Raw genomic sequence first — 229344 nt, 5'->3', positions numbered from 1 at the left:
AGCAAAACCAAGCCATGAGGTCAAAGGAATTGTCCGTAGCGCTCTGAGATAGCATTGTGTTGAAGAACAGACCTGGGGAAGGGTACCAAAACATTTCTGCAGCATTGAAGGTCCCCAAGAATACAGTGGCCTCCATTATTCTTAAATGGAAGAAGTTTGAAACCACCAAGACTCTTCCTAGAGCTGCCCCCCCACCCCCCACCCGGCCAAACTGAGCAATCGGGGGAGAAGGGCCTTGGTCAGGCAGGTGACCAAGAACCCAATGGTCATTCTGACAGAGCTCCAGAGTTCCTCTGTGGAGATGGTAGAACCTTCCAGAAGGACAACCATTTCTAAAAACCTGTTTTTGCTTTGTCATTATGGGGTATTGTGTGTAGATTGATGAAGGAAAAAAAATATGTAATACATTTTAGAATACGGTTGTAATGTAACAACTGTGGAAAAGGTTGAGGGGTCTGAATACTTTCCAAATGCACTGTATCTTTCTAAGAAGTGGGAGGGAAGGGGTAATCAACTACAGTGGTTACTCCTTTAAAAGTTCCGACCTTTTTTTGTACCGTTATTTTACCAGGTAAGTTGACTGATAACATGTTCTCATTTACATCAACAACCTGGGGAATAGTTACAGGGGAGAGGAGGAGGATGAATGAACCGCTGGACTTCGAGGTATACAGCGTCACGGCTTCATTGCTCCAGACCACCACAAGGGGGAGTTTAGAGCACTCATTATGCATTTGGGTCCCAAGGTTTTAATATGACCAATCATATTGATTGGTTCCAATGATGAATTTTGACACAAGCCACCTTTGCCTTGTGGCGTTCTTCAACAAAGATGGCTGACAAAACATTACGGTGGAACCAGATGTAAGTTTTTATAACGTCATAACGAGTCAAGCAAAAAATTTACAATTGAGAGGAATATGTTAGTTATTAATGTAGAGACAAACGTTTGTGCATATGTTTTTGTCATAAAGTTAATTTACAAAAAGCACTATTTCCCAAGTTAAAACCTGTTATGGCAAGTTCCCCTCAGGGAACTCCACCCCCCGTTCAGCTGAAAAGGTGGCGCGGGGAATTCAAAAATATTCTTTAGAAATATTTAACTTTCACACATCAACAAGTCCAATACCTCAAATGAAAGATAAACATCTTGTTCATCTACCCATCATGTCAGATTTTTAAAATGTTTTACAGCGAAAACACAACATATATTTATGTTAGACCACCACCAAATCAAAGGAAAAACGCAGCAATTTTTTCCAGCCAAAGATAAAATCACAAAAGCAGGATTAGACATAAAATGAATCACTAACCTTTTGAAAATCTTCATCAGATGACAGTCATATGATATGTTACACAGTACATTTATGTTTTGTTCGATAGTATGCATTTTTTTATCCACAAATCTCGGTTTACATTGATGCCATGTTCAGAAATTCCTCCAAAATATCCGGAGGAATTATAGAAAGCTACGCCAGATAACAGAAATACTCATCATAAACTTTGACTAAAGATACATGTTCTACATATAATTAAAGATACACTGGTTCTTAATGCAACCGCTGTGTCATATTTTTTTTAAACATTACGGAAAAAGCCTAACATTGCAATAATCTGAGACGGCGCTCAGACGTAACAGTATTTCTCCGCCATGTTGGAGTCAACAGAAATACGAAATTACAACATAAATATTCCCTTACCTTGATGATCTTTCATCAGAATGTAGTGCAAGGAGTCCTAGTTCCACAATAAATTGTTGTTTTGTTCCATAATGTCCAATACTAGTGTCCAAGTAGCTGCATTTGCTATCACTTTCAGCTCACGTGCCCCAAAACTGACAAATTGAACAGAGGTAGCACCCACAGAGAAATACGCCACAGGAAAATGGCATTCTGTCGGGACACTGACTATTTCCCCTCCCATTCGGTCCAAGTTCACAGCAAATGCTCCATTCCACTTTCTACTGAATGAGGACAACTAGTGGAAGGCGTAGGAAGTGCTTCCAGATCCATATCTTGTTGGGAAAGGAGGGGGCGAGGACGTCAAAGTTGTCCCAACTTTCAGAATTTCACTTCTTGTTTGGAAGATTGCCTGCCCTATGAGTTCTGTTCTACTCACAGACATAATTCAAGCAGTTTTAGAAACTTCAGAGTGTTTTCTATCCAATAGTAATAATAATATGCATATATTAGCAATCTATGACAGAGTTTGATGCAGTTCACTATGGGCACGCAATTCATCCAAAGTGAAAATACTGCCCCCTATCTTCAACAAGTTTTAACTGACTAGCTAACATTAGCCAGATAGCTAGTGTTAGGCAAATTAATTGGTAATTCGTGTTGTTTAATGTTTTAGGGACTCCTGAGAAAAACAGCAAACCAGGCTGTCGTCTTGTGAAACAGTGGATGTAAATAATCTAGCTAGCTAAAGCATTTACTGCAAATTGAATGTACAATTGTGTAAGCTTGCCTTGCTTTGCAGCTGAAGTAACATAGCTAACTATTTACTTGCTTATTGTGTAGTGGAGGATAAAAATATCTGTATGCCTATGGATGTGTAGCTAGCTACAGTATTTAGCCGATCTGTGTATGGACCCTAAAACGTTTGGTATGAATATTAGTTCAGAACCTATCTATGAACCTCAGCTATTATAGTTGTTGTATTAACATCAAGTCTGAATAGCATTAATGAAGCCTATGGATAGAGTAGAATATAATAACTTTATTGTGCCAAGGATGCAAGTCCTATATACACATGTACTGTAGTTATTACCACTTATGAGATTCCCACATTGTAGCCTGTACGTTGAATATATTCACTGATCATGTACTCTTCCTTGGCAAATAAAGGTGCAGTTCAGGTATGAATCTCTGAGACATAATTTTTCAGTCATATCAAAGTCCATTATTTGAATGATGCTGTGTCTGCATGTATGTATTACAATTATACACTTCAGTGTTTACCACTCCTGGTCCTGGGACATCAATGATTACATATTGTAACTATGCAATAGACTAGAAACATGATTGATTTGTAATTCATATATACAGAAAAAAACTATGCATATCTAACTCCCTTCATCTGCATTAATCTGAGGACACAGGATAGTATTCCAATCCGTGGAGAATGTGAAACGCTTTATTGAAAGAAGTTCATTATCCAGGTGTTATAAATACATAAAATGTATTATAATTATGATAATTGTAATATTATAAATACAAGTTCAATCTGTACTTCAATGCACATATGGTGTGCATTATAAAAAGAGAAAGAAAGACGAGGTGGGGAGAGAGGTGTAGAAGACAGAAAGAGAAAAAGGTAAGAACAGGCAGGCAGCATATGATTCAGGAATTACAGTGATACCCTAATATTCTCTCAGTTCATCACAATTGCGGTGTTTCCTAACCAGCCTTGGGCTCCCAGTTGGCCTGAAGGTTGTCTTAAGAGCAGGTGAGGTGGCGATGACGGGACTGGCTTCCTCTCTCACGTCAAATACCTGCAGACGAGAGAGCATGACTAGGCCTTGTTTTTGTATTCTAACACGGTCAGTCATCTTAAATCAGGAGGTGAGATGCAAAACTGACCTTGGATCATTAACTCTGGGACTACTACATCTCTGCCTGTATTTCAATGTAAAGCATCTCTTTAATAATAATTCCTGTTTACCTGACCAAGTGACATCTCACCTATGATCATGCTGTGCCCTCTGTGTCAGCCAGTTCAGATGCAGGAGGGGTTCACCAAAACAGCTTACATAACCTAGAGGATTTATGGAGAAGGGGGAGAGGGATGAAGTGAAGAAGAGAGACTTATTTTGTGTGTGTGGTGTCCACACTAAGTGGCTACAGCGTACTTTATGCTGAAAAACAAACATGAGGACAAACAATAGAAGATAATGTCAATAGAAGATATTGTATGTGACACAGACACCTATCAGTGTACCTGAAACATTTAAATATAGAGGGCTGTGTCTCACCACTTGGTTATTGCCAGGCTAACCCCCAGGGAAATCATGACTTGGCAGCAACAGATAGTCCAGTGAAAATGGCTGTATTTATGTGGTGTAAATCTGAAAATTAGCAGCTGACATCTTAAGGGTTTTTAAATTAATGCATGTGAGAGACTCCATGTACAACAATACAGGCAGAAATGGAGAAAAAGAACACAGAACAGTTTACCTCTGGTTATGGACACTTTTGCCAGCAATAACGCTTCTGCGGCCTGTTCCTCAGACAGTGAACATCTGGCAATATCTACATTTTCGAACTTTTGGTCAGCTCGCTCTCTGAAAGTAAAGAAAACAGCTTATTTTTTTGTGTGGATATTAAAACAATAACTGAGATATATGACCATTAAAAATAAAGCAGCAGATGTCATTTTTAGGATATGTCAATACAGCCCACTGCTGCTCACCTGAGATGCCATCTTTGTAGGTGTCTGCTTTGACTTCCTTTGTGTCAGAAAAAAGTTGCTTTCAGAACAATTATTTTTGATTGAAAATAAAAAAGGTTTTGCTCGACAAAAAGACACAAATGTACCTTCATAGCATATAACAATTTGCCTTTGAATAAGCACACCTTCATACAAATGTGCTACTGTATTCAGAATTCTTGACACACAGCCGAAGATGCTGCCATGTCCTGCCAGCACGCCCACAAGCGAGCCACTCAGGAGCAGAATGATGACACGTGGAAGAGGGAAAGGAATGAGATGGGGAGGGCTAATAGCTGAACAATAGACTATTCAACCTTTACTAAAGAATAGTCTAATAGCCAAGCTAGGTGTGAAAACCCCCCTCCTATCACAGACCAGACTTGCCCTAATGACCAAGGGGTAGCTTGCTACTCAATGTAATAAAATAATAACTTTTCAAATAAATAACACTGTCCTTGCGAACTACATAGCATATCATTACAGCAGTATGTACCGGTATGTTAGCTAGCTACCTAACGTTAGTAGTTGTACATCTAACTACCCAACGTTTATGGTCTTGATTATTCTCGTCATTCTTAGCTAAATGGTATAGTCGTTGTGCTTTCTCAATGGACATTTGGGTGCTTTCGTAAATTTGTGGTATTGTAAACACATCGTGGCCGCTGTGTGTGCTTGTTTCTATACTATAATTGTTTTTACAGCTTTGGCAGTGCTACTGACTGACTGTAGTGGTGGCACTTGGCTTGCGGATGCAAATTCACACAACATTCTAGAATATAATTTTGTTATTAAAAAGGTTTTTTGACGCACACCTTTTTTTTTTACACACAAAGACCCAAATGACGTTCCATAGAAAATTGAGGTGAGGAAACAACTGAAAGTAGGATTACTGATCACCAAATCACCAAGTCTTCAGGAACAGGCCCAGGTAGCCTACAAAACGAAGGTTAAAGAAGTGAAGGGAGACATCACAACAACTAAAGTTCTGACCGATCTCATTAAAAACATCTGGTAGAATGACACCATTGCTGATGACTGGTTGAAAGGCCTCAGTGAAAATTTCCCCAAAAAGGCGCTCTCAAGAACTGTGATAACTGCCGAGGAATGAACTTACTATTCATAGCAAGCAAGCTTTTCCTCAATGCACTCAGGCAATAGCCGGAAGGATTCTGGAAAGGAAGAGGATGTATGGACCAGGTATTTGCACTGTGAAACATTATAGAACAATGGTTACAGTGGAACACACCCCTTTTTATAAATTTTGTTGACTTCAAGAAAGGCTTTTAATTGTGTACATAGAAACACCCTATGCAAAAAGGTGAGCTCCTATGGGCTTCCATCGAAGATCATTACACTCTTAGAAAAAAAGGTTTCAAAAGGGTTATTCGGCTTTCCCTATAGGAGAACCCTCTATAGAAAATGTTCTACATGGAACCAAAAAGATTTCCAACGGGAACCAACAGGGTTCTACCTGGAACCAAAAGGGGTTCTAAAATGGGTTATCCTATGGAAACAGCTGAAGAACTGTCACGAGAATTTTCAATCACAATGATAATAACTAACAATCATTAATTAAACTTTGACTAATCCCTGAGGTTCGTAAAACCCTGGTTTAATCATAATTAGGCAAAGACTTAGTTTATGCAAAAGGTTAGTACTGTTTATTCACGAGAACGTTCTAAAGTCAAGAATGCAAACACAGTCTTTATAACACACACACAAACAAGTTCAAATCTTAAACTGCGCCTTGCTCAGACAGTCTGTGTTTTTCCACTACACAGATACATTGTTTTTTTAATCTGCAACATGTTTCATAATCTTCTGCAAGCCTAACAGTTTCTCCCCTCCACGGGTGGAGACAGAATGTCCTGTAAGGAACACAGTAGTACAACTTGTCTGTCGATAGCTCCTCTTACCTGTTTCACACTTGCACCCTGCTTACACACTAAAAAGGAGCGAAAGGTCCTTGTTCTAATTCTGACTAAAACTACACACACCATCAGATTATAGATTTATGATTCTTATAAATTTCATACAATTATACAGTGGGGCAAAAAAGTATTTAGTCAGCAACCAATTGTGCAAGTTCTCCCACTTAAAAAGATGATAGATGCCTGTAATTTTCATCATAGGTACACTTCAACTATGACAGACAAAATGAGAAAAAAAATCCAGAAAATCACATTGTAGGATTTTTAATGAATTTATTTACAAATTATGGTGGAAAATAAGTATTCAGAAAGGTTACCAAGACTATGATGCAGATCAGAGTCCCTACTCTTCCCAAAAACCGCCAACCCTCTCCTGCCCTTAGTCGGTCTGCTAGGTACCACCCCATACTCACACCTCTAGGAGCACACACAGTGATGAACAGCCGGGATAGGGAATCTTCGGACCCTGTTGCTACTAGGTTCTTCTCCTACTTTGTGTGTGATCAGCAGTGCTTGTGTGTGTACATACATTTTTGCAGTGGGTAATGTGGACCCAAGTGACTCTCTCAGCTATTCTAATGGCAAAGGCGTTGGTTTAACAGAACTTGGTATGGGCCTTCCCAAAGGGGCTGCTTCCAGTCTATTCTCCTCAGGGACTGGATCCACACCCAGTCTCCTGGTTGGATTGAGTGAATTGCCTTCTCCTGTAATTCACCTGTTGGACACAAAATCTTGGACATACGGGTTTTGTTAACAGTCTTCTCATATGTTCTGACAGTATATCTTCAACTTCTATGTCTACCTGTTCTGGTCTCCCTAACTCTGGCATTCTATTTTTTCTACTTAATTAGCTAAAATGTCATCCATTATTTATTAACAGCCTATTATTGTTTTTGTTCTTTGTGATTTTTGACTCGTTAATATCTCGTATCTCACCCCACTATATTAGGCTTCCCTCCTCCAATGGATAAACAGACCTAAAGGTCTGACCATCCACTCCTAAGCGTATTTAGACAGGCGACATATTAATATTAATATAATCATGTCTCTCACCTCCTCTCTCATAATTCTATTATTATATTTCGCCTCCCAATTTACGTTTTTGTGCCAATGTCTTTCAACCAATTTTACGTATTAGGTCTCAACATTTAGCTAGGTTATATTGGTAGCGGCCACAGATACCTTGGAGTCATTACGGACCCCCCCTCTTCATATTTGAATTTATACCTGATTTCTATCTTCCATTTGCACAGAATACTTGGTTCCCTTTAAAACATTTTTCTCCACACAAAATTCTAAAGACAGGTCACTGTAACGGCTGTCGTCGGTGGAAGAAGGAGAGGACCAAAGCACAGCGTGGTAAGTGTTCATCTTATTTAATGAAAAAACTGAACACTGAAATAACAAACAACAAAGAAACAACCGAAACAGTTATGTCTGGTGCAGACACACAAAGACTGAAAATAACCACCCACAAAACACAATTGAAAACAGGCTACCTAAATATGGTTCTCAATCAGGGACAACAATAGACAGCTTCCTCTGATTGAGAACCATACCAGGCCAAACACAGAAATAGAAAATCACAGAAAAACTAACATAGACAACCCACCTAACTCACGCCCTGACCATACTAAAACAAAGACAAAACAAAGGAAATAAGGTCAGAACGTGACCTCAAAGGTGCGGACTCCGGCCGCAAAACCTGGACCTATAGGGGAGGGTCTGGGTGGGTGTCTGTCCGCAGTGGCGGCTTTGGAGCGGGACATGGCCTCAACTCCACCACAGTCTTTGTCCGCCTCCTCAACCGCTTCCGTGGCCTCTTTCGAGCGGCGACCCTCTCCGCCGACCTCGGACTGGGGACCCTAGCAAAGGGTCCCAAATGGATGGAAGATTCCGGCAGCACTGGACAGGCGGGAGACTCCGGCAGCGCCTGAGTGAAGGACGACTCCGGCAGCGCCGGACAGGCGGGAGACTCTCCGCGGTAAGCACGGGGAGTTGGCGCAGGTCTCCTACCTGACTTCGCCACACTCCCCTTGTACCCCTCAATACATTTTTGGGGCTGCCTCTCAGGATTCCAGCCGCGCTGCCATGCAGCCTCCTCATACCACCGCCTCTCGGCTTTCGCTGCCTCCAGCTCAGCCTTGGGGCTGCGATATTCCCCAACCTGTGCCCAGGGTCCCTTGCCGTCCAAAATCTCCTCCCATGTCCAAGGAGTCTGCTGCTGTTGCTGCTGCCTGTTACCACGCTGCTTGGTCCTTTTTGGTGGGTGGTTCTGTAACGGCTGTCGTCGGTGGAAGAAGGAGAGGACCAAAGCGCGTGGAAAGGAACTAAGGTCAGAATGTGACAGTCACCAGATATAAACTCCCATGGATATTTTAGCATCTAACACCCAGAATACATTAAAATCCTTTACTTATCTCCGGTCAATTCCCGCATCCCCTTAAAATTCTTTACCTTATTTAATGCAATCATACAGACATTATCCAATATATATCTGTGAATGAAAAGCACTGACCTTATTTTTTGCAGCTGAGGTTTCAATGTTGGTTGGATTTCGTCACCGTTTTCTGTCGCGTACCAGTTTGCCACCAGCCTGAAATGGAACCTCAATATCCAGAGGTCTGGTCTTTAACTTACGGATCTCTGATCCATCCATGCACGGTTTTCGGCGCTCCTATGGGACGACAGAAAACAGGTATTGAAATCCAGCTTCGAAGGACCAAGCTATCATGATCATTTTCAATCACGATGATAACTAACAATCAATAAACTTTGACTAATCCCCAAGGTTCGTAAGACCCTGGGTTTAATAATAATTAGGCAAAGACTTAGTTTATGCAAAAGGTTAGTACAGTTTATTCACGAGAACGTTCTAAAGTAAAAAATGCAAACACAGTCTTTATAACACACACACAAACAAGTTCAAATCTTAAGCTACGCCATGCTCAGACAGTCTGTGTTTTTCCACTACACAGATACATTGTTTCTTTAATCTGAAACATGTTTCATAATCTTCTGCAAGCCTAACAGTTTCTCCCCTCCACGGGTGGAGACAGAATGTCCTGTAAGGAACATTGTAGTACAACTTGTCTGTCGATAGCTCCTCTTATCATTTGTTTCACACTTGCACCCTGCTTACATACTAAAAAGGAGTGAAAGGTCCTTGTTCTAATTCTGACTAAAACACAGATTATAGATTTATGATTCTTATAAATTTCATACAATTATATCGTTTCAGGGTGGAATATTTTAATCATTACCTTTAAGCATATAATTCCCTTATCAAGAACCCTCTTAGGTTCTAGATAGCATATTTCTTTCTAAGAGTTCAATCATAGGACAATTATATGAACACTTTGAATGCGGGGTCTTCATAGGTAATACCATCTCTGCATTGAGACAAAAGGTGCATAATCTCTCCTATCCTCTTCCTCCTTACCACTGAATCATAACCCAAACCACATCCCATAAACCCAGAGGCATCCAGTGGGCCCTGTTCACCCAGCTGGAAGACTTGGAAGATGACGTCGCTGTTCTCTCCACCAACCACTCCAACCTACAGGGAGAAAAAAACAAGTCTTAACTTTGCTAGGCAGACTGGTCTTAACTCAGGTGATGTAGATCAACACCACCACCCCAGCACCAGTTGTTCACATTCACATTTAAAAAAAAAAAAAATTTAGAAGACGCTCTTATCCAGAGTGACAGTTAATACATTCACCTTAAGATAGCTAGGTAGGAAAACCACATGTCACAGGCATAGTAAGTACACTTTTCCTCAATAAAGTAGCTATCAGCAAAGTCTGCGTTTCAAAGTGTGTGTGTTGTGGGGAGGGGGGCGGAGGGGTTTCAAGTGCAATTGTGTTTAAGGAAAATTTCATTACTATTCATTTTTTTAAGGGGGGTTGAGGTGAGGAGGGGGATTACTTGAGATGTTCTCTTTGAAGAGGAAAGGTTTCAGATGCTTTCAGAAGATAGGCATGTCCTAGCTTCAGGGGAAGTTGGTTCCACCATTGGGGTGCCAGGCCAGAGAAGACTGAGCGGGAGCTGCACTCCCATGGGGGTGGGAGGGCCAAGAGACCAGAGGTGGCAGAATTAGTGCTTGGTTTGGAGTGTAGGGTTTGAGCATAGCCTGAAGGTAGTGAGGGGCAGTTCCTCTCGCTGCTCCGTAGGCAAGCACCATGGTCTTGTAGTGGATGTGAGGTTTGACTGGAAGCCAGTGGAGTGTGCGGAGGAGTGAGGTGACAATGGAGAACTTGGATAGGTTGAAATCCAGGCGGGATACAGCGTTCTGGATAAGTTGCAGGGATTTCATGGCACAAGCAGGGAACCCAGCCAACATTGAATTGCAGTAGTCCAGACAGGATAGGACAAGTGCCTGGACTGGATTAGGACCAGCGCCACTTCCTGTGTGAGTTAGGGTCGTACTCTCCGGATGTTGTCGAGCATGAACCTACAGGAGCGAGTTACTGCTTTTGTTTGCAGAGAACAACAGGGTGTTGTCCAGGGTCACGCCAAGGTTCTTTGCAACGCTACAGGAAAGATGAGGTGCAGGATCGCATGCCAAAGATATCCCCAAGGTAGACTCCACCTGGGAAAGAAACCCTGGTAGGTCTAAAACTACCTGGTGCAGTACTGTGACGAATGAGCTGGCCAAGATGAACCTTTTTTGGGTGAGGCACAACACATGACCTAGGACAAAGAGCAGTGGAAGGAGCTCATTGTAGCCTTATGTCCCATAGGGTATTAATATTAAATAAGTAAGATGGTAACAAGAGTTCAAACTTTTAGAAAAGTGATCAATAGTTTTAACCTGACTTTAGATGAGGGGATGTGTTTCCCGTAACCCTTCTCATTTATGGGGTTAGATAGGGGTAAGCCAGTCCACAGACTAAAGGTTGAGAAACTCCACTGTGAAACCTGCACACAACAGAACAACTCAGCATGTGTTGCTGGTAGAAGTCAATAAACACTGCAGAGATCGGTTACAATGTGTTCAGTGTGCATTGGTGCTGGAGATGTGGGGCCCGTCTCAAATGGCACCCTATTTTCTATATATTGCTTTTGGTAAGGTAATGCACTACTTTAGGCAATAGGGTGCAAATTTGGGGTGTAACCTTGGATTAGATAAGCAATACAACAGAGGCAGAGAGAACATCCCACTGGTAAATCAATGCTGTTTCAAAATAATTTGGCAAAATATTGTGACATGGAATCTACATAGAAAATACATTGGATTTGAAAAAAAGTATTCAACGTGAACTGTTATTTTAGGGGTAAAATTTCAACCACCTGATTATGTCATCATGGTAACCACATTTCAACATAGACAAACCTTGTATAAAATATGTTGAATGTATACCTTTTGGCACAAAGTCAGATCTTCAACATAATATCCACCAGAAGACTGGGCCACTCCTCATACTGTAGAGCTGATCTATCTACAGCTATCCCTTTGGTCTCCCATCCACAGTTTTAGAGAAGCCCTGCTTAGGCTTGATATTTGTCACTGACCATGACCAATGTGCTATGGTGAGAACAATTTTGAGAAGTCATTCCAAAGGGTAGTTTCAAGAGAGCAAATGGGCAATGAAGCTTTGTAGGCCTATATAGCATTTTGGAAGTGTGACGGCCCCTCCCTGCTCCCTCTACTGGGTTTTTCTGTGCTTACTTCCTGCAGGAGATTGGTGGGCGGAGCTGGGAGGGGTCGTCAGTGCTGATGGGGACCACCTGTGAAAGCTCAGCTGTGGCATAATGCCACTGTTTCCCCATTTATAAAGATATTCCTCTCTCAATGCATAACTTTGGTTGTTTAGTTGTGGCTTTGGCAGCTAACTTACTGACCTTCATGCCTCAACTGATTATTGTTTTGAGTGTTTTCTTTATTTATGGAATACATTAATATTGTTATTCCTTTACTCAGTGTGTGGTTTCCCATTGTTTGTTACAATCTTGAGCCAGGTTGTAACAGAAGTCATCAACAGCTATTGTTTAAATTTATCCCAGGATTCAACAAAAAATAGACAAGCATTGGATGATTTTAAAGGGAGTCTACAAGTTTAAAATGTATATGTTGGATTCACATCTCCATCTCATCCAAAAATACAAGTTAAAGAATAGTATTAAATAAAACTGTATTTGAAGTTAGATTTTTTTTCTCCTTTATTTAACTAGGCAAGTCAGTTAAGAACAAATTCTAATTTTACAATGCCGGTCAAACCCTCCACTAATCTGGACAACGCTGGGCCAATTATGCGCCACCCTATGGAACTCCCGATCACAGCCGGTTGTGATACAGCCCAGGATCGAACCAGGGTCTGTAGTGACGCCTCTAGCACTGAGATGCGGTGCCTTAGACCACTGTGTCACAACTGTGACCACAGCTGTTATTTAAGTGGTCTGAGGCAGGCGTTGGCTTACAAGCGTTTTTAAGTGCAAAATTAATGACAATGATTTTTAAAAACAGCACAGAAATTTAACGATGCTGCTACGAAGGCTCTAATGATGAACTTTAAATTACTTTTGGGAAACCGGGCCACGATAAAACATTTTTTAACTGTATGACGTATTTCTCTTTCTCTTTCTTATATATATTGTCATGTCTAGATGTTCACCAATGTCTATACAGAGCATTCGGAAAGTATTCAGACCCCTTGACTTTTTCCACGCTGTTACGTTACAGCCTTATTCTAAAATGGATTAAATACATTTTTCCCTCATCAATCTACACACAATACCCCATAATTACAGAGTGAAAATCGTTTTTTTTTAACATTTTTACAAATGTATTAAACTTCAAAAACTGAAATAGCTTCATTACATAAGTATTCATACCCTTTGCTATGAGACTCAAAATTTAGCTCAGGCGCATTCTGTTTCCACTTACAGTTGAAGTCAGAAGTTGACATACCCTTAGGTTGGAGTCATTAAAACTCGTTTTTCAACCACTCCACAAATTTCATGTTAACAAACTATAGTTTTGGCAAGTCAGTTAGGACATCTACTTTGTGCATGAGAGAAGCAATTTTTCCAACAATTGTTTACAGACAGATTATTTCCCTTAAAATGCACTGTATCACAATTCCAGTGGGTCAGACGTTTACATACACTAAGTTGACTGTGCCTTTAAAGAGCTTGGAAAATTCCAGAAAATGATGGCATGGCTTTAGAAGCTTCTGATAGGCTAATTGACATCATCTGAGTCAAATGGAGGTGTACCTGTGGATGTATTTCAAGAATGTATTTCAAGACCTAACTTCAAACTCAGTGCCTCTTTGCTTGACATCATGGAAATATCTAAAGAAATCAGTCAAGACCTCAGAAAAAAAATTGTAGACATCCACAAGTCTGGTTCATCCGTGGGAGCAATTTTCAAATGCCTGAAGGTACCACGTTCATCTGTACAAACAACAGTATGCAAGTATAAACACCATGGGACCACGCAGCCGTCATACCGCTCAGGAAGGAGACGCGTTCTGTCTCCTAGAGATGAACATACTTTGGTGCGAAAAGTGCAAATCAATCCCAGAACAACAGCAAAGGACCTTGTGATGATGCTGGAGGAAACAGGTACAAAGGTATCTATATCCACAGTAAAACAAGTCCTATATCGACATAACCTGAAAGGCTGCTCAGCAAGGAAGAGGCCACTGCTCCAAAACTGCCATACAAAAGCCAGACTACGGTTTGCAACTGCACATGGGGACAAAGATTGTACTTGTTGGAGAAATGTCCTCAGGTCTGATGAAATAAAAATAGAACTGTTTGGCCATAATGACCATTGTTATATTTGGAGGCTTGCAAACCAAAGAACACCATCCCATCCGTGAAGCACGGGGATGGCAGCATCATGATCATGTTGTGGGGGTGCTTTGCTGCAGGAGGGACTGCTGCACTTTACAAAATAGATGGTATTATGAGGGAGGAAAATTATGTGGCTATATTGAAGCAACATCTCAAGACATCAGTCAGGAAAATGGACAATGACCCCAAGCACACTTCCAAAGTTGTGGCAAAATGGCTTAAGGACAACAAAGTCAAGGTATTGGAGTGGCCATCACAAAGCCCTGACCTCAATCCCATCGAAAATTTGTGGGCAGAACTGAAAAAGTGTGTGCGAGCATTTATTTCTGCAAATACTTGTTGGTTGCTTTTCCTTCACTCTGCAGTCCAACAATAAATCCAGAGGGACAATCAAGACGGAACAACATGGTTGTGGAGGGAATTGCAGAATCTCCACATGAGACCTGGATGGAGTCTGAGGGAGTGAGGGAAAGTGAGGGAAAGGATCTCTGGACCACAGGAAGACTAAGGTGGAGCGTGCCCACAGGACTGGAGAACCCAGGCCAATAGTGTCAAAGTTCCTGAGGTTCAAGGACATGGTAGCTGTTCTGGAAAGAGCCAAGAACTTGAGAGGAACGTATATCTTCCTCAATGAGGACCCTCCTGAAGTTGTGCGCCAGAAAAGGAACGAACTGATCCTAGCCATGAAAGCTGCCAAAGCACGTGGGGACATTGCTTACATCCACTATGACAAGCTCATTGTCCACCCTCCCTCCCAGAAGCCTGGAAGGGATGAGAGAGCCAAACCTATGGATTCATAACTTCAACCGTGCAGCACACACACAAACCAATTGATTAATTAATGGACTGCTGTATGTATATATTTTTTTATCTTGCTTTGTTTGCTCTTTTCAGTATCATGTCTATCTCTGATAAGCTAACCATGAAAGGGCTGAAAATAGCCTATATTAATATACACTGCTCAAAAAAATAAAGGGAACACTTAAACAACACAATGTAACTCCAAGTCAATCACATTTCTGTGAAATTAAACTGTCCACTTAGGAAGCAACACTGATTGACAATAAATGTCACATGCTGTTTTGCAAATGGAATAGACAACAGGTGGAAACTAGAGGCAATTAGCAAGACACCCCCAATAAAGGAGTGGTGGAGGAGGCCGTAGGAGGGCAACAACCCAGCAGCAGGACCGCTACCTCCGCCTTTGTGCAAGGAGGAGCAGGAGGAGCACTGCCAGAGCCCTGCAAAATGACCTCCAGCAGGCCACGATTGTGCATGTGTCTGCTCAAACGGTCAGAAACAGACTCAATGAGGGTGGTATGGGGGCCCGACGTCCACAGGTCGGGGATGTGCTTACAGCCCAACACCATGCAGGACGATTGGCATTTGCCAGAGAACACCAAGATTGGCAAATTCGCCACTGGCGCCCTGTGCTCTTCACAGATGAAAGCAGGTTCACACTGAGCACATGTGACAGACGTGACAGAGTCTGGAGACGCCTTGGAGAACGTTCTGCTGCCTGCAACATCCTCCAGCATGACCGGTTTGGCGGTGGGTCAGTCATGGTGTGGGGTGGCATTTCTTTGGGGCCGCACAGCCCTCCATGTGCTCGCCAGAGGTAGCCTGACTGCCATTAGGTACCGAGATGAGATCCTCAGACCCCTTGTGAGACCATATGCTGGTGCGGTTGGCCCTGGGTTCCTCCTAATGCAAGACAATGCTAGACCTCATGTGGCTGGAGTGTGTCAGCAGTTCCTGCAAGAGGAAGGCATTTATGCTATGGACTGGCCCGCCCGTTCCCCAGACCTGAATCCAATTGAGCACATCTGGGACATCATGTCTCGCTCCATCCACCAACACCATGTTGCACCACAGACTGTCCAAGAGTTGGCGGCTGCTTTAGTCTGGGAGGAGATCCCTCAGGAGACCATCCGACACCTCATCAGGAGCATGCCCAGGCGTTAAGGACATTACATCAAAGTTGGATCAGCCTGTAGTGTGGTTTTCCACTTTAATTTTGAGTGTGACTCCAAATCCAGACCTCCATGGGTTGATAAATTTGATTTCCATTGATAATTTTTGTGTGATTTTGTTGTCAGCACATTCAACTATGTAAAGAAAAAAGTATTTAATGAGAATATTTCATCCATTCAGATCTAGGATGTGTTATTTTAGTGTTCCCTTTATTATTTTGAGCAGTGTATGTAGCCTTTGAAATAAGGTTCATGAAATCAATAACTTTCTACAATCAGATAACATATATTAGCCATTTCTGAAACTCACTTACATAATTTATTTGATGATACAGCAGTAGCAATATAATATATATATATAACATCTGTAGAAGACACATAAATGTTTTTGGGGGGAGGGGTTGCTGTATATATTCAGAGCCATATCTCTGTAATGCTTAAAGAAGATTTTATGTCAGGTGTTATTGAAGTGTTGTGGTTGCAAGTTCAGTCGGCACATCTAAAGCCTTTTCTTTTGGGGTGTTGCTACAGGCCACCAAGTGCTAAGAGTCAGAATCTAAATAATGTGTGAAATGCTTGATTGTGTATGTGATATAAACAGAGAGGTCTACTTTCTTGGGGACCTGAATATTGACTAGTTTTCATAAAGCTGTCTGCTCGAGAGGAGGCTTCTTACTGTAACCAGTGCATGTAATCAATCTGGTTCGGGTTATTAATCAAACTACAAGGGTGTTTATAAACACTAAAGCAACAAGATCATTCACATTTATCGATCACATTTTCACTAATACTGTAAAGCTTTGTTCTAAAGCTGTATCTGTACCCATTGGATGCAGTGATCACAATATAGTGGATATATCCAGGAAAGCCAAAGTTCTAACAGCTGGGCCTAAAATAGTGTATAAGAGATCATTAAACAGATTTTGCTGTGAATCTCATGTGGATTATGTTAAAAATATGTGTTGGTCTGATGTGATTAATGAGGAGCATCCAGATGCTGCACTTGATGAATTTATGAAATTGCTTCTACCAATTATTGGTAAACATGCACCTGTTAAGAAACGGACTGTTAGAACTGTTAAGGCTCCATGGATTGATGAGGAATTGAAAAATGATATGGTTGAAAGAGATCGGGCAAAATTAGTGACTAATAAGTCTGGCTGTACATCTGACTTGCTGACTTACTGCAAATTGAGAAATTATGTGACTAAACTCAATGAAAAGAAGAAACTGTATTTTGAGGCCAAGATCAATGATATAAAGAATGATGGAGTACTTTAAATGAATTATGGGCAGAAAGACAATTCTATGGTTGATGGGTAGCGGTCTGTCCGTAATAAAGAGATGATCTGCTTTTCTGACACCGCACTCCAGAAATCAAGTTCTGCAGGCTCTAGTTTTGTCGAATCTTGTCCAGTCGTGTGGTCCAGTGCTGCAAGGAAAGATCTAGTTAAGCTGCAGCTGGCCCAGAACAGAGTGGTACCTTTTGCTCTTCATTGTAATCAGAGGGCTGATATAAATGCTGTGCATGCCAGTCTCTCTTGGCTAAGAGTTGAGGAGAGACTGACTGCATCACTTCCTTTTTTTATAAGAAACATTGTGTTGGAGATTCCAAATTGTTTGCATAGTCAACTTACACACAGCTCCGACACACACACTTACCCCACCAGACATGCCACCAGGGTTTTTTTCACAGTCCCCAAATACAGAAAAATTAAAGAATGATATAGATTATATAGAGCCCTTATTGCATGGAACTTCCTTCCATCTCATATTGCTCAAATAAAAAGCAAACCTGGTTTCAAAAAACATATAAAGCAACACCTCACAGCACAACACCTCTCCACTATTTGACCTAGATCGTTTGTGTGTATGCATTGATATGTAGGCTACGTGTGCCTTTAAAAAAAATGTATGTAGTTCTGTCCTTGAGCTGTTCTTGTCTATTGATGTTCTGTATTATGTCATGTTTCATGTTTTGTGTGGACCCCAGGAAGAGTAGCTGCTGCTTTTGCAACAGCGAATGGGGATCCTAATAAAATACCAAATACCAAACTCATCCCAAACCATCTCAATTGATTTGAGGTCGGGTGATTGTGGAGGCCTGGTCATCTGATGCAGCACTCTATCACTCTCCTTCATGGTCAAATAGCCCATACAAAGCCTGAAAGTGTGTTTTGGGTCATTGTCCTGTTGAAAAACAAATGATAGTCCCACTAAGTGCAAACCATATGGGATGGCGTATCGCTGCAGAATGTTGTGGTAGCCATGCTGGTTAAGTGTGCCTTGAATTCTAAATAAATCACTGACAGTGTCACCAGCAAAGCACCATCACACCTCCTCCTCCATGGTTCACAGTGGGAACCACACAATAAATCATCCGTTCACCTACTCTACGTCTCATTAAAGACACAGCAGTTGGAAACAAAAATCTCAAACTTGGACTCATCAGACCAAAGAATATATTTCCACCTGTCTAATGTCCATTGCTCGTGTTTCTTGGCTCAAGCAAGTCTCTTCTTCTTATTGATGTCCTTTAGTAGTGGTTTCTTTGCAGTAATTTGATCATGAAGGCCTGATTCACACAGTCTCCTCTGAACAGTTGATGTTGAGATGTGTCTGTTACTTGAATTCTGTGAAGCATTCATTTGGACTGCAATCTGAGGTGCAGTTAATTGCCTACTTCTGAGGCTGGTAAACTCTAATGAACGTATCTTCTGCAGCAGAGGTAACTCTTTCAAGTGGAGACGGAGTAAATTCAATGGAAAGGAGCATTCTGACATACCAGGAAGAAAGCTGTTGTTGCACAGCAGAGGTATTATAGTCAATGCTTATCAACTGAATGGTGTGCATGAATTGCCCATGCATATAATTGGTACTAAACAAAAGGGTTGGATTGTTCAGCAACATGAGCAGTAAATGCTAACACGACTTTGGTGATGAAAGGTATGTCACAGAGGTGACTATGTATCTATTAGAAGCTGCTCCCATACATTGCATTATACACTGGCCATAACAAACATTAAGAACACCTTCCTAATATTGAGTTACACACCCTTTTGCCCATAGAACAGCCTCAATTCGTCAGGGCTTGGAATCTACAAGGTGTTGAAAGTGTTCCACAGGGATGCTGGCCCATGTTGACTCCAATACTTCCCACAGTTGCGTCAAGTTGGCTGGATGTCCTTTGGGTGGTGGACCATTCTTGATGCACACAGGAAACTTGTGAGCGTGAAAAACCCAGCAGCGTTGCAGTTCTTGACACAAACTGGTGCACCTGGCACCTACTACCATACCCTGTTCAAAGGCACTTAAATATTTGGTCTTGCCCATTCACCCTCTGAATGGCACACACACAATCCATGTCTCAGTTGTCTCAAGGCTTAAAAATCATTATTTAACCTGTCTCCTCCCCTTCACCTACACTGATTGAAGTAGATTTAACAAATTACATCAATAAGGGATCATAGCTTTAACCTGGATTCACCTGATCAGTGTATGTTATGGAAAGAGGTGTTCTTAATGTTTTGTATACTCTGTGTATGCCCTGGTACAGGTTTCACCCAGACAAATATAAACTGCACATCTCTTTTGACCCTGTTAACTCTTCTTCCTGTTGATCACAGGAGTAATTATAAGGCGTAAGAGTTGCTTGCACCTGTTCTTTATTTAAGGTGAACGCCAGAAGCAGCACGCCATCGATGTGAGCTGGGAGCAGTGTTGCTTCAGAGCCGAGGTGACTGAAGAGAATGTGTGCTGTTGCTGGAGCAGACCGGGAACATTGTTGAAACAGAGAGAAAGGGCCTTTATGGGAATTGGGAGGGTGAACTTGTCACCCTTCCCAAAGCTAAGTACCTCTATTTCCTATTTGGCATCTGATAGAGCTGTTGTTAGAAATATTATGAATAAATGAATAAACAATATTCTCATTTTAAATAGAACTGTAACTAAGTAAACTTATATTCTGTTTTATTATATCTGATTAACAATATGAGTTCATAAGAAGGGATTGGGTGACACAGACAAGGAGTAATTAAAGTTAATGAAAACCATTCCAACTAGGAAGAAACGAATGGGTTGTGGATTAAGTAAACAGATAAGGTAGTTAACCTATGGTTGAACTGACGAAACTTAGCTCTGGGGTGTTTTAGATAAGACAGTGAGTGCATTCCTAGGTTTTCTGTTAATTAGAACTGTCAGCTAAGTGGTGATCGATAATGTTGAGGGGTCAAAAGTTAATTCAGTTGTGTTGTGTGTCCTGTGTATGTGCTAGGGGGGTCAGAATGAACTTTTAAAGTTCCCTTTGTCCCGGTCGAGAGGAGGGGATTCTGTTAAGCAATGAAATGACGTCATGTTATTGTATATAAACTGTTGCTCGTGGTAACGTGGCAGCGCGCTCCGAGAATAAATTTTGTTACCTATTATTGAAAAGACTGGTCTCCGTCTGTTTTATGCAAACAAGAATCTTACAAATTCTCATAAAATAGATTAAAGGAAATCAATTAGTGAATACATATTGGTATAATTAAATTACAGTAACAGCTGTATTCCAACATTCTCTACTGTGTTGCGTGCTATGCAGTCATTAAAGCTAGTGTGCCTGTGGATTGAGATTATAGCTGCCGTATGACCTGACGGGAGGACCAACTAAGAATCAACAAGCCACTGTGGACCATATTGACGGCTGCCGGCGAGCGAACGGAACGGTGAGGAGGCCTTTTGGGAAATTGACCACAGAAAGCTCCTCAAGGACTTTTAAAATTGGACTTTAACATGATATTTTTGGGGATTTCTCCATTTGGGTCTTTTAGCTATTGTTAAGTAAATATTGTGTGGAACACCCTTCTGTCTCCGGTGATTCTTTGGAAGGTCTACATACCACCCATTCATACAAACTGTGTCACGCCCTGGCCTTAATATTTTGTGTTTTCTTTATTATTGTGGTTAGGCCAGGGTGTGACATGGGTGATTTTGTGTTTGTCTTGTCTAGGGGTTTTGTAGATTAATGGGGTTGTGTTTAGTATAGTATTCTAGGTAAGTCTATGGTTGCCTAGAGTGGTTCTCAATCAGAGGCAGGTGTTTATCGTTGTCTCTGATTGGGAACCATATTTGGGCAGCCATATTCTTTGAGTATTTTGTGGGTGATTGTTCCTGTCTCTGTGTTTTGCACCAGTTAGGACTGTTTTCGGTTTTCCACGTTTTCTTGTTTTGTATATGTTTATTGTTCACGTTATCATCTTTATTAAAGATGTTTATAAATAACCACGCTGCATTTTGGTCCTCCTCTGTTTCACCAGAAGAAAACCGTAACAAACTGATACAAATGCAAGAACTGACTTATATTCACTTGTCTATTGTTCCATTTGTCAATCTGGTCGTTGATATACAATATACAGTATTTTACTTGATACACCTGTGTGGTGTGTCTAATATACATTAATACAATGTATTCACCATGGCCTGAGACTTAAATAGTTTTTTGAACTTTTGAATTCTACGCTCTAAGCGTTTTCTTGATTGATAAAGTCTGCATGTTGTTTGATGTTTAAGTTACCGTAATAGTTCGTAAAAATGGACATGCATAGTTTATACACAGCTTTATTGCATTTAGTCATCACCTCAGAGAACGGCCTTCCTCAGAGAACAGCCTGCTGACAACTGACAACATGAAGGCATGTTTTTTGATGTGCTGCTCTAGAGTTCCATGGCCCAGCAGACTCACCTGGGGACAGGGGGAAGGACACGTTAGTTTTTATTAAGGTCTAGGAGACTTTAACCTCTAGTTACACCCCATCCCGTGAACGGGACCATTGTCATCATCTGACACTAATTAGCATAACGCAACATGCATAAATATTCCTAGAAAATATTCCTATTCATGAAAATCACAAATGAAATATATTGAGACACAGCTTAGCCTTTTAATCACCCTGTCATCTCAGATTTTCAAAATATGCTTTACAGCCAAAGCTAGACAAGCATTTGTGTAAGTTTATCGATAGCCTAGCATAGCATTTTGTCCAGCTAGCAGCAGGTAACTTGGTCACGGAAATCAGAAAAGCAATCAAATTAAATTGTTTACCTTTGATGAGCTTCGGATGTTTTCACTCATGAGACTCCCAGTTAGATAGCAAATGTTCCTTTTTTCCAAAAATATTATTTTTGGAGGCGAAAAAGCTCTGTTTGTTCTTCACGTTTGGCTGAGAAATCGCCCGGAAATTGCAGTCACGAAAACAGCGAAAAATATTCCAAATTAGCTCCATAATATCGACAGAAACATGGCAAACGTTGTTTATAATCAATCCTCAAGGTGTTTTTCAAATATCTATTCGATAATATATCAACCGGGACTGGTGGCTTCTTAGTAGGAGAGAGAGAAACAATAGCCGCATTTGGCCTTTACGCACCAAACACTATGAGAGACTTCAGCTGACCACTGACGCAATGTTGACGTTCAGGCTCATTTTTTCAAAAGAACAGCCTGAAACTAGGTATTGTGACACTAGACACATTAGGGAAGCCATAGAAAAAGTAATCTGGTTGATAGCCCATTCACTGCTCAATAGGGAAGCATTGGAACGCAGAGCCTTCTAAATAGGAGTCCCTTCCTGTTTGGATCTTTCTCAGGCTTTCTCCTGCAACATCAGTTCTGTTATACTCACAGACAATATTTTGTGTTTTCTATCCTAAGCTGTCAATTATATGCATATTCTAGCATCTTGTCCTGACAAAATATCCCGTTTACTACGTGAAAAAATGAAAATACTGCCCCCTAGTCACAACGGGGTTTAAGAGGGAGGAAAGAGCCTGAGTTTTGAATTGAGTGCAATAAATCCAACACGGACAGCAATAGTGAAGGTACATATGTATACTATTATGAGCGGGGCCAAGTTCTCTGTGCTCTGGAGAGATCGCAGGTAACTACTTCTTCACAGAGAAGAAGGGTATGGTCCTTGGAATATAAATGGGAGGAGTGTATTGGGGGAGGCCCCAGCATTGTGTTGCATTGTCTGTCAGAAAAATTGCAAAGACATATCCATTGAAAACGTACAGCAGTGTTTCTCACCAAACAGCTGTGTCGGACATGCATTTCATGCATTTTGATTTGAAGGCAGCCTTATTCGGTGGTTCAAGTTGTATATTCATGTCTGTAACTTCACTCTTATTGGGCGAGTTCGTTTTGCACAGCCCGGTGCCCCGGGTGGCTGGAGATTTCACTTAAGGACCAATGGAATGGTCTAAAATGTGCAAACTCCACCCATCAAGAGCACTGGGCCATGTTAAACTAATGGGTCTCTGAACCCTAAGCCCTCACCCATGACCTTCCATTTTCCCAGGGCATCCTGTCTAACCCTCTAATCACACTCTCTCTGACAGGAAGTTACTCCAGTAGACAGGTTTATGGTGCATAGGGCTTCAAGTTATTCAAATAGAACGGGTAGGGAGCCCAGCACCTAAGGAGTTGGAACTAAAACCGAAAGGTGGCTGCTTCGAATTCCAGGCCAGGCATTAGAAAAAATAGGGAATTGATCTGGCAACTGGAGTTCACATCCTAAAGACATTCCCCTATTGTTGGGACCTTGGGTAAGACCAATAACACGTCAACATGCTCTCCATTCAGGGGCGCTGCACTGCAGCTTGTATGCCGTCATGACTTACTGATACTGATATGGAGTGCTCCATGTTCCTGCTGGTAGCAGGCCTTAACCTGGATGCATCTATCTCCATCAGGCTCCTTGGAAATCAGATGACAAACCTGCATGGATTAGCAAAATAAAATGGTACTTGGTCGACAGCCACAGTTTTTACACAGGAGTGTACAGGTTTTTGTTCCAGCACTCCACTAACATTTCACTCAACTAATTGTGGTCTAAATTGAAGACCATGGTTAGTTGAATGAGATGTTTGTGCTAGGCAAGAATTTTAAAAAATTTGCACAAAGTTCAGTCCCCTTGGACTAGGGTTACAAAAATCCTGTAACTTTCCCATGTCTGTATTATATAACGAGCTCCCTAAGTTACTGTACAATGAGATGACAATTCTGATTGAAATAACATTTGTGGATCTACAGGTAACTGCCAAAATAAAGGACACAACAACATAAAGTGTCTAATAGGGCATTGAGCCAGAACAGCTTCAATGTACCTTGACATAGATTTTAAAAGTGTCTGAAACTCTACTGGAGGGATGCAACACCATTCTTACAAAAGCAATTCCATCCTTTGGTGTTTTGTTGATGGTGGTGGAAAACGCTGTCTCAGGTACCACTCCAGAATCTCCCATAAGTGTTCAATTTGGTTGAGATCTGGTGCCTCAGAAAGCAATGGCATATGGTTCACATATTTTTCATGCTCATCAAACCATTCAAGCCCTGTAGTGGGGCCATTTTCTTCCTAAGGGGGCATAGCCTTGGTAGCCAAAATAATGGCCTGCCCAGCATTTTTATACAGTGCCTTGCGAAAGTATTCGGCCCCCTTGAACTTTGCGACCTTTTGCCACATTTCAGGCTTCAAACATAAAGATATAAAACTGTATTTTTTTGTGAAGAATAAACAACAAGTGGGACACAATCATGAAGTGGAACAACATTTATTGGATATTTCAAACTTTTTTAACAAATCAAAAACTGAAAAATTGGGCGTGCAAAATTATTCAGCCCCTTTACTTTCAGTGCAGCAAACTCTCTCCAGAAGTTCAGTGAGGATCTCTGAATGATCCAATGTTGACCTAAATGACTAATGATGATAAATACAATCCACCTGTGTGTAATCAAGTCTCCGTATAAATGCACCTGCACTGTGATAGTCTCAGAGGTCCGTTAAAAGCGCAGAGAGCATCATGAAGAACAAGGAACACACCAGGCAGGTCCGAGATACTGTTGTGAAGAAGTTTAAAGCCGGATTTGGATACAAAAAGATTTCCCAAGCTTTAAACATCCCAAGGAGCACTGTGCAAGCGATAATATTGAAATGGAAGGAGTATCAGACCACTGCAAATCTACCAAGACCTGGCCGTCCCCCTAAACTTTCAGCTCATACAAGGAGAAGACTGATCAGATTCAGCCAAGAGGCCCATGATCACTCTGGATGAACTGCAGAGATCTACAGCTGAGGTGGGAGACTCTGTCCATAGGACAACAGATCTGGCCTTTATGGAAGAGTGGCAAGAAGAAAGCCATTTCTTAAAGATATCCATAAAAAGTGTTGTTTACAGTTTGCCACAAGCCACCTGGGAGACACACCAAACATGTGGAAGAAGGTGCTCTGGTCAGATGAAACCAAAATTGAACTTTTTGGCAACAATGCAAAACGTTATGTTTGGCGTAAAAGCAACACAGCTGAACACACCATCCCCACTGTCAAACATGGTGGTGGCAGCATCATGGTTTGGGCCTGCTTTTCTTCAGCAGGGACAGGGAAGATGGTTAAAATTGATGGGAAGATGGATGGAGCTACATACAGGACCATTCTGGAAGAAAACCTGATGTAGTCTGCAAAAGACCTGAGACTGGGACGGAGATTTGTCTTCCAACAAGACAATGATCCAAAACATAAAGCAAAATCTACAATGGAATGGTTCAAAAATAAACATATCCAGGTGTTAGAATGGCCAAGTCAAAGTCCAGACCTGAATCCAATCGAGAATCTGTGGAAAGAACTGAAAACTGCTGTTCACAAATGCTCTCCATCCAACCTAACTGAGCTCGAGCTGTTTTGCAAGGAGGAATGGGAAAAAATTTCAGTCTCTCGATGTGCAAAACTGATAGAGACATACCCCAAGCGACTTACAGCTGTAATCGCAGCAAAAGGTGGCGCTACAAAGTATTAACTTAAGGGGGCTGAATAATTTTGCACGCCCAATTTTTCAGTTTTTGATTTGTTAAAAAAGTTTGAAATATCCAATAAATGTCGTTCCACTTCATGATTGTGCCCCACTTGTTGTTGATTCTTCACAAAAAAATACAGTTTTATATCTTTATGTTTGAAGCCTGAAATGTGGCAAAAGGTCGCAAAGTTCAAGGGGGGCGAATACTTTCGCAAGGCACTGTACATCACTCAAAGCATGATGGGATTTAAATTGCTTAATTAACTCAGGAACCACACCTGTGTGGAAGCATCTGCTTTCAATGTGCCTTTAATTCCTCATTTACTTAAGTGTTTCAATTATTTTGGCAGTTACCTTTATTTTTATCTAACTTGTTGCACCTTCTTGAATAAACCTCAAGATCAAGGATATTTATCTCATGTTCAGGAGGTCCCTAAAGTTCAACATATGTCTTGGTTTTTTGTGCTTAAGTCACATTTCTTTAAATTTAATGAGCAAATATATTGTTTATTTTCTAGAAACCTACATTGATGAACTATTCAGCTAGCTCTTCCCCAGCAGTTTCAGCTTAGCTAGCTAACTAGCTCTTCCCCAGCAGTTTCAGCATAGCTAGCAAGCTACCTAATGGCCTTTTTATAATCTTTATAGATAATATAAATATACACATTTTACTCTTGCATCTAGAGCTGCCTAATATAGCAAGCCAGTTGATAGTACAGTAGTTAGGATGAATGCAATGTGTGATAGTAGTTATATGGGCAACATTAGATCATTGATGAGATTAAATCAAATCAAATCAGAAAAGGGTTTAATTACTGAGTCTCACATTACATATATCCACTGGAAAATATTTACTTAAATGAGATCATCAAAAACACATTGAAATAGCATTAGGCTGAATTAGCTAGGTAGCTTTCTAACCTAAAAGAAGAAGCACCTTGCGGGGAGTCCTCCATGTTGCAATGTGGCTACTGGCTAGCTACCTGGGGATGCAAACATCAGGTTGTATGGGTCCCACCTTCCATTTAGCCAGCCAATCCATGGTATTGTAGCAAAAAGCAGTGCTATGATTGGTCAATAAGGCTGCCAATCATATTTGAGTAACATGTCATTGTAGATTTGCGAGCACACAGAGATCATATACCGCAAGCACAGGTGCATTTCAAAACAGCACAGGCAAGTATACCATGTGCTCAATTCCACTTTCTGGGCATGCAACATTTTTGTCTGAGCTCTTAACTCTTTTTCAGTGCCTCAACATGATCCTCTGTGCTCTCAAGATGTTTAATCTGAACTCTCAACTCTCTCCACGCGCACTCAACATTATTGCATTATCTGCATTCTGGCCTTTCCCCCCTGCACCCTCAAATTGTGAGAAGGAAATGATGCCATAGCTACACTGAAAAAACTGCCATGCCTGTAAAATAGAACAAGTCCACTCTGATGCGCACCTCAGACTACAACAAAATCCTCAACTCAACTCAGTCTTGAAGCAGGAGCGTGGGTAAAATCACTGGGAAAGCCAAGCCAGAAAGGAAAAGCCATATTATAACCTACGTGTTGCGACAATTACATTGTTTGCTCTATAACCCGTTAATTCATATCAGGGGCGCAACTTTCACTGGGACAATTTCACATTCTGAAATTGCCTTTTTGTCCCCCCCAGTTTTATAATTGGAATGTGATACAAAACGAGGCAACAGTGTGCTTTAGGACCATTCGGAAGCCTCCGAGCGGTTGGGTAGACTGTTTGTAGTGTTTATCTGACTGGATTACTTTAAAAAAAAAAAACATTATGCCCCCCCCCCCCACACACACACATACACTTCTAAAACCAAAGTTGCGCCCCTGGTTTATACGACTTGACACAGTGATATATAGGCTTAAGGCCGGGACAATAAGATGACAAACTGGCAGAATAAATTCAACCACACATTTGTTTCATAACAAAACCAGAGAGCAACATTTGTCCAGGTGAAGTTCACAAAACGTATTTTATATAACAAACAGTTACATGACCTACAGCATGGTTAGGCAAGGTAATGTTTCCGACATTTTCAGACTACTAACCAACTATTGATTTAGAACCAGGGAGAGTTACCCCAAGTCGCAAAGAAAACAGGACCTACCTCCCCTATTCCAGCAACATTTCAACTTCAACATTTCAACATCATCTAAATCACCTTTGCTTAGTCTAATACAGTGACAATTAAAATATACCGAAAACAATTTAGTCCAATCAACGTAAGCTAAATGTGATGTGGCTGTCCATGGAACTGATTTCTGTGTTTGTGGTGTGTGTGTGCTTGCATGCATGCAAGTAGAAAAAACCTGTTTACTCACCCTATCATCCCTTGTTTCCTCCTTGCAAAACAGCTCGAGCTCAGTGAGGTTAGATGGAGAGCATTTGTGAACAGCAGTTTTCAGTTCTTTCCACAGATTCTCGATTGGATTCAGGTCTGGACTTTGACTTGGCCATTCTAACACCTGGATATGTTTATTTTTGAACCATTCCATTGTAGATTTTGCTTTATGTTTTGGATCATTGTCTTGTTGGAAGACAAATCTCCGTCCCAGTCTCAGGTCTTTTGCAGACTCCATCAGGTTTTCTTCCAGAATGGTCCTGTATTTGGCTCCATCCATCTTCCCATCAATTTTAATCATCTTCCCTGTCCCTGTTGAAGAAAAGCAGGCCCAAACCATGATGCTGCCACCACCATGTTTGACAGTGGGGATGGTGTGTTCAGCTGTGTTGCTTTTACGCCAAACATAACGTTTTGCATTGTTGCCAAAAAGTTCAATTTTGGTTTCATCTGACCAGAGCACCTTCTTCCACATGTTTGGTGTGTCTCCCAGGTGGCTTGTGGCAAACTTTAAACAACACTTTTTATGGATATCTTTAAGAAATGGCTTTCTTCTTGCCATTCTTCCATAAAGGCCAGATTTGTGCAATATACGACTGATTGTTGTCCTATGGACAGAGTCTCCCACCTCAGCTGCAGATCTCTGCAGTTCATCCAGAGTGATCATGGGCCTCTTGGCTGCATCTCTGATCAGTCTTCTCCTTGTATGAGCTGAAAGTTTAGAGGGACGGCCAGGTCTTGGTTTTTTACAGTTTTATATCTTTATGTTTGAAGCCTGAAATGTGGCAAAAGGTCGCAAAGTTCAAGGGGGCCGAATACTTTCGCAAGGCACTGTATATCTATCTACATGTTGAACTTCCATCCTCTCAGGCCAGGGACACAGTGTATGAATTTTATGATTGGATCAGAATCGGCTTTATAATCATTGGCCAGTATGGAGAATGAAGTAAAACGATAACTCCAAATCTCTATTTAGGAAAGGGCTGATTTTAGCTAGCTAGCTAGCCCCCAGAGGGCAACGACACAATGAGATGCAATAATTAAAGTATTTTTTTTCTGTCAATGACGTTTGGCTTTTGATGTGATGTGATTGTTCTGAAGCCAAATCACTTTTTTTGGTGCGCCAGGACCATTCACAGCTGAGCCTACTTAGTATAGCCCCATGCTGATTGGTTATTATTTAATAGATGTTTTTTCAAGGGAGGCCAAATGCTTGCTGGCTTGCCTTGCATTCAATGCTACAGGCGGCAACAATGTCATACTCTTTTTGACCAGACAGCATCAGATGGATACATTACACATACTGAGACAGGGGGTGTTGTTTCATTCACTCAGATGCTTTTTCTGGTTGGATACATTCAACCTCTTGCGAACTGAAGGAAATGTATAAAATACAGAGAGACAAAAGATAAATTAATTTGTAGGTTTTGTTTCTCTGTTTTTTTCTTGGTAAATGTTTGGGGAAGCCTGGCTTCCCTTGGCATCCATGAATACACACCACTGTCTTGAAGGAATGAAGAATAGCGCCGGAGGGGATGGCTGCCATTTTAACTTCTCCTAGCCAATTGTGCTATTTTGGGTTTTTTCACATTGTTTGTAACTTATTTGAATATAATGTTGATGCTCCCGAGTGACGCAGCGGTCTAAGGCACTGCATCTCAGTGCTTGAGGCGTTACTACAGACACCCTGGTTCGAATCCAGGCTGTATCACAACCGGCCGTGATTGGGAGTCCCATAGTGCGGCGCACAATTGTCTCAGTGTCGTCTGGGTTTGGCCGGGGTAGGTTGTCATTGTAAATAAGAATTTGTTCTTAACTGACTTGCCTAGTTAAATAAAGGTTATATAAAAATAAATAAATAAAATACTTGTTCTTGCTCTTTTAATCTACTAAACATGGCTTTGATAACGATGGATTTTACTTGTCTACCAACAATGACAACTCACCTGGGTCTGACAATTTATATGGAAAATTACTGAGGATAATAGCGGATGATATTGCCACATCTTCAATCTAATCATACAAGAAAGTGTGTCCCCTCAGGGCTGGAGGGAAGCAAAAGTCATTCTGCAACACAAGAATAGTAAAGCCCCTTTTACTGGCTCAAATAGCCAACCAATCAGCCTGTTAACAACCCTTAGTAAACTTTGGGAAAAAATAGTGTTTGACCAGATAGAATGCTATTTTACAGTAAACAAAATTACAACAGATGCTTAAAGGCACGGGCAATCAACAAGCACAACACTACTACACTAATGACTGATGATTGGCTGAGAGAAATTAATGATAGAAACACTTCAGTGCGGTCTTTGACATTTTTGATCATAGTCTGCTGCTGGAAAAACGTATGTGTTATGGCTTAACACCTCCTGCTATATTGTGGATAAAGAGTTACCTGTCTAACAGAACACTAGATGGACCCCCCTTCAAGCTAATGAGCAGTCTGACTGCAACTTTCTAACAGTATAATTAATATATTTCATATATGCTATCGCAAAAATAATCATTTGGGTCTGTTTACGAAGACCTTGGATAACATTAGAATAAGATTTGTATTTTATTTCAAATAACTCAAATGCATTTCCATTAGTGTATGTTACTGTAGACTATATGTAAAATAAGTAATTAAATACATTTTTTACAACTATGAAACAGAAAGCATGTGTTGGAACATGGTAGCAACTTATTTTTCTAACGACATGGGTCCAGCCTCACTTGTTTTCTTTGCAAGCAAATTGTTTACCAATGACAGTGACATTTCTTCCCTTGCCAACGTAAGGTTCCACAAACCCCATCATCACATTCTCTGACACTTGCTCACCTGCTGGCCAATGTGGATATTTTCCCAGATATTGAAAGCAGTTCAGCATGTACAATTACACACAATCTCACTGTATAGCCTACCCCAAGTAGGCCAGAGTAGACTGATAAGACTCCTTTGATTCAGTAGACTGATATAGGGTACATACCATTTTAAGATTATAATTAGAATGGATCAATATGATGGAATGGTCCACTCTTCTATTGGTGATTACATAGTTATGCATTGTTCGCTTCCCCTCGCTCATCAACTCACCCATTCTCCACATCACACTTTACTTAATAAATGTAATATGTTGTTATATGTGTGAAATTAGTTTCTGTATAGTTTCTGTTCAGTTTCGAGACAATTATCGGGATGATTATCAGCTGGGCACTACACCTTCAACTGACAGAAGAAGAAGCGGAGCAGGCCATACTGTCAGGAGAAGGATGGGCAGTGGGGGAAAACCATTACAAAAATGACATGTCCTCCTAAAACTGGTTATAACTCCAGTTCTGTTTGTGATATTAATAGGTTAGCAGATCTTTGTTTGATTGTTTAATAGGTTAGCCTATCTAATGCTTCCTTATTTGCAGTATCGGTGCGTGGGTAAAATTACTGGAGAAGCCAAGCCTGAAGAAAAAAATATTAGCACCTATGTGTTGTGACAATTACGTTTTATGCAAATAGAAATCTTACAAATTCTTATAAAATAGACTGAGTGATTTAATTCCTGTACAATTAATAGGAATTATGAAATTCCAGTGACAGCAACTTAATACACTGAGTGTATAGTATTTACTGAGGTCTAAACCAGACTGAACACTGCACTCACTAATGTCTCACATCACTTGGTTTAACCAGGCTATAATTAAAACACCTTGCACTGTACAATAAGCTGAAGCAGAAATCTAATCACAGAAACAAACAATACTGTAGCACAAAATGACTTATATCAGAAGGTCTGTAGTTTGTCTGTGATTCAGAACCTGTCTGTTTCGTGATTGATTTTCAGGCTCCATAATAAATATGTTGCATCATGTCCATTGCAGAAGGTGATGACAGTGGTGTCTAACTCAATATGTGTCATGTCCTGATCTGTTTCACCTGTATGGTTGTGTTATCTTTTTGCAGGAGTCGTGTTCTAAACACACCCACATGTTTTTTAGGAGCGACATAGTTGTGGTTGTATTTTTACCTCTAACTGTAGTTGGAATTGAGTAGATCGTAGGTGGATCAGCAATGTTCTCCATTTCACTTAAAGCTTAAACATGAGAGAACATTTTCACAAATAAACTGACAGACAGACAAACACACAGACACATACACACTGTACAGACAATCAGTTATTCAGTGAGGGCATTTAAACAGGCAAGGTACTACACACAAACAGACAAAAAATATCAAACAATTTTTTTAAAATATGTGGAAGAATTGTCTATCAACCATGGTATGGCATAATCATCATCAATATTTAAGCCATTACAAAAGTTATCACACACTGACCACACCTAAAGTGATGTTCAACAAGTGCAGCTATGATGTAGAGGAAAGATGGTCACTTGATACATCTGTCATTGATTCCTACTCCTCCCTCTTTCCATTCCTTTTTAACATGGGTGAGAGGCAGGAGCAGTTGTAAAAATCATCACAGAATTGTGAATTGTGTGTGATGATGATGATGGAAGTTTTTCTCACTGGGGACTCCATGGTGGTGGCTCATGGTGGGGTTCGCCCCCTTCTTGGGCTTGTGGGCCACCTGTGAGGTTTCTCCCTGGGGCTTGGTGACCACCATGATGGAGGTGAGAGGAGTCACAAAGCCATACTTCAGACAAAGATCCAGGGCCTCTTTCTTCACCTTCTCCTTCACCTTCCCGCTTGACTGCACACTGAAACACACACACACACACACACACATACACACACACACACACACACACACACACACACACACACACACACACACACACACACACACACACACACACACACACATACACACACACACACACACACACACACACACACACACACAAACACACAACAGTATTAATGAAATAGAGGTGCTAAAACATACATTGGAGTATGTAATTATTGACAAAAATGACTATATAAAATAAATAATGGAAATACTGAGCTATGTTTTATGCTACATGTTTGTGTTTTATTATATGATTCTATACTATATTTGAAACAATTGCTCAGAGGAAGAGATTTTGTTAAACAATACTTTTTTTCTCCAAAAGGTAGGGGGTAAAAATTATTGTCACCCCTGTTTTCATTGCCTTTCAATAGCTCATCTTGTGAAGATAATGGAGCCTTTTTCTAAAATATATATAAAAAAAGACTTATACGGGGCTGGGCTTGAAAAAAAGCCTGCGTGTCTGTGCACCTTTACCTACTGCTCTCTCTCAGCAGCAGCTGTAGCCACTAGTGTATTCCATCATTGGCTGGGCCAGAGAAATTTGTGGCCGTGATGAATCTTATTTTTCTGATGATTGACATTCTTAAAATTGCGATAAGAAAAGGCTGGAGTGCATTAGGGAGAATGGTGATCCACGAGACCGTGACAGACAGTGTATCTCAATCTCAGGAGAAGCCCATATTCCAATGGCATCTGCATGGCCGATACATCCTAACAAAATACACCCTATGACAGACCTGCAGATGTGCCTTGCTGAACCTTGTAAACGATTTAATGTTAACCCATGACTGATCCGAATGTCTTCCTAATCAGGCATAGGCTTGATGCAGTTATTTAGGAATGAAAAATGCATTCAAAACATGGGCCTTTTGAGCAAGGGCAGGGGTGTCAAACTCATTCCACGGAGGGTCGAGTGTCTGCGGGTTTTTGTTTTTTCCTTTCAATTAAGACATAGACCAATCAAATCAAATCAAATCACATTTATTTATATAGCCCTTCGTACATCAGCTGATATCTCAAAGTGCTGTACAGAAACCCAGCCTAAAACCCCAAACAGCAAGCAATGCAGGTGTTGAAGCACGTTGGCTAGGAAAAACTCCCTAGAAAGGCCAAAACCTAGGAAGAAACCGAGAGAGGAACCAGGCTATGAGGGGTGGCCAATCCTCTTCTGACTGTGCCGGGAAGAGGACTGGCCAACCAGGTGAGAGGATTTCGACACTAATTACTGACCTTAATTCGTCTATCAAGTACGAGGGTGGAGCGAAAACCCGCAGACTCAGCCCTTTGTGGAATGAGTTTGACACGTGATTTAAAGAATTGAAGAAAAACAATGTATCTGGTTGAAAACGGCCTATGTGGCTTCGAGTCAGAAACATTGATTCTAGTGTCAAAATTGACTACAAAGTGTCAATAGGATAATTGTGGTTATAAAGTCAGTCTTTGTGAGATGATTAGGAAAATAAATTATGTCACAGAATTAAGGGTATACCACAGTTTTCCTTTTCCTACCCACTTGCCCACACCTGGCATCACCCAAGTAATAATCAATTCCTGATTTTAATGCCAGTGGTACGTTTGATTTGACTTTGGATATCCCTATGGGGCTAGTTAGGGACCATCAGTAATTTACACAATGTTACATGGGATAATATTAAAAAATATCAATAGCTACAAATTTGAATGACTTAAAAACCTCAAAACAACCACAAATTGTAGAAATTCATATACAGTTTTTACAGCTGTTTGAAGCTGGTGGACCAAAACCGAGAGTAAAAGGCTCAAGCGCGAGTCTCTGCCATGTTACGAGGTAATGGTACACAGGGGAGGTGGGAGATTTGTTTCAATGCAGCCTAATGCTGTTGCAATTCACCTAGCTTCCACATAGAGGAGAAATTATATGTGTATCACCTTGAATTATTTGTCTTTGTTATTTCAATATCAAAATTAAATGCTTTATTGTTTTTAAAGGCATGAATGGCTCGTATGGTGTTGGATGACATTAATTAATGAGATGCATTGAAGTAGGTCTGAGTGACTGCTATAACAGGACGTGCTCTCACAGCTCGATGGTGGAGAGATTATACAAGGCTACTAGCCTACTAAGTCTAATAATGATAATAGCAATACTTCTTATTATAACGAGAATAATAATAAGAGAAATAAGAATAAGAATAACCACAACATAGTTGTTTTCGTTACCAATAATAACTTTGGAAAGTGTGCATTTCTATCAAAGTAAGTGCCTTATTACGTTGTAATAGTTTCTGCATGTCGTGTTATGTTGTTTCTACTGTAGCATAATATTTCTGTGTATATTCCTTATAACCGTGGACACGTGAGGCTACGTTACTCATTTCATAACCTTTATGGTGTTATATTCAATGCTTAGGTAGCTAGCTCCATTATTCTATTAGCTCTGTAAAACAATGCTAATTGCGTCAGAGAAGTATTGGCTTGTTGTATTTTGAAGCTACCCTGGAATTTAAAAATATATATTTTCTTATACCACTTGGTTGTTTTCTGAGTGCATTCCACAACATTGTTCATCATGTCCGCCTTATCCACTGCCTCCATTTTGAGGCTACAGTCAAGCACGCAGTCTGGCTTGCTTTTTCTCTCTCCCGTCCGGTGGTCCACCTTCCCTGTGGCCGAGATGGTTGATGTATGGACAGTGGAGAGGACATGGATGTCTCGTTTGTCATGTCAGTTTACTGCCAGCTGTTGACACTTCTTATTTTGTATAACGAGTCATGTAGGATGGCAGTAGCATTGTTGATGAAATGCAGTCATCACAGCGGAACTAGGAAGCAGTCTTGCAAACATATGATCTGTGCTCCAGTATTCTCTTATGGAGTTCTTTACTATCCATGAGAAGGACTGGCACCAGGAAGGTATACATTTCAATAATTGTGGTTTTCCTCCCCACTCCTGGCTCTCTCTTCTCCTGTGGTTCCAAAGCATAGCGATTGGTCTCTGCTATGTCTCCCTGCCTCAGATGGAAATGGCAAGGGGTGTTGCACTCCAGACTGGGACTCATCAAAGCAAACAGCAGGGCCAGGAGGGGTGAAATGGCAGACAGCCTTCAAGCTACCACAGAACTCCTGTTCTTCATCCACTGTCAGTCTGCCTCCATCACCACCTGCATCTTCAAAGGGAACTGGGACTTTGTCAGTGGACAAAGGGGTCTTCAGATTCAGGGTTCTCAATGACTGGGGGGCAGCTCCTCACTGTCACTGTCAGAATCTGATTCCTGACTTTCAGACTCATTGTCAGAACTATTTTAAAGATCCAGCATTTCCGCATTTGTGAGTTGTCTCCTTTTGAAAGACATTGCTAATGCTACAGCTTAGCTCACTAGCTACATACATAAACCACAACACTGAATGGCTCAGTGGGAGTGAGAGGTTACGTGAATGACTGCCTGCACGCGCCATTTGTATCAATAAATCACTATCAGAAAATGTTTTGTGTGGTAATTATTTATATATTTACTGTTTTCTTCAAGTATCGGTGATAAATCATGCGTTCCGATTCTTGCATAGATTGTAATGGGCACATAGTCTGTGTGTAAAATACTTTTTTGAAGGTTGTACTGATTATGATGAGCTAAGCTTATTCCAGCTATGTGTGGAGCCATATTTGTTGACATATAATGCATTCTGGGTTTCACTTAATCGTCTGTCGGACCAAAGATGCTATAACAAAATGAGGTAAGTAAGGGTTCACTCATTTTTTGAGAACTTCAGGAAGTGAATGGCAGGATGTGAACGATGATAGACGACACACCCCTTCAACATGGAAACTACAAACAGACCAAATTCATCTCGTCTTCTCTTATTATCTTTGGTTTCTGTGAGGAAAAAAGCATGGCTGAGCACTGAAACTTATCATCGTCGGATTACTTTTAATTTCTAGAAAGTGTTTTACTCAATTATTTCCATCAATGGTGAGCTCACCCATGATGTGATTAATTATAAAGATGTAATTGCTATTAGCTAATTCATATTGTAGTTTATGTCAGCCAAGAGTCAGAAAATTCAGAAAATATGACCGCTTGTGTTGTGTCAATCTTTCCTCAGTTATCCACTGAGGGCTAGGACAAATGTAGCCTACATTTTCCAGTTTGGATGATTGCGTTATGCTTTAGGTACTTCAGTTAATATCTGAACATTGCATCCAAAAATAAACTGCTCACATTCCGGACATCACTTTATAAGGACTGTGTTTGTGTAAATAGTTTCCGAAAAAAGTGTGGCCAGCTCAAATGCTGATTGTTGCGTCATTCGAAACTGGCCATTCTAAACAAGCGTTCTAAATAAGCGTTCTAATCACACGAGTGTGATCGTACGCTTCAGGGACAACTGTAGAACGAACACACCCGTGTGATGGTACGTGTGAAAGTGTTAAGTTATCTTTACTTTTACTCAAGGATGACAATTGGGTACTTTTTCCACCACTGGTAAGCAGTATATAAGAGAACTAACTGTACTGCCTCAGTGGAGCTCCCGACCGACGTGTACTATGGTGCATTAAGTTTGTTGGAACCTCTCCAGATTGTCGATAATAAAGACTGACTCATTTAATATTGACTTCAGGTGTCTCTGGTGTTCATTTCCACGTCAATTTTATGACACTTGTCTCAGTCTAACACAGTCTAGCTCAATCTAACCCATAACATTTGAGGTGATCTTGAATATTTCTATTTTGTGCTCTCTGCGCACCCAAAACTGTGCTCAATTGACACACCTGAACTTATGTAACCACACAAAAACATACAGTCACAATCGCATTTAGGCTGATCAACAAAACAAAACATCATCCCTGACGGAGTGCGCTCCCCCCTGTGGCCTGTACATGATCCTACCTTACTGGTCAGTGCCGTGGGAACACAGGCCAGCAGCAGTCCAAGGAGGACGACTCGCGCTGCGACTCCCTCCATCATGGCCTCGGCAGAAATGAAGCCCCACAAAATGCACACAGCCTTTTAAAGAAGAACACTAAATGCTATTGGCCAGCACATAAAAAGTACACAACAGTCAATCAATCATCCACCAATTCCTGACTATGACATGCTTACTGTATGTTTAAAAATAATGGGAGTGGAAATCTAATCTACTAAACATTACACCGCTAAACCAGACTCCATTTTCTTGCATTCTTTCTGGTGATCACATCACATATGGGCAACATTACAAAAAATGTTCTCTCTCCCCAGAATTGTTAGCTGGGACATCACTGAGAAATCGAATCCACTGAAGTATGCTGGCAACAAGAGGCCAAACTTTTAGAGAAGTGAGAATGGACCAATAGTGTTAACGTGACTGCACGTTAAAAAGAGCGGGGTGAGCCAGTCTACGGCCAGAGGTTGAGAAACACCACTGTGAAACCTGCACACAACAGAACAACTCAGCATGTGATTCTGGTAAAAGTCCATAAACACTGTAGAGATTGGTTACAATGTGTTCAGTGTGCATTGGTGCTGGAGATGTGGGGCCCGTTCCAAATGGCACCCTATTCCCTGTAGTTGACTACTTTGGTCAAGGAAAAAGGGTGCCATTTGAGAAGCAATATGACAGAGGCAGAGAGAACATGCTGTCAAGAAAAATTGGTGTATTATTTATTTCAGTCTTCAAAAATGTACAATCTTTGTGAGCGAGACGAGTGCTACTGACCAGTGATCAGGAAAGTGCAGGGAGAGTATAAGCTAGAGCAGATAAAAGCAATCCTACACAGAGCAGAGCTATCGTACACAGAGCTGAGCTTCAACCATCAAGGATCAGAGTTCAAAGAGAAAGCCTTGCTGTGAGGAGTGCATTATGAGTTCTATCAATAGCTGCATATGCCAAATGATGTTTACAGAGAACACAAGTATCTTTCTACATGGGATGAAAGATTTGAGTCTGAGCAGAACATTATGCACCAGAGCCATATATACACAGGACCAGTCAAAAGTTTGAACACACCTACTCATTCAAGGGTTTTCTTTATTGTTACTATTTTTTACATTGTAGAACAATAGTGAAGACAATAGTGTAGACCTTATAGTGAAATGTTTACTTATGAGCCCCTAACCAACAATGCAGCTTAAAAATAAAAACAATATGAGTAAGAACAAGAAATAAAAGAAACAAGTAATTAAAGAAGAGCAGTAAAATAGCAATAGCAAGACTATACAATGTGTGGGGGCACCGGTTAGTTGAGGTAATATGTACATGTAGGTAGAGTTATTAAAGTGACCATGCATAGATGTTAACAACAGAGAGTAGCACTGGTGTAAAAGGGGGGGGGGGGGGCAATGCAACTAGTCTGGGTATCCATTTGATTAGATGTTCAGGAGTCTTATGGATTGGGGGTAGAAGCTGTTTAGAAGCCTCTTGGACCTAGACTTGGCGTTTGGGTACCGCTTGCCGTGCGGTAGCAGAGAAAACAGTCGATGACTAGGGTGGCTGGAGTCTTTGACAATTCTTAGGGCCTTCCTCTGACACTGCCTGGTGTAGAGTTCCTGGATGGCAGGAAGCTTGGTCCCAGTGATGTACTGGGTCGTACGCACTACCCTCTGTAGTGCCTTGTGGTCGGAGGCCAAGCAGTTGCCATACCAGGTAGTGATGCAGCCATCACCAGTCAGGTCGTTGTCTGTGATCAAGCATAACACTGTTGTGTCATCGGCAAATTTAATGATGGTGTTGGAGTCGTGCCTGGCTGTGCCAGGAAGTACAGGAGGGGACTGAGCACACACCCCTGAGGGTGGATTACTACAAGATTCCATATGTGTTATTTTATCGTTTTGAAGTCATCACTATTATTCTACAATGTAGAAAATAGTAAAAATAAAGAAAAACACTATAATGAGTAGGTGTGTACAAACTTTTGAACGGTACTGTATATACAGTGCATTCGGAAGGTTTTCAGACCCCTTGACTTTTTCCACATTTTGTTATGTTACAACCTTATTCTAAAATGGATTGACATGTTTTTCCCCTCATCAATCTACACACAGTACTCCATAATGACAAAGCGAAAACAGGTTCTTATACATTTTTATAAGTATTCAGACCCTTTGCTACGAGACTCAAAACTGAGTTCAGGTGCATCCTGTTTCCATTGATCATCCTTGAGATATTTCTACAACTTGATTGGAGTCCACCTGTGGTAAATTCAATTGATTGGACATGGTTTGGAAAGGCACACAGCTGTCTATATAAGGTCCCACAGTTGACAGTGCATGTCAGAGCAAAAACCAAGCCATGAGGTCAAAGGAATTGTCTGTGGAGCTCCAAGACAGGATTGTGTCAAGGCACAGATCTGGGGAATGGGACCAACAAATGTCTACAGCATTGAAGGTCCCCAAGCATACAGTGGCCTCCATCACTCTTATATGGAAGAAGTTTGGAACCACCAAGACTCTTCCTAGAGCTGGACGCCCGGCCAAACTGAGCAATCGGGGGAGAAGAGGAGGGAGGTGACCAAGAAACCGATTGTCACTCTGACAGAGCTCCAGAGTTACTCTACGGCGATGGGAGAACCTTTCAGAACCTTTCCATCTCTGCAGCACTCCACCAATCAGGCTTTTATGGTAGAGTAGCCAGACAGAAGCCACTCCTCATTAAAGGGCACATTTAAGGCAGCTTGAATTTTGCAAAGAAGCACCTAAAGAACTCAGACCATTAGAAACAAGATTCTCTGGTCTGATGAAACCAAGATTGAACTACGGCCTGAATGACAAACATCACGCCTGGAGGAACCTGGCACCATCCCAACGGTGAAGCATGGTGGTGGCAGCATCATGCTATGGCGATGTTTTTCAGTGGGAGCCTAGTCAGGCTTGAGGGTAAGTTGAACGGAGCGAAGTACAAAGAGATCCTTGAAGAAAATCAGCTTTAGGGTGCTCAGTACCACAGACTGGGGTGAAGGTTCACCTTCCAACAGGACAACAAACCTAAGCACACAGCCAAGACAACGCAATTGTCACGCCCTGGCCTTAGTTATATTTGTTTTCTTTATTCTTTTGGTTAGGCCAGGGTGTGACATGGGTGATTTATGTGTTTTGTCTTGTCTAGGGGTTTTTGTAGATTTATGGGGTTATGTTATTTTAGGTGTCTAGGTAAGTCTATGGTTGCCTGGATTGGTTTTCAATCAGAGGCAGGTGTTTATCGTTGTCTCTGATTGGGAGCCATATTTAGACAGCCATATTCTTTGGGTATTTTGTGGGTGATTGTTTCCTGTCTTTGTGTTTTATGCACCAGTTAGGACTGTTACGGTTTTCACGTTTATTGGTTTGTAGTTTGTTCATGTTAAGTGTCTCTTATTAAAGAACCATGAACTTCAACCACACTGCGTTTTGGTCCGCCTCTCCTTCCCAGGAAGAAAGCCGTGACCGCAACAGTGGCTTCGGGACAAGTCTCTGAATGTCGTTGTTTGGCCCAACCAGAGTCCAGACTTCAACCCAATCGAACATCTCTGGAGAGACCTGAAAATACCGTCCAACCAGTCAGAGCTTGAGAGGATCTGCATAGAAGAATGGGAGAAATTCCTCAATGTGCCAAGCTTGTGGCGTCATACCCAAGAAGACTTGAGGCTATAATCACTGCCAAAGGTGCTTCAACAAAGTACTTAGTCTTAATACATTAATATATCGAAAAACATATTTTTGCTTTATCATTACAGGGTATTGTGTATAGATTGATACAGGGGGGGGGATTATTTGATCCATATTAGAACATGGTTGTAACATCACAAAATGTGGAAAAAGTCAAGGAGTCTGAATGCACTGTATATATATATATATATTTACAAACGTATGTGGACACCCTTCAAATGGAAGCGTAGCATGTAAAAATCATCTGTCCTCTGTTGCAATACTCACTATTGAGTTCCAAACTGCCCCTGGAAGCAACGTCAGCACAATAACTGTTAATCGAGAGCTTCATGAAATGGGTTTCCATGACCGAGCAGCCGCACACAAGTCAAAGATCACCATACGCAATGCCACGCGTTGGCTGGAGATGTGTAAAGCTCGCCGCCTTTGGATTTTGGAGTGATAAATTACTCTTCACCATCTGGCAGTCCAACGGACAAATCTGGGTTTGGTGGATGCCAGGAGAATGCTACCTGCCCCAAAGCATAGTGCCAACTGTAAAGTTTGGTGGAAGAGGAATAATGGTCTGAGGCTGTTTTTCATGGTTCGGGCTAGGCCCCTTAGTTCCAGTGAAGGGAAATCTTAATGCTACAGCATACAATGACATTCTAGACAATTCTTTGCTTTTAACTTTGTGGCAACAGTTTGAGGAAGGCCCTTTCCTATTTCAGCATCCCAAATGCCACCAAGCATAATGTGAGGTCCATACAGAAATGGTTTGTCAAGATTGGTGTGGAAGAACTTGACTGTCCTGCACAGAGCCCTGACCTCAACCCCATCGACCACTTTTGGGATAAACTGGATCTCTGACTGTGAGCCAGGCCTAATCGCCCAACATCAGTGCCCGACCTCACTAATGCTCTTGTGTCTGAATAGAAGTATGTCCCCGCAGCAATGTTCCAACATCTCTTCCCAGAAGAGTGGAGGCTGTTATAGCAGCAAAGGGGGGACCAACTCCATATTAATGCCCATGATTTTGGAATGAGATGTTCGACGAGCAGATATCCACATACTTTTGTTAATGTAGTGTGTATATCTAAATATGGATCTGTTCTGCAGTATTTGACTAAAAAGTTCTATTCAAACTGAATTGACTGAATGACTGTACAGTTACGAAAGAGTTTCAAACCATAACAAGCAAATCAGTAATATCCAAGAATTGCCAACTGGTTGGCAAAGAAAGCTATGAGGTATTGAAAGACACTGTTTATCTCATACACATCCACCGGCTTGACATTCTTTGCTTGGATTGTTTAGGTAATGTGATTTCTGAACTATTTTGATAGATATGACTGTATTATTGTACAAGATGATGTATGTTGTATTGGATTTAAATTATTGTGTCATACAACACAAAACCAAACTGAAAGAAGCATCGACTTCTACACACTAGGCTGGTCTTGTTATGAATCTCAGGACTACAGAAGAACAGTAGAAAAACTGTGCATTAAAAGATGATTTCTCTGTCATCAATCCAGAGCACTACAGGAGTTATTGTGTCCTTACGATCCTTATGATACAGATTATCAGTGATTTTACAACAATGAAGAAATTCCTAACTCACTAATAATTGAACATTATTACTTTTTATAACCATACACAAACCCAAAAGATACGGTATGACATGTGTATCCCAATAGGTATTGCATTGTCTTTATAGTAGTCTACTTGCTTAGGTCCTGCAATAAATCACATATCATACCTGCCTCTAACATCCATATATGTCATACGTTACTGTGTACATCTAATGCATTAACCCACCAAAACCATACGGAGCTCTTTAAGGTAAATAACTCAAACCTATAGTGAGGCATACTGTAGGATAAATCACCTATAACCTTCTTCAGTACAGTATGGAACATCCACTGTTTATTGCACGGTGTTAATCAAATCAAATCAAATTGTATTTGTCACATGCTTTGTAAACAACAGGCGTGGACTAACAATGAAATTATTACTCAGTTAATGACAGCCAAGTAACATTAGTTATCACCCAGAGAATGCTACGGTCTGACTCTCCACCTTTTATGCTGTGCAAGCTTCAGTGTGTATGTTCATGCAGGTTGTGGTAAGTGTTGACAAAAAAAGTGTGTAGCTATTGCTTTGTACAAGCTTCTGGACAAAGGGACCAACATAGCTTCTGGACAAAGGGACCAACATAGCTTCTGGACTAAGGGACCAACATAGCTTCTGGACTAAGGGACCAACATAGCTTCTGGACAAAGGGACCAACATAGCTTCTGGACTAAGGGACCAACATAGCTTCTGGACAAAGGGACCAACATAGCTTCTGGACAAAGGGACCAACATAGCTTCTGGACTAAGGGACCAACATAGCTTCTGGACAAAGGGACCAACATAGCTTCTGGACAAAGGGACCAACATAGCTTCTGGACAAAGGGACCAACATAGCTTCTGGACAAAGGGACCAACATAGCTTCTGGACTAAGGGACCAACATAGCTTCTGGACAAAGGGACCAACATAGCTTCTGGACTAAGGGACCAACATAGCTTCTGGACAAAGGGACCAACATAGCTTCTGGACTAAGGGACCAACATAGCTTCTGGACTAAGGGACCAACATAGCTTCTGGACTAAGGGACCAACATAGCTTCTGGACTAAGGGACCAACATAGCTTCTGGACTAAGGGACTAACATAGCTTCTGGACTAAGGGACCAACATAGCTTCTGGACTAAGGGACCAACATAGCTTCTGGACAAAGGGACCAACATAGCTTCTGGACTAAGGGCCCAACATAGCTTCTGGACAAAGGGACCAACATAGCTTCTGGACTAAGGGACCAACATAGCTTCTGGACTAAGGGACCAACATAGCTTCTGGACTAAGGGACCAACATAGCTTCAGTGCACTGTGTGAATCTTACAATGCTAAAGGAGATACTTTACCATCTGTTATTATAATATTCACAAAACAACCAATAACATGGTCGTGCTCCCAACATTCTGAATTGGCAACCTAAAGCTAACCAACCAGTTTCCACATTCATAAGTGAACCACAAAAAATATATCTAGTACCTCTAAAGGCTAAACCATACACATAACATGACCACATTATCCTATCTTATCTCAAATGACCTCATGCTTGTCTCCAGAATTAATTGAAACTAATGTTCAAGGCACTTTAAGTTCAAATTCTTCCACATTTCTTTAGACTATTTCAAGCACTTGTGTTGTACACATTTCAATGAAGTTTGAGGAAGTTGAAATATATTACAACATAAATAGCAGAGTAATAAAGCAGAGGGTCATGGTAACCAGATAATCCAGGCTTGTAACCAGGGGTACAAGGTTTTTAACCAGGGGCTCAGGCTGGTAACCAGGGGTACAAGGCTTTTAACCAGGGGCTCAGGCTGGTAACCAGGATGACACGGCTGGTTAACAGGGTGACAAGGCTGGTAACCAGGGTGACCAGGCTGGTAACCAGGGTGACACAGCTGGTAACCAGAGTGACAAGGCTGGTAACCAGGATGACACGGCTGGTTAACAGGGTGACAAGGCTGGTAACCAGGGTGACCAGGCTGGTAACCAGGGTGACACAGCTGGTAACCAGAGTGACAAGGCTGGTAACCAGGATGACACGGCTGGTTAACAGGGTGACAAAGCTGGTAACCAGGGTGACCAGGCTGGTAACCAGGGTGACAAGGCTTCACAGTGATGGCAAGATGGTGAATGGCTCTGCTGAGTTAGGACAGAGCCCTGCAGCACCTAATGTACACACGCTCACACAAAAACACACAGGGGTTACTGTATATACATACACATACTGTACACACATATGGGTGATTTACACACAAACATGAACAATTTATGTACAAAGACATACAGTATGAATGAATAATATACAAATAGATCATGTAAATACACGAAAGCTTTATACACAAACAAACAAATGGATTATGCACATACACCTTATTTATATACACTACAGCACATTCACACAGGTGATAAGATAGACATATGTCCCGTCCCTTATGTACATAAATATGAGGTATGTCAATTGAGGTTGATAATGTCACACACATTGATAACAGCATACACTGAGTGTACAATACATTAAGAACGTTCCATGTTCTTTCCATGACATAGATAGATTGACCAGGGGAATCCAGGTGAAAGTTATGATCCCGTATTGATGTCACTTGTTAAATCCACTTCAATCAGTGTAGATGAAGAGGAAGAGGTTAAAAAATATTGTTAAGCCTTGACACAATTGAGACATGAATTGTGTATGTGTGCCATTCAGAGGGTGAATGGGCAAGACAAAATATTTAAGTGCCTTTGAATGGGATATGGTAGTATGTGCCAGGCGCACCGGTCTATGTCAAGAACTGCAACGCTACTGGGTTATCCACGCTCAACAGTTTTCCGTGTTTATCAAGAATGGTCCACCACCCAAAGGACATCCAGCCAACTAGACAATACAGGGTCAATATGGGCCAGCATCTCTGTCAACATGGGTCAGCATCTCTGTCAACATGGGCCAGCATCTCTGTCAACATGGGTCAGCATCTCTGTCAACATGGGTCAGCATCCCTGTGGAACGCTTTTGACACTTTGTAGAGTCCATGCCCCAACGATTTGAGGCTGTTCTAAGGGCAAAAGGTGGGGGGAACTCAATAGTAGGAAGGTGTTCTTAATGTTTTGTACACTCAGTGTGTATACAAATACTTATTATATACATATATGCTGATTAAATAGAAATAGTTTACATTGTGGTAAGGGAAGACTAGAGCTCTAACTACATATAACTCATTTTGGAAACATAGTTGAAAGACATGGTGCTACAGGGGTTAGAGGTTCCTGGGTTTGGGGTCGGGTGGTTCGTAGGGTGGACCAGGGGTGGTGGTGCCACAGGTTGGGGGCACGGCAGGTAAAGCAAACACCCCTGAACCCAAGGGGGACAGCAGCTCAGGCCAAAGGCTTACACAGAGGGGCGAGAGGGGCGAGAGGGGCGAGAGCAGCAGCCCTCCAAACAGGTCTGGGCCTGAATGGGCCGGCATGTAGCCAGGATGGAACTCTGCCTGTCTCGGGGAGCTGGTCTTCATCACTGAGCACAGGGCCTGATTGTCAATCATCGGCCATGGCAGGGGGAGCTGGGGGCCTTCAGAGCCAGGGGCTGTCCTGGCAGGTGCCTGAAGAGAAAGATATGGAGGTGAGCTTTCAGTCACCACAGACTTTCACCTTGACTGTACCAGACCTGACTTCAAATAGTATTTGTTTTCTTTTAAATACATTAAACATTTGATTACGTCTGCCTGCAGTGCCAGCTGGCAGGATCTGCACTTTTAGGACTATTCCATCAGTTCTATTGTGCCAAACATGCTCAATCAAATGCAGTTAACTTCTTGGTGACATTGAGTAGCTTGGATGAATAAGGTGCCCAGAGTAAACTGCCTGCTACTCTGTCCCGTTGCTAATATATGCATATTAGTAGTAGTATTGGATAGAAAACACTCTGAAGTTTCTAAAACTGTTTGAATGATGTCTGTGAGTATAACATAACTCATATGGCAGGCGAAAGCCTGAGAAAAATCCATCCAAGAAGTGGGAAATCTGAGGCTTGTAGTTTTTTAACTCAGCCCCTATTGTAGATACAGTGGGATATTGGTTATGTTGCACTTCCTAAGGCTTCCACTAGATGTCAACAGTCTTTAGAACTTTGTTTGAGGATTCTACTGTGAAGTGGGACCGAATGAGAGAGGAATGAGCCAGGTGTCTGACAGATTGCCACAGGCTCTGAGGCGCGGTCACGAGAGAGTTAGCTCTCGTTCCATTGCTTTTCTAGAGACATAGGAAGATTTATGAAAAAAACATCCTAAAGATCTATTCTATACTTAGTTTGACAAGTTTCTACCGGCTGTAATGGAACTTTTTGAATTTTTTTGTCCAACGTTCGGCTGGACCTGAACGCGCATTTGGATTTGTTTTTCCAAATGCCCTAACAAAAGAAGCTATTTGGACATAAATTATGGACATTATCGAACAAAACAAACATTTATTGTGGAACTGCGATTCCTGGGAGTGCATTTTGATGAAAATCATCAAAGGTAAGTGAATATTTATAATGCGATTTCTGACTAATGTCGACCACCCAATATGGCGGATATCTTTTTGGCTGCTTTGTTGTCTGAATGCTGTACTCAGATTATTGCATGGTTTGTTTTTTCCGTAAAGTTTTTTTGAACTCTGACACAGCGGTTGCACTAAGGAGAAGTATATCTCTAATTCCATGTATAACACTTGTATTTTCATCAACATTTATAATTAAATATTTCTGTAAATAGATGTGGCTCTCTGCACAATCACTGCATGTTTTAGAACTACTGAACCAATGTAAAATTAGATTTTTTTAATATAAATATGCACTTTATCGAACAAAACACACATGCATTGTGTAACATGAAGTCCTATGAGTGTCATCCGATGAAGATCATCAAAGGTTAGTGATTAATTTTACCTCTATTTGTGCTTTTTGTGACTCCTCTCTTTGGCTGGAAAAATGGCTGTGTTTTTCTGTGAGTTGGTGGTGACCTAACATAATCGTTTGTGGTGCTTTCGCTGTAAAGCATTTTTGAAATCAGACACTGTAGCTGGATTAACGATAATTGTATCTTTAAAATGGTGTAAAATACTTGTATGCTTGAGGAATTTTAATGATGACATTTTTGCTGTTTTGAATTTGGCGCCCTGCACTTTCACTGGCTGTTGGAGAGGTGGGACGCTACCGTCCCAAATATCCCAGAGAGGTTAACTTCTTCGATATAGGGGGCGGTCTTTTAATTTTTGGATAAAAAAACGTTCCCGTTTTAAACAATATATTTTGTCACGTAAAGATGCTCGACTATGCATATAATTGACAGCTTTGGAAAGAAAACACTCTGACGTTTCCAAAACGGCAAAGATATTATCTGTGAGTGCCACAGAACTAATGCTACAGGCGAAACCAAGATGAAATTTCAAACAGGAAAAGCCCCAGATTTTGAAGGCGCTGTGTTCCAATGTCTCCTTATATGGCTGTGAATGCGCAAGGAATGAGCCTACACTTTCTGTCGTTTCTCCAAGGTGTCTGCAGCATTGTGACGTATTTGTAGGCATATCATTGGAAGATTGACCATAAGAGACTACATTTACCAGGTGCTCGCTTGGTGTCCTCCGTTGCAATTATTGCGTAATCTCCAGCTGCGTGCATTTTTCCATTTGCTTCAGAGGAGAAACCCAACTGCCACGAATGACTTATCATCGAATAGATATGTGAAAAACACCTTGAGGATTGATTCTAAACAACGTTTGCCATGTTTCTGTCGATATTATGGAGTTAATTTGGAAAAAAGTTTGGCGTTGTAATGACTGAATTTTCGTTTTTTTTTCTTAGCCAAACGTGATGAACAAAATGGAGCGATTTCTCCTACACAAATAATCTTTTTGGAAAAACTGAACATTTGCTATCTAACTGAGAGTCTCCTCATTGAAAACATCCGAAGTTCTTCAAAGGTAAATTATTTTATTTGAATGCTTTTCTTGTTTTTGTGAAAATGTTGCCTGCTGAATGCTAGGCTTAATGCTATGCTAGCTATCAATACTCTTACACAAATGCTTGTGTAGCTATGGTTGAAAAGCATATTTTGAAAATCTGAGATGACAGTGTTGTTAACAAAAGGCTAAGCTTGTGAGCCAATATATTTATTTCATTTCATTTGCGATTTTCATGAATATTTAACGTTGCGTTATGCTAATGAGCTTGAGGCTATGATTACGCTCCCGGATACGGGATTGCTCGACGCAAGAAGTTAAATCATTTCATAATTTGATAGAAAACAAACACAATTTGAACCCAGCCCTAAACTATACACACGCTACCCCCACAAACACAAAACATACATTACATTTAGCTACACCACCACTAAATAATGGATAAAACATAAACTCACATACATACCGTATCGAACAACTACTCACATCTGGAGCGCTGAACAGTCTGTCTCTTGTTCTGGGCCCCCCGGGGTCCTCGTTCCAAAGTGGTTGCCCTCTGCGGCTGAGGGAGCTGGTCCGCGGGTGCCGGGCGACACCCAGGGCCTCCATGGTCCAATCATCCACTATCCTGTGAAGGGAGTCTGTGAAGGACTCTGTGTAGGAGCCCATGTAGGTGCCGGTGTAGGTGCCTGTCTTGTTGTTGCTGTTGTTGGCCTGGGCTTGGGCCAGCCCTGCTACTGTCTGGTGGGGAGAAGTAGAGCTGGCTGTCTGTTGTTGGGGTGGCTGGGTGGATGCACCTGGGCCTGCTCCAGTCCCTGGGAGATGGACATACTGTTCACACCCTGCCTCAAGTTCAAACTAGCTCTGTTACTAAAGCATGTTATTTTAACTAAATGTAGCTACCATGAACACTAGATGGCCAATCCTGTTTATAAAATGCATTCTATCTAATAAAATGTGCTTATGAGAGCAACTTTGGGGAAGGAAAACAAGGTATAGGAGTAGCTACAATAAATACACAATACACATAGATTGGGGTTTTCTAAATGGCTAATGTCTTTGCTGCAAGTTACACTTACCCCTTCCACGCTCTTTTCCAAGGCAGAGTCGTTTCAGAGTTGACCCTAGGGGACAAACAGAGTTAGGAATCCATGCAGCATGAAGACAAAAACACGCAGTGTAAGTCTACAAACATACAGACACGCTGCTGCACAGAGCTGCTCAATGGCCATACTCAACATTATCACATATACAGTACATAACACTGTGGGAAAGCATGGTTCAGTCAACTATCTGAATACTGATGGACAAGGCCAATCATGCAGTCACTCCAAAAGTGAGCTACAGAACTGTAAGAGGTCTGAGAGAGAAAACGAGAGCGAAAGAGAGAGAGAGATCCTAACCAACGGGGCACATGACAGTGGCTGTGTGTAGCCATGCAGACGGGGTCCACTACGTAGGACTGCAGGCGCAGAGACTGGGATACATTGAGAGGATCTGTGCTGAGCAGACAGGCAGGAGAGGAGAGTAAGAATGAGCTGAGCACACAGTGCTGCTGCAGTGCATCACTATACTGTACATGCACTACTCATCGGCCAAGCACAACAGACAGAGAAAAACATTTAACTAGACTAAATAACTTTTTTGCCCGCTTTGAGGACAATACAGTGCCACTGACACGGCCCGCAACCAAAACCTGCGGACTCTCCTTCACTGCAGCCGACGTGAGTAAAACATTTAAACGTGTTAACCCTCGCAAGGCTGCAGGCCCAGACAGCATCCCCAGCCACGTCCTCAGAGCATGCGCAGACCAGCTGGCTGGTGTGTTTACGGACATATTCAATCAATCCCTATCCCAGTCTGTTGTTCCCACATGCTTCAAGAGGGCCACCATTGTCCCTGTTCCCAAGAAAGCTAAGGTAACTGAGCTAAATGACTACCGCCCCGTAGCACTTACTTCCGTCATCAAGAAGTGCTTTGAGAGACTAGTCAAGGACCACATCACCTCCACCCCACCTGACACTCCAATTTGCTTACCGCTCCAATAGGTCCACAGACGATGCAATCTCAACCACACTGCACACTGCCCTAACCCATCTGGACAAGAGGAATACCTATGTACGAATGTTGTTCATCGACTACAGCTCAGCATTTAACACCATAGTACCCTCCAAACTCGTCATTAAGCTCGAGACCCTGGGTCTCGACCCCGCCCTGTGCAACTGGGTACAGGACTTCCTGACGGGCCGACCCCAGGTGGTGAGGGTAGGTAACAACATCTCCACCCCGCTGATCCTCAACACTGGGGCCCCACAAGGGTGCGTTCTGAGCCCTCTCCTGTACTCCCTGTTCACCCACGACTGCGTGGCCATGCACGCCTCCAACTCAATCATCAAGTTTGCGGACGACACTACAGTGGTAGGCTTGATTACCAACAATGACGAGACGGCCTACAGGGAGGAGGTGAGGGCCCTCGGAGTGTGGTGTCAGGAAAATAACCTCACACTCAACGTCAACAAAACAAAGGAGATGATTGTGGACTTCAGGAAACAACAGAGGGAGCACCCCCATATCCACATCGATGGGACAGTAGTGGAGAGGGTAGTAAGTTTTAAGTTCCTCGGCGTACACATCACGGACAAACTGAATTGGTCCACCCACACAGACAGCGTCGTGAAGAAGGCGCAGCAGCGCTTCTTCAACCTCAGGAGGCTGAAGAAATTTGGCTTGTCACCAAAAGCCCTCACAAACTTCTACAGATGCACAATCGAGAGCATCCTGTCGGGCTGTGAGGTCTGCACAACGCATCACCGGGGGCAAACTACCTGCCCTCCAGGACACCTACACCACCCGATGTCACAGGAAGGCCATAAAGATCATCAAAGACAACAACCACCCGAGCCACTGCCTGTTCACCCCTCTATCATCCAGAAGGCGAGGTCAGTACAGGTGCATCAAAGCTGGGACCGAGAGACTGAAAAACAGCTTCTATCTCAAGGCCATCAAACTGTTAAACAGCCACCACTAACATTGAGTGGCTGTGGCCAACACACTGACTCAACTCCAGCCATTTTAATAATGGGAATTGATGGAAATTGATGTAAAATATATCACTAGCCACTTTAAACAATGCTACCCTACATTACTCATCTCATATGTATATGTATATACTGTACTCTATATCATCTACTGCATCTTTATGTAATACATGTATCACTAGCCACTTTAAACTATGCCACTTTGTTTGCATACCCTACATCACTCATCTCATATGTATATACTGTACTCGATACCATCTACTGCATCTTGCCTATGCCGTTCTGTACCATAACTCATTCATACATCTTCATGTACATATTCTTTATCCATTTACACTTGTGTGTATAAGGTAGTAGTTTAGGAATTGTTAGGTTAGATTACTCGTTGGTTATTACTGCATTGTCGGAACTAGAAGCACAAGCATTTCGCTACACTCGCATTAACATCTGCTAACCATGTGTATGTGACAAATACATTTGATTTGATTTGAACTAGCTCAGAGAGACACAGAGGAGAAGGTGGGATGGGGGAGAAGAGAAAAGCTAGAGGTAAAGAGATAAGCTAGAGGATGAGGAGATGAAGAGATGAGGGATAGGAGTGAGACAGTAAAGAGGAGGAGATGAGGGACAGGAGTGAGACAGTAAAGAGAAGGAGATGAAGAGATGAGGGACAGGAGTGAGACAGTAAAGAGAAGGAGATGAGGGACAGGAGTGAGACAGTGAAGAGGAGGAGATGAGGGACAGGAGTGAGACAGTAAAGAAGAGGAGATGAGGGACAGGAGTGAGACAGTGAAGAGGAGGAGATGAGGGACAGGAGTGAGACAGTAAAGAGAAGGAGATGAAGAGATGAGGGATAGGAGTGAGACAGTGAAGAGGAGGAGATGAAGAGATGAGGGATAGGAGTGAGACAGTAAAGAGGAGGAGATGAAGAGATGAGGGATAGAAGTGAGACAGTAAAGAGGAGGAGATGAAGAGATGAGGGATAGGAGTGAGACAGTGAAGAGGAGGAGATGAAGAGATGAGGGATAGGAGTGAGACAGTAAAGAGAAGGAGATGAAGAGATGAGGGATAGGAGTGAGACAGTGAAGAGGAGGAGATGAAGAGATGAGGGATAGGAGTAAGACAGTAAAGAGAAGGAGATGAAGAGATGAGGGATAGGAGTGAGACAGTAAAGAGGAGGAGAACCAATGAAGATAAAAGAAGAGGACATGAGAAGAGGAGAAACGAGGAGGAGAGGAAGGAGAGCAGTGCAAGAGGAAAAGGAGCAAAGTGAGTGGTGGAGCGAGGGAGGGAGGAGAGGAGGAGGAGAGGAAGGAGAGAAGTGCAGGAAGACGAGGAGCAGAGTGAGTGGTGCAGCGAGGGAGGAGAGGAGGAGGAGAGGAAGGAGAGAAGTGCAGGAAGACGAGGAGCAGAGTGAGTGGTGGAGTGCTTGGAGGAGAGGAGGAGGAGAGGAGAGGAGGAGATACAAACAGATAGACAGAGACACAGGCCCACTGAGGAATCTAGCGCGTGGTTTGCTACTGGATTTATAGGTCACTCTCTCTGGCGGTGGAGGGTAAGACGGCCAGCCTGTGGAGAGGAGGAGAAGAGGAGGAGAGGAGGAGGAGGAGGAGGAGGAGGAGAGGAAACACAAGACACTAGGGTAAGAAGAGCACACAGCTCTGGACAGAACACACATTAGAGATGAGTTTGAACAATAACCCATGTCAGAACCATAAAGGTTAAAGGCTGCAGATGCCTGATTAAGGTCGATGTGACCGAAACGTTGCACCGTCCTACTTCCGTTTTGATCCTCCTCTGTACCTGTGATAAGACTTTACATGTTCTATCATTTGCACCTTGTCCCAAAATTCCCAGGTTTTCCCGAAATCCCGGTTGGAATATTTACTCAGGACGGAATAAGCAGGAAATCTGGATTCCTCCGACCAGGAGTTTTGGAAAACCTGGAAATTTTGAAAGTTACCTGAATTTTGTAACCCTAGTGATAATGTTCTCCATTTGCATGGCTGGGATGTGTAGATTGTAGGTCACCTTGGCCTAGTGAAGCTTGTGGTCCTGTCCTCTCTCCGTGTAGTCCAGCTCCAGCGTAGATGTTGTCTGAAGAGAGGGAACCCTTGAGGGAGCAGGGCTGCTTGGTCTGGACAGGTTCAGAGGTGGAGGTGAAGGTATCCAAGTGACTGGTACCTGAATGGGCTCTTCCAGCTTTGGCTGGAGACCCGTTCAGACTGACTGTAGGCTCACCTGCACAGACAGACCAACTTAAATATTACACACAGAAACCTGCACAGAGAGACATTAAGTGCATCACAAATGGCACCCTATTCCCTATTAACTGGACTACTTTTGATCAGGGCTCATATGGGGCTCTGGTCAAAAGTAGTGCACAAAATAGGGAATATGTTGCCATTTGGACATAGACATACACATTATTACAACTTAGCCCTGCTACTCCATTCAAATTATGACAGTTACCTTGCCTGACACAAGAGGACCTGTCTGCCTTAAATCATGCAGACAAGCCTGTTTCAGTCCCTTCCAGAAGGATCTTTCAGATCATCTTTCAGAAATGACTGGTTTTGGTGCCTTGTACTCACTGGTTTTGCCAGAGTCGCTGGTTTTGGGGGTGACATGCCTAAGCTGTTGTACCAGAGGACTGAGGAGTTTTTCAGCCTTCAGTTTGTGCTTGTGCTTGCTCCTCCGCTTGGGGGGAACTGAGTGAGAGAGACCAAGGGGGGGTGAGGTGGCTTTACCCAGCCTGCGGTACAGCAGCTCTATCTCCCCTCTGTGGTGCGCCTGCAGCTCCGAGAGCTCCTTTAAATGTCTGGGTGGAGGAGATGGATGGAGGGGAGAGAAAGGTTTTAGATAAAGGGTAAGTTGATTTACTCAGATTATGCTCTTCTAGACTCAGACACACCCACACACATAAACACACAGCTGACTTACTTCTCCCTGAGTCTGGTCAGCTCTCTCTTCATATCCGAGTCCTCTAACTCAGAATCATTATCACTGCTCACATAGGCCGAGCCATGCACGCCCCCCTGCCGGCTCAGCGAATCAGAGCTCTGCACACTACTACTACGGCCTGAACGGCGCAGGAAAGCCACCGCTCTCTTCATGAGGTCACTTCCTCTACGCTCCCCTGAGCGACCGTGGCGTGAGGGCGTGGCCGGGGCCAGCTTGGCCGGACTACTCTCCGCCCCCGAGTCCGAGGACAGGAAGCGCGCGTGAGCGTGGACTGTAACATCAACAGACACGGAGGTGGATGTGGAGGCGTGTGTCAACGACCCCCGTTTGGCCATGGCGGGGGGTGTATCAAGGTAGAAGTCTGGCGGGGCGGAGTAGCGGCTGTCATAGGTCCTCAGGGTGACGTCGTCCTCGGTGCTGACCACTGAGAAACGTCCGATAATGGTGGAGGCGGCCTGGGCACTCCTGCGGTAGTCTGAGAGATGGCCAGCAGGGTGCACCGGGGAGGCAGCGCTGCTCCAACTCCTCTGCTTCCGCTCTCCTTGCGTCACCACATCAGGAAGGTCTGTGATCATCTATAGATAATAAAGTTCTTGTTTAAAGAGCTCTGACACGTTTATACCTACTTTGCAGAAATGAAACAAACAGGGAATTATAATATCAATCCACAATATCACAAACTCAAATTATAAGACATTAGTCAGGCATTGTAGGTAGATGGAGTCACTAAGAGGTAGTAGTAAATAGTGGCCTTGGGGAACAAAAATGTAACACAGTAAAGTACCTTAAACTGGCCTCTGGATCCAGAGCCAGAGCAGGAGGTAGAGTGTGGCACGTTTTGTCTCCTAGACATGGGAGCTGCAGACAGAGAGAGAGAGAGACTGAATGCCCAGGTTAACAATAAGAGCAATACGAGCTGTTCAATAGGTTAAAGGAAAATAACTGAAACCTCTGTGGATCTTGAAATTGATCACTGTCATAGACAGCTGTTTGAGGGATCACAATAATGTTGTATCCTTCATACCACACTATAGAATGTACATACCACACTATAGAATGTACATACCACACTATAGAATGTACATACCACACTATAGAATGTACATACCACACTATAGAATGTACATACCACACTATAGAATGTACATACCACACCATAGAATGTACATACCACACCATATAATGTACATACCACACTATAGAATGTACATACCACACTATAGAATGTACATACCACACTATAGAATGTACATACCACACTATAGAATGTACATACCACACTATAGAATGTACATACCACACTATAGAATGTACATACCACACTATAGAATGTACATACCACACTATAGAATGTACATACCACACTATATAATGTACATACCACACTATAGAATGTACATACCACACTATATAATGTACATACCACACTATAGAATGTACATACCACACTATAGAATGTACATACCACACTATATAATGTACATACCACACACCGCAGAATCACTCAACGTGCTCAAACTGTCCATTCTCTCTGGAATCTGAGGCTGAAAGAAGGAGTGGAGAGGGAGGGAGGGATGAGAAAAGAGAGAAGTGAAACAGAGAAAGACAGTTGACAGGGAGAGAATAAAGAGCAGTCATTTTAAAGGGATAATGGTCAACATTTAAGGATGAATGGTGGACATAGATTACATGTACTTTACATGTAGTCTGGGGTGTGAATGAAGTTACTTTTAACCTGTTAGAGCTCTAGGGGCGCTATTTCATTTTTGGATAAAAAACGTTCCCGTTTTAAGCGCGATATTTTGTCACGAAAAGATGCTCGACTATGCATATTCTTGACAGTTTTGGAAAGAAAACACTCTGAAGTTTCAGAATCTGCAAAGATTTTGTCTGTAAGTGCCCCAGAACTCATTCTACAGGCGAAACCAAGATGATGCATCACCCAGGAATTAGCAGAATTTCTGAAGCTCTGTTTTCCATTCTCTCCTTATATGGCTGTGATTGCGCAACGAATGAGCCTACGCTTTCTGTCGTTCGCCCAAGGTCTTAGCAGCATTGTGACGTATTTGTAGGCATATCATTGGAAGATTGACCATAAGAGACTACATTTTCCAAGTGTCCGCCTGGTGTCCTGCGTCGAATTCGGTGCGCAATTGCCAGCTGCTTCTACTTTACCATTTGATTCAGGGGAGAAAGCATGTGTCCAAGAACGATGTATCAATGAAGAGATATGTGAAAAACACCTTGATGATTGATTCTAAACAACGTTTGCCATGTTTTCAGTCGATATTATGGAGTTAATTTGGAAAAAAGTTCGCGTTTTGAGGACTGAATTTTCGGATTTTTTTTGGTAGCCAAATGTGATGTATAAAACGGAGCTATTTCTAATACACAAGGAATCTTTTTGGAAAAACTGAGCATCTGCTATCTAACTGAGAGTATCCTCATTGAAAACATCAGAAGTTCTTCAAAGGTAAATGATTTTATTTGAAGGCTTTTATGTTTTTGTTAATGTTGCGTGCTGGATGCTAACGCTAATGCTAACGCTAAATGCTAACGCGAAATGCTAACGCTAGCTAGCTACTTTTACACAAATGATTGTTTTCCTATGGTTGAGAAGCATATTTTGAAAATCTGAGATGACAGTGTTGTTTACAAAAGGCTAAGCTTGAGAGATGGCATATTTATTTCATTTCATTTGCGATTTTCATAAATAGTTAACTTTGTGTTATGCTAATGAGCTTGCTGATAGATTTACACAATCCTGGATACAGGGGTTTTTTCATAGCTAAACGTGACGCAGAAAACGGAGCGATTTGTCCTAAACAAATAATCTTTCAGGAAAAACTGAACATTTGCTATCTGAGAGTCTCCTCATTGAAAACATCTGAAGTTCTTCAAAGGTAAATGATTTTATTTGAATGCTTTTCTGTTTTTTTGTGTAAATGTTGCCAGCTGAATGCTAATGCTAAATGCTACGTTAGCCATCAATACTGTTACACAAATGCTTGTTTTGCAATGGTTGAGAAGCATATTTTGAAAATCTGAGATGACAGTGTTGTTAACAAAAGGCTAAGCTTGAGAGCTAGCATATTTATTTCATTTCATTTGCGATTTTCATGAATAGTTAACGTTGCGTTATGGTAATGAGCTTGAGTCTGTATTCACGATCCCGGATCCGGGATGGGGAGATCAGAAAGGTTAAGGACTAAACAAATCTCAGAACAGAAAGTATGGTTGCATCCCAAATGTATTGCACTATTTAGGGAATAATAGGGTGCCATTCTATGCTTTATACGGAATAAAGGTTCTGTGTTTACCAGTTGTTCCCCTGTCCGGTAGCGCCCCTCCCCCATAGGTCGGGGGGTGCTGCTTCCTGAACCCAAGGTGGCGCTGTCTGGACCAGGAGGGGATTGGACGTACTCCGTCCCCGAGCCTGGCGTCTCCGCAGCACTGCCTGATGGATACATGGGGGCGTACTCCTGGTACAGCAGGGTCCTCAGCTTCTCGTCCAGAGTCTTGATGGTGCTGTCCACAAAGCCCCCTCGGCCCCCCACCCCTCGCCCCTCCCCATCTGACTCACTGGGCCCCCCTGCTGTGTGCTGGTGGGGGGCAGGGCTCTGGGGCAGCGAGGGGACCTTTGCTCCACCCATGGAGAAGGGCTGCTGGAGCACCACAGGCGGCTGGGAGCGGTCAGGGCGGGCAACGGAGGGGTAGGAGAGTTGGAGGGACTCTCTGGCTGAGGAGGTAGAGGGGTCCTGGGAGGGCAGAAGGGTGAGAGGAGCTGATTTCCCCTGGCCTCCACCACTCACATCCAGGAACATTGGCATGGCCAGTGGGCAGCAGGGCACCTCCTCCACCATGGAGGCAGCACATGCCATCTCCGCCATCTGCTGGACGGCATGGATGGGGGAGATGGCACCAAGACGCCCTCCCCCCTGGTGCTCCTCTCCAGGCAGGGAGCTACGGAGACCTCCAGAGGGGGCCACTGGCAGAGCCAAGGCTGACTGGGTGTGATGCAGCCTGGGCAGGATAGAGCTGTGGGCCTGGCCCTCTGGAGGATGGCCTGGTTGGACAGATGGGGGGCCAGAGGGAGCTGAGACATGGGACATAGCCAGGAGGAGAGGGTCTGTGGAGGACAGGATGGGAGGGCTACAGAGGCCATAGCCCTCGTAGTTGAAGCCTCCACTCCCCCCAGACACAGAGTTAGCTATGGAGGAGGACGCTGATACTGCAGGAAGAACCAAAAGAAGACACAATATAAGAGTAACATCCTGTTTGTCTACAAATGTACAACAGGCCCACATCCAAAGACCTTAAACAGATAATATTTCAAACTAAAGCACATATATTGAGGATGTGGTTCATTCGTTTAGCACTAGAGGACAACATGGTACCGTTACTCCACCAGGATGACATAGTACTCAAATGGTCACATGGAAACAAAGTCACCTCTGTCTGAAGCAGTCCCTGCAGTGCCACAATCGGCAGACTTACCTGGCACAGCACTTCCATCAGGCTGAGCAGTCCCATCATGTTGAGTAGTTGTAGTCCCATCATGTTGAGTAGTTGTAGTCCCATCATGTTGAGTAGCTGTAGTCCCATCATGTTGAGTAGCTGTAGTCCCATCATGTTGAGTAGTTGTAGTCCCATCATGTTGAGTAGTTGTAGTCCCATCATGTTGAGTAGTTGTAGTCCCATCATGTTGAGTAGTTGTAGTCCCATCATGTTGAGTAGTTGTAGTCCCATCATGTTGAGTAGTTGTAGTCCCATCATGTTGAGTAGTTGTAGTCCCATCATGTTGAGTAGTTGTAGTCCCATCATGTTGAGTAGTTGTAGTCCCATCATGTTGAGTAGTTGTAGTCCCATCATGTTGAGTAGTTGTAGTCCCATCATGTTGAGTAGTTGTAGTTCCATCATGTTGAGTAGTTGTAGTCCCATCATGTTGAGTAGTTGTAGTCCCATCATGTTGAGTAGTTGTAGTCCCATCGGCAGACATGTTTGCAGTCCCATCCTGGTTGGAGCTGGGAGTCTCCTCCACTGGGCAGATGATGAACCATCGCTTCCCTGTGTGGAGCACTGAGAGAGAAGAGAGAAGAGGAGAGAAGAGGAGAGTGAGAGTGAGAGTGAGAGTGAGAGTGAGAGTGAGAGAGAGTGAGAGGAAAGTCATCAGCTATGGCAGCCAAAACATCACTAAGTCCTCAGTACAAGCTCCTTTCAAAACCTTCCTCCACAGACGTCCCAATCACAAACAGAATAGATAGAGGATAAAGGAGAGGGAGACAAAAGAAGAGAGAGAAAGACTGAGAGAATGGAGTATTACCATTCTGCTGATAAACAGGCTGGGGTGCTCCAGGCTGCTGACTCTTTAGAGGGATAGAGAGACAGACAGAAAACAGACATTTGAGTGTGTGTGTGTGTGTGTGTGTGTGTGTGTGTGTGTGTGTGTGTGTGTGTGTGTGTGTGTGTGTGTGTGTGTGTGTGTGTGTGTGTGTGTGTGTGTGTGTGTGTGTGTGTGTGTGTGTGTGTGTGTGTGTGTGTGTGTGAGAGAGAGAGTACGTGTGTGTGCGTAAGTGTGTGTGAGAGAGTACGTGTGTGTGTGGTTTCTTTTAATGAACGTTCATGTGAGTAGACTAGTCTCTGTGTGTTAGTGGGTTGTGTTTGGGATGTTCCCGTCACCTCTCCCCCCGGCCCCCAAGAGGTGTGTCCCAGTTGGGGACTGCCCCCCAAAGCAGAGTCCGTCTCTCCCTCCATGTCCTCGCTCAGCATGTCCTCAGCCTTGTCCACGATGTCCTTCAACTGGTCAATGAACATCGCCTTCTCTATGGGTAGGATGAAGAAATTCTCTGCCTACACACACACACAAAAACACACACACACAAACGTGCACACACACACACACAAACACACACAGAGACATGGACACCACACACACACACACAGAAGATGTAACCACATGTAAATAATTGTGAAGATATAACACTTCAGGAACAAATAACACTTCAGGAACAATCATAACATACAGTAATTATACAATATCAGCAATATACAATATCAGGAAAAGTCAAATGACAAAAGGAAATACTATAGATAGAGAATGACCCAACAGTACAGGCTACATTAATTTCCCACATCTTCTGCTGTAGTGCATTGAGCTTGGTGACAGAGGAGGAACCGAAGGTCCATAGTCCTTTGAGCGTTTGCTCTAGCTTGGTGACAGAGGAGGAACCGAAGGTCCATAGTCCTTTGAGCGTTTGCTCTACCTTGGTGACAGAGGAGGAACCGAAGGTCCATAGTCCTTTGAGCGTTTGCTCTAGCTTGGTGACAGAGGAGGAACCGAAGGTCCATAGTCCTTTGAGCGTTTGCTCTAGCTTGCCTGGAGTGGCAGACAATCTGCTTTGCAGTTTTGGGACTATTCTAATTGGTCCATTAATCCTTAAGAGTGTATTTATGCACCATTGCATTAAATCCCAATCAAAATCCCAATCAAAATCCCAATCAAAATCCATCTGTTTTTCCATGTATGAATCTGTTATTCAATGCGTTTCATCAAATATGTTTTTCTATTTTTATACCTACAGGGGTCATAAAATTCCAAATCAAGTAGCAAAATGATCCATGGTACATATAGGGAAAAAACTTCAAAACCTTATTCCTTGTGATTTATATTTTGACTGTCTTTTTTATGAATGTGTTATTCAATGCAATACCAGTAAAGGCTAAATTCAATATTTTATAAAAAATATATATATACATACAGTTGAAGTCAGAAGTTTACATACACTCAATTTGGAGTCATTAAAACTTGTTTTTCAACCACTCCACAAATGTCTTGCTAACAAACTACAGTTTTGGCAAGTCGGTAAGGACGGTAAGGATGACACAAGTCATTTTTCCAACAATTGTTTACAGACAAATTATTTCACTTATAATTGATTGCATCACAATTCCAATTCAGGTACACTAAGACGACTGTGCCCAAAAGCTTGGAAAATTCCAGAAAATGATGGCATGGCTTTAGAAGCTTCTGAGGAGGCTTGCAAACTGAAGAACACCATCTCAACCGTGAAGCATAGAGGTGGCAGCATCATGTTGTGGGGGTGCTTTGCTGCAGGCCGTGCACTTCACAAAATAGATGGCCTCATGAGGCAGGAAAATGATGTGGATATATTGAATCAACATCTCAATTCATCAGTCAGGAAGTTAAAGTTTGGACACAAATGGGTCTTCCAAATGGACAATGACCCCAAGCATTCTTCCAAAGGTGTGGCAAAAAGGACAACAAAGTCAAGGTATTGGAGTGGCCATCACAAAGCCCTGACCTCAATCCCATAGAACATTTGTGGGCAGAACTGAAAAAGAGTGTGCGAACAAGGAGGCCTACGAACCAAGCTCTGTCAGGAGGAATGGGCCAAAATTCACACAACTTATTGTGGAAAGCTTGTGGAAGGCTAACCGAAACATTTGACCCAAGTTAAACAATTTAAAGGCAATGTTACCAAATACTAATTGAGTGTATGTAAACTTCTGACACACTGAGAATGTGATGAAAGAAATAAAATCTGAAATAATCTCTACTATTATTCTGACATTTTACATTATTAAAATAAAGTGGTGATCCTAACTGACCTAAGACAGGGATTTTTACTAGGATTAAATGTCAGGAATTGTGAAAAACTGAGTTTAAATGTATGAGAGCATCAGCTGTTCCGGACAACTGTGTGATCACGCTTTCCGTAGCCGACATGAGTAAGACCAGGTCAACATACACAAGGCTGATTACCAGGACGTGTGCTCCGGCCATGTGCTGACCAACTGGCAGGTGTCTTCACTGACATTTTCAACAAGTCCCTGATTGAGTCTGTAATACCTACATGTTTCAAGCAGACCACCATAGTCCCTGTGCTCACGAACACAAAGGCAACCAGCCTAAATTACTACAGACCCGTAGCACTCACATCCGTAGCCATGAAGTGCTTTGAAACGTTGGGAATGGCTCACATCAACACCATTATCCCAGAAACCCTAGACCCAACATAATTGCATACCGCCCAAACAGATCCACGGATGATGCAATCTCTATTGCACTCCACACTGCCCTTTCCCACCTGGACAAAAGGAAAACTCATGTAAGAATGCTATTCATTGACAACAGCTCAGGGTTCAACACCATAGTACCCTCAAAGCTCAAAACTAAGCAAAGGATCCTGGGACTAAACACCTCCCTCTGCAACTGGATCCTGGACTTCCTGACAGGCTGGCCCCAGGTGGTGAGGGTAGGTAGCAACACATTTAATTTTTTTTAACCAGGCAAGTCAGTTAAGAACAAATTCTTATTTTCAATAACGGCCTAGGAACAGTGGGTTAACTTGCCTGTTCAGGGGCAAAGCGACAGATTAGTACCTTGTCAGCTCGGGGGTTTGAACTTGCAACCTTCCGGTTCCTAGTCCAACTCTCTAACCACTAGGCTATCCTGCCACGTTGATCCTCAACACTCAAGCTCTACAGGGGTGCGTGCTCAGTCCCCTCCTGTACTCCCTGTTCACCCACGACTGCATGGCCAGGCACGACTCCAACACCATCATTACGTTTGCTGACGACACAACAGCGTCAACGATGAGACAACGACGAGACAGCCTATAGGGAGGAGGTCAGAGACCTGGCCGTGTGGTGCCAGAATAACAACCTCTCCCTCAACGTAGTCAAGACTAAGGAGATGATTATGGACTTCAGGAAAAGGAGGACCGAGCACGACCCCATTCTCATCGACGGGGCTGTAGTGGAGCAGGTTGAGAGCTTCAAGTTCCTCGGTGTTCACATCAACAAAAAACTAGAATGGTCCAAACACACCAAGACAGCCGTGAAGAGGGCACGACAAAGCCTATTCCCCCTTGGGAAACTAAAAAGATTTGGCATGGGTCCTGAGATCCTCAAAAGGTTCTACAGCTGCAACATCGAGAGCATGGTTGCATTACTGCCTGGTACGGCAATTGCTTGGCCTCTGACCGCAAGGCACTACAGAGGGTAGTGCGTACGGCCCAGTACATCACTGCCTGCATTCCAGGACCTCCACACCAGGCGGTGTCAGAGAAAGGCCCTACAAATTGTCAAAGACCCCAGCCACCCCAGTGGAATTTACAGTAGACTGTTCTCTCTACTACCGCATGGCAAGCGGTACCGGAGTGCCAATTCTAGGATAAAAAGGCTTCTCAACAGTTTTTACCCCCAAGCCATATGACTCCTGAACAGGTAATCAAATGGCTACCTGGACTATTTGCATTGTGTGCCCCCACCCCAACCCCAACCCCCCCAAACCCTCTTTTTACGCTGCTGCTACTCTCTCTTTATCATATGTGCATGGTCATATGTGCATGGTCACTTTAAATATACATTCATGTACATACTACCTCAATTGGGCTGACCAACCAGTGCTCCCGCACATTGGCTAAACGGGCTATCTGCATTGTGTCCTGCCACCCGCCAACCCCTCTTTAACGCTACTGCTGCTCTCTTTTCATCATATATGCGTAGTCACTTTCACCATATCTACATGTACATACTACCTCAATCAGCCTGACTAACCGGTGTCTGTATGTAGCCTCGCTACTGTATATAGCCTGTCTTTTTATGGTTGTTTTATTTCTTTACTTACCTATTGTTCACCTAACACCTTTTTTGCACTGTTGGTTAGAGCCTGTAAGTAAGCATTACACTGTTCACTGTTGTATTCGGCGCACGTGACGAATAAACTTTGATTTGATTTGATTTGGCTAAGGTGTATGTAAACTTCTGACTTCAACTGTATATGTTTTTTGATACCTAAAGGCCTAAAGGGGTCCTACAATTCCAAATCAAATAGCTAAATGATTCATGGTATGACCATCTTAAAACAATTCCATATGTTAGCATAGTTGAACCCAACCCCCATTTGGAATGCAAACAGGTCTGCCAAGGTCATGACCTCACCATGTAAATAGCGATTTCTTCTGGAGCATCTCCGTCCAGGTCAAACTTGAAGGTTACCATTTTGTGGTTGTGGGTCTCCAGCTGGCACTCCACCATCTTATCGCCCGTGTTGCTCACCTGAGGGAGAAGAAGAAATCACTTTTAATGTGCAAGTACGAATATGCATATACTTTGAATATAGCAATATATTAATATACAGTATAAATGGTAATTTCTGTTTTAAACTTTATCCTTTGGACTTACTGGATAGCTTAAGAATGGCAAAAACCTTGACCACTGGTCAGTTCGGAGAGGTGGGTAGTCAGGACGGACGGACTTACATTGAGCATGCTCAGTTTGGGCTTGTTGGTCTTCTCTTGGCGTGAGCGTGTGCGGGTCGACTTGCGGTGGTGTTTCCGGGACTTCCCGTCTCCCTTTCCGCTGCTGGCCGAGCCATCGTAACCATCACTCATCTCCTTACCCGACGCCACATCTGAGTTGAAGCTAAAGGTAGGGATATGAAGGAGGTAAAGAACACTTTTAATTAAAACCTCTACAGGATCGGTGTTCCGTCCCCCCACCTCCCCCGTGGGACGGTTGAGCTAACATAGGCTAATGTGATTAGCATGAGGTGGTAAGAAACAAAAACAAATCCCAGGACATAGATGGGCAGAAAGCTTACATTCTTGTTATTCTAACTGAACTGTTCAATTTACAGTAGCTATTCTATTTACAGTAGCAATTATTAGGAAATGAAAGACATACAAGACCACTGATAATCTCCCTCGATCTGGGGCACCACGCAAGATCTCACCCCGTGGGGTCAAAATGATCACAAGAACGGTGAGCAAAAATCCCAGAACCACACGGGGGGACCTAGTGAATGACCTGCAGAGAGCTGGGACCAAAGTAACAAAGCCTACCATCAGTAACACACTACGCCGCCAGGGACTCAAATCCTGCAGTGCCAGACGTGTCCCCCTGCTTAAGCCAGTACATGTCCAGGCCCGTCTGAAGTTTGCTAGAGAGCATTTGGATGATCCAGAAGAAGATTTGGAGAATGTCATATGGTCAGATGAAACCAAAATATAACTTTTTGGTAAAAACTCAACTCGTCGTGTTTGGAGGACAAAGAATGCTGAGTTGCATCCAAACAACACCATACCTACTGTGAAGCATGGGGGTGGAAACATCATGCTTTGGGGCTGTTTTTCTGCAATGGGACCAGGACGACTGATCCGTGTAAAGGAAAGAATGAATGGGGCCATGTATCGTGAGATTTTGAGTGAAAACCTCCTTCCATCAGCAAGGGCATTGAAGATGACACGTGGCTGGGTCTTTCAGCATGACAATGATCCCAAACACACCGCCCGGGCAACGAAGGAGTGGCTTTGTAAGAAGCATTTCAAGGTCCTGGAGTGGCCTAGCCAGTCTCCAGATCTCAACCACATAGAACATCTTTGGAGGAGTTGAAAGTCAGTGTTGCCCAGCAAAAGCCCCAAAACATCACTGCTCTAGAGGAGATCTGCATGGAGGAATGGGCCAAAATACCAGCAACAGTGTGTGAAAACCTTGTGAAAACCTTGTGAAAACGTCTGACCTCTGTCATTGCCAACAAAGGGTATATAACAAAGTATTGAGATAAACTTTTGTTATTGACCAAATACTTATTTTCCACCATAATTTGGAAATAAATTCATTACAAATCCTACAATGTGATTTTCTGGATTTTTTTTCTCATTTTGTCTGTCATAGTTGAAGTGTACCTATGATGAAAATTACAGGCCTCTCTCATCTTTTTAAGTGGGAGAACTTGCACAATTGGTGGCTGACTAAATACTTTTTTGCCCCACTGTATGTATGTATGTGTATGGATATATATATTTACCCAAACAATAGATGGGGGATTGGAAATGATGCAGACAATTACATTGATGGAAGCAACAATCTATACGCAATATTAATTCTGATCCACCCCTTAAAAAATATATTATAATAATAAAAAATAAAACATTCAGGATTGATACAAAATAAAACATTCAGGATTGACAGGGCAAGGTGTCCATTGTCACACAGTGTAGTGTTCTAGTTTTATTATTCACAGATAGTCAGGGTCACTCATTGTATCCACTAAAGCCCCTGTACTGTACATTGGGGAAAAACATCTTAACACTCTAGTCAAGTTCAGAAGGTATGGCCACACACCTGTCATAGCCTGCATAACTGTGAAACGCCATGGGTTTCTCTTGCACTGGCTCCTGGGGGAAAGACAATGGGGTTGTTGGATTCACAAAACATGTCATATGGGGTTGAGTATGCTTGTATCCCAAATGGCACACTATTCCTTCCTATATAGTGCACTACTTTTGACCAGCGCCCATAGGGCACTATGTAGTGAATAGGTGGCCATTTGGGACATAGCCTACATTTACAATATGAGTAGTGCATAGCCAACACACAAGATAAGTGTTCCCTGATACATGTAGAAGTAGTGTTCACAGTATGTGCGGTGCAGTGTGTGGGAGTTGAGTAAGAATTGTGTCTGTGCTGTACTATAGGATACTGTAGGGAATTATAGGGAACTCTAGGGTAGGGAACTGTAGTGAACTGTAGGGTACTGTCGGGAACTGTAGTGTAGGGAATTTTAAGGTACTGTAGGGAACTGTAGTGTAGGGAACTGTAGGGTACTGTAGGGAACTGTAGGGTACTGTATGTAACTTTAGGTTACTGTAGAGTACTGTAGAGAACTGTAGGGAACTATAAGGAACTGTCGGGTAGGGAACTGTAGGGTACTGTAGGTAACTTTGGGGTACTGTAGAGTACTGTAGGGAACTGTAGGGTAGGGAACTGTAGGGTACTGTAGGGAACTGTAGGGAACTATAGGGTAGGGAACTGTCGGGTACTGTATGGAACTGTAGGGTACTGTAGGTAACTTTGGGGTACTGTAGAGTACTGTAGGGAACTGTAGGGAACTGTAGGGTAGGGAACTGTAGGGTACTGTAGGGAACTGTAAGGAACTGTGGGGAACTATAGGGTAGGTAACTGTCGGGTACTGTGGACTACTGTAGGGAACTGTAGGGAACTATAGGGAACTGTGGGGTACTGTAGGGAACTATAGGGTACTGTAGGGAACTGTAGAGTAGGGAACTGTAGGGTACTGTAGGGAACTGTAGGGTACTTTAGAGTACTGTAGGGAACTGTAGGGAACTATAAGGAACTGTAGAGTAGGGTACTGTAGGGAACTGTAAGAAACTGTAGGGAACTATAGGGAACTGTAGGGAACTCTAGGGGAGGGTACTGTAGGGTACTGTAGGGAACTATAGGTAACTGTAGGGTACTGTAGCGAACTGTAGGGTGCTGTAGGTAACTTTAGGGTACTGTAGAGTACTGTAGGGAACTGTAGCGTAGGGAACAGTAGGGTACTGTAGGGAACTCTAGTGAACTGCAGGGTAGGGACTTGTAGGGTACTGGAGGGAACTGGAGGGTAGGGAACTGTAGGGTAGTGTAGGGAACTGTAGTGTACTGTAGGTAACTTTAGAGTACTGTAGGGAACTGTAGGGTACTGTATGGTACTCTAGGGAACTGTAGGGTGCTGTAGGTAACTTTAAGGTACTGTAGAGTACTGTAGGGAACTGTAAGAAACTGTAGGGAACTGTAAGGAACTGTAGGGAACTATAGGGTACCGTAGGGAACTGTAGGGTACTGTAGGGAATTCTAGGAAACTGTAGGGTATGGAACTGGAGGGTACTGGAGGGAACGACACTGTAGTGTACAGTAGGGAACTGTAGGGTACTGTAGGTAACTTTAGAGTACTGTAGGGAACTGTAGGGTACTGTAGAGAACTGAAGGGAACTGTAGGGAACTGTAGGGAACTGAGAGGAACTGTAGGGTACAGTAGGGAACTTTAGGGTACTGTGGGGTACTGTAGGGAACTGTAGGGTACTGTAGGGAACTGTAGGGTAGGGAACTGTAGGGTACTGTAGGGAACTATAGGGTACTGTAGGTAACTTTAGGGTACTGTGGGGTACTGTAGGGAATTGTAGGGAACTGTAGAGTAGGGAACTGTAGGGTACTGTAGGGAACTCTAGGGAACTGTAGGGTATGGAACTGGAGGGTACTGGAGGGAACTGTAGGGTAGGACACTGTAGTGTACAGTAGGGAACTCTAGGGAACTGCAGGGTAGAGAACTGAAGGGAACTATAGGGTACTGTAGGGAACTGTAGGGTACTGTAGGGAACTGACGGAAACTGTAGGGTAGGGTACTGTAGGGAACTGTAGGGTACTGTAGAGAACTGAAGGAAACTGTAGGGTAGGGGACTGTAGGGTACTGTAGGGTACTATAGGGAGCTTTAGGGTAATGTAGGGAACTGTAGGGAACTGCAGGTAACTTTAGGGTACTGTAGGGAACTGTAGGGTAGGGAACTGTAAGGGACTGTAGGGAACTGTAGGGTACGGTAGGTAACTTTAGGGTACTGTAGGGTACAGTAGGGAACTGTAGGGTCAGGAACTGTAAGGTACTGTAGGGAACTGTAGGGTACTGTAGGGTAGGGAACTGGAGGGTACTGGTGGGAACTGTAGGGAACTCTAGGGAACTGTAGGGTAGGGAACTGTAGTGTACTGTAGGGAACTCTAGGGTACTGTAGGGAACTGTAGAGTAGGGAACTGTAGTGTACTGTAGGGAACTCTAGGGAACTGTAGGGTAGGGGAATGTAGGGAACTGTAGGGTACTGTAGGTAACTTTAGGGTACTGTAGGGAACTGTAGGGTAGGGAACTGTAAGGGACTGTAGGGAACTGTAGGGTACTGTATGTAACTTTAGGGTACTGTAGGGTACAGTAGGGAACTGTAGGGTCAGGAACTGTAGGGTACTGTAGGGAACTGTAGGGTAGGGAACTGGAGGGAACTGTAGGGAACTATAGGGAACTGTAGGGTAGGACATTGTAGGGTACAGTAGGGAACTGTAGGGTAGGGAACTGTAGGGTACTGTAGGGAACTGTAGGGTACTATAGGTAACTTTAGAGTACTGTAGGGAACTCTAGGCAACTGCAGGGTAGGGAACTTTAGAGAACTGAAGGGTACTCTAGGGAACTGTAGGGTACAGTAAGGAACTGTAGGGTACTCTAGGTAACTTTAGGGTACTGCGGGGTACTGTAGGGAACTGTAGGGTACAGTAGGGAACTGTAAGGTAGGGAACTGTAGGGTACTGTAGGAAACTGTAGGGTAGGGAACTGTAGGGAACTGTAGGGTACTGTAGAGAACTGAAGGGAACTGTAGGGTACTGTAGGGAACTGTAGGGTACTGTAGGGTACTGTAGGTAACTTTAGGGTACTGTGGGGTACTGTAGGGAACTGTAGGATACAGTAGGGAACCGTAGGGTAGGGAACTGTAGGGTACTGTAGGGAACTGTAGGGTACTGTAGGTAACTTAGGGTACTGTAGGTAACTTCAGGCTACTGTAGGGTACTGTAGGTAACTGTAGTGTAGGGAACTGTAGGGTACAGTAGGGAACTGTAGGGTAGGGAACTGTAGGGTACTGTAGGGAACTGTAGGGTAGGGAACTAAAGTGTACTGTAGGGAACTGCAGGGTACTGTAGGTAACTTAGGGTACTGTAGGTAACTTCGGGCTACTGTGGGGTACTGTAGGGAACTGTAGTGTAGGGAACTGTAGGGTACTGTAGGGAACTGTAGGGTACTGTAGGGGGCTTTAGGGTACTGTAGGTAACTCTAGGGAACTGCAGGGTAGGGAACTGTAGAGAACTGAAGGGAACTGTAGGGTACTGTAGGTAACTTAGGGTACTGTAGGTAACTTCAGGCTACTGTAGGGTACTGTAGGGAACTGTAGTGTAGGGAACTGTAGGGTACTGTAGGGAACTGTAGGGTACTGTAGGGGGCTTTAGGGTACTGTAGGGAACTCTAGGGAACTGCAGGGTAGGACATTGTAGGGTACAGTAGGGAACTGTAGGGTAGGGAACTGTAGAGAACTGAAGGGAACTGTAGGGTAGGGAACTGTATGGGAATGTAGGGAACTGTAGGGTAGGGAACTGTAGGGGAATGTAGGGAACTGTAGGGTACTGTAGGTAACTTTGAGGGTACTGTAGGGAACTGTAGGGTAGGGAACTGTAAGGGACTGTATGGAACTGTAGGGTACTGTAGGTAACTTTGGGGTACTGTAGGGAACAGTAGGGAACTGTAGGGTCAGGAACTGTAGGGTACTGTAGGGAACTGTAGGGTACTGTAGGCAACTTTAGGGTACTGCAGGATACTGTAAGGAACTCTAGGGAACTGCAGGGTAAGTAACTGTAGAGAAAAGTAGGGAACTGTAGAGTAGGGAACGGTAGGGGACTGTAGGGTCCTGTATGGAACTGTAGGGAACTGTAGGGTAGGGAACTGTAGAAAACTGAAGGGAACTGTAGGGTACTGTAGGGAACTGTAGGGTAGGGAACTGTAGAAAACTGAAGGGAGCTGTAGGGTCGGGATCTATCTGTGTAGCTGCCTACCTCTTGGCTGTCCTCAGGTTGGGAAACGGTAGATATGGACTCAGTTTCCAGGTTCTGCTGAGTCGTGGGCAGGCTGGTACCTTTCTGGGTGCCAGCCTGCTGCAAGGCAGCAGCCAGAGCCGAGGCCGGAGCCAGGGGTGGGGCCGGGGCTGGACTCTCAGGGAGTGTCTGATCAGACCCGGCTGCAGCAGCAGGGTCTGGGGACAGGACGGCAGGCTGGACGGGGTGGAGCGGGGCCAGTGGTGACACCGGAGCCTCTCCCTGGGGGTCCTGAGGGGCACCAGTCTGGATCTGGAGGGAGGAATAACTTAGTTATTACAGTACCCTTTTTGCCACTGCTGCTAACATTGTACAACCCATAGAAATAGACAGCCAGGTCACCTGTCATATAAGTCAGTTTTCAGAACCGGCCACTAGAGGCAACAGTAAGCGCTAGGGTTTTACTAGGGTGTTGTGGAAAGGGATGGTGGATAGGCGTATGCATCTCCCTCTGATTCCAAAGGTTGCAAGTTCGAATCCAGCGATAGAAAGTAGTTGTAAGATTTTGGTTTTAAGCCAATCCCAAACCCTAAACCTTACCATAACCATTCAGAGTTAATGCCTAACCTTAAGATTTCAGAGTTTATGCCTAAACTTCACCTTAAACACTTCAAAATTTGACATTGCAACAAATTCTAAATTTGACATTTGAGAAATATTGATGAACGTTTAATTCAGACATGAGACTGTGAGTGCTAGTTGGAAATAGAAGGAATGGAACGAGCGTCCCCATTCAAGTCAATGATGGCATAATAGGTGGACTGGAGGCCACCGGGAGCATACCCATAGGAGGGAAGCAGGAATTAAAAGCAGAAAGTAAAAGCAGGAAGTCTACCCATAAATCTTTGAGATTTCCAGTCAAATTGCCAGGGTTAGATGTTCCAATTCTATTTCTATGGTACAACCTACTAGTTCATCCAAATGTGTGTTCTGAACTGTGCTACTGTCCATGTCTTACTGTCCACATTCCAACTTAAAGTAAAAATGCAAAGCCAAATTATTTGGAAGGTTTTGTAAATCCAGTATACGTAATGTAAGCTACGGTTGTAAATTCCTGTACCTTTCCACAGATTACCAGAAACCCTGGTTAGAGGACTGTGAATGTCCTTACTCCTTCTCACCTAATTCCAGGAATCTTCCAAACGGGATTTCAGGAAAACTAGGTAATTTGGGGGAAATTACTAGAATTTTACAACCCTACAGTGAGCATTAATTAGAATATTCACATGGAGAGGTTGCTCTGCCACGTGTTTCTCAGGGAGGTGGGCAAGGGGGGCGGTAGGGTGTACATGGGAGAGGGGCAGGTGGTAAGAGGGTTGGAGAGGGGGGAGGTCTTGCTGAGGGGTGGCAGGATAGACCGACTGATGCCATGGCTGCTGTCAGGGCATCCTAGGGGGCAAGTTCATGGCAAGCAGGGGGATGGGTACTGCCATGCCTAACGTCTGCTGGGGTTGTTGGGCCAGGGACACTGGGGTCTGGGGGGTGCCAACGGTGGTTAGGCAGGGCACAGTACAGTAACAGGGGCTGGGGGGGACCAGGTACAGGGAGGGAAATCCTTGGGGGGTAGACAGGGCACAGAGGAGCTGGGTAGTAGGGGACAAACTCGCATCCGCCTGGTGTCCCCACCATGGCAGGGTAAGGCAAGGAGGGAAACTATGGAATAAAAAAAAAAGTGAAATAAACATAATGAAAACGTAATAAACACACAGCTTTAATCTCTCTGTTTTCCACATGCATCAGTTTAGATTAGGAGTGAAACAACCCCTGATCTTAATTCATTAATTAAAGGTCCAATCCATAAATTCTGTGTCCCCAGTGACAACAATATAAAGTACAAACACAATCAACCTGAAACAAAAACAAAGAAACAAAACAAGATGTATGATTTTCACTATGGAGAGAAGCCTGTTCCTTTTCTTCATTGGTTTTGCAGTACGTGTGCACTCACAAAGACCTTCAATCGCTGTCAGTCCTACAGGGCACTTTTTGACCAGAATTCTTACATGTTACTCTCATTACTTATTACTTATTACTTGCGAATGGATGATTCATTTACAGTTATGATCAAATCTATATGATATACAGTTGAAGTCGGAAGTTTACATACACCTTAAACTCAATTTTCACATTTAATCCTAGTAAAAACTCAGTAAGTCAGTTAGGATCACCACTTTATTTTAAGAATGTGAAATGTCAGAATAATAGCAGAGAGAATGATTAATTTCAGCTTTCATTTCTTTCATCACATTCCCAGTGGGTCAGAAGTTTACATACAATCAATTAGTATTTGGTAGCATTGGCTTTAAATTGTTGAACTTGGGTAAAATGTTTCTGGTAGCCTTCCACAAGCTTCCCACAATAAGTTGGTTGAATTTTGTCCCATTCCTTCTGACAGAGCTGGTGTAACTGAGTCAGGTTTGTAGGCCTCCTTGCTCACACACACTTTTTCAGTTTTGCCCACAAATTGTCTATAGGATTGAGGTCAGGGCTTGGTGATGGCCACTCCAATACCTTTACATTGTTGTCCTAAGCCATTTTGCCACACCTTTGGAAGTATGCTTGGGGTCATCGTCTATTTGGAAGACCCATTTGCAACCAAGCTTTAACTTCCCGACTGATGTCTTGAGATGTTGCTTCAAAATATCCACATCATTTTCCTCCTCATGATGCCATCTATTTTGTGAGGTGCACCAGTCCCTCCTGCAGCAAAGCACCCCCACAACATAATGTTGCAGCCCCCGTGCTTCACGGTTGGGATGGTGTTCTTCGGCTTGTAAGCCTCCCACTTTTTCCTCCAAACATAACGATGGTCATTATGGCCAAACAGTTCTATTTTTGTTTCATCAGACCAGAGGACATTTCTCAAAAAAGTATGATCTTTGTCCCCATGTGCAGTTGCAAACAGTAGTGTGGCTTTTTTATGGCAGTTTTGGAGCAGTGCCTTCTCCCTTGCTGAGCTGCCTTTCAGGTTATGACGATATAGGACTCGTTTTACTGTGAATATAGATACTTTTGTACCTGTTTCCTCCAGCATCTTCACAAGGTCCTTTGCTGTTGTTTTGGGATAGATTTGCACTTTTCGCACCACAGTATGTTCATCTCTAGGAGACAGAACGAACGTGTCTACTTCCTGAGCGGTATGATGGCTGCGTGGTCCCATGGTGTTTATACTTGCGTACTATTGTTTGTACAGATGAACGTGGTACCTTCAGGCGGTTGGAAATTGCTTCCAAGGATGAACCAGACATGTGGAGGTCTACAATTTATTTACGAGGTCTTGGCTGATTTCTTTTGATTTTCCCATGATGTCAAGCAAAGAGGCACTGAGTTTGAAGGTAGGCCTTGTAATAAGTCCACAGGTACACCTCCAACTGACTCAAATTATGTCAATTAGCCTATCAGAAGCTTCTAAAGCCATGATATCATTTTATGGAATTTTTCAAGCTGTTTAAAGGCACAGTCAACTTAGTGTATGTAAACTTCTGACCCACTGGAATTGTGACACAATTAATTATAAGTGACATAATCTGTCTGTAAACAATTGTTGGAAAAATGACTTGTGTCATGCACAAAGTAGATGTCCTAACCGACTTGCCAACACTATAGTTTGTTAACAAGAAATTTGTGGAGTGGCTGAAAAACAAGTTTTAATGACTCCAACCTAAGTGTATGTAAACTTCCGATTTCAACTCTATCTGTGTTGCTTGAGCGTCATGAGTCTGTCAAGCGATACTATCTATTTCCCACCTCTGTCTTGATCTGTAGTGGCTCAATAGGGGGTGTGGCCTGGGCAGGCTGCTGTAGAGGGGGAGGAGCACTGCTGGCCAGGAAGGCAGCTGATTGGACCAGACTGGTGGTGATGTCAGAGCACTGCTCAGGTAGAGGCTGACTGGTAGACAACTGTAGTAGGAGAGAGAGATAGAGAGACAGAGAGATAGAGAGAGAGAGAGGGGGGGGGAGATGGGGAGAGAGGATAGAGGCGAGGGGAGAGAGACAGACAGGCAGGGTGAGTAAACGTCATGACAAAGTTAATTGAACATCTATATCTGTCCTGTTCCACAAACATAATCTATTGCCTCAAACACTCTGCCTGTCCTGTCACCAAGTCTGGTTGGCAAACAGCCATATCTGTCTATTTATTCTGTCTGACTGGTACACGTACCACACATACACACGTCACCGGGTCTGGTTGGCCACAAACACATATGCACACACACACCCAGAAACACACACACACCCACCCACACACAAACACACACACACACACCCACACACAAACACACACCCACACACACACACACACACCCACACACAAAGACACACCCACCCACACGCAAACACCCACCCAACCACACACAAACAAACACACATCCACACACAAACACACACCCACCCACACACAAACACACACACACACACCCACCCACAAACACACACCCACCCACACACAAACACACACCCACACACCCACAAACAAACACACACACACCCACACATAAACACCCACCCACACACACACACACACACACCCACACACCCACAAACAAACACACACACACCCACACATAAACACCCACCCACACACACACACACACCCACACACACACACACCCACAAACAGACACCCACACAGAAACACAAGGCTCCGGGCTCACACATACACACCACAGGGCTTGTCTATGTGTGAATATACTGTACCTACAGCTGAGAACAACAAACATCACAGCCACCTTCATCTCTGCTCATTGAACAGAAGCCTGGGGACAGACAGCATCTGACTGGACAGTCAATATTTTGTTATTGAGAGTCCCACAAACTATCACTTCTCATAGCTACACACTCACAGGTACACACACACATGTACATACACAAACACACATTCACACCCAAGTGTTGGATTCAGAACAGACCCTTACCTCCTGGTTGGGCTGGACAGGAGCAGTAAGCTGTGCCTGTGCCTGTCCAGTGGGGACATGGGCAGCAGCTGAGAAGCTCTGTGTTGCAGCTGGTCTGCTCTTATGTACTGTAGGCCCTGGTGTGGCTGGAGCAGAGATATGCTGAGCCTGGGGCTGGGTCAATCCTGTACTGGGCTGGAACACACAGGGGAAAGGCTGGCTTTCAGCTCATGGCTAAGAGGATCTATAACACATCATATAGAACAATCATCTGGAGAAGAAAATGAACATTGAGACCAACACAAAAAAAATCATCAGCATCTTCAACTGAGAAATGTTCCTTCACAGGAGCAACACAGGAGTGAATCATTGTGAGCAGGGTTGATATTGCTGCTGGAAACTGCAGGATAAAGGGGAGAGGCTGTTGCAGTAGTAAGGGGATCTACACAGGTGATCCATCATATCATAGAATAAATAGTAATCCAAGACATTCTCTGTCTGCTGAGGAGGGATCAGAAACAGCTAGAACTGAGGCTAGGGGGAAGTGTTGCAACATTTCAGTAACTTTTCCAAATTACCCAGGTTTTTCAGAAATCGCAAGAGGAAGATTTCCAGAATCAGGTGGGAATAAGCAAGAAATCTGCAATCCTCCGATCAGGATTTCTGGAAGACCTGGGAAATTTGGGAAAGTTATCAGAACTTTGTAATCCTATTAGGGGTGGATTTTGGATTGGGAAGTATTGTTGCGCTTGGTCATCATGGGAGGGACAGAGGAAGCTGAGCAAAGCAGGAAGAAGAACCAGCCCCATGCCCCTGCTGCAGCTAGGTCGGGTGTCGCTATGGCAACTGATGGGCATGGTCAAAGTTCAATCAAGCCTGTCGTATCCCTGACCTACCATTGTGCCACCTGGACCACCTGGTCTGCCTTCGCTGTCATGTGGCGATAGAAGCAGAGCCTTTTCCAAACTCGGGCCCAAGCCCAAGCCCTGGTCTTGATTAGAATGCTCAAGCACAGGAGAGGTGGGCTGGCTTTGGCCAGGCCAGTAGGCCCCGGTGTCTGGTGGTATAGGGGAGCTGGTCCTGCGAAGCCCAGCCTTTCCATAGCTTTGGCTGGGCCAGTAGGCCCCGGTGTCTGGTGGTATAGGGGAGCTGGTCCTGCGAAGCCCAGCCTTTCCATAGCTTTGGCTGGGCCAGTACAGGGTGTCTATTGGTGTTGGAGAGCTGCTCCTGCGACTGACGATGTGTCTTAGACAGTGGTTGAGCAGGGACAGACCTCCACTAGAGGAGCGGACCAATAGGTAAGGAGGTGGGGCAAGATGTGAGGGTGTGGTCCAGAAGGGAGATGGTGGAGCAGACAGGGAGGAGGTGATTGGAGGGAGTTTGAGCAGTGAGACGAGGTGGGGGGAGATTGATGGGGGGGTGTGAACTGGTAAGCACTGGGGAGAGGGAGGGGGGGGGGGCATTTGGGGGTAGCCTAGAGACTCCCCGGTCTCCATCCTGGTCCTCAGTAGAAGGTCAAAGCTCGCACAGGCTCTGCAGGAGTGGGAGTGGGAGTGGGAGTGGGGCAGGGGCAGGTCAGAGGGGCATTGTATGGGCTTTGTAACCAGTATGGCAGGATGGGGGTGATTGACTGATTGACTGATTGAGTCATGGTAGGAACACGGATGATGCTGGGACAGTGGAGGGGACAGGACAGGATCCTGAGGGGGAGGGGGGAGGGAGGCTGCTGCGCACTCCTCTGAAATTTCGTCCCCTTCTCGGCTCCCACGTAGGGTATTATCTCGTTTGGGACAGAGGTGGCAGTGAGAACGACTCAGTGGCTTAGGGAGAGAGTGGGCCCTGCACATGTCAATCAAGGAGGTGCTTCCACGCCTAGTGCACTGATTGCTCCCACCACAACTCACTGTCCTCTCATTGGTCCCACAACCAGCAAACCAATATTCTGCCCTCTCAGGGGAGAGAAGAGGATTCTGAGATGCAGAGGGCTCACTGAAGTAGTGCTGCTCAGGTCGATCGGACAAAAGAAAACATATTTTAGTTCAGTTTGTCTTTACAAAGACAGAAACTACCCAAAACACAACATAAACAAGGAGCTAGAGAGACAAAGGGAGAAAACGTTTTGAAATACAGTGATGGAAAAAGTGTTTAAACCCTTGCTGATTTTGTATGTTTGCCCACTGACAAAGAAATGATCAGTCTATAATTTTAATGGTAGGTTTATTTGAACAGTGAGAGACAGAATAACAACAACAAAAATCCAGAAAAACACATGTCAAAAATGTTATAAATTGATTTGCATTTTAATGAGGGAAATAAGTATTTGACCCCTCTGCAAAACATGACTTAGTACTTGTTGGCAAAACCCTTGTTGGCAATTGACATGCGTTTTTCTGGATTTTGTGTGTTTGTTATTAAAATTATAGACTGATAATTTCTTCGTCAGTGGGCAAACGTACAAAATCAGCAGGGGATCAAATACTTTTTTCCCCTCACTGTATGAGTTTGAGACAATGGGGCATTTTGTGTGAGAGAACTTACAGGTGGAGACTGGTAGGCCCCCTGATGAAACTGTGTGGTACTAGCATGGGAGTAGGCCACCTGCGGAGGCTGTGCAGTGGGCTGCTGGTAGGCCGCCTGGTGCAGCTGGGCCTGGGACTGCACAGGTGGGCTGTAGACCTGGGGTGTAGATATGGGCTCTGGGAGGGACTGGTAGGGGGCACTGTGCTGACTGTCTAGAATAATAGGGAACAGTGTGTGGAGAAAACATTACGCCAACCTCAGACAAGATAGAGAGAGAGGGGGGGGGGGGTAGCCACAGAGATGCACTTTCTCCTTTACTGTGAGACATATTCCTCTACAAGTGATTCATTATTCACAGAAATTACTACATTTATTCCTAATTTTAACTTATTAAACCCAGAGGAAAAACTAAAAATACTAATGGGCGAAGTAGCAATGGCTCCTCTTGCAGCCAAATATGTATTTGCCTGCCATAGCCTGAGGGACACTGAATAATAACATCTGCATAGTGAATAGTAACTTACCTATTATTAGTATTATTGTTATTACTATTATTGTTATTTCTATTATTATTGTTGTTTATCATTCCAAATAGTAGTGGTATGGGTAGTAGGGTGATGAGAATGATAGCAGTTTAATGATGGTGGTGGTAGTAGGAGTAGTAGTAATGATGATGGTAGTTGTAGTACTGATGTAATGGTGACGATGACAGTTATTTAGTTATAAGTTAGTTATAGTTTCATTTTCCATGTTTAGCTTGTAATATTTATTACATTTCTACTATATTGTTGTTATTTTTGTATTTACTTTTGTATTATTATTTACTACCATTTTATATTATTATTTGTTATTGTTACATACTTTTATTAGTTTTATTACAATATATATTGTATACATTGTTGCTTTGGCAATATTGACACAATGTTTTCCATGCCAATAAAGCAGCTTGAATTTGAATTTGAAAGAAAGAGATAGCGAAAGAGCTAGAGCGTAAGAAAGAAACAGAGAGACAAAGAGATTAAGCGTCATTATAATTCAAAAGCTGGGAGATGACTCAGAGCTGTGTCACTGGTGCTATTCACACCCTGCAGCAGTCTCTCTCTCTCTCGCTCTCACTCTCTCGCTCGCTCACATACACACACTGATCTGCCTTCATGTCCCTCTATCTCTACCTGTCCTCTATAAGCCCTGTAGATATTCATCCGGATTACTTTGAACAGATCGGCCCTGCCTCAAGAGAAGGTGACCAGTGTATGTATACAGTGCCTTGCGAAAGTATTCGGCCCCCTTGAACTTTGCGACCTTTTGCCACATTTCAGGCTTCAAACATAAAGCTATAAAACTGTATTTTTTTGTGAAGAATCAACAACAAGTGGGACACAATCATGAAGTGGAACGACATTTATTGGATATTTCAAACTTTTTTAACAAATCAAAAACTGAAAAATTGGCCGTGCAAAATTATTCAGCTCCTTTACTTTCAGTGCAGCAAACTCTCTCCAGAAGTTCAGTGAGGATCTCTGAATGATCCAATGTTGACCTAAATGACTAATGATGATAAATACAATCCACCTGTGTGTAATCAAGTCTCTGTATAAATGCACCTGCACTGTGATAGTCTCAGAGGTCCGTTAAAAGCGCAGAGAGCATCATGAAGAACAAGGAACACACCAGGCAGGTCCGAGATACTGTTGTGAAGAAGTTTAAAGCCGGATTTGGATGCAAAAAGATTTCCCAAGCTTTAAACATCCCAAGGAGCACTGTGCAAGCGATAATATTGAAATGGAAGGAGTATCAGACCACTGCAAATCTACCAAGACCTGGCCGTCCCTCTAAACTTTTAGCTCATACAAGGAGAAGACTGATCAGAGATGCAGCCAAGAGGCCCATGATCACTCTGGATGAACTGCAGAGATCTACAGCTGAGGTGGGAGACTCTGTCCATAGGACAACAATCAGTCGTATATTGCACAAATCTGGCCTTTATGGAAGAGTGGCAAGAAGAAAGCCATTTCTTAAAGATATCCATAAAAAGTGTTGTTTAAAGTTTGCCACAAGCCACCTGGGAGACACACCAAACATGTGGAAGAAGGTGCTCTGGTCAGATGAAACCAAAATTGAACTTTTTGGCAACAATGCAAAACGTTATGTTTGGCGTAAAAGCAACACAGCTCATCACCCTGAACACACCATGCCCACTGTCAAACATGGTGGTGGCAGCATCATGGTTTGGGCCTGCTTTTCTTCAGCAGGGACAGGGAAGATGGTTAAAATTGATGGGAAGATGGATGGAGCCAAAATACAGGACCATTCTGGAAGAAAACCTGATGGAGTCTGCAAAAGACCTGAGACTGGGACGGAGATTTGTCTTCCAACAAGACAATGATCCAAAACATAAAGCAAAATCTACAATGGAATGGTTCAAAAATAAACATATCCAGGTGTTAGAATGGCCAAGTCAAAGTCCAGACCTGAATCCAATCAAGAATCTGTGGAAAGAACTGAAAACTGCTGTTCACAAATGCTCTCCATCCAACCTCACTGAGCTCGAGCTGTTTTGCAAGGAGGAATGGGAAAAAATGTCAGTCTCTCGATGTGCAAAACTGATAGAGACATACCCCAAGCGACTTACAGCTGTAATCGCAGCAAAAGGTGGCGCTACAAAGTATTAACTTAAGGGGGCTGAATAATTTTGCACGCCCAATTTTTCAGTTTTTGATTTGTTAAAAAAGTTTGAAATATCCAATAAATGTCGTTCCACTTCATGATTGTGTATCACTTGTTGTTGATTCTTCACAAAAAAAATACAGTTTTATATCTTTATGTTTGAAGCCTGAAATGTGGCAAAAGGTCGCAAAGTTCAAGGGGGCCGAATACTTTCGCAAGGCACTGTATGTGTGTGTGTTTCAGTTACTTTAAGTGTTGGTCTGTTTTCTTGTATGCACATTCGTCTATGTGTTTGTTTCTTTATTTGTTTGTTGTTTTCCTGTGTCTCTGTGTTTGCTATTAGTTCAGAGGCTGCAGAGCAGGTTCTTACATGGGGCCGGCAGGCTGCAGAGCAGGGTAAGGGGCTGGTCACCCTCTTCCTCCTCAGACTCTGCTGGGGCCAGTGGCGCCCCCTGTGGTGGTAACCCCATGCTGGGCAACTGCAGCAGAGTTGTTTATTGTAAACATTTGGTTAATAATAATAATATGATAACATTGATTCAGACAGACAAATAAAGGAACAAATTAAAAACCAACATCAACAACGACAAAAAGCACAAACCTGTAGCAGGTTCTGGGTCTGGGTGTCGACTGCAGGGACGGTCCGATCCCTCCTCCATTTGATGAGAGCCACTCGGTCCTTGATGGACTTTCCTACTATCTTCACATCGCTGTCCAGGAAGAAGCCCGACTCCACCTACAACAGAGAGGTTATTACTAAACTAAGCACTAAAGGGAGTGCAATGTGACGCAGCATGGCAACGTTAATGTGATTGGTCAAGAATCCCCATGCTCCAAATGTTACACATTTCTCCATTCATCTTCTCTACTGTTTAGGGTCTTTCACTAAATTGTCTTTGCTATCACTAAACCAGGAAGAACCCAGAGTCCACCTACAGAGGACAGAACAGGGCACAGAATAGTACAGGACTGGACAGTACACAGAATAGTACAGGACTGGACAGTACACAGAATAGTACAGGACTGGACAGGGAAGGATGTGGCAGGGCAATGCAGACAGGACATTGAAGGATATGGCAGGGCAATGCAGATAGGACAGGACATGACTTGGCAGGGCAATGCAGACAGGACAGGACATATCAATGCAGAGAGGATAGGACAGGACATGGTAAGGCAATGCAGACAGGGCAAGGAAGGGCACAACAGGATAGGACAAAACAAGACAGGACAGATGTTATTACTAAGAACCCTGACTCCACCTACAACAGACAGGTTATCACTAAACAGGGTCGCATATGAACTACTGTGGGAATTAGAATTGATCCGACACCATTTTAGGGACATCAGTTGTTGGTCTATCTTTGTATCACAGTCACCCAAAGATAGAGGGTTGCCCCTCCCCACCCCACCGCTCTCAGATGGGACACAGGGTCAGGCGGGGTCAACCGGAATAACTGGTTGTTGTGATTTAAATCAATACCTTCCTGGATCATACCGGCCCGTCCACGAGACCAATGGCGATTTACTGATTGCATAATGGGTCATTATATCAGAACAGTGTTGGGAGGTGAGTATGTTACTGTCTGTTTCTGTCCAGGATCGGTTTGAGCAAGGCGATTTGTAGATCAGTGATTCTGTGCTGTCTGACTGGAATCTCAAAAACACTATTTCATGACTATCACCAATTGTACAACAGCCCCCAGCCCCCAGAGGCGTGTTGGCATGTTGGGAGATATAGTCTGCACAGAACAGACGAAACCAAGATCACCATAGCACAGAGAGTGACAGACACTACACTCTAGAGTACACTCCAAGTGTTTTTTTTTAAACACTTACCTTATCATAGAACAAAAATATATATTTTGACTCAACAAATAAAGTGTATCTATAGTTCTGTTTCTCAGTCTACATCATATATCCATCCATATCATACTCTGCAACTGGCACTGCAAATACACCAACCGTTTCTGAACCATGATAACGTGAGCCCTACCAGAGTTATATACAATCTCTACATATGGCTCGGCAACTCACCATCTCCTGGGCCACACCCTCTGGGGTCTCTTTCTCCAGGTCAAAGGTGAACTCGATGGCCCCGCTGTCCTTGTACTTCCCCTTCAGCTTCTTAGGGTCCTCCACCCACACCTTGAGGGCAATGGAATTCTTTTCCCCATCATCCTCCTCGGCCAGCTCCACCCTTACGCCTGTGTCCTCCGCAAAGAAGGCATGGTTCAAGAGGTCCTTTATGGTGTACCTGAGGACAACCCACATTCAGTACAGTATACACACACACATGCACGTTCACACACACACATAACACTGCTGCTGTGCAAAGGTTATAGTATCCGTCGGATCCAGAGATGTGAAATGTCAGTACACATAAAAACATCAACAGTAGCAGACCCAAATACTGGCACCAACTTCATACCTCAGGACAGAAACAGTGTGTGTGTGTGTGTGTGTGTGTGTGTGCGTGCGTGCGTGCGTGTGTGTTTATTGGTCACGTACACAGCAGGTATAAAAGGTGCAGTGAAATGCTTATGCAAAGTTGGCTAGGAGATAGCGACAGGGCGACCGTGTCTGTGTGTGTATGTTGTCATTTTGGTATGTGTCTGTGTCGTGTATGTGTGTTGTGCGTATGTGTTGGTTTTTACCATTTAATGCTTTCTATCTGCTCAGTTCTTTACTTTAAAGATGGACTTGACTCTATCCACTTACCTCTCTTCCCTCCGATGGCAGATACACTCCCCGATGATCTCCTTAATCTCTGGGTCACTGATCTTATCATAACTGGCAGGCTTCACCCCCTGGAGATGCCAGACACAAATAACAACTATCTTCAGGATGACAAGTACGAAGAATATCATATGAAATCTCAAACATTCTCACACTGACACTCACATTCACATTCAGACGCAAAAACAAGAACAATCTTCATGATCACAAACATGAAGAACATTTGTTTATTTTTTGGATCCCCAGTTGCGACAGTTACTCTTCCTGGAGTCCACAAATATCGGGTGATGTCTCCCAGAGTCCCAAAAACAACAACACACACAGCGTTCAACCTGCATTCTTTGTGACAGGAGTAAGATGGCTGACAAATGTCATACCCCATTAAGAACAGATTCCCCGTGGTGCAGTGACATGGTCAGGAAGCTCCCTCTGGAAAATATGGGTTCCAAATAGCACCCTATTCCCTATGTACTTCACTGCATAGGGAAAAGTCAATCAAAAGTAGTGCACTATGTAAGGAATAAAATACCATTTGAGACAAGGACATGTTCTCCTTAAGTCTCCTTAAGTCATTTCCATGTGTTTGATACCATTCCATTCACTACAATCCAGCCATTATTATGAGCCGTCCTCCCTCACCAGCCTCCTGTGCACTTCATTCATACTGGCATCTCTATAGTAACATTAGTACTACTTTGATATTTGATATTTCTGAGTGACTCTGTAGAAGCCTGTATCTGTGATCTTATGTAGGTTTGTTTTGTTAGTACTAACAGCTTGCATCACCATGGTAACCTTTTGGACTATTCACTGTAGATCTGTATGGCTTTGCTGTTAGTGCTAGTAAGTAAACATTGGCAATAGTAATGGGGTGGGTGGGTTGGTGCTAGTAAGAAAACATTGGTGCTAGCAATGGTGTGGGTGATAGATAGGATTGAAGATGGACTCGCTGGACTCACGCCGGTGACTTTGCGGTAGATCTGAGCAGCGTTCTGGCACTCGGAGTAGGGGTATTCTGAGGTGGCCATCTCCAACATACACATCCCGAAGGCATAGACGTCCACCGCCTCATCATAGTGCTCCTCATACATCTCAGGGGCCATGAACTCTGGGGTGCCTGGGACGGCAGGGGTCAGAGAAGAGGGCAAACGTCAAAGGTCACAAGAGTTACAGGGCTCCTTCAGAAAGAAACAGAAGGTTTTTCCTTACACACTGGAACACACTCATGCTAAAATGATAAACATGCTAAGCTAATTCACATATACCTATCCAAAAGAGGCTCATTGAATTCACGAACAGGTCTCAACAGAATTACTGTCATAATCCATGAAATGCATAGTTACAGTACAGATTCCATACTCTTTTACAGGTGATGTATTTACTACCCTTCCAAGCAGAGCATGAAAGAGCATGATTCCTCATCCTCACCGATGACACTCTTGGCGAAGGAGGCCCTCTTTAGCGTAGCTAATCCCAGGTCTCCTATCTTGACGGAACCGGTGGGGCCGGTGATGAAGATGTTGTCACACTTCAGGTCCCTGTGGATGATGGGAGGGGTCCTGGTGTGGAGGAAGTGGAGGCCCTTCAGGATCTGTCGACACCAGCTCCTCAGAACCTTGGGCTTCATCACCTTGAAACGCTTGAGATACCTGGAAGATGAAGGGCAGACCATCATCATCAAGATTTTCATCATCAAGACCACTAACGTTACAATCCATCTGATAATGAACAACTACAGTGCCTTGCGAAAGTATTCGGCCCACTTGGACTTTGCGACCTTTTGCCACATTTCAGGCTTCAAACATAAAGATATAAAACTGTATTTTTTTGTGAAGAATCAACAACAAGTGGGACACAATCATGAAGTGGAACGACATTTATTGGATATTTCAAACTTTTTTAACAAATCAAAAACTGAAAAATTGGGCGTGCAAAATGATTCAGCCCCCTTAAGTTAATACTTTGTAGCGCCACCTTTTGCTGCGATTACAGCTGTAAGTCGCTTGGGGTATGTCTCTATCAGTTTTGCATATCGAGAGACCGACATTTTTTCCCATTCCTCCTTGCAAAACAGCTCGAGCTCAGTGAGGTTGGATGGAGAGCATTTGTGAACAGCAGTTTTCAGTTCTTTCCACAGATTCTCGATTGGATTCAGGTCTGGACTTTGACTTGGCCATTCTAACACCTGGATATGTTTATTTTTGAACCATTCCATTGTAGATTTTGCTTTATGTTTTGGATCATTGTCTTGTTGGAAGACAAATCTCCGTCCCAGTCTCAGGTCTTTTGCAGACTCCATCAGGTTTTCTTCCAGAATGGTCCTGTATTTTGGCTCCATCCATCTTCCCATCAATTTTAACCATCTTCCCTGTCCCTGCTGAAGAAAAGCAGGCCCAAACCATGATGCTGCCACCACCATGTTTGACAGTGGGGATGGTGTGTTCAGGGTGATGAGCTGTGTTGCTTTTACGCCAAACATAACGTTTTGCATTGTTGCCAAAAAGTTCATTTTTGGTTTCATCTGACCAGAGCACCTTCTTCCACATGTTTGGTGTGTCTCCCAGGTGGCTTGTGGCAAACTTTAAACGACACTTTTTATGGATATCTTTAAGAAATGGCTTTCTTCTTGCCACTCTTCCATAAAGGCCAGATTTGTGCAATATACGACTGATTGTTGTCCTATGGACAGAGTCTCCCACCTCAGCTGTAGATCTCTGCAGTTCATCCAGAGTGATCATGGGCCTCTTGGCTGCATCTCTGATCAGTCTTCTCCTTGTATGAGCTGAAAGTTTAGAGGGACGGCCAGGTCTTGCTAGATTTGCAGTGGTCTGATACTCCTTCCATTTCAATATTATCGCTTGCACAGTGCTCCTTGGGATGTTTAAAGCTTGGGAAATATTTTTGTATCCAAATCCGGCTTTAAACTTCTTCACAACAGTATCTCGGACCTGAATGGTGTGTTCCTTGTTCTTCATGATGCTCTCTGTGCTTTTAACGGACCTCTGAGACTATCACAGTGCAGGTGCATTTATACGGAGACTTGATTACACACAGGTGGATTGTATTTATCATCATTAGTCATTTAGGTCAACATTGGATCATTCAGAGATCCTCACTGAACTTCTGGAGAGAGTTTGCTGCACTGAAAGTAAAGGGGCTGAATAATTTAGCACGCCCAATTTTTCAGTTTTTGATTTGTTAAAAAAGTTTGAAATCCAATAAATGTCGATCCACTTCATGATTGTGTCCCACTTGTTGTTGATTCTTCACAAAAAAATACAGTTTTATATCTTTATGTTTGAAGCCTGAAATGTGGCAAAAGGTCGCAAAGTTCAAGGGGGCCGAATACTTTCGCAAGGCACTGTATCATTCAACTATGAATCAAAATGTGGAGGAACTATTTCATTCCATGAAAACTGACACCAGTGGAATTTCCCTTGTTTAAAGTTACTCTTTCTTCATTTCATAAGAACAGCTTAGGAAGGAGGTGATACAGTTTAGGAAGGAGGTGATAGGGGGGGGGCATGCTGTTGGTTGTGTGTGTCTCACGTTTTTAGTGTCCCTGAGGTCATGAGCTCTGTCACAAGAACGATGCACTTCTTCCCTTTGACCGGTGACTCCCAGAAGTCATAGAAACGCACAATGTTTGGGTGCTGGAGACCCTTCAACATCTCTGCCTCCTCCTTAAACCTCTGACGCTCCGCTTTAGTCAGTTTACGGTCCTGAGAGAAGAAAGAAGAGAGGGGGAGGTAAAGACAGAAAATAACAAGGAACACAGTTCCTTAAATTATCTGGCATAACATCATCTCTATAATATATCCATGCTTGTGATTTTGAATATAAAGTATCAATAGAAATATTTACAAATATTGTCACTAATGATTTTATGGGGATTTGACCATGCTGCATTCAAGTTGAAAACATCCATTAGTCACTATTCCATTGTCTCAGCAGTTATGTGATTGTACTACAAACCCATGAATGTAGGCTATGTTTGGAGTTAACTTCTTTGTGACAGGGGGGCAGTATTGAGTAGCTTGGATGAATAAGGTTCCCAGAGTAAACTGCCTGCTACTCTGTCCCAGATGCTAATATATGCATATTAGTATTGGATAGAAAACACTCTGAAGGTTCTAAAACAGTTTGAATGATGTCTGTGAGTATAACAGAACTCATATGGCAGGCAAAAAATCGGAGAAAAAATCCAAACCGGAAGTGGGAAATCTGAGGCTTGTAGTTTTTTATCTCAGCCCCTATTGGAGATACAGTGGGATATTGGTTACGTAGTTCCTAAGGCTGGGAAAATGGCTGTGTTTTTCTGTGACTTTTGGTGACCTAACATAATCGTTTGTGGTGCTTCGCTGTAAAGCCTTGTTGAATTCAGACACTGTGGCTGGATTAACGAGAATTTTATCTTTAAAACGATGTAAAATACTTGTATGCTTCAGGAATTTTAATTATGAGATTGTAGTTGTTTTGATTTTGGCGCCCTGCACTTTAACTGGCTGTTGGCAAGGTGGGATGCATCTCACATTTCCCAGAGAGGTTAACGCAAGTGTGATATTTTGAGTAAGGGAAGCATAGGGATGTGAATCTCTCTTCTCGTAACAGCCAGTTACAATGTATACAACACACATCTGTGATCTGGATGTGATGTCAGAATCACATCAGATGTGACATCATTATTTTTAAAGCATGATGTACAGCAAAGATATATATTTGTGTGATATGTGGTGATGTCAGAAGTGGGATCAGTCTTGCTTTGTTAAACAGGTGTTGTGAATCAGATAAAGACTTCACAAAAAAAAAAAAAAAAAGCAGATATTTAATTTACATTTGAGCATGGTGAAGTTATTAATTACCCTATGGATGGTGTATCAATACACCCAGACACTACAAAAATACAGGCATCGTCCCTAACTCAGTTGCCCGGAGAGGAAGAAAACCACTCAGGCATTTCACAATGAGGCCAATGGTGACTTTAAAACAGTTACAGAGTGTAATGTCTGTGATAGGAGAAAACTGAGGATGGATGAACAACATTGTAGTTACTCCACAATACTAACCTAATTGACAGAGTGAAAAGAAGGAAGCCTGTACAGAATACAAATATTCTGAAACATAAATCCTGTTTGGAAAAGGTTCTAAAGTAATACTGCAAAAAATGTGGCAAAGCAGTTCACTTTTTGTCCTGACTACAAAGTGCTAAGTTTGGGGCAAATCCAATACAACACATTACTGAGTTCCACTCTCCATACTTTCAAGCATAGTGGTGGCTGCATCATGTTATGGGAAAGCTTGTAATCTTTAAGGACTGGGGAGTTTTTCAGGATAAAAAATTAACGGAATAGAGCTAAGCACAGGCAAAATCCTAGAGGAAAATCTAGTTCAGTCTGCTTTCCACCAGACACTGGGAGATGAATTCACCTTTAGGCAGGACAATAACCTAAAGCACAAGGCCAAATCTACAATTGGAGTTCCTTGCCAAAAAGACAGCGAATGTTCCTGAGTGGCTGAGTTACAGTGTTGACTTAAATCTACTTGAAAATCTATGGCGTTACCTGAAAATGGTTGTCTAGCAATGATCAACAACCAATTTGACAGAGCTTAATGAATTTTGAAAAGAATAATGGAAAATGTTGCACAATCCAGGTGTGGAAAGCTCTTAGAAACTTACCCAGAAAAGTAATGCCAAAGGTGCTTCTACAAAGTATTGACTCAGGGGTGTGAATACTTATGTAAATAAGATATTTCTGTAATTCATTTTCATTAAATATGACAGAATTTCTCAAAACATATTTTACTTAGTCATTATGGGGCATTGTGTGTAGATGGGTGAGAAAAAATATTGAATCCAGGGTGTAACACAATAAAATGTGAAACAAGTCAAGGGGTATGAATACTTTCTAAAGGCACTATAAACACACAGACACATACAAACAAACAAACACACATTTTTTTTCAGGGAACCGTGTGCATAGAGTGTTACAGAGTTCCCGATTGCAGAAATAAATCATGTCCATTCACAAGCATGGATTATTGGAGGAAGGTGCCGAGTCGAATTTCACCTAAAGCCCATAACCATCTAAGCTGTCGTATATCCAAACAACTAACATATTAGTAAGCAGATGCTAGCCTATTACAGATGTAGGATCTTCATTTGATCAGTCCTTTGTTGATTAGAACTTTCCAGCACCACAGGAAATGCAGATGAGCTTCATGATTTACATAAATTCACTGAAAACACGCAATAACACACGGTTATATTACAGTTTTTTTCGATTGCTAAACGACAGTGGGCACAACTGGAGTCACATGTGCAAAACTGTAACTACAGTCTGCACTACCAACAGTCACCTGAGCTAAACAGTTCACATCACCTGCAAAACTCATTCCAAGCAACACAACTCTTAACACATGGCTCAAAACACGCTCAGTGCAGCCAAACACTATGCACAACCCTCACTGAGATAACACACACTGTCACTCAGAACACACTGAGAGTAAAAACACTAGCATCAAACACCAATACAGAAAATACAAACTTTTCATCTTTACAGTTTGAACAATTTCAGTGACTTCATACAAAGTAATATTTTCTTCAAAGAAAAGAGTGACATTCTTTCACATGATTTATTAAAATTTTTAGAACATAACAATTCTTTAAGGTAAATGAAAATGTGCAGTTTGCTTCAATAGTCTGTAGTAATTTACGGAATTACAGTAATGAGAAAAAAAAGGTAGAAACTAAAAGGACATACTGTAATTCGAACAAATAATTGAGGGGCTAATCCTGCCTTTCTCTAGCATCAGGCCACAGGTTTTCTTCAACATCACATCTAATGTTTTCTCTTGCCATGCACCTGGGGAAGAACCTTCTGGAGTGCCTTATCCATCCCTGGCAGTCCTCTGGACTCGTGTCCTCACATCCGGCACGCATGGCTTCCAAAAGAGACATTTGGTCATGTGGGTGGTGACCAAACACTTTCCACCTCCAGGCAGAGAAAAACTCCTCTATTGGGTTGAGGAAGGGTGAATATGCAGGCAGGTACAAAACCATAAATCTGTGATGTGCTGCAAACCAAACTGTGACAGCTGCAGAGTGGTGAAAAGCAACGTTATCGCAAACTATGACAAAAACTTGGGGGTTTCTTACTGGCTCCCCCTGTTCTGCTGGCACTAGCTGAGCATGGAGCTGTTCTAGGAAAGCTATAAGCCTTTCTGTGTTGTATGGGCCAATGAGTGGTGTGTTGAGAAGCAAACCATCATTGGCCATTGCAGCACACATGGTGATATTTCCCCCCCTTTGGCCTGGAACCTCCACAGTGGCCCTTTGACCTATAACATTTCTTCCTCTGCGCCGTGTTTTGGCAAGGTTAAATCCAGCTTCATCGATAAATACAAATGAATGTGGTCTTTCCAGTGCTTCCACCTCCATTACTCTCTGAAAAACAGTAAGTGCACAGTTTTACTGTAGAAATGCTAGTGTGTTTTTTTACTGTAAATACTTTGTATAGCTGTGTATGTAACCTCAGACGTCTTACCTGGACATATTGGTATCTTTGCTCTTTTACCCGTTCACTGTTTCTCTCGAACGGTACAGTGTATAACTGTTTCATTGTAACTTGGTGTTTCTTTAGGACTTGAGCAATAGTTGTTGTGCTGACAGAATTAACATTTTCAAATATATCATTATCAGCCAGCACTCTATCTTGAATCTCCCGCAGTTTTATTGCATTGTTGACATCAAACTTACTGTAATATATATCTGTGTAAATATTCTATAATTGCAATACAAAATAGATTCCTGTAATGTTTTCATTTACTGTAAGGATGTAACTCTCACCTGTTTGCATGATGGAAAATTCGCATTACAGATGCCACTGTGGATCGTTGCAGATTGGGTTGCACCCTCAACCCTGCCTCTCTCAATGAGAGACCATGGTTCACGACATGGTCTATAAGTGTATCCCTTATTTCATCTGAAATAACAGCTCTTTGTCTTCTTTGTCTTCCTCCACGCATCCGCCCTCTCCCTGCCACCCTTCTCCAACCACGAACCCATCTTCCTTGTTCCATTTCCAAAATGAGTCTTTCTGAGCTCTACCTACAGTGCCTTGCGAAAGTATTCGGCCCCCTTGAACTTTGCGACCTTTTTCCACATTTCAGGCTTCAAACATAAATATATAAAACTGTATTTTTTTGTGAAGAATCAACAACAAGTGGGACACAATCATGAAGTGGAACGACATTTATTGGATATTTCAAACTTTTTTAACAAATCAAAAACTGAAAAATTGGGCGTGCAAAATTATTCAGCCCCTTTACTTTCAGTGCAGCAAACTCTCTCCAGAAGTTCAGTGAGGATCTCTGAATGATCCAATGTTGACCTAAATGACTAATGATGATAAATACAATCCACCTGTGTGTAATCAAGTCTCTGTATAAATGCACCTGCACTGTGATAGTCTCAGAGGTCCGTTAAAAGCGCAGAGAGCATCATGAAGAACAAGGAACACACCAGGCAGGTCCGAGATACTGTTGTGAAGAAGTTTAAAGCCGGATTTGGATACAAAAATATTTCCCAAGCTTTAAACATCCCAAGGAGCATTGTGCAAGCGATAATATTGAAATGGAAGGAATATCAGACCACTGCAAATCTACCAAGACCTGGCCGTCCCTCTAAACTTTCAGCTCATACAAGGAGAAGACTGATCAGAGATGCAGCCAAGAGGCCCATGATCACTCTGGATGAACTGCAGAGATCTACAGCTGAGGTGGGAGACTCTGTCCATAGGACAACAATCAGTCGTATATTGCACAAATCTGGCCTTTATGGAAGAGTGGCAAGAAGAAAGCCATTTCTTAAAGATATCCAAAAAAAGTGTTGTTTAAAGTTTGCCACAAGCCACCTGGGAGACACACCAAACATGTGGAAGAAGGTGCTCTGGTCAGATGAAACCAAAATTGAACTTTTTGGCAACAATGCAAAACGTTATGTTTGGCGTAAAAGCAACACAGCTGAACACACCATCCCCACTGTCAAACATGGTGGTGGCAGCATCATTGTTTGTGCCTGCTTTTCTTCAGCAGGGACAGGGAAGATGGTTAAAATTGATGGGAAGATGGATGGAGCCAAATACAGGACCATTCTGGAATGTAACGGTTTTCTGTATGAGAAGGAGAGTCGGACCAAAATGCAGCGTGTAGATTGCGATCCATGTTTTAATGAACAAACGTAAAACACGAATCAATGCAAACACTACAAAATAAAGAACGTGATGACCGTAACGAAAACCTAAAACAGCCTATCTGGTGAAAAACACATAGACAGGAACAATCACCCACAAACACACAGTGAAACCCAGGCTACCTAAATATGGTTCCCAATCAGAGACAATGACGAACACCTGCCTCTGACTGAGAACCATATCAGGCTGAACATAGAAATAGACAAACAAGACATGAAACATAGAATACCCACTCAGATCACACCCTGACCAATCAAAACATAGAAAATACAAAGTAAACTATGGTCAGGGCGTGACAGTACCCCCCCCCCCAAGGTGCGGACTCCGGCCGCAAAACCTGAACCTATAGGGGAGGGTCTGGGTGGGCATCTGTCCGCGGTGGCGGCTCTGGCGCTGGACGTGGACCCCACTCCATGACAGTTTTAATCCCCCTCCTAAACGTCCCTAAATAGGTTACCCACCACAATGATAACATGGGACAGAGGGACAGCTCGGGACAGAGGTAACTCGGGACAGATAGGTAGCTCAGCACTGAGAGGAAGCTCAGCACTGAGAAGAAGCTCAGCACTGAGAGGAAGCCCAGGCAGGTAGTAGAAACTACCAGAACCTGGCTGGCTGGCGGTTTCAGCAGATCCTGGTCGACTAGCAGATCTGGGAGAATCTGGTCGACTGGCGGATCTGGGAGAATCTGGTCGACTGGCGGATCTGGGAGAATCTGGTCGACTGGCGGATCTGGTCGACTGGCGGATCTGGGAGAATCTGGTCGACTGGCGGATCTGGGAGAATCTGGTCGACTGGCGGATCTGGGAGAATCTGGTCGACTGGCGGATCTGGGAGAATCTGGTCGACTGGCGGATCTGGGAGAATCTGGACGACTGGCAGATCTGGGAGAATCTGGACGACTGGCAGATCTGGGAGAATCTGGACGACTGGCAGATCTGAGAGAGTCTGGACGACTGGCAGATCTGGAAGAGTCTGGACGACTGGCAGATCTGGAAGAGTCTGGACGACTGGCAGATCTGGAAGAGTCTGGTCGACTGGCAGATCTGGAAGAGTCTGGTCGACTGGCAGATCTGGAAGAGTCTGGTCGACTGGCAGATCTGGAAGAGTCTGGACGACTGGCAGATCTGGAAGAGTCTGGACGACTGGCAGATCTGGAAGAGTCTGGACGACTGGCAGATCTGGAAGAGTCTGGACGACTGGCAGATCTGGAAGAGTCTGGACGACTGGCAGATCTGGAAGAGTCTGGACGACTGGCAGATCTGGAAGAGTCTGGACGACTGGCAGATCTGGAAGAGTCTGGTCGACTGGCAGCTCTGTCTGCTCCATGCTGACTGGCTGCTCCATGCTGACTGGCAGCTCTGGCTGCTCCATGCTGACTGGCTGCTCCATGCTGACTGGCAGCTCTGGCTGCTCCATGCTGACTGGCTGCTCTGGCTGCTCCATGCTGACTGGCTGCTCTGGCTGCTCCATGCTGACTGGCTGCTCCATGCTGACTGGCTGCTCCATGCTGACTGGCGGCCCTGGCTGCTCCATGCTGACTGGCGGCCCTGGCTGCTCCATGCTGACTGGCGGCCCTGGCTGCTCCATGCTGACTGGCGGCCCTGGCTGCTCCATGCTGACTGGCGGCCCTGGCTGCTCCATGCTGACTGGCAGCTCTGGCGGCTCCTTGCAGACTGGCAGCTCTGGCGGCTCCTTGCAGACTGGCAGCTTTGGCGGCATCCTGCAGACAGGCAGCTCTGGCGGCTCCTTGCAGACGGGCAGCTCCATGCAGACTGGCAGCTCTATGCAGACTGGCAGCTCCATGCAGACTGGCAGCTCCTTGCAGACTGGCAGCTCCTTGCAGACTGGCAGCTCCTTGCAGACTGGCAGCTCTAAGCTAACTGGCAGCTCTATGCTAACTGGCAGCTCTATGCTAACTGGCAGTTCTGAACAGGCGGGAGACTCCGGCAGCGCTGTAGAGGCGGAAAGCTCTGACAGCGCTAAACAGGCGGGAGACTCCGACAGCGCTGGAGAGGAGGAGGGCTCCGACAGCGCTGGAGAGGCGAGGCGCACTGTAGGCCTGATGCGTGGTACTGGCACTGGTGGTACTGGGCCAAGGACACGCACAGGAAGCCTGGTGCGGGGAGCTGCTACCGGAGGGCTGGGGTGTGGAGGTGGTACTGGAAAAACCGGACCGTGCAGGCGCACTGGAGCTCTTGAGCACCGAGCCTGCCCAACCTTACCTGGTTGAATGCTCACGGTCGCCCTGCCAGTGCGGCGAGGTGGAATAGCCCGCACTGGGCTATGCAGGCGAACCGGAGACACCGAGCGCAAGGCTGGTGCCATGTAAGCCGGCCCAAGGAGACGCACTGGGGACCAGCTGCGTAGAGCCGGCTTCATGGCATTAGGCTCGACGCTCAATCTAGCCCGGCAGACACGCGGAGCTGGAATATACCGCACCGGGCTATGCACCCGCACTGGAGACACCGTGCGCACCACTGCATAACACGGTGCCTGTCCGGTCTCTCTAGCCCCCCGGTAAGCACAGGGAGTCTGCTCAGGTCTCCTACCTGGCATAGCCATACTCCCTGTTAGCCCCCCCCCAAGAAATTTTTGGGGCTGCCTCTCAGGCTTCCATCCGCGTCGCCGTGCTGCCTTCTCATACCAGCGCCTCTCTGCTTTCACCGCCTCCATTCTACGGTAACCCTTCTCGCACTGCTCCAGCGAATCCCAGGCGGGCTCCGGCACTCTCCCTGGGTCGGCCGCCCACCTGTCGATCTCCTCCCAAGTAGTATACTCCATACTGTACTCCTCCTTGGGCTGTTCCTGTTGTTTCTTCTCCCGCTGCACCTTAGTGCGGCTACACTCCCCTGGTTTAGCCCAGGGTCCTCTCCCGTCGAGGATTTCCTCCCATGTCCAGAAATCCTTATTGCGCTTCTCCTCGCGCTGCTCCTGCCTGTTGACACGCTGCTTGGTCCGTTGGTGGTGGGTGATTCTGTAACGGTTTTCTGTATGAGAAGGAGAGTCGGACCAAAATGCAGCGTGTAGATTGCGATCCATGTTTTAATGAACAAACGTAAAACACGAATCAATGCAAACACTACAAAATAAAGAACGTGATGACCGTAACGAAAACCTAAAACAGCCTATCTGGTGAAAAACACATAGACAGGAACAATCACCCACAAACACACAGTGAAACCCAGGCTACCTAAATATGGTTCCCAATCAGAGACAATGACGAACACCTGCCTCTGACTGAGAACCATATCAGGCTGAACATAGAAATAGACAAACAAGACATGAAACATAGAATACCCACTCAGATCACACCCTGACCAATCAAAACATAGAAAATACAAAGTAAACTATGGTCAGGGCGTGACATGGAAGAAAACCTGATGGAGTCTGCAAAAGACCTGAGACTGGGACGGAGATTTGTCTTCCAACAAGACAATGATCCAAAACATAAAGCAAAATCTACAATGGAATGGTTCAAAAATAAACATATCCAAGTGTTAGAATGGCCAAGTCAAAGTCCAGACCTGAATCCAATCGAGAATCTGTGGAAAGAACTGAAAACTGCTGTTCACAAATGCTCTCCATCCAACCTCACTGAGCTCGAGCTGTTTTGCAAGGAGGAATGGAAAAAAATGTCAGTCTCTCGATGTGCAAAACTGATAGAGGCATACCCCAAGCGACTTACAGCTGTAATCGCAGCAAAAGGTGGCGCTACAAAGTATTAACTTAAGGGGGCTGAATAATTTTGCACGCCCAATTTTTCAGTTTTTGATTTGTTAAAAAAGTTTAAATATCCAATAAATGTCGTTCCACTTCATGATTGTGTCCGACTTGTTGTTGATTCTTCACAAAAAAATACAGTTTTATATCTTTATGTTTGAAGCCTGAAATGTGGCAAAAGGTCGCAAAGTTCAAGGGGGCCGAATACTTTCGCAAGGCACTGTATATATACTGTAATATGTGTGTGTGTTCACTAACAAGTCTAAAACAAGACACTTGCTTAGCCTTTCAGCTGAAATTGCAATCAGCAGTGTTTGAAAGGCACAAGGCTGAAATCTATTCCGTTTTGAATGTGTGGTTCACAGTTTTGACAGCAGTGTGTTAGCATTTGAACAAAGTGCTGTAAATCCACAGTGTTGTGCAGGTTGTGGTTAAAGTCATGGGATAAGTGTGTAGAGTTTTGAAAACTGTGTTCAAGCAATGAAAAACGAACTAGAGTTTGGTCCACATGAACTGCTGCTGTGCAGACTGTAGTTAGAGTTTTGCACATGTGACTCCACTTGTGTCCACTGTCGTTTAGCAATCGAAAAAAACTGTAACAGCATTGCACTTCTCATGTAGCCTAATTTTGGCCATTTAATAGTCTAACCACCAATCAAGCAAAATTATGGATTAAACGTTCAAATCCTGTTTCTGCAGGATTATTTTGCTGCAACAATACTGGTCAAATTAAGATCGTACATCTGTAAACCTATCCTTAATTGCCAATACTGTATTTCCTATTCGGGATCCTATTCTGGAAGGAGGTGAATACTGGTAAGGGAGTTGCTTGGGGCTATATAAGGATCATGTGACTATGGATTTTCTCCAAGGCAGGGTGTGGCACTAACAGCATCTGCTTGCCTTACTGAGCTTTGTCATCGTGATAGAACTAGAGTCCTGCTCTAACAGAATGGGTGAGACCCAGAATGAATGCAATTAGCTACGATTAAATACGGGTTTATTGTCTCCGATACACAGCAGCCAGATCGCTGTGTATCTTCAAATGACTTGCACAGGCGCACACTCCCCCTTTTTCCCTATTCTCTCTCTCTGCAGAGGGGAGCGCTTGTGTGTGTGTGTGTGTGTGTGTGTGTGTGTGTGTGTGTGTGTGTGTGTGTGTGTGTGTGTATATATATAGTGGGGAGAACAAGTATTTGATACACTGCCGATTTTGCAGGTTTTCCTACTTACAAAGCATGTAGAGGTCTGTAATTTATATCATAGGTACACTTCAACTGTGAGAGACGGAATCCTAAACAAAATCCAGAAAATCACATTGTATGATTTTTAAGTATATAATTAGCATTTTATTGCATGACATAAGTATTTGATCACCTACCAATCAGTAAGAATTCCGGCTCTCACAGACCTGTAAGTTTTTCTTTAAGAAGCCCTCCTGTTCTCTACTCATTACCTGTATTAACTGCACATGTTTGAACTCGTTACCTGTATAAAAAGACACCTGTCCACACACTCAATCAAACAGACTCCAACCTCTCCACAATGGCCAAGACCAGAGAGCTGTGTAAGGACATCGGGGATAAAATTGTAGACCTGCACAAGGCTGGGATAGGCTACAAGACAATAGGCAAGCAGCTTGGTGAGAAGGCAACAACTGTTGGCGCAATTATTAGAAAATGGAAGAAGTTCAAGATGAAGGTCAATCACCCTCGGTCTGGGGCTCTATGCAAGATCTCACCTCGTGGGGCATCAATGATCATGAGGAAGGTGAGGGATCAGCCCAGAACTACACGGCAGGACCTGGTCAATGACCTGAAGAGAGCTGGGACCACAGTCTCAAAGAAAACCATTAGTAACACACTACGCCATCATGGATTAAAATCCTGCAGCGCACGCAAGGTCCCCCTGCTCAAGCCAGCGCATGTCCAGGCCCGTCTGAAGTTTGCCAATGGCCATCTGGATGATCCAGAGGAGGAATGGGAGAAGGTCATGTGGTCTGATGAGACAAAAATATAGCTTTTTGGTCTAAACTCCACTCGCCGTGTTTGGAGGAAGAAGAAGGATGAGTACAACCCCAAGAACACCATCCCAACCATGAAGCATGGAGTTGGAAACATCATTCTTTGGGGATGCTTTTCTGCAAAGGGGATAGGACGACTGCACCGTATTGAGGGGAGGATGGATGGGGCCATGTATCGCGAGATCTTGGCCAACAACCTCCTTCCCTCAGTAAGAGCATTGAAGATGGGTCGTGGCTGGGTCTTCCAGCATGACAACGACCCGAAACACACAGCCAGGGCAACTAAGGAGTGGCTCCGTAAGAAGCATCTCAAGGTCCTGGAGTGGCCTAGCCAGTCTCCAGACCTGAACCCAATAGAAAATCTTTGGAGGGAGCTGAAAGTCCGTATTGCCCAGCGACAGCCCCGAAACCTGAAGGATCTGGAGAAGGTCTGTATGGAGGAGTGGGCCAAAATCCCCGCTGCAGTGTATGCAAACCTGGTCAAGAACTACAGGAAACGTATGATCTCTGTAATTGCAAACAAAGGTTTCTGTACCAAATATTCAGTTCTGCTTTTCTGATGTATCAAAAACTTATGTCATGCAATAAAATGCAAATGAATTACTTAAAAATCATACAATGTGATTTTCTGGATTTTGTTTTAGATTCCGTCTCTCACAGTTGAAGTGTACCTATGATGAAAAGTACATGCATTGTAAGTAGGAAACCTTGCAAAATCGTCAGTGTATCAAATACTTTTTCTCCCCACTGTATATATATACATGTATATATATATATATATAACTGTATCCTCAGCTGATCAGACACACTGGCAGCTAGCAGTATTTTATTCCCTGAATCATGTTGCATCATCCACTGATCCGAGACAATCAGGACCTGGTAAATCAGTCTGGCCCAGAGATAGGGACGGTGAGAGGGAAACACATCCATATGATCAGTTGATTTACTAAATAAGTATTACTACGTTTATGAAGTATTTCTGCAGAAGATGTCTTCGACAATCTCGGCTGTATCCCCTTTTTTCTTTACACTCAATTATCTCTCTCTTTTGCTATCTCTTTCATTTCCCTAATATTTCTTTATATATTTTTTTTCTCTGTCTCTCTCTCACGCACACACACTTTTGATGTCCTGAGGCCCTGTATCACTGTAGCACAGGAGCACTGAAGGGCGAGGTATTATCTCCATGGAGAGTATAATTGCTGAATTATCACACCCCCCCCCTCACTCCCCTCTCATCTCTCCTCTCATATAATCTCTCCTCTCTCATCTCCTCTCCTCTCTCATCTCCCCTCTCATCTCTCCTCTCATATCATCTCTCCTCTCATATCATCCCTCCTCTCTCATTTGCCAGCAGCATACCACCCTGCATCCCACTGCTGGCTTACTTCTGAAACTAAGCAGGGTTGGTCCTGGTCAGTCCGCTGTCTTCCGGCTGGGATGTTAAACCCATGGCACTTATCGTAAGAGTAGGGGTGTTAACCCTGGTGTCCTGGTTAAATTCCCAATCCGACCCTCATACCATCATGGTCACCTAATCATCCCCAGCTTACAGTTAGCTCATTCCTCTCCCCTGTAACTATTCCCCAGGTCATTTCTGTAAATGAGAATGTGTTCTCAGTCAACTTACCTGGTAAAATAAATCAAATCTCTCCACTCCCAGCATAGAGGACCTGACAGGCTGCAGAGGAGACTAAGGCTGTGTCCCAAATGACACCCTATTCCCTTTATAGTTCACTACTTTTAGTGCACTATATAGGGAATAGGGTGTCATTTGAGATGCACCTTGACTCCCCCTGGGGAACCTAAACAACAAGGGGGCTCCAGGCTAAAATTGTTCCTAAAAAATACCCTCTCCAATCCTGGGTCTAACACTGAAAATGCTGCATCAGCTCCATAGCAAAAACACACTTACTTACTTACTGACTGACTGACTGACTGGCTTGCTTGCTTACTTACTTGCTTGCTTGCTTGCTTACTTACTTACTGACTTTATTGTCCCCATGGGGACATTTTGTTGCAGTGTCATGTACACATTTAAAGTGGCGTTTAAAAAACAAAACAAATTGATTATACAACTTTCATAACAGTTACGCACCAATAAAAATAATAATAGTAAGAAATAAGAAGTAAAACATTAAATAAAAAAGAAGAAAAGACTAGCCTTACGGAGTCAATGGGAACATTCCCTGAGCTATTTAGGAGGGATATCACACCTGGCACAAATTATTGTCTCGTTCTATTTATCCTGCTGAGGGTGCCCTATACCTGCGCCCAGAGGGGAGTAATTCAAAGTCCAGGTACAGGACCCCTCTGTGTCTGAAACTACTGAATATCTCCCTCTCCCTTGGCTTAGTTCTGGAAGCACAACACATATTCTGACTCACCTGCCTGTGCACTGAAACAGTGTATTTACAGGCATAGCCGAAGGGTGCATATGGTAGGCTGTGTATACTGCATGAATTGTTAAATTATGACGTCACATCCATACACAGATTTGTGAAATGTATCAGATGCTGTTCTAAACCAATGCCAGTGAACTAGTCTCTTCCTCTCTCAGCTGTCTCTGCTCTGACACTAAACTCCTCTCTCAACGGTCTCTGATCTGATACTAAACTCCTCTCTCAGCTGTCTCTGCTCTGACACTAAACTCCTCTCTCAGCTGTCTCTGCTCTGACACTAAACTCCTCTCTCAGCTGTCTCTGCTCTGACACTAAACTCCTCTCTCAGCTGTCTCTGCTCTGACACTAAACTCCTCTCTCAGCTGTCTCTGCTCTGACACTAAACTCCTCTCTCAGCTGTCTCTGCTCTCACACTAAACTCCTCTCTCAGCTGTCTCTGCTCTGACACTAAACTCCTCTCTCAGCTGCCTCTGCTCTGACACTAAACTCCTCTCTCACCGGTTTCTGCTCTGAAACTAAACTCCTCTCTCACCTGTCTCTGCTCTGACACTAAACTCCTCTCTCACCGGTTTCTGCTCTGACACTAAACTCATCTCTAAGCTGTCTCTGCTCTGACACTAAACTCATCTCTCAGATGTCTCTGCTCTGACACTAAACTCCTCTCTCAGCTGTCTCTGCTCTGACACTAAACTCCTCTCTCACCTGTCTCTGCTCTGACACTAATCTCCTCTCTCAGCTGTCTCTGCTCTGACACTAAACTCCTCTCTCAGCTGTCTCTGCTCTCACACTAAACTCCTCTCTCAGCTGTCTCTGCTCTGAAACTGAACTCCTCTCTCAGCTGTCTCTGCTCTGACACTAAACTCCTCTCTCAGCTGTCTCTGCTCTGACACTAAACTCCTCTCTCAGCTGTCTCTGCTCTGACACTAAACTCCTCTCTCAGCTGTCTCTGCTCTGACACTAAACTCCTCTCTCAGCTGTCTCTGCTCTGACACTAAACTCCTCTCTCAGCTGTCTCTGCTCTGACACTAAACTCCTCTCTCAGCTCCTCTTGCGACACCCTAAAACGTTCTATGCAGCAGTACAGAAAATTGACCGCAAATGGACCAAACCCAGATCTGATCTACAGAAACGTGGGGGGTAATTTTTCAGTCTGCTGAAAACGTAGAGAATAGAGTTGTATTAAACACAATGGTGCCAAAGACACATCAATAGGCACAATGTCACTATCATTAATGCATGGCTTTGATTTTAGAGTAATTTGCGTTAAGGGGGCTGAATAGCTGAGAGCTGAGTTTTTGTTAATTCACAGCCGGACATGTCAAAGCAACTGTGAAAGTAACTGTAGCTATACCCAACTATACACAGAGTCACCCAGTTACCTGCATGGAGTCTGCATGAAGACTTTGCTTGGACTGTCCAAACGAAACCCATGATGGTAGTGATTATGACTCTACCTTGTTTGGTAAAGTAGGACACACACGCAGATAGCCCTGGATAAACAGTCCCTTCCTCCTCTCTATTATGCAGTCCCTATCCCCCACCCACTCTCCAACTGAAGATAAGCCAAACAGTGGTGGCCCAAGACACGCCCTGGCCCCTGGCCATTCAGCAGCACCAGACCAGAGCACAGTGAACTGTATCTCTCCATCCATTCCCTCATCTGTCTCCCCAGTCCTCTCAGTAAAGGGTACGGCCATCCCTCAATGTGCCAGTGATTATATACACCATGCATCAGACCACAGCAGCAACAGGCAACAAAGACATCCAGGGGCCTGGATTATATCACTGTTCTGAAGCAGAATTATTCAATAAAAGATTGTGAAGCTCCACAAAAGCATTTTATTATTCTACTTGCTTTGTGCTGTGGGGATTTTGTTTATTCTATGGCAACAGGCTGTCATGGAAAGAGAGAGGAGGGAATGAGAGAGAGAGGGGAGGGAGAGAGAGTAGAGAGTAGGGAAGGAGAGAGAGAGAGTAGGGAGGGAGAGAGAGAGAGAGAGATAGTAGGGACGGAGGGAGAGAGAGTAGGGAGGGAGGGAGAGAGAGTAGGGAGGGAGGGAGGGAGAGAGAGAGATAGTAGGGATAGAGGGAGAGAGTAGGGAGGGAGGGAGAGAGAGTAGGGAGGGAGAGAGAGTAGGGAGGAAAGGGTGAGATAGTAGGGAGGGAGGTAGAGAGAGTAGGGAGGGAGGGAAAGAGAGTAGAGAGGGAGAGATGGGAGAGCAGGGAAGGAGGGAGAATTTGACATACATGTCACCCAAGATACTCTAAAGGAATTGCATCAAAACAATGGATCTGTATTGGTTTGTGACTACATACTCTGCAAGAACAGACCTCAATTAGTCCTGGTAGGCTGGCATACTGACTGTCCAGAGCAAGGTTATTATAGTTTTGTGATTTAATATTATTTTTTATAACTATTCATTTTCAGATTTGTATTATAAATTCAGTTTAGTTTCAGTTAGTTTTCAGACGTGATTTACTCGTTTTTATTTAGCTTCAGTTTGATAAAAAAACACATTTATATTTAGTTTTTTAATTATTTATAGTAGTTTTAGTTTTAGGGACTATGCGTGGGAGGCTAGGAACCATTTACAGTGCCTTCAGAAAGTATTCACACATCTTCACTTTTCCACATTTGGTTGTGGTACAGCCTGAATTTAAAATTGATTAAACTGAGATTTTGTGTCACTGCCCTACACACAATACCCCATAATGTCAAAGTGGAATTATGTTTTTAGAAAAGTTTGTAATTAAAAATGAAGCTGAAATGTCTTGAGTCAATAATTATTCAGCCCCTTTGTTATGGCAAGCCTAAAAAAGTTCTGGAATAAAAATGTGATTAACAAGTCACATAATAAGTTGCATGGAGTCACTCTCTGTGCAATAATAGTGTTTAACATGATTTTTGAATGACTTCCTCATCTCTGTACACCACACATACAATTATCTGTAAAATCCCTCAGTCGAGCAATGAATTTAAACCACAGATTCAACCACAAAAGAAGGAAGCCTGTACACAATACAAATATTCCAAAACATGCATCCTGTTTGCACTAAAGTAAAACCACAACAACAAAAACATTTTTAAATGACCTGAATAATGAGCGTTATGTTTGTTGCAAATCCAACACAACACATCACTGAGTACTACTCTTCATATTTTCAAGCATGGTGGTGGCTGCATCATATTATGGGTATGCTTGTCAATGGCAAGGACAAGGGAGTTTTTTTTGGGGGGGGGGGGTAAAAATAAACATGATTGAGTTAAGCACAGGCAAAATCCGAGAGGAATGTCTGGTTCAGTCTGCTTTCCAACAGACACTGGGAGACAAATGCACCTTTTAGCAGGAAAATAATCTAAAACACAAGGCCAAGTATACAGTTGCTTACCAAGACAACATGGAATGTTCCTGAGTGGTCTAGTTAAAGTTCTGACTTAAATCGGCTTGAAAATCTATGGCAAGACTTGAACATGGCTTTCTAGCAATGATCAACAACCAACTTGATAGAGCTTAAAGAATTTTTAAAAAGTATAATGTGCAAATATTGTACACAGCTGTAAACACTGTCAAAGGTATCCATAGACTGGATAGGCATAACATCTCTGTATCTGTGTCATGATGGTATCAGTGACAGGATGGGCAGCGCCATTGAGGCCATCTCCATCTTGAAATAGTCCATTTTCTTCTTCAAAAGTAAAATTAATTTGCTGATTCCTCCTGATGACCTAGCTGTCCTGACTCTAACCTGGGTCATCAGGAGGGATCAGCCAATGAAGCTGGAAGTCCTGCCCAGCTGACTAAATCAAAATGGCAAAAGTCCTCAATGGCCCTGCTCATGCTAACAAAGGATTACTGCCACTAGAGGACTCCATACAACTCCATAGTCAGGACATAGGTTTGTTTAGGTTAAAATTATGAATTAATCCTAATGTGACTTGGATTTAAAGGATAAATCCCTAGACTGATGCAATAAATATAGTGGAAGGAAACTCCCATGTTTACTCCAATCCAATGCTTTATTTTACTTTAGTAGATGTACCTTTACCTTTATCTGACAGAAAGAGAGGGGAAAAAATACAAATTAAGTCATGGCACATTGAATATGTTATGTTTATGTCATTGTAAACATGTATCTCTATCCAGAGAGACATCAGGGATTGTAACATACTCTGTTTCACGGAAACATGGCTCTCCCGTTATATACTGTCACAGTCGGTCCAGCCATCTGGATTCTCAGTCCATCGTGCCGACAGGAATAAACATCTCTCCGGGAAGAAGAAGGGTTAATCATGTCTGTTACATGATTAACGACTCATGGTGTAATTGTAATAACATACAGGGACTCAAGTCCTATAGTTCACCCGAACTAGAATTCCTCACAATTGAATGCCAACCGTATTATCTCCCAAGAGAATTCTCTTCGGTTATTGTCACAGCCATGTAAATCAAGCCGATACCACGATGGCCCTCAAGGAACTTCACTGGACTTCGTGCAAACTGGAAACCATGAGGCTGCATTTATTAAAGCTGGGGATTTTAACGAAGCAAATTTGAGGAAAAGGCTTCCTAAATTCTGTCAGCATATCGACTGTAGCACTCACACTGGGAAAACACTCGACCATTGCTACTCCAACTTCCGGGATGCATACAAGGCCCTCCCCTGCCATACTTTCGGAAAATCTGACCACAACTCCATTTCGCTCCTCCCTTCCAATAGGCAGAAACTCAAACAGGAAGTACCCGTGCTAAGAACTATTCAACGCTGGTCTGACCATACGGAATCCACGGTTCAAGATTGTTTTGATCATGCGGACTGTGATATGTTCCGAATACCTTCGGGGGAATAATATTGACGTGTACACCGAGACGGTTACTGAGGATATTAATAAGTGTATAGGAGATATGGTACCCACTGTGACTATTAAAACCTACCCTAACCAGAAACCGTGGATAAATGGCAGCATTCACACTTAACTGTTAGCGCGAACCACCGTATTTAACCATGGTAAGGTGACTGGGAATATGGCAGAATAATAATAGAGTGGTCATTCCCTCTGTAAGGCAATCAAACAGAGTCGCAATTCAACAGCTCAGACATAAGATGTATGTGGCAGGGTCTACAGTCAATCACAGACTACAAAAGGAAAACCAGCTATGCCACAGACACTGACGCCTTTCTCCCAGACAAGCTAAACACTTCATCGACCACTTTGAGGATAACACAGTGCCACTGACACGGCCAGCTACCAAGAACAGTGGGCTCTCCTTCTCCGTGGTTGACGTGAGTAAAACATTTAAACGTGTTAACCCTCGCAAGGCTGCCGGCCCAGACGGCATCCCTAGCCACATTCTCAGAGCATGCGCAGGCCAGCTGGCTGGTGTATTTACGGACATATTAAATCATTCCCTATCCCAGACTGCTGTCTCCACATGCTTCAAGATGGCCACCAATGTCCCTGTTCCCAAGAATGCATAGGTAACTGAACTAAATTACTATCGCCCAAGGATCAAATCACCTCTACCTTACCTACCACCCTAGACCCACTTCAATTTGCTTACCGCCCCAATAGGTCCACAGACGATGCAATCGCCGTCACACTGCACACTGCCCTTCCCATCTGGACAAGAGGAATACCTATGTAAGAATGCTGTTCATTGACTCTAGCTCAGCATTCAACATCATAGTACCCTCCAAGGTCAACATTAAGTTCAAGGCCATGGATCTGAACCCTGTCCTGTGCAATTGGGTCATGGACTTCCTGATCTGTCTGGCCCCCAGGTGGTGGTTGGAAACAACACCTACACTTCACTGATCCTCAACACTGGGGCCCCACAAGGGTGCGTGCTCAGCCCCCTCCTGTATTCCCTGTTTGCCCATGACTGCATGGCCATGCACGCCTCCAACTCAATCATCAAGTTTGCAGATGACACAACAGTAGCAGGCTAGATTAACAACAACGATGAGACAACCTACAGGGAGGAGGTGAGGGCTCTGGGAGTGTGGTGTCAGGAAAATAACCTCTCACTCAACGACCACGAAACAAAGGAGATGATCCTGGACTTCAGGAAACAGCAGAGGGATCACCCCCTGATCCACTTCGATGGGACACCAGTGGAGAAGGTGGAAAGTTCTTCAGTGTACACATCACAACAAACTGAAATGATCCACCAACACAGACAGTGTGGTGAAGAAGGTGCAACAGAGTTTGGCTTGTCACCTAAAACCCTCACAAACTTTTATACATGCACAATTGAGAGCCTCCTGTTGGGCTGTTGTGGCAACTGCACCGCCCACAACTGCAAAGTCTCTCCAGAGGCTGGTGCGGTCTGCACAACGCATCACTGGGGGCAATCTACCTGCCCTCCAGGACACCTACACCACCCGATGTCACAGGAAGGCCAAAAAGATCATCAAGTACAACAACCACCCAAGCCACTGCCTGTTCATCCCGCTATCATCCAGAAGGCGAAGTCAGTACAGGTGCATCAAAGCTGGGACCGAGAGACTGAAAAACAACTTCTATCTCAAGGCCATAAGACTGTTAAATAGTCAACACTAGCACAGAGGCTGCAGCCTACATACACAGACTTGAAATCATTGGCCACTTTAATAAATGGAACACTTGTCACTTTAAATAATGTCACTTTAATAATGTTTACATATCTTGCATTGCTCATCTCATATGTATATACTGTATTATATACTATACTCAGTCTATGCCGCTCTGACATTTCCGGTCCATATATTTATATATTCCTAATTCCATTGCTTTACTTAGATTTGTGTGTATTAGGTATTTGTTGGGAAATTGTTAGATATTACTTGTTAGATATTGCTGCACTGTCGAAACTAGAAGCACAAGCATTTTGCTACACCCGCAATAACATCTGCTAAACACATGTATGTGACAAATAACATGTTATTTTATTTGAGTATGTGTGTACACATACCCCCTTTTACCTCTTCCAGGTATTTCCGCAGTCCACATGGGGCACTTAGTGCTCTGCCAGGTTGACCCTTCGGCTGGACAGTGACCCCAGACACAATCTTCGAAGCAAATAAGCAATATTTCTGAAGTACTGTGGTCAAGACCTTTGCTGGATTCATCTGTCTGGCATCTTCCTGGTGTCCTGCTGCTCCATGGCTGTACTCTCTGATTTGCCGATGTAAAAAAAGACTCTGCTTCCCTCTAGGGCCGGGACGATACCAGCATCGCGGTACTTGTTAGTAAAGTGGCAACCAGATATATATATTTTTTTAACTAATGTTGTAGACAAACAAAATGATGTTGTCATCCAGTCACATTTATTCATTTTCCAAGCTATAGTACACAATATTTTACATTCAGCAGGTTTTTGAAGGACCAAACAGTTGGTCCTGTTTTCATTTTTTGCATTGGAAAAAATATTGCGATACTGGTATTGTCAGACTTACTTCCCTCATCAGTGGTTCCATGTCTGTTGAGCGAAGTTCCAGAGAAGCACTTGGATCCATCTTGGCAATCTGCTGCAAAGGTTATGTGGAAGTTGGATGCCAAAGGATTCAGTATGCATACGAAGCGCTCACGCAGTGACTTCAGGGGGACCTGTGCCAACTGTTTTGCAATAGTAGTTGACTGCAAGTGCGCTTCAAGGTTGAGAAGGCACGGCACCACATCAGACAGCGGCTGGCTGTCAGTTTGAAATTCTCCATGACATTGGATTTAGGTTAAAGGTTGGCTGAAGAAAAAAACGTTGATTTAACGTCATCACATTAAATTGTTTTGAGGAAATGAAGTGGAAACAATGTTGATTCAATGTAATTTCAACAACATCTATGTGACAACGTTGAATCCACGTGGAAAACGGATTGGATTTGCAAAAAGTTATCAACATTGTTTTTTTTGCCAACTTTTAACCTAAACCCAATGACATGGTGAAATGTTTTGTTCACTTGAAGTAGAATTCACGTTAGTTGACAACTCAACCAAACGCAGCAGCTGCTCTTCCTTGGGTCCACACAAAACATGAAACATGACATAATACAGAACATCAAAAGACAACAGCTCAAGGACAGAACTACATCATTTTTCAAAATGGCAAAAGGCACACGTAGCCTACATATCAATACATACAAACTATGTAGGTCAAATAGGGGAGAGGCGTTGTGCCGTGAGGTGTTACTTGATCTAATTTTTAAACCCAGGTTTGCTGTTCACTTGAGCAATATGAGATGGAACAGAGTTCCATGCAATAATGTCTCTATATAATACTGTATGCTTTCTTGAATTTGTTCTGGATTTGAGGATTGTGAAAAGACCCCTGGTGGCATGTCAAAAAATTACGTAGAAACAACGTTGATTCAACCAGTGTGTGTCCAGTTGGTTCCTGCTCTATTGGTTTTCTTTCAACTTTTTTTCATTGCCAAAGGCATTATCATAGTCATATTAGCAACCCATGATAGTTGTTGCATCTTTAGATCTTCTCTATTTCTAAATTCATAATTATTTCCATCTTTTGTCCAAGAAACTACTGCTGCGGCATTTTAGAACAAATTTTACCAAATTTTACCGCAAATTGCTTTGTGGAACACTGACGCGTAGACCTAGCGCCTTGTTCACATTGCTGCACCAAATTGTGAAGAAATAATAGTTTATCAACATTTTAAGCAAAACATTTTTATCTGTTCCATCAGCTTAATTAATTGGTACATCATATTCCTCCATTACACTACTTTGATATGCATTGTGGAGATTAAGAAGTGAGTATATGCAATGTGCACTATAAAATAAGTGGGTATATGGTGTATACTTGCGTTTACCCTCATATTACCACCAGTCACTCTGTCAGTGACAGTCTGTACACTGACTAAAATCCCCGTACAGGAAGAGGGGAAATTGTAATCCCTGACATGCAGATTAAAAATGCATGCAACTGGAATAGCATTGGTTTAAGTGGTGGCACCGACAATAATGTCAGTGTGTCTGTGCAGTGGTAGGCCTATCATAGAAGGAAGTCTATGACTTCAATTAAATGTGATATGACCAATAACCAAAGTGTGGCAGGAACTCAACTCATCCTTGTGCGCTGACAACTATTAATAAAGGCCAGATACAGTGCAAAAATGTATGTCAGACATCAAATAAGGTGTTATTACCTCTTTATAAAATAGCTAGTGTTATACATGTTGCAGTGAGGCTATCATCTGGATATACAGTGGGGTGCAATAATTATTTGGACCTTTGATGTTGATGAGCAAAAATAAATAATACAAATACTGAGCTATATTATATGTTATAAAAAATGGATGTTATACTAATACAATTGCTCAGAGAAAGATATTCAGTTTAACAAGTAATAAAACAAAATCTAAAAAAGATATGGGTCAGAATTATTGTCACCCGTTTTCAGTACTTGAGGCCAGCACCCACACTTGCGAGGATAACGACAGACACTGAGCCTTTTTCCAAAATGTTTTATGAGATTGGGGAACACACTGGGAGGGATCTTAAACCATTCCTCCATACAGAATATTTCCAGATTCTTGATATCTTTGTCTGCGCTTATATACTGCCCTCGTCGATTCAAACCATAGGTTTTCAATAGGGTTCAAGTCCGCAGACTGAGATGGCCATTGCGAAATATTGATTTTTGTGGTCAATTAACAATTTCTTTGTGGATTTTGATGTATGCCAAACACATGACAATGATAGGCTGAATACATTTTATTCAAATTGTAAAACAAGGTTATATTACCTGAAGTTCACACCAAGCGACTTCTACCCAGGTGTCTGTGTCCAGACCTTTGTAAACAGTCTTGAAAGACCCTCTCCCGAGCTCAGTATCGAACTTGAGAAACCGGCCCCCGGGTGAGGTGGACACGGCTTTCATCTCGTTCTCATCCTCGTTTTCATCACTCCCAGCTTTCTCAGTGGTATCAGGCGACGGTTCAGCTGCATCATCTGGTTTGGGCTCGGCCACGCTCCTCTCCTTCTCCTCATCCGCGCTCACGCTTTCAGTTGCGCTGTCCTTCTGCCCCACTTGGCTCTCGGTGCTCGAGCTCTCCTGGACCTGGAAAGCCACGCGTGGTCCAATCGCGAGGGTTCGGGTTCGGTCCATGATGGTGCGCAGGTGGACGCTGAGCGTTGGAGTGCTGTTACCGCATTCTGGCGCGTCCAACGCTTGGTCGTCCGCGTCCGAAAACCACAAACTTCTGCGAATGAACCTCTGGCGGACGAGTCCCCGGTAGTCCGATAAGGGAAACGCGCTCTGGTCGCTTGCCCCACGCAGCACTGCAGTTTCTATGTTGACATTCCGCTGTCCACCGTTCTCATAGATAGGCCTATTGTCATTGATGTCAGAGTCTAAATTGGGCACCGAGGAGAATGTGGATCCAAGTGGCGGGTCCGAGCCCGAGTCGTCCCCGGAATCCATCCCCGGGGAATGTTTAGACACTTACCGGTGACATTCAGAGGCGACTACTATTATTGTCCTTCCCCAGCGGTGATGGAGTGCATACCTTCAACGTTCGCCTGCACTGACGCAGTTAGGAAGCTATACTATCCCTAAAATAATAATCTCACTTGAGATAGCTGGCATATTTATAAAATAGCAATTGATGACAAACTCTTATAACAGGTGCAATGGTGCCACTGCTTGATTTAATGCGGCTCAGCTTATCACAAATCCAGCCAGCCAGCCAATTGAAATGTTGCATTAATAAATTACAATGTAATTCATTCCTATTTTATGCAGTTTATTGCAACATTGCTTTCTTAACTGATCAAATTGGTTACAGATTAGAAGCAGAACTCGTGGTAGGTAGAACTGCTACAATAAACACTCACGGACAGTTGTCTTGCCAGGATAGTTCCGTCTCTCTCTAATCCCTCAAAAGAACCATGTAAGTGTCAGGTGCGCAGCTGTGACCGCTATAATCTTAGGCTAGCCGATCCCGTAGCTGGTTATTGAGTATTCATTACAGATTTTTCTTGGTTTAAAAGCAGAATGAAGTCAGGGACGGCATCGTCCCCATCGCATCACTCCGTTAACTATTCGCCTCGGCTGGGGAGAAGTTCTGTTCAGCGGTGTCCGGGAGCGGAATAGAAGCGATCAGATTGTTTGCTCACTGCGGCACGGTATTCTCCCAGTGTGGATGACGTGCTCAGAGCATCTCACCGTTCGTTCGGGCTGTATTTGTGCGGTGTCTCTCTCAAATTACACTTTCCATTGCAAGGAGACAATTCAATTTTAAAGACACACATCCACGCTCTTAGCAACAACACATATCCGATAAATGCACACGTTTTTATGCGGTAGCTTTCAGCCTCCGTGACAGGGACCGACCACCACTCTCTGTATCCTCCCATCCTATGCATGACGCTTCGGCAGCTTCCCCTATTCTCGGCAGAAACCTGCAAATTATAGCCAATATGTGATCATTATAGAATAATTGCCTATTATTTTATATTCTACTGAATTTAACTCAACTAGAATATAATCGAAAGTAATGTAATTAAAAATCATGCAAATGACCCCTGATTAGAAATAGCTGTCACGCCCTGGCCTTAGTTATCTTTGTTTTCTTTATTATTTTGGTTAGGCCAGGGTGTGACATGGGTGATTTATGGGTTTTGTCTTGTCTAGGGGTTTTTGTAGATTTATGGGGTTGTGGTCTTTTAGGTGTCTAGGTAAGTCTATGGTTGCCTGGATTGGTTCTCAATCAGAGGCAGGTGTTTATCGTTGTCTCTGATTGGGAACCATATCTAGGCAGCCATATTCTTTGGGTATTTTGTGGGTGATTGTTTCCTGTCTTTGTGTTTTCTGTACCAGTTAGGACTGTTTCGGTTTTCACGTTTATTGTTTTGTAGTTAGTTCATGTTAAGTGTCTCTTATTAAAGAACCATGAACTATAACCACGCTGCGTTTTGGTCCACCTCTCATTCCCAGGAAGAAAGCCGTGACAGAATCACCCACCACAACAGGACCAAGTGGCATGGTGACAGGCAGCGGCAGGAGGAGCAGCGATGTCAGGATTATTGGACTTGGGAGCAAAATCTGGACTATCAGACTTGGGAAGAGATAGATAGGTGGGCGGTCGACCCAGGGAGAGTGCCGGAGCCCGCCTGGGATTCGCTGGAGCAGTGCGAGGAGGGTTACAGGAGAATGGAGTTGGAGAAACGAGCACGGCGGCGCGGTAGGAAGCCCGAGAGTCTGCCCCTAAAATTTATTGGGTGGGGGCACACAGGAAGTATGGCAAAGCCAGGTAGGAGACCTGCGCCAACTTCCTGTGCTTACCGGAGAGCGAGAGAGACTGGGCAGGTACCGTGTTATAGCCCGGTGCGGTACATTTTTCTCATGAATCTACACACAATACCCGATAATGACAAAGAAAAAACTTATTTAAAAAACAATGGTTGCAAATCTATTAAAATTAAGACAGAAACACCTTATTTACACAAGTATTCACACCCTTTGCTATGAGACTCGAAATTGAGCTGGGGTGCATCCTGTTTCCATTGATCATCCTTGAGAAGTTTCTACAATTGGAGTCCACCTATGGTAAATTCAATTGATTTGACATGATTTGGAAAGGCACACACCTGTCTATATAAGGTGCCACAGTTGACAGTGCATGTCAGCAAAAATCAAGGCATGAGGTCGAAGGAATTGTCTGTAGAGCTCCGAGAGAGGATTGTGTCGAGGCACAGATCTGGGGAAGGGAATCAAAACATTTCTGCAGCATTGAAGGTCCCCAAGGACACAGTGCCCTCCATCATTCTTAAATGGAAGAAGTTTGGAACCACCAAGACTCTTCCTAGAGCTGGCCGCCCAGCCAAACTGAGCAATAGGGGGAGAAGGGCCTTGGTCAGGGAGGCAACCAAGAACCTGATGGTCACTCTGACAGAGCTCCAGAGTTCCTCTGTGGATATGGGAGAACTTTCCAATAGGACAGCCATCTCTGCAGCACTCCACCGATCAGGCCTTTATGGTAGAGTGGCCAGACGGAAGCCACATGACAGCCCATTTGGAGTTTTCCAAAAGGCACCTAAATGATTCTCAGAACATGAGAAACAAGATTCTCTTGTCTGATGAAACCTGAATGCCAGCGGAAACCTGGCACCATCATTACGGAATAGCATGGTGGTTGCAGCATCATGCTGTTGGGATGTTTTTCAGCGGCAGGGACTGGGAGACTAGTCAGGATCAAGGGAATGATGAACGGAGCAAAGTATAGAGATATCCTTGATGAAAACCTGCTTCAGCATGCTCAGGACCTCAGACTGGGCCGAAGGTTCACCTTCCCACAGGACAACGACCCTAAGCAATGACAACACAGAAGTGACTTCAGGACAAGTCTCTGATTTTCCTTGAGTGACCCAGCCAGAGCCCGGACTTGAACCTGATCGAACATCTCTGGAGAGACCTGAAAATACTGTGCAGCAACACTCCCCTTCCAACCTGAGGCTTGAGAGGATCTGCAGAGAAGAATTTGAGAAACTCCCCAAATTGAGGTGTGCCAAGCTTGTAGCCAAAGGTGCTTCAACAAAGTACTGAGTAAAGGGTCTGAATAGTTATGTATATTAAATATGAACATTTTTATTTTTAATACATTTGCTAAAATGTCTTGCTTTGTCATTATGGGGTATTGTGTGTAGACCATTTTTAGAATAAGGCTGTAACATAACAAAATATGTCAAAAGTGAAGCGGTCTGAATACTTTCCAAATGCACTGTATATTGCTGCTAGTAGTGTGCCTCTGAAAATATATTCTGAAGATGTACGCAAAATGGCACCTTCAGCATTGGAAAGTGGAATATTATTCTGACGCATTCAGCAACAGTTACGTTACTCAAATGATGTTGAAATGGTGTTTGGGAATATTTTTCACCAAATTCACCAAATACATACCAGGCTAAGCCCAAAGTTAGAATCAGAGACCCTTTAAATGATCAGATCAACGGTATTTACAATATTCATGAAAACCCTATATAGTATTTTAGATTTTGTGAAACTCTGTGGAATCCCTTGTGTTTCGCCCAAATGAAAGGGGCATTCCTTAATTATCAAAACATGCAAATTCAGAGGCTACTTTCAGTTTCTCTAGACCCCAGTGTAGAAACGCCCCCTAGTGAAGCCCTGTAGTCAGTCCTCCACTTCTTCCCGTTTAGGCGTTTTTCACACAGGGACCGACCCGGCGGCCACTGGCAGAGACACAACGACACGGACTCCCACAACACATTTAGGATTTTAACCCGCTTTAGTTTAAATTAAATATTTAAGAGGCAAATATGGCAACTGAAAACATGGAAATGAACGGAGATGCAGACGGAGAGAACGGAGGAGAGGTAAGATAGGCTACGATGCAAGAAGCTGTGAGTCCGCAGTCTTCAACAGAGACCAGCCCCAATCTACGTAAAAATGTTTGGGTTTTTTTCTCAGAAAAATGGCCATAACCTATGCCGCAGTTTACTGCATCTAGGTTACATTGTAACCTAACAGTTATAGTTTACCATATAGGATACAATGTAACTATTTCTCGCTACGCGGATGTTAATCGGTAGTTCATTTATTAACATCTCATATTCTGTGATGAAACTTTTCTTTGTGGGGCTTCAACAGGACTATACTAAATTAAGCACCAGTCTCGTCTGAATGATTGCAAACCCAATACAATATACTTACTCGTAGTCTATAATGGGCATATTAGCATAGTTTTTGAGTACAGTTTGCGCGTAATGATTACGCAGTATGCTCTTGAAAATGAAAATCCGCAGAAATACAACACGTGCCTGTTGTCATGGGGATTATGCTCCGAACAGTGGATATTTTATGAGATTGGGAGCGTAGCCAATGGGCCTGTTGATGGTCATCAGCATCGACCAAAGGCACATAGATGTATTTTGGAACGTAAAGAAAAGGTCTATACGGATAATTAAATGCCACACATTAAATGTTAAATACAGACAGAACCATATCATTTAGAATTGTGTGTATTTTATGGGAGGGTGCTTTAACCCTTTTGACTATATAGCATACACAACCCTTGATCACGTTTTAGGCCTTTTTCAAAGACCATTGTCACTAACCTTTGAACTAGTTCAGGTTTTCTATTACAGCTAATTAAGTAATCGGTTATAGTCCAAAACCCACCTGTTGAGGATTACGTGTGAGATCATAGCCATGCTCCTGATTTAGACTACCTACACGAGGAGAATCCCTTTATCGACTATCCTTCAAATATTATGTTGATGTGTTTGAAAACCCAAATCATGAAAAGTATCAGAGAACTTCATCTACCAAACGATTGATCCAACAATGTTTGGTAGCTAGAAGATGGCAATAATGTTGTTGTCAGTTGTTTATAATCAACCAAACTGTGTTGCATTAAAAATACATTACACAATGAGAAAGTAGGGAGAAATGGTGACTTCCCACATTCATAGCAGGTTATCCAGGGGCCATGCTTGTGAATAGGTGGCATATATTAAGGGGAAAGCCACATCATTTTGTTACTAACCTAGAGTAAACACCTGTTACACCACAACAATAGGTTATAACAATGTCAAAGGCCAAAGGAAAGCAAGTAGAATTCCCCACAAGTCCCCATTGATGTATGTTGAGGCGACAGCTCTGAGTGTTCAGTGCTATGTGGTTAGTATTTGGTGTAATATGGCACAGAAAACAAACATTCCTTTGGGCAAAGGTAAACGTCCTTCCCTACCAAGCAGTTTAAGTTTAGGCCTACTCAATGTCTGCGTCCGAAATGGCCCCCTGGCCTATTCTCTATATACTGTAATGCACTAGCGACCTGGTCAAAAGTAGTGCACTATTTAGGAAATAGGATGCCATTTCAGACCCATTTAGTGTTTACATAATTATGCAGGATACTTTCAAATCACTCAGTATTGATTTGTCTTGTTGGTGGTCTGCCGAAAACTAAATAGTTTACGTAGCCTCAGAGACCATGTATGCTTAGCGGTCCAATTATCTGTTTGGTTGGCAGACCAGAGTTGTCTGCAACTCTGTCATTCTCCTCAGTGGTTTATTCAAGGTTGTCTGTTGTGCGTGTTGTAGAAAACACTGCAGTTCTTTAAAAAAAATAATACCCTCTTTGAAGAACATATTTTGAAAGTCCAACATCCCAAGTGAATCACAATGCATTGAGCAACATAAAGGAGGTGTCCAGTCTTCACCTGCTCTGCTCTGTGAGCAAAGTGGCATAATGGCCTGGGATTCTGGAAATGATTGACATTTACAGTACCAGTCAAAAGTTTGGACACACCTGCTCATTCAATACTTTTTCTTTATTTTGACTATTTTCTCCATTGTAGAATAATAGTGAAGACATCAAAACTATCTTCACTATTATTGTACAATGTAGAAAATAGTAAAAACAAAGACAAACCCTGGAATGAGTAGGTGTGCCCAAACATTTGACCAGTACTGTAGGTAATGGGCAAGGAAACACTGTTACCACCGATAAATCCACTATAATTGAGAATTTCAATAAGCATTTCTCTAGCTTTCCACCTGGCTACCCCTACCCCGGTCAACTGCCTGGCACCCTCCACAGCAACCCGCCAAAGCCCCCAGCATTTCTCCTTCACCAAAATCCAGATAGCTGATGTAATGAAAGAGCTGCAAAATCTGGACCCCTACAAATCAGCCGGGTTAGACAATCTGGACCCTCTCTTTCTAAAAATTATCTGCCGAAATTGTTGCAACCCCTATTACTAGCCTGTTCAACCTCTCTTTCATATCGTCTGAGATTCCCAAAGATTGGAAAGCTGACGCGGTCATCCCCCTCTTCAAAGGGGGTGACACTCTAGACCCAAACTGCTACAGACCTATATCTATCCTACCCTGTCTTTCTAAGGTCTTCGAAAGCCAAGTTAACAAACAGATTAGCGACCATATCGAATCCCACTCCGCTATGCAATCTGGTTTCAGAGCTGGTCATGGGTAAACCTCAGCCACGCTCAAGGTCCTAAACGACATCATAACCGCCATCGATAAGAGACATTACTGTGCAGCCGAATTCATCGACCTGGCCAAGGCTTTCGACTCTGTCAATCACCACATTCTTATTGGCAGACTCAACAGCCTTGGTTTCTCAAATGATTGCCTCGACCTGGTTTACCAACTACTTCTCTGATAGAGTTCAGTGTGTCAAATCGGAGGGCCTGTTGTCCGGACATCTGGCAGTCTCTATGGGGGTGCCACAGGGTTCAATTCTCGGGCCGACTCTCTTCTCTGTATACATCAATGATGTCGCTCTTGCTGCTGGTGATTCTCTGATCCACCTCTACGCAGACAACACCATTCTGTATACTTCTGGCCTCTCTTTGGACACTGTGTTAACTAACCTCCAGACGAGCATCAATGCCATACAACTCTCCTTCCGTGGCCTCCAACTGCTCTTAAATGCAAGTAAAACTAAATGCATTCTATTCAATCGATCACTGCCCGCACCTGCCCACCCGTCCAGCATCACTACTCTGGACGGCTCTGACTTAGAATACGTGGACAACTACAAATACCTAGGTGTCTGGTTAGACTGTAAACTCTCCTTCCAGACTCACATTAAGCATCTCCAATCCAAAATTAAATCTAGAATTGGTTTCCTATATCCTAACAAAGCATCCTTCACTCATGCTGCCAAACATACCCTCGTAAAACTGACCATCCTACCGATCCATCGACTTCGGCGATGTCATCTATAAAATAGCCTCCAACACTCTGCTCAACAAATTGGATGCAGTCTATTACAGTGCCATCCGTTTTGTCACCAAAGCCCCATACACTACAAACCACTGCGACCTATACGCTCTCGTTGGTTGGCCCTTGCTTCATACTCGTCGCCAAACCCACTGGCTACAGGTTATCTACAAGTCTCTGCTAGGTAAAGCCCCGTCTTATCTCAGCTAACTGGTCACCATAGCAGCACCCACTCGTAGCACACAGGTATATCTCACTGGTCACCCCCAAAGCCAATTCCTACTTTGGTCGCCTTTCCTTCCAGTTCTCTGCTGCCAATGACTGGAACAAACTGCAAAAATCACTGAAGCTGGAGACTCATATCTCCCTCACTAGCATTAAGCAACAGCTGACAGAGCTGCTCACAGATCACTGCACCTGTACATAGCCCATTTATCTACCTCATCCCCATACTGTATTTATTTATGTATCTTGCTCCTTTGCACCCCAGTATCTCTACTTGCACATTCATCTTCTGCTCATCTACCATTCCAGTGTTTAAATTGCTATATTGTAATTACTTCGCCACCATGGCCTTTTTATTGCCTTAACTCCCTTATCTTACCTCATTTGCACTCACTTTATATAGACTTTTTTTTCTACTGTATTATTGACTATGTTTTGTTTATTCCATATGTAACTCTGTGTTGTTGTATGTGTCGAATTGCTATGCTTTATCTTGGCCAGGTCGCAGTTGCAAATGAGAACTTGTTCTCAACTAGCTCAACTAACTACCTGGTTAAATAAAGGTGAAACTATGTTACTTAGAAAAGTCCTGATCAAACTCAATGGAAAACAACTGTGCAATCATCAAGCTCTGTTAGAGTTTCTTGTTTTTACCCATCAGTGTTGATATTAAACCTGCGGCTTATACTAATTGTTGAGTTTTGTTCATATAGAAGCAACATGAAGAGCCCACAAATGAATCTCACAGTAAAACAACAACAGTTGTTCAGTTAATGTACTACCAGTGTATGAACAAGGAAGGGAGAGGATGAGAAGGGAAAAGGAGAGCTGAGAAGGGCTCCCATCTCTTACATGAGCAACAACATTGACTGGTCAGCAGTGTCTGTTCAGACCCACAATGATCTGTTTGTTACTCAACAATCATGCTTAAGAAAAGTGTCTGGCATCACCAGAATACGTAATACAGTACACGTACTGTATCTCAGCCTGTTATAACACTCTGGACATAAGCAGCAGAGGTAAGTCTCTCCTTGGCCCAAGAGAGGGAGAGGGACAGATAACCAGATACTGAGAACAAGGCCATGAGAAGGTTCCCTCATTAAGTATTTCTAGAACATTGTTAAAATTTGAATACAGCAGTATAGGAATCTAGCCCATTTGAAGGACAGCGAGATGGGCAACAAGATTGAGTGAGAAAATGTCACACCCAAAACTGGGCCAGAGAAAGGGAGTGAAAGTCAGAGAATGGGATGAATGAAAGACAAAGAAAGATCAGTGCAGGAATTTGAGGGTTATAAGTCAGTGAAGGAAAGCAGGCTGCTTCTCAGAGAGAAGTAACTGTCCAACCATTGCTAGCCTCGGTCACAAGGACAACTTTTTCCTCTGTGGGCTGTGAGTGTTTTTAGAGGAGGTGAGAGGCATGTGGGCTTCTCTGTTTTACACTGCCAACCTGGGCACAAGGCTCTCCTTGTTTTTTGGATGGTCAGGCTGGACAGTTCCACCCAAAATAAACACTCTGTCCTCAACCCACAAAGACGCCTGGGTAATGTTTGGTTTAGGAATCCCACTTTTTCAATGATGTAACAATTTAACTTCGTATTTTCCAACCCGCTCTACTGCAGGGTGGTAAAGTAGAGAAGAGACCTTCCTCCACAGGGTGAACTGCTTTCTCCTGGTTTACAGTTTCAGTATCTACACCCTGGTTGGCAAGAAACTGAAGAGAAGACATAGCACATGATCTCTTGACCTCTCTTCCTTTCTATCAGTTCTCTGTGCACGGTGCGCAGTCACCATGGACCGAGGGCATGGTCACACTTCCTGTTAAAATAGTCCCACAACACTTTCATTTCCCACAAATCCACAGCAGAGTCACTGTAGGAATCCCCAAAATGTCCACATACTTCCATTAAAACTTTATCCTAAATAAGCTGAAGGTCAGTATGACATAGTAAAAAGTTCAGTGAGGACATTAACTCATCATAGTGTTCATATAATGTAGCATAGCACCAGCCTCTTATATAATAATAATAAATAACTAACAGTGTGCTCTCCTACAGGTTCACTTACAACTGTAACCAGACAGTGATGTACCTGAGTTAAGTTCATAGACATAAGGATAGATAGACATAGGGCTAGATATACGTTATGTTTATACTGAACATAATTGATGTCTTTGTCTAGTCTATGTTGTACTAATGTTAGTCTCTCTATTCATGTTAGGTTCCACACCTTAGGGGCAGGAATCACAGGGCGACGGGGGGTGCTCTGAACATGAACCACTACGCCAATAAGAAGAGTGCAGCAGAGAGCATGCTGGACGTGGCATTACTCATGGCCAACGCCTCTCAGCTGAAGGCTGTCCTGGAGCAGGGCCCAGGTTTCACCTTCTACAAACCTCTCATCACTCTCATCTCCATCTCCCTCATCCTGCAGGTCACAGTGGGCATCCTGCTCATCTTCATCGGTGGGTCTCAATTCTATTCTATTCAACTTTATTAATCCCCCCCAGGGGTATATGAAGAAAGTAATCCACACTCTGTCTGGCTCTGGCGCTAACCAGCAACTGTTTGCTTCCCAATAATATTGCCTTTCTACTGAAGAGTGAAGTCATTCAATACTTCCCACAAATGTAAAAGCATTAGATTGGTGGAGGCATGAGCTAAGAGTTTCCACCATATTTCTTATCCCAGTCATTCCATTTTTTCTTTCAAATCAGTGAAGGGCAGTGCACACTTTGGGAGGGAGGAGCGATATTTGGGACGTAGCCATAGATTGATGAGGCGTGGGGCCAGGAGCGTAGAAATATAATGAATAGAACGGGTTTGGAACCTCTTATCCTGACAATTGTACTGGTAAACTCCTGGGTACACTGGTTGCCTGGTATTGTGATGCAATAATTTCCATGGTAATATAGCATGTTAATTCAAATTATGATGTCATTATGATGATGTTGTGCAGTACATTTTAAATTCAAGGCTCTCTGACTAACAGACCATTTAAACACCTTTTATGGATAGGCTACTGTGAAAGGCCAGGATAAAAAAGGCACAACACTTTGCTGTTGAACCAGTCTTAGTAGCTTAGGCCTAGGGTAAAGGTAGCCTATGGAGAGCTCGGTATGAAACAGAAAAACAACAACAATATTTCTAAATAGGATGGGGTCAGAAGCATGACATCATAAATCACTTCTCTAGTTCCATGGCACTGGGTGCACATGAAGGCCTAAATGTCTTTAGGTATAACATTTGCACGTCTATACAAGATACTAGGCTCCTGTCAATTGTATTGTTGCCTATGTGCGAGGCATTTAATCGGACGAGAGGCGGTCTTTGAAAATAGGGATGGACAGCCTACTTGAACAAGCAAAATGAAGTATGCAGGTATGTGAATTGTGAATAATGAAAAGGCATGAGGGAAAATAACAAAATATTTCAAAGCACTCTCGGTAGACCATTTAAAACCCTGTTATTCATACGCTACTTGGCTAATGACCAGGATAAAAAGACCCATCTATGCGATGCGGCTAAACGAGCCTTGATTAAGGGGAGGGGAGGCTATGCTTGGTTTTTAATCAAATTAAATGAAATAGGGGAAACCAATCTTTTTTTTTATTGTTTCTAAGTATGAGATTCACCTGCACAAAAGGCACTCTCTCTTCTATGGGCATTGTGTGTCACGGTTGAGCTTCTTCTCCCAAAATCCATGCTATCATCAACTGTGTTACCATTAAGACCTACGTTTTGTGTGTCTTTAACTTCCCACTAGCGCTGCATGAAATGGTCACTTTTGCACTTGTTTTTAAAGACACAACTCAAATATTGCCACCCCTCGCACTTCAGCGCAAACGGGCTGATGTTAGACAGGTAAGTTGCCGAACCTAGAAAATGCCAGTGTGCCAGTTTTTACATGGCGAAATTGCAAACTAACATGCTTTTTGACCTAGTGCCTCAACGGCAGACAAAATTAGAGCCATATGTGTGTCTGTCGGCCTGAGATTGGCTCTCTTAGCAAACACAATATTATCTGTGTACTGAGTGAAGCCTGGTCCATCACACCCCTGGCCATAATATCCTTATGTTCCCCTGCCAGGGGCTCCCATTGTGTGTGTGGGAGAGTTCAGGAATGAGACCATTGGGTGTTGTATTTCTCCTCTGAGCTGGTTCAAATTAGGAATACTCAGCTTAATGTCCTGAGGGGGAATTGCTAATGTTACAGGAGTTGTGTGTCTGCACTGAGAGCATTTGAAAAATGCTAAACTAAACTGGGCCCTAACTAACTCTCACCTCAATCTCCACAACATATTAGCCATCTCCAGTGAGGAATATAATGAATGTCCTAGATAATAATTCACCTGAGGGTAGGAAATGTCAAAGGCTGTATCTTCATATCAGATGGTTCAATAATGATTAGTAAGACAATGCTGAATAAATGATGGTTAAAAAGCCAGGCGGGCCACCATGTGGTAGAGCTGAGTTCACTTGTCCAATCTTGTCTACTTGTCCAATTTTGTCTACGCACTCAGTAATTACTTCAAAGAAGGGAGAGGGGAAGAATGCACTTTTAAGGAATTCAAACAGTGCCCCCACTCTTAGAAGCAACACTTGAAAACACTGGCATAGCTCCCTCTGTTGGTTGGATTGAGGACATGCTTGGAGACAGTAAATTAATCCTCAACATATTTTGGTGTCTCTCTCTTGTTCTGTAGTAAAGTGGAACGTGAATGATGAGAGCATGCACTTCAAGCTGAACATTATGGAGAATGTCACCACAGCACTCGTCTTCATCATTGTTGTAGTCAATGTCTTCATCACAGCATTTGGCGTCCAGAAGCCCAACACCAACTCCTAACTGCCCTCACTCCTTACCCATGGTCATCAGATAGTACACAGGTAAAGGCATTATACTAGTGTTATATATACAATACTCACATACTTTGGTAGTGTTTGGTAATCATACATGTATGAGAGTTGCATGTCAAATTCAGGTTACATGAGCTTTATAAATACACTACATGACCAAAAGTATGTGGACACCGGCTAGTCGAACATCTCATTCCAAAATCATGGGCATTAATATGGAGTTGGTCCCCCTTTACTGCTATAACAGCTTCCACTCTTCTGGGAAGGCTTTCCACTAGATGAGGGAACTTTGCAGTGGGACTTGCTTCCATTTAGCCACAAGAGCATTAGTGAGGTTGAGCAGTTAGGCCTGGCATGCAGTAGGCATTCCAATTCATCCCAAATGTGTTCGATGGCATTGTCATGCTGAAACAGGAAAGAGGCTTCATCAAACTGTTGCCACAAAGTTGGAAGCACAGAATCGTCTAGAATGTCATTTTACGATGTAGCATTAAGATTTCCCTTCACTGTAACTAAGGAGCCCGAACCATGAAAAACAGCCACAGACCATTATTATTCCTCCACCCAACTTTACAGTTGGCACTATGCATTGGGGCAGGAAGCATTCTCCTGGCATCCACTAAACCCAGACTCGTCTGTTGGACTGCCAGATGGTGAAGCGTGATTCATCACTCCAAAGAACGCATTTCCACTGCTCCAGAGTCTAATGGTGACGAGCTTAACACCACTCCAGCCGACTCTTGGCATTACGCATGGTGATCTTAGGCTTGTGTGCGGCTGCTCGGCCATAGAAACCCATTTCATGAAGCTCCTGACAAACAGTTATTGTGCTGACGTTGCTACCAGAGGCAATTTGGAACTCAGTAGTGAGTGTTGCAACCGAGGACAGACGATTTTTACACTCAGCGCATAAGTGGCCTACCACTTCGCAACTGAGCCGTTGTTGCTCCTAAACGTTTCCACTTCACAATAACAGCACTTACAGTTGACCGGGGCAGCTATAGCAGGGCAGAAATTTTACAAACTGACTTGTTGGAAAGGTGGCATCTTATGAAGGTGCTACATTGAAAATCACTGAGCTCTTCAGTAAGGCCATTCTACTGCCAGTGTTTGTCTATGGAGATTGCATGACTGTGTGCTCGACATTTTACAACTGTCAGCAATGTGTGGCTGAAATAGCCGAATCCACTAATTTGAAGCAGTGTCCACATACTTTTGTGTATACGTAGGTAGGCCTACTGTTACAGTTACAGTACTGTCACACATAGGTGAATCTTATATTAAATGTTTGATATTGTAATTACCTACCATAGCTGCAAAGCTGTACTAACCCAATTACTGCTACTTTACAGGCCAGAGAATTTCAGGGATCCAGTCTTCTATAGGCCTCAAGCCATCAGGTTCTCTGTTACGTCAAAGACAATGGATAGATCAACTCTACAGGACTCACACTGGCCTTTCATATCCACAGCCAGTCAACATTTCAGAGGCATTTACAAACTCAGAGTTGACCATCTTTGTCTTTGGCTTTCCATATTCATTTCTCAGGATCTCAATCAGATTCTCAGTTGCATTATCAAGATCAGAATTAGTCAACTTTGTCTTCCCCTGGTCATTTACCCTACTTCATGATGTTACGTCACACACTTAAGCAGTTGCTATTTACATGCTGTTAGAACATTACATTGTTCAATGTCCAATGGTGTTCATTTATTGCCTTTTCAAATATCAAATCAAACTTATTTATATAGCCCTTCGTACATCAGCTGATATCTCAAAGTGCTGTACAGAAACCCAGCCTAAAACCCCAAACAGCAAGCAATGCAGGTGTTGAAGCACGTTGGCTAGGAAAAACTCCATAGAAAGGACAAAACCTAGGAAGAAACCTAGAGAGGAACCAGGCTATGAGGGGTGGCCAGTCCTCTTCTGGCTGTGCCGGGTGGAGATTATAACAGAACATGGCCAAGATGTTCAAATGTTCATAAATGACCAGCATGGTCAAATAATAGGTCTGGGACAGGTAGCACGTCCGGTGAACAGGTCAGGATTCCATAGCCGCAGGCAGAACAGTTGAAACTGGAGCAGCAGCACGGCCAGGTGGACTGGGGACAGCAAGGAGTCATCATTCCAGGTAGTCCTGAGGCATGGTCCTAGGGCTCAGGTCCTCCGAGAGAGAGAAAGAAAGAATTAGAGAGAGCATACTTAAATTCACACAGGACACCGGATAAGACAGGAGAAGTACTCCAGATATAACAAACTGACCCTAGCCCCCCGACACAAACTACTGCAGCATAAATACTGGAGGCTGAGACAGGAGGGGTCAGGAGACACTGTGGCCCCATCTGATGATACCCCCGGACAGGGCCAAACAGGAAGGATATAACCCCACCCACTTTGCCAAAGCACAACCCCTACACCACTAGAGGGATATCTTCAACCACCAACTTACCATCCTGAGACAAGGCCGAGTATAGGCCACAAAGATCTCCGCAAACGGCACAACCCAAGGGGGGGCGCCAACCCAGACAGGAAGATCACATCAGTGACTCAACCCACTCAAGTGACGCACCCCTCCTAGGGACGGCATGAAAGAGCACCAGTAAGCCAGTGACTCAGCCCCTGTAATAGGGTTAGAGGCTAAGAATCCCAGTGGAAAGAGGGGAACCGGCCAGGCAGAGACAGCAAGGGCGGTTCGTTGCTCCAGAGCCTTTCCGTTCACCCTCACACTCCTGGGCCAGACTACACTCAATGATAAGACCCACTGAAGAGATGAGTCTTCAGTAAAGACTTAAAGGTTGAGACCGAGTTTGCGTCTCTCACATGGGTAGGCAGACCATTCCATAAAAATTGAGCTCTATAGGAGAAAGCCCTACCTCCAGCTGTTTGCTTAGAAATTCTCGGGACAATTAGGAGGCCTGTGTCTTTTGACCATAGCGTACGTGTAGGTATGTACGGCAGGATCAAATCAGAGAAATAGGTATGAGCGAGCCCATGTAATTCTTTGTAGGTTAGCAGTAAAACCTTGAAATCAGCTCTTGCCATGACAGGAAGCCACTGTAGGGAGGCTAGCACTGGAGTAATATGATCAATTTGTTTTGGTTCTAGTCAGGATTCTAGCAGCCGTATATAGCACTAACTGAAGTTTATTTAGTGCTTTATCCGGGTAGCCGGAAAGTAGAGCATTGCAGTAGTCTAACCTAGAAGTTACAAAAGCATGGATACATTTTTCTGCATAATTTTTGGACAGAAAGTTTCTGATTTTTGCAATGTTATGTAGATGGTAAAAAGCTGTCCTTGAAACAGTCTTGATATGTTTGTCAAAAGAGAGATCAGGGTCCAGAGTAACGCCGATGTCCTTCAGTTTTATTTGAGACGACTGTACAACCATTAAGATGAATTGTCAGATTCAACAGAAGATCTCTTTGTTTCTTGGGACCTAGAACAAGCATCTCTGTTTTGTCCGAGTTTAAAAGTAGAAAGTTTGCAGCCATCCACTTCCTTATGTCTGAAACACAGGCTTCTAGCGAGGGCAATTTTGGGGCTTCACCATGTTTCATTGAAATGTACAGCTGTGTGTCATCCGCATATCAGTGAAAGTTATATGATCTACAGGGTTATTTTATACATATCCCAGAGCCGCTGTCGTGGTGACTTTGTTCTAGAAATACTTGATGTACACACCCAGCTGCTGCGCACGCGTGCAAGAGTCTTCATTCTACTTTTAGCTCTGTACATAAACAAGTATTTCTATATTTTTACCACCCTAGCTAAAACCCAAAGCACAGCTGTCTTAACTGCTATCGTTAATGCAGTAGAGGTTTGCAGATGTTTTTGGACTTCAGCTTATCTGGGTGTGCTGTAAACACAGTGGTGAAAAGTACTTAATAAAAAAAATACTTTAAAGTAATACTTAAATCGTTTTTGGGGGTATCTGTACATTACTATTTATATTTTTGACAACTTTTACTTCACTACAATCCTAAAGAAAATAATGTACTTTTTACTCCATACATTTTCCCTGCCATCCAAAAGTACTCATTATATTTTGAATGCTTAGTAGGACAGAAAATGATCAAATTCACACACTTATCAAGAGAACAACCCTAATCATCCCTACTGCCTCTGATCTGGCGGACTCACTAAACACAAATACTTCATTTGTAAATGATGTCCGAGTGTTGGTGTGCCCCTGGCTATCCGTAAATTAAAAACAGAAAATTGTGCTGTCTGGTTTTCTTAATATAAGGAATTTTACATTTGACTTAATATATTTTAGCAATTACATTTACTGTTGATACTTAAGTATTGTATATTTAAAACCAAATACTTTTACTCAAGTAGTATTTTGCTGGGTGACTTTCACTTCAGTCATTTTCTATCATTTATTTTACTCAAGTATGACAATTGGGTCCTTTTTCCACCACTGTAAATGCTTTGACCACAGCCCCATGCTAAACATGTGTACGTCATTGTACAGCAGAGAGGAGCGGATATAATCGGAGTCATGTATGAGCCTGGGCCTACATATTGTGTATATATATATATATATATATATATATATATATATATATATATATATATATACACACACAATATGTAGGCCCAGGCTCATACATGACTCTGATTATATCCGCTCCTCTCTGCTGTACAATGATATATTCAGGCAGTACTGTACAGTTTACAGAATATTAATGGTTAAAAAATTCAAATAACTATCCCAAAATAACCAGGTTTAAGTTACCAGACTTTTGCAACCTAACAGTCAACAAACCTCAACTTGGTATCAGAGGGGGACTGTGCATGCTGCCTTATATATGTAATCTCAGATCTGTCAGATACAGTATGTATAGTTAGAATTTAAATGTACATGTATATACACCACAGGATGCTGCTGAGGAGAGGACAGCTCATAATAATGGCCGGAATGGAGTGAATGAAATCAAACATATTTGACACCATTCCAGTCATTCTGCTCCAGCCATTACCACAAGCCCTTCCTCCCCAATTAAGGTGCCACCAATCTCCTGTCATATACGGTACAAAATATTAAAGGACACCTTCCTAATATTTATGGAGTTATCCCCCCCATTGAATGGTACACATACATGTCTCAATTGTCTCAAGACTTTAAAATTATTATTTAACCGGTCTCCTCCCTTCATCTACACTGATTGAAGTGACATCAATAGGGGATCATAGCTTTCACCTGGTCAGTCTGTCATGGAAAGAGCAGATGTTCATAATCTTTTGTACACTCAGTGTATATATTTGTGTTGGAAGTGTGTATGTCATGCCTCGTTTAGCCTTGACAGTATAATAGTTTTTCTATTTTTGTAAATGAAGGACCAAATCATTTAACTCCACTTAATATAAGTTTTATGCACTATATGCAGTAGAACACTTTACTACTCTGAAATGAAGTTTGTGAATAAAATACAACAATTTGTTCAGATATTGTTTTTTTATTGTCCATGCATGGAAAGGCTAATGAAGGCACTTGAGAGACTAAGACAGTTAGTCTGTGGGGAGACTCCTAACTTCCACGTTTAGACATAAAAAGAGTAGGTATTACTGGTGTATCACAGCTCTATGTCTACACATGGATTATATCTGGTAGGTTAAATGTGTATTTAACATGCTGTTCCCTACTATAAAACAGTATAAGCCTTATAATCTACTTCCCCCATTAACAATATTGACCTTAACAAACTAAACATAATTACAGCAAGTTAGTGAACAAAGGCTTCATGCATGTGTAAGAGAAAACATAAGACATGTTGGTTAGAGAAGGCTTTGAAAATTCTTAACATTTGAGAAAAGTGAGAGAGAAATAGACTCCGAGGTGAAACAACACAGTTGAGACCTGAAATGTATTAATTTGTATTGTTTTTTTTAGTGGGCATAATAAAAAAAGAACACTTTCAAAAACAGTGACTTAGTACCATTTTCACTCAAAAAATATTTAAAGATGGAATCCGCAGTAGGGGAAACAGCGCTACTGTCCGCCACACCGCCATTGTTTTGTTGGCGAACCGGAGGTAAGGAGCCTCACACCAAAATAAAAATGCAGAAGATATTCTGCTGTTCTTTTACACGTCCAATGATGTCAGAGAGTAAAAACTGTTTGTTGTTTACAGTAACCTCTTTGTTGTGGCAAACGGACATAGCAGTTTCACCATGAAGGATTCCAGCTTTAAACATCAGGAGATAAGTCAATCACTATAACGTGATAGTTCTAGTGAACATATTGCAATCTCTCTGATATCGCTAGGTCACACATTCATTAAACTGTGCCTAGATATACAAACATAGTGGACCTGGATTCATCTAATGTAAAGACATTATGTGGTGGACATTTAGCCCAAGCCAAACACTGGGCATATATTATAACATTGTTATTACATTTGTGTTTCTCATAATCTCCCTGACAACAGAGACATTATCACAAAACAAATAGCAATACATTTAGTGCTTGGTTGTTTTTTTCTTGAACAAATTAAACATATCATCTTATAAATACACCAAATAAATGTATGTTTTCTAATGTCAATCCCCTGAGTATACTGAGCAGTACAACACATACCCTGGAAAAGGTTCCATATTTAAAGTGAGCCTGGTCTCTGGGTATTCTGTACAAACCCCTACATGTCTACTGTGTCCACGCCACACAAATTAAGATGAATGCAGACAGAATCTCTGATGCTATTCAGTAACATAGGCTTACATTTAGTGTAATAATAGTTGCTTTCACCAGAGAAGAGGCATGTCTATAACTAACCATTATTAGGACAATGAAAGTCCATAAAAACAGAGCTGTATGAAAAATTGTCAGCGAAAGTAAGATCCTTAAACCCAAAAGATGTATTTACAGAGTTGTAAAAAAACAATGACTTAAGGGCTTTAAGGCCCTACTGAGACGAATCGAATAGAGCCCAACCAAGCTGTACTAACCGTAGTTGCTGTAACTAGCAGAGTTTGGTTCAGGCTGGCACGGTAGTGTGAAAAGGGTGTAGTGTAGTGTGGATGTCCAGAAGCACCTCTGGAGTGTGTGTTCTGATGTGCTAGTGGTGTTGGAGACACACCCACTACTTCCTGATGGGGTCTTCAGTGTACCATATGAGAACCTCTTGGGCTCGTCGACCCAATCCAAGAGCAGCCATGCCAAGAGCCCTGCTGCCCCTTGTTACTTTGGCCTCTGCAGGACAACACATGGACTGTTCAACTTTGTTTTATTCCCCAACAAATAATCATGATAGCATTGACAACTTCAACCTAATGAAAACTGAATAGGTGTAAAAGCCCAAAACCAATGAAAAAGCTTGCCCTGTCAGGTATGAGATGCAAACACTAGAGCGTTTTAAATGACATAAAAATACACTTTTTAAAATCTGTGATGTTATTGTTTTAGACATCCTTTGTGTTTTATGTTATTTTTCTCATTATTTTCACTGCTTCTTCCTTGTTTGTTTAATTGTAAAGTGTCATCCGATTGCACTTTAAATAAAGTTTGATTTGTCATAACATGAAGATGCAATTTTCATTAAGATTTTTATTTTTTTAAAGTCTACAGGAGTACAGACGAGCTGTAAAAATGTATGATTTCTGGTGTTCCTACTGGTCTGTTTTCTTTCGGAAATAAACAACAACAATTTTACTCACCGCCATAGTAATGTAGTAGAGCCACCCCAACTGCAACACTGAAACAACTCAGGAAGAACATATGACCTGGAGAGGGAAGAGAGAGCAGAAGACAGTATGTGAGAAAGAGAGGTGTGTACCGTAAAGGGCATGTGTGTTTACAGTACATGTGTTGGTAAGTGACAGAGTGTGCACTTTCTGTGAGTATAGCTTACCTCTGTCATTTAGCACATATCTCTGCTGAGTGGGTGAGGCTGCAGTCGTGAACGGGTCTATAGAATCTGGGAAAGAGATTGCAAAATGTCAGCGATAATGTCATCCTCACTCAATCAAATCACATTTTATTTGTCACGTGCCGAATACAACACGTGTAGACTTTACAGTGAAATGCTTACTTTACAAGCCCTTAACCAACAATGCACAGTTAATAAAAATAAGTGTTAAGAAAGCATTTACTAAAATAAACTGGAGTAAAAAAAGGTATTTTGGTGTGAATAATAATGAGAACAAATGTCAGATCTCCAGTGACTGATTGCAGTCGGAGAGACTAACCTCTGAGGCGGAGACGCGTGGGTAGGCTGAAGTACACCTCTTCCACATGCAGGTGAAGTGCCCGGTAGAACTCCCGGCAGGCCTCTTCACCTTTCCCCTGTAGGTGAGCCAGGAGCTCGGCCAGTCGGACGCAGGTGGGCACATCAAGGTCCCTAAACTGGATCATCAAATCATATTCAGCATTCCAGGAATTCAGAGACACATTTTCTGTGAACGCTAGCCTATTACTCAATTTTAACATTGTGTTACTGGCGCTGGTCTGACAATGAAACAAGTAGTCATTCTCTGACTCTTACTACCAGTAGGAGTTACCACTACCCTGGGTCAAAATTATTTTACTGGGGAGCAAGACTCACTTTGGTGGCCTCCTTGTCTGTGAGGATCTGCGGGTAGATCCTGTTGAGCTGCAGGATGAGCTTATCCACTAGTTCTGTGTCCAGGCGACGGTCTGCCCTAAGGAACCGACTGTCCTCCAGCAGCTGGTCATGGAAGCTGTCTGACAGTCACATTGGAATGAATCACATGAAAATTATAATAATAAAATGGGAAGACATGAGGATCAAACAGTTCATATTTGGGCAAGGATATGGAATGATTGCCTCCCTAAATAAGGATATGGGATATACAGTATAAACAAACTAGGACAGTGAAATCTCAAAATATGCTACTAGAGTCAAAGTTTGAAGAGGCATTTACAGCAGAATGAAATCTAGTTCCATTTTTTACATTTGGAACGTTTTGACAGAATAGGTAGGCTATGCCAGGTCGACATTGATTGTCTGGACATTGCTTGTCCTAAAATAGCCAAGTACACGTAGTGACTCTAGGGTGAAATGTAAGTTTAATGCCTTGTGCCTCGCTGGCTGCTCTCGGGCACATGATTTTCTTCGGTAGCCTATACTTGCCTCTTTAGAAAATGTGTTGAATTCAGCTCAGTCTGTGTGTGTCTAATGCTAGTAATGTACAGTATCTTTTTGTGTTAGAATGTGTAAACGGGTAGGGTACAGCAACTTGTGATTTCATGTTACATTAGTTCAAAGGCAGGCGCGAGGTGTAGCCTACACCAGAAACAATGTTGCTTAGAAATAGACGTATCTGCCGGGAACACTACACTTTGCAAAGTGTTAGGCTACCAAGTGTTAGCACGATAGCAAACATTACATTAGAAGTTGGAAGTGCCATGTCATTGCCATTCAAAACTCTCGAAAAGACAAGGAAGAAGCTGTCAACCATGCTCTCCCGCCCAGACTGGTTACGTTACAGCACAATATCATGTGGGTAAGTGTAAATGATACAATTAATTTTAAAAACATATCCATGGCATAAAAACAGAAAATACACTAGTACTATATTATAAGAAGTCTCCGCCAAACCTCCCATTGTGGAGTCGCTTCTGTTCTTTGTTAGGACCCTCCCTCGAGATCATCAACCCGGTGTTCACTAGTTACCACAGCCACGAAGTCCTAATTATGGCTAAACCCGCGTATTTCTACAAATGATATTCTTAAAATCACACTGCTAACATTATATCCAACCCTAACCTTAAATTAGGGCGATTTTTTCCCCCATACATTTTACGATGACCTTCATTAGCCAACTTTGTGGCTGGGGTAACTAGTGACAACCCATCAATCCAACAAAACTGCAGGGAGTGGCTATAACTTCCCCGGAAATGCCCAATACCACGTATCCATGACTAAATGTATCAAAGGTACACATTGAATATAAAGTAGCCTAACTTTCGGTTATTTCAGTGAGATTTAACATCCATAATGCGGGATATGTAAAAAAAAAGTTGTAAATGCTATTAAAATGTGTTATGATCTGATCTCGTTTGATTTACAGTAAGGCCCATAATCACGCATTTTAGGATTAAACTATTATGGCTATATTTGTATTGACTAATGCATGTTGGAAAACTTCCTAAATTAATACACAGGTCATTTTAGAGGGACACATTGAATGACTGAAGCAGAAATATGATTAGATAGTGAAGATACTGTAGAATAGATCAATAAATACACACACACACACACATTCACATTTGTTGTTGTTGTTTTGGCTCTGTACTCCAACACAACACTTTGGATTTGAAAATATACAATGACTATGAGGTTAAAGTGCTTTAATTTGAGGGAATTTTCACCCATACATTGAGGGACCAAAAGTATAAAATTAGTAAAAAGTTAAGTATTTTGTCCCATATTCATAACGCACAATGATTACACCAAGCTTGTGACTGGTGGATGCATTTGCTGATTGTTTTGGTTGTGTTTCAGATCATTTGGTGCAGAAATGAATGGTAAATAATGTATTGTAATTTTGGAGTCACTTATATTGTAAATAAGAATATCATATGTTTCTAAACACTCCTACATGAATATGGATGATTCCATAATTACAGATAATCCTGAATAAATGGTGAATAATGATGAATGAGAAAGTTACAAAGGCATAAATATCATACCCCCTCAAAATTCTAACCTCACACTATTGTAATGGTGAGAGGTTAGCATGTCTTGGGGGTTTGATATTTATGTGTCTGTAACTTTCTCACTCATCATTATTCACAATTCACTCAGGATTATCTGTGCTATGAATATGGGACCAAATACTTAACTTTTTACTATTATACACATACTGTATAAGTGAATTGGTACCCTAAAATGAGAGGACTATGTACAAAAAGTACTCTAATTTCTAAACGGTTCACTCGATATGGTTGAAAATACCCTCGAATTAAAGATGACAGTCTGCACTTTAACCTCATATTATAACCTCGTTGTATCCTTTAACATCCAAAGTGCTGGAGTACAGAGCCAAAACAACAAAACATTTGTAACTGTCCTAATACTTTTGCGGCACACACTATATAAAATATAATCCCAACACCACATTAAGACTAAAGTGAAGTTTATTTGGCATACCTTTAGGCAGAATAAAGACTAAAGTGAAGTTTATTTGGCATACCTTTAGGCAGAATAAAGACTAAAGTGAAGTTTATTTGGCATACCTTTAGGCAGAATAAAGACTAAAGTGAAGTTTATTTGGCATACCTTTAGGCAGAATAAAGGTAACTATGAAACATGCACCTTGCCAGTGCAACATCATCATCATACAGGTAGGCTGTTGACTTCTATTGAGCACACATCTCACCTACCATCTCCATCCAGAGTCTCTTGAAGACGTCATGAAAAAAGGCATCGATATGGTATCAATATGGCAATAATCATAATCCACATTATCGACAATGCCAACATACATGACATTGTTTAAAAATAAATACAAACAAGTGAAGTTATTTAGTACAAAGATATACAACTCAATTAGGATCAAGATTGTGAGTAAGAAGTAGTAGTAAAATGTAACAATAGCATCAGCAGACAAACAGACAGAGAATGTTTATACTGTGTTTCTATATCGATTGCGTTCAAATTGCACTTGTAAAAAAAGAGAATCCCAAATGTAACTTTTATTGCATCAACAATAAATTAAATGGCACTGCAGATGTGTTCATGACTTAACTTAGTCTGTTTGTTGAAATCACAACAACACTTTTAGAGGATGTAAAAAGGGCTCATAAAATTGCATTAAAACAGACAATACAAAAAGTCTCCACCATAGTCGCCTGAACTTTGCCATACAAAGGTAGAGTATAAATAAGTATTTGCATTAGTAATCTCTCCCTCGGCCATCATCGAAAACGCTCTGAACCACTATTAACTAGGCAGCCAAAGTTAACAGCTGTGGTATCATTACTCTTAAAACAAGGTTTACCGATGAATAATAATCATAATAATAGCCCCTAAATTTGCAACTCTGCATGCTTGCAGGATCGCAGAATCACTTCACACAATTCACCACAGTTCCTATTATTTTCCTCAATCTGTTATTGACTGGGGTCATAACCTCTTACCACAATTCTCAAAGACATAGAAAACATTCAAATCTAAATGTAGCTTCTCTTTTGTGGACAGAACAAACTACTAGTCAAAATTAAATCCAGCTTCTCTTTTGTGGACAGAACAAACTACTGGTCTAAACTAAGGCCAGAAATTACCCACTAGGCACACACTGGTTGAATGTCCTGCTGGAACATCCTGCTCTCACTGGTTAACTTTTTTTAAGCACATTATCAATATGTGACAAGATTTGAAAAAAAGAGAGGAAAAACAAATTCCAATTTAAGATGTTCATCTATGTGCTTGTAGAGAATGTCTGTTAGCTTGTGAGTCCTATTGAATATTGACCCCAGAGAAAACTGGAGCAAGTTAGTTCCTATGACTTTGCTGGTTTGTTCTCCATGGAAATGTTGTTATCAATCTGACAGTTATATAATGACAAAAGCTCAAATATTTAAATGACTAATTAATGCTCCAATGACCAAACATGTAACAATTCTTAAAAGTGTATGAACACCTCACACATTCACTGAGGTGTGAATTACAAGCAAAAAAAAGAGAAATAAAAAGACATGAAAAGTGTGCAGTCATCAGGGGAAACATAGACAGAGTAATACCAGTATAGTGGTGGACAATGTGGGATGAGTGACTGAATCACAATGGGGGGTCAAACTGTTGGTCATACCCACAGAAATAGACCTAGATATCTCTATGGTCATTCCCACAGAAATATACCTAGATATCTTTATGGTCATTCCCACAGAAATAGACCTAGATATCTCTATGGTCATTCCCACAGAAATATACCTAGATATCTCTATGGTCATGCCCACAGAAATAGACCTAGATATCTCTATGGTCATTCCCACAGAAATATACCTAGATATCTGTATGGTCATTCCCACAGAAATAGACCTAGATATCTCTATGGTCATACCCACAGAAATAGACCTAGATATCTCTATGGTCATGTCCACAGAAATAGACCTCGATATCTCTATGGTCATGCCCACAGAAATAGACCTAGATATCTCTATGGTCATTCCCACAGAAATATACCTAGATATCTCTATGGTCATTCCCATAGAAATAGACCTAGATATCTCTATGGTCATCATACCCATGAGTCTTTGTTGTTTCCTGCAGCCACACCAAGACACCAAACCCCTGGGGATTTCACGCATCTGCAAAGGTCAAGAGTGTGTGTGTGTGTGTGTGTGTGTGTGTGTGTGTGTGTGTGTGTGTGTGTGTGTGCACAGAAACAAAGTCCTCACACTACAGCAGTACGTGTCTCTGACATTTGTCTCAGGCCAGGAGGGGACACTGAAGTAATCATCGGCAAGCTGACTGTCAACCTTTGAAGGACACAGCTTGGTTAAATTACTGTAAAATAGAGAGATAAGAAAATTACATTAAAATCTGAGGGTTAGATAATCATCTGGCCAGTCTTCATTTGATAAATCTTGTTTGATTAAACGGTTACCTATGTTAGTGGCAGTGGGGAGTCATTGGGGTCAAGAGGATGGTTAGTCATGTACAGTGCAGGCCTGCTGGCTGCAGGAAGCAGAGGACTCAGGTATGGTATTGTATTTACATGCAGGTTAGAGGATTGATAATGATTTAGGAGATGAGTTTTCAGATGACAGGTTAGAGAAGATGATGAGGAGGGTGGGTTGACAATTGGGTGATAGCGTTATAAGAGAACAGCAGGAGGTATATTATACAGTCCTCAGAGTACATAGTCCTCATTAGAGTAGAGTTAATAGTCCTCATTAGAGTAGAGTATATAGTCCTCAGTAGAGTATATAGTCCTCAGTATAGTATACCGTCCTCAGTAGAGTAGAGTATATAGTCCTTAGTAGAGTATAGTCCTCATTAGATTAGAATATATAGTCCTCATTATAGTAGAGTTTAGTCCTCATTAGAGTATTTAGTCCTCATTAGAGTATATAGTCCTCATTAGAGTAGAGTATATAGTCTTTCATTAGAGTAGAGTATATAGTCAGTGGAGCAGAGTATATAGTCCTCAGTAGAGTATATAGTCCTCAGTAGATTAGAGTATATAGTCCTCATTAGAGTAGAGTATATAGTCATCAGTAGAGTATATAGTCCTCATTAGAGTAGAGTATATATATATATATATATATATATATATATATATATATATATATATATATATATATATAGTCCTAGAGTATATAGTCTAGAGTATATAGTTCTCATTAGAGTAGAGTATATAGTCCTCATTTGAGTATATAGTCCTCAGTAGAGTAGAGTATATAGTCCTCATTCGAGTATATAGTCCTCAGTAGAGTAAATAGTCCTCATTCGAGTATATAGTTCTCATTAGAGTAGAGTATATAGTCCTCAGTAGAGTATACAGTCCTCAGTAGAGTAGAGTATATAGTTCTCATTAGAGTAGAGTATATAGTCCTCATTTGAGTATATAGTCCTCAGTAGAGTAGAGTATATAGTCCTTATTAGAGTAGAGTATATAGTCCTCATTCGAGTATATAGTCCTCAGTAGAGTAAATAGTCCTCATTCGAGTATATAGTTCTCATTAGAGTAGAGTATATAGTCCTCAGTAGAGTAGAGTATATAGTCCTTATTAGAGTAGAGTATATAGTCCTCAGTAGTGTATATAGTCCTCATTCGAGTAGAGTATATAGTCCTCATTAGAGTATATAGTCCTCAGTAGAGTAGAGTATATTGTCCTCAGTAGAGTAGAGTATACAGTCCTCAGTAGAGTAGAGTATATAGTTTTCATTAGAGTAGAGTATATAGTCCTCAGTAGAGTATACAGTCCTAGGTAGAGTAGAGTATATAGTTCTCATTAGAGTAGAGTATATAGTCCTCAGTAGAGTAGAGTATATAGTCCTCAGTAGAGTAGAGTATATGGAGTTTCTAATCCTCAGTAATGTTGTCCTGAAAACCCTCAATAAACATTTTCACAACCAACCTACGCTCATAACCATATCTTGGTTTAATTTATACAAAACCGGACCCATGTTTAAATGCTTATTCCTAACTTTAACTAAGCCTAATGTATCAATGCTCTGGTATTTCTCTTCAGAACAAACCTTGTTCGACAATCTCCATTACATAAAGTGCCACGAAAACAAACCACATCACACATTATCACTTTATGATATCAAAGCAAAACACTAAAGTGCCTAAACTCACAGTCCACTTTTATTTAGTAGCTACAGTATATGTAATTGCACTTCTTTAGTTATTCCTGAGTGGTTTTGGACCAGACAGAAGCAGCAGGGTAGAAGCTTCTGGCAGTGAAAGGGCCTTAAGTCTGTCTGCCTGTCTGTCTTTGTCTGCCTGTCTGCAGCCGACACTGCCGCCTGTCTGACTGACGGTTATACTCTCTTACACTTTCCTCAAAACCTCTCGTCATAAGAGCTACATAACACTGTCATAATCATGGCATAACATAGTCATACAGATTATGCCATGTACACTCCTGCTCTAAAGTCATGTAATAACGCATACATGCTACACCGTTAGCCACCATTGTCATGGTTACAGCAACATCCTTGACAGAACAATGCCGGTGAAGCTCAGCAGTGCAAAGCGTGATGAGAGGTTAGAGGTTATGATGGAGGTTATAGAGTTCAAAGGTCACAGTATATATTGTACTCCTCTCTGCAGAGGACTATGGGGCCTCCCAGGATGCCGTGGGGCTCGGGGAGGACCCAGCAGGAGCATCTCTGACTTACGTGATGATTGGCCGAGGCCCCTTTGCCTCGCGCCGACGAGGAGGTCTTGCCCCGACTGCTCGTCGTTGCTCCTGTAACCCCACCACGGCGCGCCTGCTCATGATCAAACTCCAGGTCCTCCAGACGCTGGGTCAGGGCCAGCTTCTGCTGGATGGCCATGCGGAGCAGGGAGTTCAGTGTCTTCTTCTCATCCTCTGCCGCAACCAGCTGTCTCTGCATCTCGTCCAGCTGAGTTACGTACTCATCACACCTGAGAGACGGCGAGAGCGGGAGGGGGGACAGAGGGAGTGAGAGAGAAAGAAGGGGGAAAGAGAGAAAGAGGGGGCAGATGGAGAGAGGGGGGAGAGAGAGAGAAAGAAAGCAAGAGATAAGAGAGAGAGTAGCATGAGTCCAACATTGAGTGCGGTTACATGCACACAATAATGTGATTATTTTGGATAGATTAATATAATAGTTAGAGTAAACCGTTTACATGCTTTGCAAGAAAAACGATTTGCCTAATAATCCTGTTTACATGGACACATCTGAAATCAGGCTAGCTGATGGCACTCTGATAAACACAGAGAATCAGCAATACAAATAAACGTTCTCCCACAGCGAACACTATTTTCGAGAAGCATATTTGATTTTGAGTTTGGAAACTACTTCTAAGATGCCTACATTCAGTTGATTCAAACACACTTTCCTCGCGCTAAAGAGGGAGGCTTGCTTGGCTGGTGCTAGCACATGCGCATCTTCACATGTCCTAATAATTCAAAAGAAAACCAGGTATTTTAATCGGCGTATGCTTACTTTTATTTTGACCTTACGCCGATTTAAGATACGCAGTGTTTACATGACTATTGCATAATCTGCCTACTGCCATAATCAGTTAAATATCGAATTATTAGTGTGCATGTAAATGTACTCAATAACACAAAAGATCAATGTATAACTTTCTCCACCAGGTGGCACAAATCTTCTTTTACTGCTGCTGCCAGTCGGTGCATGTTTTCTCCATTTAGACTCACAGAGCCGCATTTTCCAGATGCTGTCAGGAGGAGCCTGCCAGCGGACTCTGAGTCACTTCAGTATTACATCAGACAGTTCCCACAATGCCCTGTTTCTCCTACACACACATATGCAGACTCAAACAGCTCCTCAACTACCTAAAAGCTCACTGGTCTCTCATTATAGCTAAAAGGGACCAATCTGTTCTGTTCTTATTCCATTAGATTTTCTAAATATTTCAAGAGGGAGGAGATGGATAATATGGGGGAAAAAGCCCACTATAATAGATTAATAAAAATATAATATAGGGTTTAATTAGTGTTTTAATGATTTTAACCTTAGTATAACATGAACAATTCATATTTCAACTATTTATATGTACTGAATTCCAATAAACCTTTGAAGACCTACTCCTTGTTTGGATATGATGGGTGTGGACAACATTTACCCTCTTATAAAAATGGGTTCAAAAAGGGTTATTCGGCTGTCCCCGTAGGAGGACTCTTTTGGGTTCCATGTAGAACCCTCTGTGTAAAGGGTTCTACACAAAACTGAAAAAAGTGTTCTACCTAGAACCAAAAAGGGTTATTTAAAGGATTCTCTTATGGGGACAGCCGAATAACCCTTTTAGGATCTAGATGGCACCTTTTTTTCTAAGAGTGTATAGATTAATAAGGTGCCAAAGGTGCCTTATTTCTTGGTGTATTAAAAGCAGAATGAGTAGGCCTACTGATAACTGCTCTTAGCGTGTATCGACTAAGCCTTGCCTTGTTGCGAACATGGCCCGTAGTGAGGAGAAGGTGGCAGCGTCTTCTTTCAGAGCCTTCAGCTCGTTGCGGAGCTTCAACATGGTATCCCTCACCATGGTCTTCTCGTTGTCGTATTTACTCTTCAGGTTGGCCAGCGCCACCTCAGCCGTCTACAGAGTAGAATAGAATAAATACATTATTGTCAAGTTTATTATAATGGAAGGCTGGGGTCACAGGTTACTGGGTTATCTTGACCTTGCTAATTTTAACTCTGTCTGAACTCCTACACACAAAGTAAATACTCTCAACTACTGTGAATTTCATACAGTATCACCTTCACTTTTAAACAGTATCAACTGCTCATGCACACACCGACACACACTCAAGCATGCATACACTCACAAACTCCTGCTCACATGTTTGTTGGCTTTGAGCACGGTCCTCAGGGTGGCGATCTGCTCCCTCTTGGTGCTGAGGAGGGACTTGAGTTTGAGGATCTCCCCCATGCAGGCCTCGCTGTCCTTATCAGCCACGGTGCTCAGCTCCATGGTGGCCATCCTCTGGCGGGACAGCTCTGTGGTGCGGTCCACCGCCTGCTGCAGGTGACGGATCTGGTCCCTGATGATGGCCACCAGGTTATAGATGTTCATAGGCTCTGGGCGGGATTCTGGGGCTGAGACTGGGGCTGGGGCGGCTGGGTCATTAGCTTCAGGTTTACTGGGGTCAGTATCAGGGACCAGCCCGTTGGAGAGCAGAACGTGGGACAGACGTCGTCCTTTCCCCTCCCGGCCGCCCCCGCCACCTACGCTGGCCTTGCCCTCCTTGTAGTAGTCAAGCATGACCCGGTTGGGCGTCTCGTTGTTGCACATGCACACGTGGTTGTAGAGGTTGGCCAGCTCCTCACTGAACACCACCAGTTCGTCCTGCGCCACGTTCAGACTTCCCTGCGACTCGCCTGCCGACTCGCTCACCCGCCGCAGGTCCTTCTCCAGGCGCTCCATCTCCTCGTGCTCCACCCGGCTGCTCTTCTCCAGGGAAGCTAGCTTCTCGCTCAGCCCTGCCACTTCGCTCTCCAGGTGGGCTCGCTCCTCCTCGTACTGGCTCCGGCATGACTGGTACTCTGCTTTAAGAGTCTTAAGCTCCTGTCTGAGCTCCCCGGCCTCGGACACAGCCACTGTGTACTTACACTGCAGGATCTCAGGCCCGTTGATGTCCAGCTCGTAGTAGTCCCCGTCACCATCGTCACGGCTGTCACGCTCCTTCTCGCTGTCCAGGGCCGAGTGGCGCTCCTTGCTGGCCTGGAGTTTCCTCATGGCGCTGAGGTTCTCGGTGAGACGTCCTACTATCTCCTGCTGCTCAGACAGAGTCCCGTGGGCCACCTCTAGCTGCTTCTGGGCCTCCTGCAGGGAGGAAAGTAGTGCTACCTTCTCCCGCTCAACCTGGACAACACAGACATTGGACACAGTTACACAACAGCAATGAGAAATGTCTGCATCACAGTCCTATTTCAGCTTGGAGTTTATTAGTATGGATTTAGAAATTATTAGGCAATTACTGTGTATTTACCATTTTACTATACAATTTCTATGTAAATACCAGGTAAATAGCTGGCACTAGAATGAAGTGTAACCCAAAATGCCATTCGAATTTAGGTTTTCACACTGTAGTGTGAGACACTGTCACTCAAGAATTTCACACCGTATTTATTCACCTGGATAAGAGAAGTATTCTAATCAGTCCATGTAGCCCATCAAGTCCCACATAGGGTTCCATTGATGTGTCTTTGACTCTGCCGCTCAGGTCAGTATAAGTAATCAATGTCCCTAAATGGATGACCACTGTGCTCCTCAAAGCTTAATGGACTTTCCAACCATTAGGCAAAGGACTGTTTACAGCTGGAGGGATGTAAAGCCTATCTATTTTCCATGCAACACACACAAAGCTCGATAAGCTCGATAACGCTAAGAATTACTTTATTTCTTTACCAGGGAAGTTGACACCTTGACAGTTGACTGTGAATAAAGCAAACAGGCTAACCATTTTTAAAGTCATTGCCTGCTGCTACTATGTGGTCATCTGAAATGTGTCATCTGTAAACAGAGTTATCCATACCTGCATGAGCTGCTGCTTAAGTTTCTGGATCTCTGAGATGTTGAGTTCACTCAGCAGGTCATCCACTAGGCTGGGGGCGGGCCGGAGCTTGGCTCTGTTATCCTCGTTGCAGTCTGCAGCCATCTTAGCCAGGCCGTTCTCATAGCCATGGAACGAGTCATCATTGTTGGGTTCGTTGGTGGCAGCAGTGGGATCCTCGCTGAACTTGAAGCCGTCCAGGGAGATGTTCAGGGGGCTGTGGTGGTACGGTAACAGGTTGTCCCCAATGGTCATGTAGTGGGACAGTTCTTTACGCAGGGCGGCCTTCTGCTCGCGCTCAGTCTTAATGGTCTCCAGAGCCTCGGTCAGCTGGTGCTCGGCGATCTCTCGCAGGCGCATGGCCTCCTCCAACTGGCTGTGGAGGCACTGGGAGTCCTCCTCCAGACGACAGGTCTCATGCTTCAGACCCTCAAACTCCACCTAAGAGAGTCCACAGCACATCAGAGGAATCACTAAGTAAATACGGAGAATCCCTTCCATTCCTCATTACAAAAGCATTGTTTTGTCTCATCCCCACCAGTTGGTTCTTGTATCAACGGCCTAATTCGTTGGTCCTGTCACTTTACCACCCAAAGTGTATTGGCCACTCTACAACCTTTACCTTTACCCATTACCCATAAAAGCCCTCATCCTGCCCTCATCTCCATACCCAACAGTGCCCATTTATTTTCCTGCCTCAGTGGAAGCCTCCTCCCTCCCCCTTTCCTGCCCCAGTTCTGGTCCCTTGCCCTTCCTCTCACCTGGCTCTGTCGGAGCAGGGACACCTGTTTCTGCAGGGAGATGTTCTCGTCCTCCAGCTCACTATAGTCCTGCAGCAGGCGTGCCTCTCGCACCTTATACTCTCTGATGTCATCACGCAGTTGGCTGCGCTGCAGCTCCACCAGCTCAGAACTCTACACAGCACAACAGAGGAAAAAATATCAGAAAGTAGGCTGCTACTTTAAGGAAGTGTGCATATCATCAAGAAAGTTTGTTCATAAGCAAGTTTGTCTTGAATGGATATGGCACTTTCAACAGACGGGGGAAGAGAGGGAAGAAAAGGGCAGGAGAAGAAGTGAAAGAGGAAAACATAATGTCAGAGAGTGCAATACAAGGACATGTGGATTTGATCCAGAATGCACCCAATGGTTGTACAGTAATGTCAAAGCAGCATCTTATGTGGCTGTATGTCAGTGGAACTGTGTTGGGATGAGATCTTGGCACCTTGGCAACTTTAACCAGGGGGGAACAAAATCCAGTTACCAAACCAGGCCATAGAGTGAGAGAGCCTAATAGTGTGTCTCTCACTGACGACTATTACATCATCAATGTGACTGGTGCCAGCTGACCAATCAACCACCCTTACAGACTCCATACCATTTTCAACCTCTCCCAGTCCCACTTAGCTCTGACTCGCTTTCTCTCTGTCCCACTATCCCATTATCTCTGACTCGCTCTCGCTCTGTCCCACTATCCCATTAGCTCTGATTCGCTCTGTCCCACTATCCGATTAGCTCTGACTCGCTCTCGCTCTGTCCCACTATCCCATTAGCTCTGACTCGCTCTCGCTCTGTCCCACTATCCCATTAGCTCTGACTCGCTCTCGCTCTGTCCCACTATCCCATTAGCTCTGACTCGCTCTCGCTCTGTCCCACTATCCCATTAGCTCTGACACGCTCTCGCTCTGTCCCACTATCCCATTAGCTCTGACACGCTCTCGCTCTGTCCCACTATCCCATTAGCTCTGACACGCTCTCGCTCTGTCCCACTATCCCATTAGCTCTGACACGCTCTCGCTCTGTCCCACTATCCCATTAGCTCTGACACGCTCTCGCTCTGTCCCACTATCCCATTAGCTCTGACACGCTCTCGCTCTGTCCCACTATCCCATTAGCTGACACGCTCTCGCTCTGTCCCACTATCCCATTAGCTCTGACACGCTCTCGCTCTGTCCCACTATGCCATTAGTTCTGACACGCTCTCTCTGTCCCCATTGTCCCTGTTTTACTTTATCATTACAGACTGAGCGGTTTAGGTCCTCTTCGTCAGATTGGTGAGATACACAAGTCTTTGCACATTGAGATTTGACCTCTCCACATTGACCATGTTTGTGTTTTGGGCAGGTCCTCCAACCTCCAGCTCACCTCTCTCATCTCCAGGGCAACGGAGGCCAGGCGCTCATTCTCTGATTGGTTGCTGGTGAGGGCAGTCCTGGCCAACCGCAGCTCGTTCTGCAGCTCCAGGACCATCTGCTGGTATTGGGCCTCCTTACTGGCTGACTCCAGCATTAGTGACTCCTCCCTGCTCTCCCCATCTGCAGCCACCTTCCTATGGGTGGAGTAGGCCTGGCCGAATGCCTGGGGAGAGAAAGGGAGACACATACATTAGTACCAGGACTGAACACCTTCCCATGTAGGCCTGGCTAGGCCTGGCTGGATGCCTGGGGAGAAGAGAGGAGAAGCATACCCAGACATGGATTAGTACCAGGATTGAACAGTGATATGAGTACAACATTGGGGAAGAAGGACTTGTGAGCATGAACAGTTGTGAGCATCATGACAGGTTGAGAGTCATAATACCATAATAGAAAGTATAGTCATAATAATAAATAATGCATTTGATACATGTAGGATTAAGACAGACATTTAGTATGATAAACCATATATCATTAACCAGTAAGGGTAAACAAAACAACAGTTTAAATGGCTTGAACAGATCAATGTGAGATTCCCACAGACAGTTGACCCCTGGGCTTATAAAACATTCAGTCTGCATCACAGGGTCTTTGTCCCAAATGGCACCCTATTCCCTATAAAACACACTACTTTTGATCAGGGCCCATTGGGCTCTATATAGGGAAAAGGGTGCCATTTGGGACATTGCCAGGGACACTCTGTGCCAACTGGTGATGTAACAGGATTCTAGAGCAGAACAGTCCAAAAACCCAGGGTTCTCCTGCCTCGCTTGTGTCCATCTAACCTTTAATTCTCTGCACCCTGTAATAAACCGGCATGTCAGTGTGGCTGACGCAATGACAAAATGTTGCTAGTTGGAGCACTGAGGCATTGCTACATTCTGACAAGGCAAATGTTCCATTACTAATAGAGGCCTTGGGGGGCAGATAGGCAGTGCTGGATATGGCTGTCAGTCACAAGAGAGCACCCACCAAAATATTTCTCTCTCTCCCCCCTTGAAGAGAAATATTTTGGTGGGTGCTCTGTTTCGACTGACTCAGCCAGATCTCTCTCTCTCTCTGACACGGTGACATGTATTATTCCATTTTTTATACATCCCTGCTACATCACCGTTCTGTGTGCATATTCAATTCCCAACAAGGAGGAGCCCACTCAGAACCTGAGAGATCTGGACGGAGTCATAATTACAGAATGATTCACTTAGAGCAGGGCTGTCCAAAAGACTGCTACCTGACAGCTGCTTCATCTGTAGTGGCCAACTTGTCTAACCTACAGTACAGTACACAGCAGCAGCAGGGCTGAATGACTGGGTGGTGATTCAAGAGACTAGAGTCCAGTTGCTGCTTTGCTTTTCTGGCAGCTGCCCATCTGGGTCATCTAATTAGCCACTGCACCCATAGTGACCCTGGGTCTAATATAGCACATATCAGTGGCTCTCTTGCCAGCGACCACACAGTACAGTACAGCTCTACCTTCCCTCTCTGTCTGGCCATCTGACGATAATGTTCACAGGACTGGAGAACATTACCAAAGCAATCCCTCCTTATCCATCAATTGTACTCAGTGGTGTAAAGTACTTCATTACAAATATTTTTGGGGGTATCTGTACTTTAATATTTATATTTTTGACAACTTTTAATATACTTTTAACTTCATACATTTTCCCTGACACCCAAAAGTACTCTTTACATTTTTAATGCTTAGCAGAAAAGGACAATGGTCCAATTCACACACTTATCAAGAGAACATACCTGGTCATCCCTACTGCCTTGGTCTGGTGGACTTACTAAATACATATATCTTGTTTGTAAATTATGTCTGTGTTGGGTTGTGCCCCTGGCTATCTGTAAAAAAAATAAAAAATAAAATTGTGCTGTCAGGTTTGGTTAATATAATATAAGGAATATTACATTATTTATATTTCTATTTTTGATACATACGTATGTATAGCTTAGTAATTTACTTTAGATAGTTAAGTATATTTAAAACCAAATACTTTTAGACTTTTACTCACATTTTATTTTACTGGGGTACTTTCACTTTTACTTGAGTAATTCTCTATTAAGTTATCTTTACTTTTACTCAGGTATGACAATTGGGTACTTTTCCCACCACTGATTGTACCATAATGTGGATGCAGTGCTTGCAATCAATAACAGCTATCTATCGAACTTCTTGATAGATAGCATGTCATTAACACCAAGAGCTCTGCCTTCACAATCTGGAGGTGACAATGCTAGTTAGCTGAAATAGTAATTCTAGCGCAATTGTTTTAGAAAACATCTTCAAAATTCAAACTAATTATGTTAGCAAATGATAGGTTGAAAGGTGAACTGCTAAGCTAGTTGTACGTCTTATTTTTCATCCTTGAACGTATAGCTAGATGCATTTCAATTAATCTATTTAGAGATTCAAATTTGCTTCCTGTTTTTGGCTGTTTTAATATGTTATGACACGGTCATAACTATGTCATAATATGTCATAACAGCTGAGATAACTTGCCATAACACTGTCATGACTAGGGCTGTGGCGGTCACGAAATTTGATTGTCAAGCAAATAATTGTCGGTCTCACGGTAATTGACCGTTAATTAACATAACACATTTAGGATCTCCTGGCTTCCCACAAGCCACTGAAGCAGGCCCTTGGAACATCTACATTTGAACAAGTCTAGTAAATCCATGTAATATAGCCTCCACCTTCACAATAAATCCATTATTTATTTTAGACAGGTCTAAAGAAGCATGATATGAAGAAAATGTAGTCTATTTCTTAAGAAAATAATAGCATACTCTGATTTGTCCTTATGTTAGGTCCTGATGTGGCTACGCAAAATGGCTACACTAGTTCATTTAGCCGACAGGATTTGCTAAGAATTCTGTGGCATTATTTAATAGTATAAAGTATAAAGAATACAAACGATTTGAGGGAGCCCGCACATGCGGCTATTCTGTGTTGAGCAGTTAAAGAAATAGGTACTCCTATATGCTTAATTTAGTTATTAATGTAACTTAGTTGTTTTACAAACATTGGGCTATATGTTTTGAATTTTAATACACTCTTAAGGCAGCATGATGAGACCATAATGATCATTTGAAAAAAGTTCCTTGAAAGGCATGATCTCTGATTGTTTTTTTTTTGCGCAGGCTGTACACACTTCAATAGTTTTTCCTTCCCAATTTGACAATCACTTGATAATGCCTCGGATTTCACAGCGGCATCCCCTTTGTGGCCGTAATGCACCATAAAATAATCCATGCCTTTTGCGGCCCGGAGTGCTGCGTTGTGCCCTTCTCCCTGAGTGCTGCGCAATCCGATACGCCTCTCACTCACATGGCTCTTGTTCACGTGATTGGGTCTTTCTCACAGGCTACAAGTGAAGACAGTCACAGAGGACGCAACTGCGCGTGGCCTTAGCCAATTCCGAGTTGCAACACCTTGTCAGCCAACAAGGTGTGTAGGCCTAATGAACAGCAAAAGCACTTGCCTATGTCAGTTTACTATCCCCCATAGTACAAGAGTTCCCCTATTCTGTGCAAGAAATAAATAAAATAAAACATTTTACACAATATGGCTGACGCAACAGATCAGAACATTTAGCTTAAAATGTTGATAAATAATTAGGCCTTTTCTTCACATTATAAACGCAGCAATGCGCACATGGCAGTAGGCTATAAGCACAAATGTTCCATTAGCAGGAAAAGTGACCACAATTGTGATTACGCATGTAATTTTATGGTGAAAATTATCTTCCTCAAACTTGAAACTCACGTTCTGCTTACAGTGCCTTCGGAGAGTATTCAGAACCCTTGACTTTTTCCACATTTTGTTACTTTACAGCCTTATTCTAAAATAGATTTAAAAAATAAATACATCTCATCAATCTACACACAATACCCCATAATGACAAAGCGAAAACAGGTTTATGGTAGAGTTGCAAGACGGAAGCCACTCCTCAGTAAAAGGCACATAACAGCCCGCTTGAAGTTTGCCAAAAGGCACTTTAAAGACTCTCAGACCATGAGAAACAAGATTCTCTGTTCTGATGAAACCAAGATTGAACTCTTTGGCCTGAATGTCAATCGTCACATCTGGAGGAAACCTGGCACCATCCCTACAGTGAAGCATGGTGGTGGCAGCAGTTAAACTTGGAAGCTTACATACACCTTAGCCAAATACCTCTAAACTCAGTTTTTCACAATTCCTGACACTTAATCCTATGAAAAAGTTCCTGTCTTAGGTCAGTTAGGATCACCACTTTATTTTAAGAATGTGAAATGTCAAAATAATAGTAGAGAGAATGATTTACGTCAGCTTTTATTTCTTTCATCCCATTCTCAGTGGGTCAGAAGTTTACATACACTCAATAAGTATTTGGTAGCATTCCCTTTAAATTGTTTAACTTGGGTCAAATGTTTCGGGTAGCCTTCCACAAGCTTCCCACGATAAGTTGGGTGAATTTTGGCCCATTCCTCCTGACAGAGCTGGTGTAACTGAGTCAGGTTTGTAGGCCTCCTTGCTCACACATGCTTTTTCAGTTCTGCCCACAAACTGTCTATAGGATTGAGGTTATTCCTTTGTGATCGCCACTCCAATACCTTGACTTTGTTGTCCTTAAGCCATTTTGCCACAACTTTGGAAGTATGCTTGGGGTCATTGTCCATTTGGAAGACCCATTTGCGACCAAGCTTCAACATCCTGACTGATGTCTTGAGATGTTGCTTCAATATATCCACATAATTTTCCTGCCTCATGATGCCATCTATTTTGTGAAGTGCATCAGTCCCTCCTGCAGCAAAGCACCCCCACAACATGATGCTGCCACCCCCGTACTTCACGGTTGGAATGGTGTTCTTCTGCTTTCAAGCCTCCCACTTTTTCCTCCAAACATAACGATGGTCATTATGGCCAAACAGTTCTATTTTTGTTTCATCAGACCAGAGGACATTTCTCCAAAAAGTACGATCTTTGTCCCCATGTGCAGTTGCAAACCGTAGTCTGGCTTTTTATGGCGTTTTTGGAGCAGTGGCTTCTTCCTTGCTGAGCGGTCTTTCAGGTTATGTCGATATAGGACTCGTTTTACTGTGGATATAGATACTTTTGTACCTGTTTCCTCCAGCATCTTCACAAGGTCCTCTGCTGTTGTTCTGGGATTGATTTGCACTTTTTTCACCAAAGTACGTTCATCTCTAGAAGATAGAACATGTCTAATTCCTGAGCGGTATGACGGCTGCGTGGTCCCATGGTGTTTATACTTGCGTACTATTGTTTGTACAGATGAATGTGGTACGTTCAGGCATTTGGAAATTGCTCCCAAGGATGAACCAGAGGTCTAAAAAATGTAATCTGAGTGTTTGACGGATTTCTTTTGATTCTCCCATGATGTCAAGCAACTAGTTTGAAGGTAGGCCTTGAAATACATCCACAGGTACACCTCCAATTGACTCAAATGATGTCAATTAGCCTATCAGAAGCTTCTAAAGCCATGACACCATTTTCTGGAATTTTCCAAGCTGTTTAAAGGCACAGTCAACTTAGTGTATGTAAACTTCTGACCCACTGGAATTATGATACAGTGAATTATAAGTGAAATAATCTGTCCGTAAACAATTGTTGGAAAAAGGACTTGTGTCATGCACAAAGTAGATCTACTAACCGACTTGCCAGTTTGTTAACAATAAATTTGTGGAGTGGTTGAAAAACGAGTTTTAATGACTCCAACCTAAATGTATGTAAACTTCCGACTTCAACTGAACATAAGTTTCCTTTTGTTTGAAAATTGGTTTCTTAAGTCCTTTGTTGTTGTTGTAATTCATTCTTCACAGTCATGTTTTTCCCCATCTTATTTTAAATAAAGGAAAATACACTTTATGACACTGTCACTGTCATGAAGCATTATGACCACCCTGTGTCACTTTACTTGGACTAAGAAAATACACTTTGACAGTGTCAAGAAGCATTATGACCACCCTGTGTCACTTTACTTGGACTAAGAAAATACACTTTGACACTGTCAAGAAGCATTATGACCATCATAATCACATAAGCCAGATAGGCCTATCACGTACTGTATATGCCCTTATGTCAATCATCAGTCAAAAAGAGGGTTCTTGTCCTGCTCCTGAAATCTGCTCTTGCATTCATCCTAGTCAAGTGCATTGGGGTAGCTGCATGTCTGATATAACTTTGTGTGCAATTACAATGATAATTTAATATGGTCAGTTTCAGAAAATATAACAAACTTACTGTTGACAAGTAGGCTATCGTGTCATGGAATGTTCTGCCTTGTGTGGTAGGTTTTGTGGGTTTTGACACTCTTATGTTGGTGTCATAAACAGCCATGAAATAATGCATTATATGTCACAACAGGTCTAAATATATGTGTCATGACAGTGTTTTGACCATATTATTACAGGTTTTGACAAGTTATGTCAGCCGTTATGACATATTATGACATGGTTATGACAGTGTCAAAACGTGTTATGACGCTGGGTACAGTAAAGTGTTACCAAAGTTTCCTATATTCAACTTCTAAAATACATACAGATTCAGTTTTCAAATTGAGTTCTTTCAATTTAGATTGAAAACCAGAGACAACATCCTGGTCCTTTTCCTGACAGGCAAGGTATAGGAGAACAGATGGAATCAAACATTCACTGTGGTAAACAGAAACTTCTGAAGCCAGCAGGTTTCTGAAGCCAATATTGCATGTTGAATTAATTTTCTTCCTATGAATTTGGCACTAGCATTTGAACCGTTTTGGCTATGAGCTACTCTCTGGAGCATGGACGTGCCTTCTGTTCCCGTCTATGATGATCACAGGCTGCATTAGAAGGGAGTGTCACAAAAACAGAAAAATGCCATTTGCATTCATTTCCGTTTCAAATTATGACATACAAGTTCAAATGATGAATTAAATTATTCCATTTGTGCATTAAACATAAACAAATTATAAATTCTAATTCAATATCCTAATACAAATTCAAATTGTTCCTAAGGGGAAGGGTACCACAAAATGTACAGATCAACAGAAGAGGCCTTACTGAACAAACAGTGCTACCTACTGTATACAGCCCCCTCTCCCTGAGGAACTGTGACAACACTGTTGTTTAACTGTAGTGAACTATAAGTCATAATTACAATACAGACTTTCACATAATTATAGGCCACATGCCTTCAGTGGACAAAATACAGACAGTAATTTTCATACAATCGCCTGCTCTTGAGAACATATCTACAGCATGTCACTCCTGTGTTGCTTTATACTTTGGACACTCTCTGACATGTCATGTGATGGACTCCAGATCAGATATGTGATCATTGATTAAAGAATAAGGCCTAATGGAAATACATATAAACATTAAAGGATTGTCATTGATTAGAGGACTGTTGTTGCACTGTCCCATAGTTTCTGGTAGGGTTGCAAAAGTAACTATCCCAAAACTCCCAGGTTTTCCAGAAATTCTGGTTGGACGAACCCTGTTTTTGCACTGTCTAATAGTTCCTGAAGTGTGTTTGGCGCAGTAGAGTTGAAGCGAGGCGGGAGACCCATTGGAGACATGAGGAGCTTAGTGTTAACTACCTCCACCTGTGTCTAAGCCTCTGTCTGACCCCATGTCCACGTACGTAACAAGCGCTCAGTGTGTGTGTGTGCATGTGTGTGCGTGCGTGCGTCGGCTTCACAGGAACAGACAATCCCACACGGATGTACTGTAAGCGGTTCACGTAAAGGTCAGCAAATAAACATGTAATTACTGTGTTAACTAAGCTAAGGTTTTGCTGACCTGGGCATTCCATGAATAAGAGGGTGTTAGTGTGAGAATGTGTATAACAGGAATGTGGTGATCCTACTAGCTTGCCTTGGTTATACCTATCCCATCTGATGCCTCTCTATCTCTTTCTCAAACTCCTATGTCTGTTTTTACAAACACCAAAAGTAGGGCTATCTGAATAAATACATATATTTTCATTCTAATGTAGTTTAATCAGTAGAGATATGAGTTTAATGGTGGCCCAATACTCTCTGATGCTGGTCCTAGCTACTGAGGAGAAAAATATATCCTTTCTCAATGATACTACTTGTCCCCCAAGTCTTAGTCCCCCCCCCCCCCCTGCTCTGAGCATATGCAGTGTTCACATGCTAGTGGGAACTAGGAAACTCTGAAATGTCCGACTTGGAAACTAGTTGAGCTCTGAGTTTTTCACTTGAATTACTAGAATGAACCAATAGGGAGCTCTACGCAAATAACTCAACTTCTGGGTTTCCGAACACGCAATACTCCTAGGTCCAGTCCATAAACCTTCCTCAGAGAGAGATAGGGGTGAACCATCTTAGAACCCAGTGGGAGATTTAGACCTTTCTTAGGACTGTTTACAAAATATTATCAATTAAATCAAATTTTATTTTTCACATACCCGTGCTCAGCAGATGTTATTGCGGGTGTAGCAAAATGCTTGTGTTTCTAGCTCCAACAGTGCAGTAATATCTAACAAGTAATATCAAAGAATTTGACAACAATACACACAATACACACAAATCTAAAGTAAAGAAATGGAATTAAGAACGTATAAATATTTGGACAAGCAATGTCAGAGCGATACAGTAGAATAGGTTAGAATACAGTTCTACATATGGGATGAGTAATGCAAAATATGTAAACCTTATTAAAGTGACTAGGGTTCCATTTTTAAAGTGGCCAGTGATTTCAAGTCTATGTATATAGGGCAGCAACCTCTAATGTACTAGTGATGGATATTTAACAGTCTGATGGCCTTGAGATAGAAGCTGTTTTTCAGTCTCTCGGTCCCAGCTTTGATGCACATGTACTGACCTCGCCTTCTGGATGATGGCGGGGTAAACAGGCAGTGGATCGGGTGGTTGTTGTCCTTGATGATCTTTTTGGCCTTCCTGTGACATCGGGTGCTGTAGGTGTCCTGGAGGGCAGTTAGTTTGCCCCCAGTGATACGTTGAGCAGACCGCACCACCCTCTGGAGAGCCATGTGGTTGCAGGCGGTGCATTTGCCGTACCAGGCAACTGCATCGACAGTCAGCCTGACAGGATGCTATCAGTTGTGCATCTGTAAAAGTTTGTGAGGGTTTTAGGTGCCAAGACAAATTTCTTCAGCCTCCTGAGGTTGAAGAGGCATTGTTGCACCTTCTTCACCACACTGTCTGTGTGAGTGGACCATTTCAGATCATCAGTGATGAGTACACCGAGGAACTTGATGCTTTTCACCTAGTCCACTGTGGTCCAGTCGATTTGCTGTTACCTGAAGTCCACGATCAGCTCCTTAGTTTTTTGACAATGGGTGAGAGGTTATTTTCCTGCCACCACACTCTCAGGCCCCTCACCTCCTCCCTGTAGGCTGTCTCGTCATTGTTGGTAATCAGGCCTACTACTGTTGTGTTGTCTGCAAACTTGATGATTGAGTTGGAATCGTGCATGGCCACGCAGTCATGGGTGAACATGGAGTACAGGAGTGGGCTGAGCACGCATCCTCGTGGGGCCCCAGTGTTTTGAGGATCAGCGAAGTGGAGGTTTTGTTTCCTACCTTCACCACCTGGGGGCGGCCCGTCAGGAAGTCCAGGACCCAGATTGACGGGGCAGGGTTCATACCCATGGCCTCAAACTTAATGATAAGCTTGGAGGGTACTATGTTGTTGAATGCTGAGCTATAGTCAATGAACAGCATTCTTACATAGGTATTCCTCTTGTCCAGATGGGATAGGGCCGTGTGCAGTGCGATCTATTGGGGCGGTAAGCAAATTGAAGTGGGTCTAGGGTGGCAGGTAAGGTAGAGGTGATCCTTGAATAGTCTCTCAAAGCACTTCATGATGACAGAAGTGAGTGCTACTAGTCAATTCATCATCAATTCATTCAGTTACCTTTGCTTTCTTGGGTACGGGAACAATGGTGGACATCTTGAAGCATGTTGGGACAGTAGCCTGGGATAGGGAGAGGAGAGATTGAAAATATCTGTAAACACTCCGGCCAGCTGGTCTGCACATGCTCTGAGGACGCTGCCAGGGATGCCATCTGGGCCAGCAGCTTTGTGAGGGTTAAAATTCAATTCAATTCATGCTTAAATGTCTTATTCACATTGGCCATGGAGAAGGAGAGCCCATAGGCCTTGGTAGCGGCCGCGTCGGTGGCACTGTGTTATACTCAAAGAAGTCGAAGGTGTTTAGCTTGTCCCGGAAACAAGACGCTGGTATCCGTGACATGTCTGTATTTATTCCTGTCTGCGCAAAGAATTGAGAACCCAACTGGCTGTACGGACTCAGACAGTATATCGCGAGAGAGCCATGTTTCCGTGAAACAGAGTATGTTACAATCCCTGATGTCTCCCTGGAAGGAAATCCTCACCCTGAACTCATCAACTTTATTATCCAGAGACTGAACTTTTGCAAGTAATATATTCGGAAGCGGTGGGTGGTGTGCGCGCCTCCTGTGTCGGACTAGAAGACCGCTCCGAGTACCTCTTTCCACCGGTGGTGTTTTGGCTCAGCCTCTGGAATCAGTTCAATTGCCCTGGGGGGTACAAACAAAGGATCCAATTCGGGAAAGTTATTTTCCTGGTTGTAATGCTGGTAAGTTACCGCAGCTCTGATATCCAAAAGTTATCTAGGGATGTATGTAATAACACCAAACATTTTCTGGGATAATAATGTAAAAAATAACACATTAAAAAAAAAACTACCGCAAAGTTTCCTAAGAGCTAGAAGCACAGCAGCCCTATCTGTCGGTGCCATACAGTTGAATGGATTACCCAAACAATAACTGAACCAAATAATGACTGATCCAAACAATGACTGATCCAAACAATGACTGACCCAATCAATTAAGTGTCTCTATGAGAAATAACATAGGTGTCCTGTGGCTGTGTGTGGCTGTGTATGGCTGTGTGTGGCTCTGTGTTTCAAGTTTTAATATCACATGCACATGAAATGCCTTTCTTGCCTGCTCTAAACCCAACAATACAGTAATCAATATCAATGTAGTACTAAAAATAACATAAGGTAGAACAAAAACACACAATAAATAAAAATAAGAACACGAGAGCTATATTCAGGGTCAGTTCCAACACCACATTTACAACGAGCAGGGATACTGGAGTGATAGAGGTTGTGTGTGTGTGTGTGTGTGTGTGTGTAAAAGGATACAATACAATACAATACAATACAATACAGTGCCTTCAGAAAGTATTCACACCCATTTACTTTTTCCACATTTTATTGTGTTACAGCCTTAGATTTTTTTTATCACTGACCTACACACAATGCCCCTTAATGTCAAAGTGGAATTATGTTTTAGAAATGTTTATAAGTTAATACAATATGAAAAGCTGAAATGTCTTGAGTCTATAATTAAGTATTCAACTCCTAAGTATTCACCCCCACAGACTCTGTGTGCAATAATTGTGTTTAACATGATTTGTGAATGACTACCTTATCTCTGTACCTCACACTGTAAAGCCATTTCGAGCAATGAATTTCAAAAACGGATTCAACCAAAAAGACCAGGGATGTTTTCAAATGCCTCGCAAAGAAGGGTACCGATTGGTAGATGGGTAAAAAATAAATAAATTGGACAGTGAATATTACTTTGAGCATCGTGAAGTTATCAATTACACTTTGGATGGTACATCAATACACCCGGTCACTACAAAGATATAGGCATCCTTCCTAACTCCGTTGCTGGAGATTAAGGAAAGCACTCAGGGATTTCACCACGAGGCCAATGGTGACTTTAAAACCTTTAAAGAGGTTAATGGCTGTGATAGGAGAAAACTGAGGATGGATGAACAACATTGTAGTCACTCCTGAATATTAACCTAATTGACAGAGTGAAAAGAAGGAAGCCTGTACAGAATTTTCTTTTTACAAAAGATGCACCCTGTTTTCAACAAGGCACTAAAGTAATAGTGCAAAAAAATGTGACCGTCACGACTTCCGCCAAAGTCGGGTCCTCTCCTTGTTCAGGCGGCGCCCGGCGGTCGGCGTCGCCGGTCTTCTAGCCATCATTGATCCACTTTTCATTTTCCATGTGTTTTGTCTTGTTTTTCCTCACATCTGGTTTCAATTCCCTCAATCATTTGTTGTGTATTTAACCCGCTATTCCCCCCATGTCTTTGTGTGGGATTGTTTATTGTAAGTGCTTGTGCACATGTTGATTGGTGCGCGACGGGTTTTTGTACCCAAATGTCTTGTTATTTTTATGCCGTGGGTTTTGCTATTAAGCTGCTCGGGCTATTACCAAGTTCTGCTCTCCTGCGTCTGACTTCCCTGCCACCAGTTACAGTGGCAAAGCAACTTTTTTTCCTGAATACAAAGTGTTATGTTTGGGGCAAATCCAATACAACACATTACTGAGTATAACTCTCCATATTTTCAAGCATAGTGGTGGCTGAATCGTGTTTTATTTTGTGTTTTTATTTAACTAGGCAAGTCAGTAAAGAACAAATTCTTATTTATAATGGCCTAGGAACAGTGGGTTAACTGCCTTGTTCAGGGGCAGAACGATCTAGCAACCTTTCGGTTACTGGACCAACGCTCTAACCACTAGGCATGTTATGGGTATGCTTGTAATCTTTAAGAACTGGGGAGTTTGTTTATGAAAAAAAATTATGGAATGGAGCTAAGCACAGGCAAAATCCTAGAGGAAACTCTGGTTCAGTCTGCTTTCCGAAAAATTAATCTTTCAACAAGACAATAACCTAAACACAAGGCCGAACCTAAACTGGAGGTGCTTACCAAGAAGACAGTGAATGTTCCTGAGTTACAGTTTTTACTTAAATCTACTTGAAAATCCATGGCCAGACCTGAACATGTTACTGAGCTTGAAGACTCACAGCTGTAATCACTGCCGAAGGTGCTTCTACAAGACTCAGGGGTGTGAGTATTTACAGTATGTGAATGAGATATTTCTGTATTTAATTTTCAGTATATTAGCAACAAATTCCAACAACATATTTTCACTTTGTCATTATGGGGTATTGTGTGTAGATGGGTGAGAAAATAATATATTTAATCAATTTTGAATTCAAGTGGTATGAATACTTTCTGAAGGCACTGTACAAGGGACACACATGCTTGATGCTTGGCCTGGGAACTCATGTCCTTTCATTCCCTCTCTTTGTCTCTCACACAATGAAGTTCAAAAGTGAGGCTGAGCTCAGTGGAGTGGATTTACCATCAATATGCTTGAAATGAATGACAACAGAAACTAGCTATTCTTGATAGAGACAGAAATAATCAGGTAAACATAAACAATGCTAGTGAAGTTAGCATGATAGCCAGTTGTGTTGTGTGGCTGAACTTGCTGTCATTCTGCTAGAGCACCATAGTCAGAATTCTGCGAGAATGTTCTTTCTTAGATATAAGACATAGTCTAACTGTTTACTTCAGTATACTGCAAGCGATTGAGAGGGATTCACATGCTTCAGGGTAACTAAAATCCCCTTAAACGTTGTAAGGATATGGGCTGGACCTAGAAAGGCCTCTGGACTCACAAGAGACATAATGACTCAATTTAGTTATTGAGGCAATTGAGTACAGCCCTGTTTAACAATGGGTATTAGCTCCTATGAAGCAGGGAGCAACTGCAACAGGATTCTTCTGTAACACATATGTCCACAAGATAGAGGCCATTGTCTCTCTGAAAAAAGGCTACAGCATAAGGGCAGAGCTGATCAAAAACAGCCAAACAACCTGGTTGCTGTTCTCTCCCATTTGAGAAGCCAAAGGGAGAGAAACCCTTATCTAGCAGAGACAGAGCCGGCATGGGCCTGACTAGCTTAAATATAGTACTTACTGCTTTCACCAGAACAATTTCCACTGTCACACCAACAGCATGTTGGGACTTGTTAAGGCTGCTGCTGATAAATGTCAAGCAGAGATGATAACCTTAACAAAGATATTCAAATAGCACCCATATTTTCACACATAACATTTTGACACACATTTCACATGTATGTTTGTATACATCCGAAAACATCTGCCCTGTTGCCTAAAGTTGGTGTTCTGTCTTTTTGAACGTTCTCTTTTATCACACTAGGCCAACTTTAATGTTGTTAATAGTAGGCTAAGAAACTTCTAATACAACTTTGTGATGTTTGTTAACCACTTGAGCCAACAAGCAAACGTATTCAATCGTTCAGAGAGCATTCTGGGTGGGCTATAAAGTGTTTAGGATTAGGTTATAACAACATCAAAGCTGAATTTAATTAAAAACTTTCGAAACAAAGCAACATAGCACTGCCTGAATCGAATGAGAAACGTAAGCTACGTGCCTAATTTGCTCTTTGTTAGAAACAATGTATCCGTTAACGGTTACAATACATGCGCGCTTTGACAGTAAATTGGACACATTTGCAGCAATGGAATGTTGTGACCTCACTCTACCTCCTTCAGTTGGTCGAGTTCATGCCGAACAGTCTCGAACTCGGTCTCCAACTCGTCATAACGCTGTTTGAGCTGTTGCTTCTCTTCGAGCACCGCCAGCCCGTATTCCGCCGCCTGGATCTTCTCATGAGTCGTCTCGCTCAGCTCCCGGGATAGGCGCTCTAATTCCGCCCGAAACCACTGCGGCCCGGCCTCTGCCACCAGAGTCGCCTCGGGATATTCCTGTTCTTCCACAGACATCTTGGCCAGCCGGTTCCGCCAACAACAGCGATAACGGACCCAGCCCTTGAAGGAGCACGGAAAATATCCTATAAAAATAAATCAGTGCCTTCTGTATTTGAACTGCATGTCTGTGCTTTTGTCTGTCTCGTCGGGTCCTTCACTTTTTTTGATGTGAACAAAGAGTTCAGCTATCTATCAGCCGGTACCGTTATAAGGTTGCATCTTCAGCTCGTTCCATACTCGATCCCTATCTTCCTCCCCCACCTACGTCATGCCACTAGAGGAAATGAACTTAACGGAGATCGTCGATTTGGAATACGGTGCGTTTCAGGTCTACAATTGTGTGCCATGGGAGATGTAGTTTTTTCCCCATTATGATTGGATGAAAGACTACGCCCACTGTTTAGCATATGGACTTCAACTACCATGGTCATTCGGGAGTTGATGCGCCGTAGCGCTTAAACTCGGTCTATGGTAGAAACATATGGTAAAACCCTACTGTCAATGGTAACCCCTACAGGCCCACAGTCCCCTGAAACACGGATTCTTTAACAATACTGCCATCTAGGGATTTAAAAACGATACTGCAGTACAGTTATGATCGCGTTATTACAAGTGCAATGTGGTTCATCTGTGTGAAGGCCCATCTGTGCGTGACTGACGACTCACACTAAATTATTCTGCTGCTACAGTACTTACTAGAGAATTACTTCTCCGTATTGTTATATCATCATCAGAACATTATAGCATTAAATAGCTCAGTGCAAAAAAAGTAAGCATGAGTAATTTCCCACATGACTATACTCATTTGAAATCAGGACATAGGGCAAGATTATGATTTTGGGATTATTTATATACTAATTAAAAATGATGATTGAGTTTGTTGTTGTGGTCGGTTACAGGGGTTCAGTATGTGGTGGTGTTCAAAAGAGTGGTGGAGTTCTGTCTGCGGCCAGTTACGGGAGTTCAGGTGACTGTAGAATGGCACTAGACAGACAGGGCCAATGAAACATAACAGCGCTAGGGTGTGTCCCCTCAGGAGTTCCATGTAGATGGACATAGACCATGGGCTCTCCTTTTGAAGGCTGCCTGAAGAGGTTGCTCTGGAACGTACAGTTATGAACATAACTACTGTTCCCTGGAGGAAACAAGGTATAACATACTATGGGGAGTCCATAACCAATCTTTTTCAGCTGAAGCAAACTGAAACGATGCACAATGGATGCAGAGCCCGCCTTTGGAAGCCCCGCCTTCCTGGTTATAATACCAGGGCTAGCATCCATTCCTCAATTCAGTACCACTCTTCAGCAAGCCCAATCCCCCTGTCCCTGTGAGGCAAAAATATGTTATACTTTGTTCCCTCCTTCAGGGAACAGCAGTTATATTCATAACTGTACATTCCTTTTCAGTCAGTCACTCGGTATAACATACTATGGTGACATACAATCACGCCCCAAGACAGCTCAGAGGGTACCAAACTAGGAGGCCCACGGCAGCCCATGCACACATAGGTTCCACCGGCTCCTAAAAGGGTTTACAGAAGCCAACTGTCAGAGCCTCATAGGGTCTGAGCCCCAAATAGGGAACCAGAACCTGCTGCAACTTGGCTAATTTCAGCTTGCTCCTTTAACCTGATACCACTGTAGCCCAAGTCTCTAGACCCCACGGTTCCAAGAACAACGCTTACCTTGAGAGACTGAAATGTCAGAACTAGTACAAGGAACCTCAAGTCCAAAACAACAGAACACAACCCGAGGCTCAAACACACAGGAAATCTGCAGTAACCTGGAAAATGTGTACTTGCGGGATGCCACGGCAGCCCAAGGCTCACCTCAAGCCCACAGAAAACTGTTAACCAGCACAAAAATGCTACCTAACATCGACCCAAGTCCATAGAACCCTATCGGATCCAAAAAGGCTCACACTAAGACCTGAGGAGTTTGGAATGACAGAACTCACACAAGGAACCCACAGGGGAACTGTGTTAACCCAGATAAATGTGCAACCTGTATGCGATGCCTAACACCCACTTTCAGACCCAGCCATAAGGAACACTATGAGCCACACTGGGAGCAGTTACGTCCAAGCGATAAAACCCTGCAAAGGCTTGTGGAGAACCCCAACTCGCTGCAGCACAGATATCTCCAATTGTTATGCCCTTGAACAATGCCCAAGAAGCTGCCACACCCCTAGTGGACTGAGTACACACAGCGCTAGGCAACTCTTGTCCTTTGCTGTCAGATGCTGACACATGCCTCCACAATCCAATGAGAAAGACCCTACTTAGAAAGCACACTACCCTCAGATAGATTAGCAAAACAGACCAAAAAAATATGGTGACTAAAATGGATATCCTTGGTCCTATCCAAATACATGCGTAAATTCCTGTAGTCCACAATCATCTCCTTTGTCTTGATCACGTTGAGGGAGAGGTTGTTGTCCTGGCACCACACGGCCAGGTCTCTAACCTCCTCCCTATAGGCTGTCCATCTGGCCATTTGGCCTTGTGAATGTTGACCTGTTAAAAGGTGACAAATTCTCCCATAACGCCTGCGACAATATATCCCGACAACACGGAACCCCCCACGGGTCCCTGGCCAACAGTCGGATGACCTCCGGGAACCAAGGTTGTCTAGGCCGACGGGTAGCCACCAAAATCAACAACAGACCATCCTGACGGACCCTCTCCAGGGGCCTGAATTAGGTCCCCTGGAGGATCGCATAGTGCAGGGTCTGAGGCCACTGATACGCCAATGCATCCTTTCCCAACAGATCACCCAGATCCCTCATTGAGAAGAACAGATAGCAAAACTTTTTTTTTGCGATATGTAAGAGCTACATCGGCCTTGCCGAACCAGTCCCATATGTGGGCCACCACCGAGGGGTGCAGTCTCCAATCCTTACAGATAGGACCCCCCCCCTCCAACATCCTTACCCACTGAGCACCGACATCAGATGTCAATGGACGTTGTAAAGTAGTTTAAATTTGGTCAGTCCTCACTGGCCTTGATTTCAAAGTCCACAGACAACGTTTTTTGTTATGATCCGGAGCAGCTTTAATTTCAATGTACATAGATTTTTTTGCAGGGGGTACCGGCCTTGATTTGGCCCAAACATAGACGTCCATGATTGGTTCAGATTTGGTCCAGTCCGGACCGGACCAAATCTGAACCAATCATAGATGTCTATGTTTCACAAGTTTGGAAAGAACAGTACAGTACTGTACAGTCAAGCACAGCAGAGTACAGTAGAGTACAGTACAGTAAAGTCAAGAAAACTTGAGTACAGTAAAGTACAGTAGGAAATAGATCAGTTCAGTACAGCAAAGCACACTAGACTTGAGTACAGTATAATGTACTGTAATCTACTGAACTATATTCTACTTTACTGTACTCTACTGTACTGTACTCTACTCAACTGTTCTGTGCAGTGCTGTAAAGTGCTGTACTCTACTGAGCTCTACTGCACTGTACTTTGATGTTCAAATTTACGAAACATAGACGTCTATGATTGGTTCAGATTTTTTATGGACCAACCAAATGTGGTCTTGTTTGGGAGCAGATCTTATTAAAATATTAGCCATTGTGTAGAATAATACCCACATTTTCAAAATAGGATATTGCATTTTTGTATCTTTGTGTACGTATTCAGGCTATATCACCATGAAGAGAATAATTTTCATAGCCATAATTTATGCATTTCTGTACAGTCCAGATCAGGGAGGGACCCATGATGAAATTCCATTACAGTAATTCTGTTACTGGGTGTAAATCCACTTCACTTACTGTAGTTCATTAACCAAAACAGATGTTTTTCAAAGTCAAGGTGTCATGTCATAGCTGACACCCCATTATTTCTGCAGACATCATTGAATCTTAATTCAGATCAAAAATGTAACTGTTTTGAAAAATTTGGTCACATAAAAAATTGAGGTAGATTGTACCGAAATCCTGTTACCAAACTTTTCATCTGCACAGTTCTTCCAGTAAATGTGTTTTTGTAAGTGTGCATTGTTAAAAGTAGAGCATAGAGTTGTATGGTTTGTGAAATCAATGTTTTTTGTTTGGCGTACATTTTAAAGTGAAAAATCGGAGTCTCAGCGTTATTCAGTACAGTGCCTTGCGAAAGTATTCGGCCCCCTTGAACTTTGCGACCTTTTGCCACATTTCAGGCTTCAAACATAAAGATATAAAACTGTATTTTTTTGTGAAGAATCAACAACAAGTGGGACACAATCATGAAGTGGAACGACATTTATTGGATATTTCAAACTTTCTTAACAAATCAAAAGCTGAAAAATTGGGCGTGCAAAATTATTCAGCCCCCTTAAGTTAATACTTTGTAGCGCCACCTTTTGCTGCGATTACAGCTGTAAGTCGCTTGGGATATGTCTCTATCAGTTTTGCACATCGAGAGACTGACATTTTTTGAAAACAGCAGTTTTCAGTTCTTTCCACAGATTCTCGATTGGATTCAGGTCTGGACTTTGACTTGGCCATTCTAACACCTGGATATGTTTATTTTTGAACCATTCCATTGTAGATTTTGCTTTATGTTTTGGATCATTGTCTTGTTGGAAGACAAATCTCCGTCCCAGTCTCAGGTCTTTTGCAGACTCCATCAGGTTTTCTTCCAGAATGGTCCTGTATTTGGCTCCATCCATCTTCCCATCAATTTTAACCATCTTCCCTGTCCCTGCTGAAGAAAAGCAGGCCCAAACCATGATGCTGCCTCCACCATGTTTGACAGTGGGGATGGTGTGTTCAGCTGTGTTGCTTTTACGCCAAACATAACGTTTTGCATTGTTGCCAAAAAGTTCAATTTTGGTTTCATCTGACCAGAGCACCTTCTTCCACATGTTTGGTGTGTCTCTCAGGTGGCTTGTGGCAAACTTTAAACAACACTTTTTATGGATATCTTTAAGAAATGGCTTTCTTCTTGCCACTCTTCCATAAAGGCCAGATTTGTGCAATATACGACTGATTGTTGTCCTATGGACAGAGTCTCCCACCTCAGCTGTAGATCTCTGCAGTTCATCCAGAGTGATCATGGGCCTCTTGGCTGCATCTCTGATCAGTCTTCTCCTTGTATGAGCTGAAAGTTTAGAGGGACGGCCAGGTCTTGGTAGATTTGCAGTGGTCTGATACTCCTTCCATTTCAATATTATCGCTTGCACAGTGCTCATTGGGATGTTTAAAGCTTGGGAAATATTTTTGTATCCAAATCCAGCTTTAAACTTCTTCACAACAGTATCTCGGACCTGTCTGGTGTGTTCCTTGTTCTTCATGATGCTCTCTGCGCTTTTAACGGACCTCTGAGACTATCACAGTGCAGGTGCATTTATACGGAGACTTGATTACACACAGGTGGATTGTATTTATCATCATTAGTCATTTAGGTCAACATTGGATCATTCAGAGATCCTCACTGAACTTCTGGAGAGAGTTTGCTGCACTGAAAGTAAAGGGGCTGAATAATTTTGCACGCCCAATTTTTCAGTTTTTGATTTGTTAAAAAAGTTTGAAATATCCAATAAATGTCGTTCCACTTCATGATTGTGTACCACTTGTTGTTGATTCTTCACAAAAAAATACAGTTTTATATCTTTATGTTTGAAACCTGAAATGTGGCAAAAAGTCGCAAAGTTCAAGGGGGCCGAATACTTTCGCAAGGCACTGTAACTGTGGAATTGCCCAACAATAAAGCCACTGCCATAATGAGCTCCGATTAAAATCTGTGGGTTGCACCACGCTGCCATACCAGGCTACCTGGTAGAGTGGAGAGAAACTGGACAAACAAACAGACGTCATTCACATTACCATCCATTCAGGAATTCACGTCAGGTTGGAGGACTTGTTGTACTTTCAAGTAAGATTGCTGTTAAACCACAGTCAAATGAGGTGGTAACATATTCTTGAGTTGATGTTAAAAAAAGATTTAGCCTACTTCCAAAGGCCCCTTTCACTTGGCTTGCCTGGCTGAAGCAACAGACTCTTGCTGACACCGACTATCACTTGGCCCCTTCACTCGACAGAACTTCCATCTGACTTTACAAAAAAATATAGCAGTTTTGAAACTGCTGTAAAAGTGCAGTAACTGCAGTCGGCTGGGGTATTTTGGATGCAGTAATTGAACTGCATCCAAAACATTTCTGCCTTTTGAACACAGTATTTGCAGCATTCTGCAGCATTCACTCTGGAAGCAATCCTTTTTCGAAAGGGTAAGCCTAACATAACACATTATACAGACCCTTATGAAAAAGATTGCAGTCAGATTGCAGTGTAACTGCATTTACAGTGCAGTATAACTACAATTCAACTGCAGTACACTGCAGATATTCTGCAATTACTGCGGCCAAGATACCACAGTCGACTGCAGTTACTGCACTTTTACTGCAGGCTCAAAACTGCCTTTTTTTGTAAGGGGAATTATATTAATTCATGCTACAATGAACGTATTTTGTACTTACATTGTTTAGTCCATTGAGACAAACTGTACAAAAACGTAAGTAGCCCTACCTAAACAAAACTGGTGTCACTGTCCTGGTATGGTGACACTAATAGTTTCACGGAACTGGTGACTTCTACGGTTGTGGCTAGATGGAGAATTAACGTAGCAGGTTAGGAGAATTAACGTTGCAGGTTAGGAGAATTAGAGTAGCAGGTTAGGAGAATTAGGTTAAGGTTAGAAAAATAGTTTAGCTAAAATGCTGTAATCCATCTAGCCACAACCTCATTGTCTACAAAATGCTTCCTCAATCTGTGACCGTTGCGTATATATTATTTTGGGGTCTGTGAGAGCTTGTATGGTATATTTACAATCGAGGCTCAGCACCTAACCATTTTATAGAATCCTGGAGTTTTGGACCTCCAGTACAGCAGACAGCGACAGCACGCAAATAGAGGAAGCGTTTGCGTTGTTTACACAAAGCTAGTAATTATCGTTCTCCTGGCAGCAGGGTATTATGCTGTCAACACGATCGCAGTTTTGTTTATCAAAATAAGAGTTCCCTTTAAAAACATGCTACATTTTGGCAGTGGTGGAAAAAGTACCCAATTGTCATACTTGAGTAAAAGTAAAGATGCCTTCATAGAAAATGACTAAAGTAAAAGTAAAAGTCACCCAGTAAAATACTACTTGAGTAAAAGTCTAAAAGTATTTGGTTTTAAATATACTTAAGTATCAAAAGTAAAAGTATAAATAATTTACTCAGTTGGGATTACTCAGTAGGATCTGTAGAATCGCCACTGAGAATACCAAACATTAGGAACACCTTCCTAATATTGATTTGCAACATCCACCACAACCCCAAGAAACTGCAATGCCAGGTATTTCTAAATCTGAAGTAATGTATCCTCTAATTCTCATGCTGGTTTAAGGAATCCATCATCTTAAAATTGAAAGTAACGCAATTACTACTACTAACTTTGTTGCATATCTCTCAATTACTGTCCAATGTGACCTTAAGTTCACTGGCACTACCACATACTTAAAACCACAGCAGTTGATGGCCATTCTAGGGAAATTTGGCATAACCTCTTCGCTGTCATAAAACAGACTGTAATTTCTGACTCGCAAAAAACGCAGTGCCACATTAACCTAATGTGTTCATTCAGATGTAACTTCAACAGATCATTGTACTTATTCATTATTCTGTCATTGCTTAATATGTTATAATCTTCTTTAGTTAGTGGAGATGGAACCCACTGGGAAAAAAACTAGTTGAATCAACGTTGTTTCCACATCATTTCAACCCCCAAATCAATGTGATGACATTAAATCAACGTTGTTTCCACATCATTTCAACCCCCCAAATCAATGTGATGACATTAAATCAACGTTGTTTCCACATCATTTCAACCCCCCAAATCAATTTGATGACATTAAATCAACGTTGTTTCCACATCATTTCAACCCCCAAATCAATGTGATGACATTAAATCAACATTGTTTCCACATCATTTCAACCCCCAAATCAATGTGATGACATTAAATCAACGTTGTTTCCACATCATTTCAACCCCCAAATCAATGTGATGACATTAAATCAACGTTGTTTCCACATCATTTCAACCCCCAAATCAATGTGATGACATTAAATCAACGTTGTTTCCACATCATTTCAACCCCCAAATCAATGTGATGACATTAAATCAACGTTGTTTCCACATCATTTCAACCCCCAAATCAATGTGATGACATTAAATCAACGTTGTTTCCACATCATTTCAACCCCCAAATCAATGTGATGACATTAAATCAACGTTGTTTCCACATCATTTCAACCCCCAAATCAATGTGATGACATTAAATCAACGTTGTTTCCACATCATTTCAACCCCCAAATCAATGTGATGACATTAAATCAACGTTGTTTCCACATCATTTCAACCCCCAAATCAATGTGATGACATTAAATCAACGTTGTTTCCACATCATTTCAACCCACAAATCAATGTGATGACATTAAATCAACGTTGTTTCCACATCATTTCAACCCCCAAATCAATGTGATGACATTAAATCAACGTTGTTTCCACATCATTTCAACCCCCAAATCAATGTGATGACATTAAATCAACGTTGTTTCCACATCATTTCAACCCCCAAATCAATGTGATGACATTAAATCAACGTTGTTTCCACATCATTTCAACCCCCAAATCAATGTGATGACATTAAATCAACGTTGTTTCCACATCATTTCAACCCCCAAATCAATGTGATGACATTAAATCAACGTGGAAAACAAATTTGATTTGCAGAAAATCATCACTAGTCTTTTGTTCACCCATTTGTTCACCTACATCCAATGACGTGGTGAATGGTTCTGTTGATTTCATGTTTAATTCACGATAGTTCACAATTCAAACAAATGTAAATCAAAACTAGACGTTGAACTGACGCCTGTGCCCAGTGGGGAAGAGTTTTGGTTGTCTTTGCAATTTGATGTTTAGACCCAGATAGTCATTCTATGTGTATTTGTTAGAGCACAGATGACTTGTCTTTGTGAGGAAAATGTTGTATTATTTTCATATGATACCAGATAGATTTCACAAATGTGTAATTATCAGAAAATACTATGATACTAGATAATTCAAAGAGGTGTACGATAAATACCCTACTGAGTGCTCCCAACCTCACTTTTACATACGCACAAAAACACTTTCACTATAAGACAATACTTGCCATATGGCCTATGGAATGGGTGTAGTAAAAGGCCAGCAACACTTGGCATTATTCAGCCCCAGCATATATACAGTGTCTTCAGAAAGTATTCACACCCCTTGACTTACTCCACATTTTGTTGTGTTACAGTCTGAATTCAAAATCTACACCCAATACCTAATAATGACAACGTGAAAACCTTTTAGGAAACTTTTGCTAATTCATTGAGAATGAAATACAGAAATATATATTTTTTGCATACATATTCACACCCCTGAGTCAATACTTTGTAGAAAATGCTTTGGTGGAGATTACAACGGTGAGTCATCTTGGGTATGCCTGTATCAGTTTTGCACATTTGGATTTGGGGATTTTCACCCATTCTTCCTTGCAGATTTTCTCAAGCTCTGTTAAGTTAGATGGGGAGTGGCAGTGAAAAGCAATCATCAAGTCTTTCCACGGATTTTCAAATGGATTCAAGTCTTGGCATTGGCTGGGCCACTCAAGTTCCGTCACATCCTTGTTCAGAAGCAATTCTATTGTTGCTTTGGCTGTATGCTTGGGGTCATTGTCCTGTTGGAACGTAAATCTTCGCCCCCAGTCTAAGGTTGTTTGCACTCTGAAGCAGGTTCTCATCAAGGATTTGCCTGCGTTTGTCTCCATTCATTGTTCCCTCTATCCTTACCAGTCTCCCAGCACCTGCTACTGAAAAGCATCGCCATAGCATGAGGCTACCACCACCAATGTGTCACAGTAGGGATGGTGTTAGATGAGTAATGAGCTGTGCCTGGTTTTCTCCAGACATAGCACTTTACATTCAGGTCAAAGAGTAACATTTTTGTCTCCTCAGACCACAACATTTTACCTTATAATCTCATAGTCTTTTACGTGCCTTCTGACATGCACTGTCAACTGTGGGACCTTATATAGACAGATGTGCTTCATTCTAAATTATGTCCAAACAATTGAATTGGCCACAGGTGGACTCCAATTAAATTGTAGTGACATATCAAGGATGATCAAAGGAAATTAGACGCACCTGAGCTCAAGCTGGAGTGTCGTAGCAAAAGAGTGTTAATACTTATGTACAGTGCCTTGCGAAAGTATTCAGCCCCCTTGAACTTTGCGACCTTTTGCCACATTTCAGGCTTCAAACATAAAGATATAAAACTGTATTTGTTTGTGAAGAATCAACAACAAGTGGGACATTTATTGGATATTTCAAACTTTAACAAATCAAAAACTGAAAAATTGGGCGTGCAAAATTATTCAGCCCCTTTACTTTCAGTGCAGCAAACTCTCTCCAGAAGTTCAGTGAGGATCTCTGAATGATCCAATGTTGACCTAAATGACTAATGATGATAAATACAATCCACCTGTGTGTAATCAAGTCTCCGTATAAATGCACCTGCACTGTGATAGTCTCAGAGGTCCGTTAAAAGCGCAGAGAGCATCATGAAGAACAAGGAACACACCAGGCAGGTCCGAGATACTGTTGTGAAGAAGTTTAAAGCCGGATTTGGATACAAAAATATTTCCCAAGCTTTAAACATCCCAAGGAGCACTGTGCAAGCGATAATATTGAAATGGAAGGAGTATCAGACCACTGCAAATCTACCAAGACCTGGCCGTCCCTCTAAACTTTCAGCTCATACAAGGAGAAGACTGATCAGAGATGCAGCCAAGAGGCCCATGATCACTCTGGATGAACTGCAGAGATCTACAGCTGAGGTGGGAGACTCTGTCCATAGGACAACAATCAGTCGTATATTGCACAAATCTGGCCTTTATGGAAGTGTGGCAAGAAGAAAGCAATTTCTTAAAGATATCCATAAAAAGTGTCGTTTAAAGTTTGCCACAAGCCACCTGGGAGACACACCAAACATGTGGAAGAAAGTGCTCTGGTCAGATGAAACCAAAATTGAACTTTTTGGCAACAATGCAAAACGTTATGTTTGGCGTAAAAGCAACACAGCTGAACACACCATCCCCACTGTCAAACATGGTGGTGGCAGCATCATGGTTTGGGCCTGCTTTTCTTCAGCAGGGACAGGGAAGATGGTTAAAATTGATGGGAAGATGGATGGAGCCAAATACAGGACCACTCTGGAAGAAAACCTGATGGAGTCTGCAAAAGACCTGAGACCGGCACAGAGATTTGTCTTCCAACAAGACAATGATCCAAAACATAAAGCAAAATCTACAATGGAATGGTTCAAAAATAAACATATCCAGGTGTTAGAATGGCCAAGTCAAAGTCCAGACCTGAATCCAATCGAGAATCTGTGGAAAGAACTGAAAACTGCTGTTCACAAATGCTCTCCATCCAACCTCACTGAGCTCGAGCTGTTTTGCAAGGAGGAATGGGAAAAAATGTCAGTCTCTCGATGTGCAAAACTGATAGAGACATACCCCAAGCGACTTACAGCTGTAATCGCAGCAAAAGGTGGCGCTACAAAGTATTAACTTAAGGGGGCTGAATAATTTTGCACGCCCAATTTTTCAGTTTTTGATTTGTTAAAAAAGTTTGAAATATCCAATAAATGTCGTTCCACTTCATGATTGTGTCCCACTTGTTGTTGATTCTTCACAAAAAAAATACAGTTTTATATCTTTATGTTTGAAGCCTGAAATGTGGCAAAAGGTCGCAAAGTTCAAGGGGGCCGAATACTTTCGCAAGGCACTGTACAGTAAATTAAATAATTATGTATTTCATTTCCAATAAATGTGCTCAATTTTCTACAAATATGTTATCACTTTGTCATTGTTGGTTATTGTGTGTAGATAGGTGAAAAAACAAATCAATTAAATAAATTTAATCTGTAACAAATGTGGAATAGGTCAAGGGGTATGCTATGAATTTCTGTAGGCACTTTCTAAATGGAGTACTCCAAACCCTAATTTTACATCAGCAAAAATAATTGTTTTTTCACTATAAGCAGATATGTATTTCATATAAAGGGATTTGCGTTGTGGCCTATGGAATGGGTGTAGTAAAAGGCCAGAAACACTCTGTATTACGCAGCGCCTGATGAAATGACACCATGCAGTGCATTCTGAAATTGTTTTCCTTATCAATCTACACACAATACCCCATAAAGACAAAGTAAAAACAGGTTTTTAGACATATTTGCAAATGTATAATTTTTTTAAACAGAAATGCATTATTTACATAAGTATTCAGACCATTTGCTATGAGACTCGAAATTGAGCTCAGGTGCATCCTGTTTCCATTGATCATCATTGAGGTGTTTCTACAACTCATCTGGAGTCCTCCTGTGGTAAATTAAATTGATTGGGCATGATTTAGAAAGAAACACACCTGTCTATTAAGTCCCCAAGAACACAGTGGCCTTCATCATTCTTAAAGGGAAGAAGTTTAGAACAACCAAGACTCTTCATAGAGCTGGCCACCACGCCAAACTAAGCAATCGGGGGGGAATGGCCTTGGTCAGGGAGATGACCAAGAATTCAATGGTCACTCTGACAGAGCTCCAGAGTTCGTCTGAGGAGATGGGAGAACCTTCCAGAAGGACAACCATGTCTGCAGCACTCCACCAATCAGGCCTTTATGGTAGAGTGGCCAGACAGAAGCCACTCTTCAGTAAAAGGCACATAACAGCACACTTGGAGATTGCCAAAAGGCACCTAAAGGACTCTCAGACCTTGAGAAACAAGATTCTCTGATCTGATGAAACCAAGATTGAACTCTTTGACCTGAACGCCAAGCGTAACATTTGGAGGGAACCTGGCACCATCCCTACTGAGAAGCATGGTGGTGGCAGCAACATGCTGTGGGAATGTTTTTCAGTGGCAGGGACTGGGAGACTAGTCAGGATCGAGGGAAAGATGAACCGGGCAAAGTACAGAGAGATCCTTGATGAAAACCTGCTCCAGAGCCCTCAGGACCTCAGACTGGGGTGAAGGTTCACATACCAACAGGACAATGACCCTAAGCACACAGCCAAGACGACGCAGGAATGGCTTTGGGACAGGTCCCTGAATGTCCTTGAGTGGCCCAGCCAGAGTCCGGACTTGAACCCGATCGAACATCTCTGGATAGACCTGAATATAGCTGTGCAGCAACACTCCCCATCCAAGTACTGGGTAAGGGCTTCCTGAGTGGCACAGTGGTCTAAATGAGGCATCACTACAGCACTGGGTTCGATCCCAGGCGGTGTCACAGCAGACTGTGACCGGGAGACCCATGAGTCGGGGTACAACTTGCAAAGAGTCGTCCTGTTTTTGCTTTGTCATTATGGGGTATTGTGTATAGATTGATGAGGGAATTTTTAAAATTCATTTTAGAATAAGGCTGTAACGTAACAAAATGGGGGGAAAGTCAAGGGGTCTTGAATACATGTTGGTCCCATGTTTCATGAGCTGAAATAAAAGATCCCAGACATTCTCCATACGCACAAAAGGCTTATTTGTGTCAAATGTTGTGCACAAAATTGTTTACATCCCTGTTAATTAGTATTTCTCCTTTGCCAAGACAATCCATCCACCTGACAGGTGTGTTATATCAAAAAGCTGATTAAACAGAATGATCATTACACAGATGCACCTTGTCCTGGAGACAATAAAAGGCCACAGATGTCTCAAGTTTTGAGGGAGTGTGCAATTGCCATGCTGACTGCAGGAATGTCCACCAGAGCAGTTGCCAGAGAATTGAATGTTAATTTCTCCACCATAAGCTGCCTCCAACATGGTTTTAGAGAATTTGGCAGTACGTCCAACCGGCTTTACATCCGCATACCACATGTAACCACAGCAGCTTAGGACCTCCACATCCGGATTCTTCATCTGCGGGATTGTCTGAGACCAGCCACATGGACAGCTGATGAAACTGTGGATTTGAACAACCAAAGAATTTCTGCACAAACTGTCTCAGGGTAGCTCATCTGCATGCTCGTCATCCTCACCGGGTCTTGGCACTGTAACTGACTTCAGTTGGGCAAATGCTCACCTTTGATGGACACTGGCACGCTGGAGAAGTGTACTCTTCTTGGATAAATTCCAGTTTCAATTGTACTGGGCAAATTACATTAATTATTGCATTTTATTGATGGTAATTAGAATATACAGAGATACCTATACATTTTAGTCATTCAGCAGATGCTCTTATCCAGAGCGGAGTTGAACCCACAACCCTGGCTTCGTAAGTGCCATGCTCTACTAACTGAGCCACACAGGACATTGTTGTGCCAGTCATCCGCCGCCATCACATCATGTTTCAGCATGATAATGCACAGCCCCATGCAGCAAGGATCTGTACACAATTCCTGGAAGCTGAAAATGTCCCAGTTTTTCCTTGGCCTGCATTCTCACCAGATATGTCACCCAGCGTGTTTCAGTTCCCACCAATATCCAGCAATGTTGCACAGCCATTTAAGAGTGGAACAAGATTCCACAGGCCACAATTATTTGCCTGATCAACTCTATTTAAAGGAGATGTGTCACTGCATGAGACAAATGGTGGTCACACCAGATACTGACTGGTATTCTGATCCACACCCCAACCTTTTTTTAAGGTATCTGGGACCAACAGATGCATATCTGTATTTTCAGTATTGTGAAATCCATAGACTGATTTCCTTATGAGAACTGTAAAATCTTAGAAATTGTTGCATGTTGTTGTTTGTATTATTGTTCCTTGTATATTCTACAGACTCTGAGTACCGCCAACCCCACTTTTAGATCGGCACAAATAAAATAGAAATCACTATAAAGCCCAATATTTTCAACATACAAGCCTGAACATTGTGTTGTCAATGGTGGTCTTAAAATAATGTTTAAAAAAAAAATTCCTCTCATAAATTCCTTCTTGTATTTGCTTATAAGTGAAAAAATATATAATCTACTTTTTAAAATGTGATATTTGTTACGTTATCCACCTTGCAATGTTTTATTTTGAAGGTTTCCTCATTACCATAGAAAACTGACGTCGTTGTTAGTGTCGCTAGCATAATAGTAGTGATGCAGGAGCTGAACAAATATAAATGATAAAAGGCTACAGATGAAAGGGGAAAGTATCTTCAATCTTGAACCAAGGGGAAATGGTTGTTGCTTGCTAGCGTTCACAAGCACCGCGTTAGCAACAAAATAGCCTAAACGTTTCCTTGAAAATGTCTAAAATGCAGCTGTTGCAGGATTATCTAAACGAGCGGTTAACAGCGGTGGCTGTTGAGATATTTGGGGCCGTGGAAAATACCATAGCAGAGTACCAGGAAGAAATCTCCCGTTCAAATGAGGAGATTGAACGTCTACGGAGGCTGCTGGATTTGGTTTTCCAACCCGACATAAAGCTACAGAAAGCAGGTTAGTAGTTAGCCCAATAGTGGACTAAAGGAACCCAACTTTACTCCGTAAGGAATTTACAAGTTCGGTGTAAAGGCAAATTGGCACTCGAAGCCAAAACAGCCAAATACTCAATGTAAAAATGAATCGATTCTCAATTGCGGCATGTTCTATAAACATAAATCTCCTTATTTTAATATCACATCAAAATAATTTAACAAATGAAAAATACACACATACACACATACACTTTTACCCGGTTTTAACAGTTGCAGCAGACATTTTCAGTGACAACATGTTTGTGGCGTCCGTCTTCCATTAACACAGGGGTTCGCAGACAGCTAATAGCACAGGTAATCTACTCTGTCTTCTGTCTGTTTTCCGTAAACGAGTGCTGTAACATGGACATATGGTCTTGTGGGAACCTAACCCGATAAAAGGTGTGTAATTGAACCTTGTTTGTAGAAAATTATTTCTCGCTGATATGAAATATGTTTCCAAAATCGTACCGAAAGTGATGCGTATTAATGTTTAGAGCAAGCATCGGGGCTCTTAGCAAAACTCCCCATGTCAGATCAGAACATACTGTCGTCAATAGTCGCTGAAGCAGTTAGTGTCTATGATTGGATAGTTCGTAGTGAATAAAGACGCTGCAAGCTAGCTCAATCAATGTGATTGAACCAGCCAGGCCTGCCAATCAACTGATTGACTACAATTTTTTTTTATCCAACCCTCTCAGACCCCCCGCAGCTCACGCTCCTTGTCCCTGAAGAGGAGGTTCTTGCTGAGAAGCAGCACTGTGAGCAGGACTGGAGCCCCAGTCTGGACCAGGAGGACCCAGAGCCTACTCAGATTAAAGAGGAACAGGAGGAGTTTGGGACCAGTCAGGAGGAAGAGCAGCTTCAGGGGCTGGAGTCTGATATCAAAGAGGTCATATTCTCTCCTCTATTTTCTCCCCAGCCCTCACATCATCCCCAAACCCAAACTGTGGAGAACAGAGAGAGGGACGCTCTACCCACCAAAACAACTGAAGAGGTCAAAACGGAACCGGATGGAGAGGGCTATGGAAGATCTGAAGCAAACAATGAATTACAGCCCCTCTCTCCAGTAAATTCCGACTGTTCTGCAGCTCATATTGGGAACAGTGAAAGGGACAGTATAGGGCTAATGTCAGGGTTACAGCCACTCAAATCAAAGACAACATGGACAAATAAAGTACAAAGCTCTATTAAGACCAGGGAAGCCAGTGAGTTGAAAGTTCCATTGAGGGCGGCTCACTCAGGGGAGAGACCACACAGGTGTCCCGTCTGCAGGAAATGCTTTCTGAAAATTAGCATTTTAAAAACTCATCAGAGAATTCACACTGGGGAGAAACCATATTGCTGCAATGTATGTGGCAAATGCTTCAGCCGGATGGGACACCTGACTGAGCATATGAGAACTCACACGGGGGAGAAACCATATCAGTGCAAAGAATGTAGCAAATGCTTCAGCCGGATGAGAAACCTGACCGTTCATATGAGGACTCACACAGATGAGAGACCATATAAGTGCCCCATGTGTGTAGAATGCTTTAGATCAGCAAGTCATCTAAAATGGCACCAGCGAAGACATCACACAGGAGAGAAACCACGTTGCTGACTTTGTGGTAAATGCTTCACTTGTAAGAACTGAGGAGGAGAATGAACCCAGAGGGATAAACATGACAGTGCTGCTGGGGCAGAATTGTACTCTCCCTTGTAGGAGGACCTTTCCATTGTAAAACACTGATGTTTCATAACCCTTCTGAGCATGGCACAAATGTATATACTGTAATAAGTTTTTCAGAACCTAGTAGTTATTTGGCAATTCTAGCATTATTTGCACGCAAAATCACAATTTATATGTCTCACAGAATGGACAAACAAAATGTAAATTCAACTTTTGATGTGTGTGTCTCTAGTACCCCTTGGGGGGAGTGTTTACCCCCTAAAAGTCAACTTGTAAATATTGACATGTTGGGCAAATAAGAAGTGTTCTGGATGTTACACACCCTCTGTTCTGGATGTTACAGGAAATTGAACATATTAGAAAAAGTCAGTGAGGTCAAAATATGGATTGCCATTTCGATCACAAAAAAAGTATAATTTTCAAAAGATTGTAACAACTTATGGATGTTACAGAATCTGAAAGTTTTATTGATCAAAATCAAAAAAATATTATTTTTTTTGAAAGTTTTTCAAATGTCAGCAGAAGGCATAGTATCTCAGGATTACATAATTGCAGTTAGCCTAAATGCCACACCCTAATAGGTTATGTTTTGTCTTTAAATACACTATATATACAAAAGTATGTGGACACCCTTTTACATTTGTGGATTGGGCTATGTCAACCACACCCGCTGCTGGTGTAAAAAAATAGATGTTATTGCAGGTGTAGTGAAATGCCTGTGTTCATAGCTCCAACAGTGTAGTGATATCTAACAATTCATACAAATCTAAAAATGAAACAAATGGAATTAAGAAATATTAGGACGAGCAATGTCGGAGTCCGGAGTATACATATACACTGAGTCTACAAAACATTAAGAACACTTGCTCTTTCCATGACTGACTAATCTGGTGAATCCAGGTGAAAGCTATGATCCATTAAATGACGTCACTTGCTAAATCCACTTCAATCAGTGTAGATGAAGGGGAGGAGACAGGTTAAAGAAGGATTTCTAAGTCTTGAGACAATTGAGACTTGGATTATGTATGAGTGCCATCAGAAGGTGAATGGGCAACACAGAAGATTTAAGTGCCTTTGAACAGGGTATATTAGTAGGTGCCAGGCGCACCAGTTTGTGTCAAGAACTGCAATGGTTTTTCATGCTAAACAGTTTCTGGTGTGTATCAAGAATGAACGAACACCCAAAGGACATCCAGCCAACTCGACACAACTGGGAAGCATTGAAGTCAACATTGGGCAGTATCCTTGTGGAACGCTTGACACCTTGTAGAGTCCATGCCCCGATGACTTGAGACTGTTCTGAGGGCAAAGGGGGGATGTAACTCAATATTAGGAAGGTGTTCCTAAGGTTTGATTCAAAAGTTTGGGGTCACTTAGAAATGTCCTTGTTTTTGAAAAAAAAAAAAAAAAAATTGTCCATTAAAATAACATCAAATGGATCAGAAATACAGTGTAGACATTGTTCATGTTGTAAATAACATTTGTAGCTGGAAATGTCAGATTTTTTTTAATGTAATATCTACATAGGCGTACAAAGGCCCATTATGAGCAACAGTGAAGAGGCGACTCTGGGAGGCTGGCCTTCTAGGCAGAGTTCCTCTGTCCAGTGTCTGTGTTATTTTGCCCATCTTAATCTATTATTTTTATTGACCAGTCTGAGATATTGCTTTTTCTTTGCAACTCTGCCGAGAAGGCCAGCATCCCGGAGTCACCTCTTCACTGTTGACGTTGAGACTGATGTTTTGCGGGTACTATTTAATGAAGCTGCCAGTTGAGGACAGTTTCTCAAACTAACATAATTGCAAAAGGGTTTAAAAAAAGCACAAAGCAGATAAGGCTTAATAATTCATGAAGGTCATGTTAACTGACTGATATTATGGCATATAATAAAATACATAAGATCTCCTAAGCCTGTGTTTACCACCGACCTTGCTAACATAATTGCAAAAGGGTTTTCTAATGATCAATTAGCCTTTTAAAATGATAAACTTGGATTAGCTAAAACAACGTGCCATTGTAACACAGGAGTGATAGTTGCTAATAATGGGCCTTGTAGATATTCCATTAAAAATCAGCTGTTTCCAGCTACAAATGTAATTTACAACATTAACAATGTCTACACTGTATTCTGATCAATTTTATGTTATTTTAATGGACAAAAAATGTGCTTTCTTTCAAAACAAGGACATTTCTAAATGACCCCAAACTTTTGAACGGTAGTGTATATCCTGAAAAATATATATAAATGCAACATGTAAATTGTTGGTCCCATGTTTCATGAGCTGAAATCAAATATCCCAGAAATGTTCCATACGCTCAAAATGTATTTCTCTCAAATTTTGTTTACATCCCTGTTAGGGAGCATTTCTCATTTGACAAGATGATCCATCCAACCTACAGGTGTGGCATATCAAAAAGCTGGTTAAACAGCATGATCATTATACAGGTGCACATTGTGCTGGGGACAATAAAAGGCCACTCTAAAATGTGCACTTTTGTCACACAACACAATGCTGCAGATGCCTCAAATTTTGAGGGTGCAAGCAATTGGCATGCTGACTACAGGAATCTCCACCAGGGCTGTTGCCAGAGAATGTAATGTTAATTTCTCTACCATAAGCGGTAGTTTTAGAGAATTTGGCAGTACGTCCAACCCGCCTCACAACCGCAGACCACATGCAACCACGCCTGCCCAGGACCTGCTGATGTCAACATTGTGAACAGTGTGCCCCATGGTGGGGTAATGGTATTGGTAGGTATAATTGCATTTTATTGATGGCAATTTCAATAAACAGCTCAGCGATGCAAACAATGCATTCTTTATCAGAAGATTCCACCAACCACCGATATACTCCCCGAAGTGCTAAACAGGCACAGACACAGGTCGGTAACAGAGGCGGTCGCTGAATACCTGGGGAGCAAGGTGGTTGGAGTTGTCAATGAAGCTCATGACAGAAGTATGATGCCATAGTTTCAGTGGTGGAAAAAGTACTCAATTGTCATACTTGAGTAATAGGAAAGACACCTTAATAGAAAAGGACTCAAGTAAAAGTCGCCCAGTCTAATAGCATCTGGTTTTAAATGTACTTAAGTACAATGGTGGAAAAAGTACTCAGTTGTAATACTTGAGTAAAAGTAAATGCTATACATTAAATTCCTTATTTTAAGAAAACCAGAGGTCACACTTTTTTTAAATATACGTGTAAATAGTTTTTACGGACAGACGTGAACACTCCAAAATTCATAAATAATTTGCAAACGCAGTATTTGTGTTTAGTGAGTCCGCCAGATCAGAGGCAGTAGGGATGACAATGTGTTAAATCAAAGTGTCACATGCAAATAGTCTGGGTAGCCATTTGATTATCTTTTCCAGGAGTCTTATGGCTTGGATGTAGAAGCTGTTAAGAAGCCTTTTGGACCTAGACTTGGCGCTCTGGTACCGCTTGCTGTGCGGTAGCAGAGACAACAGTCTATGACTAAGGTGGCTGAAGTCGTAACAATTTTTAGGGCCTACCTCTGAAACACCCCTTGGTATAGAGGTCTTGGACGGCAGGAAGCTTGGCCCCAATGATGTACTGTGCCGTACACTCTACCCTCTGTAGTACCTTGTGGTCGGAGGCCGAGCAGTTGCCATACCAGGCAGTGATGCAACAGATGTTCTCAATGGTGCAGCTGTAGAACTTTTTGAGGACCCATGCCAAATCTTTTCAGTATCCTGAGGGGGAATAGGCTTTGTTGTGCCCTCTTCACGACTGTCTTGGTGTGTTTGGATATTAAGCAAACCAGAGTCCACAATTTTTTTTAAATATACGTGTAAATATTTTTGGCTTCAATGTTTTTAAGGCTGCAAAGAAGCCTTTTCGATATCCTCTTGTCGAACAGCAGGTTGTCAATAAACACAATGCTGGCTTTCTTCATCAGGTTGTTATCCTGGCACCACATGGCCAGATCTCTGACCTCCTCCCTAAAGGCTGTCTCATCGTTGTCGGTGAGACACCACTGTTGTGTCGTCAGCAAACTTAATGATGGTGTTGGAGTAGTCGTATCTTATCCATCATTAAAGGTACTAAACGATATCATAACCGCCATAGATAAAATACAGTACTGTGTAGCCGTCTTCATCGACCTGGGAAAGGATTTCGACTGTCAATCCCCGTATTCTTATCGGCAGACTCAATAGCCTTGGTTTTTCTAATGACTGCCTCGCCTGGTTCACCAACTACTTTACAGACAGAGTTCAGTGTGTCAAATCGGAGGGCATGTTGTCCGGACCTCTGGCAGTCTCTATGGGGGTACCACAGGGTTCAATTCTCGGGCTGACTCTTTTCTCTGTATATATCAATGATGTCGCTCTTGCTGCTGGCGATTCCCTGATCCACCTCTACACAAACGACACCATTCTGTATACTTCTGGCCCTTCCTTGGACACTGTGCTAATTAACCTCCAAACGAGCTTCAATGCCATACAACACTCTTTCCGTGGCCTCCAACTGCTCTTAAACGCTAGTAAACACAAATGCATGCTTTTCAACCGTTTGCTGCCTGCTCCCGCCTGCCCGACTAGCATCACTACTCTGGACGGTTCTGACCTAGAATATGTGGACAACTATAAATACTTAGGTGTCTGGCTAGACTGTAAACTCTCCTTCCAGACTCATATCAAACATCTCCAATCAAAAATCAAATCTAGAATCGGCTTTCTATTTCGCAACAAAGCCTCCTTCACTCACGCCGCCAAACTTACCCTAGTAAAACTGACTATCCTACCGATCCTCGACTTCGGCGATGTCATCTACAAAATAGCTTCCAACACTCTACTCAGCAAACTGGATGCAGTCTATCACAGTGCCATCCGTTGTTACCAAATCACCTTATACCACCCACCACTGCGACCTGTATGCTCTAGGCGGCTGGTCCTCACTACATATTCGTCGCCAGACTCACTGGCTCCAGGTCATATATAAGTCTATGCTAGGTAAAGCTCCGCCTTATCTCAGTTCACTGGTCACGATAACAACACCCACCCGTAGCACACGTTCCAGCAGGTATATCTCACTGAACATCCCCAAAGCCAACACCTCATTTGCCCACCTTTCCTTCCAGTTCTCTGCTGCCAATGACTGGAACGAATTGCAAAAATTGCTGAAGTTGGAGACTTATTTCCCTCATCAACTTAACATCAACTATCTGAGCAGCTAACCGATCGCTGCAGCTGTACATAGTCCATCTGTAAATAGCCCACCTAATCTACCTATCTCATCCCCATACTGTTTTTATTTTATTTACTTTTCTGCTCTTTTGCACACCAGTATCTCTACTTGCACATCATCTGCTCATTTATCACTCCAGTGTTAATCTGCTAAATTGTAACTATTATCTCCTATGGCCTATTTATTGCCTACCTCCTCATGCCTTTTGCACACACTGTATATAGACTTTCTTTTTTCTACTGTGTCATTGATTTATTTATTGTGTTACTGGCTTGTTTATTGTTTACTCCATGTGTAACTGTGTTGTTGTCTGTGTCACACTGCTATGCTTTATCTTGGCCAGGTTGCAGTTGCAAATGAGAACTTGTTCTCAACTAGCCTACCTGATTAAATAAAGGTCAAATAAAAAATGTGAAGACATAATAAATTAATAATAAATTATTATTATGTGATTCAGCTAATCATGTAAATTTAATTAACTAGAAAGCGGGGCACCACAGAAAATCTTCAGATTACAAAGTTAGAATTTTCAGAATATAACTCATATCTGATCAATTAGTCTATTAATTAATTATTCTTTACCTCACGTCAGTCTCATTCAAAACGTTGTCATTTTTTGGGTATCTGCACGAACCCAGCCTTTACTATAAATCATCCATACACCAATTGGCTTAATCATTTATCTACTAACTAACTAAATAATCACAGAAATGCACAAACAAATAAACAGTAGATATTGGTTACTAACAAGGATAGGGCAGATTCCCTAGTGGGCTAAGCCGATATGACAGCTTGGTGGACAAAGGGAAGTGGGTGTGGACTGAGAGAACAGGAAAGCACTACACACAGTTGATAATTATATTAATTGAAATGCTAATCCTTTGCACATGAACGCTAACTAATTCGGGAATAATTGCAATCAATATATATTTACGCTCATGTGTCGTTGTGATTTTCTCTGTTGGAATCCGGTCCGTCTGCTGGAGAGTTCATCCGTCTCTCTCTCTTTCTGTTTCCCTGAAAATCAAAGTATTTGGTTAAAATGGATACTTCAGAGTATTATTCAGAAATGTTGTCATAGATAGATGTTTCGGCGGTTTCCGGTATTCTCGTCCCAGGTTTCCATCATTTCTAGCTTCAGACTAGTAATTAGTATCTAAGATTTGCTCGTATTCTGTAGGGATCGATAGTCTGAGTTGAACCATTTCCAGCCGAGTAGCCAATGCTCCATGTGGTATGGTTAGTAATTCAATAACTAATCACAATCACAGCTCATGCTGTGAGTTTGCTTAGTCTTGGTACTCAAACCTGTGCCACCCCAGCTTACACCGAGGTATGCGTGGTCTGAAGAGAATTTCCTCAGGAGGGGGTTTTATTCGTAACAATAGGAAAGGGCTGTTCCATGACGTCAGATCATGTCTGTGCTCACGGGGGTGGGCCAATGACTTAGTTATACTTTAAAGGGAATACAATTCTTTCACATTAAAGGTTTAACATCACATTACATCATTTCACAAATAGTTTCATCTTTACTCTTTCATTTTATACAAGAATTCAATGCAAACACCATAATTGAGAAATGTACATATTCAGAGATATAGTTATGTTTGTTTCCTGTCCTTCGTGAGGTCACCAAATGAGACACACTCAACATAACTGTCCCTTAAGTGTCCACCATTACCACATTCTCAGTAGTGGACATATAGTTTCAGTTTTCCCATTTTGGGGAATTAGGAGTTTGACAACGTGAAATTTGGTCTCCCTCTCTGCATGAAAAGGAGGATAGAGTCTCCGCCAGGAATTTACGACCTGAGATAACAGAACCTGGGTGTAGCAGAGAGTGAGAAGCCACGATCTACACCCGAAAAGTACCACGTCATGACAGAGTCGTGCCTGGCCATGCAGTCATGAGTGAACAGGGAGTACAGGAGGGGACTGAGCATGTACCCCTGAGGGGCCCCCCTATTGAGGATCAGCGTGGCAGATGTGTTGTTACCTACCCTTACCACCTGGGGGAGGCCCTTCAGGAAGTCCAGGATCATGTTGCAGAGGGAGGTGTTTAGTCCCAGGGTCCTTAGCTTAGTGATGATGAGCTTTGAGGGCACTATGGAGTTGAACGCTGAGCTGTAGTCAATGAAAAGCATTCTCATGTAGGTGTTCCTTTTGTCCAGGTGTGAAAGGGCAGTGCAATAGAGATTGCATCATATGTGGATCTTTTGGGGCGGTATGCAAAGTGGATTGGGTCTAAGGTTTCTGGGATAATGGTGTTGATGTGAGCCATGACCAGCCTTTCAAAGCACTTCATGGCTACAGACGTTAGTGCTACAGGTCGGTAGTCATTTCGGCATGTTACCTTAGTATTCTTGGGCATAGGGACTATGGTGGTTTGCTTCTAACAGGTTGGTCTTACAGACTCAGCTATATTGATAGGTATGTGAATTGTACCATGTTGCTATCCTGCCTGAGCAACTAGTACTTTTGGGTGTCAGGGAAAATGAATGGGAGTAAAAAGTACATATTTTCTTTAGGAATGTAGTGGAGTAAATGTAAAAGTAGTAAAACATAAAAAGTAAAGTAGAGTTACAACTAACAAAACACCTAAGTAGTACTTCAAAGTATTTGTACTTACAGTGCCTTAAGAAAGTATTCATAACCCTTGACTTATTCCACATTTTGTGTTACAGCCTAAATTCAAAATTGATTAAATCGATTTATTTTTCTCGCCCATCTACCCATCTGTAATGACAATATTTAAACATGTTTTTAGAAATTCTTGCAAATTAAAAACATTCATATTTGATTTACATAAGTATTAACACCCCAGATCACCGTGCGGAAGTGGAAACCCATTCTCTGGAGTGATGAATCACACTTTAACATTTGGCAGTCCAATGCACAAATCTGTGTTTGGCAGATGCCAGGAAAACGCTACCTGCCCCAATGCATAGTGCCAACTGTAAAGTTTGGTGGAGGAGAAATAATGGTCTGGGGCTGTTTTTCATGGTTCGAGCTAGGCCCCTAAGTTCCAGTGAAGGGAAATCTTAATGTGATAGCATATGTTACGAATCCCTTTTGGCCCGACAGTCTAGGGGGGATGGTAGTGAGACCCGTAACATAACTCATGTAAATTATAATTGTGACAAAGTGTGAACGAAATAACCACAACAACCGAAATAATACCGTCAAACTCAGGGTTTATTTATAAACACACAGTAATGGGGGGAGCAGGAAAAGGGGCTGAGCTGGACCCAAGGAAAGAAACAATAAGTATTCAAAACACCCCTAAGCTAGACTAGCCTATTTCAACAACAGCTAACTAACTAACCAAAAATACAGTGGGTGGTCCGCCCAGTTCTAACTAGTGTATTTAACAAAGTTCACCTACGGGTAGTGTATGCCCATGGGCGACTTGTCTTGGTTTCCCCCTTTTCCCACCAGCAACAAACAAACACCATAACCAAAACAATACTCACAGGAGATGACAAAGTGATTTGGAGGTGCTCAAACAAAAGAAGAGGTTAAGACGCAAAGAGAGAGATCTACATACATGGCATTTACAAAGAGATTGAGCTTGAAATCTATATAGAACAGAGATCTACCAACATGGCATTACAAAGAGATTGAGCTCTAGAGCAAACAAATGATGGGGTTTTTAAACCATGGGGAAGGAACTGTGATAGGGTAGGAAACAGGAGGAGGTGTGTCTTCTGATTGATGGGTTGATTGTTGACTGATTGGGGAGTGATGATTTTCACCTGTGAGGGGAGACGGAGAGAAAAGAAACACACAGGATACACACACACACAGGATAATGGTATCCGTAACACTCCCACCCTTAAAAGAGCAACCCTAGGGGGGATTGCGATCACAGTATTACCATGAATACTCACAACAATAACAAAGTCAACCAAAACATACAAAAATCATTACACACGAGACAAAGCATCTGCCAACACATTATCTGAACCCTTTTTGTGGCAGATCTCCAAATTATAATTTTGTACAATCAGCGCCCAACGCATAAGGCGCTGGTTCTGGTTGTACATTCGGTGGAGAAAAACTAAGGGGTTATGGTCAGTATACACAATCACTGGTAGGGCACTGGAACCAATGTATACTTCAAAGTATTGCAGAGCCAAGCACAAAGCTTCTTGTTCTATTGTCATAGTTTGTTTGACATTTATTAAATTTACGGGAAAAATAACAAACAGGATGATCTACTCCACTCTTGTCCTGCTGCAGTAGAACAGCACCAGCACCTCTGGCACTAGCATCTACTTCAAGCTTGAACGGTTGTTCAAAATCCGGAGCAGCAAGTACAGGGGTACTACATAAGAGTGCTTTCGTTGATTCAAAAGCTCTCTTACAATCAGGGGACCACACAAATGGTCTAGCCGGACTAAGCAAATCGGTCAATGGAGCAACTACCGCAGAGAAATTTTTACAGAAGCTACGGTAGTAGCCAACCATCCCTAAAAAGCGGCGTAGCTCTCGTCTAGTGGTAGGTGCAGGGAATGCAGTTATAGCCAAGACCTTGGCATCAACAGGAAGCACCTGTCCATGGCCAACCTCTTTACCGAGATAGGTAACAGTAGCCTTCCCAAACTCGCACTTTGCCAAGTTCAGGGTTAGAGAAGCAGCTGCCAACCGTTCACATACTACCCTTAGCAAGTCAACATGATCTGACCACTCAGACGAATAAATCACTAGGTCATCAAGGTATGCACTACAATTAGGAACGCCAGCTAATACGGAGTTAACCAGTCGTTGGAAAGTGGCTGGTGCATTTCGCATCCCAAAAGCCATGACTGAGTACTGTAGGAAGTTGTCTGGGGTCACAAAGGCAGAAATCTCTGAAGCACGTGAAGTTAACGGAACCTGCCAGTAACCTTTTAAGAGGTCCAACTTAGTTACATACTTAGCAGCACCAATAGTATCGATACAGTCATCCAGTCTGGGTAACGGGAACGAATCTGGCATTGTGACAGAATTTACCTTTCGATAATCCGTACATAACCTGGACGTACCATCAGGTTTAGGAACCAGAATGCAAGGAGAACTCCAAGGGCTTGAACTTGGCTTAGCCAGGTCATTCTCCAACAAATATTTCACCTCATCCCTCATTATCTTCCTCTTGGAAGCGTTGATACGATATGGGTGTTGCTTGATAGGTGTAGCATTTCCAACATTAATGTCATGTTCCAACACATTTGTGCGAGTAGGAACGTCATTAAAGAGACATGGAAAACTGTAGTAGCCTCACAGTATCATTAGCCTGTCCATCCGTTAAATGAACCAGACCTGACTGGATAGACAGCAGCATTTCTGAGTTGGGCAATCTAACACACTGCTGCTGAGTATTGCGCAACTCCAAGCCATCAACATCAATTTGACAGTCCACTATCATCGCAGTAGTAGCAGAGGAGACAGCAGTACCTTCCTCTGTTTTTGTAACTGTTTTTCTAACTGTGTGATGGGTCGGGTGTGGTATGCTTTCAACATGTTAATGTGACACACACGAGATTGGCGTTTTCTATCAGGAGTTTGAAGCACATAGTCAGTTTCCCTTATTTTCTTTTCAATTAAATAAGGACCAGAGAAACGAGCTGACAGTGAAGATCCTGGAACAGGTAATAACACCAGTACTTGGTCACCTGGCTGTAGTGGACGAGAAACAGCCTCTTTATCATAGTGTCTTTTCATGCTCCTCTGTGAGGAAGACAGAGCTTCCTTTGCAAGAGCACAAGCTTGGTGTAGGCGCTCACGAAAGCGACTAACGTAGTCCAACACATTCTCATCTCTTGTACACAACTCTTGGGACAAGAACTGTTCTTTAAGGACTTTCATTGGTCCTCTTACTGTGTGACCAAACACTAGTTCAGCCGGGCTGAAACCTAGGGACTCCTGCACAGTTTCACGAGCAGCAAACAAAACTAGAGGAACTCCCTCATCCCAATCTTTCTCAGATTCCAAACAATATTTACGTAGCATAGACTTCAGTGTCTGATGCCATCTTTCAAGCGCACCCTGAGACTCTGGGTGATAGGCGCTTGACACACGATGCGAAATTGATAAGGATTTCAACACCTGCTTGAAGAGCTTGGATAGGAAATTGGTACCTTGATCGCTTTGTACCACCTTAGGTAACCCGAATGTCGTGAAGAATTTTATTAAGGCTTTACTCACTATCGGAGCTGTAATCCTTCTCAGAGGAATAGCCTCGGGGTATCTTGTAGCCATACACATTATCGTTAACAAAAACTGGTTACCCGATTTTGTCTTCGGTAACGGTCCGACACAATCAACCACCACATGCTCAAATGGTTCACCTATGACAGGTAGGGGACAAAGAGGAGCGGGAGGAATAACCTGATTTGGTTTTCCTGTTATCTGACATGTCCGACAGAACTGAGCCACATCTTGTTTTAAACCCGGCCAAAAGAAATGTCGAATTATCCAATCATACGTCTTTGTAATTCCTAAATGACCAGACCACTGGTGATCATGAGCAAGGGATAACACATTTTGTCGAAAGGCTGTAGGAATCACTATTTGGTAAACAGCATTCCAATCTCCACCCGCGTCAACATGGGATTTCCATTTACGCATGAGGAGATTACCATCAATGAAGTAAGCCACATTCTTCTTCTTCACCTCTTCTAACGAGACAACACTAGAAAAACATTTAGCAAGTTTGTCGTCAACCTTTTGGTTAGCAATCAGCTGCTCACGAGTGACTGGTAACTGTATTGCATCAGCAATAAGTTCAACGTTCTTTAATTCTTTCCTGGGCTGTTTGTCAGAGGTGATCAGCTTCTCAGAGGTATCACACAATCCATCCTCTTGATCATCCTCTTTGAACAGAACAGTGTTCGACAAATCTATCACGCCACCCTCTTGTAGTGCCTGAGCACGAGTGACAGCACAAGCGGGGAACACATGTGGATAACTCTGTGCCAACTCATTCGAGAGAGAGTGGTCACTTTTATCCAATACTTCCAATACAGGTACTACCTTTCCTCCGGCAATATCGTTACCCATTATAAAGGTCACACCTTTCACTGGCAACTTAAGACGTACCCCCACTCTGAATATTCCACTGATTTAACTCAGAGTGTACTTTCACAAAGTGCAATGGCACTGGGACAAAACCCATTTCAATACCCTGCACTAACACACTGGAACCACAGTATGTATCGTCAGATAAGGGCAACACATCAGACAATATAAATGACTGCGCCGCACCAGTATCTCTAAGGATTTTAACTGGACGCCGAGACGCTTCGTCATTCGTTAGGGACACAAACCCCTCGAAAATGAATGGTTCATAACTGCGGTCGGGGACTGAGACTTTCAAACTGCAGTTACCCTGAGGCACCTGTTTTGTTGCAGACCTCCCAACCGTACGAATTAGACCAACACCTGTTGGTGGCTTGGCACGAAGAGGCATCCCTTGTTTGCGTTTAAGCATGAAGCAATCATTAATCATATGTCCCACTTTATGACAATAGAAACAGGAACGCTCAGTCTTCTGGCGTGCTTGATATACTACTGCTGGTCGACTAGGGCTAAAGGTAGGAAACTCAGTGGCTCTACTCTCAGTTTGAGCCGAAAACACACTCTTGTGCGTCAACACAAACTCGTCTGCCAACACAGACGCTTCTGCCAGGGAGGATACTTTCTGTTCGTTTAGGTAAACTACAATTCGTTCGGGTAAGCAATTTTTAAACTCTTCCAACAAGATGAACTCCCGGAGAGAGTTGAAATCAGTTACCTTACTAGCAGCATGCCATTTATCAAACAGATTTCCCTTGTCTCTAGCAAATTCCACATAAGTCTTACTAGAAGACTTTCTATGAGACCTAAATCTCTGTCGGTATGCCTCAGGCACAAGCTCATAGGCACGAAGAACAGTAGCTTTGACTACTTCATAATTCAAACTGTCCTCTAGAGGTAGCGCTGACAAAACCTCTTGGGCTTTACCAGTTAATTTACACTGAAGTAATAGGCACCATACCTCTTCAGGCCACTTCAATGCTACGGCTATACGCTCAAATACACAAAAATAGGAGTCAACCTCCGACTCTCTGAACAAAGGTACTAAGGCAATCTGCCTACTAATGTCAAACGTGTTTGAGGACACAGCTGGTGAGGACGACTCACTAACAGTGACAGCAGGAACGAAGGCTAGCCTCGCTGTCTCTGCCTCCAGTTCCATCTGGCGCATTTTAAACGTCATCTGCCTCTGTTCTCGTTCTCGTTCTTTTTCCGCCTCAATTTTACACATCTCCAACTGGAGAGTCTCTCGCCTAATTTGGGCTCTCTCTTCCACCTCTAGTTGGAACTGTGCTAAACGGACATCCCTCCTGGCATCACCGTTTGACAGTGGGGAGAGTGGTTCAAAATGGGACAGTGTGGCTGGTGTTTTAGCCTCGCCCTCATTCTCAGATACCAATGGGCTTACAGGAGCAGCAACATCCCCTACAGGGGTAGTATGCTCAGGCAGCGGTAACACAAGCACCTGCTCTTCCAACAACACATTTAACACCAGCTTTTTAACCTCCGACTTAACTACATTCTGTGGAATCGATACTGAATAATGGTCAGCCAAGGTCATTAAATCAACTCTACGACATTTGTCAAAAACCTCCCACGAAGGGTTATCCAAAAAGGACTTCAAATCAAAAGTAGCCATCTTACACTACTTCACAAGAGCCAACGAAAATAGCAAACACTAATGCTACTTCAGCTATGACGCTCAACACTGAACTATACAACTATCAACAATCTACATGAGCGGCATGGGTGTCAGTAAAGACATATCCCGGATGAGGCTCCACTTATGTTACGAATCCCTTTTGGCCCGACAGTCTAGGGGGGATGGTAGTGAGACCCGTAACATAACTCATGTAAATTATAATTGTGACAAAGTAAGTGTGAACGAAATAACCACAACAACCGAAATAATACCGTCAAACTCAGGGTTTATTTATAAACACACGGTAATGGGGGGAGCAGGAAAAGGGGCTGAGCTGGACCCAAGGAAAGAAACAATAAGTATTCAAAACACCCCTAAGCTAGACTAGCCTATTTCAACAACAGCTAACTAACTAACCAAAAATACAGTGGGTGGTCCACCCAGTTCTAACTAGTGTATTTAACAAAGTTCACCTACGGGTAGTGTATGCCCATGGGCGACTTGTCTTGGTTTCCCCCTTTTCCCACCAGCAACAAACAAACACCATAACCAAAACAATACTCACAGGAGATGACAAAGTGATTTGGAGGTGCTCAAACAAAAGAAGAGGTTAACACGCAAAGAGAGAGATCTACATACATGGCATTTACAAAGAGATTGAGCTTGAACTCTATATAGAACAGAGATCTACCAACATGGCATTACAAAGAGATTGAGCTCTAGAGCAAACAAATGATGGGGTTTTTAAACCATGGGGAAGGAACTGTGATAGGGTAGGAAACAGGAGGAGGTGTGTCTTCTGATTGATGGGTTGATTGTTGAAAAATTGGGGAGTGATGATTTTCACCTGTGAGGGGAGACGGAGAGAAAAGAAACACACACAGGATACACACACACACACAGGATAATAGTATCCGTAACAGCATACAATGACGTTCTAGACTAATATGTGCTTCCAACTTTGTGGCAACAGTTTGGGGAAGGCCCTTTCCAGTTTCAGCATGACAATGCCCCCGTGCCCCAAGTGAGGTCCGTGCAGAAATTGTTTGACGCGATCGTTGTGGAAGAACTTGACTGGCCTGCAAAGAGCCCTGACCTCAAACCCAATCCAACACCTTTAGGATGATTTGGAATGTCGACTGCAAGCCAGGCCTAATCGCCCAACATCAGTGGCCAACCTCACTAATGCTTGTGGCTGAATGGAAGCAAGTCCCCTCAGCAATGTTCCTACATTTAGTGGAAAGCCTCCCAGAAGAGTGGAGGCTGTTATAGCAGCAAAGGGATACCAACTCCATATTAATGCCTATGATTTTGGAATGAGATGTTTGATGAGCAGGTGTCCACATACTTTTTGGTCATGTGGTGTACTTTACAACACTACAGTTTTCAAAATACCGGTAGTTTCTTTGAGAAGATATATAAAATATCTGTGCATTTGAACAACAGCATAAATACACCTATTTCACTTTTGCATGTCAAAAATCAAATGACCACTGCTGCACATGCTGCCCCTGTTTTGAACAGATTAGATTATACTTCAGAACAAGCAGCCAGCTCAAGAACGAGTGCACCAGGGAGAACGGTCGTCACTAGTTACCAATGCTAAGTCATAAAGCCCGCCTATTTCAACAGTAAAAAATAAGAACTTTCAGTCATTTAGCAGACACTCTCATCCAGAGTGATTTACAGTGCATACATTTTCACACTAGTCCCCCATGAGTATCGAACCCACAATGCTGGCATTTAAAACACCATGCTCTACCAACTGAGCCACATGGGACAACCTCTACAGTTTATTTTCTGACAATTTGATTTTAAACCTAACCTTAATCATACCGCTAACCTTAAAGCAAATGTTTGTTTAAATTCATTTTTAGGATATAGCCAGTTTTGACTTTGTGGCAGTGGAAACCAGGGAGAACGAAATAAGCATGCAGATGCAATAAAGGAAAACATGATCTAACTGGGGATAGCTAGCTAATATCATGGACTTGAAATTGGAATGGGAGCTAAAAAAAAGTTTTGTCCTTCCAGATCCGCTATGAGAAGGTTCTAGCTTGTGTCTCCCTCTTTCCTTCGACTCTTGTTGGATGTAGTTGTATGGTTTATCAGGTCCTGTACTGTTTTGATTATTTATTTAAAATTTGCTTTTGCGCCATCTGTACCTGATAGAGCAGATCTAGTCTCACGTGCAGAAGTAAGCCGTCTGGCTCGAGAGACTCAGTGGGGAGGGAGTCTAGAACAGACCTAGAAGTTCTGACTGAATGCACATTTGAGCGCCCCAGAACGGTCCATTTACTTTGTGCTGTTATAATTTATGCTGCAGTTCCCCCTCATAGCAAATAGATAGCAAAACAATCCAAGGAATTATGCACCCACGGAAGTGGAGCAGCTGCTGAGGAGCAGTAAGTAACTCAACAGCTTGTTTTGAATAATATTTTTTTTTAACATGAAAATGTACACATTTACCATTTAAAATATAATCCATGGATTAAATATATATAAAATATATATATATATATAAACTCAGCAAAAAAATAAATGTCCCTTTTTCAGGACATGTCTTCCAAAGATAATAAGTCAAAATCCAAATAACTTCACAGATCTTCATTGTAAAGGATTTAAACACCGTTTCCCATGCTTGTTCAATGAACCATAAACAATTGATGAACATGCACCTGTGGAACGGTCGTTAAGACACTAACAGCTTACAGACGGTAGGAAATTAAGGTCACAGTTATGAAAACTTAGGACACTAAAGAGGCCTTTCTACTGACTCTGAAAAAAGTCAGTAGAAAGAAAGATGCCCAGGGTCCCTGCAAAAGAAAGATGCCCAGGGTCCCTGCTCATCTGGATGAACGTGCCTTAGGCATGCTGCAAGGAGGCATGAGGACTGCAGATGTGGCCAGGGCAATAAATTGCAATGTCCGTACTGTGAGACGCCTAAGACAGCGCTACAGGGAGACAGGACGGACAGCTGATTGCCCTCGCAGTGGCAGACCACGTGTTACAACACCTGTACAGGATCAGTACATCAGAACATCACATCTGCGGGACAGGTACAGGATGGCAACAACAACTGCCCGAGTTACACCAGGAACGCACAATCCCTCCATCAGACCTCAGACTGTCTGCAATAGGCTGAGAGAGGCTGGACCGAGGGCTTGTAGGCCTGTTGTAAGGCATGTCCTCACCAGACATCACTGACAACAATGTTGCCTGAGGGCACAAACCCACTGTTGCCGGACCAGACAGGACTGGCAAAAAGTGCTCCTCTCTGACGAGTAGCAGTTTTATCTCACCAGAGATGATGGTTGGATTCGTGTTTATCGTCGAAGGAATGAGCGTTACACCAAGGCCTGTACTCTGGAGCGGGATCGATTTGGAGATGGAGGGTCCGTCATGGTCTGGGGCGGTGTGTCACAGCATCATCGGACTGAGCTTGTTGTCATTGCAGGCAATCTCAACACTGTACGTTACAGGGAAGACATCCTCCTCCCTCATGTGGTACCCTTCCTGCAGGCTCATCCTGACATGACCGTCCAGCATGACAATGCCACTACTGCTCGTTCTGTGCGTGATTTCCTGCAAGAGGAATGTCAGTGTTCTGCCATGGCCAGCGAAGAGCCCAGATCTCAATCCCATTGAGCACGTCTGAGACCCGTTCAATCGGAGGGAGAGGGCTAGGGCCATTCCCCCCAGAAATGTCCGGGAACTTGCAGGTGCCTTGGTGGAAGAGTAACATCTCACAGCAAGAACTGGCAAATCTGGTGCAGTCCATGAGGAGGAGATGCACTGCAGTACTTAATGCAGCTGGTGGCCACACCAGATACTGACACTTACTTTGATTTTGACCCCTCCCCCTTTGCCCTTTGTTCCACATGTCTGTGGAACTTGTTCAGTTTATGTCTCAGTTGTTGAATCTTGTTATGTTCATACAAATGTTTACACATGTTAAGTTTGCTGAAAATAAACACAGTTGACAGTGAGAGGATGTTTATTTTTTGCTGAGTTTAGTTACTCCTGTTTATTTTAATGATCAACTTTTTTTGGATTCGCGCCACTATTGTTTTCCCACCCTAAATTCTCCTTTGAGGCGGGCTTTTTCCCACCTCTACAAATCATTTAACACTCTACAAATCACTGAACCGATTATATTATAACTGTGACAGTTTGGTTAAGAAAGTAATAGGGGCCCCTACCAGGCTGCAGTCATAAGTACATTCATTATATTGATTATGACATTTCTTATCCAGGCATGCATTTGGATTACAATGTGTGTCTATTTATTTTGTATTTAGGCTTTTCTTATGCTATACAGGTGTGGTTACAGGTTCCTTTAAAGCTTTTAATGATTCTGTTTCATTACATTATTATTTCACAATATGTTACTGAAAAATCACCATATTATACATAATTATCCCCAACAAACCCACCACCCCTTCACACTACTTTGGCCCTAACAGATCCTACACCAGACGCTCAGCCTGGGAGGCTGGAACCCTTCTCTCTAAACCCCCTGTAGTTCTTCTGCACTAAAACCTCTGACACCCAACAACTTCTCTGCTGAGCTGAGGGTTAGATGGTGGTGCAATTTATTTTTTCTACTTTCTATTGTGCCCAGTGACATGAGCCTACCTTCTATGCTCGATTCGAGGCAAGCAACACTGAGGCATGCATTTTTTACATTTTTATTTCACCTTTATTTATGCATGAGAGCATCAGCTGTTCTGGACGACTGTGTGATCACGCTCTCTGTAGCCGACGAGAGTAAGAGCTTTAAACAGGTCAACATTCACAAGGCTGCGGGGCTAGATGGATCACCAGGACGTGTGCTCCGGGCATGTGCTGACCAACTGGCAGGTGTATTCACTGACATTTTCAACATGTCCCTGATTGAGTCTGTAATACCAACATGCTTCACACAGACCACCATAGTCCCTGTGCCCAAGAACACAAAGGCAACCTGCCTAAATGACTACAGACCCGTAGCACTCACGTCCGTAGCCATGAAGTGCTTTGAAACACCATTATCCCAGAAACCCTAGACCCACTCCAATTTGCATACCGCCCAAACAGATCCACAGATGATGCAATCTCTATTGCACTCCACACTGCCCTTTCCCAACTGGACAAAAGGAACATCTTTGTGAGAATGCTATTCATTGACTACAGCTCAGCGTTCAACACCATAGTACCCTCAAAGCTCATCACTAAGCTAAGGAACCTGGGACTAAACACCTCCCTCTGCAACTGGATCCTGACGGGCCGCACCCAGGTGGTGAGGGTAGGTAGCAACACATTTGCCACGCCGATCCTCAACACTGGAGCTCCCTAGGGGTGCGTGCTCAGTCCCCTCCTGTACTCCCTGTTCACCCACGACTGCATGGCCAGGCACGACTCCAACACCATCATTAAGTTTGCTGACGACACAATAGTGGTAGGCCTGATCACCGACAACGACGAGACAGCCTATAGGGAGGAGGTCAGAGACCTGGCCGGGTGGTGCCAGGACAACAACCTCTCCCTCAACGTAACCAAGACTGAGGAGATTATTGTGGACTACAGGAAAAGGAGCACCGAGCACGTCCCCATTCTCATCGACAGGGCTGTATTGGAGCGGGTTTAGAGCTTCAAATTCCTTGGTGTCCACATCACCAACAAACTAGATTGGTCCAAACACACCAAGACAGTCGTGAAGAGGGCACGACAAAGCCTATTCCCCCTCAGGAAACTAAAAAGATTTGGCATGGGTCCTGAGATCCTCAAAATGTTCTACAGCTGCACCATTGAAAGCATCCTGACCGGTTGCATCACTGCCTGGTACGGCAATTGCTCGGCCTCCGACCGCAAGGCACTTCAGAGGGTAGTGCGTACAGCCCAGTACATCACTGTGGCAAAGCTGCCTGCCATCCAGGACCTCTACACCAGGCGGTGTCAGAGGAAGGCCCTGAAAATGTTCAAAGACCCCAGCCACCCCAGTTATAGACTGTTCTCTCTACTACCGCATGGCAAGCGGTACCGGAGTGCCAAGTCTAGGACAAAAAGGCTTCTCAATAGTTTTTACCCCCAAGCCATAAGACTCCTGAACAGGTAACTAAATGATTACCCGGACTATTTGCATTGTGTGCCCCCACCCCAACCCCTCTTTTACGCCGCTGCTACTCTCTGTTTATCTTATATGCATAGTCACTTTAACTAAACATTCATGTACATACTACCTCAATTGGCCCGATCAACCAGTGCTCCCGCACATTGGCTAACCGGGCTATCTGCATTGTGTCCCACCACCTGCCAACCCCTCTTTTTACGCTACTGCTACTCTCTGTTCATCATATATGCATAGTCACTTTAACCATACCCACATGTACATACCACCTCAATAAGCCTGACTAACCGGTGTCTGTATATAGCCTTGCTACTCTTATTTTCAAATGTCTTTTTACTGTTGTTTTATTTCTTGACTTACCTACACACACACACACACACACACACACACACACACACACACACACACACACACACACACACACACACACACACACACACACACACACACACACACACACACACACACACACACATACTTTTTTTCTCCGCACTATTGGTTAGAGCCTGTAAGTCAGCATTTCACTGCGCACGTGACAAAAACTTTGATTTGACTTAATTGTGAACAAAATATGCAATTCACTCTCCGACCTGTGAAGGGCAGCAATACGCAATAACGCGTCTAGTACGTCTGCCGGGAAACCACACGAAGAAGAAGAGTTAGCCTTGTTTACAGATACAACAGGAAAATGTATTTGCTGTTTACCTCGAGGGGGATGGCTAGCTAGCCAGCTTCCACAGAAAATAGGCTAAACGTTTCCACTTTACTATCCCTCAAAATGTCTAAAATGCAGCTGTTGCAGGATTATCTAAACGAGCGGTTAACAGCGATGGCTGTTGAGATATTTGGGGCCGTGGAAAATACCATAGCAGAGTACCAGGAAGAAATCTCCCGTTCGAAGGAGGAGATCGATCGTCTACGGAAGCTGCTGGATTTGGTTTTCCAACCCGACATAAAGCTACATAGAGCAGGTCAGTAGTGAATGATGACCGCTGCTAGATCAATCAGTGTGATTAACCGATTAACCAACGTTTGCTGATTCTACTAAACAAAAATATAAACGCAAGTGTTGGTTTCATGAGCTGAAATAAAATAGCCCAGAAATGTTCCATACACACAAAAAGCTTTTCTCTCAAGTTTTGGGAATAAATGTATTTACTTCCTTGTTAGTGGGCGTTTCTCCTTTACCAAGATAAACCATCCACCTGACAGGTGTGACATATCAAGAAGCTGATTTAAACAGCATGATCATTACACAAGTGCACCTAAGGCCACTCTAAAATGTGCAATTTTGTCACACAACACAATGCCACAGATGTCTCAAGTTGAGGGAGTGTGCAATTGGCATGCTGACTGCAGGAATGTCCGCCAGAGTTGTTGGCAGAGAATTGAATGGTAATTTTTCTACCATATTCCACCTCCAACCTCATTTTAGAGAATTTGGCAGTATGTCCAACTGGCATCACAACCGCAGACCACGTGTATGGTGTCATGTGGATGAGCGGTTTGCTGATGTCAACATTGTGAACAGAGTGCCCCATGGTGGGGTTATGGTATGGGCAGGCGTAATCTACGAACACATAGCATTTTGAGATCCTGAGGCCCATTGTCATACCATTCATCCGCCAACATCACCTCATGTTTCAGCATGATAATGCACGGCCCCATGTCGCAAGGATCTGTACACAATTCCTGGAAGATGAAAATGTTCCAGTTCTTCCGTGGCCTGAGTACTCCCCAGACATGTCACCTATTGAGCATTTTGGAATAGTCTGGATTGAAGTGTATGACAGCAGTTTATGCCAATGTCCAGCAACTTAACACAGCCATTGAAAAGGAGTGGGAAAACTTTCCATAGTTCCAACATTCCACAATCAATAGCTTAATCAACTCTATGCGAAGGAATTGTGTTGCGCTGCATGAGGCAAATGGTGATCACACCAGATACTGACTGGTTTTCTGATTCACACCCCTACTTTTTTAAAGGTATCTGACCAACAGATGCATATCTGCATTCCCAGTCATGAGAAATATGTAAATTAGGGGCTAATGAATTCATTTCAATTGACTAATTTCCTTATGTGAACTGTAACTCAGTAAAATCTTTGAATTTATTGGATGTTGCGTTTTATATTTTTGTTCAGTATATATGAACATTAATATTAATTTGAACTTGGCTCAGAGCTATTGAATACTAATAATTTATCCTATCGTCTCAGATCCCCAGCAGCTCACATTTCCTGTACCTGGAGAAGTTCCCCCTGAGAAGCAGCACTGTGAGCAGGAGTGGAGCACCAGTCCGGGCCAGGGCGACCCAGAGCCCAAACAGATTAAAGAGGAACAGGAGGAGTTTGGGACCAGTCAGGAGGAAGAGCAGCTTCAGGGGCTGGAGTCTGATACCAAAGAGTTCATATTCATTTCTACCTGTGTGAAAAGGGACTGTGATCAGAACCCATCCCAGTCCTCACATCTTTACCAAATCCATACTGTGGAGAACAGAGATAGGGACTCTCTACCCACCAAAACAATTGAACAAGACATCAAAACAGAACATGGAGAGGCCTACGGAGAATCCGAACCAAACAATGAATTACAGCCCCTCTCTCCAGTAAATTCAGACTGTTCTGCAGCTCAGATTGGGAACAGTGAAAGTGACAATGGTGTGGATGGTGGAGGACTAATGTCAGGGTTACAGCCACTCAAATCAAAGAGAACATTGACAAAGAAAGGACAAAGCTCTAAGATCAGGGAAGCCAGTGAGTTGAAAGTTCCATTGAGGGCGGCTCACTCAGGGGAGAGACCACACAGGTGTCCCGTCTGCAGGAAATGCTTTCTGAAAAGTAGCATTTTAAAAACTCATCAGAGAATTCACACTGGCATGAAACCATATTGCTGTAATGTATGTGGCAAAAGTTTCAGAGAAAAAGGAACCTTGACAGAACATACGAGAAGTCACACTGGGGAGAAACCATATCAGTGCAAAGATTGTGGCAAATGCTTTATCCGGATTAGAAACCTGACAGACCATATGAGGATACATACTGGAGAGAAACCGTATCAGTGCAGTGATTGTGGCAAATGCTTCAGTCAGAAGAAAACCCTGACCATACATATGAGGACAGTACACTGGAGAGAAACCGTATCCGTGCAAAGAATGTGGCAAATGCTTCAGCCAGATGAAAAGCCTGAAAGGCCATATTAGGATTCACACAGGTGAGATACACCATCAGATGAGAGACCATATAAGTGCCCCATGTGTGTAGAATGCTTCAGATCAGCAAGTAATCTAAAATGGCACCAGCGAAGACATCACACAGGAGAGAAACCACATTGCTGACTTTGTGGTAAATGCTTCACTTGTAAGAACTGAGGAGGAGAATGAACCCAGAGGGATAAACATGACAGTGCTGCTGGGGCAAAATTGTACTCTCCCTTGTAGGAGGACCTTTCCATTGTAAAACACTGATGTTTCATAACCCTTCTGGGCATGGCCTCAAATGTATATAATATGTTTTGTAAAACTTAGTTATTTTGGTTTCCACAGTAAGATTTTTAAATTTGTTCCAACATTAATCCTCTCCCCCACTTGGACTATCCCCTATAAAGTCACAGCAATCTAGTACATTGGTGTTATCTAAATACATTAAAGGATGTTTACATTTTGAGGGTGTGATGATCAGGGTTGGGTTTAATTCCATTTAAATTTCAGTCAATTCAGGAAGTTAATTGAAATTCCAATTCTCCTCAACACTTTTCAATTATGAAGATGTGGAATTGGAATTTGGTTTATTTTCTGAATTGACTGGATTTTAAATGGAATTCACCCCTGGTGATGATCATCCTATGTCATCATCACTTAATATAAAGCCTTGCTTATTATATAAATGACCAGACATGACAAACGGTTTATGATAAGAAGCCCGATATGTTGATAGTTGATCACCTGGGAAAATAAACGTGTTTGAGATTGAGGGACTTCTATTCATCTGGACCGGCGCCCTGGTAGTCGTGTTTTGCACCATGTGAAAGTTGATTGCATTTGTTTTGGAACCGTGCTGCCTCCCGGGCATGAGCCAGGTTCCCCATTCAAAGCCCACGGTGAAGTCGGCTAAAAACAAAAGTGACGTAATTAACATGTGGCATAATGAGTAGGATTCTGTGTTTTCACATGCAGAAGTGATTGCTTTTGATTAAAAAAAAACTTTATCTGCCTTCCCAATAAAAACTAGTTTGAAAATTCAAACATAATTTATGGGAAAGAGATTTATGTTCTGGCCTATTCACCATGCTTCCTTGTTGGCGACATGACCAAGCAGTGCAGATGACTATTTCATTTGAGAAGGGTGCTTTTTCCTCACCGCTTTTGGCCTTTCATGTCATGGGCCATAAACTGCTGCCTCAGCAAAATCGAATCCGCCCATTGGCACGTTGGAAATTGGTTTGGCGACAAAACCTTCTGTTGTGCGTCTCCGATAATATTACTCTTTCTTGTTAATGCATTTAACGATCAGAAAGTTCAACTAAAATGTGATCACGTGTAACATTTAAAATGTGAAGGCTAATTTAAAGAAATGTGAATGATTACCTTGTTTATTCCTGTGATTTGTTGAGGGTGGTCTGTCCATTTCCTGATCAGAGTTTGACAGGTAAACAGTGGGAGTGTTCGAGTGCATGGTTAATTCATGGTACGGGGTACTCGGAAGTAGCATATTCCTGGGAGGGACTTATAAAGCATGTTGTAGCACCTTTATAAGTCCCTCCCGGGAATATTACACATGTATTGTAATAGTTGCCTTTGTCAATTGATCACCATTTTGTGAATGTATTCTCATTGGCCGTTGAATTATGGGTAGCTGTATTTAAACCTTGCCATTTCGTTGTTTGAGACAGGACAGAGCCAGGAAAAGTTGGCATGCTGCTGGGTTAATTGACATTATTAGCCTGGATTTTTATTTGAACAAGCTCTTATGTGGAACAGTTTATGATCCTGTTGCAACCAACAGTCTATTTTGTTTTGTAAATATTGTAAAACTTCGCCCACTATTTCCTCACTGCAAATAAAAAGCCTCACCCTGAGCAGAAAATCAGCTTTATATTGTCTTGCCGATTCCGGTTAAAAATCCAACTGCTGGGTCACCCTCAGGGAGGGGAAAGGGCATGCTACCTTTATACCTGTAGGAGGACAAACAAACCCATCAGGTCAATGATATTGGCTGAATGTATTAAGGGATAAACATGCACTACATTGTAGAAGCCCGCAATGTTGTGCCTAACAGAACAATGCATTTTTAAGCATACATGTATGTAGTTACCTTCCTAATGAGCTCAGACTGGGATTTTTGTTTTGTTTTGAACAGTCATTCAACTCAGAATCCTAGTGTTTAGAGTGCTGGACTAGTAACCGTAAGGTTGCAAGATCGAATCCCCAAGCTGACAAGGTAAAAATCAGTCGTTCTGCCCCTGAACAAGGCAGTTAACCCACTGTTCCTAGGCCGCCATTGAAAATAAGTATTTGTTCTTAACTGACTTGCCTAGTTAAATAAAGGTTTAAAAAAAGTATTTCAATCCTTCGCAATCCTTCGTCTATACAAGTATTGCAATCCTTCGTCTATACATTTTTGGAGATGTCTTATGGTTAAAAGCAGGGTTCCTATTGAGAGGGTATGTGAGGATATAGGCTTTGTTTTAGAGACGTGCAAAAAGCATATGCTACCACTTGTTTGCTTAGCCATAGGAAAAGCAACGGTCCAGATTTTATACAGCAATCTATGCTATAACAATGACGCTGGGCCAATTGTGCGCTGCCATATGGGACTCCCAAACACAGCCTGGAAACAAACCAGGGTCTGTAGTGATGCCTCTAGCACTGAGATGCAGTGCCTTAGACTGCTGTGCCATTCGGGAGTCCCAAGCATGTATTTTTTGTTGGTCCTGTCAATGTTGAGTGATCACACATGCCTCAGCACAAATAGGTGACTTTGCCTGCTTGCAAATGTGTGCTAAAAGTGGGGATGTTTCATAGTATTTCTGATTATCTTAACTTACCAACACCAATTCATTTTATTTTACACAGATATCCACGGAACCACAACTGCCATATAAGGCTAAACTCATATACAAAGGAGCGATCTATAAACTAACAGGATTCTTCCACTGTCCACATAGGAGAACACTTTTTGGTTCCAGGTAGAACCGTTTCTGTGTCTAGGTAGAACCCTTTTGGGCTCCATTCCATAGAGGGTTCTACATGGAACCAAAAATACTTCTACCTGGAACTAAAAAGGGTTCTGTTTGAACCCCTTTCTCAAAGAGTCTCAACCAGTTTAGCCTGTTCAGTTTACACCATTTGATTCTGTACTCAAACATCTGCCTGGTATTCAAGATAACATGCAACAGCACCACCTTTGAAGGTTTTCGTCAACCTCTGCTCAGACTTAAATCGCAGTGTTCCAAGAACCTCCACCAGGGGTGACTGTACTATCCTCAAACGGACAAAAAGGAGACGTAAGAGGTACCCCACACTCATTTTAGATCCCAAGGGGTCTTTATTTTCATACTGTATGCTCTCACTCTCATCACTATTTCCTTTGCCATCTTCTAAAGTCTTTACTTGGAACTCCATACATACATACATACATACATACATACATACATACATACATACATACATACACACATACTATAGCATCTTGCTTACATTTCAGGCATCCAGCTGAGGCCTTGGATGGATCATGTTACACTGAGATGGGCACAGGGGTATATGTACAGTCATTTTTAGTGTGGTGGCACAGTAGTTGAACAGGAGAAGAGGATGTGGTTACTTGTGGAGGGAGAACAGTGAGAGGGGTGGTGGGTTGAGCACCTGCAGTGAAGCTGATTGGTTGCTCTGGCTCATCACATCTTGGCTAAAAGAAAGAGATTTAGAAATTAGTTTGACATTGGCATAGTTCAACAGCTGAAAAGCCTTCATTAACATACTCCCAGAGATAGCAATACATGCAGTATTCACTGAATGAAGTAGGATACCGTTGTGATATTGTCAGGCATGATTTTAGGTATTCGATTGAAGTTGCATGTTGTACCTCGTTTCCCTTCAGTGAAAAGTAGTTAATTAATTTACAATTGAATGAATCCATTAAATAAATAATACTAGCACATCAAATTATGTTATTGTACACTAGCCTACTGCGCTATCGACACAGTAAATAATATTGCCTTCGTGCTTTTGACAATACATTATAAACAAAAAAATATTATTTTCAAATAAACCACATTTGCCTTAACACGGTAGCCCTAAATATTTCCTTACGATATCACAACTTAAATACAGCCTACTTACTCCTCAACTGGATCAAGCACATCTGAGTAATTATTTTCATCGTCTCTAATGAAACTATCTGGGGCAGACACTCAAATCGCTTCTGCAGCTTGTAAAAAAATAAATAAAAATGAATGTCTGTGTCGCCGCCGAGCTCTCAAATACCGTGCCAGTCTCTCACTCTATGAACTGTCACCGCAATCCAGATTCCTTGGGACGTCCTTACCCTGAACCCTAAGTTAACACTAAACTTAACCAATGTACATTTATACTTGATAGAGAGAGGTATGGACATCCCGAATAGCACGAACCTCTGGGGAAGTCTATGAACTGCTCTATTTGATTGAAGGGACATCCCAAGGATTCCGAATAGCACCTATGAACTCCTCTGAAAGCCGTGGACACAACTTTTATTGGTTGTCTGATGTGGAACTGGTAACAAGACAGTCTGTGATTGACTAACAACATTTAGATCTGTATACAGCTAGATAAGATAACATACCATGCATGCCATGAGGTGTTGAGGGAAAGACAGATTATCTATAGATTGGGCATCATCTTCTCTAGGCCATTAGCGATAACAGGAAATACACAAGCCGTAGGCTACACTATAGTGTGTCTGCTTGCAGTCAAAAATAGTAAGTTTCTAACATTTATGGTTAAGATTTAATTAATATAAATGATGTACATTATGAATCTCATTAATACGCGATGTGGGCATCACTCAGACATTAGTAAGGCGTTGGTATCATGTCAGCTGGTACGGTTGCCTAGGCTTATATATGTCCCTTATCATTATAAGGTGGAGCACATTGAGAAATAGATGGAGCTTAAGTAAATGAATGTCAAGAAAATAATAGCCTACTGGTAAAAATAAAATATACAATTAAAAATAAAACAAAATAATCATTATTTTGACTGTTTGATTCTTGTTTATTTATATAATTGTATAATGTCATATGTAGTAGAAAGCGATGGGTTAGAAGAAGCCTACATAATCAACCCATAAAGACATTTTTGACATCTATATATGGGCAGCTATGTAAACGTTAACATTGATTTATCCTGCAATAGATGTCGTTCAATTGGTAACATACATTTTTGTCTTCATCTAATGCCTCTTAAGGGGAAAGTAATATAAAAGTAACTGAATGTAATCCGATTACAATTTGACAGGTAACTAGTAACTGTAACGGATTACATTTAGAAAATAACCTACCTAAACCTGATGTTATACCATTGCTAGCACATCATTTATTTTTCATCCAATGTGCTTTTTTCCAATGTGCTTTTCACAGCTATTATTACATTCTCAAAACGCCACCAATTGCATGCTGTTCCAGGTACCTTAGGCAGAACATCTATCCGCATTTATACTTTTTACAAGCTCAAGGTACACATCAATTATCTTACCACTGAACCAATCTCAATTGCTTATTTAGTTAAAATCCTCAGTGGTTAATGAAGATAGTATCCTTTGAGTTGTTAGGAATGTCTTTATGTTGAGAGTAATCACATTCCTTGCATTTGCCAGTGCTTAAGTGAATTATGTTTTTTCAGACCAAAGTGGAGAACCTCTACACATCTTATGCTGTCATATGCAACTAGACAAAGTGTGGCTTTGTGCAGCAATTTGTTGAGTAATTCGAAAACTATAGCCAGCTGACACTTTTGTCTTAGTGCAATTTACATGCCAAAGCTGGTCATGACTAGTGTACATTTTCACAAATGGGTATTCCTCTGAAAATGTGACTATGCTGGAAATAGTATATGTATGTTTGCTAAATATGCAAGGTAGTGTAAAGCTTTTAGGTCATTTGCTGTGTCCATTTTTACAAGCAAAGTCTATGGGGCATGGGTTACATAAAAGCTTGAATGTTGACAGAGAGCCATTTGAATGTGTAGATATATCACATGCTCTGTTCTATTCATTTGAACCAAAAAGGTATTGGCCTATGCTTTCTGCACAAATATCCCTCTGTTCTACAATCAGTTGTTTTGTATTCTAACCATACACTGCCTGTGCATCACACATTGAATGTAACAAATTATCTGCTAAACATTCACAGTCTAAGAAATTTGCAGGTAGAATTTCCTGAACAAAATTTTCAACTATGTCCTTTGCACCACTGTAATGAAGTTGCTCTATGGATTGTGAAAATATCCCGAATTCAATGCTTCAATGTCACGATCGTCGTCACGGAAATGACCGGACCAAGGTGCAGCGTGGTGTGCGTACATTTTCCTTTATTATAAATGTTGCCAACAAAACAAGAAGGAACAAAAACGACCGTGAAGCTTACTAGGGCTATACAGGCAACTAACAAAGTCAACTACCAACAACTAAGGTGGCAAAACAGGCTGCCTAAGTATGATTCCCAATCAGAGACAACGATAGACAGCTGCCTTTGATTGGAAACCACACTCGGTCAAACACACAGAAATACAAAACATAGAATGCCCACCCCACATCACACCACTGGGGATCGTCGCTGGAGGCTCCAGACTGAGGAGCCACTCTGCAGGCGCCAGACTGGGGACCCTCTCTGCAAGCCCCGGACTGGGGATCGTTGCTGGAGGCTCCGGACAGGGGATCGTCGCTGGAGGCTCCGGACTGGGGATCGTTGCTGGAGGCTCCGGACTGGGGATCGTCTCTGGAGGCTCTGGACTGGGGATTGTCGCTGTAGGCTCCAGACTGGAGACCGTCACTGGAGGCTCCGGACCGCGGATCAATACTGGAGGCGTCGTGCCATAAATCATCACTGGAGGCTTAGTGCCATGGATCATCACTGGCGGCTTCGTGCCATGGATCATCACTGGAGGCTTCGTGCCATGGATCCTCACTGCAGGCTCCGGGCCATGGATCATCACTGGAGGCGTCGTGCCATAAATCATCACTGGAGGCTTAGTGCCATGGATCATCACTGGCGGCTTCGTGCCATGGATCATCACTGGAGGCTTCGTGCCATGGATCATCACTGGAGGCTTCGTGCCATGGATCATCACTGGAGTGAGGAGACGTATAGGCAGCCTGGTGCGTGGTGCTGCCACAGGGCTTACCAGGCTGGGGAAACATACAGGAGGCCTGGTTCTGGGAGCAGGCACAGGACTCACCAGGCTGGTGAGACATACCGGAAGCCTGGATCTCGGAGCAGGCACAGGACTCACCAGGCTGGGGAGACATACAGGAGACCTGGTTCTGGGAGCAGGCACAGGACTCACCAGGCTGGGGAGACATACTGGAGGCTTGGTTCTTGGCGTAGGCACCGGATTCACTGGGCCGTGGAGGCGCACTGGAGGTCTCAAGTGTAGAGCCTGCACAACCCGTCCTGGCTGGATGGTTACTTTCGCCCGGCAAATGCGGGGCGCAGGCACAGGACGCACTGGGCTGTGCAGACGCACCGGAGACACAGTGCGCAGAGCGGGCGCAGGATATCCTGGGCCGTAGAGATGCACGGGGGGACAGATGCGCTGAGCCGGCACCATTCGTCCTGGCTGGATGCCCACTCTAGCCCGGTCGATGCGGGGAGCTGGAATGTAGCGCACCGGGCTCTGAACGCACACTGCAGACACTGTGCGCTCCACCGCATAACACGGTTCCTGACCAGTACCACGCTCCCTACGGTAAGCACGGGGAGTTGGCTCAGCCAATCTCCTCATGCGCCTCCTCCCAAATAAAAATGGGGGGGCTGCCTCTCGTGCTCCGCTGTGCCAACTCCTCGTACTGTCGCCGCTCTGCTTTTGCCGCCTCTATCTCCTCCCTTGGACGCCGAAAACACTCCAGCCTTTGCCCAGGGTCCCTTGCCTTCCCAGATCTCCTCCCATGTCCATTTCTCCAGAAAATGCTACTCCTCCCGGCCACGCCGCTTGGTCCGTTTGTGGTGGGTAGTTCTGTTACGATCGTCGTCACGGAAATGACCGGACCAAGGTGCAGCGTGGTGAGTGTACATTTTCCTTTATTATAAATGTCGCCAACAAAAGAAGAAATAACAAAAACGACCGTGAAGCTTACTAGGGCTATACAGGCCACTAACAAAGTCAACTACCCACAACTAAGGTGGCAAAACAGGCTGCCTAAGTATGATTCCCAATCAGAGACAACGATAGCTGCCTCTGATTGGGAACCACACTCGGCCAAACACACAGAAATACAAAACATAGAATGCCCTCCCCACATCACACCCTGACCTAACCAAATAGAGAAATAAAACGGCTCTCTCAGGTCAGGGCGTGACATTCAAACTGTGAAGTGGCCTTTTTAAAGAGAGGAGACTGTTTCACTTGGTCAGCTCTAAGTAATCTCTTATGGCATTCAGAAAATACTGATGTAGTATTCAGAAACATTAAAATGGGTAACACTTTATCCACTGTGTGATTTGTATTTTTTGTATTTATTATGTATCCCAATAAGCAACAGCTACTCTTCCTGGGGTCCAGCAAAATTAAGGCAGTTTATACAATTTTCAAACATTACAATACATTCACAGATTTCATAACACACTGTGTGCCCTCAGGCCCCTACTCCACCAGTACCACATATCTACAGTACTAAATCCATGTGTATGTATAGTGCGTATGTTATCATATGTGTGTGTACGCGTGTGTGTGTACGCATGTGTGTGTGCATGTGTCTGTGCCAATGTTTGTGTTGCTTCAAATCAAATCAAATCAAATGTATTTATATAGCACTTCGTACATCAGCTGATATCTCAAAGTGCTGTACAGAAACCCAGCCTAAAACCCCAAACAGCAAGCAATGCAGGTGTAGAAGCACGGTGGCTAGGAAAAACTCCCTAGAAAGGCCAAAACCTAAGAAGAAACCTAGAGAGGAACCAGGCTATGTGGGGTGGCCAGTCCTCTTCTGGCTGTGCCGGGTGGAGATTATAACAGAACATGGCCAAGATGTTCAAATGTTCATAAATGACCAGCATGGTCAAATAACAATAAGGCAGAACAGTTGAAACTGGAGCAGCAGCACGGCCAGGTGGACTGGGGACAGCAAGGAGTCATCATGTCAGGTAGTCCTGAGGCATGGTCCTAGGGCTCAGGTCCTCCGAGAGAGAGAAAGAAAGGGGGAAAGAGAGAATTAGAGAGAGCACACTTAAATTCACACAGGACATCGAATAGAACAGGAGAAGTACTCCAGATATAACAAACTGACCCTAGCCCCCCGACACATAAACTACTGCAGCATAAATACTGGAGGCTGAGACAGGAGGGGTCAGGAGACACTGTGGCCCCATCCGAGGACACCCCCGGACAGGGCCAAACAGGAAGGATATAACCCCACCCACTTTGTCAAAGCACAGCCCCCACACCACTAGAGGGATATCTTCAACCACCAACTTACCATCCTGAGACAAGGCAGAGTATAGCCCACAAAAATCTCCGTCACGGCACAACCCAAGGGGGGGCGCCAACCCAGACAGGAAGATCACATCAGTGACTCAACCCACTCAAGTGACGCACCTCTCCTAGGGATGGTATGAAAGAGCCCCAGTAAGCCAGTGACTCAGCCCCTGTAATAGGGGCTTCACAGTCCCCGCTGTTCCATAAGGTGTTTTTTTATCTGTTTTTTAAATCTAATTTTACTGCTTGCGTCAGTTACTTGATGTGGAATAGAGTTCCATGTAGTCATGGCTCTATGTAGTACTGTGTGCCTCCCATATTCTGTTCTGGACTTGAGGACTGTGAAGAGACCTCTTGTGGCATGTCTTGTGGGGTATGCATGGGTGTCCGAGCTGTGTGCCAGTAGTTTAGATTGACAGCTTGGTGTATTCAACATGTCAATCTCAATCTCTCTTCCACTTTCAGCCAGGGGAGATTGGCATGCATAGTATTAATATTAGCTCTCTGTGTACATCCAAGGGCCAGCAGTGCTGCCCTGTTCTGAGCTAATTGCAAATTCCCTAAGTCCTTTTTTGTGGCACCTGACCACACGACTGAACAGTACTCAAAGTGCGACAAAACTAGGGCCTGTAGGACCTGCCTTGTTGATAGTGTTGTTAAGAAGGCAGAGCATTGCTATATTATAGACAGACTTCTACCCATCTTAGCTACTACTGTCACGACTCCTACCGAAGGTGGCTCCCCTTCCTGTTCGGGTGGTGCTCGGCGGTCGTCGTCACCGGCCTACTAGCTGCCACTGATCCGTTTTCACACTTTTCTGTTTATTGGTTGCACCTGTGTTTAGTTTAGGCTATTGGTTGGGCTTTATTTACCAGCCGGCCCGCCTGCTGGTTGTGCGGGATTATTTCAGTGTACATGTGTACACGGCTGTATGTCATGGTTGTCCGTGTGTTTGGATTTTTGCTGGACTGTTTACGTCCTCCGTGTTTGGGGCATTTGTTTGGGTTGGTGTCTGTTCACCGTTGTGGTGCATTAAAAAGTAGCGCTACCCTGAACTCTCTGCTTCCTGCGCCTGACTTCTTCCCCACTACACCCCGGGCGTTACAACTACGGCATCAACATGTTTTGACCATGACACTTTACAATCTAGTGTTACACCAAGCAGTTTAGTCATCTCAACTTGCTCAATTTTCACATGATTTATTACAAGATTTAGTTGAGGTTTATGGAGTGTTTTGTTCCAAATACAATGCTTTTAGTTTTAGAAACATTTAAGGCTAACTGGCCTAATCAGCCACCCGTTCTAAAACTAACTGCAGCTCTTTGTTGAGTGTTGCAGTCATTTCAGTCGCTGTAGTAGCTGACTTGTATAGTGTTGAGTCATCCGCATACATAGAAACTCTGGCTTTACTCAAAGTCAGTGGCATGTCATTAGTAAAAATGGAAAAAAGCAAGGGGCCTAATCAGCTACCCTGGGGAATTCCTGATTCTATCTGGATTATATTTGATAGGCTTCCATTAAAGAACACCCTCTGTGTTTTGTTAGACAACTCTTAATCCACATTATAACAGGGTGTTGTAGCCATAACACATACATTTTTCCAGCAGCAGACTATGATCAATAATGTCAAAAGCTACACTGAAGTCTAACAAGACAGCCCCCACAATAATTTTATCATACATTTCTCTCAGCCAATCATTAGTCATCTATGTAAGTGCTGTGCTTGTTGAGTGTCCTTCCCTATGAGCATGCTGAAATTCTGTTGTCAATTTGTTATTTGTAAAATAGCATTGTATCTGGTCAAACACCATTTTTTCCAGAAGTTTACTAAGGGTTGGTAACAGGCTGACTGGTCGGCTATTTGAGCCAGTAAGGGGGGCTTTACTATTCTAGGTTAGCGGAATGACTTTAGCTTCCCTCCGGGGCTGAGGGCACACGCTCTCTAGTAGGCTTAAATTGAATATGTGGCAAATAGGAGTGGCAATATCATCTGCTATTATCCTCAGTAATTGTCCATCTAGATTGTCAGACCCTGGTGGCTTGTCATTGTTGATAGACAACAATATATATAGTTTTTTCACCTCTTCCACACGGACTTTATGGAATTCAAAAGTACAATTCTTGTCTTTCATAATTTGGTCCGATATACTTGATATATTTGTGATTGGAGAAGTATTCATACTGTGGAATGACAGAAATCTCTAATTCTGAATCAAGTGTTTGTACATCATTGCAATTTGTTTGTGTGTGAGGCTCATTAACTACTTCCTAGAAATATATAATTCCTTCTGTTCTCGTGCCAACAGAAATGTGTTAGTCATCTGCTCGTATATTGGTGTCAAGGTGTCAAATCCAGCTCTGCCCCCTCTGAGATTTTGCGCCTGAGTGACATATTACAGAGCTCAATCTGTACATCTGTTTCTTGTTGCCAACTGGGATTTTAATTGCAATGGATGGAAGAACTGGGTTTCTCTTAACTCTACCATTTTCTGCTACACGGGCTAAAAAATAACAAGAATGTCTGGTGTGGTGGTCTGTCTAATCAATACGCCATCACATTGACTGCAATTTGTGGGTGCACCCTCTTTTGTGATTAATTGCCTGAATAGAATATCAAGCGATGGTGTGTCTGTATTTAGTTGAACCTGAAATGTTGTTGAAGTAAAGCTGATTGTGTGAGATGCTGATCACAGCTATCAGTATGCATGGCACTGACCACTGTTTCATGCCTAATTCTTGTAACCAGGTGAGTAATTGATATATTCAATCTAGTGGGTCATTATGCTGACCTATTACCAATGATGGATTGACATGCTTTGGGCCACATATTTGCCACATACAGTATTTGAAAATAGGCTAACATTCTAAAATGATAGCTGTCCATGGTACTGATATGTCTCTCACTGTTCAAATGTCAACATAAAGCTTCCTATAACATAGCTTTTTGTTCAAACTCACCTGTTTTGTATTTTAGGGACTCTAGGGAGTAGACTGGACACTGGTTTTATGGACACACAATTGATTGTTTTTCCTGTACAGTGCTACATTTGAACCATATAGTATCAAACCATCCAATTTTAAGCTTTTTGACCACAGTAAAAGGCCAGCAATAATCTGTATTTTTTTCAGAGCCCCATGAAATGACACTATATTTAGATTCTACAAACCCTACTGAATACTCCCCACCCCACTTTTACAAAAATAATCATTGTTTCTCTATAAGCCAATATGAGCTGAATGCATATACAGTGATTTGAATTGGGGGCATTTATTTGAACATGTTTTAAAACCCCAATTGAATGGACATTGAATACTTAAATATTAACAAATATGAACAATTGTTAATATTTTGACAATTATGTTCCATACATCATGAATAAATACAGGTTACTATTTTCTAGTATTGCATGGGGACCTTTATTTTGAAATTTGTTGAAATTCCCTGACGCGGAAGTACTTTTTTATTTGATTTCGCTGACCAGACGCTGATAATGCTTGCTACCATTAGACACCTTGTTAGCAGAAAAACACATATCTTCATAGTAAAACAAAGTGTACTTAGATTTCCATCAAAATGTCGAAAATTCAGCTTTTGCAGGTTTTTCTAAACGAGCGCTTAACAGCAGCGGCAGTTGAGATATTAGGGGCTGTGGAAAATACCATAGCAGAGTACCAGGAAGAAATCTCCCGTGCGAAGGAGGAGATCGAACGTCTACAAAGGCTGCTGGATTTGGCTTTCAATCCCGACATAAAGTTACATATTGCAGGTTAGTAGTGAATAACTATGATCCCGTTATAACAATCGAATTGAACCACCTAGCAGGCCATAGCTTTGTCCGGCAACTAGCTACAGTAGCCATTTAAATAATCATTTATAGTAACTTTTGACTTTTATTGTTACAGATATCATTCTGTAACATTCAAAGGAAAAGTCCAAATTGTTAATGTTCATTTTAAATGGCTAGTTGCAAGATGAAGCTAGTCAGGCCACAGCTCATATTTTCTAGCTGGACCTTAACATGGTCCACCTTGTGAGTTATTTGCCAACCCGTGACTGTTTGGCAACTTTTCCAAGGTCCGGGCATATATCGGTAGAAGGTTCTGATTAGGAAGTCCTCGTTTGTATCACAGATCAGTGCGCAATAAATAATTAGGCCTAAATACAATTGTAGATGCTATCACCCCCAGTCCCCCATCGAAATGAAAACCAAACATAGATTTAATGTTGTGTTCTTGCTTTGTGTGCACACCTGTCTGTTTCCTAGTCAGCCTCGCAATTAGCTACAGATTGATACAACAGAATGTGATTTAACCAGATCTTTTTAAGAGGTAGGAACAGTTTGGTGTAGCCAAATATTGGATCAAAGAAGCCCAACGTTGCTTCTTAGTCCAATGACCTTACATTTTCTGTTTAAAAGGCCAATTGGCTCTAGAAGCTATTCAATCGCGGTACGGTTTTAGAAACATAAATCCCTCTACTTTTAGATCACATCAAAATTATTTAACAAATGCAAAATACACACTGTACACTATTTTACCCGTTTTTAACAGTTTGACCGAAAGTGTTTTTCAGTGACAACACGTTTGTGGCGTCTGTCTTCCGTTTACACACTGGTGTTCAGAGATGCATATGGCTAATTAGCACAGATAGTCCACTGTCTGTTTTCCGTATACAAGCACTGCAATATGGCGGTGTGGGAGCCCTTGATACGTGTATCAATTTAATTGTTTAAAATTATTTATTTTTTTGCCAATATGAAAGATAATCCAAGCAAGTCACATCCCTACACAGGCGCAAGGCCCTGTGAGGATGGAATGTTAGTTGATAGTATTCTTTGTAATGCCTCTGCTGTAAAGAGTCCCAAAAAAACATTCAGCCACACTTACAACCGGAAGCTGCACTTGACACATTTATGCAATTCCTTATTCCAGTTACTAATAAGCATGCACCCATTAAGAAAATGACTGTAAAAACTGTTAAATCCCCTTGAATTGATGAGGAATTGTATGGTTGAGAGGCAAAAGGAATAGCAAAGAAGTCTGGCATCCCAATCAATTGGCAAGCGTACTGCAAATGTAAGAAAAATTAATTATACTATGAAACAAAAATAAGTAATATAAAGAATGATAGTTAAAAGCTTTGGAGGACCTTATATTACAAGTTTGGAAAAAAGGCAAACTCTGCTCTGTCATTCATGGAATCAGATGGCTCATTTATCAAAACCCACTGATATTGCCAACTACTTTAATGACTTTTTCAATGGCAAGATTAGCAAACTTAGGCATGTCATGCCAGCAACAAACGCTGACACTACACATCCAAGTATATCTAACCAAATTATGAAAGACAAGCATTGTACTTTTGAATTCTGTAAAGTGAATGTGGAAGAGGTGATCTAATTATTGTTGTCTATCAACAATGACAAGCCACCGGGGTCTGACAATCTGGATGCAAAATTACTGGGGATAATAGAGGACGATATTGCCACTCCTATTTGCCATATCTTCAATTTAAGCCTACTAGAAAGTGTGTCCCCTCAGGCCAGGAATAGTAAAGCCCCCTTTACTGGCTCAAATAGCTGACCAATCAGCCTGTTACCAACCCTTAGTAATAAAATACATTTCAGTAAACAAATTGACAACAGAATACACCATATTCGTTTTTCTGCACCTTTGAAGTCACAGTGCATAAGAATGTAGTACAAAACATCAGTAGAAAAACTAATACACATACACTGAGTGAAAAAAACATTAGGAACACCTTCCCAATACCCAGTTGCACCTCCTTTTGCCCCCAACATGCTTATAGGGAAGGGCATTCAACAAGCACAGCACTTACACAAATGACTGACGATTGGCTAAGATAAATTGATGATAAAAAGATTTTGGGGGCTGTTTTGTTAGACTTCAGTGCAACTTTTGACATTACTGATCATAGTCTACTGCTGGAAAAACATATGTGTTATGGCTTTACACCCCCTGCTATATTGTGGATAAAGAGTTACTTGTCTAACAGAACAGAGGGTGTTCTTTAATGGAAGCCTCTCCAACATAATCCAGGTAGAATCAGGAATTACCCAGGGTAACTGTTTAGGCCCCTTACTTTTTTCAATCTTTGCTAACGCTATGCCATTGGCATTGAGTAAAGCCAGTGTATCTATGTATGCGGATGATTCAACACTATACACTACAGCTACTGAAATAACAGCAACACTGTCATGTTCAAAACATATTGATACAACAGTAGCTAAAATGGGGAGAAGTTTGTCCATAATAAAGCGCTACTCTGCCTTCTTAACAACACTATCAACAAAGCAAGTCCTACAGTTCCTAGTTTTGTTGCACAGAGACTACTGTTCAGTAGTCTGGACAGGTGCCGCAAAGAGGGATTTAGGAAAATTACAATTGGCTCAGAACTGGGCAGCACGGCACGCCCTTAAAAGTACACGGCGAGCTAACGTTAATGATATACATGTCAATCTCTCATGGCTTGAAGTGGAAGAGAGATTGACATGTTGAATGTACCGAGCTGTCTGTTTAAACTACTACCATACAGCTCTGTCACCCATGCATACACCACAAGACATGTCACCAGAGGTCTCCTCACAGTCCCCAAGTCCAGAACAGACTATGGGAGGCGCACAGTACTACATAGAGCCATGACTACATGGAACTCTATTCCACATCAAGTAACTGATGCAAGCAGTAGAATCCGATTTTTTTTAAACTGGTAAAAATACACCTTATGGAACAGCAGGGACTGTGAAGACACACACACAAAAGTACAGACACACGCATGCATTGTAATATTGTTGTATGGTGGTATTATACATTTTGTATGGTAGATATGTAGGGGTTTTGTCTTTTGTTTAATATGTAATGTAAGTGCTTTAATGTGTTTGAAACCAAGGAAGGGTTTATATACAAATTCAGCGATACCTATTTTCTCAGATTTCCTCATTGTTTGCGCTGTCAAGTTTATAACTAGTGCAATAAACAATACAAAGTCCACCTTTTTAACATGCATCATGTTAGGATCCTGTTGGCGAGTAACATTTACGGTTGTCTCTAATCCAACTAGCATGGTTTCTTCAACGTTACTCCCTTCTACTCTTCTCAACGCCTCCAGATAGGAGACAAGCTGGACAGCCCTTACTCTTGTCACCTCTGTCTCCTTCACTCTAACAGGGCACTTCATGAATCAGGTGTTTGCTCACTACCATAATTGCAACATTTTGCCTCAACTGGCATACAATACTCCTCCTGTCTACATACACTTGACACATGTCCAAATAGTTTTATCACACTTCATGGGTTTGGGCACGAAGTCTCTTACAGGGTATCTCACATAACTGAAATATACACTACCGTTCAAAAGTTTGGGGTCACTTAGAAATGTCCTTGTTTTTGAAAGAAAAGCACATTTTTTGGGGCCATTAAAATAACATAAAATTGATCAGAAATACAGTGTAGACCCTGTTAATGTTGTAAATGACTATTGTAGCTGGAAACGGCTAATTATTTAATGGAATATCTACATATGCGTACAGAGGCCCATTATCAGCAACCATCACTCCTGTGTTCCAATGGCACATTGTGTTAGCTAATCCAAGTTTATCATTTTAAAAGGCGAATTGATCATTAGAAAACCCTTTTGCAATTATGTTAGCACAGCTGAAAAATGTTGTTTTGATTTAAAGAAGCAATACAACTGGCCTTCTTTAGGCTAGTTGAGTATCTGGAGCATCAGCATTTGTGGGTTCGATTACAGGCTCAAAATGGCCAGAAACAAATAACTTTTTTCTAAAACTCGTCAGTCTATTCTTGTTCTGAGAAATGAAGGCTTTTCCCATGCGAGAAATTGCCAAGAAACTGAAGATCTCGTACAACGCTGTGTACTACTCCCTTCACAGAACAGCACAAACTGTCCCTAACCAGAATATAAAGAGGAGTGGGAAGCCCTGGTGCACAACTGAGCAAGAGGACAAGTACATTAGTGTCTAGTTTGAGAAATGGACTCCTCACAAGTTCTCAACTGGCAGCTTCATTATATAGCACCCGCAAAACACCAGTCAACAGTGAAGAGGCAACTCCGGAATGCTGGCCTTCTAGGCAGAGTTCCTCTGTCCAGTGTGTGTGTGTTATTTTGTCCATCTTAATCTATTCTTTTTATTGGCCAGTCTGAGATATGGCTTTTTCTTTGCAACTCTGCCGAGAAGGCCAGCATCCTGGACTCTTCATTGTTGACTTTGAGACTGGAGACTCTTCATTGTTGACTTTGAGACTGGTGTTTTGCGGGTACTATTTAATGAAGCTGCCAGTTGAGGACTTGTGAGGCGTCTGTTTCTCAAACTAGACACTCCGATGTACTTGTTCTCTTGCTCAGATTTTGGCAATGATGCCATTTATCTACTTCCCCAAAATCAGATTAACTTTTGGATATCATTTTTATGTCTCTGTGTCCAGTATGAAGGAAGTTGGAGGTAGTTTTGCCAGCCAATGCTAACTAACGTTAGCGCAATGCCTGGAAGTCTGTTTCAAGTTTTAATGTGACATACACAAGTATAGTGAAATACCTTTTTTTGCAAACTTGCACAATTCTAGTAGATACCATCATCTTTGGTTAAATCACGCTATCTGGTGTAACAATCTACCTCGCAATATGGGCACCATGCTGCCGCAGACGAAGTAGAATGGAGCGCACGCAATCATTGACATCCATGTTTGGTTTTCATTTGGAGGGGGGTGGTAGCATCTAACAATTAGATGTAATTATTTCCTGGGCATCACACGGTGACGCAAACAACACATTCTTTATCAGAACGGTCCACCGACCACGAAGTGGGAAAAGTGTTGCCAAACACACAGGTCGGTAAATAAATCCCACAGTGCATTGTGGGCTAGTGTTATAATGCTAGACTGAGATATAATCTTTGTCTAGAGAAGATGGGCTAGCCAGGCCACTGCCACTAAACACCTGATTCATTCAATTGTTTAGCTGTAATGTTAGAACTATATACAACTGATGAAATTGAACATTCCAATTGTAGTTTACTGTCATAATCTAATAATTGGGCTTAAAGCCACATTGAACTTGAAACAACATCTTATTGATACCCTATTCTTCTCTTCAGACTCCCAGCAGCTCACTCTCCCTGTCTCTGAAGACATTCCTCCTGAGCAGCAGGACTGGAGCCCCAGTCTGGACCAGGAGGACCCAGAGCCCACTCAGATTAAAGAGGAACAGGAGGAGTTTGTGACCAGTCAGGAGGAAGAGCAGCTTGAAGGTCTGGAGTCTGATATCAAAGAGTTCATATTCACTCTACCCTGTGTAAAAAGTGACTATGATCCAGACCCTCCTCAGCCCTTATATCTTCCCCAAACCCAGACTATGGAGAACAGAGAGAGGGACTCTCTTCCCACCAAAACAACTGAACAAGACATCAAAACAGAACCTAATGGAGAGGGCTGCAGTGCATCAGAACCAACAAGTGAATCTCAACCCCTCTCTACAGTACACTCAGACTGCTCTGCAACTCAGATTCTGAACAGTGAAAGTGACAATGGGGTGGACTCTGGAGGATTAATGTCAGGGTTACAGCCACTCAAATCAAAGACAACTTGGACGAAGAAAGAACAAAGCTCTAAGATCAGGGAAGCCAGTGAGTTGAAAGTTCCATTGAGGGCGGCTCACTCAGGGGAGAGACCACACAGGTGTCCTGTCTGCAGGAAATGCTTTCTGAAAAGTAGCATTTTAAAAGCACATCAGAGAATTCACACTGGGGAGAAACCATATTTCTGTAATGTATGTGGCAGAAGTTTCAGTCAGAAGGGAACCCTAACGGAACATATGAGAATTCACACTGGGGAGAAACCATATCAGTGCAAAGATTGTGGAAAATGCTTCAGCCGAATGAGAAACTTGGCAGGACATATGAGGATACACACTGGAGAGAAACCATATAAGTGCAGTGATTGTGGCAAGTGCTTTAGTCAGAAGATATGCCTGAAAGATCATATGATGACTCACACAGGGGAGAGATCATATATTTCCCCGCTTTTGCCATCAAACCCCTGCAACATATCCAGAACGCCGCAGCACGCCTGGTGTTCAACCTTCCCAAGTTCTCCCATGTCACCCCTCTCCTCCACACACTCCACTGGCTTCCAGACGAAGCTCACATCATCTTTGAGACCCTGGTGCTTGCCTACGGAGCAGGAAGAGGACCTGCCCCTCCCTAACTTCAGGCTATGGTCAAACTCTACACCCCAACCCAAGCACTCCGTTCTGCCACCTCTGGTCTCTTGGCCCTCCCACCCCTACAGGAGGGCAGCTCCCGCTCAGCCCAGTCAAAGCTCTTCTCTGTCCTGGCACCCCAATGGTGGAACAAGTTCAGTACAGCGGAGTCCCTGCCCGAAAACGTCTGACACCCTACTTAAATAACCCCCCCCCCCCCCTAAGAGTATAGGTTTAATCACCGTGAGCAATGTCAAGCGTCGGCTGGAGTGGTGTAAAGCTCGCTGCCATTGGGCCTTGGAGCAGTGGAAACGAGTTCTCTGTAATGATGAATCACACTTCACCATCTGGCAGTCCAACGGACGACTCTGGGTTTGGCAGATGCAAGGAGAACTTTACCTGCCCCAATACCTAATGCAAACCTATAAAGTTTGGTGAAGGAAGAATAATGGTCTGGGGCTATTTTTCATGGTTCAGGCAAGGCCTCAACTGTACAGCATACAATGACATTCTAGACGATTCTGTGCTTATAACTTTGTGGCAACAGTTTGGGGAAGGCCCATTCCTGTTTCAGCTTGACAATGCCCCGTGCACAAAGCAAGGTCAATACAGAAATGGTTTGTCGAGATCGTTGTGGAAGAACTTGACTGTCCTGCATGCACAGAGCCCTGACCTTCTATCCATGTTGTGAAAATATTGAGAAATTGAGGTTGTCCATTGATGTTCAATTCCTTTTAGATGTTTTAAAATGTACATCTCAAATGTTATTCTTGCTGTTATTTACATATCAAATGTTGATACTTTTTGATGTAATAAAAATGTTCTTCCATGTGTATAAAAGGGGCTGAAGTCTTTCAGAATAATTAATGTAGTTTATTCATACAAAATAGACAGAACAACACAAAGAGCCTATTTTTATTTAACATTTATTTAACTAGGCAAGTCAGTTAAGAACAAAATCTTATTTACAATGACAGCCTAGAATCAGTTAACTGCCTTGTTCAGGGGCAGAACGACAGATTTTTACCTTGTCAGCATAGGGATTCAATCTAGCAACCTTTCGGTTACTGACCCAACGCTCTAACCACTGCCTATAAGAAGGTTTTATGTGGTCCACTTCTGTATGGATGTATGCGGATGCCAAATTAAGCTCTGTACCGCATTGTCTGTATTATGTAACGATGCAGAGGGTTCTGTATAGCTCCGCATTGATATGATTGGTTGAAGGTAGGTGGGGGCGGTACGTCCTGTAGAAACAAACTCACTTCCTTGACAGCTTCCTTCACAACAGCTCTCTGCGAAGTGCAAGAAGTATGAATGCCCTGACTTCTGCAGAGGCCGCATCGCAGTAAATACTGTATGGCTAATGCAGACTCCGGAATGACCATCATTTGGCTTTAAGTGTTAAATTATATGACATGTCCAAGAAGATGTACACTGAGTGTACAAAACATTAAGAACACCTTCCTAATATTTCCCTCAGAACAGCCAAAACTTGTCAGGGCATGGATTCTACAAGGTGTTGAAAGTGTTCCACGGGGATGCTGGATGTTGACTCCAATGCTTGGTGGCTGGATGTTCTTTGGGTGGTGGACACTATTTCTATCCCTCTCACTCTCTCCCCCTCTTCTCTTTCCCTATACATTCTCCCTATAGCTCTCATATCTCTCCCTCTCTCCCTCTATCTTTATTTCTCTCTCCCTCTCCTCTCTCTCTATGTCTCCCCTATCTCTCCTCGATCCCTATATTGCTCCATATCTCTCCCTCTCCTCTCTCCATACATCTCTCCCTTTATCTCTCCTTCTCCTCTCTTTGTATCTCCCCCTCTTCTCTCCATCTTCTCTATTCATGTATCTCTCCTTTACATCTCTCCCTATGTCTCCTCTCTCTCTCCCTATATATATCTCCCTCTCCCCCATCTCTCCCTTTCCTCCCTATATCGCTCCTCTCCCCCTCCATGTGCCCCTCTCTACTATTGTCCTCCCCATCTCTCATTTTCTGTCACTTAGGATAATGCTTTATTAATGTGCATTACTGATCTATTATCATAATTCACAGTTCAGCACACACATTGCTTCCACTGAAAGTGGATGGATGACTCTGTATGTGCCTTTGTGTCTGTCTGGGTACGTGTTTGTTAGTGTTTGGCGGGGGAGGAGCGAGTGGATTTATGTGCAGGGATGGGTGCCTGCATGTCTGTGTTAGGGGCGGCAGGGGGTAGAAATGAGCAGGGGTGGGTATGTGAGTGTGTGTATGTCGTGTGTACGCACACGTGTGAATGGAGGAGATCTCATACGGGATATTTCCAGTCAAAGGAATTCTAGAGCCACATTGCAGAGAGATTAAATACAGTCCATCTCTGCCACCTCATTTGTGCACACACGCTGCCATTAAACAATTTCCTTTTCAGAGACCCATCGCTCAGAATCATAGTCATGATATTTTTGTATTTAACCTTTATTTAACCAGGTAGGCAAGTTGAGAACAAGTTCTCATTTACAATTGCGACCTGGCCAAGATAAAGCAAAGCAGTTTGACACATACAACACAGAGTTAAACATGGAGTAAAACAAACATACAGTCAATAATACAGTATAAACAAGTCTATATACAATGTGAGCAAATGAGGTGAGATAAGGGAGGTAAAGGCAAAAAAAGACCATGGTGGCAAAGTAAATACAATATAGTAAGTAAAACACTGGAATGGTAGATTTACAGTGGAAGAATGTGCAAAGTAGAGAGAGAAATAATGGGGTGCAAAAGAGCAAAATAAATAAATACAGTAGGGGAAGAGGTAGTTGTTTGGGCTAAATTATAAATGGGCTATGTACAGGTGCAGTAATCTGTGAGCTGCTCTGACAGCTGGTGCTTAAAGCTAGTGAGGGAGATAAGTGTTTCCAGTTTCAGAGATTTTTGTAGTTCGTTCCAGTCATTGGCAGGAGAGAACTGGAAGGAGAGGCGGCCAAAGGAAGAATTGGTTTTGGGGGTGACCATAGAGATATACCTGCTGGAGCGCGTGCTACAGGTGGGTGCTGCTATGGTGACCAGCGACCTGAGATAAGGGGGGACTTTACCTAGCAGGGTCGTGTAGATGACCTGGAGCCAGTGGGTTTGGCGACGAGTATGAAGCGAGGGCCAGCCAACGAGAGTGTACAGGTCGCAGTGGTGGGTAATATATGGGACTTTGGTGACAAAACGGATGGCACTGTGATAGACTGCATCCAATTTATTGAGTAGGGTATTGGAGGCTATTTTGTAAATGACATCGCCGAAGTCGAGGATCGGTAGGATGGTCAGTTTAACGAGGGAATGTTTGGCAGCATGAGTGAAGGATGCTTTGTTGCGAAATAGGAAGCCAATTCTAGATTTAACTTTGGATTGGAGATGTTTGATGTGAGTCTGGAAGGAGAGTTCACAGTTTAACCAGACACCTATGTATTTGTAGTTGCCCACCATATTCTAAGTCAGAACCGTCCAGAGTAGTGATGTTGGACAGGTGGGCAGGTGCAGGCAGCGATCGGTTGAAGAGCATGCATTTAGTTTTACTTGTATTTAAGAGTAGTTGGAGGCCACAGAATGAGAGTTGTAAAGGCATTGAAGCTCGTCTGGAGGGTTGTTAACACAATGTCCAAAGAAGGGCCAGAAGTATACAGAATAGTGTCGTCTGCGTAGAGGTGGATCAGAGACTCACCAGCAGCAAGAGCGACATCATTGATGTATACAGGGACGAGAGTCGGCCCAAGAATTGAACCCTGTGGCACCCCCATAGAGACTGCCAGAGGCCTGGACAACAGGCCCTCCTATTTGACACACTGAACTCTATCAGAGAATTAGTTGGTGAACCAGGGGAGGCAATCATTTGAGAAACCAAGGCTGTTGAGTCTGCCGATAAGAATGGGGTGATTGACGAAAGCCTTGGCCAGGTCAATGAAAACGGCTGCACAATATTGTTCCTTATCGATGGCGGTTAAGATATCGTTTAGGACCTTGAGCGTGGCTGTGGTGCATCCATGACCAGTTCTGAAACCAGATTGCATAGCGGAGAAGGTGCGATGGGATTCGAAATGGTCTGTTTGTTGACTTGGCTTTTGAAGACCGTAGAAATTCAGGGTAGGATAGATATAGGTCTGTAGCGGTTTGGGTCAAGAGTGTCCCCCCTTTGAAGAGGGGGATGACCGCAGCTGCTTTCCAATCTTTGGGAATCTCAGACGACACGAAAGAGAGGTTGAACAGGCTAGTAATAGGGGTTGCAACAATTTCGGCAGATCATTTTAGAAAGAAAGGGTCCAGATTGTCTAGCCCGGCTGATTTGTAGGGGTCCAGATTTTGCAGCTCTTTCAGAACATCAGCTGACTGGATTTGGGAGGAGAAATGAGGAAGGCTTGGGCGAGTTGCTGTGGATGTCTATCCATCTTGTACTTTCTTGCATGCCATAAAACAGTATGTCAAATTAAGATATAAGGTGCAATTGGAAAGTATTCAGACCCCTTGACTTTTTCCACGTTGTGTTACGTTACAGGCTAGTTTTAAAATGTATTTTAAAAAAATCCTCCCTCATCAATCTACACACAATACCCCATAATGACAAAGCAAACACAGGTTTTTAGAAATATTACATTCACATAAATATTCAGACCCTTTACTCAGTACTTTGTTGAAGTACCTAGCAGTGATTACAGCCTTGAGTCTTCTTGGGTATGATGCTACAAGCTTGGCACCTGTATTTGGGGAGTTTCTCCCATTCTTCTCTGCAGATCCTCTCAAGCTTTGTCAGGTTGGATGGGGAGCGTCACTGCACAACTATTTTCAGGTTTCTCCAGAGATGTTCAAGTCCGGGCTCTGGCTGAGCCACTCAAGGACATTGAAATACTTGTCCCGATGCCACTCCTGCGTTGTCTTAGCTGTGTGCTTAGGGTCGTTGTCCTGTTGAAAGTGAACCTTTGCTCCAGTCTGAGGTCCTGAGCGCTCTGGAGCAGGTTTTCATCAAGGATCTCTCTGCGCCGTTCATATTTCTTTCGATCCTGCCGTACATACCTACACGTATGCTACGGTCAAAAGACACAGGCCTCCTAATTGTCCCGAGAATTTCTAAGCAAACAGCTGGAGGCAGGGCTTTCTCCTATAGAGCTCCATTTTTATGGAATGGTCTGCCTACCCATGTGAGAGACGCAAACTCGGTCTCAACCTTTAAGTCTTTACTGAAGACTCATCTCTTCAGTGGGTCATATCATTGAGTGTAGTCTGGCCCAGGATTGTGAGGGTGAACGAAAAGGCTCTGGAGCAACGAACCGCCCATGCTGTCCCTGCCTGGCCGGTTCCCCTCTTTCCACTGGGATTCTTTGCCTCTAACCCTATTACAGGGGCTGAGTCACTGGCTTACTGGTGCTCTTTCATGCCGTCCCTAGGAGGGGTGCGTCACTTGAGTGGGTTGAGTCACTGATGTGATCTTCCTGTCTGGGTTGGCGCCCCCCCTTGGGTTGTGCCGTTTGCGGAGATCTTTGTGGGCTATACTCGGCCTTGTCTCAGGATGGTAAGTTGGTGGTTGAAGATATCCCTCTAGTGGTGTGGGGGTTGTGCTTTGGCAAAGTGGGTGGGGTTATATCCTTCCTGTTTGGACCTGTCCGGGGGTATCATCGGATGGGGCCACAGTGTCTCCTGTCTCAGCCTCCTGTCTCAGCCTCCAGTATTTATGCTGCAGTAGTTTATGTGTCGGGGGGCTAGGGTCAGTTTGTTATATCTGGAGTACTTCTCCTGTCCTATTCGGTGCCCTGTGTGAATTTAAGTGTGCTCTCTCTAATTCTCTCTTTCTCTCTTTCTTTCTCTCTCTCTAAGGACCTGAGCCCTAGGACCATGCCTCAGGACTACCTGACATGATGACTCCTTGCTGTCCCCAGTCCACCTGGCCGTGCTGCTGCTCCAGTTTCAACTGTTCTGCCTTATTATTATTTGACCATGCTGGTCATTTATGAACATTTGAACATCTTGGCCATGTTCTGTTATAATCTCCACCCGGCACAGCCAGAAGAGGACTAGTCACCCCACATAGCCTGGTTCCTCTCTAGGTTTCTTCCTAGGTTTTGGCCTTTCTAGGGAGTTTTTCCTAGCCCCCGTGCTTCTACACCTGCATTGCTTGCTGTTTGGGGTTTTAGGCTGGGTTTCTGTACAGCACTTTGAGATATCAGCTGATGTACGAAGGGCTATATAAATAGATTTGATTTGATTCAGGCCAAAGAGTTCAGTCTTGGTTTCATCAGATCAGAGAATCTTGTTTTTCATGGTCTGAGAGTCCTTTAGGTGCCTTTTGGCAAACTCCAAGTGGGCTATCGTGCCTTTTACTGAGGAGTGGCTTCTGTCTGGCCACTCTACCATAAAGGCCTGATTGGTGGAGTGCTGCAGAGATGGTTGTCCTTCTGGAAGGTTCTCCCATCTCGACAGAGGAACTCTGGAGCTCTGTCAGAGTGACCATTGGGTTCCTGAACACCCCCCTGACCAAGGTCCATCTCCCCCGATTGCTGTTTGGCCGGGCGGCCATCTCTAGGAAGAGTGTTGGTGGTTCCAAACTTCTTCCCTTTTAAGAATGGAGGCCGCTGTGTTCTTGGGGACCTTCAATGCTGCAGACATTTTGTACTACCTTTCCTCAGATCTGTGCCTTGATACTCCTGTCTCAGAGCTCTACGGACAATTCCTTCGACCTCATGGCTTGGCATTCGTTCTGACATGCACTGTCAACTGTGGGACCTTATAAAGACAGGTGTGTGCCTTTCCAAATTGTGTCCAATTGAATTTACCTACAGGTGGACTCCAAGTTATAGAAACATCTCCAGGGTGATCAATGGAAACAGGATGCACCTGAGCTCAATTCTCATAGCAAAAGGTATGAATACTTATGTAAAAAAGTTGTATTTTAGTTTTATACATTTGCAAACATTTCTAAAAATCAGTTTTTGCTTTGTCATTTGGGGTATTGCGTGTAGATTTTAGAATAAGGCTGTAACATAACAAAATGTGGAAAAAGGGAAGGAGTCTGAATACGTTCCAAATGCGCTGTATACAAAAGTTTGTGGACACCCCTTCAAATGAGTGGATTTGACTATTTCAGCCAGACCCGTTGCTGACAGGTGTATAAAATCGAGCACACAGCGATGTAATCTCCATAGACAAACATTGGCAGTAGAATGACTTTTCTGAAAGGCTCAGTGACTTTCAACTTGGCACCGTAATAGGATGCCACCTTTCCAACAAGTAAATTTGTAAAATTTCTGCCCTGCTAGATCTGCCCCAGTCAACTGTATGGGCTGTTATTGTGAAGTGGAAACATTTAGGAGCAACAACGGCTAAGCCGTAAAGAGTTAGGCCACACAAGCTCACAGAACAGGATCGCCGAGTGCTGATGCGCATAAAAATCGTCTGTCCTCGGTTGCAACACTCACTACCGAGTAACAAACTGCCTCTGGAATCAACATCCGCACAAGAACTGTTCGTTAGGAAGTTCCATGAAATGGGTTTCCATGGCCAAGCAGCCGCACACAAGCCTAAGATTGTTAAGCATCGGCTGGAGTGGTGTAAAGCCTGCCGCCATTGGACTCTGGAGCAGTGGAAACGCGTTCTCTCGAGTCACGCTTAACCATCTGGCAGTCCAATGGATGAATCTGGGTATGGCGGATGCTAGGAGAACACTACCTGCCCCAATACATAGTGCAAACTATAAAGTTTGGTAGAGGAGGAATAATAGTCTGGGGCTGTTTTTCATGGTTCGGGCTAGGCGCCTTAGTTCCAGTGAAGGAAAATCTTAACGCTACAGCATACAATTACATTCTAGACGATTCTGTGTTTCCAACTTTGTGGCAACAGTTTGGGGAAGGTCCTTTCCTGTTTGAGCATAACAATGCCCCCTGACAGGTTGACTGGCCTGCATAGAGCCGTAATCTCAACCCCATCGAACACATTTGGAATGAATTGGAACGCCGACTGCGAGCCAGGCCTAATCGCCCAACATCAGTGCCTGACCTTACTAATGCTCTTGTGGCTGAATGGAAGCAAGTCCCCGCTGCAATGTTCCAA

General features: G+C 42.9%; 6 protein-coding genes and 1 pseudogene across 9 annotated transcripts; 4 read left to right on the top strand and 3 right to left on the bottom strand.

Annotated features, from left to right (window-relative positions):
• Nucleotides 1-43543: 43543 nt before the first annotated feature.
• LOC139413733 (serine/threonine-protein kinase WNK2-like) lies at nt 43544-112404 on the bottom strand. Its single transcript, XM_071161431.1, has 28 exons — nt 111624-112404; nt 88037-88209; nt 85916-86136; nt 85447-85604; nt 84470-84558; nt 83786-84005; nt 82353-82487; nt 82122-82230; nt 79103-79296; nt 76586-76759; nt 75417-75569; nt 71631-71921; nt 67341-67393; nt 65477-65639; nt 65157-65273; nt 60870-61040; nt 60514-60556; nt 59688-60269; nt 58511-59421; nt 56677-56734; nt 55975-56048; nt 55170-55765; nt 54821-55047; nt 54258-54467; nt 53697-53795; nt 50268-50312; nt 49675-50003; nt 43544-46850 (listed from the first exon to the last, which is right to left on the bottom strand). The coding sequence occupies exons 1-28, from the start codon at nt 112299-112301 to the stop codon at nt 46509-46511; spliced, it is 6615 nt and encodes a 2204-aa protein (XP_071017532.1). The 5' UTR covers nt 112302-112404; the 3' UTR covers nt 43544-46508.
• A 3632-nt stretch (nt 112405-116036) lies between these two features.
• On the top strand, nt 116037-128893 carry LOC139414423 (ninjurin-1-like). Its single transcript, XM_071162336.1, has 4 exons — nt 116037-116215; nt 122034-122277; nt 124519-124702; nt 126025-128893. Exons 1-3 carry the CDS (start codon nt 116159-116161, stop codon nt 124659-124661), a joined length of 444 nt encoding a protein of 147 aa, XP_071018437.1. The 5' UTR covers nt 116037-116158; the 3' UTR covers nt 124662-124702; nt 126025-128893.
• A 1221-nt stretch (nt 128894-130114) lies between these two features.
• LOC139413732 (caspase recruitment domain-containing protein 19-like) lies at nt 130115-134397 on the bottom strand. Its single transcript, XM_071161430.1, has 6 exons — nt 134236-134397; nt 133219-133358; nt 132863-133019; nt 132526-132591; nt 132332-132397; nt 130115-131867 (listed from the first exon to the last, which is right to left on the bottom strand). The coding sequence occupies exons 1-6, from the start codon at nt 134240-134242 to the stop codon at nt 131758-131760; spliced, it is 546 nt and encodes a 181-aa protein (XP_071017531.1). The 5' UTR covers nt 134243-134397; the 3' UTR covers nt 130115-131757.
• A 1922-nt stretch (nt 134398-136319) lies between these two features.
• LOC139413731 (protein bicaudal D homolog 2-like) lies at nt 136320-161502 on the bottom strand. 4 transcript variants are annotated; one of them, XR_011634829.1, is made up of 9 exons: nt 160962-161502; nt 146507-146719; nt 145124-145276; nt 144345-144803; nt 142649-143671; nt 142251-142402; nt 140494-140743; nt 137608-138147; nt 136320-137499 (listed from the first exon to the last, which is right to left on the bottom strand). XR_011634829.1 is itself a non-coding variant. In XM_071161429.1 (9 exons), exons 2-9 carry the CDS (start codon nt 161199-161201, stop codon nt 138145-138147), a joined length of 2493 nt encoding a protein of 830 aa, XP_071017530.1. In that variant the 5' UTR covers nt 161202-161246; nt 161390-161468; the 3' UTR covers nt 136320-138144. The 4 variants fall into 4 exon arrangements, 3 of the variants coding, with proteins under 3 accessions (XP_071017530.1, XP_071017529.1, XP_071017528.1); XM_071161429.1 differs by having other exon boundaries at nt 136320-138147; nt 160962-161246; nt 161390-161468; XM_071161428.1 differs by having other exon boundaries at nt 136320-138147.
• A 14885-nt stretch (nt 161503-176387) lies between these two features.
• LOC139413730 (zinc finger and SCAN domain-containing protein 31-like) lies at nt 176388-178515 on the top strand. Its single transcript, XM_071161426.1, has 2 exons — nt 176388-176672; nt 177391-178515. Exons 1-2 carry the CDS (start codon nt 176480-176482, stop codon nt 178290-178292), a joined length of 1095 nt encoding a protein of 364 aa, XP_071017527.1. The 5' UTR covers nt 176388-176479; the 3' UTR covers nt 178293-178515.
• Nucleotides 178516-199053: 20538 nt separating this feature from the next.
• On the top strand, nt 199054-201856 carry LOC139413729 (zinc finger protein ZFP2-like; annotated as a pseudogene).
• Nucleotides 201857-214546: 12690 nt separating this feature from the next.
• LOC139413728 (uncharacterized) lies at nt 214547-221677 on the top strand. Its single transcript, XM_071161424.1, has 2 exons — nt 214547-214813; nt 220181-221677. Exons 1-2 carry the CDS (start codon nt 214621-214623, stop codon nt 221488-221490), a joined length of 1503 nt encoding a protein of 500 aa, XP_071017525.1. The 5' UTR covers nt 214547-214620; the 3' UTR covers nt 221491-221677.
• Nucleotides 221678-229344: the final 7667 nt, after the last annotated feature.

Source organism: Oncorhynchus clarkii, chromosome 7 (genome assembly GCF_045791955.1).
Source record: "Oncorhynchus clarkii lewisi isolate Uvic-CL-2024 chromosome 7, UVic_Ocla_1.0, whole genome shotgun sequence".
In the NCBI taxonomy this organism is placed as follows: Eukaryota; Metazoa; Chordata; class Actinopteri; order Salmoniformes; family Salmonidae; genus Oncorhynchus; species Oncorhynchus clarkii.
This window is presented reverse-complemented; position numbering and strand designations above follow the sequence as displayed.

Bases quoted from the DNA above. Each gene is read 5' to 3' on its own strand.
- LOC139413733 (XM_071161431.1), bottom strand. From the start codon at position 112,301: ATGGATTCCGGGGACGACTCGGGCTCGGACCCGCCACTTGGATCCACA. The intron at 71,922-75,416 runs GTGGGAAATAGA...TCCTCCCTCCAG, and splicing joins CACTACAGATCAAGACAGAG to ATCCAGACTGGTGCCCCTCA. The intron at 50,004-50,267 runs GTAAGTGTAACT...TCCATCTCCCAG, and splicing joins TGGAAAAGAGCGTGGAAGGG to GGACTGGAGCAGGCCCAGGT.
- LOC139414423 (XM_071162336.1), top strand. From the start codon at position 116,159: ATGGCAACTGAAAACATGGAAATGAACGGAGATGCAGACGGAGAGAAC. The intron at 116,216-122,033 runs GTAAGATAGGCT...TATTCATGTTAG, and splicing joins ACGGAGAGAACGGAGGAGAG to GTTCCACACCTTAGGGGCAG. The intron at 122,278-124,518 runs GTGGGTCTCAAT...CTTGTTCTGTAG, and splicing joins CATCCTGCTCATCTTCATCG to TAAAGTGGAACGTGAATGAT.
- LOC139413732 (XM_071161430.1), bottom strand. The intron at 132,398-132,525 runs GTAAGCTATACT...TTCCCTCTCCAG, and splicing joins ATATGTGCTAAATGACAGAG to GTCATATGTTCTTCCTGAGT. The intron at 131,868-132,331 runs GTGAGTAAAATT...GTTGTCCTGCAG, and splicing joins TCTACTACATTACTATGGCG to AGGCCAAAGTAACAAGGGGC.
- LOC139413731 (XM_071161427.1), bottom strand. From the start codon at position 161,201: ATGTCTGTGGAAGAACAGGAATATCCCGAGGCGACTCTGGTGGCAGAG. The intron at 146,720-160,961 runs GTAGAGTGAGGT...TTCTCTCCCCAG, and splicing joins AACTCGACCAACTGAAGGAG to GCATTCGGCCAGGCCTACTC. The intron at 142,403-142,648 runs GTGAGCAGGAGT...TCTACTCTGTAG, and splicing joins TGCTCAAAGCCAACAAACAT to ACGGCTGAGGTGGCGCTGGC.
- LOC139413730 (XM_071161426.1), top strand. From the start codon at position 176,480: ATGTCTAAAATGCAGCTGTTGCAGGATTATCTAAACGAGCGGTTAACA. The intron at 176,673-177,390 runs GTTAGTAGTTAG...CAACCCTCTCAG, and splicing joins CATAAAGCTACAGAAAGCAG to ACCCCCCGCAGCTCACGCTC.
- LOC139413728 (XM_071161424.1), top strand. From the start codon at position 214,621: ATGTCGAAAATTCAGCTTTTGCAGGTTTTTCTAAACGAGCGCTTAACA. The intron at 214,814-220,180 runs GTTAGTAGTGAA...TCTTCTCTTCAG, and splicing joins CATAAAGTTACATATTGCAG to ACTCCCAGCAGCTCACTCTC.